At 35.6% G+C, this 271,282-nt stretch overlaps 9 protein-coding genes and 1 non-coding gene across 13 annotated transcripts; 4 read left to right on the plus strand and 6 right to left on the minus strand.

Annotated features, from left to right (window-relative positions):
* Nucleotides 1-1,132: 1,132 nt before the first annotated feature.
* On the plus strand, nt 1,133-15,076 carry LOC144344667 (uncharacterized). Its single transcript, XM_085497185.1, has 5 exons — nt 1,133-1,244; nt 3,677-3,728; nt 6,348-6,492; nt 13,435-13,725; nt 14,571-15,076. Exons 2-5 carry the CDS (start codon nt 3,686-3,688, stop codon nt 14,854-14,856), a joined length of 765 nt encoding a protein of 254 aa, XP_085353311.1. The 5' UTR covers nt 1,133-1,244; nt 3,677-3,685; the 3' UTR covers nt 14,857-15,076.
* Nucleotides 15,077-36,359: 21,283 nt separating this feature from the next.
* On the minus strand, nt 36,360-53,551 carry LOC100378569 (uncharacterized). 2 transcript variants are annotated; one of them, XM_006816586.3, is made up of 5 exons: nt 53,418-53,551; nt 39,668-39,726; nt 37,958-38,102; nt 37,414-37,701; nt 36,360-36,752 (listed from the first exon to the last, which is right to left on the minus strand). In XM_006816586.3, exons 2-5 carry the CDS (start codon nt 39,702-39,704, stop codon nt 36,455-36,457), a joined length of 768 nt encoding a protein of 255 aa, XP_006816649.1. In that variant the 5' UTR covers nt 39,705-39,726; nt 53,418-53,551; the 3' UTR covers nt 36,360-36,454. The 2 variants fall into 2 exon arrangements, with proteins under 2 accessions (XP_006816649.1, XP_085352723.1); XM_085496597.1 differs by lacking the exon at nt 53,418-53,551 and adding an exon at nt 41,686-41,909.
* Nucleotides 45,674-46,887, plus strand: LOC146747970 (uncharacterized). The gene is made up of 3 exons (XM_085497493.1): nt 45,674-45,810; nt 46,247-46,480; nt 46,672-46,887. The coding sequence occupies exons 1-3, from the start codon at nt 45,674-45,676 to the stop codon at nt 46,856-46,858; spliced, it is 558 nt and encodes a 185-aa protein (XP_085353619.1). The 3' UTR covers nt 46,859-46,887.
* A 10,245-nt stretch (nt 53,552-63,796) lies between the features above and the next one.
* On the minus strand, nt 63,797-70,025 carry LOC102803393 (uncharacterized). Its single transcript, XM_006822853.3, has 8 exons — nt 69,794-70,025; nt 68,723-68,852; nt 68,117-68,401; nt 67,555-67,821; nt 67,107-67,391; nt 66,422-66,721; nt 65,604-65,882; nt 63,797-64,842 (listed from the first exon to the last, which is right to left on the minus strand). Exons 1-8 carry the CDS (start codon nt 69,831-69,833, stop codon nt 64,617-64,619), a joined length of 1,812 nt encoding a protein of 603 aa, XP_006822916.3. The 5' UTR covers nt 69,834-70,025; the 3' UTR covers nt 63,797-64,616.
* Nucleotides 70,026-78,515: 8,490 nt separating this feature from the next.
* On the minus strand, nt 78,516-106,322 carry LOC146747971 (uncharacterized). Its single transcript, XM_085496598.1, has 4 exons — nt 106,238-106,322; nt 106,000-106,144; nt 79,417-79,686; nt 78,516-79,255 (listed from the first exon to the last, which is right to left on the minus strand). Exons 1-4 carry the CDS (start codon nt 106,272-106,274, stop codon nt 78,865-78,867), a joined length of 843 nt encoding a protein of 280 aa, XP_085352724.1. The 5' UTR covers nt 106,275-106,322; the 3' UTR covers nt 78,516-78,864.
* A 5,219-nt stretch (nt 106,323-111,541) lies between these two features.
* LOC102807221 (solute carrier family 35 member G2-like) lies at nt 111,542-112,618 on the plus strand. The gene has a single exon (XM_006815923.2). The coding sequence runs from the start codon at nt 111,542-111,544 to the stop codon at nt 112,616-112,618; it is 1,077 nt and encodes a 358-aa protein (XP_006815986.2).
* A 3,417-nt stretch (nt 112,619-116,035) lies between these two features.
* Nucleotides 116,036-126,557, minus strand: LOC144350791 (uncharacterized). The gene is made up of 6 exons (XM_078008864.2): nt 126,510-126,557; nt 124,163-124,304; nt 119,550-119,607; nt 118,617-118,761; nt 118,156-118,455; nt 116,036-116,739 (listed from the first exon to the last, which is right to left on the minus strand). The coding sequence occupies exons 2-6, from the start codon at nt 124,301-124,303 to the stop codon at nt 116,499-116,501; spliced, it is 885 nt and encodes a 294-aa protein (XP_077864990.2). The 5' UTR covers nt 124,304; nt 126,510-126,557; the 3' UTR covers nt 116,036-116,498.
* A 534-nt stretch (nt 126,558-127,091) lies between these two features.
* On the minus strand, nt 127,092-133,018 carry LOC102807354 (uncharacterized). 2 transcript variants are annotated; one of them, XM_085496599.1, is made up of 5 exons: nt 132,765-133,018; nt 131,119-131,176; nt 130,645-130,780; nt 129,851-130,144; nt 127,092-128,792 (listed from the first exon to the last, which is right to left on the minus strand). In XM_085496599.1, the coding sequence occupies exons 2-5, from the start codon at nt 131,156-131,158 to the stop codon at nt 128,513-128,515; spliced, it is 750 nt and encodes a 249-aa protein (XP_085352725.1). In that variant the 5' UTR covers nt 131,159-131,176; nt 132,765-133,018; the 3' UTR covers nt 127,092-128,512. The 2 variants fall into 2 exon arrangements, with proteins under 2 accessions (XP_085352725.1, XP_006815987.2); XM_006815924.3 differs by having other exon boundaries at nt 131,119-131,237.
* Nucleotides 129,324-129,407, plus strand: TRNAR-UCU (transfer RNA arginine (anticodon UCU)). The gene is given in 2 exon segments: nt 129,324-129,360; nt 129,372-129,407. It is a non-coding gene; the product is annotated as a tRNA-Arg (tRNA).
* A 4,479-nt stretch (nt 133,019-137,497) lies between the features above and the next one.
* On the minus strand, nt 137,498-220,875 carry LOC102807480 (IQ motif and SEC7 domain-containing protein 1-like). 2 transcript variants are annotated; one of them, XM_085497186.1, is made up of 13 exons: nt 220,709-220,875; nt 220,286-220,473; nt 170,946-172,664; nt 168,243-168,404; nt 167,576-167,690; nt 166,847-167,021; nt 163,812-163,951; nt 160,812-160,931; nt 157,367-157,466; nt 153,393-153,539; nt 145,139-145,336; nt 143,448-143,494; nt 137,498-142,140 (listed from the first exon to the last, which is right to left on the minus strand). In XM_085497186.1, exons 1-13 carry the CDS (start codon nt 220,784-220,786, stop codon nt 142,027-142,029), a joined length of 3,303 nt encoding a protein of 1,100 aa, XP_085353312.1. In that variant the 5' UTR covers nt 220,787-220,875; the 3' UTR covers nt 137,498-142,026. The 2 variants fall into 2 exon arrangements, with proteins under 2 accessions (XP_085353312.1, XP_085353313.1); XM_085497187.1 differs by lacking the exon at nt 143,448-143,494.
* Nucleotides 220,876-271,282: the final 50,407 nt, after the last annotated feature.

The following is a 271,282-nucleotide window of genomic DNA, read 5'->3' on the forward strand; positions in this document are numbered from 1 at the left end:
GCCCCATTTCTATATGTGTGCCTGCGTGTTCATCGACTCAGTGTCAGGTTTCTCGACGGTATTTCCATGCCAGACTTGACACATAACTATTCTCGACAGAATGGAAAGCCTATTTTAAATACGGTGGAGACCTTGGTTTAATAGTGAGTCTGTGGTTCCAATATAGCTGGACACCCCAGGGCAGCGGGATGCTGTCAACAATTAAGATGATTCACATTATTTACAATACTTACATACGAGTTTCTTCACTTGAGTTGGGGATTGCCCCTTAAAAAATCCGAGGGTTTGAGGAATTTGGTTTTCTGTAAACATTTTATTCCTGATGTCCTCACATTTTCCCAGTTATTTTACACCTTTCAGCCAACGTGCATTTTTTTTCTTTTTTTTTCAATGTCCTTCACACCGTCCCTCTCAGTTTTCAGATAGGGAGAATAGTTGCCACGCCTTTTTCTCCTTGTAGTTTGTAATTGGAATCGGCAGTTACCAGACAATATCCACAGTGTTTTGTAAACAGATGGAAATGTGATGAAGAAACGTCCCTATCCGTTAGTATCTTCCATGTATCATGTGAGTCAGTGTAAAAGAATACAATATCCGTGCCTATGACCTCGTCACATATTGACGGTTATTACAAGAATCTACTAGGCCTTCCATATAACTTATAACCTTGGTGATAATAACAAGAAGAACATATATAGAACGGCGAAAACAGATGTCATTGACAAGTACCAGCGTACGTATGTGTTCGCCTACATTCCAAATAGCCAGCACGGTTAAACAGCATTACATTAAAAGAGGTATGGATTATGGTAGAAGCTTCCTAATTTCACAAAAAAATCTAGGTCAATATATGCTTGTCGACTTTAAAAAGGTTAGGGGTCACCGGCCTATTGATGGAGAAAATGGCAAAAAGTTTTACTAGTATATTCTCAGGGAGTTGGAATAAATAATATTAAAATACATATTAGTATATATGGTTGTGGGGAGAGTTGTACAAACAAGACAAATTTATATACTAGTATATATATATTCAATTTTGTATTAAAAATTAGCACAAGTTATCCAACTCTATGTGGTCCAAGCCTCGAGATCAGAGACGCCTGATAGAACTCATCTACGCATGCGCTCAGTCACACCTCTTTTTCTCATAACATTTTTTCTTCAGTTGATAGACGAACTTGTCCGAGCACCGTAAGAGTCGTGGAAGGATTCGTGTTAATCAAAATCATTAATTTGTTCGAAAGGTAAGGGTAATTTGCGCTGTTTATTTATTCACATGGATCCAATTGTCTCTTCTATTTTTATGCATTAATTGCCATGGTTATTTCACAGCCAAGTGAAAAGTTCATTTCCATCATATACATCGTCACATTCTGAAACGCGATTCCTGATTCTCACGAGTAATGTCATATTTGTACTATACTGTCTGACAGAAGAAATAAGTAGTTACCTTGTTTCAAGATACGAGCGGAATGTAGAGTTACATGGAAAGGCATAACTTGACCTACATGAATAAAACATTGTAATGTTAATACAATATTAATATCAAAATACATGGATAGATTTGACACTGTATTATGTATGTAATATCACAGTCCCTTCACAATAGTGGAGGGACTGTGGTAATATGCATTATCTGTGGCCTTCTTGTTGATTCAGCCTGAGTAAACTACGTAGCGGTCAGTGAATCAAAGTTGCACTATGATATATCTATACTGTTTATTCATGAGTGGGTGTGTGAAAGTAAACGTGACGTTTTAAAGATTGATTCGATTCGATCGCAGAGATGGATACTTTTTTTAAGCGCAACGGCGACATTTTCATCAATGTTTACTGAAAAAACATGTCGATTTAAATGTTCGATGTATATAAGTAGTCTTTCAAAATCGCCAGGTCATCAGAAGTGAAAGGTCACGTACATTAACATACTACATAAGTCATTACGAACACAGCTGCTCTCTGATTCGTTGTCAGTGCTAGCCAACATCTTTTAATTAGCATAATCACTGGAGTGATTCCGCTCCGGTTTTCACTCCAATGCAGGGGGTCGCCTGCAGATGCATCCAGATGGGATTTCTTTCGCGGTCATACTAGTTTTCGCGATCACTCTTTAAAAGGGCTAAATTGACAATTATATTTTTTATGTAAAACAAAAAAGAAGTCCCGATTTTGCCAGTCTAGGGTTCGTGGGTCGGTTATGAATGGCCGGCATTAGCGAAACCGTGCGATTCCGGACGATGGATAACTTACAACTGCCGTCTTTCCTGGGGGGGGGGGGGCTGTATTACAACGTAATAGTCGCTTTGCTTATAAAGGTTTTAATAAAAATCATCGAAATTTATGCTCGTTGGATCCCGTCGAAGGCTAAATAATGTTGGTGAAGAATTTCTAGTTAACTTCAATGGTGAAATAATTAAAACAGTCAGTTTCAAAAAGTCGCTCAGGGTGGTATTAGACAAAACTCTATCATGGGATCATCATGATGATATGCTTTGTAAAAAGCTTAGCCAAGGAATTGCAACCAACAAGTATAGTACACGTTCCTCTCTAAAAAATAATTTATGCATTACTAAATGGAAAACATCTATGGGCCAGAGGACGTTTCAGTATAGAGGGGTAACCCTATGGAATAACTTACCATCCGTCTCATTAGCCATTTTAAAGAAAACTGACAGAATATATCTTAGTGAAAAAATTGTTGTATATATGGCTCAAGCCTATAAGTGTATATATTGTGTTTTTTGTCCATACAGAGAGGGCCCAATGAAAATTACTTTATTGTATATTGGCCTACCCTCTTTAAATAAATTGTTGAAGAATAAAAATAAATGTAATCAAAAGTTTCGGGTACAAATATACGTATAAAGATTCCCCTCGATTTCAAGCGGTAAACCCTTAATCTGTTTCCAGGGTGAAGTTTGCTTAGCCTTTTTCCAACCTCGGTCAATTCTATTTATAACATCCATTTTTATTTATAAAGAATTGTATTAAAAAACATTTATAACCACCACTCATTTCTGTCCTTTCACTGTATGTGAATATAAACACCCCCATTCATGATTTAAAATTAAAGTAGTTTATAGGTCTTCGATAATCTATCGATAATCTAACATACATTTGTATTTGACCTATTGCCACACAAATACACTGAGATATTCACAGCAGTAGTACAGTCGATATCCAGGATGCACACTATCATATCTTTAGGCGGATGTGTGCAAAGGGGCGTTTCGGCTAAAGTATTTTTCCATGTTGATGTTATTATATAAACATTTCTTGTTTTATTTCTGATTATTTTACCCCATAACCGTTATAATTAATTAATAATGAATAATAAATAAATAAATAAATAAATAAATAAATAAATAAATAAATAAATAAATAAATAAATATATAATAAATAATCGTAAGAATCGCTAATATATTGCCGACCAATGAAAAAATCGCTAATATATTGCCGACCAATGAAAGAATCGCTATTATATTGCCGATCAATGAAAGAATCGCTAATATATTGCCGACCATATTGCCGACTAATGAAAGAATTGCTATTATATTGCCGACCAATGAAAGAATCGCTAATGTATTGCCGACCAATATATTAATCTTTATTTTCAATTAATTAATCTTTATTTTTGCTCGTCCAATTACGTTCGTTTTGAATGTTTTTTCACAGGTGATAATCATGATTATGCAGAAAATATTGTTGACCACAGCTGTTTTTACAGGTGCGTGTACTATTACTACATCATCAATATAATCATGGAATGCAGACATGTATCTTAAAAATGCAAACAAGTATGGAGTAACCCGAGGAGGGGAGGGGCGTACAGGGATTCGTGTTTTGAAGACCAACCGGCAACTCTTCCCATCATTAGTATTTATAGTGTGGTTACCATGGCGACGCGTTCTGTTCTTTGTCGGTCCATGCAACGTATACAACACTAGGGATTCAGAGCCAGTAATTACAACCAATGCATCTATCATATTCACGCGAGACTCTAATACTAATATGAGCAATATTTTGATAAAGAATAGAATGGTCCACAGTCTCTCTAGAGCGACCGCGAATGGCTTATAACTATCTGTATTTATGTTTTACAATTTTTTGTTTTCTCTTCTATTATTACACTTACTTTCCAAAAGTGAGGAATGTGATTTTTTTAAACATTACGAGCTGCAATGTTTACTGTTTAAATGTTATAGTTGACTAGACCATGGTTTTTGCATGTCGATATATCACCGTATATAGGATAATAATCCTGAAATGCAACTAAATAATCTGTATTATAATCTGTGAAAATCACAATGATGACTATCCAGCCCAAGGAACATTTGATACATGTTTTGGAGTAATGACACGCAAAGCCACACGTTTCCATCGTAACAATCACCGACTATTATTGGACTTTTGGGCGGATTTGCCACGCCTGTTCTCAGGTCACCTCGTTGTTATTTGTCCGTTTTTTTGGGAATATACTTCCTCCACTGACGTCACTCTATTCATTGCCAGTAATAATAAATTATTCAAACTGATATAACGTCGACGTATCAGCCGTCAATCTAAGATTAACTTACTAAGCATCATTGGCCATCAGGTACAAATTTTATTTATTTATTAATTGCACGCGTTAGAATGGGACCACCTTACACGCGGCCCCGTGTGACATGGATGCATACTTTGGTCATGTAAAACAATATCACTTTACACGTATATAAATGAGATATATACTTCCAAATACTAGCCCCATGGCCTCTTGATCTCCATATATTAGTATTACTTCAACATCACTAGTATTACGTAACAGAGTTGAGGAACAGCGTTAGCCAATAATCAAAGATCAACAAACACATACCATCGTTTATTTTTAGTGATTATAAACAATCGCGCAAGAAAAACAAAAATATTAACGATGATTCTGTGCTCTAGAATTTGAATCATCCAGAGTTCAGAACACATTTGCACCCACTGTTTAGTTCCACTAAATCTTCTGAGCTTTCAAATGATGCATTGCTGTTACACTATTTGAGCTAACTTTGATTTATGGACTGATAAACTTTTTTCACCCATATTCACATGGAACATGTATGGATAACAAACTGTTACGTGATTGGTAGTGGCTGTCCGTCGTGGTCACCTTCACATTTTGCCATTTGTTGTACATTTAAGACGATATCTTCATTTCTCAAATTTCGATAAAAAATACTTTCGTCATTTCTAGTAAAAGTTATATTTCGAGTTCTTTTCGAAAATGGCAAGTCCGGTTGCTTAGATATTTAGTATATATAGTCCAGTCAATTTAGCGACAAATCTAGGTTGGGGAAAGTCATTTTATTAGTATTTCCTCCAAAGACAATGTACTCCGACTCGGTAATTATGTAATTGCCATTTATCTTGTGATTGAAAGTACAGGTGCCAGTCCATGCTAATAATATCTGACCAATTATTTGTGAGAAAATCTATCTGTTTGACGCCTAAAATATATCACCATAATAACTATGCAAAAAAAAGTGTGTCAGCTTCCTTGGTTTCTCAAGTCATGTTCGTGTACATGTTTGTAACCTGTGACCATGAAAACATATTGCATATTGACCGAACTAATAGGTACCTCAGGTGGGCCTCATTCAGATTCGTTGATTTCAGGACAATAATTTAATTCTCGAATTTTAATGAATATTTTGTCATTTACCATAAAAAGTGATATTTTCTCGGCTACTTATGTAAAAAAACGCATATGCGACTGCCTAGTATATTGAGTACTAGTATATAGGTCCCCCTCAGATGGACCTCAGATTTAATTATGAATACATGTTGAATGGCTTTCACACACTATTCCTAGTTATGTTAATATAAACATCTTCGACATCAAATTCATGTTCTCAGTTTACTCCGCACATTCTTATACTGTGGTACAAAACCACAAGGCTCTCCGGAGAATGTATTATATTAACGTATGAGTATGAGAAGGATTAGCAGAAATGCTCTTCATATCGGCTAGTTATTTTTTTTTCGGTAATAATAGACTATCTGCTCTTGTAACAATTTTGACACCCGAGGAATTTGCAGAGTATTTGGCAGACGGAAAATGTTTTGTTTTAATGAAACGCGGCGTGTGGAATCCACTGCATACCGTTACGGTCACTGAACGTGATCCCATGGACACCGAGTTTGCGAATGCCTCTCACACCGGGCTGTCATATCTGTTGACAGTCCCAAAATATTTTATTTTAAATATGTTAAATGGCTTCGTTGTTTGTATAGATCACATGCGACGCATACATTAACGTGTGACGACCAGTGCCATTCACTAACCTTGATATTAATTGTTAATTATTTTCATTATTAGCGTTGATTGGTATCTGTTATGGACGCACAGATATCGCCAGTTGTCCGACTTCTATGGTAGAATTTGCAGTATGGTTGTCGTCGGCAAACTCAAATTGCAATGAAGGACTCATCCTGGCACTGCGTGAAAGTAAAGACGACTGCCAGTAAGTATTTGTATATACTACATGCGATACAAATATGGGGATAAATCTGAAAAGATAAATATAATGAGGTGGAAATACCCAGAGTTTATTCATTTTACAATATTGTGTACTCCAGGGCAAAACAATATTATTGACTTAAAAAAGTTGGGAAGAAAATGATGGTTGCAATTTTGTGGATAGTTTCTATTTTCGCAGTATTATAGGGTACTTTTTGTTATCCTGAATTATTTCAAAAATCTAGGTTTCAAATAGTGTCGAAAAAATTGTCTTTAAATTGTATTCTATGGAATTGTTCTAAAAATAACAATTTAGGACAAATATTAGGACAAGTGTCTCAAAAAAACGTCATTAAGAATTAGACAGTCGTCGTTCCGCGTCCTGTTCGATATGGGACTCATGAAATTCGAAGACGCGCTGCGCGACGACCACCGCGCTTTAAGTAATTTTTATTCAAATAATGTCAAACTTGGTTATTTTATTAATGGGTATAACATCTTGCCTAAGTTCAATTGTCTTGTTTCTCATGCGAAAATAACTGTATATGTTTGGCCTGTGTTCAAAATTATGGATGCAATCTTGTAAGCAAGATTAATGACAAACAATCTTCTAATTCGCCTTGCAATAACAGCCACTGGTGGCGCTGTTTACAATCAAACCTTAGGCTTGCCAACAGAAAACGTGTACAGTTTTCAAATAACCACAATAGACAGAGTGGCGGTCAAGACCAAACATATGAGATTCCGGATATGTGATAAATGCTTTCTATCAATAATTACACTTTTAAATAATATTCATGAGATATGTCTACGTCATAATTCGATAAAGTTATTAGCATATTGTGTGTGTAATGCGCATGTTTCGGGCTCTTTTCCGTATTTCAAAAACGCATGCATCATCACATTGAAGTCAATTGCAGTTTGTTTTATGCAAGGCAATGTTCAGCACCACACCAAATAATAGTGTTGAACGCTGTGTTCGTATACATAAGCGATGCAACCAGATATATAAACAAGCTAACAAGCCACACCAACCCAGCGACTGCTAAGATTACAATGGATTTGTACACACTCTCACCATGTCATACGATGTAGTACTCAGTTACAATTCTGGTCCCGCTATAATGCTGGGTTTCAATGTCAACGCACTCTCACCATGTCATACGATGTAGTACTCAGTTACAATTCTGCCCCCTATAATGCTGGGTTTCAATGTCAACTCACTCTCACCATGTCATACGATGTAGTACGCAGTTACAATTCTGTCCCCTATAATGCTGGGTTTGAATGTCAACACACTCTCACCATGTCATACGACGTATTACTCAGTTACAATTCTGCCCCCTATAATGCTGGGTTTCAATGTCAACACACTCTCACCATGTCATACGATGTATTACTCAGTTACATTTCTGCCCCCTATAATGCTGGGTTTCAATGTCAACACAATCTCACCATGTCGTACGATGTAGTACTCAGTTACAATTCTGTCCCCTATAATGCTGGGTTTCAATGTCAACACAATCTCACCATGTCGTACGATGTAGTACTCAGTTACAATTCTGTCCCCTATAATGCTGGGTTTCAATGTCAACTCACTCTCACCATGTCGTACGATGTAGTACTCAGTTACAATTCTGTCCCCTATAATGCTGGGTTTCAATGTCAACACACTCTCACCATGTCGTACGATGTAGTACTCAGTTACAATTCTGCCCCCTATAATGCTGGGTTTCAATGTCAACACACTCTCACCATGTCATACGATGTAGTACTCAGTTACAATTCTGCCCCCTATAATGCTGGGTTTCAATGTCAACACACTCTCACCATGTCATACGATGTAGTACTCAGTTACAATTCTGTCCCCTATAATGCTGGGTTTCAATGTCAACACACTCTCACCATGTCATACGATGTAGTACTCAGTTACAATTCTGTCCCCTATAATGCTGGGTTTGAATGTCAACACACTCTCACCATGTCGTACGATGTAGTATGCAGTTACAATTCTGTCCCCTATAATGCTGGGTTTCAATGTCAACGCACTCTCACCATGTCGTACGATGTATTACTCAGTTACAATTCTGTCCCCTATAATGCTGGGTTTCAATGTCAACACACTCTCACCATGTCGTACGATGTAGTACTCAGTTACAATTCTGTCCCCTATAATGCTGGGTTTGAATGTCAACACACTCTCACCATGTCGTACGATGTAGTATGCAGTTACAATTCTGTCCCCTATAATGCTGGGTTTCAATGTCAACACAATCTCACCATGTCGTACGATGTAGTACTCAGTTACAATTCTGTCCCCTATAATGCTGGGTTTTAATGTCAACACACTCTCACCATGTCGTACGATGTAGTATGCAGTTACAATTCTGTCCCCTATAATGCTGGGTTTCAATGTCAACTCACTCTCACCATGTCGTACGATGTATTACTCAGTTACAATTCTGTCCCCTATAATGCTGGGTTTCAATGTCAACACACTCTCACCATGTCGTACGATGTAGTACTCAGTTACAATTCTGTCCCCTATAATGCTGGGTTTGAATGTCAACACACTCTCACCATGTCGTACGATGTAGTATGCAGTTACAATTCTGTCCCCTATAATGCTGGGTTTCAATGTCAACACAATCTCACCATGTCGTACGATGTAGTACTCAGTTACAATTCTGCCCCCTATAATGCTGGGTTTGAATGTCAACACACTCTCACCATGTCGTACGATGTAGTATGCAGTTACAATTCTGTCCCCTATAATGCTGGGTTTCAATGTCAACACAATCTCACCATGTCGTACGATGTAGTACTCAGTTACAATTCTGTCCCCTATAATGCTGGGTTTCAATGTCAACTCACTCTCACCATGTCGTACGATGTAGTACTCAGTTACAATTCTGTCCCCTATAATGCTGGGTTTGAATGTCAACACACTCTCACCATGTCGTACGATGTAGTATGCAGTTACAATTCTGTCCCCTATAATGCTGGGTTTCAATGTCAACACAATCTCACCATGTCGTACGATGTAGTACTCAGTTACAATTCTGTCCCCTATAATGCTGGGTTTCAATGTCAACTCACTCTCACCATGTCGTACGATGTAGTACTCAGTTACAATTCTGTCCCCTATAATGCTGGGTTTTAATGTCAACACACTCTCACCATGTCATACGATGTAGTACTCAGTTACAATTCTGGTCCCCCTATAATGCTGGGTTTCAATGTCAACTCACTCTCACCATGTCGTACGATGTAGTATGAAGTTACAATTCTGCCCCCTATAATGCTGGGTTTTAATGTCAACACACTCTCACCATGGCATACTATGTAGTAATAATAATAATAATAACTTTATTGCATCCTTAGAAATACAATGTTTCTATCAGTTAATAGCAATAAAGATTAGTTGTGATAGTTGTTAAAAAAAAGATAAAGCAAGTGTTACATATCAAATGGCATTTTTATTTCTTGATTGAAATGCATTATGAATATAGTTGCCAATCTTTTTTATTATTACATCATCTTTTGAAGTCATCACGAAATTAAATTTCTGGAGATCATCCTGGGTTTCTTGTGGAAATATAATGTCTTGTATGATTTGTTGGCGTATTACTTTATATTGTGGACATTTCATAACAAAGTGCAGTTCATCTTCTATTTCATTCTGTAAACATTGTTTGCAAATTCTATTTTCAGTAGGTATTTTTGGTTGCATATGTCTTCCGTTTTCTATTGCTAAATTGTGATTACTAGTTCGAAATTTTGTCATTGAAATTCTTTGTTTCAAATTTAGCACATCTAAGTACTTTTCAAAATTATAAGAGTCTTTGAATTTTTCATAAGTTCTCAGCTTTGTTTTTTCAGTTATATTTTTTCTCCAGAAATTTATGTATTTTTGTTTGACAACTTTGCCAATTTGCTGTATATGTTTTGTTAACCAATCATTCTGTTGTTCTCGTGAAAAGTTCATGTTGTTCATCATTTTTTGTATTGAAGAGTACCATTGTAAATTGGATTTCTTTTGTTCAAGGTATGCTTGTTTTGTGATATTATTGTTTGGTAATTTACTGATACGAGTCCAGTATTTTAATAAATTGATCTGAATATCTACTAAGAGTGGGAATTCTCCTACTTCGGCTCTGCATGCAATGTTTGCCACAAATTTGTTCAGTCCTAGTAGTTGTTTGTAAAAATTCAATTGTGTTTTTTCTGTTATTGTTTTGTCCCATTTGTTGTAATCTTGAATTTCATGGCCCCCAGATTTCAGACCCGTACAATAATATTGGTTGAATACACCTTTTAAAAAGATGGATGAAAGTTCTACAATTTGTTTCTGGTGGTAGGAACTGTTTCAATGCATACATTGCTTTGGCTGCTATATCTGCTAAATTTTGTTTGGCTTCAGTGTAGCAGCCATTTGACTTTAAATTTATACCCAGGTAGTTGTACATATCTATACAGGTAATATTTTGTTCATTATAATAGAATTTTTCTGTCTTTTTCAGTTTTCCTCGTCTGAAAATAACAACTTTTGTTTTTGTCAGATTTACCTGAAGTTTCCATTTATGACAATAAACTTCTAAACTATTTAGTGCATTTTGTAGACCGTTTTTTGTTTCAGATATTAACACTAGATCATCTGCATAGAGTAGGGAACTAATTTTACAGTTATTCAATGTAACCGGATCTAATGATTCATCTTCTAGTGATTTATTTAAGTCATTAATAAACAAATTAAAAAGCATTGGGCTAATGACACAACCCTGCCTAACACTATGTAGTATGCAGTTACAATTCTGGTCAACAGAAGGAGAGCACTGGAAATAATACAATACGTTATAAAAGAGTAATTTCTATTTGATACACATTTTTATTTTCTACTTCAACACTTGATGAAAACGAGCGTGTTTGGCCGGCGGTACACAGCATAGATAAAACATTTCATTAATTATGAGACTGTAATATGAGCTGGTACAACCTCAGACAACTACTTTTCAGTGGTCTGAGGTATAACTACCCCAGACCATTCGTCCCGGTGTTATCGCTATCGCCACACGAGACTCCAGCTTGTCTCCTATACAATTTGACTGCGCACATCCAGAAAGTAGATGTAGCTGTGATTGGTGGAATACTAATGAGTTGAGTGTCAATCAAACGCCCACGCTATCTTTAGTAAACAAAGTCACGTGACACGCGCCATTTTAGTTTTGATTAGTACATCCATGGTTCATCGGATCGGAGTGTCGGTGCTCGCCATCCATAAATCAAATCAAAATGATTTCTAAGGAAATTGTCGCTAAGTACATTTGAACTGCGGTCATCATTGCAAATTGAATGTGAGAAAGTTATGGAACGTCGTTTTGAACTTGAACGTGGTCGGGCAGGCGATTTCAAGGCAGCACGCTTAACCCTTTCGTTCACAGGTTGGGAGATATTAGAATGACTGACAATTTCACGCCACTGTTTTACATTATTGGCGGATTTTTCTGCGCTATCAATCTTTCTCTTACAAACTAGACATAGATGAGACGACAGAGTCGCTCCTTTCACAACGTCGCACTGGATCAAATTGGAAAGACGATTTCCATAAGTTATCCCTCCTGCTTTTCCTGGCTTGAATAAATTCACACACGACTTTAACTGTCCACAAACTCGAAGACTACACGAACACAGTCTACAATAGTCGTCCGCAACAATATGTATGTATTTCTTCGGTGTACTGATGCACGAATGCACCGTGACACGGTGTTTCTCGGGTGTCGCCATCGCTGAGAATGCCGCCGGCGCAATTTTTCACCCAACTCGCGATTCTGTTTTGCAACATTTTATCAATATTCCCTTTGACAAAATCGCCGACAAAAGCACCGCTTTGCTGATCTTTTGTTCTATAATTCTTAATGCAAACACCGTCCCTAGTAGTAATTAGTAACGTCGCCTAGTACATATGAACGGTCGTCATTGCAAATCGAACATCCTTTTGAAATTTGGACGTCGGGCAGGCGATTTCAAGGCACCGCACTTAAATATTAGCAACATATTTTTCTGAGCGGTTGTTTATTCTCTTTCAAACGAGACATAAATGTGACGACATAGTCGATCCCTTATCCACCGCTAAGAATGCCGCAATGTTTCGTTCGTTTTGCAACATGCCACAAATCGTCGAAAAAAACACCACTTCGACGGAAGCTTGCGTAATAAGGGGGTTAAAACAAGAAAACAAATGCCATGTTTAATACATATCGACCTGTTTTACTTGCGAAAGATAACGGAACATGAACTCGTTTCGTGCGACTTCGGAACCCGAAGGAACACACCAACAACGTTGAATTTACCCGCTATCTTCCAAATATGGTATATTAATTTATTCAGTTGTTTATTTAGAGTGACGTCCGCGGTCGAATGCGATTGGCTATCGATGTCAGTGCAAAGGTCATATGAATATTAAAATTAAGTGGGCGGAAGGAAAATTGTATAGGAGACAAGCTGGAGTCTCGTGTGGCGATAGCCATAACACCGGGACGAATGGTCTGGGGTAAGGTATAACTTACCGCTGCCAAACAGAAACAACAACTATATACGCAAGGAACGCAGACTGAAAATCTAGGCCAAGAAATTCAGAACAAAGGCAAATCCTGGGAAGCCGAAAAGGTCTAGTCAAACATTAGGGCGCGATAGAAAATAAACTCGCATTCTTCATCAAACATGTCACATAATAATTAGGAGGTTATATGAATACTCCCACGGTGCAAATTGAAAGGACAAAGTGTGAAACCGTGTAAAATTAAATTCATTCATAAAATTGTTCAATAATGTTCCCCCTGTAATGAATGACTCTTCATCTCACAATACGCTTTGGGATTTTCTGAATTTTGTTCTCACTGTAGTACCTCATTTTGCATAAATGTTATCATCTCTTGTCTTCCCACAGAGATAAGGTAACAGATCTTGGAACGTGTTTGTCTACCGCGCGCGACAAATGTCTCGCTGGTTTAGATGACGGCGATATGATTGGAACCATGATTACGCAGTCCCTGGACCCGGTCATCGAAGCAACAGCATTCTACTCAATTATATTCTGTTCGAGTGGTGTAACCACTGACTGGACTCCTACAACCACTGTTTCAAGCTGTGACGATAGAATGGACGCTGCCAGTCAAGAGTGCCACGCTCCGTTTATGGCTATATTTAACGAGGACAGGGTTGACGACAGACTTTGCGAGTAAGTAACTATGATATCACTTGCCCGTGGCTCTAGAATCTAGCTTGATAGTGTTGTTCTGTGCAGGTATACATTTGCAGTTGTACGCAAATTTCATGAATTAAAAGACAAACTAGTATGTAACGGACAATATAGAAACGGTCATACCCAACAAAAACAAAACAAAGGAAAACAATAACACAACTTAAAATCTGATGTAATGCACGGCGTGAATTTCGTTTTATAGCTTTTATTATATTTATATTATTATTTAGTACAACTTATATGTTGTATTACTTTGAAGCGAAGGGTTCTTCACCTGCGCATGCGCGGGAATTGAGTCCCAAGCGACGATAACAACACACGCTAAAAACGCAAGGCACATAGGTAGACGCTTATTTGACACGCTATGGCCATGACGCATACGCAGATGACGAATACCCCGATTTAACTATCGCCACATATGGTCACAGCTTTGTAGAGAAAAATTAAATAATTTTGATCAGATTCTTGGAATTACCACACTATGAAACATTTGTTTCTTATGAATACTTTAACCGATCAACTTGATATTTTGCATGGAGCATGTATGGCTAAAGTTTTTTTATCAGAAAAAAATACCAGTCACATTTGCGGCAAAAATAGCCACAATTTCGGGCATTTGTTTCTCAGGAATGCTTTAACCAATCAACTTGATATTTTTTATGTATGACATGGGCATTATACGAGAAATAAAATATCTATCAGTAGGTATATATTAAAGCATATTTATCTTCTAAACTTGGATCCGACTAAGATGCGCTGCAGCTTCAGTCTACATTGCTACCGTCATGTACTATATCATATAACTTTTGGGTTATTTACAGTGCCTATAAAACCATGGTGTCGTGCGAGACTGGTAAAGTGAGAGAGTTATGTCCAGACGCATCTGACATGGAAGTGGGATTGGACGAGCAAAGTAGAGCTATGGCCAACTATTTTTGCGTGGAGGATGACAGCGTGAAAAGTACTGTCAAATCCATTACAACGACAGTCACCTCAGAGGTAATCGCCACTACCAGTGATGACGGGGTAGGAGCAGCCAGTGTTGCTAAGCTTTCTTCCATAACATGTGGCTTGCTTTTTCTCATGGCTTTTTACTTTTTACTGTAAAAAGCCCATAACCACTTGGAGAGTATAAAACAGCTTGCATATAAACACGGTTTAATAGCCGTTATAAAAAGCGATAATTAATTTTTGCTGCATTTGTAATAAGTTTGACAATTATTTCACCCTGTCTGATATCACGTGACTACCGGCCTGAATATAATCAGTTTCGTTGGAAATAAAGATTGTAAAGAAAAAAACAAAAATAAATGTCACATTGTAACTACCTCGTGTTCTATGCAACTTTTAATAACGTAAACATTCACAATTTATGTGTAGGCAAAAAATCCTCCCTGACTACAAGTGAGGATGCCACCTGTTTCATAATGATTACATGTGTTCTTGTGAATGTAAGGTTCAGAAGATCAGAAGTTGTCATGCACAATATAGTTTATGTTATGAAAGCTGTGCGGAGGCATAATTAAAGAAATCCGAAGGTTGAACATGTGTGCGTCATTTAAAAGATTAAGTGAGATGAAAGCGATATTTCGATGAAAATAAAAAAAGACACGTTAGGTTTTAGTAAATACATGACAAAATGGCGAAAACTATCTATATTATTGAAATTGTTTAGCTATCCTGAGGACAGATGAGATACGAAGCGAGAGAACATAAAACTTCGTGACCAGACAACTAGAAAACAATTTGAAAAATATTACATGCATTTTTTATCAGTCGTGTTGGTCAATCTCAAGTAATAATTAACAGCCTCAAAGGGAAATTAAATTGACTACACCGGTAAAACTGTTACAGATAAGCGGCTTGAATTTTTAATAATTGTTTTAAATTATATTCACTGATACTGTATTTGGATGAATATATTTGTGGAATTTAAACAATGTTCTTGTATTACACAACTGAGTATTCGTTCGATGAAACAATAAAATTCTCTAATACACTTGAGTTGTGTTGTGTTGATGGGTTGTTACTATGACTGATGTCGCGGGTATTACAGTTTCTTTAGTCTGTGGGGGTACTGTGGTACAGTCTTCAGCATTGAGTCGTCAGCGAGGGCGTTGTAACTATTGTCGACCATGTCGATTTTCTGGCAAATCATATTTTGTTTTACCATGCAAGAATCATCGTCTGCTCGCACGATTTTGTGTCCGTTCATCCCTTCGATATTTACTGTGTGGGGTAGCCATCTTAAACCTTACTCTGACCCCCCCCCCCACAAATAAGGATTGTGAAACGCAAAATTCCAAATCTCATCAAACAATCAGCGTGAATAACTTTCGACATCCCTTCAGCCTCAATTTGTTTATTCTTCCACGAGAATAGAAATGAAACTGAAAAAGTGTTTTCTCTGCACATTTTGCAAATTTTGTTAGCGGAAAGCTGAATTTATCTTAAACGATCGTTTATATTTTTACCAACCAACTGCGCAAGAAATATTCACGACTTGATGAACGACTAACTAAGTTAGATAAATCGCTCTGTGAACTGAAAAATGAAGTTGGTGAAATCAGCGAAAATGGAAATATATGCGGGATCGATGTAGCTGAAATTGATAACAAGCTAGACCAAATTATTTCTCGACTTGATATCTTGGATCAAGATGCAGATAAACAGGAAGCGATTAGTAGACGGGACAATGTCAGATTTTACGGAATTGCTGAGGAAACTGGTGAAACGTTTGCTAAATGTAAAGATAAGGTAATCAATATTTTAAATGCAAATGTGAAAGATAAAGTATGGGTACCACGTGACATTGTAAGGGCTCACCGAGTACCAAGCTCACAAATACAAGGTCGTGTACGACCAATAATAGCTAAATTTCACCATTCAGATGACAAGATAATTGCACTCTCCGGTCGGCCTTCTTTAAAAAAGGCTGAGATAGGTATTGGAAATGACCTCAGCGCAGCGCGAATCCCTGGACAAGCTGAAATTCCAGGGTTGTAAAGGTACTTCAAGAGAGGAAAGCTGGTTATTGTCCCGGAAGGAGAAATTGAATGACAAAAAGAACGACAAAGATCGGGAAGAGAAGGACGAGCTTCACCGAAACGAGTTAAAAATCCACGAACACGACTACAGCATAGACAGCTGTCAAGCGATAGAGGTGCAATGGTTGATGCTACACTATAGGGACATGGCCATGGTCCATTTTTAAACTTTTTGTCTTGGAATGTTAGAGGTTTTAAACACAAACTTATTTCACTTGATTTCGTTCATTTCCTCAAATCATTTGATGTTATTTCATTATCCGAAACATGGGCTGAACACGAACACCAATTTTCAAATGATTTTCCTGGTTTTATGGTTTGATAAAACACGCTTTCAAGTTGCTGGAGGTGTTATGACGCTTATCAGAAATGAGATTGTTAATTATACTGAAAGTATTCAATCAAGTTTACATGATTGCTTGTTTTTCTTATTTAGAAAAGAATTCATTCGTTCAGATATGGACATTCTCTATTGCAACGTCCATATCCCTCCACAAAACTCTACTGTTTAAAATATACTTGAATCACAAAATGGTATTGAGTTGTTGGAAAGTGAATTGGTGACTATTTTGTCTAAATTAGGTGAAGTTGATGTAATAATTGTTGGCGATTTTAATACCAGGTCTGGAAGCCAGCCAGATTTTATTGTCAACAACGACGTAACAATTGTTTTTAACGATTTCCCAATATATAATGCTGATAGTTTCAACATTCCACGTGCCTCAAAAGACACTGTTTTAAATCCTTTTGGGCAGTCACTTGTTTCGTTATGTTGTACATTCAATCTTCATATGTTGAATGGCGGGTCTGGTGACGACACTGGCATTGGTGACTTCACATGCTTTTCTAGTAATGGTGCTAGTCTTGTCGACTATGTACTAGTTTCGTCACCCTTGTTTTCTAAAATAACAAATTTTTGTATTGGATTGCGTACTGAATCCGGCCACATGCCACTCTCATTTAAAATGCCAATTCAACATAGATTACCATCAACGGTTGCTGATGACAACACAGAACATACTAGTAGGTTTACACAATATGTATGGAAGCCAGACAATTCCAATTCTTTTGTTCAAAATCTAGAAAATGACTCTTATGGTAAATATCCAAATAGTTTTATAGAAACCCCGGGTTTTAATATTGATGTCTTTGTTGATGTATTTATAAATTTAATACGTTCTGCTGCTGATAAAAGCGGCATGTTACGTAAGGTATACAGTCAGTCTAGAAAACAACCGCCATGGTTTGATTTGGAGTGTAAACAACTTAAAGCAGAAAAATACAGGTTGTTACGTTTGTTTCGCAACTCATCTAATATGCAAGATTTACATAACTACCATACAATCCGTATTAGGTTTAAAAATATGTGCCGTGATAAATTACTCCATTACAAAACACAATTAAGTTTACGTCTAACTCGTACCCATTTTGGTCAACGTTTAGGCAGATAAATTACACTAAAAGTCATGTTACTGGGTCACCAGGGTCATCTATAAATCCTCAAAAATGGTTTGAATATTCCAGTACCCTTTTTTCACAAAATAAATCCAATAATGATTTTGCTTTGGCAAACGAGCTGGAAAATTTAATTAGTAAAGTAGACTATTTTCTTCCAGGTGGTATGTAAATCGATTGGGACATTTTGAATGGTCCTAACTCAGATGACGAGATACATGAAAGTCTGAAACATATCAAAAACGGTAAATCAGCACGTCCAGACGGTCTGATTGACGAATTTTTCAAAAATGCAGAACCATTTGTGATTCCCTATCTAAATATTCTTTTTAATTTCCCAGGTATCTGGTCAAAAGAGATTATTGTCCCAGTTTAGAAAAAAGGCCCGATTGATGACCCAGGGAATTATAGGGCAATTTCTTTACTCAGTATTTTTGGTAAAATTTTCACCTCTATTTTGAACCGTCGACTCTACTACTGGTCGGGGGCTCTTGGCAAAATAAATGAAGCACAGGCAGAATTTAGGCACGGGTACTCAACTTAATAATAATAATATCTTTATTCTACAATCTTTAGTACAAAAATACATCACACGTAAAAGAGGGAAATTCTATTGTGTTTTTGTAGATTTTTCCAAGGCCTTTGACATGGTAGAGAGACAGCGACTATGGTATATTTTGATAAAGGGTGGGGTATGATGAAATTGTTTTCGCGTATCTGTTTATCGACTTAATTAGTTGATTACGAGTGAATGGCTGTGTTATGTCTGGCATCGTTTAGGCCATTTGAGGTTCTGGACGGAACTCGACTCAGTGATTTGGAACTAATTACGAGATAACCGTCGCTATTCGGACTACTATTTCTGACAGTTAGTATTCGCAATTATTAATGTAGTGAACGATTAATCAAAAGATATGACGTTTCCAGTACTTAATGTGATTGGCTGAATGTGTGAAGGCCACGCCTTAGAGTCTTTTACTGCATTGTAATTGGTTAAGGTTTTGAAAGTGAATAAAGAGTTGTTTGAGTTGGTCTTGGCGGGTACTCCACGACAGAGGCAGTCCAGTCCTGGAAAGTCTTGGGGCGAATCTTGACGAAGTCTTGGGCTAGTCTATGGTCAGCCTTGCGATAGTCTTGGGGACTTTTCCCCAGGGCGCTGTGTCTTAAAGAGTACTCGACTGACCGACTAAGACGAGAGTTGAACCGTATTTTGTTGTATGCGTCTATTCAACTGTAAAGTTTAAGTGACTTTCCCGATCCCGTACCTCCAGGGGACGCAATATAGAGACGAGACGAGATTCCCCCCCCCCCTGGCACGTGTGGAGACCCCCAGAGGAGAGAATTTCCCCCTGATACGTGGTGACAGGAAAAATGTTCCGTATACTTGCTAGTATTTACTCCAATGTTAGATCGTGTATTAGAACATCAAATCAGTATACGGAATATTTTGACGGTCCAGTTGGTGTCCGCCAAGGTTGTATGTTGAGTCCCTTCCTATTGTCCTTCTGCATTAATGAACTAGCTATTGAACTACAACAGTCCCCTCACCATGGTACCGTATTCAACTTTCACCTGACCTCATTGAACTCTTTTGTTTATTATTTGCTGACGACATTGCGGTGTTTTCGGACACTGTCATTGGCCTACAAAGATTAATTCGTAAGCTTGAGGGGTATTGTGATAAATGGAAAATGACAGTGAACTTGGACAAAACAAAAGTAATCGTTTTCAAAGCGGGGGGTCGCCTAGCCAAATCTGAAAATGGTATTTAAAAACACACAGCTGGGGGTAGTCTCACATTACTAATATTTGGGAATTTTGTTATCATGTCGGTTACAGTGGACACCTGAAGCGAAGTCTTTAGCACAACAAGCTAAAAAAAGCATTTATGAAAAATACTAGAAAAATCGGTCCTTTAAATTATGATTCATTCTTTAAAATTTTTGATTCCACGATTTTACCTATTTTAACATATGGTTCGGAGGTCTGGGAGTTTAAAAAATATGAGTGTCTAGAGCGTATTCAATACCTTGCTTGCAGATATTTCCTTCGTGTTTCCACACGATCACCTAACAATTGTGCACTGGGCGAGTGTGGAAGATACCCTATTTTCTTTTATACCGCAAAACGATGCATCAAATATTGGGCTAAAATCATCAATATGCCAAGTAACAGATACCAGCGTAAATGCTACAACATGTTATATAACATAGACAAATCGGGGGTGAGGGCGAAGCCTACCTGGGTGGCAGACATAAGGAAACTATTGTTTTTGTGTAAATTAGAACATGTTTGGTATTCGCAGAAAGTTGGCAACATTCAGGAATTTGTAAGTGTATTTTCATTTCGTTTTAAAAAATGCCTACATTTTGAGTGGCTTACTGATATTTGTTCCTTAGACAAACTGGTTACATATCGGGAATTTAAGGTTACATTGCAGCCGGAAAAATACTTAAAGTCTGTTGGAATTTATTCCCATAGAGTAGCTCTTGCACGGTTTTGATGCTCTTCTCACTGCCTTCGCATTGAAAGAGATCGAGGTGTAATTGAGAGAGACGAACGTATTTGTCCTCTTTGTGACATAGATGAAATTGAAAATGAGTTTCACTTTCTTCTTGTTTGCCCATATTACCATGAATTTTGCGAACCTCGTACTTACCCAATACATTATATAATACCTCATCTTTTGATAAATGTATAGATCTTCTTAGTTCTCAAAATTCTGACATTTTACAACCACTGGCTACATACATCTTTCATGCATTGAAACCTAGGAACGAGATATGTGATTTTATTTAAATATTCTGTAAAGTATTTTTATTTTTCGAATATTCTTCTTGTACGTGTAAATACTTTTATGGGCCGATTGGCCTTGAATTTGTAAATAAATACCATATATATATATATATTTACTATTTTATTCCCAGCCATTTTGAGTACATCCAAAAATGACATGTGAATCGTTATGTAACGACGTAGTCGGTACATAATTCTGTGTCATTGGCGGCTGTCTCAATGACTTCACTCATTACCATGGAACTGAAATTACTCGATTTTGAGGGTATCATAATAAGTGAGGGTGAAGACCGTATTTATACTATGAAAAAGTGAAGACCTTGAACGTACTTTAGCTCAAAGTATTTTTTTTGTTTGATTGTCTAACGCGTATATATATTATAAGTCTAACCGGTCCGGAAGTGAGAAGTGAGAATGATAATCAAATTTACCCAAATTTTCTTCTTTCAAAATCTATCCTTTGCTTATAGACATGATAAATTGTTTGCTGGTTCAATGGACAATGCACTTTTTAACGTTATCAGATACTGTATTATCGTCTAAAATATCTAAGTTAGACACGTCTGTCTGGGCAATTATTGGGACAGTTCCTTATAACGTCTAAAATGTCTAAAATATTAAACATCTCGTCCAACATTTCATTAGATTTTATTAGACGATAATTATCTGATAATGTTGGATAAAAACTATTTCCCCCAATAGTGGGTGTCTAACTTAGACTTTATTAGACGATAATATCGGCGAAAAAAAACGTAACACGAGTATATCTAGAAATAATTTTGGCTCATTTAATTTAAAACGCAATGATGGTATCACTATCCAACTGTCGAACTGCATTGATTTTCACGACAGTTTACCGTTTCTGTTCGTTATACGGTATTTATCATTGAAAAGGTAAGTCGTTTTGACTAGACTGTGTAAGAGTGACTAACTTGTTCCAGTTTAAAGTAAGCAGTTTTGTTTATCTGAATAGTTAACATCGGCGGAAATGACATTAAGCAAGGTCTCCCAAGCCAAGTCATCATACACAAGTTTGAAGAAGAAAACTACTGGAGCCAGCCAAGGAGAAACCCCCAAATACCAGAATTATCGTCTGTGGTGTATTTGCGAGAAAGCACTGGGGTCCGAACAAGATGTCTGTAATGCGATAAATCAACATCTATCTTAAGACATGTTAACAAAAACACAGCTCAGTGTATATAGAAATGGATAACATCCAGGGGCATATGCTGAAGTACAATGGAATTTATCTTGTAAAATCTAGTAAAACTGAGAGGGCACAACTCCATCATTCAGTAGTACTAACAACAATCATGTGACATTGAAAATAAAATTACTCAACTGCCAATTTTAACATATACTGGAGAAATATGCACAAACTGGAGTAGATGTGATAAAACTAGCACAGCAAAATGTCGCCTACAATTTTGTAGAAATATAGAAAATATAAATAACACTACCATAGTATCATAGCTGTAAAGAATGAATACAAGGCGACTATCACTGTTATGTAGCACTCAATAAAAAGCTCTCAGGTACTGTAAACACATAAAATTCATTGATGAAAGCAACATATCGCAAGGAGATGGAGAATACAGTGTTGATTATCAAAACTACATGATCTGAAAAAAACACAAACATCAAACTGGTTAAAGTGCCTGTGAAATGCCCACCATAACATTTCCCATTTTGGATTTGTGTTCCAATGAAATATACAGTTCTCGATTTTTGTGGTTGAAATGATTACTCGTATCAGAGTAAATTAGTAACGCCCACCTATTCTGAAACAGTCGACTGTTTCCGGCTTGTCACCGAACATGAGAGGAAACCATACACATGCGCTATATAATAATATTAACGATATATATATATTATGGCTATTATTACACTCTAAACGCAACAGTCAAATCCTGTTTAGATGGATTCCGAGGGATGACGAACTATGAAGAAATCCATCTTCGCTAGCCAAGGTCTAAGTTTATTCGGCCAAGCCTCTAAACAGACATTAGCAGAACGACTATAAAATGTGCGTATTCTAACAGCGTCTCGAGTAGTCAGTTGCGGCTAATCATTGTCCAATAAGTTTGCGTGTTAATCCCTCTATGGCGTTTCATTTTAAACAAAATGGCGGCGCGCAAGAATCGTGATATTTGTGATGATGAAATTGCAAAAGTTGTTGGTGTTGGTGCCCTCAAGCCTCATCAGGTACAGGGAATCGACGCAGTTTTGTGTGAGAAGGATGTCTCCATAGCGACAAAGACAGGAAGTGGAATTTGGTACGTCCAAGCTGATTGGGCGCCTTGTTTCGAGGCGCGCCCAATCAGATCTCACTGCTTAAGATACGCAATTAGCCTATGCGATCCCGCACGGTATGGTGTAGAGGCATATAGGTCGAAGACATGGGACCGTGCGATTCGGACGATGGAAGAAATTATACAAATAGTAGTTGTAGCGTAGCGAAAAAAAAGTCGTATAGTGCCAGACTAGAAACTAAAGGTATACCCAATTCTTAGATTTCTCCAAAGGCTCTTTACCCAAAAAACAATCGCCCACAGAAACCCTAACTTTGGTTGAGTGTTTTGCAGTTTGTGCACAAATGATTCTATGTTTTATTCCATATTTGGTTATTTTCTCTATTCTACGATTGAGGGCGTGATTTCGGCCCGCTCCGTCGTTTGGCCCCGATGTGTTTACACTTGCTGCGTTTACACGACAACAGTTTATCGGAGCCCTACGGCCGTGTAAACGCGTTCGGCTCCAATAAACCCTCTGGGTTGAACTCTTATAGGGTTGAGCCCTGGCATAGATCCGACCGTGTATACACATCGGGCCAAACTATCGGGCCGAAATCACAATCTTCTTCTTGAGGTAACCTCTACAACGTCGTTTGTAATTTCGCATACTTTCTAGCTTGACGAAGAGGTACGCGCTCAGATATCCATTTGGCAGAGTAAAGAAATACTGCGATAGATTGATAGCTCAACGGGAAACAGAAAAATGGCATACGAAATTATGCGACAAAAACTTGAAAGAAAAACTTAACAGATCCAATGGAAATTGAAAGATGTAGTAGACTTATCGGGGATGTTATAATTAGGCTTGATATAAGAATTGTCCTGAACTATAGTAAACTATATATTTTATTAAAGATCTTATTTCACACTTCCTAAAATTCTGTGTCATTGCAGATAAAATTCAATGGTAGTCATGTGACTGCTAAATAGCGGATTCACGTCCTCGCACGTATTATGTGTGGACGTGAATCAGGTGACATGAGGATAATTTATTTTCTTTCTAATTTATTTTCTTCGCGTTCTCGTTGCAGTCTGACTTTCGCTGGATTCATACCACGATCGGTGTTTTTTTTCTTTTTTTTTTGAGAAGAACTTTTGCCTCTTCGGTCATTGGTATCAATCTCTTCCTTTTCGGTCCCTTCCTTTTCTTCATTTTAATAATAATAATTCTGAAGTAGCGCCAATTTTTGAATGCGTCACAAACAAATTAGGTCAATACTAGTATTTATTGTTTGAGCACAGAGACGATTATCCAGAAATCAAAGTGAGCGGTCAGCTGTTATAAACATACATGTATATCCTAACTTTTTTACTAACTTAAAGCCCTTTTTGAGCGGGGAACACATCCAGTGGGTAGATAAATGCCACCAACATTATTAAAAAAAAAAAAAAAAATAGTGACTTTCAGGTCTACATCCTTAAGAAACTTTTTAAGATGAAAAATCGTAGAAGCGGTCATGGTACTGCGACATGTTCCTCTGAGGTTAGGAAACTATTGTTAGATATGTTAATTACCATTAACTTCATTTCTATGCGTGTCCAACCACTATGACGTCATTTTCTGTATTGCTATCTTCGTTCGCTTTCTATGTGTGTCCACTAAATTCTCACGAAATCCGATAGACGTTCCCAAAGTACCCGGATAACAGCCCGCCCAGCGTTCGTGGTGGCGTCTGCTGTAAGCAATAGAGTTACTGTTCTTGCCGAAGTCTTCTTTTTTTTTTACAATCGTTTTGCATGAATTGGATGTCAAAATGGTTAACTCGTATTGTAATGCCCCAGGCTGTTCCTCGAGTGCGATTAAAAAGAAACAAGCAAGACGAATATCCCGAGGTGAAAGACATCGAATGCTTCGTCGGGAACCTGAAAACTGAGGATTCGGGTCCAAAGTGTGGTTATAACACGAGTTTTGGTTCGCAATTTTGTAATAGCTTTTATCAGTTGCCTATTATCTTCGTTTTTGTACCAGGACTGTAGGACAATAACGTTGGCTCAGCAGTGTCTGACTGTGATTCACTTCGCCAGATGTTAATGTCGCTGAATTCCATCGAACCCTACGACTTCAGTTGCCCGATCTAAATATGACGAGAATCGAATTCTTGCAAACTGAATAATAACGCCGTGCAGTGCTTGCATGTTTCCTAAAAATTAAAACTATAATGACATGGTATGAAACAAAAGAAGAAAAGGAGTTATTTTCAATAGTTTCAATAGCGACAATAATGCAACTGTTAATCATTATACTTTAAAATACTCGTCTGTTTATTTGGCCAATTAAAAAATAATAATGAAACGTTGACACTTTATTATTCAACATAGAACTGACTGACCAATTGCTAACAAGTTATCTAACTACAGAAAGGGAAACGTGTCCTTTTATACAACTGCGTCTGCTGATCGCCTGGTGAATAAAATAGAAAATGAAATCAAACTTACACTACACATTTACAAGCACCAGAAACTATTTCAGAGTTTGAATTAATAATAAACCATGGTTGTAAGGCTTTTCCTTCGTGGATGTTTGCCGAATACACTCTGCCATAAGGAAAATAAATTCTGTATTCTGCACACGACGAAGCTTTACGGAAATGATGTGTCCATCTTTCAATGGAGTAAATAACCATTGTCAAGTCGATAGTCTTTCAGTCTGGCTGTTGTCAAGTCACTTCTATGCAACAAATATGCGAATATATCAGCAAACGAAGGCAAAGTATGAAGGTTTTCTTGCCAAGTTTTCAGGTTATACGGATCTACCACATTTATCGGCGTTTTACAGTACGATGACGTTTGTTCGACTTTTCGCGTTCGTCGGGATCCAAAGTGTGAACATTTAACTTGTTTGCAAACTTAATAAATTTAGCTTTTCGAACATTGCTGCAAGTTATACCAAGATCTAAAGAAATTTGCGGAGTTCATCCTATTCCATTGCCTTATATACGCATGTAAGAATATAGAACGTCAATAAAAACAACCCCACTCAGACTAGTCATCCGGGTATTTTGGATGCGCCCTCTAGTGAACTCCGAGGAAAGCTAACAATTCGAAAATTAGGAATTGAACTTGAAGAAACAAAGCTCATTAAGCCAAAGGATCGACGTAAAAACATCACCGACTTCTGTGCGAATGTTGCGATATTCAAAGGTCAATTTCACCAATGTTATTCTGTGAAACTACTACTAGTTCCATGGTTATTACAACACTCTGGTTATCTTCATACAGCTTCGAGAGTTGTCGCGGTGAAACAGCCGCCATGGAATCTATGAAGCCTTGAAGTTCAACTACCATTCCTTACCTTGAAATAAAAAAAATAAAAATTCGAAGAGCATCGGGGGATATATCAATAACCATTCTTACCAATAGAGTTTTTCGACATTTGTTGGCAACTTCGGCGCTAAAAATGGTTGAAATGTGGGTGTGGTTCTCTCACAAAGTCCAGTTGATAATACGGACAAATATGGTTCCGTGGCCCAGATCGTGCTCCGATCAGGTGACTTTCAGCCAATCAACAAATCATATTTGACGCAAATTGAAGAGTCGTCGTACCATCCAATCTCCGGCGTCGATTCACAGTTTAAAAAAATTTCACTGAAAAACATCGGTATATTTTGACAAAAGGGATGGGATTTGACCTCAGTTCAAAGAGAATCAAAGAAAGCTTAGAAAGAACTCCCATGTGCTGAGAGTATTGGAGACACATTAAATATAATTCGAAATTACTTAGCTGAAAACTAATTATGCAAATCAGAAAATTAATATGACCAGATTTGAGTGTAAAACTAATGAGGTCTGCGCAATGTAACAGAAAATCTATGTCTCCAAGTTTAATTGAAGTGTGATTAGAACCAAAAAATTATGAATTATTATGCTTAATAGGGAATTAATATGAACAGATTTTTACCCCAAACTAATTAGGTTTGTACATTGTCCTAGAGCATCTTTGTACTAAGTTTCATTGAAATGGAATAATTAGTACCGTGAAAACTCCAAAATTTCGACCCCTTTAAAAATTCGGTCGCCTATTTATTTGTCGGGTTTCGGTGTTTTATTTACCTCCAAATTTTCGACTCCACTAAAAATTGCCGACTCATTCTTATTCGAAAATTGCGACCAGTTTTAGTTTTCCCCCAAACGAAAAAAAACCCGATGTGAGCGTTCAAACGGGACCTTCCTCAAAGGCATGAATCCGGGTTTCTGATTGACTGAGAGATTTTTATTTTATTGGTAACGAAAATATATTCTAAATAAACGAAGTTTCAAATAAAAACGAACACAAAAATCTCGGCATGCTGCGTTTCTGAATTGTTGATTATTACTGTACTCAGTAGTGATTATAATAATGTACACAAAATAAATTTGTTGAATGGTTATGAAATACAAATAAAAGTCAACTTAGTTTCATCGTAAGCGAATGATTCCGGTCTCGCATAAACGTTTGATGCTGTAGGATATCCGCCATGTTCTCTTAGGTCAAATAGGTCAAATCGCTAATTAACCAATCAAAAAGCTGGATGATGCCAACGTGTTCAAATTACCATAGCTTATTTAAATATGTTAATGTTATTGAACGCAATGCGGAAGAGATTGATGTTGTAGTACGATATTTTGGCTTGGATTTTGATGCGAAAACGGCATGATTTTTTTTAAATAAAAAAATTAGTTGTTTTTAAAAAATAAACTGGTCATCTGAAGAATAATTTAACATTGTTCACAGTGATAACAGCTCATTCTCGAAAGGAAGCTTACCCGCTCACGCTAGTCACGATAAAAATCATACACGTGTACTCTTGAATAGACAGACGTCAATGACTACGGTAAAACTTAGACTCTATTTTAGCCGGCAGGATTGATTGAAATGTCCGAAAAATGACGCCAAAATACACCTTAAAAGTCCCATTTTATTTTCTTAAATCCCATTTTATTTTTTAATCCAAGGGCGAATTTACGGCAGAATTTGGTCCCTCAAATAAGGGACACGTGAGCTTTGATTCTAACCGGATACATTGCACTGGGTCGGGGAGATCGTTTGCTAAACTTCCATGTATCTTTTGTCCAATGGGTACCTGTACTTCGAACATTCGCAAGTTTTCCTAGGTGGTGCGAGACAGCTTTGTCTTTTGACCTACTAGTTTTGTGCTGACCTCTTCTCCGCGGCTTGATGTTATATTTTGCTTGTCATAATAGTCACTGATTGATGACTTTGTTTAGATTTTGAGTTACAACTCGGCCACGACCTTTGCTTTTACCGTGAAACATGAGGAAGTTTACGTCAATTGACGGACATTGCATTTTTTAAAAACTAATGAAGCACACTGTCTATCATCCCCATTTTTTTTTGCTGATTTCTATTCTGAAAAATTCGACCGTCCGAAAATGCACCTTAATTTTGACTCTAAAAACACGTCACATTTCTAACACCAATTATTTAAAACCGGTCGAAATTTTGGAGTTTTTACGGTACTTTAGATATCAGTGTGAAAGCTTAAAATTGGTTAATTATGCAAATTAGGTAATTAATATGTACAGATTTTAACCCACAATTATTCAGGTCTGTCTATTGTCCTACAGCATCCATGTACATTCATTGATATGTGATGTATAGTACCTGAGATATCAGTGTGAAAGTTGGTTAATTATGCAAATTAGGTGATTAATATGCACAAATATTTGCCGGAAACTAATTGGGTCTGCATAATTCTAGATTCATTGAAATGTGATGATTAGTACTTTAGATATCAGTAGAAAAGCTGAAAATTAATTATGCAAATTAGGTAATTAATATGCACAATTATTTACCCTAAAACTAATCAGGTCTCTGCATAGTCCTAAAGGATCTATGTACCAAGTTTCATTGAAATGCGATGATTAGTACTTGAGATACCCGTGGAAAAGCTGAAAATTAACTAATTATGCAAATTAGGTGATTAATATGCACAAATATTTATCGAAAACAATCAATCTCTGCATAGTCCTTGAGTATGTAAGTACCAAGTTTCATTGAAATGTAATGCTAACTACTTATATCAAATGCTGAAAATTAATTAATTATGCAAATTAGGTAATTAATATGTACTGATATTACCATAAAAACTATCAGGTCTGTGCAGTGTCGTATGACATCTATGTACCAAGTTTCATTGAAATGTGATGATTAGTACTTGAGATATCAGTGGAAAAACCGAAAATTGACTAATCATTATGCAAATTAGGTAATTAGTATCCACGGATTATTACCAAAAACTATTCAAAACCTAGCATTAGTTCAGAGCATCTATGTACCAAGTTTCATCAAAATCCAATGAGTGGTTCCTTAGATATCAGTGGAACAGTCATGGAACCACTAAAAAATAGCTAATTATCATGCAAATTAGGTAATTAATATGCACGGATTTTTACCAAAAATTAATCAAATCTGCGCATATGTTCAGAGCATCTATGTACCAAGTTTCATCAAAATCCAATGAGTGGTTCTTTAGATATCAGTGGAACAGTCATAGAACAGCTAAAAATTAGCTAATTATCATGCAAATTAGGTAATTAACGAGCATGGATTTTTACCAAAACCTAATCAAATCTGCGCATTGGCCCAGAGCATCTATGCAACAAGTTTCATCAAAAACCGATGTATGGTTCTTGAGATAGCAGTGGAACAGTCGGACACACATACACACATACACACACACACATACAGACACACTAACTGCAAAGACTCCCATTTTGTGCTTCGCACATGGGAGTCAAAAACCAGGCCGAATTACATTAGTGCCAACGGCGATTCAGTTTTGCAAGTTGGGAAATAAAGGTAAACCAGACTAGGGTCGATGATCTTCAGTATCGAAGGACTTCCTGTGTGAATCATGATTTTCAAATTGTTCATCGACTGGCCACCAAATATTTACGGCTACAACTAAATTGGACATTCTGAAGCCCAATAAATTATTAATACATGTCAAGCTCCATTCGATTTTGTCAGGGCATGTGGCTCATTTTTATTCGAAAATATTTGCTGACCGACGCTACCACAACCACCCCGTTAGTTGGAAACGTGAGCACTTGTTTTGGAACTTTGTATCTAGATGACGGGCGAGAATTTCGACGCACCTGGCGGCGTACGTGTGTTTTGCATGTATTAGTAGTGCGGGCATAGGATCGAACTCTGCTAAAACCACATTGGCTCGCCGACTGACCGCGAAAGTTCTCGACTTAGGGCTTTCGCGGTCAGTCGACGAGTCCCTGTGGCTAAAACTGCGAACTAAACACAGAAAAATACCACCAAAATGACGAATCTGAATCTGTTCTCTTGCCCGCAAATAAAATGAAGTCAACGAAAACAAGGTAAGAACAGTTTCATTTCGCATATAGTAAGTTTTGTATCCGAACGGCTATTGCACGTGTCATTTCAAAATACAACACTAAAATAATTAAACCAGATATATTTTAAACTGTCATTTTACTCTTGGCCATATTATTTTATTCCTCTTACCGCCTTGAATTTCAAATCAATTACATATCGAATTTCTGTACACGTGTTTTTCTCTACTGCCTTTCCGTGTGAAAATAATGAGGTCATAATCATGCAAAAATACTTTGAAGCTGATACCATGTTGATGCCAGCTGAGGCCACGATGACACAAAATAAGCGAGGCGAACACAGCTTAAATTTTCAATGATGACGCGAAGCTGATGACACAATGATGCGATGCTGAGGCAAAAATGAAGCCATGCGTAGACGACAACGATGCCAGAAAAGCCATTGCTTTCCCGATAACTGTACTGTATGTGCAACATGTACATCATATTATGAAACGCGAAAACGTAGTTTCCAGACTAAACTTTTCACGGTAAATGCGATACGTTGCATCTACTCCTTAACCATCATGTTGTTACGGTGGCCCATATATACAATTGGTCCGCTACATGAAAGTCAGTCGGCTATTTGAAAATTGCTCCGCTACATGAAAATCGGTCGGCTACTTGAAAACTGATCCGCTACATGAAAATCGCTCCGCTACTTGAAAAAATCGGTCGGCTACTTGAAAATTGCGCCGCTATATGAAAATTGCTCCTCTATCTAGAAAATCGCGTGTATGTTGCGAGATAACCTTCGACCTGCAGATATGACCCGGAAGTACAACATGCAATGTATACCATTGCTTGTGTATGCTTAGGAAGTCGGGTAAACAACGTATTCATCTGTTTGTTAAATAAAATGAAGTCAACCAACCTGTATACTTGAAACATCATATTTGCATGTGTTGATTGTATTGGCATGCTGACTCTAGGCTTTGAATGTAAACAGGTTACAAGTCAGTGCGCCATTCTAACCCTATACAACCACAAATTGTTCCGACTCGTTACCAAAATCTACTGTACCGTGTATCACGTTTACATCACTACAAATCAGTTTCATGGCTTTACTACTACTAAGTTTAGCTTTTATTCACCTATAAAACGAGCGTCTTCATGCTGTCAACATATATCAGAGGGTGGGCGAGGGGGATACCTGATACATGTTACAGAAAATTAAAAAGAAATAAAATGAAAATTGCATGTATAGTGAAAATGGGTTTTTACACTTTACGAAGATAAAACAAATTCATAATTACATTTTACAGTTATTTTCATAAATTTGATTTAAGAGCCAAAGAATATCACACATAGAATAACCTCCGGTGAACGCGTTCTGCTGTGACAAATCTCATGGGTTTGTGTGACGCATATGCGCGAATCAGGCCAGGAATTAATGTCGAACGTTAACGTGCGATATTAGTTCCGGTTTGATATATTTTCCGGTGTTCTACTAAGAACAGTGCTTGACGAGGACACTTGCACACCGCATTAAATAAAGTGTAGATAACATTGCGTACATGTCATTGTAAAAGTCAGAATATTTAGAACATCGTGTTAACTTCGAACGTCACGCTAAATCGCTCATTGTTTTAGCAAATGAGCATACAAATTAAATATGCATATAATAATAATAATTATAATAATTCACTCAACAAACTACAGTGAGTATAAAATATATAATCATGATATAATCTGTTCAGATATAGAGGTAAGAAATGGATCTTTTGACAAGTTATTAAAATAATATTATAGTGACAAATAAAAATCTGATGCCAGACAAAACATCAGAAATACAATATACGAGGCGAAACAATGATCATCATTGTCTGTTGTAAGGATTAGCTCTTAAACTTAACAATTGTTTAATTTCATTATGTTATTGACGAAATAACTATAAATTATAACAAGTTTTGTATTTGCGACTTGAATACTAATAATTTTACTGAATACTAATAATAATATACTACTACCTTGAATGGGTCTCTCTCAGATTTTGTGTCAATATGGTATTTTTTTTAAATATTTTGGATCATTTATGTCAAAACTGCTATTTCCGACGACTTCTTGAAAACTACCAGCTCAATTCATTTGATACATGTTATGTAGGTATCTTGTGTTAATCTCTATTAGATATGTTCTTTTTGTGACGATATCAACTATTCTCAATTCTTAGCAATTATTTTTCCATGTTTGGAAAAATAAAATTATACATGAGCATGCTTGACATGTATGTGGAATCCTCGATAAAAGGAAACTAGAAGAGAAAACTTTTTCACATTTTATTTTAGTAAAACAATAGAATAGTTGAATTACAAAAACAATGCGACACGTATTATGTACAACGCCAGGCAAAATAATATTAATCATTTATAATCCTTAAGTAAATAACACATCTGGTGTTTACACAAGCAGAGGTGCTCGCTAGGTTGTTGTATTTTGTTTATAAATGTACTATTTGTATTTACTGATAGTTTTACGGAAATAGTTTCAAACACAGTCTTTGCTGTTATATACATTTATTTAGATTTTGGATTACTTAATATATAGAACTGCATAGATTCAATCAACAAGATATAAAACATGTGTGTGGTCGAAACTTCCTACATTCGAGATATACGTAACAACTTAGCCATCTGCCGTCGATGCATCAACAGCAGAACGTTTATTTTCATTGAACAATGCACATTATTTACGAGAATCCACTACACCGCGAAGAAAATTCAAGAACTGCATTGCGCTTGTGCGACGACCTCACCCGGAAGTTTTAGCGCACGGAAAATTCTTCGCATGATACCGGGCTTCAAATGAGGAATTACAAGTTTGTAATTTCGTACGAATTACAACATTTAATGTGGAAAATGGTTTATACACTTACAAAAAATAAGATTTGTGTACGAATTACGGAAGAATAGGATAGCTGATTACGTTTTACACCTTGCTCATGTCTACGAAATTACGTTTTTTTATTTTTTAAATTACATTATTACGAAAAATAAAAACAATTGATTACAGCTTACGAAAATACCCCTTGCCGACCGTCATATCACATGATTCGCAACTAGGGGTTGTAAATCGGGCACACTAATGTTTATGACTTATTTAAAAAGTCGGTGTGATTGTCAAAGCTGGGGTGATAGAACGGTCAACTAAACTAATTGCACAAACAAACAATATGTTATCTGTAATAATTGAAATGTGTGCAATTTTGGCGCGACACACAAAGCTTACCTACATGCTATGAGGATATTTTCAACAATTTGGTCTACCATCATGTTGTGAATATATCGTGCACACATGATCTCTAAAATTTAAAAGAAAGCGAAAAACGACAAGAAAAAATCTCGCTCATAAAGCCCATGCACACATCATGGCTGATGTTTGGTCTATAATGAGGTATACTCAACCATAATTTGATCACCTTCAAATGATCTATGACGAGGTATAGATTTGTTTAAAACAGCCTTATCAATGGAGCTATAAAAATATGTCCTATAACGTCAGTAACTCGGTGCTCCGGTACAACATGCCCAATTGAGACGAGTCGTAGTTACATGACGCAATATTTTCCAATAAACACTGTGTATAAACAAAATATTTCTATATGAACTATAATAATGATTTGTAATACTCAAGAATGGACGAAAACTAATCATGTACTTTGGATATTAAACACGATGACAGAATCTCAATTGCCAAAACGGATATATGCGTAGATCAAATTGGTATTTGAGTACTAGATAGATGAAGTTGTACGACGTAGTATTATAATAGTAGAAACAAACCAGGTGACGATTCAAAACCACGTGAACACGTGTATCCCTCCTCCGGTGGTGATAATAATACATAAATAGATTTCTATACCATTTTAACTCCTAAACAACAATAATGTTAATTACAATAACAGCGAAAAAAATATACTAGTATGCAAGTTATTGCAAAACATGCGTAAATTATCACGCGTAGTATTTCTTCTCAAAGTTCGATTAAAGAGCTACGCGTTTATGTCAATTCATTGTTTTCGATTTAAATTTAAACTCTTCATTGTACGTCACGTGTAGCAAGCTTTTAGTAAATATACATACGAGTTTTACACTATGCCGTTATATAGATTTAAAAATAATTAAACAATACGAGACACAAATGCATCATCTTCAGCTCATTGGGGTGCATATAGTTTCCCGCTTGTTTTCTTTAAAAAATTAATAATTTGTGTTACCGTGATTTTCAAGTAACCGTCCGATTTTCATGTAGCTGACCGATTTTCATGTAGTCGACCGATTTCTATGTAGCCGACCGATTTTCATGTAGCCGACCGATTTTCATGTAGCCGACCGATTTTCATATAGCCGACCGATTTTCATATAGCCGACCGATTTTCATATAGCCGACCGATTTTCACGTAACCGACCGATTTTCATATAGCCGGCCGATTTTCATGTAGCCGACCGATTTTCATATAGTCGGCCGATTTTCATGTAGCCGACCGATTTTCATGTAGCCGACCGACTTTTTTTCAAGTAGCAGAACGATTTTCAAATAGCCGACGGATTTTCATGTAGCGGACTAATTGTATATATAGGCCACCGTATGTTGTTGCTACAAGCAGACATAGGCGAGTTCGCACATAAACCTATATGGCCTATAGTTTTGATGATTTTATATCAGGGATTCTGGCAGAATCATCATAAAGGAAACGCTTTAATAAGAATGTTCATTAGATCTAATAGAAACATTGTCATCTAGATTCATCATCGCCTTATGGAAGTTTTTCTCTGATAGTATCTAATACAAATCGGCAATAAGTCTAATGATTTCTAATAGACAATGTCCACTTGGAAGAAGCCTCTATTAACATTTTCTATCTGATCGAATAGAAACCATTAGATTTACTGTCAATTTTTTTTTTCGATAGTATCAGCGAATAACTACCATAGGAGAGGTGGGAGATAGCTCTAATAATATGCTTTATTATATCTAATAGAATCATTAGTTATATTATCAGTGACGTTGTCACCCAATCAAAAACTATAATACGTTAGATCTATTGGCAATAGTTCGATCGATCTATCAATGAACGTCCCATACCCATATTTTAGATTTGACGTGCTCATTCCATTATTGATATAATATGAGGTTATTACGAGGATACCTCAAAGTATGCACAGTGACAGCACCAGAAAGAGCATAGACTGATGCGCAGCGGAGGTCGATGCGACGGCGTACTGTCCGAGTGCATACTTTAAAGTATCCTCGTAACAACCTTATTATTATACATCTTTTCCTTCCAAGGATGCATCATGGAATGCCGAAATCTAAAAAGTTTAGAACAGAATCAGCGAACTTCTTTGTACTGAGTCCGGTCAAACCCTAGTGGTAGCCATGTTTGTGTTTTTATTATTAGAGGACGCTTACATGATTAATCATTCCATTTTTGGAATTCGCATTTCCTTATATGGTAGGATGAAAATACCCTGTAAATACCGCAAAATTACAGCACGCTGTAACTTATGGCATTACGGTGACAGATGTATAATAATAGACAATACCCGGGTAATATTATTCGATAACGGTACAAGGTACAATGTCGCACTTTCCTCAACGGAATGTATCCACTGTAACAATGTGTTGCTAAAGTTGAATGGGATTTGAATCAGTAATATAAAATGGAAAATTGTCAAGAGATTTAAATTTTAATATCTTGGTTCGTAAAAGAGTGACAGCCTAATCACCTTACAAGGTCGAAGTTCAAGAGAATGGGTGAGGTTGTTACAGTGCTGTAAATATAGACAAATAAGTAGTTGATACAATGGTAACAATTGAAACTACGACTGATTTTCCTGAATCTACGTCATCGTCCACGTTATCAGCAGCAGCAGCTGTTGTGGCTGGTTTCGACATTTGTTTAGTTGTAGCAGGTGCGGGTGGGGCAGGCGTGGCGGTTTCCACGCAATAGAAATTATACATTGCCCTGGTTTGTTCGTCTATTGTTATCTCCATGCTATCTGCATTGGGACACAGCTCCTTGACTTTGTCTGTTTCACATGCCGCCATCGTTTTATAAGCCCTGAAAAAAAACAGCCATTGGTGTGAAAAAAACATGCAGAAATCATTTATTGTAAACAATGTAGTTGTGACAGAATAATGGAAAAAATATGAATATGAGATAGCTCCACGCTTCACAATGCACATTTCAATTAAAGAATTGAAGATATCATTAGAAAATGAACAAATCTGTACCAAGTATCAAAGCAATCAGGCTTGTAGTTTTCAAGAAAGTTGACGTGGACAACGAGGACGGACACTCACTCACATGATAAGCTGCGCTCGACAGCGGAGATAAAAAAAATTACTAAAAATTTAAAAAATAGGGAATTAATAATTGTCGTAAAATGAAGATTGTAAGACACAAAAGAACCACCCAACAACAATGGGGCTTTTGATTGATAATTTTGGACAAGATGTAATAAATCATTTTTGTCAGTCATACTAAAATAATTGTTTGGAGAACAACTTTGTCAATATCTCATGGTAAGTTTTCATACTGGACACAGAAATAATCAAACTTAAGCAAAATGTTATACCCATAAACAATATCACCATGTTTGAAATGGTTTGGATAAAAATTACTAAAATTAAACAATAAAATCATTAACGACCACGACAACGACGGATATTATTTCACCCTTCATATTGCTATTATGGGCAAGGTAAAAAGAGATACTCACTCGCACAGTCTCAAATCTACTCTATCTTCGTTAAATATTTCCATGAAGGGAGCATGGCATGCCTGACTGGCGGCTGTCATTCCATCTTCACATCCTCCGACGGAGGTAGTGGGGTTTAAATCTACTGTGACTCCAGAGCAAAACACTTGTTGGTAACCTGGGGCAGCTATAATAAGAGCACCTAATGAGGCTTCAATGGTGGTTTTCACCATATCTCCGTCATCTAAACCAGCAATGCATTTATCCTTTTCTGTCATTAGGCAAGGTCCCAGTGTACCTACTTTTTCCCTGTGGAAACATATGACATATTCTTAAACATCATCAATTGTCGTGATATAATCATTACTTTACTAACCACTGTTCATCAAAATGAAACAAATGGTCAGAATAGTAATGATGGTGAATATACTTCCAGCAAAGGTTTGAAAGTACTATTTGTACTATAGGTAAAATTTTTTTGTTTTTTGGATGGATGGTATCATTTCATTGTTGTACTAGTATCTTAAATTCATCGTAGTAAATACCGCCTTCTGTTGAGACTTACTCGCAATTTTCTTTGCTTTCCCGCAATGCGATGAGATATTCTCCGTTACAGTACTGGATAACCGAACCCATCCACGTCATAAAATCCATCATCGAAGTCGGGCAACTTGCTACTTCTGTTTGTCCATGAGAGAAACCAATTAATGCTACAATAAATAACAAAACTTATGAATATACATAAGAATGAGTGACCTGTTACAAAGAATACCATAAAAAAACGTACATGTAATAAACCTGTATTATACAATGTAAGCTGAAGCATATGCGATAACTCTGAATAATTTAAAACAAGAAGTTCTGATAAATTGTCAAAACAGGTAGACGGGTGATGATTAGTCTCCTGGAATTCAGAGTGTTCCATGACAACTTTTAAATGAATAAATTAAATAAAACAATGCCATTATTGTTGATTTACAGAATACAATTAACGAGCTATAAGGCAATAACTGAGCTGGTCGTTTTCATAACTAACTCTATAATATAATGTTTTATCAAAAAGGACCTAAATATTTAGAAACAAGTAATCCAACGATAAAGAGCTCCAATAAGAACATTGTGGTGATCAAGTCAAATGTACAAAAGAACAACGCTCACCTAACTTCATCACCAACATTGTTAATGTTTAGCCATGTGAGCAAATATTGCATTTGCTTTCATCCCCAAACAAAAAATATGTGTAACCTCCACCAAAAACTAAACAGGCGACTGAAATATCATTTTTCTATCAAAAATGACAAACATGTTTGCTAAAAATAGGGAATTATGTTTTCGTCTTGGAGTGAACAAATGTGACATATGACCATCCAAGCTACCAAGCGTCCTAAAAAAGCAGAGACTGAAAATAAGCCTATTAACTTTAATTGTTTATTGCTATTAAGTTAAGTTAAGCTCCTAATCCCTTTGTACTCCTGGTGTTAGGTAATAGTTGATGTTTGTTTAAGCAAGTGAAGTGACAATAATATTCAGATCACAGAAACAATTTTCCGATGAAATATGAAATAATTGCGCTGATCATAAGGTAGTAACTCATGCACAATGAATGACCTTTGTTGAAAACGAGAAGTCCCCATTCACACTACACATTGGAAAATAGACAGCTTATTGTTTCTTCGCCACCAAATAGACAAACGAAGTGCTGAAAAATTGCTAGTTCATTTTTTCAACTAATAAAGTCTGCCCATTCTTCCGCAGAAAAATCTTCAACTATATCATAAATTTCTAAATGAACTTGTGTCACACTCAACGCCATGTTTGTTCTGCACATGCGCACTTCATTCGGATAATTAACAGACAACAGGAAAACAGATAACACATTGTTTGCTCGACAAAAAATCGCCAACTATCATAGTACACGAAGGAAACAATAGGCGTCACTGCTTCATTTTATAGCTCCATGGTGAAAGGGAACCAAATTTTAATCTTGTTTATATCTGGTGGTGATGTGCGTGTGTGTGTGTAGGGGGGGGGGTGCACTTATCATAGACAGTGGGAACAATATATAATTAAATGTAGTTTTCAATTTACCCCCTCCTGTTGCTCATGCATTACATTTTGATTTTATTATGACAGCCTGACATTGTCCGCGATAGTTGTTGCACCTTCGCCGACTGATTTGCTCGGACATCAGTGGGAATCTCCAGGAGCTACATGAATTGATAAGGCACCTATGGATGAAAAAAGTGCACGAGTGAATTCCCAAGTCATCACTCACCTGTCAAAACAGCAGCGACCAGTAATAATGACTGCATAATTCACTCGAAAGGAAAAAACCTGGGAAAAGACGATAACACTTGATTAGTCATTGCTGGGTTCCTGACACTTACTAGGAACGCAGGATACTGCACGTTTTTTTTTATCGGACTATTGGATAATTATTGAACTTATTATTGCAGACAGTCATTGTTAATGAACATAGTCCAGTTGGAATTAGGAGAACGTTATTCATGCCAAAAATAAAGTAATATGGACCAAAAGCATAGTTAAAGGAGACATTAAACCAAACAACATAATGACCCCTCAAGAAAAAGCTCCACAAATGTAGGAGAATGCAATTTACAGTTTTTTTATATCACTTTTCATTCTCCAGATATTCAACTTTTCATTAGTATTATGTAGTCAGCCATCTTGATTATCAAGCAAAGGATTATGGGTAAAGTATGACATAGAATCAGTTGTGAAATATCTATAACTTCAAAAGTTGAGCTTCAAATTGGTTGAAAGTTTAGAACATGGTAGCACACATGCACTGGTGTCAAACATGCGTATTTAAATAGTTGTCATGGAAAACAGAAACATGAAAATATTTATTTTTATGTTTTTCTACCAAATGCTCTAATTTCCTTATATTGTATAGAATTTACCGATGCGAGAAAAGGAAAGCTGGTTTCAACCAAAGATGGAAAGAAGCCAATTCCTGGTTAAAGGTCACTTCAGATGGGAAAAGTGAGTTTATTTTTTAAATATACTTTCTGTCGTTTTCGAGTTGCTACGCCATTACTTTAGGGGTCAGATTTGCCGAAGGCTTCCCCAGCACATGCTTTTGTTTGAACTCTATCTAGTTGTTACATAATTTTTATACAAACTTTACTTCACGTTTTGTTTGACTTGCTTGCATATCTGTTTTAATCGCTGTAAAAATACTAGTACGTTATTTGTTGTTGTTGCCTGTTTGTAATAAAGACGAATTGTCATGTGCTTATTTGGGGTTATAAGGTCAATGAGTCATCCGCCATTGTTTCATGTTGCCATCGGAATGGCCGAGGTTTTCAATAATAGTTTTGTTCTCTGGCGGGCAAATTGAACACCAGGAATAATTATTTTGCCTATGAAATGTCAGTTTTGTCATAGTTTCTTATTTGATAGGTAAAATTTGAAGACCGATAAAGGTTCGAAGATATGGAGTTCAGTGCCGTGCAGTAATATAACAAATCAAAGCGTTAAAGTGCCTGTGAAATGCCTACTATTTTATGGCTTATATTACACTTGAAATATATACTAGTATGAATCTTAGTAGTTGTATGATCACAGAAAATAAATTTAACGCCCAAAAGTGCTTTTTAGTTACCCCTTGCCACACAGCCTATTGCACGGTCGCTGAGCTAATTAAATATTCATTACATTTGCTTAACGAAAATACCATGGTGACGTCACCATGTGCTAACGTACTGGCAACACGCAATGGAAGTCGTTCGTCCAAGCAGTGTTTCATCGTCGATTTCGTCCTTGTCTGATGACACAGACACTTCAAATTTCTTAGATTATGAGAATGATCAATGGTCTACGGGAATGATGGGGGCACAGATCTAGAAGCAGTACCTACACACGAATTGGTGACGTCATAAAATACATGACCTTCAATCGGGGTCGTTTCCTCGGTATATACGAATTGGTATATACAAATTACAATAAAGATACTTAAGACATTACACATAAGGTAAAACAAATCACGTGACAATATAATGATAATAACGGTAATAAATCCTAGCTTAACAGATGAACAGAACGCTCATATAGTCAGTCGGGTGACGCCGAGGGTCACGAACTGTGTTGCAAAATGGCCGTGTGGTTGAAACTGGGTCATGGCGTGACGGGTGAGGAAGACATCATTAAACACTCAAAATCACAATAAAACGGGGAAGTGGTTGCATATTACGGCGTAGCTAACATGGAAAATAAAAAAACGCCCAATACAAACGACATGGGTTCGAATCACACTAGATACACACTCACCAGAACCGAAGCAATCAGAAACCAGCAATCGTTTTGGCTTTTCCGTTCAACTCATCGGAACACTGGAGTAGTTAGAAAAATGAACACCACTTAACGACCAACGTCGTGGCGTGGTACACAAGCGTGCCATCAAAATAAAACAAAATCAGCTTGAAAAGACAGTGGGTTCGAGTCCCGCTCAGAGCTACCGTAAAAACGTAAATCAAATAAACTGAAATCTTTCAAACCGTAAACAAGTAAACAAAGAACGTCGCAAAAAAATAAGAAACCTCACAAAACTCCACCATACAAAACTGAATGAATAAATAATAAAATAACTAACGTCTTAAACTGGACAACGAGCAATTTGTTCAACAGTTTCCAGTCACAAGAGATAAACAAGACCCAAGTCAAGGTAAGTTTTGTTAAAGTGTCGATGGCGTTCCCTATATTACGAAAACATTTCAGGCAACAGACGAATATCTTCTGTGGTGTTGTGGAATTTATACCGTGTCTGCGGAATTGTTGATTGAGGGTTCGAAGCCAGCAGTTAACATTGTGGAAAACCTGCTATGTAGTGCTGCTAATTTAAGTGGCTATTTTAGTAACACTGATGACCTGGGGTCACGTTCACCAGGAGCCGAGAACAAACTTCTTATTTATCGATTTTTATGTTGACATTTGTTCCAAAAGTCTAGTTATTATATTAGAGTCTCAATTATTGTTATGAACATTAGCGAAGTTCAAATATGAGAAATAATTCTTAGTTAGAACTTTCGGGTTTTCAGAGCGCATTATGAGAGTTGTTATGAACATCGTGACTGAATTATTATTATCGAACAACAAACATTCAGGATATATCATTATACAAGATTCGTGATTTATTTGTGTATACACTCTGATATCGGGAAATCGTTTATTACAAAATTTATGCACTAGCTATTCTACAGTTATTGTCATTCGCGATGATTTCACTCTGATTTGTAAGATAAATTCTCCATACTCTTCCATTACCCATGATACTGTTCGAGCCTCGTTGGTAGGTTTTTCTAGAATGTTCAAGATGTCGCTGATGTAACAAGTGTTTGTAAACCGTTCTGTTGAAATAAAACGGAGTTTGTGTTCATCGAGAACCGTGAGTTTCTTCAGTGTCACTGGGAATGGGCGAAAACCTGTATCAGAACATTAAACGTTCCCCACAACATTTTGTTAGAAAGTTTCACAATTAAATCAAATATCCAATGATACCAGTATATTTATTTCATTATTTTAACAACTTGCAATGGTGGAAGTTGGTCAAACACGAGTTCTTACACCTAAATAAGTATCAAATATTTGTCGACACATTTATTCTCTCAACCTTGTAGAGGTGGAAATTAATTAAACAACAGGTATTTACTCACAAATATAATGGTCAATATTTGTCCATACATTCATTCTGTCAATTTAAGAACTTGTAATTGTTGGAATTAATCAAATGAGAGTTGTCTACACCAAAATAAGTTTCAAATACTTGTCCATACATTTATTCTCTCAATTTAACAACTTGTAATGGTGTAAAATAATTAAACGAGAGTTGTCTACACCAAAATAAGTCTAAAATATTTGTCCGCACATTTATTCTCTCAATTTAACAACTTGTAATGGTGTAAAATAATTAAACGAGAGCTGTCTACACCAAAATAAGTCTAAAATATTTGTCCGCACATTTATTCTCTTAATTTAACAACTTGTAATGGTGTAAAATAATTAAACGAGAGCTGTCTACACCAAAATAAGTCTAAAATATTTGTCCATACATTTATTCTCTCACGTTAACAACTTGTAATGGTGTAAAATAATTAAACGAGAGTTGTCTACACCAAAATAAGTCTAAAATATTTGTCCGCACATTTATTCTCTCAATTTAACAACTTGTAATGGTGTAAAATAATTAAACGAGAGTTGTCTACACCAAAATAAGTCTAAAATATTTGTCCGCACATTTATTCTCTCAATTTAACAACTTGTAATGGTGTAAAATAATTAAACGAGAGCTGTCTACACCAAAATAAGTCTAAAATATTTGTCCGCACATTTATTCTCTTAATTTAACAACTTGTAATGGTGTAAAATAATTAAACGAGAGCTGTCTACACCAAAATAAGTCTAAAATATTTGTCCATACATTTATTCTCTCACGTTAACAACTTGTAATGGTGTAAAAGAATTAAACGAGAGTTGTCTACACCAAAATAAGTCTAAAATATTTGTCCGCACATTTATTCTCTCAATTTAACAACTTGTAATGGTGTAAAATAATTAAACGATAGCTGTCTACACCAAAATAAGTCTAAAATATTTGTCCGTACAATTATTCTCTCAATTTAACAACTTGTAATTGTGGGAATTAATCAAATGAGAGCTGTCTACACCAAAATAAGTCTAAAATATTTGTCCGCACACTTATTCTCTCAATTTAACAACTTGTAATGGTGTAAAATAATTAAACGAGAGCTGTCTACACCAAAATAAGTCTAAAATATTTGTCCATACATTTATTCTCTCAATTTAACAACTTGGAATTGTGTAAAATAATTAAACGAGAGCTGTCTACACCAAAATAAGTCTAAAATATTTGTCCGCACATTTATTCTTTCAATTTAACAACCTGTAATTGTGGGAATTAATCAAACGTGAGTTGTTTACATCAAACTAAGTATTTAATATTTGTTGAGACATTTATTCTCTCAATTTAACAACTTGTAATGGTGTAAAATAATTAAACGAGAGTTGTCTACACCAAAATTAATCTCAACTTTTTGTCCACACATTTATTGTCACAATTTAACCACTTGTTAATAGTGGAAATTACTTAAACGCGACTTGTTTAATCAGTTGACATCAATGCAACTTACCCGCAGACAGTGCACAACAGAGTATCATTATTGAGCAATTATAAACAGGAAGTGTCTTGGCATTAGGGTTAGGGTTGGGTCAGGTATGGGCAACGGAATTATTAACAGGAACGTGTCTTGACATTAGGGTTAGGGTCGGGTCAGGTATGGGCAACGCAAATGGCAAACACCCAATTGGCAAGATGTACACTAACGGGTTATGGCATGCATGTAGTTTACACAAGTAAAAACACAAAATTGGCAATTTTTTGGACAATTGTAACTCAATAATAGAAATATGTTGTATTTCTATATATATACACACTATATAGTCTTATCAAATGCAAACACATCCAGTTAATCCATTGTGGTCTTGTGGGTCAGTTCTCTACATAGTGATCAGGAGGACCTGGGTTCAATTCCCTTGCCTGCCCATCTTTTTCTCGCAAACACCATTTGGCAATAAAGCTAAATATGACAACAAATTATTTAATTTGCATGACCATCCACATAGCTCAGTTGATTTGTACTATGACAGCAATGTGAGCGATCGCTGGTTCGAATCCAGTATGTTTAGTTAGATTTTTGAATGCTAGTGAAGACAGTGCTCCTATGAATAGGACTTAAATCCTAACTCCTGTGTGAAGACACTCGTGGTACAGTGGACAAGACAGTGTGCTGGGAACTAAAAGATCGCAAGTTCGAATCACGGATTGGACACTCCTACAAAAGACATGAAAGACGTTAAAAACATAAACAGCGGATTCAAAAACTCAAGTCAGGAAAACAGAACACAAGAATACTACCCCACGTGGAAGCCAGCCGAAGTCGTCGAAGAACAAACACAGTCGAAGAACGAACACAGTTGACAGCTGTAGGTCACGTGCAACAACAGACACGAGGAGCATGGCTGCTCTCCAAATGGGTCCCTTCTTTTGTATTAACCCCCTAAGGATTGCTAATCCCCCTTTCTAACTCTTCCCCCAAAAATAATATATCGCCCCTTTTAAAATGTATTGAGCCACAAATTAATGAATATTCATGAGCACAGAAACTGCTACGTCATGAATAAATTAGCATAATTTTAAAAAATTTGCATAAAGTGTAGGTACTCCTTCTGGAGCTCTGCCATGATGGGTGAAGTTGGGCCATATAGGTTTGAACCTTACGCAAAAGGCGGAAATTCTGACGACGGCTCTACTGCCAGCGAGGCTGGCTCCAGCGACAATGAAAGCGATGACGTTCAGCACAGAATAGAAAATACGCATTGGTAAGCACCATTTTCCGGTTTCATGGGTCAGTAATAGAATTTCATTCGTTTTTGGGAAGGAATGATTGTCCCGAACGTGGTTATTCCGCATGCTAATGTCCGGGGTTAATGTGAGCGTTGTCTGGAAAGCGTGGCCTGTACCGACAGCAGCCATTTTGTTTACATAATAGTTTATGTACTTGTTGTAATAACGGGAGACACTTGAGTTGATAATCAAACATGTAAATAAAGGCCACAATACGTAGTTCTAGTGCGATTGGAGAGGAGTCCACATAGCTGTCGACTGTTTTTGCATGTTTGGCATATATATACTTATATTTATTTTTACATACAAAATTTTATGTTCAAAATTTTGTTTCCCGAAATCATCCTCCAAAAAGAACGAACGTCTGGCGGTTGTAATAGTACAGTCAATTTATTTGTTTTATCCAAATAGGTGCACTTGTAGTAACTGTGTTGTTATGCCTACTGCAATAGAGTGCGTTTGTTGCCGTGGCTTATCACAGGTTACGCTCAAGATGGAGGAGTGTCAGCATGAAGTCAGTTGTATTGTAGAGCATCCGGGGTTTGTATCTGTGTGTCTTGATGTGTGGGTGTTACAAACTGCATATTATCAGTATATGCAACAATATGGTGGGACACAAACTGAAGACGAAAATAGGATTCATGAGTAAGTAAAAACTTTTGACTTGACAAAAGTATATATATTTATTTATTGACACACAATGTGACCCAGTGGCCTGCCAATATTAGTAGCTGATAATAGCAAAAATGTTGTTCTATTTTCCTTTCCTTGACCATGAAACACAAATTTCCTGTCATTAAATTTATCTCACTATAAATATGTTTTCTTTATTACAGAAAATACAGATATATTGCATATCGACAACTAGTGAGATGGTGTTGGGGTTACTTAGGAAAAGATGTAAGAGTGACATTACCAACCTGTGCAGTTCAAAAAATAAGACAGACTTTTCAATCTGAAATTTACAGAGGGTTTAAGTTGCCACAACTCGGAAGGTCTGAAATACAGAATTTAAAAAAGTAAAAAGTTGACACAGACGACGATGGACGCAGATGGACAATCACACATATGATAAGCTCCGCTTGACAAAGTCTACAGCGGAACTGAAAATGAACTAAAAATATACATTGCGCATATTGTGCCATGAAAATGTCAACATTCATGCCAAATTTCAAAGCAAGCTGACAAGTGGTTGCGGAAAATATAATTTTTAACCATAAATTACAAAAAATATTTCATGCGCTCGATCATCTTTAATGACAGCGGGCTGTTTATTCTGTGTGTATTTGGATGTTTTATTAATCTTGGTGTTTTTCTACTGATTTCTCTAGGTGCAATCCAAATACAGTAGGCATGTCTTGTTTACCTGAGATTTGCAAGAGTTTGAGATGGCAACATTTTAGTTATTTCATGTGGTTAATTAATTACTGGCATGTTGATTTCCCATTTTTGAGCCATGTTTTCAACTTTGTTTATCATTTTCATATAGCAATCTCTTTATATGTTAACATTGTCGTCTATAGAGTTTCAATTAGTGGTATGAAGGGAAAGTTTGCCTAGAACCACATGAGGTTGTTACTTTAACCATAATTATAGCTGTAATTCACTGGAATTTAGTCATTTTTGGCAGATCTCATCTTACATAACCAAAGTTTACTTTGACATAATTATTAGAAGTTTTGACCTATGTTGACTATGCATAGATCTGATAATTATGAGGTAGTGTGTTCAAGCACACATTTCATAAGATCAGCTCCATTTATATGGCAGGTGAAGTGCAAAGTACCGGTAACTGGGAATCTTTTTTTAGTCCCCTTATGGATGTTTTGCCCTGTGTGCATCCGTGTGTGCGTCCGTGATCACCTGTATTTCGAACATGCATGGACCGATTAAGATCAAACTTCACTCATACATCACACATTATATGGGACATATGCACATGCATTTTTTTCATGATCCGATTAATGATAGCCGAATAGCGGCCATTTTAAGGCCGAAAATGCATCAAAATCACACATTTTCACCATTCTGGACACGGATCTCAGTTATGCATGGACGGATTTTGTTCAAATTTGGTACATACATTAAACATAATAAGACCTTGATGCACGTCATTTTTTTTGGGATGGGGTTTGAAATGGCCGACTGGCGGCCATTTTGTTTTAAAGAATTCAGTTCTGGATCTGTATCTGAGACATGCCTGGATTGATTGAGTTCAAACTTCACACAAACAAGGTACATCATGTCACAAATATGTATGTGCATTTGTTTCAAGATCTCATTAACGATAGCCAAATGGCGGCCGCTTTAATGCCGAAAATGCATTGAAATCGCACATTTTCACCATTCCGGACCCGGATCGCAGTTATGCATGGACGGATTTTTTCCAAACTTGGTACATACATTAAACATAATAGGACCTTGATGCACGTCATTTTTTTTCCGGATCAAGTTCGAAATGGCCAACTGGCGGCCACCATTTTGTTTCAAAGAATTCAGTTCTGGATAATAATATAATAATAATAATAACTTTATTTAATTAAGCGCAACAATTCCAACATATGAAGATCAAAGGCGCTGATACAATAAACAATCAGTCAAATATTAAAAGCACATTTAAATAAGTGCGTTTTCAGTCTGGATTTAAAAATGTCTACTGAAGGACTAGAACGAACAGACAGAGGTAATTCATTAAAAAGTTTAGGACCTAAATTTTCAAAAGCACGGTCTTTGTATAACACCTTGGACTTTTTACTACACACCTGACGAGTTTTAATAAGAAACTTTGATTCAGATCTTAAACTACGACTAGGTACATAAAATTCGATTAATTCACATAGATAATTTGGGGCAAAACCATACAAAGATTTATACACTAGTGAAAGTAATTTGAAATTGATTCTTTGTACAACTGGTAACCAATGAAGTTTAATAAAAATGTCTGTAATGTGGTCATATTTTCGAGCACGAGTGACAAGGCGGGCTGCTGCATTTTGTACACGAATAAGAGGTTTTATCTTAGTTACAGGGAGACCAGACAATAATGAATTACAGCTGTCTAAGCGAGAAGATATGAATGCATGTACCAACTTTTCAGTATCAGATTGGGATAATGATTTACGAATACGATTAATATTTCTTAGATGGGAATATCCAGATCTACAAATAGTAGAAATGTGTGTTTCCATAGATAGCTGCGAATCAAACAAGACACCTAAGTTTCTAGCACTTGACGAAGCACTAACCAATTCTTCACCAATTGCGATACTAGACAAAGGACACGAGTCTTGTGAGAATCTCCGAGACGACATGCACACAAATTCAGTTTTCGACACATTCAAAAGTAGGAAATTACAAGACATCCAATCGCTAACGTCTTGAATACATGTCTGAAGTATCACCCGGGCGCGAATTTGATCATCTTCAGAAACCGATAAATAAATCTGTGTGTCATCGGCGTAAAAATGATATTTTACGCCGTGACGTCGCAATAACTCGCCCAATGGACGCATGTACATTGAGAACAATAATGGCCCTAAGACGGAGCCCTGTGGAACACCGGTTTCTAATATAGACGTCATATCAGAATATACATTTCCAATTTTCACTTTTTGAATGCGGTTACTCAAATACGACTCAAACCATTTGATGATGAGACCATTTAAACCAAAATTTGATCTCAACCTATCGATGAGAATCCTGTGATTCACAGTATCAAAAGCGGCTGAAAGATCCAAAAGTACGAGAGCAACTGAATTCTTAGAATTATCAATACTGCATAGTACATCGTTAGCGACCCGCAAAAGAGCCGTTTCAGTGCTATGTGCGGTCCGATACGCTGATTGAAACTCTTCATACAACGAATAATTCTCTAAATGTTGTTTCACTCTGGATGCAACGACACGTTCAAGGACTTTAGATATAAAAGACAAATTAGAAATCGGTCGATAATTTTTCAGCATGTTTGAATCCAACGATGCTTTCTTGAGCAGAGGTTTAATCAGCGCACATTTCATTTTCTCAGGAACACTTCCAGTGCGAAGTGATTCATTTATGATATCTGTTATAGGTGAAAGCAGGATAGAAAGGATCTTTTCATCTTTTAATATATTAGTGGGTAAACAGTCCAAATCGCACGAAACCGACGACGATTTTTTTATAATTTTAATTATTTCATCCTCCGTGGCTGGTTCAAAACATTTCAATTCATCACCAGAGAACTTGTGCAGTTCGTTAAAACGGTTTCCATTCAATAAATTTAGATTTAGTCCTTGATTGATTTTCTTAATCTTATCCACGAAAAACATGCTAAAACGATTCGCTAAATTTATTTTGTTATCGTGAATCGGCAACGTATCTGAGACATGCCTGGATTGATCGAGTTCAAACTTCACACACACACAAGGTACATCAAGTCACAAATATGTGTGCATTTGTTTCATGATCCGCTTAACAATAGCTGAATGATGGCCATTTTAAGGCCGAAAATGCATCAAAATCACGTATTTTCACAATTCTGGATCCGGATCTCAGTCATGCATGGATGGATTTTGTTCAGATTTAGTACAATGTGTTGTACATATGCAGGTGCATTTCGGATCAGACCAAAGTGGTCTGAGATTTCGGTCCTGATCAGCTTTGAATGTACAAAATGTACGTGCCACTCAAATATGAACAGAACAGGGACGAGTCATTGACAATGACTTGTTTATTTTTATTTTGCCACTTTTCTTGCGTTGTATTCAACTATTTAGATATACATATGGGAGTAATTTTTTATCCAGAAATGTCATATGCTATGCTTTTCACCCATTGCTGTCAATCTCTTATATTTTGGTTGAAGAATTTGAAAAATTTGTAATTCGGCGTATGTTTTGACCTAATCTTATTAATTTGATTTAGGTTGGGATGTAGTCTTTAAATATAACTGTTTTTATAAAACTGGTCCAAAAATGTTATTCATTCATCAATGATTATTCATGTCACCACTAATTTCAATGGCTCTAGGAATTCTGAGAAAAATGCTTAACCTCATTTTATGGGATTTTTGTCTTATTTTGTCAATTTTTACTAATTTGCCCTATTCAAAGTTTAATGAGGTTAAACTTCCAAATATTCAAATACATTCCCAAAATTGTGTTGTTTATCTTGTCACTGACAAGAGATTTGTATACTGTCAGTATATTGGCCAAGTAATACAACTCTTTCAATTTCACAATTATTGCTCTTTTCTCTGACTTTTTGTGATTAGTTTGATAATTAGTCTCATCTTGAGTTTATTATTGAACAGTGCTTGATACCCCCCACCCCCCCAAATGATGAATCGGAAATGCTGTTGATTTGAATTTAACTTGATCGATCAGGGATGTGTAATATAAGTATTTCATATCTAGACCCTTTTCTGGTTGGTATATGTTTATTTTATTTTTAAATCCTAAAATTGTTTCTTTGAACTACTTTTTTTCACATAAGATTTGATTAAGCTCTTTATGTAGAGCAATTCCATGCATGGCCATGGTAAGTCAAATCACTATTGTGTTTTGGTATATCCAAGGTTGCCCATCACAGGTCTCTGGCCTAAATGCAGACACCATGGAATTTTTTTTTTTATTAATTGGAGAAATAATGAACCGACGAATTGAGACTTGATTCAATAGAATTTTTTTTTCATAATTATAGTGATAAACTACCTTTAATAGTTATAATTTTATGTATTATTTTTAGAAATTAATTAAAATTACTAATCGTGCCAAATGTTGGTCTGTACTTGTATGTAGTGAATGAGGACATTATACTTGACAGTACTGTATCTAAGAATCAGGCTTATATTAGTTGTATGAGCCCACTATCCATGATTCCCTATAAAAACACGCTGAATGATTTTCAGAACACAAAACGCACAATATGCGAATAGATGAAGGGGAAAATTAAACAGAAATAAAATTGAAATAACAAGCAACGACAGTGGGGTCCAAGCTAACAGAATTCTGTTTCATAATTAATGAGGTCACATGATGGACAATCTGGTAGTTTGAATGATCTGTACCATGAGGTCGGAATGCAGTTGGTTCCATGTATTTACCTGGTTTGGTTAATGAGATATGGTTTTCAGAATATATAATGAGCAACGTGCTTATGCATATTAATGAGGTTATATGTATATGGTAATATCTTATGTTAGTTGCATCTTTTGTTTGACGTCTTCATGTCACTGGTTGCATGTCCTATTTCAGATATGACAGTTATGCATATTATTGAGCTCACATGACCATATATGATCATCTGTTATTTTAGTCAATTCTCTTGTTTAACATAATCGTAATAAGGCAGGTTTCATCCTCCAAACTGCAACAGTGCTTGAGATATAACAGTTATGCACACATGACTGAGGCATATGCCATTCAGATGAAAGAATACGTCTCAATAGTAGAATGCACATACAAAATTTAATCCCAATCAGACCAATACATCTCAAGTAATTCACAATTTTCAGTTTTCACAAAATCCAAGATGGCAGCCAAACCACATAATGATCAAAATTATATTATTTTTCTCATATGAAACTATGGCCAGACATCGGTTGAAGCACCTTTGAGAAACAAAAACATTTTGTACTTAAACATTTGGTAAATTTTACATAAAATCCAAGATGGCGGCCAAACCATGCGACTTATCTGAATTTATTTTTGACTTTCTGAAAGAGTTAAATTTAAAGATGCAATGTAGTAAATTAGAAGATAACATCTTAATGGTGGCATAAGTAAATATTTTTCAAACTCAAATGTGCATCATATATAGATGCTATAGATGCTAAATACCATATTTTAGAGCTTTTCACCTAGTGGTTCTGATGAAGATTTTTAAGCGTTTTTTGCCAAAAAGTCCTGTGACCGCTAAAGTTGTTATTGCTGATATATATTACACACGAGTTGTACCATATGCCATAAAAAAATCTCATCACTTAGACCCTCAGAAAATGGTCAAATAGCCACGCCCGGTTTATTTTCAATCCAATATGGCAGCCGAATCAATTGACCAATCAAAATTCTTGAAGTCTTGTGCACCAGTTCACAGTAGGAACTACAAGTATGGAGAATTTCAGACCATTTCGTTCAGCAGTTTTCTCAAACGACTTGACGAAAAAAGTTACGGAAGAAAGAAGATGAAGAAAGAAAAACCCGGACGATAATAATAGTGGCCTAGCCTTTGAGCTGGGGCCCTGAATAAAAAATGATAAAAAATGCTGTTTTACTGTTTCCCCCCGAAAGAATTTGGATGCCGCAAATTATAGACATCGTACATATGACATCTGATATCTGTGAACGAACTTGATTCCATACACCCCAAAACACAGTACAGTACATCTCAAATAAATAGAAAAGGGTTTCCTACATATTTTCTTAATTTGCATCTACTCTGGCATAACATCTTACCTTCTATTCTATAACAACGAAACTACAAACTACGATCAGTACACGTTGAAACCACAGACTAAATGAAAAGTCGGCGTTTCAGCCCATTAAACAACTAAAGTTATTCTGAACCTGCAGGCTTACTAGACGGTTAGAAAACAATTACTTACGTTTAAATGTGACACAAAACGAGTAGTTATGGTGAACGCTCTCTGTATGGTTCCCAAGTTTTCAGAAAGCCAAGTTTATAAACTAGTCTTGGTTATTAGAAGGTGGTCTTGGTTATCATTAGAAATGATCAGGCGTGGGCAGTTTTGCACATGCGCGTAAGATGTATGAATACTTAATTTGAAGAGACCCAAGGCATGATTCGATTGTAGCCTAAATAAACACTATTGATAAAAATCATTGTTTAACAATGTGATTTGAAGCTTGGTGGCAGGCAAAGCACTTACTTTTGTTCAGCCACTTCAGGCTTATAACGGCTAATCTAGGAGATATATTCATGGGTATTTACAGGTGAAAATGGAGGAAAATTTGATTATCTGCCATGAAATACAAGACAATAACTACTAGTAACATTTCGCAAAGTTTATTTGATAAAATCCAGGCAAGCCTAAGCCCTGGGTTGTCCACAAGCAAACTCAAGGTAATCCAAAATAGATTTCTGTATCTCTATATTGTTGCATAATATAATAATGCCACCCTAAAGTGTGGTGACTGAGTGGAAGCATGGAACTATATAGTTCCATGGTGGAAGAAACCGCCCAGCTGATAGACAAAGGGCAAAACTTTAGAGACAAAACGAAAAAAGGAAGTATTGTACTTCATAAATATTCATTTTGCTGTGTTTATTTGTCACAATAATTGTATAATACAATTTTCTGGGATACGACTATTATACACAATAAATACACCCCTTTCAACCGTTGACTACATGATGAACCAGACGTTGACAAGCAACAATAATTAGGGTTTGTTATAAAATTTACTGCACCTGTTTCAAAAATTACTTACACCCGGTAACACCTGAGCGGAGCGAGGCGACTACTCGACGTAGTCACCATTGATGGTTACAGGGAGTGTGAAGTACATTGTTGTCCTGATAAGCACTGCGTGATGTTTTTATTTTAGAACAGTCTCCATGCACGGTGTCGGGTATGTTTGGTCTGAGGTTCGGTATATACTTACAGCTTTGGCTTCGAGTTAAAAAAAACAGTATGTGCCCTTCTCTTCCCGCCATAGTCACCTAGTATATTTTTCACAGCAAACGAGATCCAGATGTCGCGGACGAGTTCATGTTCATGAGGTTTGTGTTTTTTTAGTCTCCCTGTTTTACGTATTACTGCTTCACATCACAGTTCCTCTGTGTTTAAATCTACTATATATTATTTACTAAATTCGTTAATGCTGTACCTAGAATATTTGTCGACGGTGCGCTGCACAATCCCTCCATGAGTAAACCACTTTTCACCTCCGTTTTCGCGGAATTTGCTATAGTAGAAACTTACCAACGGATGTGCGAGGTACCCATGGGGTCTCTGTACAACGCGAAAATTTAAACGTCATTGTTCTGAGTTGCAGGAATACGCATTAGGTTTTTAAATTAGCCATAATTAGTATTAAACATGTCTCAGCTTATAGTGAAATATCAAAAAGAAAGATACGCGGCGTTTTAAGTCCGGATAGAACTTCGTCTGTCAGCACACTACAAAATTGGATTGGGTGTTCCTGTTTACTGAAATAAAAACAAGACGATACACATTCCCTGAAACTAAGTTATAACATGCATTATAAATCTAGGATGCTGCTGAGTGACTCACCGAATGTGGCACAACTGTCAAACCATCAGTGGCGGATCCAGCAAAATGTATTGGGGGGGGATCTTTATACTTGCCCCCCCCCCAGGATCCGCCACTGCAAATCATTAGACTGTCGACAGTCGGTCGTACCTAATATTCATCTGTTATTATTAGTAAATATTGTGTATAAACGTAATACATGTATGCGTGAATAAATGTGAACGCCGGTACAGGAAGTATGGAAAGTTTCTCGCGTGAAATGCTTCGATTCGCATTTCACCGAGCCGGCTTTTGAATATCAACAGTCTATCTACTAGTAACCATCAACTAATAGCTTCGCGGTGAGTGGCTTTCGCGGGAAGTAGGGTTTTGTCGCAGTAACTGGTCCTTTCATCGTTATTGAGAATTAAAATGTGTATGTGTCTTTAACAACTGATGCTACGGTATTCTGGGAATACCATCCTTGGGAGCTGTTCCTATGAATAAGACCCATGCTTTGATAATGCCCCTAGTTTCTTCGACCAAGGAAGTAGAAAAGACCAAGAAACATTTAACCATTTATAGAATGGGTTTTGCATCATGCATTATTGTTATACTGCTTAGTGGCATACCAAGTAATGATCGTATTGGTGTTACAGAAGAATAGTTGAATATTGTTTCTAGAAAATTGTAATCCCCAGAACAATTTTTCAATATTGATAAGAAATTATAGTACGAAACTCATTCTCAGCAATGAAATAAAAATTTATATATTTTTATTATTATTATTATTACTAATGAATTACAATGCAACTAATTACAATTGAAAGGAATTACAATATAAAATATTTCATCAGTGACACGCGGTCAGATTGTTTTACGAAAATTCTTTCATTTTACATAGTTTTTCTAACATGGCATAGTTTATCGATGTTTATTTTTAATCCTTACAGCCTGCAACACACTAATCCGACACAGCTGGCCACTCACTAATTTATATTTATCTTGTACTTCTTCGTTGCGTAACTTGTACCTATATACGTTATATAAACACGATGGTTACTAGTAACCGTGATATAAACGAGTTCTTAGTTGTCATGTTATTATTCAAATACTATATTCTCTAAGACAAGCCTACGTCACAAATTGGTCAAAATCCCCAAACATTGCCAGCAACCAATCACAGACTAGCTTAAACAATAGCTTTCCCTGACGATAATACTTAGCAACGTTATTTCCCCCACGCTAACTTGAAAACTCTGTTGTTTTTGTCTCGTTTCCGTTTCCGGTCTGTCTTAGAGAATATGAGCTATTACGTGCCAGTAACATTATCTTGTGATCGAGGCTATCGTTACACAATATTTGTGATGTTGTCATCGTTACACAAAATTGTACATGCAGTCTAGGTAAAATGGAATCTGAAATAGCTTAAAAGCTAGTCCAGTCAGATCCCTGACATGACATTAATTTAATGACTTAAGTTAAGACTGGCAGTGGGTAGTTACACATTAAAATATTTCAAATACACAAATATGATAATAGAATAAGAATATATATACACATACATTTACAGCTGTATTTGACCACGGTTACTAAAAAAGATTTTTTTTTTAGTAACCGTGATTTGACAGTCAACATTTTAATCAGATTGGGTGCAACCTTTTTCGCAAAACCGTAAAAGTGATGAGAATGTATATTTCTGCAGGTCGGCTCATGAAACTGGCCGGAAAACAAAATTTAGGCGACTATTACATGCTATTGGACTTGTGTTATGTCTTCGTTTTTAATATATAATTGAACCATTTTTGATAAAAAAAAATATTACATTACACTGTCTCTTGTTTTCAGGGACTGATTTGTTCACAGCTAGAAGTCTAGAAGTCTTTATCCCAATCCGCCTTGTGATTGCGGACTTGTTTCATTTTCACAGACAGTACACAAGTTTATGAAACTCGTGATTTGTAATTTTACACAACTTGGCATATACTGACTCTTACCGGCGATAAACCGGTTGTTAACAACCAACTCCCCGAGTAACTCTGATTTTAAACAATATTTCTTTCCCGATGTCAGCGTGTGATAACATGAAGAATAGGCTCAAATTTCAGTATGTACATGGACAATTTTTCAAAATCAGCACATAAAAATTACGTACTATTTTACATTAAAATAATGAGGATTTGGTTATTTGGCACTTGACCGTCAGCTACGAATACCATGTTCGCAAACGAGAAGTCTGGTACGCGGTGCGTCCGAAAATGGAATGCGCTGTGTCATACCCAGTCTATTTTATTAGCGGAATTTCTCGTAGACTTGCGGAACACAGACGCACACGCAATCGTGAAGTGGAAGCGAGCGAATTCGTCGGTGACGGCGCTGTTAAATAACTCTATATAAATATATTTATTTCGTTGACTTTTACATCGACTTCAAATGAATTAAATTTCCCAAGATGATCGGTTCAGAAATGTTTATTCTTACTCTCTTGTATTTCGACAACTATGCACCTTTCCTGGACTAGTTTCATTTACCCCCTGTATATGATAATGATATTGTACTTGTATTTTTAAAATAAATATTGTTAAAAGCTTAGATAGACAGATGCATAAGATTTATTTGCTAAATTAGCCAGTTTATATTTCTATTGGTTATGTATATCCGAATACATAGTACCAATTGTGGTATGCATTCATTAAAATTTGCCTGTAATTACCGATTGTGTAAAATTTTAGAGATAAAAAATCTGAAAAAGTCGTTTAGCGGGTCGTGGTCACATATTATATTAACGGATACTCGTGTCGCGATAAGTTTAAAATAATCCAGGAATAACGTATGGTGCAATTTTAATATTGATGGTTTGTTGGATTTACACTAACGGTTCGACGTTCGTGTCGGCTGAATATCCATGAGTGTTTAATGGATATGGAATGCATCGCATAAACATCAATCAGCCCTAAAAAATCGAATACTTCAGATGTGTTGATGTATTTGGTTTCATTTTCTTGCCGCAATGCTGAGACTCAGCTCCCAGCAGTATAATAAGACATGCCGTTGAGGACAGCATAATAATTTTAATTACGTAAACGGCGACTATGGAAGCACTCACAAGGAGGGAACTGATAATTGACCCTTCCCGAGTTCCCTCAAACGTTCTAATTAGCCCAATATTTTTTCGATACGTTTAGTTTTCAAAAAATGTGTTAGTGAAAAAAAGTTTTGAATAAAATATTCTTTTATGCTTTGGTAAAAAGCCATTACGCGGAACGTCTAGCTATTTTAAATCGATACTTAGAACAACGATTATCAAATATTCTACGCCGAGAAAGTTCGCGTACAATGGGGTCAATCAACATTGATGTGTGTGAAATAACTGAATTGCGACGTTGTCGTTTAATCTCATTCATTTGACGGATTTTGCACAAAACTGTTTAAAATAATGTGTACAATGCCGGATCTTACTATCACATTTTGTGAAAAACTAAACATATTGTCTTGTCTTGATTTCTCATCTACAGAAGCAGTGTAGTGTTAATGATCAATAATATATTGTGAGAGATAAAATTACACATTCTGTCACTCTTAAATATTATATTTTATGAGGTTGACAGAGTCACCGTGTTTTATTTTTTGATACTTAGAAATGTAGCAAAGTAACAGTCTGGTTTTGGTGGGAGTTTAATAAACATATTATTGATTGGCGTTAGCGTCGATGGTGTGATGCGAGAAAATATACTGTTTTCGTCGACTTTTCGTTGCGACGCACGTCTGTGTTATGCAAGTCTATGGGAGGAACCATAGCTCTTCTGTGTCAATAAAAATCCTAATATCCGAAAATAACAAATTTATTGACACTAAATGTATCAGAAATGAATAAAATACGATCACAAAGACCGACGCAAGAAAAGCTAGTATTTTCTTTATTTATCGTCTGCAAGCTAATCGGAACATTTCAACATATGTAATTTCCATGTTTTATCGTGTTCAAGCTAACCAGAATATGTAATTTTCATGGCTATTTTCTATAAAAAACAATGAACGCATGAAATATGAAGTCACGACACTAACTGTCAAATAATCTATTTTGTAGTAATGGTGTATTTTCTTTGCATGGTTATAACTGATACGCAGCGTGTGTTATTCCTCAGCTCCTGAGAGCGAGGTTATTTGTAGATATGCTGGCGATCGCCTCTGTGTTTCCGGAAGTACTATGGGGGATTGCATGATGGGAGTGAAAAGTCTTTTGATCAGTAAAATAATTTTAGAAAAGTGAAAACTAAAGCGACTGTGAAATAAAGGTTGGTTATCAATATTAAATATCATGACATTTGGATGTAATAGTGAAAGGAAATTGAACTTGTTTGAAAGGGCAGTACATGTAGCCGGAACGCAAGGTCAGAATCCGGGGTCAAAATACGTCAAAATATTATCATTGTACAATGATAGAGTATTCCAAAAGTTGCTACGTGCCTTCATCCAGTTTGCAGTCAAAAAGAGCATGCATTTCATCACCAACATACTGATCAGAACACAGTGTGCAAAATCTTTGCTCTGAGGGTATTTTTTGGTATCTTAATTTTTCAATTGGTAATATATATATTTAGTTTATATACTGATCGCGTCAATCATAAATTGTCTTATGTTGTTTACGTCATTTGTTATTGTTCTGAGTAAACAGATGAGTAATGTCAGATGGGAGCGTGTAAAGAGAGCGTGTACATTTCTGAAATGAACATATAACCGATAATAAAAAAACAAGCGCTACTTGGCGCGTGACTCTGATTTCTCAGCTCCTGAGAGCGAGGTTATTTTTAGATATGTTGGGAGATTGCATGATGGGAGTGAAAAGTCTTTTGATCTGTAAAATAATTTTAGAAAAGTGAAAACTAAAGTGACTGTGAAATAAAGGTTGGTTATAAATATTAAATATCATGACATTTGGATGTAATAGTGAAAGGAAATTGAACTGGTATGAAAGGGCAGTACATGTAGCCGGAACGCAAGGTCAGAATCCGGGGTCAAAATACGTCACAATACATTCATCAAGGCGGTTGCAAAGTGTTAACAACTATGGATGAGGTAAAAGACTTGGAAATACATTAACCATGGTAAATAATCATACACAAAAAATACAATAACACGAAATACAGATATAAGAAAAAAAACAAACAGATAACACTAACAACTATAAGGTAAAATTATGTTGATAAACTTACCTAGACTGTTGGCAATGAATCTTTTATTCCCATAATATGCTCAAACATATCTTCTTTTGGTAATTTTAAAATATTATCATTGTACAATGATAGAGTATTCCAAAAGTTGCTACGTGCCTTTACAATTTCATCCAGTTTGCAGTCAAAAAGAGCATGCATTTCATCACCAACAGACTGATCAGAACACAGTGTGCAAAATCTTTGCTCTGAGGGTATTTTTTGGTATCTTAATTTTTCAATTGGTAATATATATATTTAGTTTATATACTGATCGCGTCAATCATAAATTGTCTTATGTTGTTTACGTCATTTGTTATTGTTCTGAGTATTCAGATGAGTAATATAAGATGGGAGCGTGTAAAGAGAGCGTGTACATTTCTGAAATGAACATATAGCCCATAATAAAAAACAAGCGCTACTTGGCGCGTGACTCTGATTTCTCAGCTCCTGAGAGCGAGGTTATTTGTAGATACAATACATCCATCAATGCGGTTGCAAAGTGTCAGTGTCAACAACTGTCATGAATTTGTTTTCGCGTATCTGTTAACCGACTTAATTAGCTGATTATTAGCGAATTGCTGTGTTATGTCTGTCAACTTGGCTCAGTGATTTGGAACTAATTACCAGATAATCGTCGCCATTCTGACAAGTTATATCCATAGTTATTAATGTAGTGAACGATTAATGAAAAGATATGACGTATTCAGTACTTAGTGTGATTGGCTTTATGATTGAAGGTTACGCCCTAGAGTCTTTTACTGTTTTGTAATTGGTTAGAGTTTTGAAAATGAATAAAGAGAGTTTGAGTTGGTCTTGGCGAATACTCCACGACAGACGCAGCCTTGGGCAGTCGAGTCCAGTCTGAGAGAGAGTCCAGTCCAGGGGCGAGCCTTGAGAGAGTCCAGTCTTGGGCGAGTCTTGGTTCAGCCTTGTGAGAGTCTTGGGGACTTTTCCCCAGGGCGCTGTGTCTTATAGAGTGCTCCAAAAGATCGACTAAGACGAGAGCTGAAACGTATTTCGTTGTGTGTGTCTTATTTGACTGTAAAGTTAAAGTGACTTTCCCGACCCCGTACCTCAAGGGGACGAGATAGAGAGACGAGACGAGTTTCCCCCCTGACACGTGTGGAGAACCCGAGAGAAAGAAGATTTTACCCCTGATACAACTATGGCTGAGGTAAAAGACTTCGTTTGCAGTTTGCGTGAATGGCCGGGGAGAAAAATTCATGCAAATTCTGTGCTTCAGTAACAGTATTTGCTTCTTCTTTTTTTTGTGCAATAGAAATTAATACAAGAAATGCTGCCAATAAACATGTCCTTCTAGTACACAAAACAACCCTGGGACGTTTATCTTGAGAAATTGGGAAGACAACAATCCCCTGGAACAGTTGTTGTGAAACAATAGACATGCTTCGCCAGGGTATCAAGTTTATTTTGATTATTTGAAGATGGAAACTGTTGATTTATGGAAGAGCAAAGTTCAATGTCATTGGCACAGTAATGACGTTTTAGAGGGGTGACTCGCTAGAGAGTACTAGTATTCGCCGTGACTCCAGACTTCTCATTTGGGTTCTGTCACCAAACTGTACGTTTTGACGACTCGTATGCACTTCTGGGACTTGTAATAATTTTCTGGAAACTGCATAGCAAATCACACATTTTCCCAATTAATTGTTCATAGTTGTATTGTTCATAATTATTTACAGTAATAACACATTTTTCCGATTGTGTGCATGACAGCTTTGCCCACACACAATAAGACAGGATGATATGTACGGATATGTGTGAGTATGTTTCATGGATTAATAGGTCACTCCTTTGCTTCAATTCCAACTATATCTCTGGAAATATCACTTGCTGTTTATCATCCATATTTTGATATCTCACAATGTGTCGATTGCCTATCTGGAAATTCTGACTACTATTTCGCAGAATTTGACCAGCCTTGCTTTTACCAGTCATTTAAGTCAACTCCCATATTTTCCTTCACAGTGAAGGTTAATGCAGATATATTGTAAATTACACAGAGGTAACATTACAATACATTTCCCTTCACATTCCCCTGTATTACATAACAATATTTGAGCTGAGGCAGTTATGGTTCTACAACCATCACCAGTTCTCTTGTTTATCTTTGCACTTACACAGACTGACATATTGGTGTCAATGAGCAAAGTCAATGAGCTGTGTCCAAATGAGATAGCATGGAGAAAACAATAGACGCACAAACCAGGGCAATGTATAATTTCCCGTGCCTGCCCGACCCGCACATAATACTAGTGAACTAACCGCAGCAGCTGATACTGACGTGAACGATGACGTAAATTCAACAAAATCCGTCGTAGTTTCATTTATTAACATTATATCAGCTACTTATTTGTCTTTACTACTTTAACTGCTCCATCCCCACACTAGAAACGACATTCCCAAGTAAGTGATTTGACTCATTCTCCCATTTGCTCTTTCCCCTGTTCAGCATACTAGTATACTTGGTAGAACATGATCTAATGCATATAATAGACTATTTTCCGTTCACTGCGAGATCCCGCGTTATGCGTGAAATCGAACGTAAAAACAGGACAAACAAAAGTCATAACGTCGTAGTGGCGTCAAACATCGCGTGGATATTTCCATGCTTAATGATGTGAAGTAAGGGTATCTAAACGCAATATTCCCCTGGCAGAGATCGGCCTTTCGACTTTGAGCTATGAAAAAAGAAATTCGATATCAAAATCAATCGTTCGATATTTGCGGCAGGTTCGGTCCGCGGCGTCTTTCACCTAATACGCGAGATCTCGCAGCAATTGAACGGAACATCGTCTATTGTAAACCCATTTCTAGGTTAAATGTCATAAATACTGGACAATTTAGCAACACATTGTTGCATGTATAAAAACCACCAAATCGTCTTAACCAAGCCCAACCCGTGACCTCTTGTAGCAACAATGTTATTGTTATACAGTTTGCGCTCGTTGTTCTCATCTCAGATCAGGTTGGATGTATGAGTTCTTATGTGCACTGTGAAATGTTCAGTCTCAGCTGGAAACCACGTTTTAATGTTTCGTAACATATACTACATACTAGTATGTTACAGGTGCGTCGGGGGTGATACTGCGAAAGTGTAGAATGGTTTGCCAATATGAGCACACCTAAATAAGTCGCGTATGACATTTTTTATACTGAAATAGAAAATACAAATGTGTAAGCATTTTCACTGATGCGTCCACTGTGAGTATAACAGTGCGGTAGACGTGTTTCTTTTCCACGGGTTATTTGCGTAACGATAACTCCCCTCCCGTAGGGTCCCCGTGGGCGGGTCCTGGGACAAGGAACGAGTTTACGAATTAAGTAGGTTTCATATCCGAGCCTGGTACTATAAGATGTTTTTGGTCCATTCTAGAACACATAATATGCACATGTACTGTTCGTGGAACAGAATAAATATATGGAAGTACAATAAACTTCAGTCTTCTATTTCCTACGATTTGAGATGTATTTTGCAAGATAACCGTAGTGTACAGTGAGATGATATTGTTCAAATGAATGCAAACACCGGCGTAGAGCGGTTACTGCAGACGATTTATTAAAATTATCTAGTTGCATTTATCACACAACAAAAACAAATCATAAAATCAAATTGAATCACGTAGTGTATCTTGTTAACACTGGGGATGCCTTTTTAACACTCTTCCTGAAATCAGCGCACTCTGATGTTAAACTGTTAGTTACAAGAAATATGCCAGAGACAGAAACCTATTAGTGAGTCAGGTTCGGCCAATGGCAATAGTGTTTTCTTCACAGTCCCTCAACACCGGACTGTGGATTCTGGAGTAAAACAAATAGGGGCGGTCGGTCTCAAATAGTATATGACATGTTGCTATACTAATCTTGCAATTGTCGTCTTGATGTGTATCCGTACGTTCTCATCATTCTCACAAAAGCATATTTTCAAATAAAATGATCACGATACATGAACAATGGCACAGTGTAAGCGCGCCATAGATTGTCGACAGTCCCTCTGGCCTAGTGTTTGTTTTTCAACTAAAATGATTTTAATTAATCAAATACCGCAATGCATTCGAGAAATGCCGGCCCTCGCTTGAATTGCCCTCGGCATTTGATTAAACCATAGTAGTTGAAAAAAAAACATTAGGTCAGAGGGGCTGTCGACAAATAACGTCACTGCGTCAATTTACTGTCAGAGACAAGTACAACGTATTATTTGTGACATATGCTATTAAATATACGGGTAAATATCCAATGTTATAATGGCACTATAGGCTTACATGCGGCGAAAAACGCTCCGATATTATTCCGAACATTCCGAATATTTTTAAGCAAACGAAAGCGAATTGAAAACAAACACAAGACAATCAAGTTAGCCAAACGTGAAAACTGCTAATACGGCACACATGGGAAGCCCTAGGCTGACTTTGCTGCCCCCAGAGTCAGGTGAGTCATTAAGACGTACACCGACGTCACCGGGGCAAAACATATTGACTCGCTGGAGGAAATCAGAATGTGACGTTATTATATTCGCCGGTATAACTTCACAAGTATTACGAACAATGTCAGCAAAACAGTTTACCATGTCATTGTATTCACTGAAAAAAAAGAATAAAACGCATTAAAAATAAAAGAAACACAAGTTGTTATCTTAGCGAAGGTACCTTTCATATGATAAAGCGCTCTTTGACAATCAATATCGATCATTTCTACTGCTGTAACACTGGTTTAAATGAAGGCATGAATGATTTTTATATAAAATATTTATCATTGTTTTATGAATTTTAAAATGACGGTATCGCGATAACGGATGTATGGCAGTAACCGGCCAATGATTGAAGGAAACCCGCAAAGATTCATGGGTAAATGGACGTTATCAGAATTTGAACACGGTTGCTTTGCCTTTTAAACTTTGTTAGATATAATTACACTGTGAGTGATAATGGTGACATTAAATTCTTTTACCACAAGTTACTATCCTCTCAAAACTCCATTACCATGCATCGTTTGGCAACTCAACCATGTGTACAATATATACTTAGTATATGTTTGTAAAAAAACAAAACAATAAAAACACCTATCGCGGCTAACAAAAACGATTCGCTGTTCAGTAAAGGAAAACGAAGTGCATATTATTCAAATAAAAAACTATCCGCACTCATTTTGGATTGTTTAGTAAAGCTCCACAGTAGATTGTATAGATTTCTAGTTTTATATGAACAACCAAGGTATTGTATACGCGTTGTATACGTCGAATTGGGTTCACATCAGCCGTGATGATTCAATTGACAGAACTCGCAAAGTATGTAAATGAGGTCATCAAATCTAGGACCTTTTAATTTTCAATAACGTAACTTACCCGCAAAGTTTTTCATCCAAGCGGTCGTTTCTGAACATATCCTGAAACTTTTGACGACACATTTGGGTGTTCTGCCCACTCATGTCACAACCATCGATCTCAAATAAAGGAGAGTCCATGTATGCAGTACTGTTGCCGTCTGAACAAAACATTGCCGATGTTTTCTCTACGCGATGGGTTAATATCTCTTGTAAAAACGTCTCCATTAATTCCTGAAGTCCACTACGACACTTTTCAGTCTTTTCTTCGATGCACGCTCTCAAATCTCTCACTTTCTCGCTGAAATATTTTGTATTAGAAATAAGTAATTCACATGTTTTCAAAAATACATTTCACGTGGGTTTGAGTGTCACGTGGTATTTTGTCAGAGTACGTCCTACGATCTGTTTTGTCGTTCGTAACCAGTCAATAGTCACCATCGCGCAAACCACGCCCTCTTTCGGCAACTGATGGTTGACTCGAAGAAGAATATTTTTTTGAATGGGCGGAAAAAATACTCTGGCGGGCGTGAATGATAGTCACTAAAGCCGTCCCTAAATCGTAGCCCCCCCCCCGTGTGGAGGGACTGCGCCCGAATATATATCTATCACTGTGATCCACTGCATGGCCGCGAAATGTTTGATTTGAAACACCGCTAAACATTTCTTGACTTAAGCACGAGACAGTAACCGCGGATATCGTGACGTAGTCAGACATAATATCACGTGGCCTCGAAATGCGTTAATGGTATTTTCTCATGCAGACTGTCTTACCAAACTCTTGAAAACGAAAATACGTACAACACAACCTCTTCAAATAATACATAATAATAAACTTACTGGCAGTGATCAACACCCTGGTCGCCACGCAATTGTTCAATGAATTCTCTAAGACATGGATGTATCTTCCACATAATCCATTGTGGTATCCGTATTAGCGAAGACGGGCATGTCTCCACATCGTCCATCCACGTCGATTCTGCACTGTGATCGCCTCTATTACCACCTGTTTCATCACCACCACAGTATATATTGACATGTTGGCGAAGTGTGGCACGGTATATTATGTCAGACTCTTCGATATCAACGCAAACACGTTTAGTAGTTTCAGCAATGCACATGATGCGGTCATTGTATATGCTGAAAGTAACACCACAACATAACATGATGTATGCAGATATTAATTTCTATGTATATAGTCTATGAATGCCACATACATGTAGTAAATACAGAACTGTAATCTCAATAAATCAAAGTTTGTCATAGTCTCCACATATATCCGCTACTGAATGTTGTCGTTCATCTACAGAACTACAATGTTCAATCCCTCGTTTGGATGTGAAACAAATGTAAACATGGTTCTTCGGCAATGAACCATTTCGTTATACGTAAACCCCGGCTTATCGTACACATATTCAGATACCAACAATCGTAATAATGACTGACATAACATTCAACAGTTTGGAAATTTTCATGATGATTAGTAAAACAAAATAAATAAATCGAATTGTAATAATACGCTTACTTGCATAGTTGCATATCAACAGGATTTTCCCCAGAGACACTGATGTATTCATCACAACACCCTTGGACTTCGTTGCCTAGGTCACAGAATCCCAAAGATGGTGGGTCCACTTGCTCCATCAATGGCTCGCCCACAGAGCAAAACATTGCCAAGTAATGGTCAACTTGTACATTAAACAGCTCTCGTACCATCACTCGTATCTCATCAGACATTTCGTTATTGTAACACGGACAGTCTGTCAGAGTCTGATCCACACAGGCTTGGAGATTGTCTGAAACCAATACTCTGCAATGAAGTAAAATGTGTATCTTATTACCTGACTTGTTAACACTAAAGTTTGAAAGCGTTCAATAAAAGCAAATAACATTGTTTTAGAAGATGTAATGTACAATAATTATAGTACATGTATTTATATAGTAATTTATTTTGTCGTGAAACAGTAACTTACTGACAATTGTCATCATTTTCTCTCAGGTCTGCTATCACCTCCATGAGACACATTTTACTCTTCCATCTTGCCCACATCGGTACGTCCGTCATCGACATAGGGCATGACGGGGGCCAGCTGGCAGAGGAAACACCACCAGGCTCCATGGGGCAATATATATTCATGTGTTGACAAAATTGAACTTGGTTTGCTATCGTATCCTCATCAATATCAGGACAACTTCTTCTAGCAACATCCGCAACACATACTATCATAACATTATAAGCTCTGAAATATATAAGAACCGGTAACTCTTTGTACAATGGCTTGTGTCGATGTTGGAGTCAACTTTTGCATCTAATAAGTGTATGATGCTTTATGAGACAGAACTTCTATAATGATAACCTAATTTATGGGAACTCGCTAAATTATATATGATTTTAAAATTTGTAATAGGAGGTTTCATATTCATTACAATATGAAATCTCGCATCTGGATATAGCCATAGTAATGTACACAGAGAAAATATTCAAACAATATGGCGACAATTTCTGAAAACAATATTCAACAGTGTTAAACTTACTGGCACAGTCTGCTATCAACGCTGTTTTCTCGGAATATCGCTAAAAATTCTTCCGAGCACACCTCAATCGACCGCGCTAGCTCACAATTCACAAGCTCCAAAATTGGCTGGTCCATCAGATTCATCAATGTATCCACTTCGGGGCAGAAAATTGTGGCGCGTCTGATTTGTTGATCAAACAACTCTTGTAATAGAACACGAATTTCCGAACTCATCTCACCGTTTAAACAGGGACATTCTGCAAGGGTTTCCTCGATGCACTCGCCTAATGTGGTAAGTTTGTCCCTGTAATTAATATATCGGTAATTGCATTATACTACCCAGCACAAGCAACTACAAGTAACAACCGTTAAATACTGAATACCATCTGATTTAATTTTATATTTGTTGTATATTTATTAAATTCATTGAATGTACTGATGACATTGCATTCACCTTTATCGACTTTGTTTGTGTATGGTCAGTCTTTGAAACAAGTTATACCAACGCATCTATAGCTCACTGATTTTTCTCTATTTTCTTCTATCATCTACTGGCATTGTATTTATATTCGATATCACATTTATTTGTACACGATCTTTGTACATGAAAGTGTTGAGTACTTACGTGCAATCATCCATACTGATTCTTAGCTGTTCAATCAATGTTCTATGACACATATTAGTCTTCCACGTGGCCCACATGTGTGCTGCAACCTCTGTAGTTGGGCATTCCATCTCACCACCACTGACCAGGACTGAAAGTACAATTTATACAATATGATCTGAAGCAATCAGCAGGAACTAATACTGTACATTGGTAATACTGACCGACCGGACAGAACAGAGATAATGCCAAGTAAGACGTTTATAAGGAATGAATGACCCCCCCCACCCCAAAATTGCTTCTCTTTTCCCCTTCTCTCTTCTTTTATTACTCCATTACAGTGCTGTTAATTTTCTTTTGTTATATATTTTTTACATGTAAGATTATTTTGGAGTAACGTAATTTTTATTAAATATTATTTAAATAAAAAAAATACGTTTTGACTATGTTCCACTAGTGATAAGGCAAATAATTAAAAACATTTTAAAAAGGGGATTCTTGCGTCAGTTTTTTGTGTTTTGAAATGCAATATGCAAATATGTAATCTTTAGTATTGTTGTTTGATACTGTATGCTTATGAATACATTAGATTTGTCATAAAAACACTGTTTTTGTAGCAAACTTCTGAGTTTTCTAATACGCATGCGCACTGGTTGTTTCGGCACGTGAAATACAAAATCATTACACACAAGTATTATTTATTGACACATGTCTTTTTTCACCTAATGAATACTGCTATTGTATTTCGCAAATGCATAATTTTTAGTTTATGATCAATCAGAATCCTAGGTCGTCTACAACAAAAAGCCATATGTTTTCCTCCATATTGCATCTTTAAATTGCTTTTTAAGTATATTTCACTTGTGGTAGGGCTGTCTTACTTCCAGACTGAAACATTATAAACAAGCAGACACAAGTGCCCACGAACCACGAACCTGATAGCTTAAATAAAGATCACTGTATTATGTTACAGGAATAATGTATTACTTATTTATTACCACACGGTACGTTAACATTATGATTGTTCCAATATATTAACTTGGTTATGGATGTTGTCACGAATATTGAGTTGAATATGTCATGATTACTCACCAGCCAGAGTAGCTGCAATCAAGATTTCCTTGAGTAACATGTTTATGGTAAGTTTGCTGGCTGCAACGAACAGGCATGAGGGTGACACGGCAATCCAAGTGAAGTATGCTGTTAGTATGACAAGCGTTTTCACACAAAGACAGTTACTTCAGAATGTTAAACAGAACAGAAAGAAAGGTATTCATAAAGTGGTGGGAAATTTTAGTTTGTTTATGCCTTAGTGCACGTGTTTTTTACTTTTAAGATCACTTAAGCAGAGCTATATTTGGCATGTATGTTGCTAATCACTTTTATAATAGATCTCATCTTTGGGCAAATAAAACAACTTGGACAATTTGTTGTATTGTATCATGCATTAAAATAACTGGAAAGAAACGTTACTAATAGAAGGCCAATTTGGAATTCCACCAGCTAAGCCCTATATTGCCCACGGTATCAATTAGGTAGCAATTACATACCAGTTCACACAGACGGCCTTGATGAAATTGACACCATTCAGTAGGGATGAGTATCACAATTTCACCGAAGGGTGTAATAAAATAATAAATACTAGAACAAGAAAAACAGTAACTCGAGCCCTGCTTTTGTTAAAGACGATCGAATTTTCCCACACAGTTGTAATTTTACAATTTGTATAAATATTTACCTAGCGATTTTGATGAGGAGTAAACATTGTTCCACTCAACAATAATGACTGCAGAAATGGTCTCTATATAGACTCATGTCAGATTGCACCCCAATTACACCCCTATTGTCGCTATTTTGACAAACGGGTGCAGAGTATATAGTTGCTGCTTCCTCCGCGTTTATAATATAAGCACATTTGTATAGAAGGGCGGTATTAGATGGCATTCATTAGATGGTTCTGCAATCGAATAATATCCATGGAGAAAATGAAGGTTTTAGTTAGGTCACGATAAATTAACGCCTATCTATCACTGTGCCATCCAGTTTACTAACTCGATTATTGATAACAACACTGTGCATGTTCATCTGTTGCTGAACTTCTGGCATGTAAATGGTTTACACACGCGCGATATACAGGATTATATAAAGCTTTTTATTTTTAAATTTTATAAAATCGATAAATTTACCGTTACGAGTACATGCACAGTATGTCTACAATAGTGACATGTGTGGGCAATTTTTATTTTTATTTTTCTAATACATTTGCTGTACGAAGTCTATAATAAGCATTATTGTTATTGTGGATGCGTGCATGTAGACTACAGCAAAAGTGTTCTGTACATAAATACTTGTATAACCGTGTGCTTTTGGCGGAACCATCGCATGTGTTTTTGTTTTCTGAAGTTTAGTTACTACCACGAACTTGTGTACATGTCGTGTACACGAGCAGTTTGTGAACCATTTATAGTCTGATGTTTTGGGTTGAAACATAGTAAATGCTTTCTGAAATGTTTCAAATCGTACAGATTTTCGAGAAAACTATTTAAATCACGTGTTCTTATATGATTTGAACCGACACCATTATCCTCCATGATTGTGGATCATCAAACTTCATTCTGCTACGAGATACCTCGCTACGTGCCTCTTCCTATTGTACTTGTAATGTTGGTAGCCATATAGGAGTACATACAATTACTAGTAATTAGTTTACAACCTGGTGCTTCGAAAGGTACTGATAAGTTGCTCAATAAAATATGCTACTCATCATAAATACTCTCCAAATAAGGTGATGTCATCACCATCCCATTACACATTAAGTTACGTTACCTTCGGTGATCGTCTAGTTAGGTCATTTTCATATACCACAATGTAGACTTCAATTCGAGCAACAGATGCAGTTTGATTGGAATTATAACTGTTCTATGATATTTTTCGTCAATATCTAAGCTTTCAGGTAATGTTTAGGTTGTTATTAGTGACTTTTAAGGGATGTGTTAATCACAGATCAATTTAGGCCATTTCCGACTATGACAAGTATTTGTATACACACACATATAATGAAGACGTTTAAAATTCCATACCAGCTAGAGATATTTCACACTGAACGTTACAACTGTGGATGATACGCACCTTATGTGATATGCTGTATGTCAGCTACTGAAATTTAAATAAATCTGATATTGTAAGGGTTCTTGTACACGAACACGGAAACACATTAAATATAGTCCAGACACAGTCAGCTGGCGCACACGTGATAATAAAATAAATACGATATTTACTATATGGGGCCGCCATCTTGAATGACGCATAAAACTAAATAAGTCTCTTATTTACTAGTAGTTTTATGCGTCATTCAAGATGGCGCCCCCCCCCATTTAGTAAATATCGTATTTATTTTATTATCACGTGTGCGCCAGCTGACTGTGAGTCCAGAAATGACATGGTCTAATTTTGAATTCGCTTTGCTATTTCGTATATTCTGTAGAAAAACTTTCACTGAACCATGAAGGCTCTGTGGTTTGTACAGTTAGTGAGTAATCTTATTATCCAACAGAATCCTGTATTCGAATTCAGAACCACTAAAATAAAGTAAAGTAGATTAGAGTGAGTACAACAGTGACAATCGTGTTTGATTTGGTTATTGGACACGCGGCTGTCAGTACATGTTGGATTCAGTGCATCAATATTGCAGGATTTCTTGCCAAATAAACTGTTCACATTGTTTATTGTAATCGGTTGAACGTGTTCTGCACATAATACAAAACGAAATAACTAGCGAATAGAGGGATCTTGGAGTTTGAATAACGAACGCAAAATCCACGAACAGCTTGCGGTTTACAACTGCATTGTATTTCCTTTTGTAGGATTACATGATGTAAGGAGTTAGATAGACCTGTCAAATGGACACCTAAACAAGAACTTATTTAATACAGCATATGTTCCTATCTGTTATACGATTTATTTGAAATAAAGATTTCTGACTTCGACGGGACCGAATGTTTACGTAACAATAATATGTCGCACATATGTTTGCCTGTCTCTGATTTCTCTTTAATATAATATAATACAATCGGGTGAACGCGGTGCTTTTCAGCGCTCCCCGATTTTCTGCCTGTTTGCGTTCGTTGTGCGCCCGTGTTTCTACACAGTTGTATATATAGTGTGTCTACCTTTTACGTGAGTAATTTATAGTTGTTGTTTTTGTTATTATTGTGGTTTTTGGAGTGTTTTTGCCATTGCCTTGGCAAGGTGGTCGGCAACCAAGATGGCTGCCACTCACACAAGGCCACCGTCAACACCAACAGAACACCTCACTAGAAATTATGCGGTACGGTGTGAAAACATTGATGGCATTCCTGTTGAAACTTATGTGGAGTCGGTTGCAGATTTAGTCGGGGCCAGTAATATTGTGGCTGCATCCCGTATGAACCGATCGGTTATTGTCTTTCTAAATAAGGTTACAGGGGTCGACATGGTTTCTGCCGCTGGCCTTGACATTGGAGACCTCCATGTTTCTGTTGAACCTCTTGTCCGCCCCTCTACAAAAATTGTGCTATCAAATGTTCCCCCTTTTTTACCTGACAATTTTATTGCAAAAGACCAGCACTGAAACATGTAAAGTCTTTTCGCCGCCAAGTTTATGTATATTTAAAAGATCTCAATGTCAACGGTTTATTACCTATTACTTTTCAAGGTCAGACATACAATATTTACGTTTCGTCTGACGAATTGACTTGCTTTTCATGTAACATGAAGGGACATACTCGTAAAACTTGCCCAAACTCTCAAACAACGAATATGCAAATGATGAATGATGAAAACAATAGTGCTCAAAATAGCACTCAAACAGACTCTCAACAGGTGAATGTAGTAACTAATTTAAATTCTCCTGACACATTGCACGACAAAGACGATGACATAACTGATATAATTAACACTCAAGCACCAGATACTGAGATAAACAATCATGAGACCGATGGTACAACAGATAACATTGAAATTGAAACTGAAATGGACACAGATTCATCCAAAAATATGAGCAAAAAGCGCACGCACTCTAGATCACCAGTTAATAGAGAAGAACAAAACAATGACCAGTTGAATGACAAAACTAAATGTGAACAAAGTTCTAAAAAGCGTAATGATGAAAATGTAATCGAAATTGTTGAACAAAATTGTCCGATAGATGAAGAGAGGGTACGAACCCCTCCTTCCCCTTCCATTGCATCACCATCGCCTCCCCCTTCACCTCACAAACCCCTCCCCCACGTCTATGCCAATGTAACAGTGTGTAATCCAAAACCACAGCCCGAGCTTACAGAGTCAACCCCATTTCCATCATCTTCCTCACTTGAGTTCACAGTTGAATCCCTGCGCTACTCGCCACTATCCGAAATCCCCATTGGTTTAACTGATCAATCACAAGACCTTTCCAGCACACCTATGTCACAAAATAAAATCGCTGATGACATGGAGGAAACTGCAAGTGAATGTAGTGAGAATGAGGGGACTATCATTTCAATCTTAAAATATTGGTCCGACATCTGATAAACTACCGCAATACCACGCAGTTGAACACATCTGATAAAGTCGCATGCACAGACTTATCAAACAAATTAAACAGCAAATCAAAACGGGTAACTTTATCGCTGATTTTTAATTCCCACTTTTATGATGGCAAACACAATGACATGCGCAACATACAACGTCAATGGTTGCCGGGACGCCCTCAAACAGTACAGTGTGTTCAATTATCTTAAGCGTGATCATCCCTGTAATTTTTATATGTTACAAGAAACACACTCTCTTGTCTCCGATGAAAATATTTGGAAACCTGTGCGGCGTGGCCTTGGTATTTTTTCTCATGGCACTGTTAATCGTGCGGGTGTGGCGATTTTGTTTTCGCCAGGAGCAACTGTGAATATTTTATCACAATCTGAGATCATGCCTGGATACGTGTTGCACGCTCATGTTCAAATTAATGAAAATCTTCTTCACATTATTAATGTCCATGCACCTATTAATGGCGCTGAGCGTGTGGAATGCTTCACTAAAATTGAACAATTCATCAGTTCTCTAAATAATGATCCAGTAATCATGGGAGGCGATTTTAATTGTACTACTGAACCCGACATTGACCGTAATAGAGGGACTGAACCGGACATGCGCACTGCAAAGCTCCTCAAATCTGTCCTGAATCATCACAAACTGTTTGATGCATAGCGCCAATGCCACGGGAACACATTAAACTTTACTTGGGGGCGGGGTGGTACGCTTGTGCGCCTTGATGCGTGGGAAAATTGAGAATATTGACATAAGCAATGGCGCATTAGCCTATTCTGACCATTCCCTTGTCCACATCAACATCGCTATTGGCGACAGTAAAAACAAAAGTCCAGTGTGGTGTATGAATACATAAATTCTGCGCGATGAAGTGTATGTGGCAATCTTAACTGATTTTTGGGCGAAGTGACAAACACTTCGAAATAATTATGTAAATATACAGACATGGTTGGATATTGGCAAAAATAAAATAAAGTTACTCATACAACAGTATTGCACTCTCAAACAAAATAAATACAAAACCGAAAAACAAGCATTAGAAATGGAAATTAAAACCATCGAACGTTGTACTGCACACGATGCACCGCTCTTAAACAGTTACACCACAGGGAGCCCAGGAACTATAATCAACTGTAATACACAGTCTCTATGAGCGGGGGGGGGGGGGGTATCGGCTGGTATCTAGTGTAAGAAATTTCTTACACTAGATACCAGCCGATACCCCCCCCCCCCCAACCCCGTTCATAGAGACTATGTATTACAGATGATTATAGTTCCTGGGCTCCCTGTGGTTACACTGAAAAGAAAAAACTTCTCACACGCCTTGTTCAACGTGAACACAAAGGCAGTGCTACGCGTGCGCGACATCAGTTTTTAAATGAAAGTGATGTTTGCAATTGCTTCTTCTTCCAGTTAGAGAAAAAGAAGAGGACCAAAAAAGGCGATCTTTCAGTTGAGGCACCAGGATAACACTCTTACTGAAAATCAAACTGAAATACGGAAAATCATACACACCTTTTACAATAACCTGTATACACCTGATAACATTGACATTGAAGCTCAAAATAGCCTCCTTGAAGGGCTGCCAAAACTAAATGAAACAGATCGTGATGACCTTGACAAACCAATCACGTTTGACGAACTGAGTGCCACGGTCAAACTACTTCCCCATGGGCGTACTCCCGGTATCGGCGGAATTCCAAACGAACCAAACGTTTTGGCATATCATTGGAAGTGATCTGTGCGATGTATTTACTGCTGCCCCCTATCCCATACAAGGGCCGTGGTCACTCTTCTCCCTAAAAAAGGTGACGTTACCAACGTAAAACACTGGCGACCTGTGAGTCTGTTATGTAGCGATTACAAAATGTTCACTAAATCGCTTGCATTGCGTTTGCGCGGTGTTTTAGGCAGCATTATTCATCCAGACCAAACTTGCAGCATACCAAACAGGCATATTCACGACAATATAAATCTACTTCGTGACAGTATTGACTATGCCAACTTAACTAACTTACGCTTACGCTGACGACGTGGAATTTTTTATAACTCGCAAGCAGGATTTCAACTTACTAAGTCGCTGGTTACATGTCTACGAGCTTGCGTCAAACTCTAAAATCAATCTCCAAAAATCAGAAGGGTTATGGGTAGGTAGCTGGCGCAACATCACCTACTCCCCTCTCAATATAAAATGGAACAGCGAGGGGTTGAAACTGTTGGGTGTTTATCTTGGGAATAATCTAACTTATACGAATCAGAACTGGGCTGAACTTGTTGCAAAAGTAAATAATAAGATCAACTTCTGGAATCATTTTGTTTACAGCATGTCTTACAGAACGCGCGCTCTTATCATTAATAATCTGATTTCATCGCAGTTAATGTATCGCTTTAATAGCCTTGTACCGCCATCGGACGTAGTTCTGAAGGTACAGAAAATGCTGCTCGATTTCTTTTGGCAAGGGCGACATTGGGTATCTGCCGCAACACTGTACCTCCCCTTGGAAAGAGGTGGACAAAATGTTACACATCTTCCAACACGCATAAGTACTATGCGACTTTCCTATATTCAAATATATCTATATAATAATCATGACCACCCCTGTTTTAAGTTCACAGACTACTTTTTTATGCAAGCGAGCAATATGTCATATGCAAGTAAACTTCTATGCACCACTATCAAAGCGCCTTTACAAAGATTGCCATTATTTTATTGTGAGCTCCTCCAGTGTTGGAAATCTGTAGAGAAAGTGCGTAAGTTCAATGATAATAACGTAACTGATATTCTTAATGAGCCACTGTTTAACAACCCACTCATCATACATCCCATACGAAATGAGCCTTTTGCGCTCAGACATTTTGTTGACGCGGGAATAACCAAAGTATGTGATTTGGTATCAGAAACTAATAAAACTTGGTTGGAGGCCGCTGATATGTCGGATAAAATTAAAATCCATTCGGAGCGTATTCTCCATCTCAGTATCATGGTCATTCACGATTCTATTCCTATCAAATGGAAAGATACTATCAACATCTACTTCAAAGGGAACGGGAAGTATAATCAACCTCTTTCACATCATAGCTTTGAACTGCACTTTTCTGATGAACTAAATTTGCCACTATATAAGTTTGAAAAGGGCGCAATCTATAAATATCTGATACGTGTCCAGTCAATAACACAACACCCACAAAAACTTGACACTGTTTGGCGGGACATCCTTAGTCTGCCCGAAAGTGCTAAACCCAACTTCAAGGATTGCTATGAAACACCAGTCATTAACAAATATGGGGATCTGCAGTGGCGTATTGTCCATGGTGCCTTTCCAACGGGGAGATTTCTGTTCAAAGCTCGTTTGAACAATTCTGATAAATGTCCTTTTTGTAATGAAGTTGACACACTTCAACACATTTTTTATGATTGTCCATCAAATAGCGCCTTACTCCATTATTTTAATAACATCACGTCGCAACTGCTTCAACCAGACTTTCGCATGCCTATTTGGTGGTTCACCATTTTACCACCCCATCGCTCAAAGCGCTTTATGTCTCGCAAAGCACAAGGTATATTTTGTTTCTTAGCGTGCATGGCTAAGGTTGCAATTCATGTCAGCCGTCGTAATAAAAGGCAAAACAAAGGCTCGAGTGAGCCTCTGGAAATTTTTATTCAAAACATTAAGTCGAGGCTTGAAACAGAATATGAATGTTCCCGGATCACGAACCAACTGCCTGAATTTGAGATTATGTGGACGGTAGAGGATGCACTATGTAAAATCGAGGATAACACACTTCGCATTCTACTGTAATTGTGGCAGGTATGATCTATTTAAAACAGGAAGTTGCCTTGTCTTGTTGTTAAACATCGATACAAACGAACATCATTGTATTAGCAAACTTAGCACACGCACAGGAGCCAAGAGTTTTGTCCTCTTGGTGGGCTATCATTGCACACACTTGCAGCAGCGCATATATATTTTATGTTACTTGTTCTGTGTTTTAAATGTTCTGATTTTCCCTTGGAATTTGGCAGGGGGGTTGGTACCCCCTTAAGTGCGAACCGGTGTCACCGGCCTGCCTACGGGGTTCCAAGGTGTTTTTGTACTGTTACGTGATCGTCTTTTATTTTATTTTACCCGTGAACCAAAAAGCATAATATAATATAATATAATATAATATAATATGTCTTTACTTAATAACGCCCGGCTTTATAGAATAATTATGTGTGATTCTGTAATTCACAAAACTATAAGACGAATAGTAGTTTATATATAATACCTTTTATTTCAAGTTTACAGTAAAAAGTGCCTTTGGACAAATACACAAAAACATGTGAATATGACTGTTATGATGATATCTTATTATTTATCATTTATAGGTAGCATAATGATATTTCAATTAGAAAATTAAATTCATTCATCAATCTATATTATACTAAAGTTCAGAACACATTATGGAAATTTAAAATGTCCTTAGTAATTTAAATACAAATTGTATTAAGTGTTGTAACAACAGTTTATGGGGGCTCAGAGATGGAAGACGAAATAAGAAATACCGAAGTCACGTGGATAGTAATAGATCGATAGCCGAATTTTAGCTTCACTCATGATCTATTGAAACACACTGTAAAACAATATAGAAACATGCATATATATGAAATAAACTGAATAATGTGATTTAGTCGATCCACTATTGCCTTCAGACTCAGCATCGGTGCCATAGTCACCATCTCCGCCCTCAGCAAGAGTTTCAGCTTCTCCACTTTCGCCAGTTCCACCAACCCCAGTACCAGTGTCATCACTATTACCAATAATAGTCCCACCTTCTCCATCACCACCATCAACAGTCTCATCACCGAGTTCCCTGCCAGGACTAACACCGCTAGTACAAAATATATTCATTTCCTGCAGCATGTCTGCAGCCTGCATCATTTGTGAACCCACCAATGGACATGACTGTTGTACAATATTCATTTGGCACATGATCCAGTTATTGAACTCCCTGAATATAAACATAAAATGATGCATCGAAAGACTTTTGGTCAGATATACTGTTTATAAATATTTCAAACAAATACACTCTTAACATTACAATGCACACTCATTATCCTGTGAGGATATTGATGAGACATTGTTGCTAGAATTAGAATTGAATGAACTCACTCGCACAGTCTTTCATCAACAGGATTTTCCATGAAGATAGCATGGACAGATTCAGCACATGCCAGACCCTCATCTCCTAGGTTACACACATCATTTGGTACCATGAAATCATCAAATGGAGACACAATCCCTTCACAAAACATGTCTACAAAATGCTGACGATGCTCATTTCTAAATTGATCCATCATGCCAGTCATAACAATGTCAATTGAAGAGGCACATGTTTCTATACGAGACTCCAAACACACTTCGACATCTTCAACCTTCTGGCTGGATAAAGAAGGGTTCAAACATAATGATTATTTGAATTGATACTTGATGAAGTACATATTTATTTATGCACTTTGCAAAATGATATATATCATTAATTTATTATCATCATTGTTTGACATTGTGTCGGTAGTTAAGTCTCATTCATAAAAGTTATTATCATTATATTTGTTTGTCAAAATGTTGCAATGTTAATTCTAATTAAGATCACGACCAGGATTGTGCTATCAAAATTTCATATGGTGAAAAGTAAGCAATCAATCGTATAAACTATACATACTCACACCCATCAAAATGAGGGAAAATTAGATTGAATTAGACCATAATCACTTATGACACCCAATATCTATATAGTATTTAGGGTAGGTGAATTAGACCATACTTACTTACAGTTGCCTTGAATGACACCCAATATCTATATAGTATTTAGGGTAGGTGAATTAGACCATACTTACTTACAGTTGTCTTGAATGACACTCAATATCTATTTAGTATTAAGGGTAGGTGATTTAGACCATGCTTACGAATGACACCAATATGTATCTAGTATTTAGGGTAGGTGAATTAGACCATACTTACATACAGTTGTCTTGAATGACACCCAATACCTATCTAGTATTTAGGGTAGGTGAATTAGACCATACGTACGAATGACACCTAATATCTATCTAGTATTTAGGGTAGCTGAATTAGACCATACTTACGACTGACACCAATTATCTATCTAGTATTTAGGGTAGGTGAATTAGACCATACATAAGAATGACACCCAATATCTATCTAGTATTTAGGGTAGGTGAATTAGACCATACTTACGAATGACACCCAATATCTATCTAGTATTTAGGGTAGGTGAATTAGACCATACTTACAAATGACACTCAATATCTATCTAATATTTAGGGTAGGTGAATTAGACCATACATGCGAATGACACCAATATGTATCTAGTATTTAGGGTAGGTGAATTAGACCATACTTACAAATGACACCAATATGTATCTAGTATTTAGGGTAGGTGAATTAGACCATACTTACGAATGACACTCAATATCTATCTAGTATTTAGGGTATTTAGGGTATTTAGGCGATTAGGTGCCGTACGCGAGCGCCGGTTCGAGTCACGCACGCAGTACGTATTTACTATAATTAGACATAGTCTTTACCTTGCCGTTTATTCGGTGTTATTTGCTTACTTTACTTCCTATGTCGACAGCAACTATGAGTTTAAAAATTATTTCTCAGTATTTATTCACTGTTAAAATGCTGTACCATTACTTTCACCATCCTACTACAGCCAGATCTGAAGGCCTTTGCCGCATTCTGGCCATGCTGTGTGGCGCGTATCGCGTGGACGGGTTTCACGTTCTCTGCACGTAATAAGCTCGGTTATTAAGCATCCTTTTTTTGGGGATGCCCGGTGGCCGAGGGGAAGACGTGTAGTGGCGTGAAGCTAGGCGATTAGGTGCCGTACGCGAGCGCCGGTTCGAGTCACGCACGCAGTACGTATTTACTATAATTAGACATAGTCTTTACCTTGCCGTTTATTCGGTGTTATTTGCTTACTAGTATTTAGGGTAGGTGAATTAGACCATACATACGAATGACACCCAATATCTATATAGTATTTAGGGTAGGTGAATTAGACCATACTTATTTAAGTTGTCTTGACTGACACCCAATATGTATCTAGTATTTACTTACAGTTGTCTTGACTGACACCCAATATTTTATCTAGTATTTAGGGTAGGTGAATTACACCATACTTACTTACAGTTGTCTTGACTGACATCCAATATGTATCTAGTATTTAGGGTAGGTGAATTAGACCATACTTACTTACAGTTGTCTTGACTGACATCCAGTTTTTTATATAGTATTTAGGGTAGGTGAATTAGACCATACTTACTTACAGTTGTCTTGAATGACACCCAATATGTATCTAGTATTTAGGGTAGGTGAATTAGACCATACTTACTTACAGTTGTCTTGACTGACACCCAATATGTATCTAGTATTTAGGGTAGGTGAATTAGACCATACTTACTTACAGTTGTCTTGACTGACACCCAATATGTATCTAGTATTTAGGGTAGGTGAATTAGACCATACTTACTTACAGTTGTCTTGACTGACATCCAGTTTTTTATATAGTATTTAGGGTAGGTGAATTAGACCATACTTTCTTAAAGTTGTCTTGAATGACACCCAATATGTATCTAGTATTTAGGGTAGGTGAATTAGACCATACTTACTTACAGTTGTCTTGACTGACATCCAATATTTTATCTAATATTTAGGGTAGGTGAATTACACCATACTTACTTACAGTTGTCTTGAATGATACCCAATATTTTATCTAGTATTTAGTGTAGGTGAATTAGACCATACTTACTTAGAGTTGTCTTGAATGACACCCAATATTTTATCTAGTGTTTAGGGTAGGTGAATTAGACCATACTTACTTACAGTTGTCTTGAATGACACCCAATATTTTATCTAGTGTTTAGGGTAGGTGAATTAGACCATACTTACTTACAGTTGTGTTGAATGATACCCAATATTTTATCTAGTGTTTAGGGTAGGTGAATTAGACCATACTTACTTACAGTTGTCTTGAATGACACCCAATATATGTATTTAGTATTTAGGGTAGGTGAATTAGACCATACTTACTTACAGTTGTCTTGAATGACACCCAATATTTTATCTAGTGTTTAGGGTAGGTGAATTAGACCATACTTACTTACAGTTGTCTTGAATGACACCCAATATTTTATCTAGTATTTAGGGTAGGTGAATTAGACCATACTTACTTACAGTTGTCTTGAATGACACCCAATATTTTATCTAGTATTTAGGGTAGGTGAATTAGACCATACTTACTTACAGTTGTCTTGAATGACACCCAATATTTTATCTAGTGTTTAGGGTAGGTGAATTAGACCATACTTACTTACAGTTGTCTTGAATGATACCCAATATTTTATCTAGTGTTTAGGGTAGGTGAATTAGAACATACTTACTTACAGTTGTCTTGGATGACACCCAATATATGTATTTAGTATTTAGGATAGGTGAATTAGACCATACTTACTTACAGTTGTCTTGAATGACACCCAATATTTTATCTAGTATTTAGGGTAGGTGAATTAGACCATACTTACTTACAGTTGTCTTGAATGATACCCAATATTTTATCTAGTGTTTAGGGTAGGTGAATTAGAACATACTTACTTACAGTTGTCTTGGATGACACCCAATATATGTATTTAGTATTTAGGATAGGTGAATTAGACCATACTTACTTACAGTTGTCTTGAATGACACCCAATATTTTATCTAGTATTTAGGGTAGGTGAATTAGACCATACTTACTTACAGTTGTCTTGAATGACACCCAATATTTTATCTAGTGTTTAGGGTAGGTGAATTAGACCATACTTAATTACAGTTGTCTTGAATGATACCCAATATTTATCTAGTATTTAGGGTAGGTGAATTAGACCATACTTACTTAGAGTTGTCTTGAATAACACCCAATATTTTATCTAGTGTTTAGGGTAGGTGGATTAGACCATACTTACTTACAGTTGTCTTGAATGATACCCAATATTTTATCTAGTGTTTAGGGTAGGTGAATTAGACCATACTTACTTACAGTTGTCTTCAATGATACCCAATATTTATCTAGTATTTAGGGTAGGTGAATTAGACCATACTTACTTACAGTTGTCTTGACTGACACCCAATATGTATCTGGTATTTAGGGTAGGTGAATTAGACCATACTTAATTACAGTTGTCTTGACTGACATCCAGTTTTTTATATAGTATTTAGGGTAGGTGAATTAGACCATACTTTCTTAAAGTTGTCTTGAATGACACCCAATATTTTATCTAGTATTTAGGGTAGGTGAATTTGACCATACTTACTTACAGTTGTCTTGACTGACATCCAATATTTTATCTAGTATTTAGGGTAGGTGAATTACACCATACTTACTTACAGTTGTCTTGAATGATACCCAATATTTTATCTAGTATTTAGTGTAGGTGAATTAGACCATACTTACTTACAGTTGTCTTGACTGACACCCAATATTTTATCTAGTGTTTAGGGTAGGTGAATTAGACCATACTTACTTACAGTTGTCTTGAATGACACCCAATATTTTATCTAGTGTTTAGGGTAGGTGAATTAGACCATACTTACTTACAGTTGTCTTGACTGACACCCAATATTTTATCTAGTATTTAGGGTAGGTGAATTAGACCATACTTACTTACAGTTGTCTTGAATGACACCCAATATTTTATCTAGTGTTTAGGGTAGGTGAATTAGACCATACTTACTTACAGTTGTCTTGACTGACACCCAATATTTTATCTAGTGTTTAGGGTAGGTGAATTAGACCATACTTACTTACAGTTGTCTTGAATGACACCCAATATTTTATCTAGTGTTTAGGGTAGGTGAATTAGACCATACTTACTTACAGTTGTCTTGACTGACACCCAATATTTTATCTAGTATTTAGGGTAGGTGAATTAGACCATACTTACTTACAGTTGTCTTGAATGACACCCAATATTTTATCTAGTGTTTAGGGTAGGTGAATTAGACCATACTTACTTACAGTTGTCTTGAATGACACCCAATATTTTATCTAGTGTTTAGGGTAGGTGAATTAGACCATACTTACTTACAGTTGTCTTGAATGACACCCAATATATGTATTTAGTATTTAGGATAGGTGAATTAGACCATACTTACTTACAGTTGTCTTGAATGACACCCAATATTTTATCTAGTGTTTAGGGTAGGTGAATTAGACCATACTTACTTACAGTTGTCTTGAATGACACCCAATATTTTATCTAGTATTTAGGGTAGGTGAATTAGACCATACTTACTTACAGTTGTCTTGAATGACACCCAATATTTTATCTAGTGTTTAGGGTAGGTGAATTAGACCATACTTAATTACAGTTGTCTTGAATGATACCCAATATTTATCTAGTATTTAGGGTAGGTGAATTAGACCATACTTACTTAGAGTTGTCTTGAATAACACCCAATATTTTATCTAGTGTTTAGGGTAGGTGGATTAGACCATACTTACTTACAGTTGTCTTGAATGACACCCAATATTTTATCTAGTATTTAGGGTAGGTGAATTAGACCATACTTACTTACAGTTGTCTTGACTGACATCCAGTTTTTTATATAGTATTTAGGGTAGGTGAATTAGACCATACTTACTTACAGTTGTCTTGAATGATACCCAATATTTTATCTAGTGTTTAGGGTAGGTGAATTAGACCATACTTACTTACAGTTGTCTTGAATGACACCCAATATTTTATCTAGTGTTTAGGGTAGGTGAATTAGACCATACTTACTTACAGTTGTCTTGAATGACACCCAATATATGTATTTAGTATTTAGGATAGGTGAATTAGACCATACTTACTTACAGTTGTCTTGAATGACACCCAATATTTTATCTAGTGTTTAGGGTAGGTGAATTAGACCATACTTACTTACAGTTGTCTTGAATGACACCCAATATTTTATCTAGTATTTAGGGTAGGTGAATTAGACCATACTTACTTACAGTTGTCTTGAATGACACCCAATATTTTATCTAGTGTTTAGGGTAGGTGAATTAGACCATACTTAATTACAGTTGTCTTGAATGATACCCAATATTTATCTAGTATTTAGGGTAGGTGAATTAGACCATACTTACTTAGAGTTGTCTTGAATAACACCCAATATTTTATCTAGTGTTTAGGGTAGGTGGATTAGACCATACTTACTTACAGTTGTCTTGAATGACACCCAATATTTTATCTAGTATTTAGGGTAGGTGAATTAGACCATACTTACTTACAGTTGTCTTGACTGACATCCAGTTTTTTATATAGTATTTAGGGTAGGTGAATTAGACCATACTTACTTACAGTTGTCTTGAATGATACCCAATATTTTATCTAGTGTTTAGGGTAGGTGAATTAGACCATACTTACTTACAGTTGTCTTCAATGATACCCAATATTTATCTAGTATTTAGGGTAGGTGAATTAGACCATACTTACTTACAGTTGTCTTGACTGACACCCAATATTTTATCTAGTGTTTAGGGTAGGTGAATTAGACCATACTTACTTACAGTTGTCTTGAATGATACCCAATATTTTATCTAGTGTTTAGGGTAGGTGAATTAGACCATACTTACTTACAGTTGTCTTGAATGACACCCAATATTTTATCTAGTATTTAGGGTAGGTGAATTAGACCATACTTACTTACAGTTGTCTTGAATGACACCCAATATTTTATCTAGTATTTAGGGTAGGTGGATTAGACCATACTTACTTACAGTTGTCTTGAATGATACCCAATATTTTATCTAGTGTTTAGGGTAGGTGAATTAGACCATACTTACTTACAGTTGTCTTCAATGATACCCAATATTTATCTAGTATTTAGGGTAGGTGAATTAGACCATACTTACTTACAGTTGTCTTGAATGACACCCAATATTTTATCTAGTGTTTAGGGTAGGTGAATTAGACCATACTTACTTACAGTTGTCTTGAATGACACCCAATATTTTATCTAGTCTTTAGGGTAGGTGAATTAGACCATACTTACTTACAGTTGTCTTGAATGACACCCAATATTTTATCTAGTGTTTAGGGTAGGTGAATTAGACCATACTTACTTACAGTTGTCTTGAATGGCACCCAATATTTTATCTAGTGTTTAGGGTAGGTGAATTAGACCATACTTACTTACAGTTGTCTTGAATGACACCCAATATTTTATCTAGTGTTTAGGGTAGGTGAATTAGACCATACTTACTTACAGTTGTGTTGAATGATACCCAATGTTTTATCTAGTATTTAGGGTAGGTGAATTAGACCATACTTACTTACAGTTGTCTTGAATGACACCCAATATTTTATCTAGTATTTAGGGTAGGTGAATTAGACCATACTTACTTACAGTTGTCTTGAATGACACCCAATATTTTACCTAGTGTTTCGGGTAGGTGAATTAGACCATACTTACTTACACCCAATATATGCATTTAGTATTTAGGATAGGTGGATTAGACCATACTTACTTACAGTTGTCTTGAATGACACCCAATATTTTATCTAGTGTTTAGGGTAGGTGAATTAGACCATACTTACTTACAGTTGTCTTGAATGACACCCAATATTTTATCTAGTCTTTAGGGTAGGTGAATTAGACCATACTTACTTACAGTTGTCTTGAATGACACCCAATATTTTATCTAGTGTTTAGGGTAGGTGAATTAGACCATACTTACTTACAGTTGTCTTGAATGGCACCCAATATTTTATCTAGTGTTTAGGGTAGGTGAATTAGACCATACTTACTTACAGTTGTCTTGAATGACACCCATATTTTATCTAGTGTTTAGGGTAGGTGAATTAGACCATACTTACTTACAGTTGTGTTGAATGATACCCAATATTTTATCTAGTGTTTAGGGTAGGTGAATTAGACCATACTTACTTACAGTTGTCTTGAATGACACCCAATATATGTATTTAGTATTTAGGATAGGTGAATTAGACCATACTTACTTACAGTTGTCTTGAATGACACCCAATATTTTATCTAGTATTTAGGGTAGGTGAATTAGACCATACTTACTTACAGTTGTCTTGAATGACACCCAATATTTTATCTAGTGTTTAGGGTAGGTGAATTAGACCATACTTACTTACAGTTGTCTTGAATGACACCCAATATTTTATCTAGTGTTTAGGGTAGGTGAATTAGACCATACTTACTTACAGTTGTCTTGAATGACACCCAATATATGTATTTAGTATTTAGGATAGGTGAATTAGACCATACTTACTTACAGTTGTCTTGAATGACACCCAATATTTTATCTAGTATTTAGGGTAGGTGAATTAGACCATACTTACTTACAGTTGTCTTGAATGACACCCAATATATGTATTTAGTATTTAGGATAGGTGAATTAGACCATACTTACTTACAGTTGTCTTGAATGACACCCAATATTTTATCTAGTATTTAGAGTAGGTGAATTAGACCATACTTACTCACAATTGTCTTGAATGATACCAAATATTTTATCTAGTGTTTAGGGTAGGCGAATTAGACCATACTTACTTACAGTTGTCTTGAATGATACCCAATATTTATCTAGTATTTATGGTAGGTGAATTAGACCATACTTACTTAGAGTTGTCTTGAATAACACCCAATATTTTATCTAGTGTTTAGGGTAGGTGAATTAGACCATACTTACTTACAGTTGTCTTGAATGACACCCAATATTTTATCTAGTGTTTAGGGTAGGTGAATTAGACCATACTTACTTACAGTTGTCTTGAATGACGCCCAATATTTTATCTAGTGTTTCGGCTAGGTGAATTAGACCATACTTACTTACAGTTGTCTTGAATGACACCCAATATTTTATCTAGTATTTAGGGTAGGTGAATTAGACCATACTTACTTACAGTTGTCTTGAATGACACCCAATATATGTATTTAGTATTTAGGATAGGTGAATTAGACCATACTTACTTACAGTTGTCTTGAATGACACCCAATATTTTATCTAGTATTTAGGGTAGGTGAATTAGACCATACTTACTCACAATTGTCTTGAATGATACCCAATATTTTATCTAGTGTTTAGGGTAGGCGAATTAGACCATACTTACTTACAGTTGTCTTGAATGATACCCAATATTTATCTAGTATTTATGGTAGGTGAATTAGACCATACATACTTAGAGTTGTCTTGAATAACACCCAATATTTTATCTAGTGTTTAGGGTAGGTGAATTAGACCATACTTACTTACAGTTGTCTTGAATGACACCCAATATTTTATCTAGTGTTTCGGCTAGGTGAATTAGACCATACTTACTTACAGTTGTCTTGACTGGCATCCAGTTTTTTATATAGTATTTAGGGTAGGTGAATTAGACCATACTTACTTACAGTTGTTTTGAATGACACCCAATATTTTATCTAGTATTTAGGGTAGGTGAATTGCACCATACTTACTTACAGTTGTCTTCAATGATACCCAATATTTATCTAGTATTTAGGATAGGTGAATTACACCATACTTACTTACAGTTGTCTTGAATGATACCCAATATTTATCTAGTATTTAGGGTTGGCGAATTAGACCATACTTACTTACAGTTGTCTTGAATGATACCCAATATTTTATATAGAATTTAGGGTAGGTGAATTACACCATATTTACTTACAGTTGTCTTGAATAATACCCAATATTTTATCTAGTATTTAGGGTAGGTGAATTACACCATACTTACTTACAGTTGTCTTGAATGATACCCAATATTTTATCTAGTATTTAGGGTAGGTGAATTAGACCATACTTACTTACAGTTGTCTTGAATGACACCCAATATTTCACCTAGTATTTAGGGTAGGTGAATTAGACCATACTTACTTACAGTTGTCTTGTATGACACCCATATTTTATCTAGTGTTTAGGGTAGGTGAATTAGACCATACTTACTTACAGTTGTCTTGACTGACACCCAATATGTATCTAGTATTTAGGGTAGGTGAATTAGACCATACTTACTTACAGTTGTCTTGACTGACATCCAGTTTTTTATATAGTATTTAGGGTAGGTGAATTAGACCATACTTACTTACAGTTGTCTTGAATGACACCCAATATTTTATCTAGTATTTAGGGTAGGTGAATTAGACCATACTTACTTACAGTTGTCTTGAATGACACCCAATATTTTATCTAGTGTTTAGGGTAGGTGAATTAGACCATACTTACTTACAGTTGTCTTGAATGACACCCAATATTTTATCTAGTGTTTAGGGTAGGTGAATTAGACCATACTTAATTACAGTTGTCTTGAATGATACCCAATATTTTATCTAGTGTTTCGGGTAGGTGAATTAGACCATACTTACTTACAGTTGTCTTGAATAATACCCAATATTTTATCTAGTGTTTAGGGTAGGTGAATTAGACCATACTTACTTACAGTTGTCTTCAATGACACCCAATATTTTATCTAGTATTTAGGGTAGGTGAATTAGACCATACTTACTTACAGTTGTCTTCAATGACACCCAATATTTTATCTCGTGTTTAGGGTAGGTGAATTAGACCATACTTAATTACAGTTGTCTTGAATGATACCCAATATTTATCTAGTATTTAGGGTAGGTGAATTAGACCATACTTACTTAGAGTTGTCTTGAATAACACCCAATATTTTATCTAGTGTTTAGGGTAGGTGAATTAGACCATACTTACTTACAGTTGTCTTGAATGATACCCAATATTTTATCTAGTGTTTAGGGTAGGTGAATTAGACCATACTTACTTACAGTTGTCTTCAATGATACCCAATATTTATCTAGTATTTAGGGTAGGTGAATTATACCATACTTACTTACAGTTGTCTTGACTGAAACCCAATATGTATCTAGTATTTAGGGTAGGTGAATTAGACCATACTTACTTACAGTTGTCTTGACTGACATCCAGTTTTTTATATAGTATTTAGGGTAGGTGAATTAGACCATACTTTCTTAAAGTTGTCTTGAATGACACCCAATATGTATCTAGTATTTAGGGTAGGTGAATTAGACCATACTTACTTACAGTTGTCTTGACTGACATCCAATATTTTATCTCGTGTTTAGGGTAGGTGAATTAGACCATACTTACTTACAGTTGTCTTGAATGACACCCAATATTTTATCTAGTATTTAGGGTAGGTGAATTAGACCATACTTACTTACAGTTGTCTTGAATGACACCCAATATTTTATCTAGTGTTTAGGGTAGGTGAATTAGACCATACTTACTTACAGTTGTCTTGAATGACACCCAATATTTTATCTAGTATTTAGGGTAGGTGAATTAGACCATACTTACTTACAGTTGTCTTGAATGACACCCAATATTTTATCTAGTATTTAGGGTAGGTGAATTAGACCATACTTACTTACAGTTGTCTTGAATGACACCCAATATTTTATCTAGTGTTTACGGTAGGTGAATTAGACCATACTTACTTACAGTTGTCTTGAAAGATACCCAATATTTTATCTAGTGTTTAGGGTAGGTGAATTAGACCATACTTACTTACAGTTGTCTTGAATGACACCCAATATATGTATTTAGTATTTAGGATAGGTGAATTAGACCATACTTACTTACAGTTGTCTTGAATGACACCTAATATTTTATCTAGTGTTTAGGGTAGGTGAATTAGACCATACTTACTTACAGTTGTCTTGAATGACACCCAATATATGTATTTAGTATTTAGGATAGGTGAATTAGACCATACTTACTTACAGTTGTCTTGAATGACACCCAATATTTTATCTAGTATTTAGGGTAGGTGAATTAGACCATACTTACTCACAGTTGTCTTGAATGATACCCAATATTTTATCTAGTGTTTAGGGTAGGCGAATTAGACCATACTTACTTACAGTTGTCTTGAATGATACCCAATATTTATCTAGTATTTATGGTAGGTGAATTAGACCATACTTACTTAGAGTTGTCTTGAATGACACCCAATATTTTATCTAGTTTTTAGGGTAGGTGAATTAGACCATACTTACTTACAGTTGTCTTGAATGACACCCAATATTTTACCTAGTGTTTAGGGTAGGTGAATTAGACCATACTTACTTACAGTTGTCTTGAATGACACCCAATATTTTATCTAGTGTTTAGGGTAGGTGAATTAGACCATACTTACTTACAGTTGTCTTGAAAGATACCCAATATTTTATCTAGTGTTTAGGGTAGGTGAATTAGACCATACTTACTTACAGTTGTCTTGAATGACACCCAATATATGTATTTAGTATTTAGGATAGGTGAATTAGACCATACTTACTTACAGTTGTCTTGAATGACACCCAATATTTTATCTAGTATTTAGGGTAGGTGAATTAGACCATACTTACTTACACCCAATATATGCATTTAGTATTTAGGATAGGTGAATTAGACCATACTTACTTACAGTTGTCTTGAATGATACCCAATATTTTATCTAGTATTTAGGGTAGGTGAATTAGACCATACTTACTCACAGTTGTCTTGAATGATACCCAATATTTTATCTAGTATTTAGGGTAGGTGAATTAGACCATACTTACTTACAGTTGTCTTGAATGACACCCAATATTTTATCTAGTGTTTAGGGTAGGTGAATTAGACCATACTTACTTACAGTTGTCTTGAATGACACCCAATATTTTATCTAGTGTTTAGGGTAGGTGAATTAGACCATACTTAATTACAGTTGTCTTGAATGATACCCAATATTTTATCTAGTGTTTCGGGTAGGTGAATTAGACCATACTTACTTACAGTTGTCTTGAATGACATCCAATATTTTATCTAGTGTTTAGGGTAGGTGAATTAGACCATACTTACTTACAGTTGTCTTGAATGATACCCAATATTTTATCTAGTGTTTAGGGTAGGTGAATTAGAACATACTTACTTACAGTTGTCTTGGATGACACCCAATATATGTATTTAGTATTTAGGATAGGTGAATTAGACCATACTTACTTACAGTTGTCTTGAATGACACCCAATATTTTATCTAGTATTTAGGGTAGGTGAATTAGACCATACTTACTTACAGTTGTCTTGAATGACACCCAATATTTTATCTAGTGTTTAGGGTAGGTGAATTAGACCATACTTAATTACAGTTGTCTTGAATGATACCCAATATTTATCTAGTATTTAGGGTAGGTGAATTAGACCATACTTACTTAGAGTTGTCTTGAATGACACCCAATATTTTATCTAGTGTTTAGGGTAGGTGAATTACACCATACTTACTTACAGTTGTCTTGAATGACACCCAATATTTTATCTAGTGTTTAGGGTAGGTGAATTAGACCATACTTACTTACAGTTGTCTTGAATGACACCCAATATTTTATCTAGTGTTTAGGGTAGGTGAATTAGACCATACTTAATTACATTTGTCTTGAATGATACCCAATATTTTATCTAGTGTTTAGGGTAGGTGAATTAGACCATACTTACTTACAGTTGTCTTGAATGACACCCAATATTTTATCTAGTGTTTAGGGTAGGTGAATTAGACCATACTTAATTACAGTTGTCTTGAATGATACCCAATATTTATCTAGTATTTAGGGTAGGTGAATTAGACCATACTTACTTAGAGTTGTCTTGAATGACACCCAATATTTTATCTAGTGTTTAGGGTAGGTGAATTACACCATACTTACTTACAGTTGTCTTGAATGACACCCAATATTTTATCTAGTGTTTAGGGTAGGTGAATTAGACCATACTTACTTACAGTTGTCTTGAATGACACCCAATATTTTATCTAGTATTTAGGGTAGGTGAATTAGACCATACTTACTTACAGTTGTCTTGAATGACACCCAATATTTTATCTAGTGTTTAGGGTAGGTGAATTAGACCATACTTACTTAGAGTTGTCTTGAATGACACCCAATATTTTATCTAGTATTTAGGGTAGGTGAATTACACCATACTTACTTACAGTTGTCTTGAATGACACCCAATATTTTATCTAGTGTTTAGGGTAGGCGAATTAGACCATACTTACTTACAGTTGTCTTGAATGATACCCAATATTTATCTAGTATTTAGGGTAGGTGAATTAGACCATACTTACTTAGAGTTGTCTTGAATGACACCCAATATTTTATCTAGTATTTAGGGTAGGTGAATTACACCATACTTACTTACAGTTGTCTTGAATGATACCCAATATTTTATCTAGTGTTTAGGGTAGGTGAATTACACCATACTTACTTAGAGTTGTCTTGAATGACACCCAATATTTTATCTAGTTTTTAGGGTAGGTGAATTAGACCATACTTACTTACAGTTGTCTTGAATGACACCCAATATTTTATCTAGTGTTTAGGGTAGGCGAATTAGACCATACTTACTTACAGTTGTCTTGAATGATACCCAATATTTATCTAGTATTTATGGTAGGTGAATTAGACCATACTTACTTACAGTTGTCTTGAATGACACCCAATATTTTATCTAGTGTTTAGGGTAGGTGAATTAGACCATACTTACTTACAGTTGTCTTGAATGACACCCAATATTTTATCTAGTATTTAGGGTAGGTGAATTAGACCATACTTACTTACAGTTGTCTTGAATGACACCCAATATTTTATCTAGTGTTTAGGGTAGGTGAATTAGACCATACTTACTTACAGTTGTCTTGAATGACACCCAATATTTTATCTAGTGTTTAGGGTAGGTGAATTAGACCATACTTAATTACAGTTGTCTTGAATGATACCCAATATTTTATCTAGTGTTTCGGGTAGGTGAATTAGACCATACTTACTTACAGTTGTCTTGAATAATACCCAATATTTTATCTAGTGTTTAGGGTAGGTGAATTAGACCATACTTACTTACAGTTGTCTTGAATGACATCCAATATTTTATCTAGTGTTTAGGGTAGGCGAATTAGACCATACTTACTTACAGTTGTCTTGAATGATACCCAATATTTATCTAGTATTTATGGTAGGTGAATTAGACCATACTTACTTAGAGTTGTCTTGAATGACACCCAATATTTTATCTAGTTTTTAGGGTAGGTGAATTAGACCATACTTACTTACAGTTGTCTTGAATGACACCCAATATTTTACCTAGTGTTTAGGGTAGGTGAATTAGACCATACTTACTTACAGTTGTCTTGAATGACACCCAATATTTTATCTAGTATTTAGGGTAGGTGAATTACACCATATTTACTTACAGTTGTCTTGACTGACATCCAGTTTTTTATATAGTATTTAGGGTAGGTGAATTAGGCCATACTTACTTACAGTTGTGTTGAATGATACCCAATATTTTATCTAATATTTAGGGTAGGTGAATTAGACCATACTTACTTACAGTTGTCTTGACTGACATCCAGTTTTTTATATAGTATTAGGGTAGGTGAATTACACCATACTTACAGTTGTCTTGAATGACACCCAATATTTTATCTAGTATTTAGGGTAGGTGAATTGCACCATACTTACTTACAGTTGTCTTGAATGACACCCAATATTTTATCTAGTGTTTAGGGTAGGTGAATTAGACCATACTTACTTACAGTTGTCTTGAATGACACCCAATATTTTATTTAGTATTTAGGGTAGGTGAATTAGACCATACTTACTTACAGTTGTCTTGAATGACATCCAATATTTTATCTAGTATTTAGGGTAGGTGAATTAGACCATACTTTCTTAAAGTTGTCTTGAATGACACCCAATATGTATCTAGTATTTAGGGTAGGTGAATTAGACCATACTTACTTACAGTTGTCTTGACTGACATCCAATATTTTATCTAGTATTTAGGGTAGGTGAATTAGACCATACTTACTTACAGTTGTCTTGAATGACACCCAATATTTTACCTAGTATTTAGGGTAGGTGAATTAGACCATACTTACTTACAGTTGTCTTGTATGACACCCATATTTTATCTAGTGTTTAGGGTAGGTGAATTAGACCATACTTACTTACAGTTGTCTTGACTGACACCCAATATTTTATCTAGTGTTTAGGGTAGGTGAATTAGACCATACTTACTTACAGTTGTCTTCAATGATACCCAATATTTTATCTAGTATTTAGGGTAGGTGAATTAGACCATACTTACTTACAGTTGTCTTGACTGACATCCAGTTTTTTATATAGTATTTAGGGTAGGTGAATTAGACCATACTTACTTACAGTTGTCTTGAATGACACCCAATATTTTATCTAGTATTTAGGATAGGTGAATTAGACCATACTTACTTACAGTTGTCTTGACTGACACCCAATATTTTATCTAGTGTTTAGGGTAGGTGAATTAGACCATACTTACTTACAGTTGTCTTGAATGACACCCAATATTTTATCTAGTGTTTAGGGTAGGTGAATTAGACCATACTTACTTACAGTTGTCTTGACTGGTATCCAGTTTTTTATATAGTATTTAGGGTAGGTGAATTAGACCATACTTACTTACAGTTGTTTTGAATGACACCCAATATTTTATCTAGTATTTAGGGTAGGTGAATTGCACCATACTTACTTACAGTTGTCTTGAATGACACCCAATATTTTATCTAGTGTTTAGGGTAGGTGAATTAGAACATACTTACTTACAGTTGTCTTGAATGACACCCAATATTTTATCTAGTGTTTAGGGTAGGTGAATTAGACCATACTTACTTACAGTTGTCTTGAATGACACCCAATATTTTATCTAGTGTTTAGGGTAGGTGAATTAGACCATACTTACTTACAGTTGTCTTGAATGACACCCAATATTTTATCTAGTGTTTAGGATAGGTGAATTAGACCATACTTACTTACAGTTGTCTTGAATGACACCCAATATTTTATCTAGTGTTTCGGGTAGGTGAATTAGACCATACTTACTTACAGTTGTCTTGACTGGCATCCAGTTTTTTATATAGTATTAGGGTAGGTGAATTACACCATACTTACAGTTGTCTTGAATGACACCCAATATTTTATCTAGTATTTAGGGTAGGTGAATTGCACCATACTTACTTACAGTTGTCTTGAATGACACCCAATATTTTATCTAGTGTTTAGGGTAGGTGAATTAGACCATACTTACTTACAGTTGTCTTGAATGACACCCAATATTTTATTTAGTATTTAGGGTAGGTGAATTACACCATACTTACTTACAGTTGTGTTGAATGATACCCAATATTTTATATAGTATTTAGGGTAGGTGAATTAGACCATACTTTCTTAAAGTTGTCTTGAATGACACCCAATATGTATCTAGTATTTAGGGTAGGTGAATTAGACCATACTTACTTACAGTTGTCTTGACTGACATCCAATATTTTATCTAGTATTTAGGGTAGGTGAATTAGACCATACTTACTTACAGTTGTCTTGACTGACACCCAATATTTTATCTAGTGTTTAGGGTAGGTGAATTAGACCATACTTACTTACAGTTGTCTTGTATGACACCCATATTTTATCTAGTGTTTAGGGTAGGTGAATTAGACCATACTTACTTACAGTTGTCTTGACTGACACCCAATATTGTATCTAGTGTTTAGGGTAGGTGAATTAGACCATACTTACTTACAGTTGTCTTCAATGATACCCAATATTTTATCTAGTATTTAGGGTAGGTGAATTAGACCATACTTACTTACAGTTGTCTTGACTGACATCCAGTTTTTTATATAGTATTTAGGGTAGGTGAATTAGACCATACTTACTTACAGTTGTCTTGAATGACACCCAATATTTTATCTAGTATTTAGGATAGGTGAATTAGACCATACTTACTTACAGTTGTCTTGACTGACACCCAATATTTTATCTAGTGTTTAGGGTAGGTGAATTAGACCATACTTACTTACAGTTGTCTTGAATGACACCCAATATTTTATCTAGTGTTTAGGGTAGGTGAATTAGACCATACTTACTTACAGTTGTCTTGACTGGCATCCAGTTTTTTATATAGTATTTAGGGTAGGTGAATTAGACCATACTTACTTACAGTTGTTTTGAATGACACCCAATATTTTATCTAGTATTTAGGGTAGGTGAATGGCACCATACTTACTTACAGTTGTCTTGAATGACACCCAATATTTTATCTAGTGTTTAGGGTAGGTGAATTAGAACATACTTACTTACAGTTGTCTTGAATGACACCCAATATTTTATCTAGTGTTTAGGGTAGGTGAATTAGACCATACTTACTTACAGTTGTCTTGAATGACACCCAATATTTTATCTAGTGTTTCGGGTAGGTGAATTAGACCATACTTACTTACAGTTGTCTTGACTGGCATCCAGTTTTTTAAATAGTATTTAGGGTAGGTGAATTAGACCATACTTACTTACAGTTGTTTTGAATGACACCCAATATTTTATCTAGTATTTAGGGTAGGTGAATTGCACCATACTTACTTACAGTTGTCTTGAATGACACCCAATATTTTATCTAGTATTTAGGGTAGGTGAATTACACCATACTTACTTACAGTTGTCTTGAATGATACCCAATATTTTATCTCGTATTTAGGGTAGGTGAATTAGACCATACTTACTTACAGTTGTCTTGAATGATACCCAATATTTTATATAGAATTTAGGGTAGGTGAATTACACCATATTTACTTACAGTTGTCTTGAATAATACCCAATATTTTATCTAGTATTTAGGGTAGGTGAATTACACCATACTTACTTACAGTTGTCTTGAATGATACCCAATATTTTATCTAGTATTTAGGGTAGGTGTATTAGACCATACTTACTTACAGTTGTCTTGAATGACACCCAATATTTCACCTAGTATTTAGGGTAGGTGAATTAGACCATACTTACTTACAGTTGTCTTGTATGACACCCATATTTTATCTAGTGTTTAGGGTAGGTGAATTAGACCATACTTACTTACAGTTGTCTTGACTGACACCCAATATGTATCTAGTATTTAGGGTAGGTGAATTAGACCATACTTACTTACAGTTGTCTTGACTGACATCCAGTTTTTTATATAGTATTTAGGGTAGGTGAATTAGACAATACTTACTTACAGTTGTCTTGAATGACACCCAATATTTTATCTAGTGTTTAGGGTAGGTGAATTAGACCATACTTACTTACAGTTGTCTTGAATGACACCCAATATTTTATCTAGTATTTAGTGTAGGTGAATTAGACCATACTTACTTACAGTTGTCTTGAATGACACCCAATATTTTATCTAGTGTTTAGGGTAGGTGAATTAGACCATACTTACTTACAGTTGTCTTGAATGACACCCAATATTTTATCTAGTGTTTAGGGTAGGTGAATTAGACCATACTTAATTACAGTTGTCTTGAATGATACCCAATATTTTATCTAGTGTTTAGGGTAGGTAAATTAGACCATACTTACTTACAGTTGTCTTGAATGACACCCAATATATGTATTTAGTATTTAGGATAGGTGAATTAGACCATACTTACTTACAGTTGTCTTGAATGACACCCAATATTTTATCTAGTATTTAGGGTAGGTGAATTAGACCATACTTACTTACAGTTGTCTTCAATGACACCCAATATTTTATCTCGTGTTTAGGGTAGGTGAATTAGACCATACTTAATTACAGTTGTCTTGAATGATACCCAATATTTATCTAGTATTTAGGGTAGGTGAATTAGACCATACTTACTTAGAGTTGTCTTGAATAACACCCAATATTTTATCTAGTGTTTAGGGTAGGTGAATTAGACCATACTTACTTACAGTTGTCTTGAATGATACCCAATATTTTATCTAGTGTTTAGGGTAGGTGAATTAGACCATACTTACTTACAGTTGTCTTCAATGATACCCAATATTTATCTAGTATTTAGGGTAGGTGAATTATACCATACTTACTTACAGTTGTCTTGACTGAAACCCAATATGTATCTAGTATTTAGGGTAGGTGAATTAGACCATACTTACTTACAGTTGTCTTGACTGACATCCAGTTTTTTATATAGTATTTAGGGTAGGTGAATTAGACCATACTTTCTTAAAGTTGTCTTGAATGACACCCAATATGTATCTAGTATTTAGGGTAGGTGAATTAGACCATACTTACTTACAGCTGTCTTGACTGACATCCAATATTTTATCTAGTATTTAGGGTAGGTGAATTACACCATACTTACTTACAGTTGTCTTGAATGATACCCAATATTTTATCTAGTATTTAGTGTAGGTGAATTAGACCATACTTACTTACAGTTGTCTTGACTGACACCCAATATTTTATCTAGTGTTTAGGGTAGGTGAATTAGACCATACTTACTTACTTACAGTTGTCTTGAATGACACCCAATATTTTATCTAGTATTTAGGGTAGGTGAATTAGACCATACTTACTTACAGTTGTCTTGAATGACACCCAATATTTTATCTAGTTTTTAGGGTAGGTGAATTAGACCATACTTACTTACAGTTGTCTTGAATGACACCCAATATTTTATCTAGTGTTTAGGGTAGGTGAATTAGACCATACTTACTTACAGTTGTCTTGAATGACACCCAATATTTTATCTAGTGTTTACGGTAGGTGAATTAGACCATACTTACTTACAGTTGTCTTGAAAGATACCCAATATTTTATCTAGTGTTTAGGGTAGGTGAATTAGACCATACTTACTTACAGTTGTCTTGAATGACACCCAATATATGTATTTAGTATTTAGGATAGGTGAATTAGACCATACTTACTTACAGTTGTCTTGAATGACACCCAATATTTTATCTAGTATTTAGGGTAGGTGAATTAGACCATACTTACTTACAGTTGTCTTGAATGACACCCAATATATGTATTTAGTATTTAGGATAGGTGAATTAGACCATACTTACTTACAGTTGTCTTGAATGACACCCAATATTTTATCTAGTATTTAGGGTAGGTGAATTAGACCATACTTACTCACAGTTGTCTTGAATGATACCCAATATTTTATCTAGTGTTTAGGGTAGGTGAATTAGACCATACTTACTTACAGTTGTCTTGACTTACATCCAATATTTTATCTAGTGTTTAGGGTAGGTGAATTACACCATATTTACTTACAGTTGTCTTGAATGACACCCAATATTTTATCTAGTGTTTAGGGTAGGTGAATTAGACCATACTTACTTACAGTTGTCTTGAATGACATCCAATATTTTATCTAGTATTTATGGTAGGTGAATTAGACCATACTTACTTAGAGTTGTCTTGAATGACACCCAATATTTTATCTAGTTTTTAGGGTAGGTGAATTAGACCATACTTACTTACAGTTGTCTTGAATGACATCCAATATTTTATCTAGTATTTATGGTAGGTGAATTAGACCATACTTACTTAGAGTTGTCTTGAATGACACCCAATATTTTATCTAGTTTTTAGGGTAGGTGAATTAGACCATACTTACTTACAGTTGTCTTGAATGACACCCAATATTTTACCTAGTGTTTAGGGTAGGTGAATTAGACCATACTTACTTACAGTTGTCTTGAATGACACCCAATATTTTACCTAGTGTTTAGGGTAGGTGAATTGCACCATACTTACTTACAGTTGTCTTGAATGACACCCAATATTTTATCTAGTGTTTAGGGTAGGTGAATTAGACCATACTTACTTACAGTTGTCTTGACTGGCACCCAATATTTTATCTAGTGTTTACGGTAGGTGAATTAGACCATACTTACTTACAGTTGTCTTGAATGACACCCAATATTTTATCTAGTGTTTACGGTAGGTGAATTAGACCATACTTACTTACAGTTGTCTTGAATGACACCCAATATTTTATCTAGTGTTTAGGGTAGGTGAATTAGACCATACTTACTTACAGTTGTCTTGAAAGATACCCAATATTTTATCTAGTGTTTAGGGTAGGTGAATTAGACCATACTTACTTACAGTTGTCTTGAATGACACCCAATATTTTATCTAGTGTTTACGGTAGGTGAATTAGACCATACTTACTTACAGTTGTCTTGAATGACACCCAATATTTTATCTAGTGTTTAGGGTAGGTGAATTAGACCATACTTACTTACAGTTGTCTTGAATGACACCCAATATTTTATCTAGTGTTTACGGTAGGTGAATTAGACCATACTTACTTACAGTTGTCTTGAATGACACCCAATATTTTATCTAGTGTTTAGGGTAGGTGAATTAGACCATACTTACTTACAGTTGTCTTGAAAGATACCCAATATTTTATCTAGTGTTTAGGGTAGGTGAATTAGACCATACTTACTTACAGTTGTCTTGAATGACACCCAATATATGTATTTAGTGTTTAGGGTAGGTGAATTAGACCATACTTACTTACAGTTGTCTTGAAAGATACCCAATATTTTATCTAGTTTTTAGGGTAGGTGAATTAGACCATACTTACTTACAGTTGTCTTGAATGACACCCAATATTTTATCTAGTGTTTACGGTAGGTGAATTAGACCATACTTACTTACAGTTGTCTTGAATGACACCCAATATTTTATCTAGTGTTTAGGGTAGGTGAATTAGACCATACTTACTTACAGTTGTCTTGAAAGATACCCAATATTTTATCTAGTGTTTAGGGTAGGTGAATTAGACCATACTTACTTACAGTTGTCTTGAATGACACCCAATATATGTATTTAGTATTTAGGATAGGTGAATTAGACCATACTTACTTACAGTTGTCTTGAATGACACCCAATATTTTATCTAGTATTTAGGGTAGGTGAATTAGACCATACTTACTTACACCCAATATATGCATTTAGTATTTAGGATAGGTGAATTAGACCATACTTACTTACAGTTGTCTTGAATGACACCCAATATTTTATCTAGTATTTAGGGTAGGTGAATTAGACCATACTTACTTACACCCAATATATGCATTTAGTATTTAGGATAGGTGAATTAGACCATACTTACTTACAGTTGTCTTGAATGATACCCAATATTTTATCTAGTATTTAGGGTAGGTGAATTAGACCATACTTACTCACAGTTGTCTTGAATGATACCCATATTTTATCTAGTATTTAGGGTAGGTGAATTAGACCATACTTACTCACAGTTGTCTTGTATGACACCCAATATTTTATCTAGTATTTAGGGTAGGTGAATTAGACCATACTTACTTACAGTTGTCTTGAATGATACCCAATATTTTATCTAGTATTTAGGGTAGGTGAATTAGACCATACTTACTTACAGTTGTCTTGAATGACACCCAATATTTTATCTAGTGTTTAGGGTAGGTGAATTAGACCATACTTACTTAGAGTTGTCTTGAATGACACCCAATATTTTATCTAGTGTTTAGGGTAGGTGAATTAGACCATACTTACTTACAGTTGTCTTGAATGATACCCAATATTTTATCTAGTATTTAGGGTAGGTGAATTAGACCATACTTACTTACAGTTGTCTTGAATGACACCCAATATTTTATCTAGTGTTTAGGGTAGGTGAATTAGACCATACTTACTTACAGTTGTCTTGAATGACACCCAATATTTTATCTAGTGTTTAGGGTAGGTGAATTAGACCATACTTACTTAGAGTTGTCTTGAATGACACCCAATATTTTATCTAGTGTTTAGGGTAGGTGAATTAGACCATACTTACTTACAGTTGTCTTGAATGACACCCAATATTTTATATAGTATTTAGGGTAGGTGAATTAGACCATACTTTCTTAAAGTTGTCTTGAATGACACCCAATATGTATCTAGTATTTAGGGTAGGTGAATTAGACCATACTTACTTACAGTTGTCTTGACTGACATCCAGTTTTTTATATAGTATTTAGGGTAGGTGAATTAGACCATACTTACTTACAGTTGTCTTGAATGACACCCAATATTTTATCTAGTGTTTAGGGTAGGTGAATTAGACCATACTTACTTACAGTTGTCTTGAATGACACCCAATATTTTACCTAGTGTTTAGGGTAGGTGAATTAGACCATACTTACTTACAGTTGTCTTGACTGACATCCAGTTTTTTATATAGTATTTAGGGTAGGTGAATTAGACCATACTTACTTACAGTTGTCTTGAATGACACCCAATATTTTACCTAGTGTTTAGGGTAGGTGAATTAGACCATACTTACTTACAGTTGTCTTGACTGACATCCAGTTTTTTATATAGTATTTAGGGTAGATGAATTGCACCATACTTACTTACAGTTGTCTTGAATGACACCCAATATTTTATCTAGTGTTTAGGGTAGGTGAATTAGACCATACTTACTTACAGTTGTCTTGACTGACATCCAGTTTTTTATCTAGTGTTTAGGGTAGGTGAATTAGACCATACTTACTTACAGTTGTCTTGACTGACATCCAGTTTTTTATATAATATTTAGGGTAGGTGAATTAGACCATACTTACTTACAGTTGTCTTGAATGACACCCAATATTTTATCTAGTGTTTAGGGTAGGTGAATTAGACCATACTTACTTAGAGTTGTCTTGAATGACACCCAATATTTTATCTAGTGTTTAGGGTAGGTGAATTAGACCATACTTACTTACAGTTGTCTTGAATGATACCCAATATTTTATCTAGTATTTAGGGTAGGTGAATTAGACCATACTTACTTACAGTTGTCTTGAATGACACCCAATATTTTATCTAGTGTTTAGGGTAGGTGAATTAGACCATACTTACTTACAGTTGTCTTGAATGACACCCAATATTTTATCTAGTGTTTAGGGTAGGTGAATTAGACCATACTTACTTAGAGTTGTCTTGAATGACACCCAATATTTTATCTAGTGTTTAGGGTAGGTGAATTAGACCATACTTACTTAGAGTTGTCTTGACTGACACCCAATATTTTATCTAGTGTTTAGGGTAGGTGAATTAGACCATACTTACTTACAGTTGTCTTGAATGACACCCAATATTTTATCTAGTTTTTAGGGTAGGTGAATTAGACCATACTTACTTACAGTTGTCTTGAATGACACCCAATATTTTACCTAGTGTTTAGGGTAGGTGAATTAGACCATACTTACTTACAGTTGTCTTGACTGACATCCAGTTTTTTATATAGTATTAGGGTAGGTGAATTACACCATACTTACAGTTGTCTTGAATGACACCCAATATTTTATCTAGTATTTAGGGTAGGTGAATTGCACCATACTTACTTACAGTTGTCTTGAATGACACCCAATATTTTATCTAGTGTTTAGGGTAGGTGAATTAGACCATACTTACTTACAGTTGTCTTGAATGACACCCAATATTTTATCTAGTATTTAGGGTAGGTGAATTAGACCATACTTACTTACAGTTGTCTTGAATGACACCCAATATTTTATTTAGTATTTAGGGTAGGTGAATTACACCATACTTACTTACAGTTGTGTTGAATGATACCCAATATTTTATATAGTATTTAGGGTAGGTGAATTAGACCATACTTTCTTAAAGTTGTCTTGAATGACACCCAATATGTATCTAGTATTTAGGGTAGGTGAATTAGACCATACTTACTTACAGTTGTCTTGACTGACATCCAGTTTTTTATATAGTATTTAGGGTAGGTGAATTAGACCATACTTACTTACAGTTGTCTTGAATGACACCCAATATTTTATCTAGTGTTTAGGGTAGGTGAATTAGACCATACTTACTTACAGTTGTCTTGAATGACACCCAATATTTTACCTAGTGTTTAGGGTAGGTGAATTAGACCATACTTACTTACAGTTGTCTTGACTGACATCCAGTTTTTTATATAGTATTTAGGGTAGGTGAATTAGACCATACTTACTTACAGTTGTCTTGAATGACACCCAATATTTTACCTAGTGTTTAGGGTAGGTGAATTAGACCATACTTACTTACAGTTGTCTTGACTGACATCCAGTTTTTTATATAGTATTTAGGGTAGATGAATTGCACCATACTTACTTACAGTTGTCTTGAATGACACCCAATATTTTATCTAGTGTTTAGGGTAGGTGAATTAGACCATACTTACTTACAGTTGTCTTGACTGACATCCAGTTTTTTATCTAGTGTTTAGGGTAGGTGAATTAGACCATACTTACTTACAGTTGTCTTGACTGACATCCAGTTTTTTATATAATATTTAGGGTAGGTGAATTAGACCATACTTACTTACAGTTGTCTTGAATGACACCCAATATTTTACCTAGTGTTTAGGGTGGGTGAATTAGACCATACTTACTTACAGTTGTCTTGACTGACATCCAGTTTTTTATATAGTATTTAGGGTAGGTGAATTAGAACATACTTACTTACAGTTGTCTTGAATGACACCCAATATTTTATCTAGTATTTAGGGTAGGTGAATTAGACCATACTTACTTACAGTTGTCTTGAATGATACCCAATATTTTATCTAGTATTTAGGGTAGGTGAATTAGACCATACTTACTTACAGTTGTCTTGAATGACACCAATATTTTATCTAGTGTTTAGGGTAGGTGAATTAGACCATACTTACTTACAGTTGTCTTGAATGACACCCAATATTTTATCTAGTATTTAGGGTAGGTGAATTAGACCATACTTACTTACAGTTGTCTTGAATGACACCCAATATTTATATAATATTTAGGGTAGGTGAATTAGACCATACTTACACGCAATCTTCCTGGCTGATTCTTAACTGGGTGATTAATTCTCTGTCACATATTAATTGAGCGCCGCTTAACCACATCGGCAAATCCACCATCGATGTCGGGCAGGGTGGGTGGTAAATCTGACTGTCAGAGATTCCTATCATGACTAGAGAATTTAAAACAAAAATAATTTCAGCAATGCTATATATGCAGCATGTTGGTGTATTTCATACATGTCGTATAGCCAAACTTTACTTACCTGAAAATACAGCAATGTGAAGTATTCTCAAGTCCATAATTATTGGGCACGATCTGATAAATCACGTGGAATTGTTTGAATTGGGGGAAATGGAAGAGTGATTTTTGTGTAGCTACGTACTCACAGTACGACAGATAATAACTACACACACCAAGATACATGCTAAAATAAAGGCTTGAAGGCTGTAAAAATATACCTTAGGAAATATGATACGAAAAAAGTACGTATTGAATAACATTAACATTTTGTAATTGCCCCGAAGTATCGTTAAAGACGGTCTTTCTTTTGATATTCAGTATAAGATAATCTCCATTCTGTGTATATTGTAAACAGTTTACGGTCGCCATAAGTGCGAACATTAACAAAAAGTGGTTCCCTGAAGGTATATGTAAAGTTCCAAAGGCTTTTGGTGATATGACAATAGTAACTAACAACACTTTGTTAACAACATCGACGTTGTATTATTCAATGATTATTGTGTGAATGTTTTTATAATTCGACCTGTTCAAATACAGATAGTAATGCGTTCACATCCCACAATAGGACACGCAGGCTGTGCAGACGTGCAATTATTGTTGATAGGAAATTAGTCTCGAAGTGCTGAATATGTGAATAAACGTTATTTCAGAATCTAATTATGAATTAAATATGTATTACTAAATAATGGTTTGCTAATCAGAATACTGATGTAAATTATTAAAACGTCATTTCATATGTGAAAATCTGCCTCAGGTCGTACTCTCAAAGGTGAAACCAGTCAAACATTAATGAATATAAATTAAATGGTTTACACATCTGTACAGCAACTTTGGTTGTGACACTGTGAATAGTTATTTAAAATTTAATTAATGGCACATTATCGGTACCACTGGCTCTGAACATATTTTGTATGTTTTCTTCCAAACAGTTTCAATGTAGTTACATTGTCATGGTTACATGTTCTTAAACAAGACTATATATATTCACCTTACTCTAGGCCGTAAGAGTTGGGCAAATCATGGAAGTAAATATGCGACCCTCACCAGATGACAGAACATTTTAATTGATATCCTAAATATTAATTACAAACGGCAGGAGGGGAAGTCGCATGGCAGCTTGCATTGCCGATACGTGTAAATAAGGCAAATTTCTTCTGCAGTTTTCTCGTCTTTGACTAAATTTTCACTTATGTACTTGTTCGTCGAGGAGGAATGGACCATACTGAACACATAGTATCAATTTTTGTTGCATGGGGTTGAGTTAGATGCGAAATATGTTCGTTCTGGTGTAGCTGGTCACCGTGATCGTCAGCGGCGCACGTTTGTACACTGTCGCTGGACAAAATAGAATTTGACGTCGGAATTATCTCGTTATTTAGCAGGTTACTAGGCACGTCACTACACTGTTTTATTTCATCGATCGTCTGAGTAAAACTTTCAAAATTAAAATAAAAGAGAACATATTTTGACATTCTAAACATTAGACTATAGTGATCACTATAAAATAATTTAAAAAAACGACAAATCACAGTTACTAAATAAATGACAGCCGCGTGGAAGTAAATTGAAATTTTGTTGAAATAGGTGAACGCGTCGGGTCACGACGAGGGTAAGTGCGTTAAAAGCGGCGTTTAATTGGATAACAAAAATAACCGAGATCGACACACATACAGATAAATTCAGAGTGGATTCGAGTAAGCGTATTTCATGGCGTGATTGTCATAATTATAACATCATATTAAAACTTTATTTGGTGGAAACACATTGACCAAAGCCGGATTCTTATTTCAGAAATTATTACGCAGATCAAGCTGCAAGCATGGAGGTAAAAAAGAATTTGAGGCTAAGTGGCTTTCGTCCACTGATGTCGCACCTTCGGATCGATTAGAAACGTGTGAATACTTACACTATAACTATACGTTTCACTGCAACTGCCCACAACACAACATCTAAAAACTCTCTCTCTCAAAAAAAAAATAGACAAAAAAAAAACGAAAAAAAAAAAAAAACGCCGACTGAAAAATGTATATCGTTTACAAGTATACTGAATGACCAGTGTTATTACGGCTCAGGGGTATGACTTCCTCTCACATTTTGGCATTTTGTGGCGCACTTTCGGCGAGAGTCGGAAATCCGGAAACAGTCGACCGTTTCAGAATAGGTGGGCGTGGCTACAACACGAGAAATATCCCAAATTTACTTGGATACGAGTAATCATTTTCAGCAAAAAAATCAATAACTGCCCATTTCAGTGGGATACAGATCTAAAATGGGAAACGTGAGGGTGGGCACTGCACAGGCACTTTAACTATGTGTCACAGTCAACTGTATTTACATATTTCGCCATACCCACTTTATCCTATCCTGGTCTCTCGAAAAGTATAGTGTAACTAATTGTGATAGTAATTTCCGATATGATACAGATTGTATTGGTCCGGGAATTCAGTAGTGTGGTCGAGGTTTTTACCAAGTTTGGGTACATACGGGGATCATTGCCAGGCGGTTAAAGCATATACATTGAAGAGATACGAATACTTCAGTATGCAGGGCTTAGTAGATTTATTCTTAATGTGCAGTAGGTCCGATCCACGACATAATACTGTTTGTTAGTTCACACGGTGATGAGAGTGCAAGTAATAGTGTGAATCCAGGGGCGGCGGCAGCTTTTTTTTGACTGTCGGAGCGAAGATTTTATATGTGAATGTCAACTAATCGAGCGTCGGAGGCGCGACCTTTCTCGGGGGGTCCGAGGGTATGGTCCCCCATGAAAAACTGAATGTTGAAATCTAAACCCTCTGAAACGCTGTTTCCTGCATTTTGGGGAGCAAATTTTGATGGTACACTCAGGTATATTTCTCTTACGTTTTCTGGAGATGGGTGTATATATAGATGAGATAGAGACAGAGTTTCATTTTATCGTGGGGGCGGCCGCCCCCAATGCCCCCACGGTGCCGCCGCGGCTGGAACCAGTGGTGAATGAGAATTGTCCGAACTCTTCGTCCGTATCACTATATCCGAGTTGTGGATCTCTCCACTCAGTATACAAGTTTTGTTCTGAAGTCTCATCCCTCGTAAACATAAGGTTTTTTTTCGTTCAAACTCATTGTTAGCTCAGTAGCTATTTCGATTGAACAGTCACAACAATGGTCCCTACTTATAAGGTAGCAGAATTCAATAAGCAATGGGGAAAGACAATCATATTGCTGTCAATGGGGAAGGTACGCACGTGACGTAGACGTTAAGTTCTAAATATAAAAACAAGTAATTTTTCAGGTTTACAGTTGCACACACATTAATTAATTTGTAGCCACTGAAACACTCGAACAATGGAAATGAAATTGTGTACAACCACTCGAATTATTGCTTTATATTGATATTCAAATATCATATAAGATTTCTGCACAAAGGAATGCTATATTGACGTCATTTAGGTTTTTGTTCTGTCGATATTTGTAATTCATGATTCACTGGAATAACCTCGGTAGTTTATGACTGCGAGAGGGAGTGTGTGATTTTAAATATATAAGCAATTTGGTTAACAATGCTCGGATATTGTAGTATCAATTACATCTGATATGATTAGCTAAATAAAAATACACTAAAAGCAATGCCAAACTTGTGATCACGTTTCAACTACCATTTCCACTAATCAGATCGCCAAAATAAAGACTGGAATGCGAAGGTCGTCGATTTCGTCGTTTTGTACGAAAGAAGTTGTGTTGATTGCATGCAAATTTCACATTGATACTGAAAATAAAAATATTAGTGGCAAGGGAGATAGATAAATAACCATTTTATGGTAACTGTATTGGTTGGTTCGAATTCGAAACAAACGCGAAAAACTATCGTCAAAGTATGTTTTTTAGTTCTTGAAAATGTAGTTCCCAACGTTAAAACGGCGTTTTATTACGTACAATTTCTAAAATGAAATATAGAACGAGTCATGTGTAACTTTTCTCAACGGAAGTCTCTATAACCAAAACATTGATTATTGTATACAGTATACAGTAATATGAGGTTATTACGAGGATACCTCAAGGTATGCACCTAGTATCTACCGACGCGCAGCTGAAGTCGATGCGACCGCGTACTGTCTGAGTGCATGCTTTGAGGTATCCTCGTAATAACCTTATTAATATACATCTTTTCTTTCCAATGATACATCGTGGGAATGCCGAAATCCAAAAAGTGTAGAACATAATCAGCGAACTTCTTTGTGTGGATTCCGGTAAAACCCTGGTGGCAGCCGCGTTTGTTTTTATTATTAGAGGACGCTTGCGATCGTAATCATTCCATATTTGGAATTCGCATTCTTAATATGGTAAGATGAAAATACCCCGTAAAATACCGCAAAATTACGGCACGCTGTAACTTATGGCGTTACGGTGACAGATGTATAATAATATCATGTATTTGTTCAAATATGACCTGTCATAGCAACAAGTAATATGTTCACAAAGTAATTCCCAAAAACACTGGTCATTTCATATGCATGGTCCCAGTAGATAATTTGTACGTAACAAAGTTGTACACGTTTAACTAGAGTATTTCAGTTATTGGCCGTCCTGGTCACAGACCCAGGGTGTTGACGGAATGTGATCAAGCATATGTTTCACCATAGTTTTATCAGGTTAAAGTTTACCCTGAGTATTGAGTTTTGACACACGAGATTGGATTATTTCCTAAAAACAAAAGTTACGTTTAAAAACAATTACGTAATATTTAGTTTATAAATAAAATGATTTGTAAATAAAATGAACGTCGGCGTTTATATTATCAGTACTGTTTATATTGTAATGCATAGGAACTAAGCGATAAGAGAAAATTCCTACATTGGGCGTCTTATCGTCTTGTTACAATGATGCGTATTCAAAAATGTATGAACCATGATATACCTATAACACTTCCCGCTTTGGGGACCATCTAACGTATGTACTACAACAACGCCGGGATACGTGATTGTGAGCTGAATTGGAGAAGTAATGAATGTAGTATCACGCTTATCGCGGTTTGTTTGTGATAATCGAAGGCACTTCTGCTTCGCTGCCAATTACATTCACGGGGGCTTCGTTCTCAGTTCAGATCTTAAGATTGTTCTCATTGTGCTGCTCGTGAATTGATATAATTGAAACAATGTGTTGATATTGTTAAAGTTGACAGTTGATCTACCCACGCAAATGACAGGAACTAATGATCTACGTATATATTAAAGATAATTTCATATATAACCTGATTGTACAAATCACCGTCTACTGTATTACACATACATCCAGTTGTGTCAATTCCACAATTTCGTTAAAGCACCTAAGAATATACAGAAAATAAGATGGGAAAATACCAAGAAAAGACAAGATTACTGTCTGATGAAGTGTCCCAACAACTGCGACCCGGTCTCGCTACTGTATTGAAGTCAGCTACATGGGTTTTCCTAGCTCTGCTGTCCGGTGTCCTAGATGCGTTCAACGGAATATTTTATACTTTGATTGCATCGGGAGGTATTCCTCCCATACAAGTGGCCTTTCTCTACAGTATTTCAGTGCTTGTCTTATCCACAATACCGGCACTTCTTTACCTTCAAGATACAGTTCTTTTCAAGTCTGTCAAGATCAATACACTCCTTGTCGGGATCGGAGCCGCCACTGCCGTCGGTAGTTCTACGGAAGTTTACGCTGTATACCATTTACCCCTTGGGAACGAGTACGCCGTGTACGCAGGAATTACACCCATATTTTGTGCCGTGGGATCTATTATATTTAACGGAGAACGTCTAAAAATTTCACACGTACTAGGTTTCCTTATCATTACAGCTGGAACCGTTTTAATAATGCGGCCAACTTTTATATTCGGTGATATAGATACACCAATGAACGAAACCATTGTCATGGACAGCCGCATTGATACCACTGGATTTGCTTACACCATGACTATCTGCTCGTCTTTCTTCCACTCACTCTCTTGCATTATGTGGGATGCAATTTCAGACGATGTCACGACTTTTGTTAAGATATTTTATATGAACTGTATATCAGGTCTTATCTGCTTGACTCTATCACTGGTTATGGAAACGCAACTATGGACTTGGAGTTTGAAGGAAATATCTTATGTATCTGCCTTGGCATTATGCTCTGCTAGCTTTGTTTGTGCGTTTCACAGTAGCCTGCAAATGGAAGGGGCGGTGACCGTCAACTTGTTAACAAATGTTCAAGTTGTCGTGGCATTTATTTTACAGGTGTGTATAACTAATATACAACCAGGAAAGCTGGATATAGCTGGAACTGTTCTAGTCATATTGGGGTCGGCGATTATCTCCGTGTGTACGTGGTGGGATCATGTAAAGAATCAAAGAATGAACACGCAATCATCGAAGGCCATTGACTACAATAACGAGATGGCCACCCCGTAAATAATCAATATTTTGGTTGTATATAAAGTAGACCTGTTAATATTTTAAGTTGAGTAATAGATGCAATATTATTGAGAGCAATACAAGACGAATTTGAGATATTTATTTGTCATTAGCTCAAATAATGTTATCATACAATGTTTTAGCGATCGCACAACATTATAAGCGACGGCATTTTGTCAAATCAAGGGTGTTCGTCGAATTGATTTTTTTCGCGGACTTGTTGAGACATTTCATCGGTGAGTGTTTTACTATTACCATCTCTTCGGGTACGTTACCACATTTTTGAATTTGGACAGTTTTACATTTATTTGGGGAAAAAGAAATCAAACTGCATATCATGAACGTTGTATTTTATAGAAATGTAATCGTTTCATCGTATACTAATAGAGTGATCTGATACACCACATGCCATACGATATACAAAAACACCCGGTATACGTATTAAGAATAGCGGATTTCCCGTTAGATAAGTATCTCTCAGAACACCCATAAATGTTTGAACACTCAACATTGTAACTACGATAAGATGCGAAGGTAGAACTATTCCCCAAGCTGTCTTATCGCTGCGGTTTTACGCTTTATAAAGATAAACAATATCGACAATGTAGTCGCTGACGGATATATGAATATAATTTCGAATATAAATCCTAGACATTGTCAAATTAATTTACAATTTGAGTAATTCGATCCCAAACATCAGACATAATTGTTATCATTCATAGAGTACTAAATACCACTCTATACGTGTACACATAGCATAGGGAATTATTATTTTTGGGGAAATTAATATCGGATGCCATGTAATTAGCGGAACACTATTTAATCACTGCTATATATGTGAATGATGTACACAAAGCTATACGTGGTATCATCGTAATAAAGTCGGTAATTAATATTTTAGGGGGAAATTAACTTGCGTGTAATGGGCAGAGCACTATTTTATTACGTTTATTCATTGGAATTGTCATACGTGGTATGAATTAGGGTCGAGATTGATAAACTCAAAACAATATCCAATATTATATTTGTCATTTTCGTAATGAGTGAAACCAAGTCAAATATCTTTGATAAAACTGACGCAGCATATCTCATTAACGTGATCGGATAAACTTCAAATATGTTTGGAGACAATAGTTGTGAATGAAACGTCACACTGATGAGATTCAGATCGGCAACTCATAGTGTGTATTTGATGAGATTCTCACAATGCCATATATATTGGAATGAAACGAATTGAAATCATTTGGCAATTATCGCAATGAGCGTAAAAGGTCCAATAATGATTTTTGATGAAATATGCCTCTGAAATTGTTTGTCATTTTGCCAGACACCAGGGAACACTGAATGTTCGACTACTTACGTCTTTTCATTGTCCCGAATCATTGTGTTTTCAAAGATATTAATTGTATCTTGGCAGAATCATTATTGCTTAGTACACTCCAACGATTTAATATTGATGAAAGTGTCAAGCTGTAATATATTTCTTGTGTGCAGGGTGATTAAACCGTTATATTAAATATCAAATTATTTAAATTAATAGGTTATGGAATAAGCATCACATCACCTTCACACCGATTTCACGGTCTTCGTGCTCTCATTCGACACAATGTTTATTTCATGAAGTAAAGAATTTTGTAGCTATGAATCTTTCCACTCTATTCGTAACAGTTGAAATCTTATTATTTTAAAAAGTCCCAGCAAAGTTCAATTTTTCAATACAATCTGCTTAATACCCAACCCATAGCAATCATTACACCATTTATTATTACATATTGTAACGCGAACCCTGCCTTTATACCCAGGTATACGGTCAAACCAGCATATCAGATAACATTACCCAAACTTTTTGCTACAAGAACCAAATATTGCATTTGCTGTGACCCAAATCTTTGCAATCAGCTCTAAACCGAGTCCAACAATCTGAAATAAATTCAAACCTCAGCTACGTCGTTCGGTCGCCATAACCCCGGCCGGTACCCGCTATTAAATCCGTCCCATGTAATTTCTTTAAGACCATATTTGTGTTGTATTCTCAACTATCGTATTAATGTTAGATATGGTGTGTGTTCACAGTTCAGTGCAATCATAATCCATTAAATTTGTTTCTCACATATTATGTCATATTTATTGTGTTTGATAATAATTATTAGTTATGTACACCACTTATAATTATAATGTAACTACACATACAATTTATACATAATAATGTGTTTCTACTTGGAATGGAAGTTTGAATAAATTATCTTTATTACAAATACAAATACATATAATGTTCTTGCATAATAAGCAGAATATGATTATATATCTGATATGTACTAAAACTGTATACAGATACTGTGTAACAATACATATACATTGCAATTATACAAATAATCTTGTTAATGAATGTTCAATTGTTGGGAATAAATCTGACGACAACCGCAAACAATGTCATGCTACAATTTGTAATTCATCAAACAGCACTACAAAGTACCCAGAATTCTCTATGATTTGTACCATAGGACATTTATCTAAAACTTTTTCACTGACTTACCATTTCAGACCTTTTCGAATTCTTAAAGAGTCTGTTGTATTTTATGTTATGGAGAGTACTTTTTGTAATATGTGGCGAAAGACAATTTAAAGAGGGAATAAAATGCTAGTACTCGCCCTCATCAAGTCGTAACAAAAAGTATGTGTGTGCATGGGTAAAGTTTACTGCGGTGATATATACTAGTTACAATCAGCTAAAGTTATTACTTCACATCCAAGTACGCAAATTACAGCGTATATTAGACAAAATTGCTGAAAAGCACCCGAAGAACCGCGTACAACCTTATTTATGAGCCCTATCACCACCACACGACCATGTAATGTGAATAAAGACCAACAAAGGAACACAAGCACACTATGAGAAAAGTAATGTGTGCGTGGTGACATTTATCCTTACAGCGATTTCTCAACATTATATACCCTAAATAAACAGATGGATATAGTTCGTGAGCAACATCGTTTACAAAACAGTCATCTGAAAATTTAAACATAAGTGACAAGACTCTAACCCGAGAAAAACGGCACAATAAATCGCGCCCCCGCGTGACGAAGTTCGTGACGTACAAACTGGGAAGATTGTGAGAGTAACTTCGTTCACACTTACAAATGGCTGCGTAGATGTGCATCGTAGAACATAATGCATATCCCTTAAAACATTATCTGTCGATGACAATTGTGAGGCTGTGAAGCTGTCTTTCAGTAACATTGTACGTCAAAAAGCGCTTCATCTCTAGTAGAGGAATTATAATTCTATCATCACCTTGCAAAGATGCAGCGTACGTCAGTTACTTTGTGTGGGGATTCTTAGAGCAGTATTTGCATCTCAATATGTGATATTCTATGTTTTTCGAATACTGGACGATAAATAAAGTAATATCAATAGTAGTAAAATTGGTTTATAATTCCAAATCAAACATCTAAAATTGTGATATACATGGCGAATTTACAGATAAAACATGAAGTAACGCTTCCAGGAATCAAGTATTTTTGAGCTTAAATCAATTTGTTTGATATTATATCTACATGCGCAGTAACATGTTACGTATTACATCGAATGAATATCAAACAAATAACACTATCCTAAAACCAATTCACTCGGATCTATGAGTGTGTCTATGTCTTTAAAAAAACTCCAAACATAACTCTAAAACTGCGTCGCCCAACCCCAACTAGTTCAACTCTCGCATATTTCAATAATTAAGACATAACTCCTAAGTCTCATCCGAAGATCAGACCTGAAATGATCAATTTTCCATCTGAGACTCAGCAAAAAATTATCAAAAAATGAAGATACGGACGTTTTTTTAAAATAATTCTTGTTACACAAAACAGACATTCAAGTATTTCAAAAAATGCAATAAATGGCCATAAAATATGACCAAATAACCTTGAACAAAGATATCCTAAATAACGGTGCGGCTGTATCAGACACATACGCATTTTTGGATTCATCGCTATCTTCATCAGCACAGAAGATATTCCTCCTCTTTCTCAACGAATCGTCGTTAAACCGTTCTTCTTCTGACATATCCGGGCAGTATTGATCGAGCAAATCCGTCTGACAGATGACCATTTCCTCATAAGCACTGGCAAGAAAAACAAGATTTTAATTTACCTTTATTGGACAACATACAATACATAAATATCAATCAATACTCAACAATTTAGATTGAGACATATATCGTATTATAGACAGGTATTACTATAATTTCAATCAATAATTCAAGAAATAAATTTGGAATGTTGCCATTCCTGGTAAAACCACTACACTATGGGAAAAACTCGTCGACATGCGTTTCCCAAAAGTTACCCATTATATCACGTTGTCTCATTAATTACTCGATAAAGGTCGACATTCTCGTCGTGAAAAGTACTTTAGTGCCCAAACCAAGGCGACTGTATGAAAGTGGAAATACGTGACTGAATATCCCACTCAAACATATGAGCTGCAACATTAAACTTGAAATGAATATGGTCAACTAATTAATTCAGTATGTTAGACGCATGCCCGTTGGCTGGCTGGAGATTGGCTGCTATTCGCGATACAAGGGTCATGGAAATTAAATGAATCTATATAATTGCGGGGGGCAATAAAATATAAAATAATCCGGGGTAAGTGTAAGAGTAGTAGCCACACGAAACGAAAGTTTAGGGGTAAGTTATCACGTGATTGGATTGGATGGGATCCAAGTATCTCGAATACAAAAGCGCGCGTATTAAGTTAACAGATTGAAAATGAAGATAAAAATAAATGGGCATGATCTGAACTTGGTCCCATATCTCAATTGACACGTTATAAAGCAGGATGATGAATAAAAACACATTTTCCTGGAAAAATATGTTTATATGCGGAATATATCAGTCGAATGATGGCAGTAAGAATTGTATTCCTAACATTAATGGTTTGTTTAAAGCGGGAGGGTCGTCACCTGCGCACGCGCGGGAATTGAGTCCCAAGCGATGATAACAACACACGCAAAACACGCAAAGGCTCATGGGTAGACGCTTGTTTATAAACAATGACACGCTATGGCCATCTGACGCATACGCAGGTGACGACTCCCCCGCTTTAATATATTGGTTAAACAATTCCATACATTTTGACGAGTTATTGTTGCTCCGGTGACGTGTAAAGATAGATACTAGTAACATAAGTTGGAATAGAGATGACAAATTTAACATCAATTTAACATTTTTATAATTTTATTTAGTGAAAAACACTGACTGGCAGACATGACTCTGCTTCTATGATGGCTAAACTGACGGCTCATTGTGTTATCTTTTGCCATTCTGTGCAATATATCGTGAACTATGTGTGTCTTGTACTGTAGAACATAAAACGTGTCTACCCCGGAAGTTCGAAAGTCACGTGGTTACTGCCGCATCGAATAGAAGCGCTGTATGCCAGGTACTAGGAATAGGAACTACTATTTTGATAATTTGTGGACTGAATTCGACGTTTTGTTTATCAGTATTTGTTTTGATTTGCGTTTTATACCTACCTGCACAAAGTTTCATTTAAAGGATTATTCTTGAACATTTCCATGAAATCGTCGCCACATGCCATGCTCGGTTGTTGGATCCCATAATCACATTTAATGTTTCCAATAATAGGTATAATGTTAGGAATGTCCGCACCGCCCTCCGTACAGTATATTGTATTGTACCGATCAACGGCTGATAATAGATATGGATTAACGGATGCCTCTAAATGCTGTCTCATTTGATTGTTATTTCCCATATCCGTCGTACAGTTCTGTAGAATCTGGTTCATGCACACTTCGACATTTTGTACTTTTGCGCTGCAAAAAAAAAATATATTACAAGAATAAACTAAATGATGTCACCGTGAGCAAATGTGTGTGTGTTCGTGGTTAAATAAAAAAAATAACTCTTGATAGTTTTATAATTTTTAATAGTTTGTTGTTTCTATTATTTGTGGTATCAGTATTAGATTCATTACCTGCAATTGTCGGTGTTCTGTCTCAGTTCATCTATTAGCTGCTTCGAACAATTCGTATATACATCAATACTCCAAGTTTGTAAGTAGAACGTGTCATCAAGATTGGTTGGACAGCCTTCTTGACAGCAGCCACCTCCCAGCGTTACTAAATAAATCATTACACGTATTATACTATCTACAACATTTAACGATTGCATGAGTCGACAATTCCATGTGTGCCAACCCTACAATATGGACGTGGCCGTGATAACACTTCCGGCCTCCTTTGTATGGCAAAATATTAAAACTGAAAGAAAAATTATTTTTTCGACACATTATTCCTTTACGGACGATTCAAAATTGTCCTCTTTTCACTTTTTTTATTAGTCTCCAATCAACGTTTCGCCATGGTGCAAATTATTGCCTTCTCCTGCGATAAATAAATAATTACCTCAACGTTTTGTTTCTAATGCCAATTGTTACCCACCAAAATTGAATATAACCCAATGTAAATATAATATATTATGCAGACTCAAAATTTACTGTTTGTCATTTTACATTCATGCAATGACATATACTGTATACTGATTTAAAATGCCACTCGCGAGTGTTTTTTTACATGTGCGCATATTTCAGCGCACATGGCAGTTAAATATTTTGTGTCAAAACCCGCCTACAATTATTCGTTTTAGTATTAGTCATTTCTGTTCATTGTAATTTTTTGAGAAAAACAGTACAATAATATGCATAAAATGTCATTGTAGCAGCAGTTTCCTCGATAAAACCCTTACTTGTGTTCTTATGAGAATGAACAAAATAAGAAGTAAAAGTTTGCGATAAATAATTACTTTAGCGTCATCAAAGATAAAACATTATGGAAACTGAATGCCATTACATAAATCATCACATGACCACATATGATACATTGATATATCCACATAGTCCTCAACTTACCTGCTATACATACTGCGATTATTAGTGTTCGTGACATATCGTTCTGATAGAAGAATTCCTACAAGAAATACAAAAAAGTTGTATTCATTATTAAATTTGCATTTCTACTTTGTATGATCTGCAGACAAAGTCACTGACCTCTGTAAGCATCACAGGGACTTTGAATTTTGAACGAAAATAAATAAAGTTGATATGACTGACTACAGTGATGAACATTATGTTTGATTCTTTGATTAAAGGATTTCAGTGCCTCCTAGCTTCAACGTGTTCATATATTTCTGGATTTGTTGCCAAGGCAACTGATATTTATCATTTTTCCTGGTAATCACAACAATCAATGGGATGTATTCTGGAAATAATACAAAGTGGGAATGCGACTTTTAACAAACAGTATTTATTGCAATCTATTTTACAATATTCCTACTATTATGATGGTCGTCTTTTCTGAGTTGATAAATTGGCAATAGACCATGGAGGCTAATGGCCACCGAGATCGCGTTGCGAGTGAGAAGTCTATGAGACTTTCCTTTTTTGTCTCTCAATTAGCGTACCATTTTCTTCCCCTGACGTCATCGCGTCCACTGTTCCCCTGACGTCATCGCGTCCATCGTTTCCTTGACGTCATCGTGTTCACTGTTTCCCTGACGTCATTGCGTTCACTGTGTCCCTAACGTCATCGCGTTCACTGTTCGCTGGCGTCATTGGGTTTACTGTTTCCTAGCGGAAACATAGACTCGACTTGGCTAATAGGGATAGTATCGGTCTTATTTCTGGTCTTATTTCTATAAATATCGGTAATAAATATGCTCTTATGGAACTGACAGAGGTGTTTCTATGGTCAAAATACATATTTTAATAAATCAATATATAATGCAACTGTTGGCTTACATGTGCTTCTATTGGAGATGCTAATAGAGCAAATACGGTAACTGTTTTATTTGGAGAAACAGTGATGACAGAAATGGTACTTTGGTATAAATATGGGTATAGATTTTACCACTATCCAGGTATAAAAATGGTCACACTTTGGAGCACTTCCCTACCCAGCTATGTATCAACTGCCCCCCTATATATGCTTACACATATATACACATTAATAATGTGTATCTAGAATTCTATCGAATTCAGACTTTGATGTTACAACAAACAGACAAAGAAAGAGTGTCATCGCCAGTTTGTTATGATTAAGGTAGTTATCATAACTATTCAGGAACGGTGAGATGGCTGTGAATTGAAGTCATTTGGGGAAAATGTTCAACCCATTGTGATTGTGTGTTTTTTCGTTTTCCACTGATGAATACCCCGGATATAGACCTAAACAAGGCTTTGTACATTTCGGCTGAACATGTCAATCATATTGCAGTTATCTGTTGTAACACGTAAATGTCATAAACAATTAATCTATGGCGTGTCTAATTAAATCATATCAACAAACTTCCTAAGATGAAATCATTCATGATCGCCACTTAATGAGTCACTCTATAGGGACTGTGACAACTTGTTAGATTGTTACAAGGTCGCGTCACTCTAGTATGTCTAGTCTACGTGTGTCATAACACATCTGTACCAATACCCGGTAATATAAGCATATACTGTGGATTATACATAGGTAACTCAGAATTGTTGTTGTAATCGACAATTCAATGAATAGAGCCGTAGCAGCATCTAATGCCCTTCTTTCTCTATGAATCAATGTCTGACGAAATAAAACACTTGTATATATTCAATGTGCTCCAAATAGAAGATGACTTCAATAAAGTTTCATTTTTTGATTGAAAAATTGTTGTTCAATGTACACCGGCCAAAAACGCCCTCATTTATATTTATGTAATCTTTTGAAAGCCTGGTTTACACCTGTTCTGATATTAAAATAAATGGACAACTTTGGTTACCGTGCCAGTGAAGCTTCTAATCAATTGAGTATACCACAAATTCTGTTAAAATTATTTCAGGCAAATTACATGCGTTTCAATTGGATGGCATGGGAGAGTAATATGTATATGCTAGAAATGTCGGTGACTGTTGAAAAAACACAAATATCGCTGCAAATATCTAGGCAATGGTATACCGACCGTGGACCTTATCAGTAATATGACAAAATCTAATCTTCCCGACTACAGATCAAAACGATCATGACTCTGTGAAGAACTTTCGTGTCCCCATTCCTATTCACGTCACTGAAGTGCTTTGTCGCCAGTGGGCGCGATTTATTGAAAAGATGTATTTATCTTACCCATACGATTACATCGAACGTGCACAGTGCGACGACTACCTACTAGTATTTTATTCAGCCAAAGTCAGTAGCGTATTTGGTGTAGACACAAAGCCCCTTTACGCACCACCAATTTTTAGTTGTCTAATGCTTAATTAAATTTTATATTGAACAAAATTGCGGCCTTTAAACTCATCAAATTTTATCATATATGCGTTAAATTTAACTAACAGGTTTAATTAACACCACGTGACTGAATGTAGTAATTAATACATCAAATATTGAATGTTTGAAGTATTCTTGGCATATCATCATATCGTCTTTACGTAAGACTTTAGATGACTTTAAAAGTTTTTCAATGATTTACGAAAAAATATAGTCAGAATATCTGATAGCGATCAATTGTAATTGGGTACTAATATTTTTTATTTCACCAGAATATATTTCAATTATATAACTGTTACCAATAACTGTCACACATTCTTCTCCATATAATGTTAAATTTTATTCAGTTGCCATGGCATGTCTTCTTGATTGACATTGTTTCAGACGGGCCAAGAGAGCGATTAATATTTCGGTTCAAGAATGTTTACATCAGCAAACATCTCTGAGTAATATAATTGGCCAGAGACAATGTACACATTTTAACTGAAGTACTTTCAACATCGAATGTCCTTGTTTTAACATATTTTGCTTGGATGGCGCTACAATCTCACGTTTGCGCGTGTTATATAAACTCGGTTCAAGAACCTCTCCAGCTTAACAGATGTCATTTTTATAAAAAAAAATAAAAAATGATATATATATTTTTTGTGTTATATAACTAGACTTTATTGGCATATTCTTACTAGCAAAATAGACTTTCTTATTCGTCACATAGGTCCTTTCTTATTAGTCACATAGGTCCTTTCTTATTTGTCACAGAGGTTCTTTCTTATTAGTCATAGAGGTCCTTCACGATGTTTAATCAAGGATACAATTTGCATCATAAAGTCGAAAGTAGTAAACCAATTTGATATGTTACAAATAAACTATGATGAAAATGACTGATACTCGTCAAGTAACATAACAGACAAATATTAATTTTATTTTTTAAATTCTTTATTAAAAATTCAAATACGTTACTCAAACTTTCGGTTACACAACCATGAATGAGGTAACCATATCGTTGAGGGCGGCACCTTGAATACAGCGACAGCCACGCAGACTGGGAATATAAGTGTAGTTATTTTATGGTTCAGTTAATAATTCGGTACAATGTGACGGTTGATCCAGAATAAAATGCAATGTTTGGTGCATCAAATATTCATATGACGTCACATCCTCAATATGCTATCCTTGAAAATGCACTAGCTACACTAACGCAATATGCGTTATTTTGGATAATTTCCATGGTAACATACTAGAACGTTTTTATCATGTATGTTCGTGACCTTAATTAAATTTTGATATGATAGCTACTGGTTATACACATGTCAAAAGATATAATGTTTTAGAGAGAAATTAATTATCGCTGAAATAATATTTCAACTACTTTTATACATTATATATTGTGAAATATTTTCATTTCTTTATCTAGAATACAAATAATTCATTACTGTAACAAATGTTGCTATTATGCATTAGTGAAACTAACATTGTTTATGACATTACCAACACTATACTTTCTTTTATAGTACGATCATAGACGAGAAAATGAGTTCTTATATTTAGGTGTGTTATACGTTGTCTAAGTTAATAACACCGAATAAACAATAGAGTAAATACTACTGTAAAATACATTCATTTTCGCTTGGAATTAAATTTCGGCATTTACGCTGAAGGAATGATACAGTAAATTAAAATCCAGTGAATATACATTTTTCCTATATTTTACATTCAGTTGAATGACGAGTTCGTCAAAAATATTTATAAAAAAATTCCATACAAAACACCCAAAAAAGTCTTTTCAGTAAAAATGTATTCCAGCTAAAATAAAGTATTTTACAGTCTGTAAAATAGAAGTGAACATGTACTGGGTGCATGACACGAACTCGAACTGAGTACAAGCATAGAAGGTACTAATGTTAGTCTTAGGTTTAAATATGATGTTATGTAATGTATGTTGTGTTTACCGCCATGACATATAACTCACCCATAATACATGTACATGTAATCTATTCGCCTAACCATTCTGTATGTATCACACAACAGTGGTCAGTATAATGTATTGCTATTTAGCTAAACAGTCACTACTTATCCATATATATATTATTGGGGAAGCATATTTATTCTAGGGTTGCGCTGGAAGTATTAACCTGGAATTTGTATGCGAGGGTTAGAAACACCGTGCCATACATGAATGACTATATACAACCATTTACGATGAGTACTCACTCTTTAACATCCACATGACACTTACCGAAGAAATGCTTTTATATGCCAAACTAAGCAATATTGGGTCGATTGTGGCATGTACTGTATTACTTCTTTCAATAGTAATGGTAGTGTGCAAAGTGCAGGTCATCCAGTCATTCGAATGCGGACGTGATGTGGGATGCATGCTTTAGTATATAAGCAAAGTAACAACTGTATCAAACGCCGTTCTAAAGCAAGCTGTCGCATCGATGGAATGTAATAATTCACACATATAAATGCATTAACCCCTGTGTATTGCTCAACTGAATACAGATAATTTGAATTTTAGTTTGTCTGAACACATCTCACCAAAGAAGAGAATTGTTTCCTTTGAAACAAAATCGATACAAACAGAAACGGACCAAATGATCGACTTTTTGTCCACGATTCACCAGTACATTACCGTCAAGGCGTGTAATTTATGCGCCTATTGGGTATGTATGTATGTTGCAGGTGCCGCCAACCAAAAATGTGTGTAACAATAACATGATTTGCTAATTTAATACTAGATCAATTCAACTGATATTAAGTGGCCCGGATAAATTATACTATGGTCATATGTTATCTCTAAATGAACACTACACTCTCCCCAATGAGCACATATAAATCTCCAATGCGCCATCTGTCCATGGGCCATTCAATTCTCTGATGACCCCTTCTCCTAATACGTCCCCTACCATGGATATCTTGTAGATATTTCCCATTAGTTTTGTTTCCTCGTTAACAACCTCCCGATATATAATATCATTTACCGGAAAATGTCATCCTTCCTTAACACACACACACAATTTTGTGAATTCTAAACCCTTGCAGTTATTAATGTACCATGCCTTCAAGAAAACGCCAGGAATTTGTTTTCGATAACCAGTTCTGTTGTTAGCACACATCGTGTTGCACGAGTGTTATCGGTGCATGCTGGTTGACACGCTTGTCGGATTCCCTGTCACGTGGACCATTAATTAATAATAAGATATGTACAATAGTATATTTATATCCCACACTATTATCTGCATTAGTTTCTACGGTCGGTTTCACCAGTTTTGGGGGAATTTTCTACAAACCCAACTGCGGTTGCTGTGTGCGCATGTCGTGTAATTTCTTTTGTGGAACAATGATCGATCAGAAAAAAACCGACTCGGATGTACACGACACACCTGATACAGTGCATTTGTACTCCCGAGCCACTCGTTGCATTCCTCCATCCAACACTTACTTAGCTGATTAGGGTTAAGCTCTTGCCTTTAGGTAAAAAATTGTCTCTGCCTGATTCCAGAAAAAAAAACCTCGCTTACCGGATAAAGAAGGCATGGTCAGAACAAAAGATCGAGCCAAAGTATGATATAACAGGAATAATTATCAATAATTTATTGACACCGTACAAGGATTTAATACATTACGGCAGTATTACCAACCACTTTTAAAATTTGGTATGCAAATGAGTAGGAGTATCCAAATATATGTATATGAATTGACACACTTGATTCAGTTTTTCAAGAAAGCGAATTTTATGGAACAAATTGTTTTCTATTCAACAGTAGCGCATTACATAGTGTTTTTCATTACCCATCTTTAAAGTTTAATGCGTCATACATTCTGCCCATTTGTTGTTTTTATTAAGTTGTTATATCGCGCTCTCTTTAGTGGCAAATTGTGGCTTCAAATTTAAATTTGTAGTTTCTTTTTAAACTGCGAGGATGACCTTGGTTTCATTCACGTTTTGAAATATGTAAAGTCCCCTTTCCCTTGCCGTGTGCCGTGTGGCTAACCTGCTTTTAAAATAATTAGTGTACCCTCTTACTATTTAACACGTGACCATTAATTCCTCACACATATTGTTGATTACTATAATAAATCTGCTGCTCATCACGTTTTTGTAAATTTTGTAAAAAAAACAAAACATTCTTTCAAATAATGTCAAAAGCTTTCATAAAGCTATAAAATTAATATAAAGGGACTGTGATTGTTTACTATTCTAATACATATGTAAAAATAGCACATCCCACAAGGCCCCTCATATCACCGCATTGGTAGATCGGGAATGCTGGCAAAGCTGGCCGAGGTCAATGTTGTCAATCCATTAAAGGGCACTACGTTGAGGTCATTCACGTTAACAAATTTAATTATCACGTAATTTCCGTTAACGACTCACAATAGACAGAAATGGGTCTAATAGAGTACGGGTAATTTAGGGAACGCGCACAATTAGTGAAAGAAAGGTCTGAACTCGTCGTGAACTGTGAATGTCAATTTCGAAATACATGACATAAACAAGGTAGTCTGTATTAATATCAAAACCGCGATCAATGACAAACGGATGACACTAAAGAAATAATTCAATAAATATCACTCACCAAATAATGTTGCTATCTTTGAAATTCGTTTTGAGGTTGCCTGGGTAATGCTTTCACTCAGTGTATCAACAAAAATACAATTTGCATGTCATTAAATAAATTATGTGATATGTGGACACGATATCGCTGACACAGACCCTACAGCGCATGCGCATTGTAAAACAATTTATACACTCATTCATTGAACGGAAATGTGGCATCCTTATCTTATGATTTGAGGTCAACAGTCAGTATATATACAATAATAGTACCTAATGCGTTGCCATGGTTACATTTCAGTTGATTTCGTACGATAGCATACACCATAGAAAAGCATGGTGTATTATTAAAACTAGAAACAGTTCAATTGATATTGAAGGGCGATAATCGTCGCGCAGCGTTCTGCTTGACAGGGGCTTCATGGCGACATATGCAACGCGTGTGAAATACTTTGTTTGTTTACGTTAAATTCGGACACGCGCTGCGTGAAGACCACCGCACTTTAATGGAATATACAGCATCTTCCGCGATTGTGATATACTCTGGTTTTTCTAGTGTGTGAGATTCACTACACACACATGGACGCGATCACATCTTGCTAAATTGTGTTGTTAATACAGTCAAACGACATTATTTTTATTGAAACACTTAAAATTCCCGTTACGGAATTAAAATTAAAATTGGACATGAAGACTAAATACAAAACGAAACCAGGCACAGAATTGGGAAAAAGTACAGTGACAATACAGATCGGTAAAAGAAGGGAGAAAAGTTATTATGATATTTCTATCTAACCTTTAAAACTAAGACTTTTGAAATAATGCAATAATAACAAGCATGTCATGACAATCTACTAGAATATGCTAGTACCGTTATCAGGACAACAAAAATACCTTATAAGTCACGATACGTAATTAGTTCTCTCTAAATCATCGTGATCACTGAACCTAATATGGAACCAATAATGAAAGCATTCTAATTCTGATTCATTTATAGGCTGGTGATCCCAAACTAAGTTAAAATCCTTAGTGTAGAGCAATGACGTCACTTAATGTCCAATTTTGAACGTTGGTATATTAAGCAGTTGACAGTGTAGACCAATGACGTCACTTAATGTCCAGTTTTGAACAATGGTATATTGAACAGTCTGATAGTGTACAGCAATGACGTAACTCAATGTCCAATTGTGAACAATTGTATATTAAACAATCTGATAGTGTACAGCAATGACGTCACTTAATGTCCAAATATGAACAATGGTATATTAAACAGTCTGATAGTGTACAGCAATGACGTAACTCAATGTCCAATTGTGAACAATGGTATATTAAACAATCTGATAGTGTACAGCAATGACGTCACTTAATGTCCAAATATGAACAATGGTATATTAAACAGTCTGATAGTGTACAGCAATGACGTAACTCAATTTCCAATTGTGAACAATGGTATATTAAATAATCTGATAGTGTACAGCAATGACGTCACTTAATGTCCAAATATGAACAATGGTATATTAAACAGTCTGATAGTGTACAGCAATGACGTCACGTAATGTCCACATATGAACAATGGTATATTAAACAGTCTGATAGTGTACAGCAATGACGTAACTCAATGTCCAATTGTGAACAATGGTATATTAAACAGTCTGATAGTGTACGGCAATGACGTCACTTAATGTCCAAATATGAACAATGGTATATTAAACAGTCTGATAGTGTACAGCTATGACGTCACTTAATGTCCAAATGTGAACAATGGTATATTAAACAGTCTGATAGTGTACAGCAATGACGTCACTTAATGTCCAAATATGAACAATGGTATATTAAACAATCTGACAGTGTACAGCAATGACGTCACCTAATGTCCAAATATGGAGAATGATAATAATGGTCTGATATCGCAATCATCGGACTATGGTGATAATGAATATTCAATATGATGTTACAAGCCCTGGCGTCAAATATACATGTACACAAGCACAGAGAACCGAACAGATGTGACCAGTTGTGATTCCGTCATACCAAACATAGGCACAGTATGTAATCGATATACAATACAATGACGGAAATTCCTAAAACAGAAGATGTTGCTGTTCCGTTCCCATCGACACTGGCACCGAGAAAATCATCATCGTCCTCTGAAGCATCATCCAAGTTCGTCTGTTTATTGTGTTCAGTGCAAAAGAAGTTCATATCAGATCTCTGTGCTACGTATATGTTCAGTTGTGTCTCATTCATATCAGGGCAATAGTCTCTTATTATCGTTGCCTGACATTCGTTCATTTCATCGAAAGCCCTGGAGAAGACAAAGCGAAATATTAATGACGTGTTCTACGCATGAGCAAAGTAAACCGCAGTGTACAACCGCAGTCCTTCAACAAGGCGCTACTCTGAGTAACAAGACTTAAAAATACCCATTATATTATATTTGAAAACCATGATATTTTGCTATAATATGTAATACGGCGATAATTCACAAACCACCTCATCGCCCCCTCCCCCCATCCGCCCATGACCACCACAGTTTCTTTACCATCTGTATCTATGACAGAGGAAATGTGAGTAAACTAAAACCGGCGTGGCGATTGTTCTTATTCATTTTTAACCGAACGATAAGTTTCAACGCAGCTGAACGTACTGACCGATCTTTGGAGATCATTTTTGTGTCTTAAATACAATAATTGGAAACATTTCACAATTTGATTGTATTAGAAAATCACATAGACCAGATAAAAAGATCAGGTTGTGATTTATTTTATTGTATTGTCCCAACATTTTTAATCTAATCACCAATGGCACGTGAAAATTTGGAGTCCTAAGCCAGATCGTCTCTGTGGCGCAACGGATAGCGCGTCGGACTTCTAGCGGTGTAGCAATTCGGAGGCTGTGGGTTCGAATCCCACCGGAGATGCATTTTGCTTTAGCAACCATTGTCTTTTTATTGTTTTATATATGTACAAGTATAGTCACGAATAAACATGTAGTAATGTTCGTTTGATGGGATATACAAGAATATTTGTGTTACCAATAAATCGAAATATCAAGGAACGTTAACGATAAATATACAAATATAATTTTCATTTACATTTTTTGAACATGACACAATGAATGATTGATTGTGAAAAATACCAGTGCTCTTCGAAATACTGCCCCGCTATGATGAGTACATGTATAAAATTTATATTCGATAATGTAAACAAATCAGGTACTAGTAGTTTGAATGTCCACCAGCGAAATAGCATACATGTACATAGAGATAATGCACAACCCCTGTACATGGATAATTGGCGGTACGCGTGGTTATTTGGTGCTTACAATAACAATCATTACTGGTTTGATTTTACACATACGTACTTGCATAACCTTAGATCAACGCGGTTTTCTTTGAAAATCGCAGCAAATTCTGTTCCACAATTGGAACTCTCCCGGGTTAACCCATCGTTACATCCGGGTAGCTTAATCGAAGGAGTCAGGTGACCTGTTGATATGTCCTTTTCAGTGCAGAATATCGATATGTAGGCATCTGCCACGGCAACAAATGACAAAGCCTGATGATGCATAGCCGTTGTTAGACTGTTGTCCTCTGTTACATTAATGCATTTCACTACACCAGCGTCTACACACTCTCCAACCCCGTACGCCTTTTCTCTGAAATGAAAGATTGGTAAAGGGGCGAAGGCATTATTAGGTCGACCTTCTACGGCAGATTGTGCACTGGGTAATGCTTCCGACTATTCGCCTCTCCTTTTCAATATAGCAGTGCGCTGTTCATCATTTCGGATGTTGGTAATACTGACAAAGGATTTAAAGGGCGGTGATCGTCGCGCCGCGGCCTATCCGATATGGGACTCATAGCGACGTACACAACTTGAACGCTTGAAAAATACATTGTTTATTTACATGAAATCCGAACACGCGCTGCGCGACGACCACCGCCCTTTAATATAAACAAAACTATGTTGTCATATTCCACCGAAGCTGGACGATAATACAATGAATCTTACAATATCATAGTCGTCACAACACTCCCTGTTGGAGGGTTCCATGCGACGTGTACAACGCGTGTAGAATAAATGCATTGTCTGTGTGAATACTATCGAGCACACCTAGTGCATTTATAGTTACATATACGCTCGATGCAAACTTACTCGCAATTTTCTTTATTTGAACGGAGTGCAGCGACCATTTTAGTGCAGCAGTCAGTATTTAATTTTGTCAGCCATATTGGTAGTTCCCCTAAGTTTAAAGGACAGTCATCGCCGTTACTACCAGTGATTAACATAGCTAAAAAAGACGTAGCAGAAGCAAGTAAGTGTAACTATTGTAATCGTTTATAATTTGGGATATCATGGAACAATACAAAAAAATGGCGACAGTAAATGATATCGACATTTATATATACTTACATAGTTTCTACTTTTCAAGTTTTCATTATGTTCAACGATAACGTTTGACAACAATTATTCTCTTGCTACTATAATGCCGGACTTATTATCAAACGCACTTTAACATCATGAAAATCGTATATCAATCGTACAATACCATGCATCAATTAATTCAAAGACAAACAGGTGAACGTGATGTAACAATTGGACAATTGTCAACTGTGGTGGCGTACTTACTCGTAATACACGTGAAGACCACTAATGATTTTAACGTCATATTCGGACATCGACACTGCTAAAAAAAGAAATCAAATCTGTTGAATACGATAACAGAATTGATCAGTATCATCCGTTCTCTATCGGAAAATAAAGCAAAAAGTTAGATACTAGTAGTTTCTCATCTTTTGATTTAAAGATGCATGAACACCATGTATATTTATTTAATATTGTTGTTTGATACTCTAGAGAGAAATCGAATTATGATTTATCATGAAATAAAAACGTTTGCACGACATGTTAGACGCAAAATCAAAACTAGTAATAGGCATAGGCAGGGATTGTTATTGTAAGCACCAAATAACCATGCGTACCGCCAATTATCCATGTACAGAGGTTGTGCATTTATCTCTATGTACATGTATGCTATTTCAAACTACCTGATTTGGTTACATTATCGAACAGTGCATCCATGATACATCATGCAATATCAAATGACAGTATTAAAAATTATGTTCTCGTCCATATTGCATTTCCAAGTGAATAATTCAGTGTGGTGTACATTACTCAAAAACATAGTGCGCTTCGAAGTACCTGTACGTTTCTCTACGTAGTGGAGTAAAGTACACCCATGACATCTAACGACAATTTTTTATGGCGTTCGTTTTTATCGTAGAATAAATCACATTTACTGTTTTTATAAAATGATTTATACATTGAAACATGCGAATCATTGAATAAGTCGACCAACAGACACGCGTAAACAAATTCATGACATATCTATGAATGAATGCGCTAATGAGATAACGATGTTATACGTATCTGTTTTGTAATACATTCAAACATGCATGTCGCCATGATCTGAGAGGTCAGCTAATGACTTGAAGGTCATAACTTTTATTTATATCGGCAATATTTTCAAACGTATGCCAAGATTAGGGTCACACGTCACATCAAAAGAGTACTACAACGTCTAGAAACAATTCTAAAATTAGAAAAAAATTCCCAAATAAAACTATAATCTACTCCGCGTATGACATCTATGTGATTACCATGGAGACTCTTTCAGATTATATTCATATTAGAAAACAAATCCACTTGTTTACATACTAAAACTGTTATGCTTCATAACACATATTTGGGCGATAATCACAATACGTGCCATGTTCCATCGCCTAACCGATCTAAAAATCCCTGATATTGCCACTCATGCAGTGACGTCAAACTCGAAGTCAATTAGCCAAATTGTGATATTACTTAGGTGCGTGTCCATCATCTATATACCGTATAAATGACACAGTATATCAGTGGGACTACGAACACACCTACAACTCACATGTTATGTCAGGCTACTAATAAACCGTCGCACACACGTAATCTAAATCACTATTATTTCATGGACGTACTAGTTAGTTAGTTAGTTAGTTATGGAAGGCTACCTTCCATGGTTATATTAGTACGTCTATCGGTATGTGGACATGGCGGTACGTTGGGGACAAGGCGAAACATTCGTTTCTCTGGATTCTAGAAATAATGTACTGTTTTTGTTCGTTGACAGCTAACCGATTACAACCGCATTTCAGGCCCGGAGTCGTCCCAGGGTAGACATAAATACATAAATTCAAAACTACACACTGTAATTAAATAAAATTAATAAAACATCCTACCCGTTGATTCAGTTGGAGCGAGTCAAATTATCGTGCTGTGTTTCGTGTAATGTTGTTCGGATGACACCAAGAAGCAACAGAGTAAGAGTTGTCTTAGCTGAAACCCAACACCTACAAGGCCGTCTAACCACAGATCTGACCACGGGATGTACACGTCACGGCCGAGCACAGTAGCAAATATATATTGTCTTTGAACTGCTCTACAGAATGTTAAGCAAAAACCCAAAGAACATTCTTTCTAAAAGGTCATGGTACCCATTAACTTGTATCTAACAATATAATATAAACGATGACGTTTAGGTATGTATAAAACGTATCATCATTGCACGTCAGATATACTATTACATAGTTTATACTACTCTTGGCCACGTGACTCATTTTCTTGCAGCATGCTTATTCCCGTATTACGTAGTTTATACCACTCTTGGCCACGTGACTCATTTTCTTGCAGCATGCTTATTCCCGTATTACGTAGTTTATACCACTCTTGGCCACGTGACTCATTTTCTTGCAGCATGCTTATTCCCGTATTACGTAGTTTATACTACTCTTGGCCACGTGACTCATTTTCTTGCAGCATGCGTATTCCCGTATTACATAGTTTATACCACTCTTGGCCACGTGACTCATTTTCTTGCAGCATGCGTATTCCCGTATTACATAGTTTATACCACTCTTGGCCACGTGACTTATTTTCTTGCAGCATGCGTATTCCCGTATTACGTAGTTTATACCATTCTTGGCCACGTGTCTTATTTTTCTGGCAGCACGCTTATTCCCATATTGTCTGTCGATTGTCTGTATGCAGATTGTAAACAGTTGCGGATGTATTTTGTACATCACGATAGTAAATCTCCCATAGTTTGTAAACCTACACTGTTGTGTGTATAGTCCAGACATTGCATGCGTTGTGACTACACTGTTGTGTGTATAGTCCAGACATTGCATGCGTTGTGACTACACTGTTGTGTGTATAGTCCAGACATTGCATGCGTTGTGACTACACTGTTGTGTGTATAGTCCAGACATTGCATGCGTTGTGACTACACTGTTGTGTGTATAGTCCAGACATTGCATGCGTTGTGACTACACTGTTGTGTGTATAGTCCAGACATTGCATGCGTTGTGACTACACTGTTGTGTGTATAGTCCAGACATTGCATGCGTTGTGACTACACTGTTGTGTGTATAGTCCAGACATTGCATGCGTTGTGACTACACTGTTGTGTGTATAGTCCAGACATTGCATGCGTTGTGACTACACTGTTGTGTGTATAGTCCAGACATTGCATGCGTTGTGACTACACTGTTGTGTGTATAGTCCAGACATTGCATGCGTTGTGACTACACTGTTGTGTGTATAGTCCAGACATTGCATGCGTTGTGACTACACTGTTGTGTGTATAGTCCAGACATTGCATGCGTTGTGACTACACTGTTGTGTGTATAGTCCAGACATTGCATGCGTTGTGACTACACTGTTGTGTGTATAGTCCAGACATTGCATGCGTTGTGACTACACTGTTGTGTGTATAGTCCAGACATTGCATGCGTTGTGACTACACTGTTGTGTGTATAGTCCAGACATTGCATGCGTTGTGACTACACTGTTGTGTGTATAGTCCAGATATTGCATGCGTTGTGAAGTCTTTCCAAATGTTTTTGTTAAGCTAAGGCGTGATATAAGACAACAATATCCACTGATTGAAATTTTAATTTGATGCGAGTTGTTACAGGAATGTTAATTGATGGCTCGAATACAACTTTTTCTAACACGATCGACCACGCACGGGTTCGTAGGGACGGTCCCAAGCGGCCATGAACGGTCGGCTTCAGCGAAACCATGCGAATCGGTCGATGGAACCCTTGGTTAAGAGGATATAGCTATTTCTGAACCATTTAAACAGTTGGCCATGAGTGGATTCGAATCCACAATATGTATTCTAACAAAATTATTTCTACAATTGTAATGAATACACCTTTCCTATTAAGTTGCGCCCCTAATGACGAAGCGTTCCTAAGTCGTAACTAGGCAACAAGGCGGTCGTTCAAAACGATATCGTTAATCTGTAGTCCTTCAGTGAGAGGAGTATGGCGTTCAATGGTGTATTATCCACGAGCAAATGGCAAAGCGTCCAACAGACCTTTCGTATTTTTTTTTTATCAGCCTCAGTTCACTGTGCAGAGCAACTGATTGCCGAATCCTTCAATTTAACGTTTTCGTCGTGGCAGTAATACGATTTTATTAACTCATAACTCACAATATCTTTCAGAGACGATAAAATGATCTGGTATTTAGTAATCCTAATGAATCGGTATAATTAAACAAGTGTAACTCGTTATCCCGTTTAAGATTGTAAACGCCACAGCTGTGGTCAACATCCCATGAAGCCGATTTTCAATTGCCGACAGTTCAGAATATACATGACTAACATTTTAGAGTTTTATCAAGGTCTTATAACATGTATGTATTGGGGTCTAAAAACTAACTCTGCGACGCGATTGAGCGACTCTCCGAATGTCGATTATTGCACTCTGCGACAGGATCGCAGTGTCACTCTGCGAAGAGCACGATTTCTATTGGTTGGTGGGTCGAACAGCGCGAATCCCAATGGTCGATGTTCACTGCATGACTTACAAATGGTACGGTAAAAAAATAGTGTAAACACAATGTACCGGCGACATGCCGCACTGTTCGGTGATCGGCAAGCACATGGAAGACAAATTGTGGGACCAAACAAATGACACATGGTTTGCGGTGATTAGACACATCACACCGCTGGCTAGAAAAATTAAATAGTGTAACGTGCACGTTGGTTTTGACTGCCTATTTACGGTGTAACGTTATCGCCATCTTGGAGTTGTAATGCTTCGTCCTGACGACTATGCTCATTAGCATAGGCGGCAGCTTCAAAGCGAGTGGAACGCGAAGTACTTTTCACGCGTTCTGCAACATGTTGTACGTCAACTTTGACTTTGTTGAGTCACCGTCCCTTGAGGGACGGTGGTTGAGTGCATCAGGGGAAATAATTTGCATGCAGTGAAAAAAAAAAATCATTCACGATGCGCAACGTTTTGCCATGACAGCAGTTGTTTGCAATTGTCTGCCTTCGTTTAGATCATAAACGGACTCCAAACTTGTGGTCTACGATCGATTAGCTGGTATTTTAACCAGAAGTGAAATACTTTGTAACACTAACAGTTGTGAAAAGTAAACAAAAACGGCGTTGGTTTGTGGTATGAATGGAATTATTTTTGTATCATAATTTTCGAAGTCAGTATTACTGAAAATTTATAAGGAACAAGGTCAAGACCACTTCAAAACATTTAAGAATTCCGACGGAACCCAGTATAATAAGTAGGACCCTCAGCGATTGAACAATCAGTAATCAGCCCAATTATGTGGCGTTTTTCTTGACAATCATAATAATTGATATAGCATATACAATGTAATTAGACAAACGAGGGTATTGATTTCTACATGGGATGAATAGCATGTGAAACTGCTCAACTTGATAGCCCACCACATTTATGTCACTATAGCTCAACATTTCGTCAGCTTGCAAATATTGAAAAGTCATATGGGTGTCAAGGATTTTGCAAAAATGTCATATTTTTTCAGTTTCCAAGGGGATAGTAGTAACTCTTGAATATTCATCATAGGGTCTCATAACCCCAGTAAATGACATCATGTGACTCATTGATAAGTTGAAATATCTTTGGGTGGGGTGGCTTTTTATCACATACACCCTCCAATGATCTGAGAGAGCTCAAACAAGCTTGGGATGATCCCTGGGGGAGGGTGGTTTTTGTGTCTCTTCACAAGATTCATGGGTGGCAAAGCCAGAGAATATGTTAAAATTAATTAATTGATAGTTGTCTCCAGCAGTTATTAACAAGCAGCCTATCGGCTGAGATAGCTCCGCTGTTAGCAATGCACATTTCAATTAAAGAACTGAAGACATCATTAGAAAATGAACAATATGCATAGTATCAAAGCAATCAGACTTACAGTTTTTAACAAGAAGTCGAAAATATCACTTCCTACCAAAAATGACAAAAATATTCACCAAAATTAGAGAATTGAAGATATCATTACAAAATGAACAAATCTGAGAAAGGTCTACATGTAGTATCTATATATGTAATATCAAAGCAATTGAACTTTTGGTTTTTAATAACAAGTCGAAAATATCACCTTTTACCAAAAATTACAAAAATATTCACCAAAATTAGAGAATTGAAGATATCACCACAAAATGAACAAATCTGAGGTCCACATGTAGTACCTATATTTGTAATATCAAAGCAATCGGACTTAGTTTTTAACAAGAAGTCGAAAATATCACTTTTTACCAAAATTGACAAAAATATTCACCAAAATTAGAGAATTGAAGATATCACGAAATGAACAAATCTGAGAAAGGTCTACATGTAGTATCTATATATGTAATATCAAAGCAATTGAACTGTTGGTTTTTAACAAGAAGTCAAAATTCACCAAAATTAGAGAATTAAAGATATCATTATGAAATGAACAAACCTAAGAGAGGTCCACCCAAGGTACATATACACAAAGTATCAAAGCATTCAGGCATGTAGTTTTCAAGAAGAAGTCGAAAAAGTAAAACATTGATGGACGACGGACGCCGAAGGACAATCACTCATATGATAAGCTCCGCTCGACAAAGTCTACAGCGGAGCTAATAAAAGAGAAGCAAAACTAATATATATCATTTTCTTCCATTCACAAGTTTTATTATCTGGTTTACAGGAGCAACACAAAATAACAGAATTGAAAACTTGTCATTTACGAAGGATCATCACATAAAACTGGTGTACACCATGAATGGCATCAAAAACTGTACAGAAATCAAAGACAATACAACCCCATCACAACAAGATATTTCATATTTACAATTATTATTACATACCCCTTTCTATATAAAGAAATGTCATAATTCAATCACCAAGAAAACTATTTTTTACTGCTACCGAGTCTCAAACATGCACCTGATTCAGAATTATACCCATATTTACAAAAAAACGCACATTTTGCATCACTGATTCCTCAAAAAAAAATTATTTTCTTTTTATTGGTTTATTTCATTATCTAGAGCACCATTTCAAATCTAGATTCACAAAATGAAAATATTCAGGAGAGGCACATCAAGTTACAACCACAGAAATACTTGCCGACTTCGCTCGCTCTCTTTGTTCTGGCCAATCATTGCTCAGAGAACTTGTCACATGACTGTAAATATTCATAATATTAGTATATCAAGTTTCCATATTTGGAAGTCTAGTTTGCAATATAATCACAGAGACTCGTAGAATGGCTTCTAGCTGGCAAGATGCATTTTTTTTATCTCGAAAAGTAAAAACAATTAAAATACTAACGCATCATTAATTTATGAACAGTCAACTGGAATAGATAAGTTACAGGTTACTTGGTTACTAACAACTATGTGCGTGAAGGGAATCAATATTAATTAGCTTCTAGTCAGCAGCAATGAGCAGTTTTAAGGCTGATGTTATACCAGCATCAGTTTTGTACCAAATGTGTTGATTCTGTATTTTAAATATTCATATTAACTGTGAAAGTTTATGCAACGTTTATAAAATAAAGAAAACCTGTTTCCCTTTCTGTTGTGAGTGCCATCAACATAACATAACGGTCAATAACATACATGTAGCAACCATGGAACATGAAACTTGTCTGTGGAGAGGGTAGAAAGACAGAGTACAGGGTCAATAGTACAATGTATCATCAAATTTAGAGTGACTTTTTTTCTAAATACCAGAAACTAATCACAATGTATATTTTGATCCCAGTTTGTTGTATTGCGATTCCTCAAAAAGATTATGACAAAAAAAATTACATGAATAAAAACGCAGTATATCACAAATGTAAAAACAATCATACACAACTCAAAATACCTTAACTCAAAGGGGGTGGGGGGTTTCATAGTATCATCGTCTTTCTTTTTCAAGTTAGTATATCCCTCACAAAGTTCAGACAGAAGTTATTGCATGTGAAATAACTGATAATTACTCAAAATAAAATTTGTTGATGATGCATTGCTACAGAAATAATTAGTTATGTGATACATATACATGTAGTGTATGGCTGATTGATTTATAACACAACTAATACAATGTGGTTATTGGTGTACCTTAACCTGTATATTACACTTCTAATATAATAACAAAATATGTATTTATCAATGAAATAGAATTACATTTGAAGGACGCCATTGAAAACAACTGCATATGCAAGTACAGCATCATATAGCACAACCCATGATCTCATCGCAAGCATGGGTAAGCATGCATATTTTCATAACAAAAGAATCAAATGGAAGCAATGAAAAAAAAAAACAATCTGATGGCAAATGTTGTGAATTAGTCCTTGTTTTTGAATTACAGCCACTAACAATAATTAAAATCGTAATAAAAGTGTTTCACATATGCTCGTGTTGCCTACACACATATCTGTTCTATGTCTACTGCCCTCTAGTGGTCAGTAGTAAAACCATGTGAGGAAGCCAGAGAATTCAAAGTTGTGTTGATATTTTACCAGTCAATACATGCACATAAGAATGAACCTCACAGCGGTGCCACAGATCTCATTTCTTACTCTGTGTATAATTTCAACAGTAATGTGCAATTTTTAAAAATCAACATAATTAGAAATTATGCAGAATCAAAAATAGTTAAATCTGATCCATTTTCCAGGAAGCAAGACTGTACCCAAATTAATGTTCCAATTTGGGCTTTTGTGCTATTAGTATCAATCCTAACATAGGATTCTGGTATAGTGTGTAGACGGTAAAACTAACGATGCTACATAGAATTGAAAACATTATTCTTTGCACAGAAAATGAAAATATAAACAAATATAAACAGAAGATAAAATCAACTCCCAAGAAATTACAAAATAAAACCCTGGTTTAAAAAACAAAACAAAAAATAACTGTCATCTTTTTGAAAACTATAAATTGTAAATTTGGAACAGAAATGAAAAATTTATGTAAACATGAAATCAGATTTAAATTCGTACAATTGAGATCCCAATTTATTTTTTACTAACATAAAATGTAAATCTATATGGCAGTTTGTATATTGGGGTTTGGGATCATTTCAGCTAAGAATATCTATCTTCTGCGCATGCTGAAATATGCTCAAACCCATCAAATATTAAGCTTCTAACAAAATTTAATCTCATGCACCTTGCTGATAGAGTACGTCAGAGTGATTGAGTGATGTAAACCCCAGGAAACTATCCACTATGGTATGCAGGCATAACAGACAGGACAAAATGTGACAATTTCATGATGGAAATCTGATGATGACCACAACATGTCAAAACAAAAAAATAGATGTAATTATTTCAATTCTGACACACAGCCCATTACAGGCAAATAGTATTGCTTATTGCAGTGGTACATGCTTAAGTTGTGTCGTCCTATATCCAGTGCGCAAAAGACGCGAGTAAGTCAAATCTGCGCATTTGGTATTATGGAAATCCAGGAATTCTTCTATTTTGATGTGCTGGAAACAGACCCCAAGAGAAAAGAATCCCATAATACATTGTATCCTGAGGTAGAATTATAGATGCCTAGCACCTGTGTAAAGTAGTAGCATGTACTATTTAATACATCCATATAGATGTGCATTGCTGAGAAATACAAATAACAGTTTAAAATATAAAACAATTTAGCAGTTAAAAACAATGTGTTAAAATCGGTCACAAACCACAGTGAATTTAATAAAAATGTTCTGTATATACGCCACCTTGTGTGGAATATTATCTAAATATATACAATTCAGTAACAATATGATTTTACATAATTAAAATATAATAACAAATTATGAGCAACTGGGACTAACGACTGGCTATTATATTCTGTATTTAATGCTAGCTGAGATACTTATAAAACTAAGATTGTTTATAAGTTTCTCATTCCTAGTGCAAATTTAACTATATTAATATACTAATATTACAAAACAATTGTTTGCAGCCTTCAGTGTGATTGATAAATTCTGTTCATACTGACTTCACCTAAAATATCAGAGATGAACACGAGATTGCTTATTTTATCATATGCCTGCATTATGTGATTTGTCATGTGATATTTATTTTTTAATAAGATCTGACTACATGTTTGTGGTGATATGTGCATACTACATGTAATCTGGGTATGTTTATCATGTGATATTTGCATGCTACATGTAATCTGGGTATGTTTATCATGTGATATGTGCATGCTACAAGTAATCTGGGTATGTTTATCATGTGATATTTGCATGCTACATGTAATCTGGGTATGTTTATCATGTGATATTTGCGTGCTACATGTAATCTGGGTATGTTTATCATGTGATGTGCATGCTACATGTAATCTGGGTATGTTTATCATGTGATATTTGCATGCTACATGTAATCTGGGTATGTTTATCATGTGATATTTGCATGCTACAAGTAATCTGGGTATGTTTATGATGTGATATTTGCGTGCTACATGTAATCTGGGTATGTTCATGATGTGATATTTGCATGCTACATGTAATCTGGGTATGTTTATGATGTGATATTTGCATGCTACATGTAATCTGGGTATGTTTATCATGTGATATGTGCATGCTACATGTAATCTGGGTATGTTTATCATGTGATATGTGCATGCTACAAGTAATCTGGGCATGTTTATCATGTGATATGTGCATGCTACATGTAATCTGGGTATGTTTATCATGTGATATGTGCATGCTACAAGTAATCTGGGTATGTTTATCATGTGATATGTGCATGCTACAAGTAATCTGGGTATGTTTATCATGTGATATGTGCATGCTATATGTAATCTAGGTATGTTTATCATGTGATATGTGCATGCTACGTGTAATCTGGGTATGTTTATCATGTGATATGTGCGTGCTATATGTAATCTGGGTATGTTTATCATGTGATATTTGCATGCTATGTGTAATCTGGGTACACTTATCATGTGATATTCTCAAGCATGAGTAACGTTAATGCACATTATGTCAAGTTTCTTGACATACATCAACATCATACATTCACAAGTTTTCATCACTGTTTACACCTTAATAACACTATCAGATAAACAGCTCTCTCTAGTGGTATCCAGACAGTTGACCTGCTACCCATCCTCCACAATATATAGTCTATATGTTAAAATAATAAAAAAACTGCATCATATCAGTACTGGACCCATGTGTTATCAGATGACAACAATTAGTTGATATAGAATGATGACAGACTACTCTTGGATGTTTTCCTGTTTGGTTTCAGAAACGCCTTGAATGGTGATCTTCTCCTACCAGGGATGGAATCATGGATACTCGCTGGCTGTGAAAATAAATCAAAAAATTGTTATTAATTTTTTTTTAATTTTTAGTTTTCATATTTAAAAGAAATGTTTTTGTTGTATTGAAAATTTGTCATTTTAATAAGATAAGCAAGTCAATATCAGATAAAAAGCATGGATACAATTGCAACTGGTTCATGATATATATGTCTCGCGTGTATATCTAATCCCAAACAAAAAACAAAGTTGCATTAATGTATACAAATTCAATTTTGAACTAACATTACATTAGGGTCAGATGCAACACTGCATTTTAAGTGTATCGTGTATCGTTGTATAAGTCCAGCTAATTCACATGACTGATCACACCACTTGCCCTGACTGCAAGTAACACAATGTTGGGGTGATATATTTGGTATTAATGCAGAGTTGGAACTTCACAGAGGTATTAAAGGTGATGTACATTGAGTTTGTCTTGGTGTCCACTGAGAGATTATTCCACTAATGCTACAGAAATATATCTTGAAAATAGATATCCTCTCATTTTGAAGTTCAAACCAAGCTGTTGTTAGGAGGGACACATAAATACAACCACTAAACAACTCACAATTAATGACCTGTATCAGGGAATGTCATCTTGTGATGAAGATAAGAGTGTGAAAGACAGAAGGGAATACAGAAGATGGTGCAAAGAGAATTACTTATGAAGATTCTAGGCGAGATTATTTACTTTTTTTTATTTAGCAATAAAACTAATAATAATAATAATAATAACTTTATTGCATCCTTAGAATTACAAATGTTCTATTGGTTTACAGCAATAAATATAAAAGTGATTAAAAAAAAATCAAAGTACGATAACGTAAAAAATAGAAACAAAAGAGTCAAGGTATTATATCCAAAAAAAGCTCATTTCTTAAAATAAATGATTTATGTAAAAATTCCCCTAAAAGTTTTATTATATTTCTGTCATTACTTTTCATTAAATATGTGAATTTTTGCAGGTTGGTAATGATTTCTTTGGGGAATAAAATATTGGAAATAAAATCATTTCTATCTGTTTGATATCGTGGGCAAACTAAAAGAAAGTGTAATTCGTCTTCGATCTCCTGTAATGGGCATTGTTTACAAATTCTATTTTCTAATGGGGCTTTTGGATTGGTATGTCTGCCTTTTTCATGAACTATGAAATATTTGCACAAAATTCTAAACACTTATTCTGCCACAATTGTGTGTATAATGAATGGACTGTAGACTAGTTATTAAATGGTCGCATAATAAGTCAGGAAGAGAGGTGCCACAATCTTGATAAAAATGTTCCTATCAAGAACTATAGGTCACTACTAACCATTCCACTGTCAAGAGATCCGGCACTGTCTCGGCGACCTTTCTTGCCTAAAACAACAGACAAGCAATGCAAGAGAAGTCAAAGATGAGCACAAAGCAGTGGCAAGGGAAGAAGGTTATTGATATTAGTATAATAACTTTGCACTAAATAACAAACACACACACATCAAATCTTGGGGGAGATTGAGGAAATAAATATGCTGAGAATTATGAATAATTAACACAATCAAGGTCACACAAACAATCTGCAGCATACGATGTGGGTGTCAATGTGTTATCTTTACCATTTCTATCATTCAATATTAGATGTTACGCATAATTTCAAATACTTCCTATCTTTAATATCACAACTATTATTCAGAATTAAATAATTATTAATTTGTAACAAACTGTAGTATTACTATATTATTTATTTCTACTTTAATCTCCAAACAAGCACCCTATGATAAGCAGATGATTATTACAGGATTGTGCATGGTAAGGTCAGCAAAGAGTGAAACAAGTAAAGACAAGGAAGCAACCATAGAGGGCATGCTGTTTACCAGAATGAGATAGAGGGCACAGTTCAGAGAGACTCACCGTGCCCCTTTAAACGCTTATAAATAGATAATTGGCGTGAAAGTGGAACAGCATGTGCTGATGATGAGGGTGTTGATAAGAATGATGGTGATGAATCCCTGTGTGGTAGTGTACTGGTTTTCACAGCATCCACTGGACAACACACATTAACAAACATTTATAAACAAAAACAAAAAATTGTTTAACATGTACATAATTAACAAAGATAGGGACATTGGAAAACAGACTTATTTGAAAAATATTCAAATAAATATTGTGTGCAAGTGTGATTTATGTAAACAGGCATGAAACATGTGTTCTGCAAGAAACGATATCATCATGCTACAAGTACACAACACTGATGGAACTATAACAGTAAGTGTATAATAAACATATAATAACATGGAAATAGATACAATGTTGCTGCTTATTCATGAAATTATAGTAAAATAACTGTTTAAAATATGGTTCTAAATAACATTGAAAGTACGCAGTGCAATGAATGTGTAATGCACACAAATACAATGCTGAATGTAATTCAAAAATTTTCTCAGAAGGAATACAACCATTCTTGTCAAAAAAACAAACATCACATGAGCTAATCCTATATGTGAACAAGCGATTTGTACACTGTTGATTACTTGAACACCTTAAGCATAATTTACAGATATAAATGCAGTGTATATAATGTATGGATGAATTTTAGATAAAACTAAATTATATATGGTACCGGGGTATATAGTCCATAATCTACAGTAATCAGTGTAATTTTTGTGATGTAATTTACAAAACTAGTGGGGATGATACTTTTCAGTGTCTTGCAGATTCCAATAACATGTGCTGAGACATGTTGCTGTTTTCTCATACTTGCGAAATTAAAAAAAAATAAAATAAAGTAATCTACAATGTGTTCAGGTACTTACTGTATTTGCCCTATTAATAGCATACGAAAGTGACAGATCCGGCATACAATAAATGCAAATGTTTTGTTTATGTGCGCTTCTATTAGAGCAAACACGATACATATTTGTGATCATCCATAGTCACTTTCCACTCACCATGTTCCATTACATCACACTCGACGACTAGTATAGTAGTACAAATATTAACTAGAAATATAGTTTACAATCTTACCTGATGTATCTTTGAGATCCATTAAAGAATTAGAGAGTGCTGAGCGTTTCAGAGAATTACTGCGATCAGTAACTGTCAATGAATCCATGCTGTCTCTGAGATCACCATTTGCTATGCTATCAGTGTCAAGTCCAACTCCTGAATCACTACCACTACCAAGTGACCTCTTCAGTGTTAATGTCTGTTTTTGAAGTTCAGCTGCAAAGAAAATACATGTAATAGACAGTTGGTCAATATATCTATTGAGATGACTTTATAACAAGAAATTGGAGTTTGAAAGTGATATGATTAAAAGAACACAACACACACGTTATATCACACATTATAGTATTGTATGCCCCCCCCCCCCCACCTCACAACTTGAAATATGACTCGGACATGTTGGGTATATTCTCAGGATGTAAGTGTGTAACTTTTTTTCTCATCTCCCAGAGTAAGGATAGACGCTTTCTATAGTTCACAAGTAACACAGACAGTTCAATCTTATATGGTATTCTGCATTATCATGTACAGTCCTATGCACTGGTAGTATGGTATAATATGATCCTCAGAAATTTCTTAATAATTGTGTTACTTAGATTACATTTCATTAGTAACCCTATACTATAATACCCCAATAATATTAATGCACCTAATGGCAGCCATTTTGAATCAAAATTGGTGAAGTCTGTCGAGTTTTGATTCAAATATTCACAACCCAATTTTTTTTTAATATTTCAAACTAAATTGATGTGAAGTATAAAACAAATATAATAATGTATGAAATGGAGAGTCATGAATTTCACAATAATTGACTGTTTAGTTGTCTAGTTGTGTATAATTGTGTAATAAAGTTGTTGAATGGAATTAGTGTGCACATTGCCTTTACATGGCTGCCAGATTACATACAAAAAGGTTTACATTTATGATGAACAAAGCAAACAAAACAAAACAAAACAAAATTCTCCAGGCATGCAATCAGCGAATTCCAGTGAGCAATTTTAGATATAAATTTGATATATCCAAAACAAACGGTGCAAGTCTTATGACTACGAGTCATGTATTTCCAATGTGATGTCTGTTCCAGCATTATACAAACTATGTAATACTGTAAAATCTGTATTAGAAGCTGCAGCTTAATGGGTGTAACTTATATTAGGGATGCAGCTTCTAATACACATTTGATGCAAATACACAGCAGAACACACATGAGGTGAAATATTAGGATATTCATATGCAAACAGCATTAAGACAGAAAATTATTTTTGTTTCATTTGCATGCTGTTATCATAGATATACATCATGTCACACGACAAACATGTGATGTATCAACTATGGTATAAATATAATAGTAATTTGGGCTGAATGCCTGACCACTGCATGTTCAGTCTTTATGAGTATGGTAAATGAATGCAATAAACAGAAGTGATATGACATGTAATTGTCTTAATTTAACTAACACATGATATCACGAACAATAACACTAAAACGAATCACAACACCATGATATGAAGTTTCCCAGGTGAGAGATTAGATGTGCAGAATAAAAAGCTGAGATAGGAAAAGAAGAAGTGTTATTAGTTATAACTGGGAAAACTTTTATAAGGATCTAATACTTGTATATGTAAATACAGTAAAATGCAAATTCTATGTAACATAAAACTGGTCTAAACCATGCATCTACATAACACAGCAGTAGAATGAAACGTAATTTTATTCTTTTTAGTCCCCGTTCGGACGCAGTCCGAAAACGGGGACTTATGTTTTGCCCTGTGTGCGTCCGTCCGTCCGTCCGTCCGTGCGTACCTGTATCTCGAACATGCATGGACCGATTAAGTTCATTAAGTCATTTTTTTTTTGGATCGGGTTCGAAATGGCCGACTGGCGGCCATTTTGTTTTAAAGAATTCAGTTCTGGATCCGTATCTGAGACATGCTTGGATTGATCGAGTTCAAACTTCACACACACAAGGTACATCATGTCACAAATATGTATGTGCATTTGTTTCATGATCTCATTAACGATAGCCAAATGGCGGCCGCTTTAAGGCCGAAAATGCATTGAAATCGCACATTTTCACTATTCCGGACCCGGATCTCAGTTATGCATGGACGGATTTCATTCAAATTTGGTACATACATTAAACATAATAGGACCTTGATGCACGTCATTTTTTTTTTCGGATCAAGTTCGAAATAGCCGACTGGCAGCCATTTTGTTTTAAAGAATTCAGTTCTGGATCCGTATCAGAGACATGTCTGGATTGATCAAGTTCAAACTTCACACACACAAGGTACATCATGTCACAAATATGTATGTGCATTTGTTTCATGATCTCATTAACGATAGCCAAATGGGGGCCGCTTTAAGGCCGAAAATGCATTGAAATCGCACATTTTCACCATTCCGGACCCATATCTCAGTTATGCATGGATGGATTTTGTTCAAATTTGGTACATACATTAAACATAATAGGACCTTGATGCACGTCTTTTTTTTTTTTCGGATCAAGTTCGAAATGGCCGACTGGCGGCCATTTTGTTAAAGAATTCAGTTCTGGATCCGTATCCAAGACATGTCTGGATTGATCAAGTTCAAACTTCACACACACATGGTACATCATGTCAAAAATAGATATGTGCATTTGTTTCATGATCTGCTTAACAATAGCGGAATGATGGCCATTTTAAGGCCGAAAATGCATCAAAATCACGTATTTTCACAATTCCAGAACCGGATCTCAGTCATGCATGGATGGATTTTGTTCAGATTTAGCACAATGTGTTGTACATATGCAGGTGCATTTCGGTCATGATCTGCTTTGAATGTATATGTCACTCAAATATGAACGGAACGGGGACGTGTCATTGACAATGACTTGTTGTAATTGTTTAAGATGTTGCCTTTCTCCAATCCATTTTGTACTGGAGTAAAATTCACACACATGTGTATCAGTTCAGGCCATGTAATCACAAGTCAGTGTCATTAGTGAGGTTATCTTTTAAAATGGCAGAATAGTGTGACACCAAGACACAAATAGGTAGATAGGTGAGATTGCATGAGGTCGACACAAAATTTGAATTGAATCAGCCAAGGCATACCTCAGAAACTGTTTAAATGTTTTTCAAAAATTGCCAGTCATTAAAGAGTCACCAAACAATCAAAGAAAGCTTAGAAAGAACTCCCATGTGCTGAGAGTATTGGAGACACATTAAATATAATTCGAAATTACTTAGCTGAAAACTAATTATGCAAATCAGAAAATTAATATGACCAGATTTGAGTGTAAAACTAATGAGGTCTGCGCAATGTAACAGAAAATCTATGTCTCCAAGTTTAATTGAAATGTGATTAGAACCAAAAAATTATGAATTATTATGCTTATTAGGGAATTAATATGAACAGATTTTTACCCCAAACTAATTAGGTTTGTACATTGTCCTAGAGCATCTTTATACTAAGTTTCATTGAAATGAAATAATTAGTACCGTGAAAACTCCAAAATTTCGACCCCTCTAAAAATTCGAACGCCTATTTATTTGCCGGGTTTCGGTGTTTTATTTACCTCCAAATTTTCGATTCCACTAAAAATTGCCGACTCATTCTTATTCGAAAATTGCGACCAGTTTTAGTTTTCCCACAAACGAAAAAAAACACGATGTGAGCGTTCAAACGGGACCTTCCTCGAAGGCATGAATCCGGGTTTCTGATTGACTGAGAGATTTTTATTTTATTGGTAACGAAAATATATTCTAAATAAACGAAGTTTGAAATAAAAACGAACACAAAAATCTCGGCATGCTGCGTTTCTGAATTGTTGATTATTACTGTACTCAGTAGTGATTATAATAATGTACACAAAATAAATTTGTTGAATGGTTATGAAATACAAATAAAAGTCAACTTAGTTTCATCGTAAGCGAATGATTCCGGTCTCGTATAAACGTTTGATGCTGTAGGATATCCGCCATGTTCTCTTAGGTCAAATAGGTCAAATCGCTAATTAACCAATCAAAAAGCTGGATGATGCCAACGTGTTCAAATTACCATAGCTTATTTAAATATGTTAATGTTATTGAACGCAATGCGGAAGAGATTGGTGTTGTAGTACGATGTTTTGGCTTGGATTTTGATGCGAAAACGGCATGATTTTTTTTAAATAAAAAAATTAGTTGTTTTTAAAAAATAAACTGGTCATCTGAAGAATAATTTAACATTGTTCACAGTGATAACAGCTCATTCTCGAAAGGAAGCTTACCCGCTCACGCTAGTCACGATAAAAATCATACACGTGTACTCTTGAATAGATAAACGTCAATGACTACGGTAAAACTTAGACTCTATTTTAGCCGGCAGGATTGATTGAAATGTCCGAAAAATGACGCCAAAATACACCTTAAAAGTCCCATTTTATTTTCTTAAATCCCATTTTATTTTTTAATCCAAGGGCGAATTTACGGCAGAATTTGGTCCCTCAAATAAGGGACACGTGAGCTTTGATTCTAACCGGATACATTGCACTGGGTCGGGGAGATCGTTTGCTAAACTTCCATGTATCTTTTGTCCAATGGGTACCTGTACTTCGAACATTCGCAAGTTTTTCTAGGTAGTGCGAGACAGCTTTGTCTTTTGACCTATTAGTTTTGTGCTGACCTCTTCTCCGCGTCTTGATGTTTTGTTTTGCTTGTCATAATACTCACTGATTGATGACTTTGTTTAGATTTTGAGTTACAACTCGGCCACGACCTTTGCTTTTACCGTGAAACATGAGGAAGTTTACGTCAATTGACGGACATTGCATTTTTTAAAAACTAATGAAGCACACTGTCTATCATCCCCATTTTTTCATTTGCTGATTTCTATTCTGAAAAATTCGACCGTCCGAAAATGCACCTTAATTTTGACTCTAAAAACACGTCACATATCTAACACCAATTATTTAAAACCGGTCGAAATTTTGGAGTTTTTACGGTACTTTAGATATCAGTGTGAAAGCTTAAAATTGGTTAATTATGCAAATTAGGTAATTAATATGTACAGATTTTAACCCGCAATTATTCAGGTCTGTCTATTGTCCTACAGCATCCATGTACATTCATTGATATGTGATGTATAGTACCTGAGATATCAGTGTGAAAGTTGGTTAATTATGCAAATTAGGTGATTAATATGCACAAATATTTACCGGAAACTAATTGGGTCTGCATAATTCTAGATTCATTGAAATGTGATGATTAGTACTTTAGATATCAGTAGAAAAGCTGAAAATTAATTATGCAAATTAGGTAATTAATATGCACAATTATTTACCCTAAAACTAATCAGGTCTCTGCATAGTCCTAAAGGATCTATGTACCAAGTTTCATTGAAATGCGATGATTAGTACTTGAGATACCCGTGGAAAAGCTGAAAATTAACTAATTATGCAAATTAGGTGATTAATATGCACAAATATTTATCGAAAACAATCAATCTCTGCATAGTCCTTGAGTATGGAAGTACCAAGTTTCATTGAAATGTAATGCTAACTACTTATATCAAATGCTGAAAATTAATTAATTATGCAAATTAGGTAATTAATATGTACTGATATTACCATAAAAACTATCAGGTCTGTGCAGTGTCGTATGACATCTATGTACCAAGTTTCATTGAAATGTGATGATTAGTACTTGAGATATCAGTGGAAAAACCGAAAATTGACTAATCATTATGCAAATTAGGTAATTAGTGTCCACGGATTATTACCAAAAACTAATCAAAACCTAGCATTAGTTCAGAGCATCTATGTACCAAGTTTCATCAAAATCCAATGAGTGGTTGTTTAGATATCAGTGGAACAGTCATGGAACCACTAAAAAATAGCTAATTATCATGCAAATTAGGTAATCAATATGCACGGATTTTTACCAAAAATTAATCAAATCTGCGCATATGTTCAGAGCATCTATGTACCAAGTTTCATCAAAATCCAATGAGTGGTTCTTTAGATATCAGTGGAACAGTCATAGAACAGCTAAAAATTAGCTAATTATCATGCAAATTAGGTAATTAACGAGCATGGATTTTTACCAAAACCTAATCAAATCTGCGCATTGGCCCAGAGCATCTATGCACCAAGTTTCATCAAAAACCGATGTATGGTTCTTGAGATAGCAGTGGAACAGTCGGACACACATACACACACACACACATACACACATACACACATACACACATACCCACATACACACATACACACATACACACACACATACAGACATACAGACACACTAACTGCAAAGACTCCCATTTTGTGCTTCGCACATGGGAGTCAAAAACAAGTTAACCTGCATATGTATGTTTTGTTTCTTTGGACTGATTTAAAAAAAAAGAAATAGATGATTGCAAAAGCAAGACAATCTATGTTTAAACAGAGACTAATAATTAAATGCTGAAATATAGTAATTTATAATATGATGTGAAATAATGAAGTTTCTAATGTCAAAGCTGATGATGTTTGAGAGTTAAAAACTACATTAAAATGGAAGACTAGAGGAAGACTGAACACCAATATGCATGATCATACTAATTAATAAGTTGACACACACACTACATTGTAAGATGACCTATATTTTTGGAAGAAAAAGACCCCCCCTCCTTATGAAATGATTAACTAAAAACATTGTTCAGTCTTAACGTAAACATACACAAAGCAGATGATATTTAATCCTATACCATATTTACCATTTCCAGGAACAAAATATTAATTACGTATAATATACTATATTTACTCTATTAGTAGTGCATGTTCTTATGCATGATCAAAACAAGTAATATTTTTATAATTGGTATATACCAAATGTGATGACTGGCTCATATGCATTTCTAACAGAGCAAATATGGTATTTAAAAAGAAATGAAAAACTGACTGATTAAAAGAAAATAACATTGCCAATTGTCAATTAACAAAAAAAAGTGTAATTGCTCTAGGTATGAGCAATACAGAGTTTTGATATACATGTACGTTATCGTTAAAACTGATAAAGGAGTAATAAAATCAACATTTCAATTTGTTGTTAATTATTACTTTTTCAATTTTGGTTTAAAAGTGGCATGTGTTTTTCTTCATCAGTCTTCTTGTCATATGTGATGCCTACCTGCATTCACCACGACATCGTCAAAGACTGCAATTCAATAAATTGGTGTATAAGAAAGATGACAGAAGAGCAACAGACCACCACTAAATACATACTTAGGCAAGCCGAAATATACTTAAAACTACTCAGTCAGTGTGTAGTCAGAATGGCACAAATATATTACTAGTGTAATTTATCTGTGATATGTGCGAATGCAAAAACAAAACAAAATAACAAACTGATAATGGCGAGGTTACTTTTCAGATATACCAGTATTTGGATATAAAGATTAGAGTTGCAAACCAGTGAATATATGTAAGTGATTATTGCACCATGTATTGTGTAAAACATAAGATATAATGCAGTGATAGTTTAATTAAGAGAGAGTTGAGGTGTATGTGACGCTATGACGCATGGTATGGTTGCCTTGGAACAGACCTGCCAAATGACCAAATTAAAAGGAATCATTAGCATACAGGTATGATACATGAAGTGAATACAGACATAACAGGACAAATGAAAACACTAAGTATGATGTAATGTTCTAGTAATACATGTATATGACATTCTGGCATGGTCTCCCTACCAATGTGTGGTTGAACCCCAGTAACATATGTCATTCTGGCATGATCTACCTATAGTATGTCTGCATGAACTCCAGCATTATACGACTTCCAGGTATTTTATTTACAGATGGACATCACTTTCCCACAAAATTGTTTAAAAAGTATTTAAAAAAAAAAAATATAGTATGTTTATTTTATGATCAAAAGTTGACATAGGCATTTAAATTGTACTGTAATTAATATGATCCATATTGAAGATGAATTCAGACTGTATTTTTCCAGCAAGCTAGTGAAGCCTCAACCTAATAGTAAATTTTACCTCAACATGTACAATTGATAGATTATTGATATGCTATTAACATCTTTGTTTCATGTACCTTTACTGTATCTCTATTTACTTTACAAGTAGAGTACACAAATATATAAGTAAGATATAGATTATTAAATCTTGGTGCAGAATTTAAAATAAGATAGACACACAGTTTTCTTTTATCATAAATAATACACACATATTTACAAATACATACACACAACTAACTAACATAATGCAATTGACAAATTACAAAATGCCATAAATGGTGTTTTTCTTACCTCCTATTCTTAAATCTTCCATTTCATGCATCTCTAAAACAGCTTCTTTTAAATCAGACACAAATCTTGCTCTATCTTCTTCACTCTGCGCTGAGAAATTGATGAGGATTTTCTCGGATTTTGCCAGTCTAACACCATATTGATAGTCTAGAAGAGCAAAACATCAATAAGATAAAACATACAACAACAACAACAACAACAACGACAGACATTGTCTCCTCTCTCTTCATCCATAAAACAAACAAGTTAAAAAAAACGTTGGTTATAATGTAGCTCATAAAATCCAAGGTAATTAGACGTTTTTAGCATGCTTGTATATGAAGTGGTTTTGCTGGTTTAAAGACATATGGATTGTATTCTGATGGTTTAGTGACATATGGATTGTATTCTGATGGTTTAGTGACATATGGATTGTATTCTTATGGTTTAGTGACATATGAATTGTTTTCTAATGGTTTAGTGACATATGGATTGTATTCTGATGGTTTAGTGACATATGGATTGTATTCTGATGGTTTAGTGACATATGGATTATATTCTGATGTTTTAGTGACATATGGATTGTGTTCTGATGGTTTAGTGACATATGGATTGTATTCAGTTCAGATAGTTTAGTGGCATATGGATTGTATTCTGATGGTTTAGTGACATATGGATTGTATTCTGATGGTTTAGTGACATATGGATTGTATTCAGATAGTTTAGTGACATATGGATTGTATTCAGATAGTTTAGTGACATATGGATTGTATTCAGATAGTTTAGTGGCATATGGATTGTATTCAGATAGTTTAGTGACATATGGATTGTATTCAGATGGTTTAGTGACATATGGATTGTATTCTGATGGTTTTGTTACATATGGATTGTATTCGGATGGTTTAGTGACATATGGATTGTTTTCAGATAGTTTAGTGGCATATGGATTGTATTCAGATAGTTTAGTGGCATATGGATTGTATTCAGATGGTTTAGTTACATATGGATTGTATTCAGATGGTTTAGTTACATATGGATTGTATTCTGATGGTTTAATGACATATGGATTGTATTCAGTTCAGATAGTTTAGTGGCATATGGATTGTATTCTGATGGTTTAGAGACATATGGATTGTATTCTGATGGTTTAGTGACATATGGATTGTATTCAGAGTTTAGTGGCATATGGATTGTATTCAGATAGTTTAGTGACATATGGATTGTATTCAGATAGTTTAGTGACATATGGATTATATTCAGATAGTTTAGTGACATATGGATTGTATTCAAATAGTTTAGTGACATATGGATTGTATTCAGATAGTTTAGTGACATATGGATTGTATTCAGATAGTTTAGTGACATATAGATTGTATTCAAATAGTTTAGTGACATATGGATTATATTCAGATAGTTTAGTGGCATATGGATTGTATTCAGATAGTTTAGTGACATATGGATTGTATTCAGATAGTTTAGTGACATATGGATTATATTCAGATAGTTTAGTGACATATAGATTGTATTCAGATAGTTTAGTGACATATGGATTGTATTCTGATGGTTTAGTGACATATGGATTGTATTCTGATGGTTTAGTGACATATGGATTGTATTCAGATAGTTTAGTGGCATATGGATTGTATTCAGATAGTTTAGTGACATATGGATTGTATTCAGATAGTTTAGTGACATATGGATTATATTCAGATAGTTTAGTGACATATGGATTGTATTCAAATAGTTTAGTGACATATGGATTGTATTCAGATAGTTTAGTGACATATGGATTGTATTCAGATAGTTTAGTGACATATAGATTGTATTCAAATAGTTTAGTGACATATGGATTATATTCAGATAGTTTAGTGGCATATGGATTGTATTCAGATAGTTTAGTGACATATGGATTGTATTCAGATAGTTTAGTGACATATGGATTATATTCAGATAGTTTAGTGACATATAGATTGTATTCAGATAGTTTAGTGACATATGGATTGTATTCTGATGGTTTAGTGACATATGGATTGTATTCAGATAGTTTAGTGGCATATGGATTGTATTCAGATAGTTTAGTGGCATATGGATTGTATTCAGATAGTTTAGTGACATATGGATTGTATTCAGATAGTTTAGTGACATATGGATTATATTCAGATAGTTTAGTGACATATGGATTGTATTCAAATAGTTTAGTGACATGGATTGTATTCAGATAGTTTAGTGACATGGATTTGTATTCAGATAGTTTAGTGACATATGGATTGTATTCAAATAGTTTAGTGACATATGAATTATATTCAGATAGTTTAGTGGCATATGGATTGTATTCAGATAGTTTAGTGACATATGGATTTTATTCAGATAGTTTAGTGACATATGGATTATATTCAGATAGTTTAGTGACATATAGATTGTATTCAGATAGTTTAGTGACATATGGATTGTATTCAGATAGTTTAATGACATATGGATTGTATTCAGATAGTTTAGTGACATATGGATTGTATTCAGATAGTTTAGTGACATATGGATTGTATTCAAATAGTTTAGTGATATATGGATTATATTCAGATAGTTTAGTGACATATAGATTGTATTCAGATAGTTTAGTGACATATGGATTGTATTCAGATAGTTTAATGACATATGGATTGTATTCAGATAGTTTAGTGACATATGGATTGTATTCAGATAGTTTAGTGACATATGGATTGTATTCAGATAGTTTAGTGACATATGGATTGTATTCAGATAGTTTAGTGACATATGGATTATATTCAGATAGTTTAGTGACATATGGATTGTATTCAAATAGTTTAGTGACATGGATTGTATTCAGATAGTTTAGTGACATGGATTTGTATTCAGATAGTTTAGTGACATATGGATTGTATTCAAATAGTTTAGTGACATATGAATTATATTCAGATAGTTTAGTGGCATATGGATTGTATTCAGATAGTTTAGTGACATATGGATTGTATTCAGATAGTTTAGTGACATATGGATTATATTCAGATAGTTTAGTGACATATAGATTGTATTCAGATAGTTTAGTGACATATGGATTGTATTCAGATAGTTTAATGACATATGGATTGTATTCAGATAGTTTAGTGACATATGGATTGTATTCAGATAGTTTAGTGACATATGGATTGTATTCAAATAGTTTAGTGACATATGGATTATATTCAGATAGTTTAGTGACATATAGATTGTATTCAGATAGTTTAGTGACATATGGATTGTATTCAGATAGTTTAATGACATATGGATTGTATTCAGATAGTTTAGTGACATATGGATTGTATTCAGATAGTTTAGTGACATATGGATTGTATTCAGATAGTTTAGTGACATATGGATTGTATTCAGATAGTTTAGTGGCATATGGATTGTATTCAGATAGTTTAGTGGCATATGGATTGTATTCAGATAGTTTAGTGACATATGGATTGTATTCAGATAGTTTAATGACATATGGATTGTATTCAGATAGTTTAGTGACATATGGATTGTATTCAGATAGTTTAGTGACATATGGATTGTATTCAGATAGTTTAGTGACATATGGATTGTATTCAGATAGTTTAGTGACATAATTTGTTATTTTTTGTTCATATGCTTGTACTGTAAGATACTTAACTGGAATTAATTTTCACAGGAAAGACATTTGGCTGTTTTGTATGACATTAACTTTCACTGATTGTTGATGAGTTCATTGCAAAACATTGGAAAACAAGTATTTTCACTGATTCATTTATCCAGCAAAAACAAATTCCATGTGAAAATAAAGTATTTTACAGTACATGGGAAACAAGAGTACTTCTATTTTCTGTGTTCACCATAGAGGGCATACTTTCTTTTCAAAAGATAGGATAAGGATGTTTCACTGAATTCAGTGCAAACATGTTAACAGCATATTTGATCAGAAATGCAGTATCCAGCATACACAACAATTTTAGTGACAACAGAGCTATACTTACACTGTGATTCAAACAATAAAACTGTTATTCCATGAAGAGGAAAAGACTTCTTATAATTGTATGTAATGGCTGTTTTTCTTTTGCTTAAGATTTTAGTGATCTGAAATGAAGTTACAGCATAAATAATGATTCACTGCAAAACTATATATAAGCAGTTCCTCAGGGCAGCGCATTTAGAATTTCTATAAATATAAATTGTAAGAAAGCACTTTGCATTTTATGTGGTTCAAGCCACTCACATACAAAGGTAATATGATGGCACTATTCACACTTATGTGGCTTGATTATAATTGTCTGGACAACACAATCACAATAGAATGTGACCTGGTGCTAATCCAACAATATATTTTTGAAATATTAAGTACCAGGTGGCAATCCTGACATTGAATGTCACACCAACTGTTGTGTCTTTAGATATTTTTAGGTGCAAATATGTTGATGGTACATATACAGTAATAGCAATATGGCATGTTAATGTCCAACACAACCTCAAGCACCTGCAGACCTTAGTGCCACCAAGACCACCGAAACATTTTATTTATTAGTGTCAGGCATGTGCATGTTGGTTGGCCAAAATGTGAATAAATGACATCAAATAGCAACTACTTAGACTCATTGTTTATGCGAATGTATAGGTGATTTGTAGCACAAACAAATAAATGACATCAAATAGCAACTACTTAGACTCATTGTTTATGCGAATGTATAGGTGATTTGTGGCACAAACAAATAAATGACATCAAATAGCAACTACTTAGACTCATTGTTTATGCGAATGTATAGGTGATTTGTGGCACAAACAAATAAATGACATCAAATAGCAACTACTTAGACTCATTGTTTATGCGAATGTATAGGTGATTTGTGGCACAAACAAATAAATGACATCAAATAGCAACTACTTAGGCTCATTGTTTATGCGAATGTATAGGTGATTTGTGGCACAAACAAATAAATGACATCAAATAGCAACTAATTAGGCTCATTGTTTATGCAAATGTATAGGTGATTTGTGGCACAAACAAATAAATGACATCAAATAGCAACTACTTAGACTCATTGTTTATGCGAATGTATAGGTGATTTGTGGCACAAACAAATAAATGACATCAAATAGCAACTACTTAGACTCATTGTTTATGCGAATGTATAGGTGATTTGTGGCACAAACAAATAAATGACATCAAATAGCAACTACTTAGACTCATTGTTTATGCGAATGTATAGGTGATTTGTGGCACAAACAAATAAATGACATCAAATAGCAACTACTTAGACTCATTGTTTATGCGAATGTATAGGTGATTTGTGGCACAAACAAATAAATGACATCAAATAGCAACTACTTAGACTCATTGTTTATGCGAATGTATAGGTGATTTGTGGCACAAACAAATAAATGACATCAAATAGCAACTACTTAGACTCATTGTTTATGCGAATGTATAGGTGATTTGTGGCACAAACAAATAAATGACATCAAATAGCAACTACTTAGACTCATTGTTTATGCGAATGTATAGGTGATTTGTGGCACAAACAAATAAATGACATCAAATAGCAACTACTTAGACTCATTGTTTATGCGAATGTATAGGTGATTTGTGGCACAAACAAATAAATGACATCAAATAGCAACTACTTAGGCTCATTGTTTATGCGAATGTATAGGTGATTTGTGGCACAAACAAATAAATGACATCAAATAGCAACTACTTAGGCTCATTGTTTATGCGAATGTATAGGTGATTTGTGGCACAAACAAATAAATGACATCAAATAGCAACTACTTAGGCTCATTGTTTATGCGAATGTATAGGTGATTTGTGGCACAAACAAATAAATGACATCAAATAGCAACTACTTAGACTCATTGTTTATGCGAATGTATAGGTGATTTGTGGCACAAACAAATAAATGACATCAAATAGCAACTACTTAGACTCATTGTTTATGCGAATGTATAGGTGATTTGTGGCACAAACAAATAAATGACATCAAATAGCAACTACTTAGGCTCATTGTTTATGCGAATGTATAGGTAATTTGTGGCACAAACAAATAAATGACATCAAATAGCAACTACTTAGGCTCATTGTTTATGCGAATGTATAGGTGATTTGTGGCACAAACAAATAAATGACATCAAATAGCAACTACTTAGGCTCATTGTTTATGCGAATGTATAGGTGATTTGTGGCACAAACAAATAAATGACATCAAATAGCAACTACTTAGACTCATTGTTTATGTGAATGTATAGGTGATTTGTGGCACAAACAAATAAATGACATCAAATAGCAACTACTTAGACTCATTGTTTATGCGAATGTATAGGTGATTTGTGGCACAAACAAATAAATGACATCAAATAGCAACTACTTAGACTCATTGTTTATGCGAATGTATAGGTGATTTGTGGCACAAACAAATAAATGACATCAAATAGCAACTACTTAGACTCATTGTTTATGCGAATGTATAGGTGATTTGTGGCACAAACAAATAAATGACATCAAATAGCAACTACTTAGACTCATTGTTTATGCGAATGTATAGGTGATTTGTGGCACAAACAAATAAATGACATCAAATAGCAACTATTTAGACTCATTGTTTATGCGAATGTATAGGTGATTTGTGGCACAAACAAATAAATGACATCAAATAGCAACTACTTAGGCTCATTGTTTATGCGAATGTATAGGTGATTTGTGGCACAAACAAATAAATGACATCAAATAGCAACTACTTAGACTCATTGTTTATGCGAATGTATAGGTGATTTGTGGCACAAACAAATAAATGACATCAAATAGCAACTACTTAGACTCATTGTTTATGCGAATGTATAGGTGATTTGTGGCACAAACAAATAAATGACATCAAATAGCAACTACTTAGACTCATTGTTTATGCGAATGTATAGGTGATTTGTGGCACAAACAAATAAATGACATCAAATAGCAACTACTTAGGCTCATTGTTTATGCGAATGTATAGGTGATTTGTGGCACAAACAAATAAATGACATCAAATAGCAACTACTTAGACTCATTGTTTATGCGAATGTATAGGTGATTTGTGGCACAAACAAATAAATGACATCAAATAGCAACTACTTAGACTCATTGTTTATGCGAATGTATAGGTGATTTGTGGCACAAACAAAAATCTTGTGGCCCCTTCACTTTAATATTTTGTTTATAAAATGTGAATTTCATTTTACAAAATTAAATTGCCATAACTGACATAAGTTGTTTTTTCCCGCAAAATAGTTATATTTTTATAAAATTTTTCAATGCATTAATGATGTGCTACTAAATTAGCACAACTAGTGGTGTCACAGCAAATCTTTGTGTGTCAGGGGCATGGTGTATCGGCTTAGAGGGCACACTCCTTATGATTGAAAACTGTGCATGTTGCCACATGAAATACTACTCACCACAATCATGTCATTAAAAAGGAAGATTTCTCTTTGGTGTAGTTTGTCTTTCTTTGTGGGATCATAAACTTCAAATAATCTAACATAACATACCAATCTTCTATTTGGTTCTGCTAATATCTATAGAACAGAAAAAGTCTGTCATAAAACAATGCATTTACATGCAGATAAAACAGAATACAGGTTCAGAGCGAAATAAATCTGGCTAACTTGGTCATAATAAAGTAACAAGACATACTTCATGGTTAGATAGGTTTGTTCAGTTCGTAGTTTGTTTTTATTATTTCAGATATTACGAATAGAATAATGGGAACATGTATAAAATGTGGAGAATCAGCAGTCTTTTTATTAAGAACAAGTCATTGAAAATGACACAGTCAAAGTTAAATTTGTGAAAGTTCTCTTTGTGCTCGTCATATTAAAGCGGAGGGGTTGTCGTGAGCATATACAACAGATTGTTTATTTACATCAAAACACGTATTCCGTGTAGTAGTAATATGGCCAAAAATAAAAACAGCCGTTATGCGGCCATCTTTGATCTGATTATGAAACACACTGATATGTATGATGTATGTGCCAAATATGAATGAAAATGGTACATAAATTGTGGAAATATAGTAGTAAGGCCAAAAAGTCAGATGGCTGGCAATCTGCCATCCTTGACCAGATTTTGAATAAAATTGTCATGTACATGCATCCTAACATGTATGAAGTACATGTATGTGCCAAATTTGAATGAAAACTAACAGAGCACGTCCAAGATACCGCATAAAAAAAACAAAAACAAGATGCCTGCCAGTCAACCATCTTTGATCCAATTGCGAAATAAATCGTCATGGACATGTATCCTAACATGTATAATCCATGTACCAAGTTTGAATGACAACTGACAAAGCATGTCCAAAATACAACATTTTCAAAAAACTAGATGGCTGCCAGTCGACCATTTTGAATCGAATCGCTAAACCACTGCATGTGCATATGTCCCACACAAGGTACTAGACACATGCAAAGAATGAACAGAATCGGTCCACAGGATTCTGAAATACGACTCTGGACAGACTGACGCATGGACGGACACACTGACAGACGGACGGAAAGACTCAGGAACTCACAGATGATCGGGGACATGTATCCTAACATGTATGATCTATGTACTAAATTTGAATGAAAACTGACAAAGCATGTCCAAAATACGACATTTTCAAAAAACAAGATGGCTGCCAGTCGGCCATCTTTGATCCAATTGTGAAATAAATCGTCATGGACATGTATCCTAACATGTCTAATCTATGTACGAAGTTTGAATGAAAACTGACAAAGCATGTCCAAAATACAACATTTTCAAAAAACAAGATGGCTGCCAGTCGGCCATTTTGAATCGAATCGCTAAACCACTGCATGTGCATATGTCCCATATAAAGTACTAGGCACATGCAAAGAATGAATGGAATCGGTCCAAGAGATTCTGAGATATGACTCTGGACGGACGCACGGACGCACAGACAGAGACCGAATTATAAGTCCCCGTTTTCGAACTTTGTCCGAACGGGGACTAACAAGCCATGCATGACACAGTCCCCGTTAGTTATTAAATTGAAGATATATAGTTTTGTTCATAGTAATATAGCTGGAATATAACCATGTCAGGAATATGAATTTTTAGCATAAAAATGATTGACATTTGTATATGATCGTCAAACAAGTACTTGTCCATATTGATAGATATTGCTCTGGAACAGCATTCAAAATCAGCCATTTTGAATACATGTATATATATAACATGATGTATAGCGAATATATAAAATTTTAATATAATCAGTCAAAGCATTTAAGAGATATGGCTCTAGAAGCCCAATCATTAAAACAAAATGGCCGCCAGTCAGCCATTTTGAATCCAATCGAAAAAACAATGCTGTGCATCAGGAACCCGTAATGTCTAATGTATGTACCAAGTTTGAACGAAATCCATCCATAAATGCCAGAAATGCTTAATATTTGATGATTTTTTAGCACAAAAATGAACACCATTTGGCCATTTTGAATAGGATTGTCAAACCAATATATCTGTTTATCTATGACATGATGTATAATGAATATTTGAAATTTGAACATAATCAGTGAAAGCAAGTCAGAGATATGGCACGAGAACCACATTCATTGAAACAAAATGGCCGCCAGTCGGCCATTTTGAAACTTATCTGAAAACCAAAATTATTTGCATCAAGGTCCCATAATGTCTAATGTATATACTAAGTTTGAACAAAACCCATCTGTAAACAGCCGAGAAATGGTTGATTTTTTGGATTTTTTAGCACAAAAATGGCCGCCATCCAGCCATCTTGAATCAGATCCTGAAACAAATTGACGTGCATATGTATAGTATCACATATGATGTGTGTGTGAAGTTTGATTGTGATTGGTCCAGGCATTTCTAAGATACAGGTCCGGACGCACACACAGATGCATGCACACATACACGCACAAACACACAGAGATCAAAACATAAATATACTCACTGGTGTGTTGCCTACTATACTATGAATGTATACTCACTGGTTTGTTGCCTACTATACTATGAATGTATACTCACTGGTTTGTTGCCTACTATACTATCAATGTATACTCACTGGTTTGTTGCCTACTATACTATGAATGTATACTCACTGGTTTGTTGCCTACTATACTATGAATGTATACTCACTGGTTTGTTGCCTACTATACTATGAATGTATACTCACTGGTTTGTTGCCTACTATACTATCAATGTATACTCACTGGTTTGTTGCCTACTATACTATCAATGTATACTCACTGGTTTGTTGCCTACTATACTATGAATGTATACTCACTGGTTTGTTGCCTACTATACTATAAATGTATACTCACTGGTTAGTTGCCTACTATACTATAATTGTATACTCACTGGTTTGTTGCCTACTATACTATAAATGTATACTCACTGGTTAGTTGCCTACTATACTATAATTGTATACTCACTGGTTTGTTGCCTACTATACTTTCTTCCAGTTTCCGAACCTGGGTAACATGATCCACACCAGGCTGAAATTCACTTCTTCGAATGCGCTCATAGATCCCAACTAATAGTTCTCTGTCCACATCATCACCATTGTCTATATCTAAGACAGATGTTTAAAAAAAAAAAAGAGAGTAAATAATCATGTGTAGAAAATATGGATGAAGCTGTTATGCACAATAAATCAATTTTGGGTGAATTCAACAGAAAAACACTGACTAGGACATGTGTTTTGATATTTCCATAATTTCTAGATTCCCAATCAAAATTTTGAAGCAATTTTTTGCGCATGAACTTTTCTATATTTCATAAACAGATGATAAAACATGATTTGGTGTTTAAAAAAATAATGATGGAATCACTAATCACCATATCATACAGACTTAAAATCCCATCCCTGATCACCATATCATAAAGATTTAAAATCTTATCAGCATATCACACAGATTTAATATTCCATCAGTGATCGATCAAAATCCCATCACCGATCACCATATCATACAGATTTAAAATCCCATCCCTGATCACCATATCACACAGACTTAAAATCCCATCACTGATCACCATATCCCACAGACTTAAAATCCCATCACTGATCACCATATCATAGACTTAAAATCCCATCCCTGATCACCATATCATACAGACTTAAAATCCCATCCCTGATCACCATATCATATAGACTTAAAATCCCATCACTGATCACCATATCATACAGACTTAAAATCCCATCCCTGATCACCATATCATACAGACTTAAAATCCCATCACTGATTGCCATATCATACAGACTTAAAATCCCATCACAGATCACCATATCATACAGACTTAAAATCCCATCACTGATTGCCATATCATACAGTCCTAAAATCCCATCCCTGATCACCATATCATAGAGACTTAAAATCCCATCCCTGATCACCATATCATACAGATTTAAAATCCCATCACTGATCACCATATCATACAGACTTAAAATCCCATCACTGATCACCATATCATACAGACTTAAAATCCCATCCCTGATCACCATATCATACAGACTTAAAATCCCATCCCTGATCACCATATCATACAGACTTAAAATCCCATCACTGATCACCATATCATACAGACTTAAAATCCCATCCCTAATCACCATATCATACAGACTTAAAATCCCATCACTGATCACCATATCATAGAGACTTAAAATCCCATCACTGGTCACCATATCATACAGACTTAAAATCCCATCACTGATCACCATATCATACAGACTTAAAATCCCATCCCTGATCACCATATCATACAGACTTAAAATCCCATCACTGATCACCATATCATACAGACTTAAAATCCCATCACTGATCACCATATCATACAGACTTAAAATCCCATCCCTGATCACCATATCATACAGACTTAAAATCCCATCACTGATTGCCATATCATACAGTCCTAAAATCCCATCCCTGATCACCATATCATACAGACTTAAAATCCCATCACTGATTGCCATATCATACAGTCCTAAAATCCAATCACTGATCACCATATCATACAGACTTAAAATCCCATCACTGATCACCATATCATACAGACTTAAAATCCCATCCCTGATCACCATATCATACAGACTTAAAATCCCATCCCTGATCACCATATCATACAGACTTAAAATCCCATCACTGATCACCATATCATACAGACTTAAAATCCCATCACTGATCACCATATCATACAGACTTAAAATCCCATCACTGATCACCATATCATACAGACTTAAAATCCCATCCCTGATCACCATATCATACAGACTTAAAATCCCATCCCTGATCACCATATCATACAGACTTAAAATCCCATCACTGATTGCCATATCATACAGACTTAAAATCCCATCCCTGATCACCATATCATACAGACTTAAAATCCCATCACTGATTGCCATATCATACAGACTTAAAATCCCATCACTGATCACCATATCATACAGACTTAAAATCCCATCCCTGATCACCATATCATACAGACTTAAAATCCCATCACTGATCACCATATCATACAGACTTAAAATCCCATCACTGATCACCATATCATACAGATTTACAATCCCATCACTGATCACCATATCATACAGATTTAAAATCCCATCCCTGATCACCATATCATACAGACTTAAAATCCCATCCCTGATCACCATATCATACAGACTTAAAATCCAATCACTGATCCCAAAATCATCAAAATTTAAAATCTGATCACCATATCACACAGATTTAATATCCCATCAGTGATCGATCAAAATCCCATCACTGATCACCATATCATACAGACTTAAAATCCCATCCCTGATCACCATATCATACAGATTTAAAACCCATCACTGATCACCATATCATAAAGATTTAAAATCCCATCACTGATCACCATATCATACAGACTTAAAATCCCATCCCTGATCACCATATCATACAGACTTAAAATCCCATCACTGATCACCATATCATACAGACTTAAAATCCCATCACTGATCACCATATCATACAGATTTAAAATCCCATCACTGATCACCATATCATACAGACTTAAAATCCCATCACTGATCACCATATCATACAGACTTAAAATCCCATCACTGATCACCATATCATACAGATTTAAAATCCCATCACTGATCATCATATCATACAGATTTAAAATCCCATCACTGATCACCATATCATACAGATTTAAAATCCCATCACTGATCACCATATCATACAGATTTAAAATCCCATCACTGATCACCATATCATAAAGATTTAAAATCCAATCACTGATCACCATATCATACAGATTTAAAATCCCATCACTGATCACCAAATCACACAGATTTAAAATCCCAACACTGATCGCCATATCATAAAGATTTAAAATCCCATCACTGATCACCAAATCACACAGATTTAAAATCCCAACACTGATCGCCATATCATACATATACATATATGACCAAGAGAACACTATTTCATACCTCTAAGATTTTTGACAAAGTCCTCTAATTTCATTTTCCTTTCTGGTTTGACATTAGGATTGTGTTGGTCTGTATTTAGCATAATAATGGCAAAGGCTAAGATGAATACAGTATCAGGATTATTAAACCGTGACACGAACTGTGGATTGCACATACAGTACCGCTGACCAAAAGCCTAAGTAAAAAAAAAAAAACACAAAGAAAGCTTAGAACGTATTCTCATGTGCTGAGGGTATGGAATGTATATGAATGAGAAATAAGAAATACTTAAAATTAATTAGAAATATAACTGCAGTAACTGAAATCTCTAAAGAGAATGTACTTCTAATAAAGCAGATATAATACAACATAGGATGCATGGCTTATATCAAACCCAATGCGACTACCGTAAAGATAGGAAAATGTCTGCATTACATATAAATACACTAAATATTCAGCATTAGTTGTTTGACAATAATTGCAATCATGCAAGCACAAAGGTTTTCAGTGTGATTACATAAGATGAAAGGAGGTCCCATATGCAAGTCACCATGTAGATGAAAACATTAATTTACTTTATACTAAGTATTGATCGAATTTGTAGATCATTTACTTTTAGATTTAGGCTTTCACTGTTTTTTTTTTTTCAACATTTGTAATTTGAGGCCTTGGACCAGACTACAGTGTACATTGCATATATGTCACTTCACTGCTAATTATTATTATAAAAAAAAACGTAATCTGACTCACCTCCATCAGTCTTTCTATTTTCTGTGCTTCTCCGGGCATTCTATAATAGGTTTGGAATTTCCTGAGTGCTTCATCAATTGGCATACCAATCAAATCTATATCATCTACATAGCAACTATAGAAACACAAACACTAAATTAAAAACACAAAATTTCTGTTCACTTTTATTCTGTCATCAATATCTTCATTTACGTAATACACAGGTGATAATATGCCCAAGAATAAGATGGAAGTTTTAAGGAATTTGGCATCACTGTTTTTAAATCAATTTTTTTCATCATCTGACTAATTCCCAAGAAATAAACATAATAGGAGAAACACAATCTAAAGAGTCATATATATAACTATCAAAATGTAAAACTTTTTCATCCTCTCATAGAGCAATATTTCTAGATATGAAGAAATATATTCATCAGAAAGAAATAATAAATGTTTTTGTCTACATCAACGGCATAGATTCACTTAAAGTACAAAAAAAAAATTGTATTTTCAATTCCATGCAAAGTATGTTAAAGCTGGTTCAAAATAATACATACATTTAACATTTACATGTTACATGCAAGAAGCGCCCTCTATTGTTCAAAAGAAACAGGCATCTAGAATACAGTATTTCGTATTAGCATAACGGTTACAAAATATTTATATTTGATGTAATCATTATACTTACTCAAGTACTTCCATGTTAAATTGTTTTTGTAAATTGCCAAGGTATTCTCCTATCATTTGTTTGCTAACTCCTTTTGCTGTCAGAAGAAATTTGGCAACAGCCGGTGGTGAATTCTCCAAAAACTTGTTATCAATTAGAAATTTCATACCCTTTTCTGGTTTTCTGAAACAAAACAGACATTTCTAATTAGTTTAAATGGTACATTTATTTGAAATAATAAGTTGTAAAAATAGGCAAACTGGGAAAACAATATTATCTGGTGTCCAGCTAGGCATATCTCAGGAGTTTTTTATGGTCTATGATCAAAGTGAAACTGGAGAGGCATTGTGCAATACTCATGCTACTACCGGGGTAATGTACAAATTAAACTTCAAGACATCAAACAAAACCCAAATGATAAATCTTGATATGAAGGTCTTGACTAGAGTTTAAATCATGCAAATGTATATTAAATCATATTTAACTTTTTTTAATTCATTTAAATTGTATCTGGAATTGCAGTGTTTTTGTGTAGTGAATCACAATGGGAAATTAAAGAAGAATTGACAATGTATTGAATACTGAGAGTACAGGATGCAAACTATGATGTAATCCAAGCTGTATACTGAATGCAAAATTCTTATCTATCAGAAGCAGATGTTTTTTTGATTTATTATTCTGTAATTTTTAATTTATTATTCTGTATTTTTTTTCTAATAGTGTTATGTTTGATGCCAGAGGAAAACAATACTAAGTTTTCATGAAACTAAACAAGAAAGCCATCAGAGATGGATGATCTGGTTGAATGTCTATATTTGCAACAGTGTTCCAAATATGATAAAACTGGTAATGTCTATATGCAATAGTGCTCCATGCGGTCAAATGCTGGTCACCACACTAACCCCCTGTCAGCAACATGCTAGGAGATAATAATCCTTATGGACTAGATACGGCTTTTACATACTGATGTGGGCGTGTAAGCTATATGGCCGAGGCAGTAAAAGCCGTATCCAGACCAGAAACATTTACCTTTACAGATGTAATTACATTTTATCACAACCTCAAACACACAACTTGATTTAGAATGACTTGTTTCGTTATGATTGATGGAAACTGGGCACGCTGGGCAGAAGGTGATATGGGAAATTATTGCCCTGATGTGAGGGTGCACTTCCCAAAGAAAGAGAAGTGTTACCGATACTTTAGCGAAGCCGGAGTGCATTGCTTCTGGTTATATAACAATTATTTACGTTCCCACAAACCAACTACTTCTATTAAACAACCATCTCGGCCAACTAACTATCAGCGATTCCATTCTAACCTAAGAGAGTTCCATGGTTTGATGATGATGACGATACAATTCACTTGGAATATACTAGAATGCATTGTAACCATATTCCATATGTTCAGATTATGGTGTCATGCCTGTAATTGAAGTTTTATGTGGAAAAGCTTGGAACGAAATGCAGCACTATATTTTAATTAATGGGCTGGCAATAACTTGTACTTTTCAATGTGTGTCCCAAAAAAGTGATAACTAAAGTTGAAATTTTTTGAGAAACCATGGGTACAATACATATTAATTTTATAGCCCAGTAAAGGTCTAATGTAGTGCGAGAGCAATGCTTTCTAATTCTATTTGGGTTGACTGAGGAGATGTTACAATCTACTGCATTTTGTTTGCACCCTGTTTTTCTAAAAAAAAAACACACTAATATATAATAATGATTATGATTATTTGTGCTATGTTTTACATAAAGTTAATCTCTTTGTTAACAATAAAAATTAATAGGATAAATTTAATAATTAGTTTTTCAAAATAAACAGAGCAGCCCGCACAAATAGAGGCTACAAATGAATAGATTTTACAGTTCATGGCTATCTTTTCTGCATTTTACATGGGGAGCTCCATTACCCTTGTGAAACCATGTATGGTGACAGGGTTGAGTGACCATCTCCTACTATATAGTGGCATTATAGCAATCACTATCCTGGTGTTACATGAAAAGGCCCAGTCAAGCACAGGCACCTGTGGACAAGATTCCCTTTAGTAAAGATCGTGGGCCAGTGGTTTTGGTCTTCCCATCGAGTCAGTGGCACACTCACACAAAGTTAGAGGTGATCCATTTCTTGGGTATTCAACTCCAGGAAGAATTTGAACTCAGCCATCATTATATAATCATTATTATACTATTTGAAATGTTTGCATTTTTATAAGAATTCAGACTTGTTGATCAGAAACTGGTTTGGGGAACATTTCTATACATATTATTACTTATTTTTCATAAAAGTGTTTGCAACTTTCATTTGATTCTAACCATCTTAATAAAATAAAGAAAATAAAGATGAAGAAATGCATTGATCAGTAAAACTAAATTAATAGTATGTGTACCACAAACAAGACAAGTGAGAAAAAAACAATTATCAGCTCAAGGCACACAGTGGAAATTTTCTCAAAGCTCCCCAGGGAAAATTAGTAAATTATACACAGCTTTACGACTGCCTGCCCATTTTAAACAACCTTTATCACAATAGTTGTATATCCAACAGAAAGATGGAATTCTATACAATTTAGAAATCGGAATCCATAGGTTTGAACCTTGATCTGATGTCTGATTCCTGACCTGACTTTAAAGATCTTTACTGGCATAATTGAAATGTTTTTCTTTTTCACTCTGCCAGAAAGGTATGTAAACATTGAATGGGAGAACGAAACATACTTACTTGTTGAACAGATTAAGTCCCACTCGGTATCTTCGTTTTCTTTCCTCTGTCAGTGGCATCAAAGTGACATTAGTATGCGAGATTGATGGAGCTGGTGATAATTTCCTACCATGTACTGCTTCAACTTCACTCACACTAATACTCTCCGACATCAGACTGATACTGTCACTACTTCCTTGAAAACTCTCATTGCAGATAGACTGGCAACTACCGTCAGTACTTAAACTTTCAAAACTTTCACATTTGTCCATGGGTTTAGCTACTCCATTACTAATCTTAGCTGGTTTATCACTGTTACTACTGCTTGTACTTATATCACTTTTGACACTTGCTATGGTTGAAGTACTACTTATACTACATATACTACTCCTATTGCTACCTGACCCACTGCTCATCCCAGTACTAACACCGGAGATAGCACCTGAACTAACAGAGGATGTACTGTCAAGCATTTTCCGCCTCCATACAGGAGATCCAACCTGTTCTTGAGACCCTATAACTCTAACAACTGCTTTTTGAGGTTTCATAAAATCCTCCTCCTCCCTAGTACGCCTCTTTTTCTTACTAGATGTTTTGGCAGGAGGCACAGAAGTCCTTTCTGGTGTTGCCTTTTTATTATCTACCCCTTCAATAACAGTCTTTTTACCCTCTGGGGTAGCTACAACCACAGACGGCACTTCACAAGATACGTTTTGCACTTGCTTTGTTTCTGGAGAACTTTCCACTGACAGATCATGGTGCTTGGTGGCCTCACTCGGTATATCCTCCGTTATACTTTCCATGTCCGTGGACACACTTTGTGGGTCTATGGGTACACTTTGCACACTTTTGTGTGTAGTTTTTACATCTTCAGGTTCCCTTTCTATCGTCTGTTCCTCACTGGATTCATCGTGTAAGTGGATCGTATACACAAGAGTAGATCCTCTTTTTGAGTCCAAATTATCCTCAATATTTGGTTTTTGAGATTCAGCGTTTTGTTTCTCCTGTCCAGAGCTGAGATGCGATTTGTCTAAATCCTGTTTGGTCTCAGTAATAACATCATGATCAGTCACTCTAATTTCAGGTTTATGTTCCGGAGAACATGGTAAAGACATTGGTTTATGTTCTGGTGACAGCTCATTACTCTCATTTAGTGATGGAATGGAAGTTTTAGCACTGTCCTCGACAATATCATGCTTCACAGATTCAGTAAGTTCAGCAAGACACTTATTAACTAGAGCAACCTCTCCAATGTCAACAGACTTATTGAAGCGTTCATCAGTTGATTCTCCAGGCTCAAAATCTAGAGACACAACGCATTTACTGAACATTTTATTCCATTCTGGCGAGTCTTTAAATTTAGTAAACCGTCTACTCATACGATTTTCAGACTTTGCACTTCGTATTTTCTCAAAATTTTTTGTCATAGAATATTGCCGAAATGCTTCCTGTATTTTTGTTGCTGCACGTTTTGTTATAAGTCTTCCCCCGTATTTCTTCTGCAGCATTTCAACCTGCTTATTCTGAAGGTCAGACGATAGTTCATATGCATTGCTGTAAGCCCGTGATCGCTTGATTAGCACATCATCTTCACGTCTCTGACGAATAGATTTTTCCCGCTTCAAAGATCGTATTTTCTTAAGCTCAGACGACGTTGGCGAGTTGAATCTGCCGCTATCACTCCTAGTAAGCGAGGTTGATGGGCTGTTATCAAGCGGCACACTTTCTGACCTCTGCGCACTGCAAGCGAAACAAAAGAAATATATTTAATAATTGCTTGACAAAATATTCACAATCCAACTTTCAATAAAACAGTACACTTTACCTGTCATGCCAGCTGGCAACATCGTAGGAAGCTCTGGTACATAAATGAAGAATATTTTTCAATTGTTGAAACATACTTTAACACATTGAATACCACTTAAATTTTACTCCATACGTTATGGACAGCATATGGCACACAGTTGATCAAAAATGTCAGCTAGACAAAACTAAAAACATGACCTGTACAGAAATTGTCACAAGGCTTCCCGATACTGATGTTCACGAACTATAAACAATACTAACGAAAGCCAACTTTTGGTGAACATCAATGTGATTGGAAATATAATGTAGAAACAATAGTTATCAGGTTTGATGTCATCCAAAGTCTAAAGTTCAGTCTGTTAGTGTGAGAATGTGACACACCTCCTATTTTTATTGACTGACTTCTACTAATAGTTAACTGCAATACAGTGAATACCATTTGGTAATATTAGTTGCCAGCCAGTCTTAACAACATAAACATGTGATTTATATGCAGTTGCCATTTTAATTTTTTTTTATAATAATAAGATTTTATAATTTCACAAGATTAAAAAAAAATATGTACCCTCTGCCATATTTATCTCTATGTCTCAATATGAGATACGACGGCTAATAATATTGAAACATAAATATAGAATGCTGCTTATACAATTTAGTCCCTAGATTTTTTGAATATTCAGGTTTTTTATTCGGGACTAGAATTATTCAGCAAATTCAGCCTTTTCTGCATGTACTTTTATGATATGTTTTTCCCTTCTATGTTATATAATATACTGATCAAAAAAACACATTTATAAGTGCAATGGATGAAATTTTCACCAGCGACACCATCAATAGTAAGATTATGACTCATCCAGGATTTTATTTCAGAATTTTATGAAAATAAACATATCTCTGCAATTCTCACTAACTGTGAGGGGGATCACCCTCCATGATTTTTGGGGTATTTCAACCTAAACTCAAGACACATACTATATTTGCTCTATTAGTACCACATGCACAAATATAAATGATTTTTTGGTTTATGGGTGAACTCTATTGAAGACATGCTTATAATATATATAATTATAATATATTATCAAATATAATAATTAACTCATGTTTAATATTACTTTGGCAGCATGTTTAGTGTTGTGTAAATGTGTTCAGCAAACAAAGATACAATAATGTTCTACAATATGCCATGGACTATTACAATATTATCAGTCGCTATCAGTTGCATGAGTTCTTATTTTATTTCCTTTGACAGGTGTTATTGTCTGGATGATATCATTAAAATCTTGCCCACTGACCTACCAGTCAACTGCATAATGCATAGAATATGCACGACTAAATTATGACAAATATGAAATATAATATTCATAGAAAAATTTGAGTACCAGTAATAATTTACTGCTAAAATTTAGATTAGTAATTACAACATATAATAACACGACCCCCCCCCCTCCTGTCTGCTTTAGTTACACATCAAGAAATGCCTTCGATGGACAACTATACCATACTGTTCACAAGATTTACCGTATACAAACTTGCACTTCAACAGAAAATACAAAGACATTACGATATTCTTAGGATATGGATTTCATTGCACATGTGCGTAGCATTGTCACCCCCATGGATCGAATGGTATTGTCCTATTGTTAAACGACAACCAATATTATTAACAACATGGCAGACTTGACTGCCGGAATGCCTGGGCGTCGATCATAATAAGTGTGGATAGCTGCTCGAATTCGCCACTCTGTTTCAAATTTTGAACATAAACAAATATTATACAGTACGAGGATTTCTGTTGCTGCCCTGCGCGTTAGGTATTTCCCCCTGTTCGCCCCGTGCGTGCCCGGACAGCCCCACACGTCAAGTAGCAGGGCCGCCTAAAATATCATTTTTTTATCAGTCGTTTTTTGTTTTTTTTTAAGATAAATGCAATTGAGCACACAAATTGTCCTTATAAAATGATGGCTTTCAAACAGGGGGAATAAATATATATAGGTCATATGATAAATTTGAAGTGTCATTGTTGCTGCACTGCAACATAGTGTTTGATGTGGGTCCCATGCAACATAAACAGTGTGTGTAAAATACAGTTTATTTACACAAAATTGAACATATAAGATGACACTTTAATTTCATCAATGTCAATGCAAAATACTACAAAAATAAATTTAATTATTATTCTCATGAATTTAAACAATAGATAAATAGTGTATTTGCTGTCATGTAGTAAATTAAATACATGGGAAGCTTTTTTGTTACCACAGAAAATATTGGAGATGCACTTCTAATATCTGAAAATATGGTATTTCTATTCCTAGGCAACACAAAGACTGATTTCTAATTATAGAATTTAGTTTTTCCATATCGCAATACATGTATACAGAGTCATCTTATGAATAGACGCATACATGATCAACCATATGAACCTCACTGAGTAAGACTACTGTCAATAATATTATAACAGTCCTGCTTGACAAATGAATTCTACATCACATTAATATGTTAATGAACACTGTTGTACAACTGTTCAGTCAAAACATGAATGCATCAACCATTTACAAATCATATTAACATGTGCTAGAGAGAGAGACAGCATCAAAATAATTTTATAATCCAATAGGAGAATGAACACTGCTGTATAACTGTTCTTCCAAAATGTATAAAATCAAATTATTATATGTACCTCACTGAAGTCCATATAATAGTCATGCTCGAGAAACAGCTTCAACAGAATTTTATAATCCAATATGAGAATGCACACTGTAATATATCTGTTCCTCCGAAATGAATATCATCAAATATTATATGTACTGTATCTCACTGAGTAAGACCACAGTTTATATAATAGAGAAACAGCGGCAACATAACGTTATTATCCAATATGAGAATACACACTGTAATATATCTGTTCCTCAGAAATGAATATCATCAAATTATTATATGTAAAGTACCTCAGAGTAAGACCACAGTCCATATAATATTCATGTTCGAGAAACAGCCGCAATATAACGTTATAATCCAATATGAGAACGAACACTGTAATACAACTGTTCCTCCAAAATGTTGAATGCTTCAAGCATTTACATATTACATTCAGACCTAATTGACGTCAGTAGTCATTGTTCACTATTTGAATACTATGATGATGTAAGCACAATTTGCATGTCAAATGCATAGTATTTTTTAACTAAATGTATGCTAATTCAATTAATTATTTACTTGTACTTTTATAAATGAGTTTGTCAAGATAAATGTTGTTAGAAAAGCTGTCTTTATAATGATTTGATATTACAGCTGTATGTAATTATAGAACAGAATATATTGCATTATAATATAGATATTATCAGAATAACATAATAACATGGAAGCTATATTCCATAATTATATTTATCAAGAGTTATTGTTACGAATAAATAATTTTGAAATCAGATGAGAATCAATGCTCATCTTAACTGATAATTTCTTCAGCTTGCTGTACGCAATATTACATTACGTGTGACACATTGTTAAGCTATTAAAAAAATTGTTTTAATTTTGACAGTATTTTAGCAGAAACCAAAAACAAAAAGTCATGAGCAGCCTTTTTGCACTGACACGAACACTGATTTGGAAGAAATAATTTTTACATTAGAAACATCAGTTTGAGTGATGCTGGCATTGACCACTGCTACAGACGGTTGCTAAGCAACAATCAGCTGACAAGATGGCAGCCATCACCAAAATTCAAGCTGAATTTTGTTAAACCATTAATGTCTGATTTTAAAGATAAATAATCTGCATGCTGAGGTGCTAATGTCCATATTTGGTCAGTAATATACACCTACACCACTTGTATTTATAGCTAACATATGATGCACTAAACATGGTGAAAGGCAGATGCCAAAATTGTGTCTGTATTATGACTATGCATGTACACCAAGGACTAATAGTCATTCATCGCTGTAATTTCTCGGTATCCACTGATCATCAACTTAATTTGATTTACAGTAGATTTCATAACAGTATAACAGTGTCATGATTGCTTCCTGAGGACATGAAGGATTGATTTGATTCACAATATTTTATATAGTGGATTTCATGCTTTTTTTTGAAATATAAAAAAAAAATGAATAAAATACAAAATAGGGTAGTTATCATGAAATATTGCTAAGTGGACTTAAAAAACAAAAAAAAACCTTTTTTTCATGATAATTCCAGTTAGGAGATCGATACAACAAAGCGCATGTTATTATCATTCCAAATCAACCCACACTTCGTGTCTGTGTATAAACTGCAGTATTCTTGCAATAACCTTATGACAATTTATACCACAACAAAACTTCAAAAAAAACACACAAAATACAGAGTTGAGTGTGGAATATATCAGGAAATGTCACTTTAAAAAGTTTTCAACAGCTTTGATCTCATTCCATTCCAAGCATTCATTTAAAAGCAAGTTTAAGTATTTAGTCCTGTTATGGTATTCAAGACAGACCACACAGAAACAATATTTATAACTGAATTTACAGACTTGTGAAGACAAAACCAGATGAACCTCTAATTATGATCCATTTAAAGGGAAAATAGTGGGTTTTAACATGATGTTTTGAGCTGTGTGAGAGCACCTGTATTAACATATTAATTAGCAGCAAACCAAGGGACAGCCATTCTGGTGATGTAGTACATGTTACATTGTATAATGTAAATTTTGACCCCTTTACATTGTCAATATGTGTGACTCAATGTTTAACTAATATGATAACTCAACCAATCAATTTATACACAATGTGTTAGTAGACCAGTCAGCACATATTCAATATTAAAATAATGTTTCTCATGGTGTGTAGATGTTCAGAATTTTTTTTTTCCTTTCTTATTTTTTGAAAATCTAATTGTTCAATCTGTCATTTTAACATTATTTTTGCATATATTTTATTCAAGAGTCGTAAGGAATAAGGAAGTATCTTTAGTTGGTCAATAATTAACAAAGTAGACAGAATGTACAAAATGGTGCACCACTATTTTTGCCTGAAAAATATGGCTTTGAATGGTATGAGCTCAAACAGATGCATCTTTCTCAAAATTCTATATACAGGACTTGAAATATAATGTTATCATACAGTGTCTTTCTTTTCATGGTGTCTTTATAAACTAGAATTGAAAGTTCATCTTAATCATTTTACACAGGGAAATGATGAAACAATTTTTTAGTGGAAAATGACATTAGTCTCGCATGAATTCTGTTGTGTGACCACAGAGATAATTTTCACAAGCAGGCATCCACAGCTCTGTGTCCCCAAGGCACCATTAATACAATATCATCCTATTAAACATTCATAATCACCAAATTATTAATAAATGGGACAATAATAATAAACTGCTGGTGACTAACAACCAATTTTTCCTGATCATTATTTAAAAAAAAAAATATTAAAATTTGCATGCTAGGTAAAATGGTAATATTTTGCAACATTGAAATTTCAGTGGAATATAGACAAGCAGGAAGTTATAACGTTTTTTGTGAATGGCCTGTAATGATCAAATAGCGAACATTTTGTTCAGGTAAAATTATGTGATTTAAAGTATACTCCATTATTGCCACTATTGTAGCAGTATTTAAGCAGATTTAGCTTCTACTAATGAGTGTACAACCAACTCCATAGATACCCTCAGGGTTACCAGGCCTGACGTAAACAAATGGTAGGAAAGTGACATATGTTGTCTGGGATAATAAGAGAAAAGAGGCTTCTTAGGGTAGTTTGACCTATCTCTTTTGTCATACAAACATCAGTAAGGAATGCTTTTAAATTCATCATCTCAGGAGAGCAAGATAAAACATCATTTACCAGTCTGTGGATATAATGAAAGATTAAGGGACTTCAATAATATGCAGTATTTTATATTGCTGCCATACATACCTTGAAAATATACAACCTGTATTAACCAGCCAAAAATATCCAGGGATAATTTGCTTAAATATTAAGTATCGTTTTAATTTATTTGGACAAGATAATAAAATACCTAGAATATGTGTGGTTTCTTCTGAAACAGGAAGTGGTCACATTAAATATGGTGGCTCTATAAATGTCCTGTAAGTCAATGACACCAATCTGAGCAGAACATTTCAATGATAATTATGATGTGGTAGTTTCAAAAATTCTGAAATACATGTACATCATCTTCACGTCATAATGCGAACCACATTATGTTTCCTTTTTTTTATACACAATTTTAAAAGTAGACAATTAACTTAGTACAATATGGAACAGGAATTTATAATACAAACAGGACTTTGATTTATCGGTAATTAAAATTAAGCTGAATTTTAGTATACAGTATTGAATACATGTCAACTACATGTATATAGCACTAACATTTCAAGAAATGTAAATTATACAGCCTACCTTAATGGGGCACAATCTGACTAGAAGTCTAAAAAACGCTAGCAGCACAAACTACAATTCAACAAAAGATTGGGATGTTGACCAAACTCAACCAGGCAGTAACATTTGCCTTTAGAGATTCTCATTTTTGAATTTGAATTCTAACGTTGAACAATTAGAGCATTATGCTGTCATCACATCTGCAGTTAGAAGAATGCCGACAACCTCTGAGGTTCATACAGTGAAATGTTAGCCAACAACCTGAATACCGCAGTTGTTGTGTCACTACTCCACATACCTTTGAATACAAGTACAGCTACCATGGATAGCTAGGTTGCAAAGTTAAAGAACCAATAGAAAATCAAAGTATAGAGCAAATGTCACAAAGTCAATACCTCAGCATATACAGCACAGAACTGTAGATGTACAACTAACATGCACAGCCATGGTATGTTGTTCAACTTCATTCAACTAGATTGGATTCCATTCCTTGCACGGAATGTTCCCTGTGCAAATACGTGTCACCACTCTTAAGTTTTGTTTTAACTTTTTGCCTGGGCTGGTTCATCAAAATAAACAGCTTAACAGAAGAATGGTTAGAAAATTCAAAACACTTCCTGAGAAGAGTATTTATATATCAAAAACTAGTTTATTACCTACATGGAGGAAATGGAGACATTTTCATATTAATCAAAATTTGATTTGGGGGGGGGGGGGCTTGGTTACAAAACGCAATAAAAAAAAAGATGAATATTATGTTATTTCCCTATATCATCAAGGTTCTTTTTCATAGCTATTTTCCCCTCACAAATTCTAATAATCTGGAGAGATATGCCATTTGTTGTTCCAAATATATACACTTTTCAATTTTTCCAGAAATGTTCATTATTGTTACTTTGCCTCTTGTAAGTTTTTCGTAGAATGCCTTCGGGGTAACATTATACCACTTTAGAGCATTTTTCAATAACATCATTGGCTATTTGGCACAACAAATGTCCTCATTCACAAATGTGAACCAAAATTTGTGATATTAAAAAAAAAATTTAAAAAAAGGTTCAAATTGCAAAAAGGTTTGGTGATTCAGGGACCTACCTTCCTTTGCCTTCATAAAATCTCAACAATATCAGACAGATATGAAAATACGTGTATGGCCGGTAATATTTCTATCCAGACAGTGGAATGATACTAATCCAAGGAAATTCCCAGCATAGAATAACATCTTGGTCACATCTGCCTCAAACAATATTGATGTTGCATTAAACACAACTTTACACAAACACAAAATACTCAACTCACGAGTTGTGCAAAATAACCTCAAGTCTGCTGGGGGCCATTTCCTCCCAAGACTCAGGGAGGTCATCGTAGGTCAAGGCAGTGATTAGATTTATAGAAGCAGCCTGGTAGCACCATTCTTGATTTTTGCTGCAAGTCTGGTTATAATGATACAGCGAGTGATTAAATATCAGATAGGGGCATATTTCTAGTATCTAGATGTCAAATTCCTCGTTGGCTTCAATCTTCTTGGCAAACATATTGATGTGATCACGGATACTGACCAACTGGATGAAGGAATTCACTAAACTATTATGATATAAACACAGCTACAGATTAAATCTAAAAGGTCCCTGATGGAAATAAAAATGGACCTACAGAATCAGTACTTGGGAGAAAAAATATATCCAAAGATGCACAGCAGCAGTGTAATATCACATTGAGGTCATTCACATCTCACGAATTTAACATTTCAGCACTGTACAAAAACTAACTTTTTTTTTTTACATTCTCTTCCCCTCCACATAATGTCAACCTATAATATTCAACATTAAAAAGCGTACATCCTGAAAATAACTGAAGAATATTGAATTTCTATATGTAATACATGTAAGTAACATAATGCTACTGTTTACTGCAAAAAAAAAGATATGCCCGGTGTAACAACTTACTATTGAGTATATTTTAATGACACTATATAGTACAAGTTACAAAGACTTAGAAGGATATCACAATTAACTGGAAACACTTCTGATATAGCTGAGCAGACTGGGGTTATATGATGAAAGATGTGTCAAGTGACTGATGGCAGACATGTGTCTTGCATAGACCATATCACAATTTCAAATTATAGTGAATTATGGGATAGTTTTAACAGATTGCACAAGCAAACCTGCTTTGTGATTCGCTGAGTTAATGGTTGATTCAGTTAAAACTATCCCACAATTCACTATGATTTAGATTTGCGATATGATCTGTACTTGGTTTACAACAAGTTACTGACACGCGTGGCCTTTAACTTTAAGTTTTGATGAATGTTTCCCAGAACACATGACAAACACTGTCAATTTTATTGGGCTGGAATTGATCATTTCGATTTGAAATCCTACAGAAGGGAATTGAGATATAAACACTATAAAATTGTCCTCTGGTCAACGACCTTCCCTGTAACTACATCATGTACAGTAGTTGAATCATAAACTGTGTCACGTATCTATTGTGCCGTCCATACCAAATTTCAAACAATATTTCATCAGTTTTTCATTTTTTTAACTAATTTTACAATATAGCAGAAAACTAGGGGTTAACTATTTAAAATTTGAGTTGAGGAAATTGTTTTTGTTTTTTTGCAAATATTTCATTCACATATGGCAAATTTTATATTATGCAGCTATTATGGAAATTTTATTTTTTGTTGTCATTCTACCAGTATTTCACAAAATTGTTATAATTCTCACCAAGATCAACTACATGCATTTTCACCTGGAAACTCATGGAGGCAATGAACACTGCATTTACAAACACCAATGCCCTGATATTATAACATTTTAATCACACAACAATTAAATTTTATTGGGTACTCTCAGTTGAACCACAGTGAGGCAGGTGCCCCACTGATCATAGATATCCTGCATTTGCTGTTGTTTCAGCTGCCAAATGTAGAAAGACGGAAGAAATATTCATTTAAATATAAAATACAACCACCTCACACATACACACACTTGTACACACATACATACAAATTAATACACAGGCAACAAAAATGATTCATATCGGTAATTGCATATTGTCAACATGCATGGCAATCCATCACCTTGCAGTACTTCTCACCCTCAAAGTACAATGAAACAGTTGATAATGAGAAAAACTTTCAGAATTTAAGCAGCCAATGTAAATAACACAATTACAATTCTAGAGCCATTACAGTAATTATAGAACACCGAACAAAAAAAACTATTTTACTCCAATGATGCACGTGTAATTGATGATGTAATGTAATTGTAATGAATTATAAAGAAAGGGTATTTGTTCTCATCAGTCTGGGTGGTATGTGAGACATCAATTATTATGTCTACAACTGTATCAACATCTAATTACTCAGAAATCCATCAAACAATGCCTTCTATGGCCATGAAAAACATATTCATGCTGGTCCTAGCAATGACTGTTGTCAAGAATAGAAAAAGCATATTCATTGTGTGATGAAAACTATGGTTTTAATAAATAACAAATGACAATTTTTTGGCAGAATGTCTAAGTAGAGTTGTTTTGATATTGTGCCACCACCTGCTGAGTTAGCACACCCGCAAAGGTTATATGCAGGGTACTAGTATATATATTAAGGTAGTACAATAATAATAACATATATGTATGTATTCAAGGCTTCGACAACAAATAAATTTTAAAATACTCTATAGGAATCATAGATGCATAAGTAGTGGTGATTTAGGTTTTACTCTTTATACATGGTGCTGATATTAACATTGGAAACTTCACAAATTTCACTAGAGCAATACAAGTCAACCATATACATTATCTACTGAAGTAGTCAGAAGAAATGTACAGTATACATCATGAGATAATATAAATGTCAAGTGTACATTCAAAAGAATGCAGTTTAATTTGCAAATATTTATGCATTTTTCTATAATTTGATTGTTAATTTTGGACCAGACAAACATTAAAGTTGCATTGCCTTCAGGTCTTGATCAGCAGGTTTGTGAAAAGGTGACAGAGTTGACTTTGACTTTCAGAGCCTTACTATGTATGAGAGGCAAGTCAAGAAATCAATATAAAATAATACAAAAATAAGAAAGGCAAGAACATCAGGCAGTATGACAGAAATAATATTATACCTTCTCATTTTAATAATTTTACAATTGAATCTAAATGTTTTCTGCAAGGAGAATACATTGTAAACATATTCTGTTACTGATATACTGCACAAACAAATGCCATTGTGGAATACTCACCCACTGGTAAACACTACACACAATGGCCCTCCATACATGTATATAAAATACTACAATACCTGTATGACTCTACCCAAGATGAGAAGACTTCAAAATGAGTCTACCCAGGCTAAGAAGATTTTCCTGTATTCCAACCATCAAGATGATTCATTGTTATCCAAGGATAAAGGAAGCAGCAGTTATGTGCGCATACTGACCAGCAACACATGTAAACAAAATGAACACCCACTATCAATTACTTCTAGAAATACCATGCCAAGGATAAATGAATATTATAATTAGATGCTGATCCCTAACAAGTGTTTACATAATAATCAATCTTATTAAACTCATCTTAGGTCATAGGGTCACGATGCAGGGTCAGCATCAATTTCATCACAATTTTTCTTGGTACATGTTAAAGTACCATTAGGTGGGGGTGGGGGTGTTCCGGCATAGAGAATATTAAGTATCCCTGTCACCACATTTTCCTAAAATGTTATCATGTACCTGCGTTTCGACTGTGAAATTTTTTTGAAAGCAAATTTTTGATTGCAAATTTATATAGTTTGTGTTTTTAATTTTACTCTATTATAAGTGCATATTCATGAGATGTGTTTTAATTGTAACATAATTAAGTGCTGAATTAAAGAACAATTCCTAGCCGTTGTTGAAATTCAATTTTCCCATTCAACATACATGTATAAACCCATTAATTTTTTTAATTTTTAACATACATATATGTAGGATTTTGTAAAAAAAAATTAATTTGATATTTTTTCTTACTGTAAAATACTTCATTCTCGGCTGGAATTTACATTGCAATGAAAATAAAATCCAGGAAATATACTTTTTTTCCTATATTTTACATTCAACTCATCAAAAACCAGTGAAAATAAATTTCATACAAAACACCCAAAAAAGTCCTTTCAATGAAAATAAATTCCAGCTAAAACAAAGTATTTTACAGTATTCATTTACAAGTACATTTCTGAATATGGTCCCTGGTGTTCAAACAGAAACCAAGAACACAAAATAACATACTTGCTTTAAATTTGATATGTCAGCTGTCACATATACATTGTATAATCTAATTTTTAGTTATTAAATTCTCTGGTGCCAATAGTCTAAAAAGACTGCAAGCAGTGTAAGGAGTTCAAGTGGGGTATAAAGTAGGCAGGAAATCTAAAAAATCTTATTTTGAACAAATTCAAATGAAACTAATTGCATTTTAGTATTCAATACGACTAACTGCATACATCATTACTGCTAATGAGGTAATGCTGTGACCTTTATATTCAATCAATTACCAGTAAGAATTCAAGAAAAAAGGTTTGCTGTGACTTGTCAGAAACAGAATAAACTTCAATAAGTGGTTTAACGCGATAACGCCATAAAAATAATGAATGATAAGGAGTTAACCATCTATCATGGAAAACTTATTTGCTCTTTCATTTGGAAAACTGAGTTCCATGCTATATGTCAATTAATATCACTGTTTATGGAATACCTTGATAACCATTTAAGATTAAAGAAAGCATTGGATGTTGATGGGTTTGATAATTCTTATCATAGGAAGCAATAATTTTAATAGCAATACAATACAAGCTTGCTGGTGGTGTCACAATGTCTAGTTTTAGACTGAGAGTTTAAACAACAATAATAATACAAATGCACTCATATTGAATCAAATATGAAGACAATACTTGGTCTATCACAAAATTCTACTTCCCCCTCATTGAAACTGAATCCATCAAACTGAAGATAGTAATGAGACAACAGGAATATCAAAAGTTGGTTACATTAGGGGAGGAGGTCTCATTATTAAAATGAAATTCATGTCTATTATTTTAATTACTACTCAACAGTGAAATTAAAATAAATTGAACACTTTTCCTGGCAACTTTCCAAAATTATATAAAATTGTATCTTTGAATGATCTCTAGATAACACAATATTCTCAGTTCCATTGATTTCACAGTTGAAATAGGTTTCACTAGATAAACATCATAGTATGAATAATTTTATTATAATCCTGGGATAGTCTGGGCCAAATGCTTGTTTTTCTAATTATGAATTAGTCCTTCAAACAAAAACATTGTTATCTTATAATAAATTTCTTATATTATATTAGTTATATTATTTTCTGCTATTATTTATTTTATTTTATCTTATTTTATTAAATTTATAAAATACACATTATTATATTATTTCATCTAAAACATTCCATTAAGGGATACCTTCAGCTCCATCATTGATTCCCTGGACAGTGATTGATATACCATAATAAAAAAATTGCAGCATTAATTACGAGTTCACAACTGAATTATGATTAGAATACACAAATTGAAAAACATATCACTCATTTGGGTGGTATTTCTGTTTTGGGGAGATGAAATATATGCAACACAGACAAACTCTTTCTCAGTATCATATCGACGTGAATGCTCTATGCCTCATCACGTTCTACAAGTCACTACCGGAACTATATCCAACCGTTAGTTGACCTGAACTCAACATGCCATGAATTTTAATTTAATTACTAGTATTAGAAACGAATCATTACCAATCAATTCTTTCCCAGATCATCCCTCCCACCATGTACACAAAATGGACAGTAGAGGGCGCTAGCATTGAAAAAGAAAAGACAAAAGAGCTAAAGTTCATAGGTTTTCCTATCAAGGGTTCCAAGCTGCGATGAACATTTTAAAACACCATCACTCAATTTGGTAAATTTGCATATCAAACCACCAGTCAAATTTTGCCACCTGTGAAATGGGTGTGGGAACAGTACCACTCGCCCACCAACTAAACACTTTCCATTAACATATTAAATAAGAAGCACGTACTACAATATGGCAGTGTTCACAGGTACAATCAAGCTACTATTTGGATCTGGCAGTTTCCCTGAATACATGTCTACCCAAGCAGTGGAGAGCACTACAAACAAAAACATCATTAACAACTAGCTAGGTACACAATCAAACTGGTCACATGTGTGTCAGCATGCTTTATATAAATATAAGCCACATACGACTGTCTGCATAAAGTATCAATATCACATATTATTAATAATGGAAATATTAAAAATATATCATATTACAAACCTGTTGTTACAAAGTAGTGAGAGAATGAGTCATCAGAGTAATAACAGTGATGTATCAAGCTGAGGCTGTTGGCAATAACTTAATATCAAAAAACAGAACAGTTACATTTGAAATAAGATCCTGTTGTAACTTGCATGATTTTAAAAGAGACACAATGACTAATTCAGACATGCTTGAAGGAATATACAATTGTAACACTTTTCAACATAATAAAAAATGGCAAACTTTGGATTCAACTGTACAGTGTATATACACACATAACTAAGACTTGTAACCAACGAGAATTACCGGTATGTTCATTTGGTCAAAAATTAACAAAAAAAAAATATTAAAATACATAAAACAAGATGTTAGCAGGCAAAAAGATGAGCACTATTATAAGAACATTAGAAGGGGAAACCATTTTGTTTTAGTTATTATATAAGTATTTGCACATATCATTCCTAACAATGAAGTTTTTCTAGATCTTGGATACATAACATATCATGCAGAATTCTGACAGTTTACTCCTCAGTTTAAACCTACCAGCTATTTTCCTTTCAGCGCAGTGCTCCATGTCACTAATTCATATAGCCGTGTAACAATGTAAAATTAATGACACATGACGCCAGGTAAATGGATGTGAAAAAATGACATCGCAAATTGCACTGAATTTACATTACTAGTAAAAGCTAAAAATATTCATACCTTATTTCAAAGAAGCACTATTGTCTTGAAAAATAGACGCAAATGAGAAGGCTTTTGTCACCTTCTTATTACTACACGGAAATAGAGTGACCTGTTACTGCGGCATGAATACCCACGAAGTTAATAACAAATATGGTGAATATGAAAATTAATGAGATAAATACAATTAACTCCTACCTCAAGTAATAATGATGATTAAACACACTCCACTGAGCAACATTGACATTTCACTACACAGCCGCTTCAAGAAATAATCTAACGAACTTCTGCGTGTTAAAACGTTTCAGTTCACATGATGCAAGGATGTACCAGGAAAAGATATCTTGTTCCAAATTTAGCAGCCAATGGCGAGAACAATTGGCGAGTTATTTTAGCAGAAGTAGTGTATATGTGTGCAACATACAGAGGAATAAATCAACCAACTGCCAGACTGCCAGGAGAACAATATGCACATTTAGACATTACCACAGAGACACAAGATTATTAAATTATGCATGAGAATTGAGACGTGGTATTGTTGCACGATGCAAGTAATTGTAAAAATACTGTCGCCAATCAACCGTGATACACAAAGGAAATGTAGTTAATGTAATGACTTAATAAACTACAGTTAAATACAATTGGATGATGTCAACACTGCACACCATCAGTAACTGCCAAACAATAAATTGCAAATCAACTAACAACAATAGCTACAGAATGACACAATTGTTTCAAATACTGAATAATATAATAGTATAATCAATTGACTATGCCATAAGGGATGTAGTAGAAGGGGTGATAGCGCAAATACTCATAGAGCATGAGTAAAAGCTACCAGGTAAACAAATATTGTTTCATCCAATTTTGAGCAAGAAACAAGCAGCCTGTCGGCTGAGATAGCTCCGCTGTTAGTAATGCACATTGTAATTAAAGAACAGAAGATATCATTAGAAAATGAACAATATGTATAGTATCAAAGCAATGGGACTTGCCGTTTTCAACAAGAATTCAAAAATATCACTTTTCACCAAAAATGACAAAAATAATCATCAAAATTAGATAATTGAAGATATCACCACGAAATGAACAAATCTGAGAGAGGTCCACATGTAGTACCAATATATGTAATATCAAAGCAATTGGACTTGCGGTTTTCTACAAGAAGTCGAAAATATCACTTTTTACCAAAAATATTCACCAAAATTAGAGAATAAAAGATATCATTACAAAATAAACAAATCTGAGAGAGGTCCACATGTAGTACCTATATATGTAATATCAAAGCAATTGGACTTGCGGTTTTTAACAAGAAGTCAAAAATATCACTTTTTTACCAAAAATGACAAAAATATTCACCAAAATTAGAGAATTGAAGATATCATCATGAAATGAACAAATCTGAGAGAGGTCTACCCAAGGTACATATACACCAAGTATCAAAGCATCAGGCTTGTAGTTTACAAGAAGAAGTCGAAAAAGTAAAACATTTGACACGAACGATAAGCTCCGCTCGACAAAGTCGACAGCAGAGCTAAAAAATATTCAGTAATTTTTGTCAATCATAACAATTACCGTAGTACACACAAAAAAATACCAGTACAATCAACTCAATACATAGGCAGAAAATCTATAACTTTTACCGTAAATACAGACAACAATTAATTGGACATTAACATACTGCAATGAGATATTACCAAAAAAAATATTTTAATTGAGTCACCTTGGCAGAAGAAATATTAATAATTAGTGTTTTATAGAAAATACACTGATCACATAATGTAAGCTTATTTTTCCAAATTGAACTTTGTGGGAGTGACATCACATTCATATAAATGTAATTAAATGAAGGTCACATAAATCTTACTCCATGCATTATAGACATGTACAACTATAATAAAGTGTTTTAAGAAGAACAAGGATTTCCTGGCGACTATCAGGGATAAAGTGATGCTGACATTTGAGTTGGTAAATTAGACAGCTAGGGAATTATTTCTAGTTTCAAGCTCATTTACTGAGCAAGGAGTGTGAGAATTTGTGTTGATTACATTGTGACAGCTTCAGATGGTGAAAACAGTGCCCACAGGTAATGAATGTTAAAAATAAATAGTATGTAGATGAAAATAGAACAGAAAAGCACTTACATGTAGTAAAAATGAACAGACAACAAAGGTGATAAAGTAAATATAATAAATTTGTATTTAATAACATGCACACAAACAGACCACGTGGCAGAATACTGTAATTATGTAGAGATTCAAATATTTTATATGAACATAAAAACATGTTAAGAATATGTATATGAAACTAATATAAAACAATTAATATTATTATTATAACATAGTTGAACTCTGGTGACCTTGCCCTTTGTTATATAATGTAATTCCCTTTATCATAGTTTGTTTCAATATAAATATGCATTGTCATAATTAATTTTGAATACAAACAAGTTTTGGAGTTGAACCAACAGTGGGGAATCAGTCTACTGAATGTCCTTTAAAGATGTAAATATCTTACAAAAACATTGGTGCCTTATTTGTTTAATTATTTTAAGGGACATAATTTCCAGCTTTATTCAAAGTAATTCAGATATTTTAGTATAAAAACAAATGTCTCATCGCAAAAAAAAAGTGCTGCATTTAGACGTGAATAGATTCATAAAACATGCAAGATACATATAAATCTTAGCTGGCTTTTGTCCAAGTATTTTGTACAGGTGTCTGTCAAAAATTAATGATTCACTGAGACAAATATGAACTGCCTCATTGTGTGACTACTGTATTATATGAAAAGTAAAAAAACACCCTTTATGAATAGCTATCATGTTGCAAGCTCTGCTTTGAATGCAAATCAACTTAAATAGTTAGTTGGTGTCCAGTGAAGGGAGAAGTCAACAGTACTGTTGCCTCCTGAGAATCTACATCTTCAAACACTGCAATCTTTGAAGTGTGTTTTTAAACCAGTATTATACAAGTCATTGTCAATGACACGTCCCCGTTCCGTTCATATTTGAGTGACATATACATTCAAAGCAGATCATGACCGAAATGCACCTGCATATGTACAACACATTGTTCTAAATCTGAACAAAATCCATCCATGCATGACTGAGATCAGGTTCCGGAATTGAGAAAATACGTGATTTTGATGCATTTTCGGCCTTAAAATGGCCATCATTCAGCTATTGTTAAGCGGATCATAAAACAAATGCACATATCTATTTGTGACATGATGTACCATGTGTGTGTGAAGTTTGAACTTGATCAATCCAGACATGTCTTGGATACGGATCCAGAACTGAATTTATTAAAACAAAATGGCCGCCAGTCGGCCATTTCGAACTTGATCCAAAAAAAAAATGACGTGCATCAAGGTCCTATTTTGTTTAATGTATGTACCAAATTTGAACAAAATCCGTCCATGCATAACTGAGATCCGGGTTCGGAATGGTGAAAATGTGTGATTTCAATGCATTTTCGACCTTAAAGAGGCCGCCATTTAGCTATCGTTAATGAAATCATGAAACAAATGCACATACATATTTGTGACATGATGTACCTTGTGTGTGTGAAGTTTGAACTTGATCAATCCAGACATGTCTCGGATACGGATCCAGAACTGAATTCTTTAAAACAAAATGGCCGCCAGTCGGCCATTTTGAACTTGATCCGAAAAAAAAAATAACGTGCATCAAGGTCCTATTATGTTTAATGTATGTACCAAATTTGACTGAAATCCGTCCATGCATAACTGAGATCCGGGTCCGGAATGGTGAAAATGTGTGATTTTGATGCATTTTCGGCCTTAAAATGGCCGCTATTCGGCTATCGTTAATCGGATCATGAAAAAAATGCATGTGCATATGTCCCATATAATGTGTGATGTATGAGTGAAGTTTGAACTTAATCGGTCCATGCATGTTCGAGATACAGGTGATCACGGACGCACACAGGGCAAAACATAAGTCCCCGTTTTCGAACTACATCCAAACAGGGACTAAAAAACTCTATCATTCTGTTCTAATAGCTGAAACATATTCCTGTGAGTTTCCATTTGTCGAATGAACTGTTTTTCAAATACAGAACACATATATTTTAGAACAATTTTCTTTTTAAAATGTGGATGAAATGTTTTGCTTTTTATGTATTGTTTTTGATTTGGTAACTTTGAACTAAACAGATTTTCTATTAGCTTCAGATCTTGATCAAAGTTTGGCACCCAGTTCATAGGAGTGCTTATATTGATTTTCTGACATCTTGTTTTCTGTAAAGATTTTATTGGTAGGTTTGCAAATGTGTATCAGACTGTGCATTCTCTTCATGAGTTGGTTTTGAAACCCAGTATGGGATTCTGAGATACATTACCAAGGATATTATTACAAGATAAATCATTTGCTTTATTGAACACATACAACAATGCATATTTCCACTGAGATCAGTGATCTTTGATGTGTATCACCGGTGATCAGTCAAGTAGAAACAGTCAAAATATTTTATCAGATTTTCTCAATTTATGCATGATATTTTTATACAGGACATCTGTTGTTCAAACTCAGGGAAGACTTTATACTGATGAATAAGGTGACCAAGTTTGGTGAAGTTTGGAATAGAATTAGTAAAGTTATTATGCACACAATAACAATTATTAACGACGACGACAACGCTGGACAAAATTTTCCCTTTAATATACCTTTCCCTTCCATCTTTGATGGTACGGGCAAGGTAAAAATGATTACACAGTGTATTAAAAAAGAACACAGGAATGACAGCTTGTACATGCAGTAAGGTTATTTACTTGCATCGCTTTATAGCGAAACCTTTTAGCTATGTGCACTTACTTATATGAATTGATATATTTGTCGACATCTACTATCTAGGGTTTCTAAGCAGAAGAGTATCAATAAATAAATGTTGACAAGCTGAATATTAACAGAAACTGTGTAATAGTTTCACTATGTTAACAGCATTTCTGTGTAAATGTAATGAAAATTGCAGTTTCACTGGGTTTTATCTTTGCTTATTTTTCCTTGGGGTGATATAAATTGCAAGAGAAGTCAACTACAATATACCGATGGTTGTTTACTCAGTTGGTGTCTTATTATAAAAATCCCAAGCACAGCTTCTACTTCATGAGTGGTTTTTTCCACAAAGTGCTAATCCCCACAGTAATTTCCCTATTGTAGAATTGTACTCAAAAGATAATTATCGTGTGCAATAGAAACCTGCCTTCAAATCGGCAGTGTGAATATAGTAGGGTAATGGACCAAATTAAATGTACTTACTGATGACATGCATGTAATTATCAATTATGAATGGACACAGAATTTCTCTGAAATATCGCACGACTGACCTTTTGAAAATTTTGAAAATAATGAGCATGTATATTCTGGAGGTTAATCATTTTCTATTTCAAAATGAACACTAGAGTCGTATATAACAGTATGGTGAAGGAACCTCACTCTTTTAGCTTAAAAATTTGTAATGACACTTAATTTTCATGTTTTACTGTTAGTAATTAAATTGCTAACTATTAACATTTTCCTGTCAGCTTAAAATACATGGCCATTTTTTAAATAGATTTTTTAAGGTGGTTCATGCAGATTTCAATTTTTAACTACTAAACATGTAATTACTGCATATATATGCAACGCATTATGGAAGAGAACTTCACATTGTATATACGGGTAATATAAAACAAGTATCAGTGGAAAGACTTGAAAATTAAATGTTAAATTGTTTAGTGCAATCTGTTTTAGGGAAGAGTAGGAAATCAAACGGGCGGTTCACCGCGGTAATCACCGCGCTCTCCGCGGTACACCGGGGAGAGCCGCGGACTGCTTATAATTAGGGGTCTCTACCGCGGTGGCCACAGATACCGGTTGCAACCGCGGTCGTAGGAAAGGTGTGAAATACGTACTTAACAATTTCCTTTGTGATTCCAGGAGTCTTTGTTTCAAATAGCTGTTTTTAAATCGAGCAGGTTACGAGCATCGCTGGCATGGAAATACTAAGCATATAGTAATATTATCGGCCCACGTATTTTATTAATATAAAAATCCATAAGTCCAATGCTGTATACGAATTGTTGTTGCGTGAAACAATGTTGTATTTTATGCATGTATTTATCACCAATTCCAAGAGTAAAAGTCGTAACTTTCGAAGGTACGAGTATTATGACTCGTCCATACATTTCATTTACGTTTGTTACACTTGAATAAAGTCTACCACATGAAAAGAATGTTATTTACGAAGTTATAAATAGCCGAGCCTTCCTGATTCGAGCCTCTTGTTGATTTGACAACGGTGGGTATCATTAATGTTTATTCTTTGCCTGTATCGCATTCCAGACAAAAAGTTCAAGATCGGTAAACAAGAAATGGACGAACTAAAATGTCTCCTGTGTTTCACGTGCGACATGATTATTAAAAAAAAAAACAGAGTTAAGCGGTCATGTACGTTCTATAAATCTAACCTTGCACACATAATCTTGTCTTGACGTGTTTTTTGTTTTTTTTTTGGTCAAAAACGACGTTGCCTTTGAGGCTTTTAGTTAACTCTTCGCGAGAGTTTACCGATTTTTCCAACAAATGTTAAGTAACTATATCCTTTTGGGTCAAACTGGGTACATGGTGGCCCGAATTTAAATGTCAGTGCGTGAACTCATTGAGGTCATTGCCCATTGCCGCACGTAATTCAAACACGTGGTTATTAGAGTTCAGTCGAAATGTACGAGAATAATGTGATCGAAGTGCACTGCGAGTTTATTATAGAAAAAATTAACATTACGCATGATATTGTATGTTATTGTATGGTTAATATTACATATTCACTTTATTTCGAATAAAATAATTCACCGATGAGTCGCAAGTATTTAAAATATTTTCTCGACTTTCGTTAGACACCTGACTCCGGGACCTGACTATCTTTTTCAATGATTTACTAGTAAATGCGCCCATGTTTATATTTGCGTAATAATTACGAATGCAACGCATTATCAAGTCGGTAATATTGAAATATTCACAGACCCAATAGCCCGGGTTAGTGTCCCAACAATAATAAAAATAACTTAGTTTGCGTAATTATTATAAAAGTAATACATTGCAAAATTGAAATATTTAGAGCCCGTCCAATACTGTAAACATATTTGCGTTATTAGAAAAGCAGCACACTAAGTAAACGATGTTGAAATATTCAAAGCCAATACAGAGTTGGATACAAGTTGTGTTATTACAGTACCGCCGGATATGATAACAAATTTACGAGATCGAAGCGCGGACCAAGAAAGAAAAGGGTTGCTAAGGTTACGCGCCAGTTCAGCGCGTGACTTGGGGGTCAAACTTCGGTCAACACACACTTGATGTCAGCATCGCCGCGTAGCAAGTTTCGCAACGTACTTGAAGTTCAATTGTGCCCCAAAATGATATCGACGATCACTCAATTGTCGCAACGCATGTTGTACCAAGTCCATGATACACCCCGTTTCGCCTTTGGCTTGCTTTTTCTTCTTAGTGCATGTTCTTGTTCACGTAAATGCGACCTCTCACCAATGTATTAAAACACTTTGAATTTATACTTATGCGTGATTATATTTGGTCTACGCGAAACATTAATCTTTCTAAACATTTTCTGAGACCATGCATGATATATATTCACAAAATAATGCGATCTTATTTTATATTATGTTGATCTCTACGTCTTTCTGGATCGTTTTGTGATTTTATTCCAAAGCTCAGGCAAATATAAAAATAATGTGAACTATTATAGACTAGTTTCCTAGCTTTTGGCTCAGCCAAATTGGTTTAATTTTTCATTAGAACTTTGTGATCCTTTTAATTTCCCAGTTCTTTGTGTTCATTAATGGTCTTGACAATAAGTGTGAATTGCTGTGCGAGCCCACCGCGGTCAGCCGGCGACATGGAATCTACGCATAAATTTGCATAAAATGCGGTCGACCGGCGAGCACCCACCACCACCGTGGTAATGACCGCGGTGCACCGCCCGTTTGATTTCCTACTCTTCCCTTAACAATATTAGGATTCACATCAATACATTATATTATATGACGATTAATTAATTAAACTATAGAACCAGTGCAAAAATGTGAAGTGTTGTATACAGTACACAGGTATTACACATACAAAATTGCATCTAACAAGACACAAACTGAGTGGTCCACAATAATGAATGGACTTGTGTTGAAATATATAATTAAATTTATATAAATAAAATTAGTTTACCTATGTACTATTATTTTCATGTTATGATGCAGATAAATGTAGATGCAATTCTTTGGCTTGTTTGGAGAGTATCATGCATGTATATGTATGTACAATCTAATAACTTTCCTCATCAAATATTCAAACAGAGCCAAGCCCAAAAATTTCAATATCCTACAGTAAATATGCCTATCAAACTTAAAACGTGTTAACCAAACATTGTGCGAAATGTCTTATCTATCATAATCACTGACACCGGTAGTAATATAGTTTTTATTGACAGGTTCCATATCTTCCACATTTCTTTCAGACCAATTCAATCAATTTCACATTGGGCTGAGTATAGTATGGACACAGCCCTAGGCTGAAGAGATTAAATTCTTTTCCATGTCCAAAGCCATGATACAAGTATAAAGAACATAGAATAGAAGGCTGTAGAATAACCACTATCTTAAAGGGTTTCACTGAGAGCGCCCTCAATAGTCTCCCACAAGGAGTTAACTATAAACATTTTTTGATGTGCAGAAGATTTCACTGACTCAAACACCTCCAATTATAATTTAGTAGAAATCTCTATAAATCACACAACCCCTGTCTAAATACTTAAATATGGAAATATTAATAATACATGCAAGTAATGTTGTGTTATTAGTTCAAAATCACTAAAAAATTCAGTTGACGAGATGAATCAAATTCCCTCAGTACAACGCAGGTTTATGCACCAGCTACAGTGTTATGCCATTACATGCGCACATGTGTAAATATATGCATGAACAAATGCTTAAAAAACTAAAATTACACAAAGCAAGACAAGTTCATCATACTGACACAGAGAAAAAAAAAATGCTCAAAGTGGTTCAACGACATGCAACAAAATAACGCTGAAATGAAAGTAACAATGGCAGCGATAAGCATTCCCCTAAGACGAGATGACTCAAATTCCCTCAGAATGTTACAGGTATACATACTTGTGAATTGTATCAGCTCGACACAGTCTATGCCATTAAATCCTGAAACGTGTGTGTGCATGTGTGGGCTTTCAAACACCAAATGAATCATTCATAAGACACCATTGTAGATAGATAATAGACAGTGAGCATTACAACATGTTTTGAATCTATAGTATACCATTTAAAACATTCTCACCTCGTACATCAAAATCTAGCAACAGATATACATGTACAGCTATAGGATATGTCTCAATATGAAAAATGGACTGATTTATATGTATGCAATTTGACATTTTGCCAACTTGAGTTGATTATTACTGAAACATATATTTCTGGTCATAATAATACAGTTTCACACTCAAAAGCATTTATTGATTACCCTAGTTAAATTTAAGTCAAAGACGCTGATGACAATGTTGAGACATTTCTAATACTGCTATACTTATTTATTGCATCCCTGGACTGTTCCTCCCACCTCTCCTGTTGACCAGGCACCTAAAAACCCATAATCTTCTCAAATGTTATATTTTTAGATAAATCTACGTAGAAGCGAACAAAAGACGTCATCGTAAAATTATATTAATCAATTCCCACAAGGTAAACAAAATACTGTATTTTCAATGCTACTGTATACTCACTGTGGGATAAATCAGAGAAATAAAATTCCAGTCCAGTGAATATACATTTGTTCAATAGTTTGTACATAGGAATCAGTGATAAAGAAAGAACATGTTACATACCAAACTAATGTTCTCCACTGTATGAACAGAAATATCAGTAAGTAATACACAGTGACTCCAAGACAAATAAATTAAATAAAAACCAAGAAACTTATAGACTGCCATATACATGTACATGCTGTCATCCCATCCTCTGGTGGGACATGCAATACCTTTCAGTAATTGACAGCCCCTGCTGGCCAGCACCTCAATGTTCCCTTCTAACTTGTAACACAACCTGCTTATAAAAAAGCCACCACCATGCTAGGAGTGACATATACCCATGCAGACAAAATAAAAACAATCCATAGGCCATATTAACCAGAATGCACAAGCGAACATAGGGAGTCGCTGCAAATGTGATATGATGTTCTGAGACTAATTATGAAAATATGTCCATTAAATCAGGTATATCTGGTTTATCAAGATATTTTGTTGATATAAATACAATTTAATGATGTCCCCAATGCAAAACACTTTTTAAAAAAATACACATACTGCATAAAAAAATTCAAGTACCCTGAATATTCATGAAAAAATTGTCAACCAATTAAGATCAGATCTACAAACTACTTACTGACTCTAGACAATGACTTTGGCTATTAAATTGGAATACATGACAGTCTGTCAACATAATTTATGTACATGCAGACACTCGCCATTAATCCAACTTTTAGCTATTAGTCTCATTTGAATTAATCATGAATGAGTTCAGTACGCAACCTCCCGCAACTCACCACATACATGTTAAGTGTTTGACACAATATGTTATTAGTACATATGAATATACTCTATTTTTGTTTCTGACACGGCACAGCAATTAAAGATACCAATAAAATCAAACTGCCTAGATTATACAATGTATTATATATTTTAAAGGTAACACATGTTTAGATTTTAAACGGCAACAACATACACTGACCTCAACATCACAGAGTAAAACATGTTCACAGCACAGACTGGATGCAAAAAACAATAAAATTCAGATTATTTTATCCACCCACCTCTGATGTACATGTATACCATTGCATTCTGATTTCCTCATATTTGCAGTTGGTGTTAAAGCACCTAAATATCACCTGTTGCAACTCTTTCCTATGATAACACCGACTAACGGAAGAGAGTCCTGATTTTCACCCAACAAACAAACGCTATATCACAACATTCTGAGAGCAATGACGACAATTGCCGCATAAAGGAACACTGATCAATTTACAGCTGATGATAATGTCAAAGTTGACCATATCTGTGCGTGCATTATTAATTTTAGCAATTTGCATATCAATTGCGAATACACGCAACCAGTAGAAATCTGTTTAAAATCCTTAACATGTGGTATAAATAGAATCTGGTTAGTACACAAAAAATTGATTATCTAGAGGACACAGTAAAAAACACCACACACATTGTATTGGCTAGATTTATATGACACATATGCATGCTACTTTTAATATTGCATGAATATCAAGAGTACCTCCAGAGCAATGACAAACAAATTAGAGATATAATAATATTTCACATGATAGCAAGGTGCAATTGTACGTCAATTTGGTGGTCTTAGCAGCTGAATTATTAAAATCGTTGCTATATCTAAACTATGACCCATTGTTTGACAACAAAACAATAATGCATATTCATTTAATAACAAATACAAAAGGCTTTCCAATAACTAATGTATAATGGTCAGACAAGAAAATTGACATGACCTCTAGTGTCCATAGAAACCAAAGACAGCTTTTGATCATCCTGATATTTTAGAATTTGTAGTGATAGTATATTTGTCACATGTTAAGCACATCATCAACAGAAGCGGCAACATACTATGTTTAAAAACAGCGTATCAGCCAACTGCCTGTCAACTTGAGAGGAAACATTTTTTGACAGACAACATTTTATAATTTGTTTCTGTTTTTTCCTTTGTTCTTTGACTAGTTTGACGAATATACATGTAGTTCCCCAAATCATTTTTTTTTGCATACCGTATTTTGACAGGCACTTAAAAATTCTTGATTAATACCTTGTGTATAAAAAGGCTTTTTTAACTGATTCAGAAACAGTCAGCTGTAAACTATGTGACAGAATATCAAAAATTGGTCAATTCTGCACGAGAAACATTGGTACGAAAGAACCTTAATAAGCATATTAATGTTTAGACTTGAGTCACTTCAGATCAAAATAATGCACTGTCTAAACAGTGTTTTGACAAAATAAGTAGATACAACACCTAGCATTGCTAAGTCAGTTTTTAAATGTACATGTAGTCTGGATTAGTTGTAACAGTATACATGTAGCTGGTCCTTTTGAAATGGATGAAACTGTCGGTCAGAGCATTCACTTCACCAAGTCATAAAAGTCCAAAAGAAAACCTAAACTGGAGACGGTCGAATTCACAGATGTAACAGTTATTTTGATTTAATGTACTCTCTGATAATACAAATATTATTAATCACACTCAGGGTAAGGCATTTAATGCGTTGGTTTCCCATCTCACGCAGACACGTTTGAATTGTTATACTTATTATCACACAGTGTCACAGGATGATGCTCTTTAACTCAACCCATTAAATTCAGAATCAAATCTGAATAAAGAGGAAGGAAGAGCTAGCGGGTATAACATGTTATTACCCTGATGAAAGAGAATTTGTCTATTTTTCTATTACCCAAACATACCGGCCTACATATAAGTCATCTGCTAATGCTAGACTGCATACCATTTCTCATTCAAAGACATTTTGACATGCATCATGCACGACACAGTACCTTTACAACCGACAAATAAAATAAGTGAATAAATTACTTACAATGCAGCGGCTTTATGTATTAAGAATTCATCAGTTTTCAAAATACAATCGTTAATAGAATTCTAAACATAGTTTGAATGTTGTGTAACTTGTTATGTATTCTATAGCGATGAGGGCGTGATAAATGTAGTAAAGTAACATGTAATCCATTGACCTTTGCTAGAGAATTGTACCAGGGTAATAGAAAAGAACATCTAAATACCAGATACATATGTATGCTATGTAATAATTTTTTCCCTACAAGCATAAAAATATCACTTGGACATAATAATACGCTAAGCTATATTCTTCACATGTTGGGGTAATTCCACAAAGTATGATAACTAACCTCTCTGACTTCGGAATACACATAATGCTATAAAAAAGATAGTGAAATTAGTAAAGCAGTACAAATTGTATATTCAATTATATTTAACATAATACTACAAGCAAAGCTATTGTAAAGAAGGACGATTGTTTCAGCTGCCAGTGATTGAAAATACACTGTAAAACCATTAATTACTCATGGATTTTTCATTTCGGTATTTTCGCTGATAAGTAAAATTTCATGTTAAGTGAATTCATAATGTACTATTTTATGATTATCACTTCATCATTAATGCAGCAAAAGGGAAAAAAAAAAAAAATTGTTTTGAAATTTCTGAATATGTACCATTATTTTGCATTTTTGATTCTATCATTGGTCAAAATTATTTACAGTTGGTAAGAAATATCAGTTTATTTTCCGAAACCCAATTGTGGGTAAACATTTCATTCTTACATGTACACAAGTCAGGGGCCAAGTGACAAACTAAAGATTTGATTTGATTATTGATTGAAGCTAAGACGTTGAATACTGTAAAACATGTTGATATAGCTACATGAAATTTTAGTAAATAGGACTCAGTGCATGAACTAACAGTCTTAATTTAGTTGTAAACAAGTCAGAAAATATTTTATTTTAAAATAGCAATATCTTAAATTAGCGAAATAATGGATTAGCTAAGGAATATTTCCTATTAAAAAGTGATCTATCTGGTTTGTCAGTATAATGTGTGAACAAGCTAGTAAGACTCAAGTACCAAAGTGACAGAACTGTACGACTTGGGTTTGAAATATGCTCCAGTTTGTTTGACTTTCAGTGTCCCAGCAATCAGATTTGACATTTCTATGCAATCATGTCAAGTGATATAATGAGGCTAATTCTTTTAAGGTTATGAAACTCTTAACATTTCAGCTTGATCTCACACAATACAAACAAGGCATCAAATTGATAAACAATTTAACAATTTCAGTAAAATTGAGAATTTTCTTCATTAGAAATACAGAACTGGACACAATGTTATTTATAAAAATATTACACCATCAGTAATAACCCCTCCCCCATTTATAGTGTTTTATCAAAGCCCCACTGCACGAGTTAGCAAATATCACCAAGTAAACATGATCGGCTCAGGGTTGAGCTCAGATAGGACTGGCCCAACAACATGGCCCTAAACTTGTAAACGCATCAAGCAGAAATCACACCTGCTATTGCCTTCTTCAAATGTTGTTTTATTTCAATCATAGAGTCTTTGGTGTAAACTTTATTTATAATTTCGCGAAAAGTCCAACAAGAATTTGACTGAACAGTAAAACAACATATATTGATTGAGGGAGTAATCTACTACGAGAGGATAAACTTTTTTATTTCATTACACTGCTGCATGAAGCAACTGACAACAAATAATCATCACAAAAAATATAATACACACAGAATTCCATGGACCCACACATCGTTACTATGGTAAGTCATGAGAGGCTGTGACAGTGATTGACTAAAAACACAATGAGGCAGAATTAAGACATTGCATTGATATTCACCGTCCCAGTATTCCTACTGCAATGTGACAAGAACAAATGAGGTTGAGCAATGTATGATTTATTATCATATAGAATCTATGGTATCAATTAATAGATGACAAACTATTGTACATCATCTTGAATGTGTTACCTTTAAATGACTTTTAGGAGAAATTATTAAAGTATACTTTAACATCTTAATGTACCTGACACCACAGCTACTGGTAATGCATTAATTATTCACCGGGTTCTAATTTCAATATTTTTGCTGAAAAGTAAAATCCACTCAAAATTAAATCTTTGTGAACATGTAAAATAACAAGCAGCCTCTCGGCTGAGATAGCTCCGCTGTTAGCAATGCACATTTCAATTAAAGAACAGAAGATATCATTAGAAAATAAACAATATGTATAGTATCAAAACAATCAGACTTGCGGTTTTCAACAAGAAGTGGAAAATATCACTTTTTACCAAAAATTACAAAAATATTCATCAAAATTAGAGAATTCAAGATATCATCATTAAATGAACAAATCTGAGTTAGAACCACACGTAGTACCTATATATGTAATATCAAAGCAATTGGACTTGCGGTTTTCAACAAGAAGTCGAAAATATCACTTTTTACCAAAATGACAAAAATATTCACCAAAATTAGAGAATTAGAGATATCATTACAAAATGAACAAATCTGAGAGAGGTCCACATGTAGTACCAATATATGTAATATCAAAGCAATTGGACTTGCGGTTTTTAACAAGAAGTTGAAAATATCACTTTTTACCAAAAATGACAAAAATATTCACCAAAACTAGAGAATTAAAGATATTATTACAGAATGAACAAATCTGAGAGGTCCACATGTAGTACCTATATATGTAATATCAAAGCAATTGGACTTGCAGTTTTCAACAAGAAGTCGTAAATATCACTTTTTACCAAAATGACAAAAATATTCACCAAAATTAGAGAATTAGAGATATTCATTACAAAATGAACAAATCTGAGAGAGGTCCACATGTAGTACCTATATATGTAATATCAAAGCAATTGGATTTGAGGTTTTTAACAAGAAGTCAAAAATATCACTTTTTACCAAAAATGCCAAAAATATTCACCAAAGTTAGAGAATTAGAGATATCATTACAAAATGAACAAATCTGAAAGAGATCCACATGTAGTACCTATATATGTAATATCAAAGCAAGTGGACTTGCGGTTTTTAACAAGAAGTTGAAAATATCACTTTTTACCAAAAATGACAAAAATATTCACCAAAATTAGAGAATTGAAGATATCATCATGAAATGAACAAATCTAAAAGAGGTCTATCCAAGGTACATATACACCAAGTATCAACGCATTCAGGCTTGTAGTTTTCAAGAAGAAGTCGAAAAAGTAAAACATTGACACTGACGACGACGGACGCCAGACAATCACTCATATGATAAGCTCCGCTCGACAAAGTCAACAGCGGAGCTAACAACAAAACTCAATGTTTCCTTAACAAAATCATAAAATTAAAACACAGTGAACATACTCAAAACATAAAAATAGTGAAATTAAATGTCAGTGAAATTAAATGGCTTTACAGTATGCACAAATGTATGCAGTATAATAAATTACTTAATAGATTAAAAATATTATTGAAAATCAAATGGCCGTATACACAGCTGCTTTAGTGCCTTGGCACGAGTTTTGAAGCTTTGTTGAGAAAGTTTAGTTACCTCAAAAGTAAGTTGTACAATCGGCAGATACAGGTATACGCCCATTTATGTTTGTGTAGTAGTCAGGTTCACCAGAATTTTCTAGAATTTGAATAGCATGACAATTAATTGAAAAAAACATGGAGTATGATCATCAACCCGACTTGAATGAAACTGAAACTATGAAAATGTCAACAATTAAAAATGAACTGAATACCCAGTAATGACTGAACATCAGGAAATGACCTGGTTTCTCAGTAAGTAGATTATTTTAGCAATTAGGCTCATTTGGAGACTAGCAGACACTATATCATACAGAACATTTCCCATAAATTTATACTAAGTTAATGTATAACCATCATTTTCTGAATTATTATATAATGCCCAAGGGCAAATTTATGTTTTCACTGCTGTAATAAATTTATCCTTGGTCCATCATAATATATTGTTTATTGCATTCAATTGAAAATAAATTGCTTCAGTATGAATTTGATTTCAGTTTTTATTCCTTATCAGTAGAGGAACAAATAATTGAATGTTTAGCTGACATTTATTAATAATATTGTAGAAATAGTTAATTTTAATATTACCTAGGTTTTCAATTCACACAATTATATGTAATATATCATCAAAAGACATCAGCTGTTATTTTATCTACCATGTATTCTGTGTGCATTATAAAATCTTTGGTGTCTGCAATCCTGAAATAGACAGCAGCAGCTGTCAAAGGCTGCAATGTATCAACACTGTGTCCAATACACATACTAGTTTTCTCCAATGCGAAGCCACTTAAAGGATTGTGCTTGATTGGCTACTCAACCAACACTAACAGTCAGACCAATCAGAGACCAGCTTATTGTAAAATATGTTGAAAAAGCGGCATGCAATTTTAGCAAATTGTGGTAAAATGACATGGTAGCGAAATGTTGATTTAGCGACACTCTCTTGTCATTGTTGATTTCTTTGTTTGGTGGCCATTTTGAATTGACAATAAAGTCATTAGCAACATCCTGAATTTGCGAATCAGTTCTCTCGCTGAATTCGCGAAAAAGACATGTTTTACAGTATTTGTTGACAAGTTCTGTCTTGTATATATGATTTCACTCAACTGCAGAAATAAAAGTAAAACATTTCTCAGTGACAAATTTGGTTAGAGGGAACACTACACATGTCAGTACCTTGAATTTAACGTTTAGAGTGCCATATTGTTTGAACTTTCCAAACAAAATGTCGATGAATCACATGTATGTGATTTTCTACAATTTTGTCATAATGACGTAGAAGGCACACAATGACTTAATTGCTGTAATACCGATATATTTGGTTCACATACGCCTCCTATCAGAGCTACACTAATATCAGGTAATATAGCAAATATAATATTTATGAATAAACTCTGAGACAGGGAATCAAAACAGCACCAACCAGACGTTACATATTAGAAGTCGCCACAAATATATGATAGCTCTACCAATGCTTTATTATTTTAATTATTTAATTAGCTGGAATTAATTTTAGCTGAAAGAAATGTTTTGGTGTATATTTTCATTGAATCATCCCCCAATTTACAGTAAATTGACAAATAGAAAAGTTGTAAAAATACCCATACTGTCAACATTTGTTGTACAAGTGACGAAGATTAATTTAGAGCTGAACCAACTTGTGGAGATGTATGCCCAAAGGCAATAACAGTGGATTTACACAAGACCAATGATCCTCTACTCCTGAATACTTAGTGAAAGTGGCCTTTATATTGGCGAATTAGGAATATACACAATGTACACGAAATCCATCAGCACTACTGGCAACAATATGTCCAATCAATTTATGACACTGGAGCTAAAAAAAGAGAAAGATTTGCACCTGAAACCCGATATAATGTATAATCACCATACATTGTACCAACTTTGGTCCAAATCATCCTAGTCTTCTCTGAGAAACAGATTCAAACACATTTGAGTATCAGAAGTAGTAATTTAATGTCCCAAAAAGCCACCAATTGGCCATTTTTGTTAAGATCATAAAGTAACTTGATGTGCATACACAAGACATGGTATTGTCTGTGTAAAGTTTGAATAAGATCAGTCAATGAGTGTCTGAGATATGACTCGAGATGGACAGACAGACATACAGACAGACACAATTAATATAGTTGTAATTTTTGGTTGATGTCTTACAGGGCCTAAAAAATACATATGCAGATCAGTGCTATACACCTGATTATGTTTTGAGAATCGCCAAAACTTGCGTCTCCACAAGTGAGCCATATTTAATTATAATTGCATAATATTTTATTGCGTTCACTTTTTACCTGAGATACTGTTGAATTTGTTACCTGTTGTAATACCTTGCATGATCATTTTAATTCACCCCCCCCCAAGGAAATTTTGTGTTACAATAAAGTAAAGGCTCGTTCACAACCCCCCGAACTTTGTTGGAGCATTCTTGGAGGGGTGAAAAAATGTCATCCCCGTTCGTTACCGTTCACCACCGTTTAACAGAAGTTGGCCCTCGTTAAGGCAACGCCGTATACGCTCAGGGACTGCTGATGGTCCCTCCTACTGCTCCAAAAGTTTTGAGCTGCACAAAATATTGCGAGAGGTGAGGAACGGGCAATGTTCCGCTCCGGCAAAGTTCACCATCGCTCTAACAACGCCCAGTTAAGTTTGGCACCACTAGAAACAAGTTCGTGGACGTTTGGGTTCGCTAGGCCATTGCAGAAATCTTGAACGCTGGACCACCACTGCTTCGCCAGCTTTGCCCAGGCAGTATGCCAATAAACCAACTTGAAAACCCTGCCAAGCCAATGCACGCATGTGGGGAACGCCGCTCTATCAACGCTTGTGTCACCGCTAAACCAATGCCTGCCTCAGCGATGGACCTCTAAGGCAACGCCCGTGTTTTCAATTTTTTTCCCATTTTGTGCACGGTGACGAGCGTTGTCTAAAGTCCGTCACCTCTCCCTATCATTGAAGGAATGCTCCAACAAAGTTCAGGCTGTGTGACCGGGCCTTTAGACACAACAAAGGGGAATAAATGATGTCACAGGAAAGACTAATAGTGTTTTTATTAAATAGAAAGTACAACATGGCAGTCCAGTGTTTAGCAATCTGTGCTTTTCAATGGTGTACTTTGATGTGTCCTGAATGTGTATTCATATAATAATTATTATGAAAATTAAATCAACAATATACTGTAACTCATTAGGTCTTATGCACATCGTGGTACTTATACATGACCTCAAAAAGGTCACACATCCTGGTTCTTATGCATGACCTCAAAAAGGTCACACATTCTGGTACTTATGCGTGACCTCAAAAAGGTCCCACATCCTGGTACTTATGCATGACCTCAAAAAGGTCACACATCCTGGTTCTTATGCATGACCTCAAAAAGGTCACACATTCTGGTACTTATGCATGACCTCAAAAAGATCACACATCCTGCTACTTTCTGTGGGTGAAAATTTCTAGATTATTTTCCTTCAAAAAGGCAGATAAGTATGACAAATTTTGTAATACTGTAATATTGCAACTTCTGGTGTTAATAAGAAAATACTAACAGAATGTACCAGGATATGGCCTATAGGGGTCATGCAGACAAGTAATGCCTATTTGCTGCGTTCAGCAAGAATAAATTCTGGCAATTAAAAATGAAATAATTCACAATAGATTTTAAAAACAGAACTCATATTTACATGTATTTTCAGCTTGCTATTAGAAAACCGTAGTAGACATATGTATGGTCTATGGCAAAACAGATCTAATCTGTGAGGTGCATTTTAATTAGTTGCAGAATATTTTTCTGAAAGGATTTGAAAGTAATACTGAAACCTGATGATACAACAGTCAACTGAAATGACCACTCGACATCTGGGCCTGAAACCACTACGACCCAGAAAGAAATATTCATACTTATGGTCATCACACTACACATTTCATCAAAAGGTTCTTTGAATTTTACCATATTGCTGTATGTTATGCTCTTGCTTACAAAATCCAGATAAAAAAGAATGGTAACTGAACTGAAAAAAAAAATGTTTTGTTGTTTCATAAATAAAGGTTGAAAAAAAAATAAGGTTACACAAAAGAACATTGATAATTTTTTTACTTTTATTTAATGGTTGAATGCCCATGAATGAGCTTAAATGACCATTTTTTAAAATTAAAATGAAAACAACTGTAGGCATCAATATTGGCCCTAGGAGTTAAGATTCATGGAACAAAATTAAATTCATCAAAATGAAAGTAAGTATACATTGAGAATAAAATTTAAGGCCAGTACATAAAGCAGATACATGAAGCATGGGAACACACATAAAGTATTGGTGGTACTAAAACGATGAATTAGACTAGCCAGTAGAGCAATCGTAAAAACGGAAATTCCATTCCACTTGCAGGGAGATGTTGCCATGGTTTCTATAATATTGTTGGCAGTGCTAATGATCTACCCTCAGATATGATTTCTATCTTGTACAAAACAGGCAATAGAGCAAATCTAATAAATTACACTGCTTTGATCAAGGCAGTCAAATCTCTGTGCTGGAAGCAGTTTCAAAAAATAAATATTTTGTGAAGTACTTGAACATCTAAAAGGGTTTTTAGCTAAAAAACAGAAAGTATAACCTTTCTTCTACTCCAACTATCGCTTTAAAATCATAAATATAACTTGGAAAGTAACGTTCTCTTCATTGACATTTAAGAGCTGGATTTAAAAGCAAATAAGACAAGAGTAGTCACGGTTTCATGACATCAGAACTAAATGTAAATACTGCATGGAATACCTTTAGAAATCCACATGCAGTACATGCTCTATTAGCAGCCATGTGCTTTATACGTAAATTACAAAGGTGTTTCTATGGTCAAATTCGGTAATATTTTAAAGTGCCTATGAAATGGCTGCTATTTTCACGCCTAAAATTATCATTTGATACATAAATATTATTAATTTTTATGTTTCTAAGCATGAATTATCTTTTTTAAGTGAAAAAATGTGTTTTAAACTCAGTCTACGGCAACTTTATTTTTGTGTATTTTAAAACGAAGCTCCTCATTAGCTTCTCATTTGTATACAGAAATTCCCCTTGTGACGTCAGAAGGGGAAGTCGCATGGCAGCTTGCATTGCCGATACGTGTAAATAAGGTAAATTTTTTGTGCAGTTTTCTCGTCTTTGACTAAATTGTCACTTATGTACTTGTTCGTCGAGGAAGAATGGACCATAATGAACACATAGTATCAATTTTTGTTGCATGGGGTTGAGTTAGATGCGAAATATGTCCGTTCTGGTGTAGCTGGTCACCGTGATCGTCACCGACACCGACGCACGTTTGTACACTATCGCTGGACAAAATAGAATTTGACGTCGGAATTATCTCGTTATTTAGCAGGTTACTAGGCACGTCACTACACTGTTTTATTTCATCGATCGAATTAAAATAAAAATAAAAGAGAACATATTTGACATTCTAAACATTAGACTATAGTGATCACTATAAAATAATTAAAAAAACGACAAATCACAGTTACTAAATAAATGACAGCCGCGTGGAAATAAATTGAGTTTTTGTTGAAATAGGTGAACGCGTCGGGTCACGACGAGGGCAAGTGCGTTAAAAGCGACGTTTAATTGGATAACAAAAATAATCGAGATCATCACACATACAGATAAATTCAGAGTGGATTCGAGTTAGCGTGATCCATGGCGTGATTGTCATAATTATTTCATAAATTATTATGCAGATCAAGATGCAAGCATGGAGGTAAAAAAGGAACAGAGGTGTGAATTTGACATTCAACACCAATCACCAAACAATTCAGAAACGTTTAGCCTTCGAAAATGAAAACAATTAGAAGTGTGTAAGGGCTGTGTAATTTCCTGTTTGTCCGACGCTTCGTTTTCGTGTCATTGTCAAAATTATTGCTACCTTTTACTTAACAGGGACTAAATGGTCTCTATAAAACGATAATCACGATCGCAAAAAAAGTCAACTCATTTGAAACACTTGCCGGACGTCTCTCTCTCTCTTCTAAAATCCGCCTCGGTGATCATGGGCTGGTCCGGAATCTATTTCTTTCAAAAGTGTTGCGCCAGGTTTACGTTAAGTGGCTTTCGTCCACTGATGCCCCACCTTCGGATCAATTAGAAACGTGTGAATACATACACTATGACTATACGTTTCACTGCAACTGCCCACAACACAACTAAAAACTCTCTCTCAAAAAAATAAAATAGAAAAAAAAAAAAAAAAAAAACGCCGACCGTAAAATGTATATCGTTTAAAACTATAATGAATGACCAGTGTTATTACGGCTAGGAGGTATGACTTCCTCTCACATTTTTGTCATTTGGTGGCGCACTTTCGGCGAGAGTCGGAAATCCGGAAACAGTCGACCGTTTCAGGATAGGTGGGCGTGGCTACAACACGAGAAATATCCCAAATTTACTTGAATACGAGTAATCATTTTCAGAAAAAAAAATCAATAACTGCCCATTTCAGTGGAACACAGATCTAAAATGGGAAACGTGAGGGTGGGCATTGCACAGGCACTTTAATGATTCATTATACAACAAATATCATTTTTGGTGTATATGAACATCTACTGAGATGTATCTAATAGGGCAAAAACAGTAATATATGCTTATTCCCACTGATCTGTAAACAACTTCTTACTGACCCTATAAAGATCGCTAGGGCTTTGGGTTTTTCACAGTTCATGTAAAATCCTTAATAACAGAAATCTAAAATTAAATTAAGAAGTAATTCCCAAAATAAAGTAAAGTGTTCTTGAGTGATTAGAACAATTAAATGTATGATTGGTTTTGGTGATTAGACACCACTACCTTGATCTTGACAGACCTTGATGACATATAGAAAAAATATGGAAAAGGTAAAAACAGGTTTGTAAATTGTGAATGAGGACTAAAGCTGACTTTGACATTCAAATGTTGAATGGTCAACTGGTTTGAAAATCATTCACAAATTTAAATATATTATTTGACATAAAGTGATTAACATTTGATGAATAGTAATTGTGACTGCATTTATAGAATGACTTATATTTACACTATAATAATGATATTCAAATTAGGCACTAGGTGATTAATGTTTTCAATTGGCAATATGTACTATAACATATGAATGCAAATATTGATGTACAAACAGAGGTTCGGTCAGGGTTGTATTTCAAAGTGCTACAGCAATCGCACCAAGCCATGTTCGATAATGGTCCAATTTAACATATACATGTACAACGTGTAAAATAATTTGAGCGCATGCTTACAATTTAATTGTATGAAACATCACAATTATGAAATTATTTTTCATAATATTCTGACTGACCTGACCATTTAATTATATATGAATTTAAGATAATCCTAATAATAGTGTATCCTAAATATAGCCATTCGATTGTAATATATGAAGCCTGAGATAAGGACAGCTGACTCATGTCTTGACCTTAGATAATGCACTGTGCATTTATAAGTGAGGCACATGGTATGAATGTCAACTCTGCTATTATCACAAATTCCTATCAGGCAATATGATAAGTAAATTTGATCTATGAACATTCCATATAACACACACATACACTCCTCAAGAAATCCCCAAAGACAGTGTATTTAAAATATAGACCAACTATTATTGACAGTAGAGTGTTGGTGACATTCAAATATACAACTAAATAAATACTGAGTATGTTTTCACCCAGGGGCTGTGCTTGTCCAGATTTGTCATTTATTTCCCATTAAAATGTATATCCTAAAACAGTATTTACTCTATATTTAATCTGGGAAATTACATGAATCAACACGAACAAGCTTTCAATTTAAGCTCATTTGCAATAATACACACACACAGTTATTAAAATCTGAACTTGACTCACTGGAAATAAAATGTCCAGACACTTGAAAGATTCAAACACTGACAATACAATCAAACTCCTTTCACCCATACATAAAGTGAGATGAGGCCGACATAGACTATTGATTACTAGTCAACTATTATAAACTGCACCCCTTCTTTACAATTACATTGATGTGAAAATACAATTATGCAGCCAATTTACAAGTCACATACTCACTGCGTATGATAATTTACAAGAATATGAGAGGATAACATTTTGACAAAGACACTGATTCACAGTCATAAGGATCCCACTGAAATTAAACTTGGCAAAATTCACAGAAATTTGGCTCTTGCGAAATAAAATCAGTATACAGGTAGTGGTATCTGTTGTTATTAGAAGGCTGAATAGTGCTACACCAATTTGTATCACCCAATATTTATGAAGGTTATTTTTTATAGATTTTTGAAGCCAGATTTATTAAAATTATACTGTACATAATATACAAAGTGTCAATTTGGTGGATATACACATGAAAGTACTTTCAAAGTCAAATCGTTACTATCAAGTTTTGAAGCAAATATATTCAATGATAAACATTAGCATTAAAGCAGTATTTTAGCTGGACATCCGCTGCACATGCAAATGTACATGAAAAGGTAACATCATTATAGATGCTTAGAGAGACAAAGTCAAGGATGAAGGCCAATTCCCAAGCACTATCAAGACAATATGAACAGACTGAGCCCACCATGCTGAGGCAGTTTTTCACTAGGGTACGATGTATTGTGTGCGAATAAAAACCTAGTTAGATGCCCGAGTGAGTTTTTGTTGAGGCACAATAATCTAGGGTCAAAGAAGTGCACTATCTATTCATACATTCAGGACAAGGTCCCAATATAAAAAGAGTACAACCAAAGGGGGCAGATGTTTATCCAATACCAGGTGACATACAAGTGTAATTAAAACACCAAAATAATACAATGAACATTTCTATATCAGAAATACAATGAAAATTTGCATATCATAAAACTTCTTTCCCTCCATGCTTGATCCTACTAGTTAATTATTATAACAATGACAAACTCAGTGTTGGGTAAATTAGCTAGCAGAATACACAAGTTGTGTTCACGTTACACGAAGTACGGGCTAAGATTTAAGCTGATTTAGGCTTATCTAGCATACTTGCATTTCGGCTAGACCCAATTGCGTCCACGCACAGGGAGGGCCAGTCGTTAGCACGGGCTACCATTAGTTGGTAACCTTTGGTAAGCCGCTATTTACAAACGAAAAATGGATGACACGCGCGAGGTTCTATTTCTGCTGCTGGCATGTTTCGTTCTAATTTTGAAGCGACGTGCACATGAACGCGAGAGAAGACGGACCACTTATTTGGATGCACATCAACAGTATACAACCTGCGTAACAGAATACAGCGTTTTATTAATGCATGTCGTAGACAGCGAACCAAATTTATTTTGTCTACAATTGGAGCTGCTGTACGCTCTACTACAGTGACCCGATTAGTGTGGAAGTGAGCGCGGAGTAATGACTGGTGGAATAGTGTCGTTATACGAACATGGGACAATTTTCACACTCAAAGGTCGCCACAGAGGGCGCTTAGCCCTGGGCTAAGCGTTCGCGCATACTTCGTTAGCCCGTGCTAAGGTCTAGACCGCGTCTTAAATTCGGATCAGATTTAACCCGTACTTAGCATTCCTTAGCCCGTGCTAAGCGTTCACGCACGTTTTCTTAGCACAGGCTAAGGAATTTGACCTCTTAGCCCGTGCTAAAGAGCTGTGCGTGAACGCAACTATACATGTACAACTTAGCAGGGATGAAGTTAACCCAACATAATATATACAAACAAACTGACATATGGACTATCTCCCCCTCCAGTAATAAAAACTATCAAGTTAGATCCAGAGTGGATATAATGGATACTACCATTAAATTTAAATAGTAACTTACACTGGAGGACAAATACACTGTACTATTTATAGATACACGATATATAGTAAATATAAGTCAGATTTTTTAGAGTTTTATGCATGCATGAGATGCAAACTCATTTTGACCAAAAGCAACTTCCGATTTTTTGTACATTTGGCATTAGGCACAGCAAGACAAAAGGCATCAAAAAACACTACACAGAATATTAATTTGAAAAAGAGAAAACAAATATGCAAACTAGCGAATACATGTATGCTTGAACTACAACCAGAGCTAAGTGAGAAAACGTTCAACTGTGGAAACAGGAATATTTAATATGGAGTTCCTTGTATAATACATCCGTGTTTGGAGGCTATAAGATACAAGTATTTATAGGAAGGAAACCAAGAAACACAGGGTGTATTTCCAGGTTATATCAAGTGTAGACGAAACAAAATTGTGAAAATAACATATCATCAAATGGGCAGGGCAATTTAGATGATAAAAATCATAATTTGCTATGTGGATGCATTACTCATGCTGATGACATTGAATAAACTCAGTCAAGATTCACTTATTCCTCAGCCATTGAAGATCAATTTAGCTTGCCTAACTAAGGCCAGCCCAAATTTGTTTGTTTGTTTGTTGAATATACAAGGTTAAAATTCGGTTTGCTTTCATACAGTCAAAACATCATTATTTAGTGTCCTCTTTTTCTTTAGAATATAGGTTTGTTATGTCAGAGGTGTCCAAAACAGCGGAGATCAACATGTTTTTTCTTCTCAACGTTTTCCTGGATTTATGTAACAAATCTCGACAAAGACATACTTTGCATCATTGTCTTGGAGTTTTTCCAAAAAGTGAGCACAAACAAAGTGTTCAATTTGATTTGGAATAATGTTTAGTTTGAACTGTTTAACGGAAACTCAGTGACAGTGGCAAGACTTCACACTACAATATAAAGACCATCAGTGTACACACACATAGTTTTGCAGATATGGAAAAAAACACAAGACTTTGTTATTTGGCCATTATATTTGTTGTTTTTATTTGTTGTTTTCAACCATCACTATCACAATCTGCCCACATCAGTCTCACTTTCTTTTCACTTGTGTTGTCGTTCTCTGTATTTCACTATCTGCTAACCAGACAGCGATTTGTTTCGTGTCTTTCATGTTAAATTTGGTATTCTTTCCATATCTAAGATTTTATTTTTTCTTTCCATATCTATGATTTTATTTTTTGGCAGACAAATTGACTTCTCTCTAAACTCGCACCCATCGTTGTTGAGATTGCCAACAGGTTTTGAGACTGCACAACAAAGCTCACAAACCTGATTTGCTTATTTAGTAAACAATAGTGACATTTACGTAATCTCCCAGGCGTGACTTATTTAGACCTACCCAAATATTTAGGTTTGCATGAATTCACAAACAAATTTAGGCATGCCTAAAATTATTTTCTGATGTGAAACCACCTATTATAGAATTTACGATGATCTTAGTTTCATTTTATAAGGGCATATGCTGCAAAGATGTTGTAAATTGTTCATTAGTATTTACTGTATAAACCAATAAATTTCAGTCACCAGAAATGTTGCCAATTGAGGACAGGCATATGAGGTCTAAATTTTGAAAAGGCTAGGAGCTTTTAGCCTAAACACACCACCCAAATTTTAACTGACACCAATATTTAGAAATTTTCCCTATCAGTTAAAGTGTAACAGTCATAGTGCAACAGGCAAATAACTTATTCCACAACTCACATTGGGGTGAGCAATCACCTTATCAAATACGCTGAAAATATACATTTTATAGAAATTCAGAGAATATGAAATCATAACAACAAATTCAACTGGCTAGAGCTATAGGGATATGTTATCTCTTCTTGGCATCTCTTACAAGTACATGTAAATCAACTAGGCCACACATACTTGCATAATTTTATGGCGATCCAGTCATAGACACCTTGTACATGAAGGCAGTACCTACTATAATTGTAACATAAAAGTCTTGTACTGTTATAACATGATGACTAATGTACATTCATATCCTGGCATGACAACAAGCTCATCAAAAACAAACTTGAGAACATTTAGTAACACTGACTAAACACTGATAGTACTGAAGTGAAATACAAACATTTCAAATGTCTATAAATAACAAACCAGCTATAAATCACAAATACTTCAACTAAATAAAAATAATTATTCAATTTAAATAGTAGTGATTTGTGAAAACAAATACTGAATATAGCAAATACACTAAGACCCAAGAAAATGACAAAAAAATCATTGGTCAATTTGTTAGCTAATACTTTTTTTATTTAAAAAAATTATTTCTCTCTCAAAAACCTGAACAAATATTTCCACAAAAGAAATAATTTTTTAAGTTAATTGATGCGTGCAATAACCAGCAAAAGGAATATTGTTTTGAGGGCCCGATCGGTAATATCTGCAATTGTGCTTTTTTCAACAGCAAATTCTACATGTGTACAGGGTATGGATGATAAATATGGTAGAGGGTAAAGAGTAAAGTGTAAATAGATATATCTGGTATATCAGACATACCAACCTACAATTGAGATTACAAGGTCATGGGTGATTCCCAATCACTACTGTGTAAAAATCATGATTGCCCTCATTAAAATAGTTCCACTAGACAACCCATTAGAGAAGTACATTACAATGGTCCATATTATAATGTTATAGCTAAGCTCAGCACCAATGGTAATACATTCTCAGCTGAACACTGCAAGTCTTTGTATGAGATGAGCAAACATGAACACTGAGACTCGACTTTTAAGCGAGTTTTTTTTTAAGGTTTAGTTTTTCTTTTTCTTTTCTCCTTCATACATTCATCATAGTTTTAGACATGATTAATAGCATCAGTTTTTTTGTAAATGTTTTGTACATTTTTACCATGTTCAGTCCAATTTTAATTCTTTCTTGAGGATTTTAAATAAAGTACACATATAGAGAGAAGACACTGAAATGCATAAAACATGAATAATACTGTTTAACCTAGAAGAGTTATTCATCCAAATACATGTCAAGAATAACAGCCTAGCAACATAGTCATTTCCTGAAATTGCCTTCTGATACAAAGCAACATGCCGGAAGACTGCACCAAATCAATTCATACTACACAATACAATAGTAAAAAGACCAGTACTTAAATTCCCTTCTCAATTGGATGAGAAATGGAGCACAGCAAAAAAGGCCATGAATCTAAGAACTGCTAGTGGTTAGTGTATTGCTTTCAGGGACACAATGCCCCTCTCTCAGACAGCAATATTTACCGATTGACTCTCACCTTTGTAAAGTGGATTTACACTCGCAAAAATACAAGATTCATAAGAGTAAATTACCTCAATACATAAAAGGGGCCCATCTGGTCATTTCATTTTCATCTGATTCGCACAAACAAGAACAGTGTTTAATTATTTAAAACTTAAATAAATACTGGTAAAATAATTAAAACCATAAAATTCACATTTCAATTCCAAACTTACAGTCAAAGGACAAGAAGCATGGATTTAATCAATGTTCATATTAATTCCATATAATTTGAGTGATGGAATGGTAGGAAACATAATAATCGTTTTATACTTTGATAAATATCAATCAAAACCTTCGTAACACCATCAGGGTCTGATTGTTTGTGGCTTGTGCTTGAACATGATAAGCTCATGAAATAAATATGGTGTTGATATAAATAAATTTCCACAGACAAGTCTAAAAATATCCTAACATGGTCCTCACAACATGATCAGAACAAGTATTAGTCTAAGTCTGTATCAAATCGCACTGGCTGCTACATCTGTATATTACAATTTACCTTAATGGTAAATCTGCCACCAAACCATGTTTATAAGAATTACAGTGTGACAGCGGCGCTGACATTCCAAAGCTATCAGTTATATAGTTCTTGATAAACGGTTTAAGATGTGGGTGTAACATTTGCATATTTTGATGAGCAGGAAAATCAATCCAGACTAATTAATTTCTGTCAAGAAAGTCAAGATGATGAGGCTCACAAGGGCTTTATAACCCGATGACAGTTTTTAGTATATGGATAGGGACAGTTATGTGACATCCAACCATGAAGCTATGTAGAACCACGCTTAAGCATGAATGAATTACCTACCGTATAACTGACATGGTTAGATCATTCTAGCAAACTCAGAATCTTGAAAACTGAGTATCACACAGCTTGACTGATTAGTAAAATGCTGGAATGCCGACACGTACAGGATTCCCAGCTATAATTGCACCGTAATTATAAGCATTACATCACAAGCAATAGACCCAGAACATCAATTCTTATGACATCTTCAGTTGAGCAGTATCATTTTATCTGTCATATCTGTGAAATCCAGTTGCTTTGTCTTGTCTCCACTCACACAGGCCACATCTCAAATCTGGCCTCTTTACATTTCTAACATGTTACTGCCATCAACGTGTACAAGTAAAAGCTATTCCACATCAACTCAAACAATTTAACGATAACCCATGTACTGGACTAGAAGACATACAGGCTAAGCTCCCCTAAGCTTGACGAAAAAAGCTACTATAATCTATTTAAAATGGGAAACATTTCTGAATACAGTTTTCTACTTGCATTAAAAGCTACCAATACAGCATATTGACAATTACAAATTTGGATAAGGCTGAAATAAGCTTATTAACTTAAATAAATGTAATTGATTGAATTCAAGTGAACACAATCAATATATCTCAGTATGCTGTGATTTTCTAGCCAGTCATTGACATGGCTGTGTAAAAATATGCTCTAATGACATATTGGACAAGGTTTCTCCAGTGTGTGTATGATATTACACATAGAGAAAGCGGTTTATTGTCTTTTGAAAGATATCTATTACCTGAACTAGCCATAGTGCACATGGTTCCCACACACAGGCAGGGTACAACAAATCTAATTTATTCTGTAGTTTTCACTACATATTTAGTTTGTCCACTTTTATAATTTCTTAAATTTATTTTCATTTATTTTATTCCAGAAGAAATAAATCAGCAGAAATAAAACCCAGCAGAAAGTATTACATTTCACACATAGACAATGTAGAAAACAGTGACAATAAATACAACATATACTAAATTTAATGAAAATATAGTATTCTACACAACACATAATGACAAGGTCAGTAAGCACAGGAGGCCATAGCAAATATAGATTGAAAAATACAATATACTGTATTTGCTCTATTTGAAGTGCATTTCTATTAGAAGCAAATATAAACAGTTAAATTAAATAGTATACTGGATTATTCAAATTTATTTTGACCATATTAACATAAGGTCATGTGCTACTAATAGATGAAATATGGTATATGTGCATGTGGAAATTAAACAATATGCATTTCATTATTAAGGCATGTGTATTTTATAACTAATTTAGACCTGATACTGACTCCTATGTTGGCATATTTATATGATCTTAATGTTCTATGCAAATATTGGCATTTACTGTGCTGTAAAATGGCCATCATCATAATATGAATCCTTTGATTATTTAGCAATTATTGACCCCTGCAGAGATGACACTGAACAAAACAGGTAATAAATATCATGGAGTTATCACTTAGATTAAAAATAGATCAAGAATGAGGAAAACATAGTAAAAATACATTATTGCTGTGGCTACTTCCTTTTTGTAACTGAAAGTGTTCACTGAAAGCCATAATAAAAAACTCAAAAATGCAATCTATATATATATATATAATGATATTAGAAATGAAAACAGTTTAAATTTTGCTGCTTCGATTATACGGGGAATCAGTGATTTGAGGTGTGAGAGCACAAATTAGTATTAAAATCTACTTCCTGTAACTGCAGCCAAATGTTCACTGATTATTCCCAACATATGAAATTCATTAATCTCTTGTGAAATTAAAGTAATTGTTGTAATATACTAATACTAAATATTTTTTTATTTATTTATTTATTTAATCCATTTACTTATTTGACAGAGATATCTGAGTATTAAAAACAGAGAAGTTGTTTTATCCATTATCAACTCAAGGCCATGAACATTCATACAATTTATTAGTAATAACATTTTCTGAAGTTCGTAAATTCTCTTAATTTAGTTGATAAACATAAATGCACAGATGATCTTCTTATATACTAGTGTTAACAGTGTTAATCTATTTGCCCAATCTAATCTGCGAGTTCAATGCAATAAATATTTCCTGCTTATCATAGGTCATAGTTCACTATAATTAAACAACACACATCAACAAATACCACACACAATTTTATCTACTGCACTTGCACCCATAGTATTTGTCAGTTTTTTTAACAATACTTTAAGTTCTTATTTTATCAATATGTCACGCTAGCGGAATTAGTTTATTATATTTTTATATTTACATTTACAACCTTCTAATGCACTCAGCAGAAGGAGTTAAATATAGGCCAAATTGGATATACCAGTCATTATCATGTTAAATTCATTCTAACAATGTGTGTTTGGCATGACATATAACAGTAACAAAGAATGTTACTCAACTCTTGAATATTTTATCATGCAGCAACAATAGAAACAGAATTTTCAATTTCAAGGACACATTTAAATACTGTTATTATTATTATAGAGGACTTTATAATTGCTGCACAGACTGCAGCAGATGGTGATTTGATATTATACACTAAAGAGTATGGAATAGTTTGTTATCACTCAAAACAGACCAAGAAAAATAAATATAATGCCCAAATAGACAATCAAATATCTCAATTCAAAATTAGTCACATAAGCTATAAATAAAAAAAAGATCATCTAAACAGTTCCATGATTTTATGAAGTGAAGACAAAATTATAGTAATTTCATTATAAAGTTGAGTAACTGATGCACTATCAATGACTTTTAAATAGTTTGAAGGAAAACCACAACATACCAGCATGTTTTTGAATCTAGTCTGATAATGATATTGCTGTCAATTTAATCTGATTTTTGTTTATTTACTCTTACTTCGAGGAGATACAAGGCGAACCACTTTCTAATACGACCACCATAATAGACGATGGTTTATGTGCCATTCTCACTGCGGTAATCATTACAGTAATACATGGCTAATCCGACTATCATCTGGGATAATATTTTCATTTTGACACGTGATTTCCCTGGTAGCGATCTGCGTCACCGCCATTTTGCGGTGAAGGGTGTACACGGAAATAAAACAAACCCACCTGTTTTCAAACGTACTGTCCGTTGAATCGTGTGAATCTTGTGACGTGTACGGAAAATCTTCTACTTTTAAAAAATGTTTAGTAAGTTCGTCTAATTGCTCTCGTAAATCGTCGCGTTCTTTACGATATTTTTCAACTTGCAACTCCAGCAGCTCGATTTGAAATGTCTGTGATTTTATTGTCTTCGCCTGCATGTAAAAAAACAAAACAAAAAAACAATGCGATCAGAAAGTTGGTAGTGGTGTATTGACTTTAAAAATTAAGAGCGAGTGATCTGCGATTAAGAAACGCCCCCTCTTTTATCGCAACATGGTCCACTGGGATATACAGAGCAGCTGCACGAAAGGAACCAGTTTCGATAAATAAAGTTTGAAAACATCGCGCCAGTGTAAGCACAGTTTATGTGAAGTTGCAGAAACTTACCTGATCCTTTATAATGTCTCTCATATCACACAGCAGTGTGAAACTTTTCGTCGAGTTGTCAATAGGGACTTCTGCCATTTTATCGGGATAATGAACAAGTTCTGCCCGGATCCAGTAATTACGAGCACTACTACCAAACCGCCATTTTGCACCTCTTATCAATACGACCCCCTAGGGGTCAACGGTCACGCAGCAAGTATAGTTAATCGTTTTATATTTTCCCTCCTCATCGACAACTAAAAAATAACTAAAATCTTTTCCAGGCATTTTAATTTTAATGGGTAAGTATCTGTATATATCGTTCTGAAATTAGATGTTCATTACAATATCTACCAGTTCCCCTTCCTACCATTTTGATCAAAACGCTTAAGTTAAGGAACCCGTTTTTTTATTGTAGAGTATTACGCCCTCTGTTTACTATGTAGTAAAACAAAACAGAAACCGACGAAGTACAGTACAAACAGATTAGCCAATACAGCGTACATCGTTGACAAAAATTAAAATACTGATAGTGTACACTCTAAATTATTGTAATGCGTAAAAAATGTCGGCGGAGATATAAACTTTAAGTGTCAGTTCATGGAATTGTTGTATTGTTTACAATATCTCCTACACGTTCTTCACAGTAGTATAAAAGAACATTGTTATGTATATTCTTATTGGAAATATTTTTTTCAGAATAGAGTAGCTAGTTGATTTTGAAACAAGCATTTGAAGCGCTGTTTTTCAGATCTTGAGGTGCGACGTCAAATTTGACAAACGAAATATGTGGTGTGCAGTCATCGGTAGAGGGCGCAACGCAAGCCAAGGTGCTCATGGTACATGAACACCTGACATACATGGGGCGAAATGGACCATGTTAATTTCATGACAGTATAAAGAGTTCGCAACATTTTATGGAAATTGTGATTCTAGTTTTAAAAATGTTTGAAAACAAACCAGTAGCTCTATCAAATGTATTCAAATATTTTGTCAAAAGCTGGTCAGAGGTTGGGAGAAATCATCAAACTACAACTGAACCAATGAAGAAATTACAGTTAAATTATTTTATTTGATTCCACGTGTTTTCTTATAATATAAGGTCATCAAATATTAGCATAATACAAATTGAAACGTGTCACTACACGAAATTCGACGTCTGAATACCAGTAAGCTATGTAAAATCTAAAATTCCCCTTACCAGAATGTGGTCATAAAAACATGTCCCGGATTAGTCAGAAACATGTCTCGTTTATGTTTCTGCGAGAAGAGATGTTTTAGACATGTCCAAAACATGTCTGAGACAGTGTGCACTCATACTAAGATATGTTTGTAACATGACTGAAAAATTTCCTAAATATCATATTTTTAAAACTAGTTCAAGACTGAGGGCAGGCATGTTTTAGACAAGTCTTTAAAATGTCCCAGATTTTCTCAGTAAATTTCCAAACCTTGCTGTTCATGAAGTTGTAATCAAAATACAAAATTGGATATGAACAATTCTCAGACTAGTCTCAAACATTTCTCAAATAGACTTATAATATTTTCGCACCCTGACGCACACATACGCAAATTCCTCCATAATGTATTCATAACAGGGCCTCTCCATATGGTCCACAGTACTGATGATCAGTACCGGGCCATAATGGAGAGTCTTCTGTACTGGACCAGAATGATTGTTCTTCAGTACTGATCCATAAGCTCTTTCTCCAGTACTGGTTCATTATGGAGGGCTGTCATTATGGTCCATTACTGAAGATCGGTACTGGTCCATTAATGGAGAGCTATCATTATATGGACCAGTGCTTGACCATGTCATGTCTGACTGTTATTATTCAAATACTATATACGAGCTATTACGTGCCATTAACATTACATTGCGATCGAGGCTATCGTTACGCAATAACTGTGATGTCATCATAACACGTGTATTATTAATAAACGGGTTGTTCACCATCTTGTAAGATTCGACTGATGTTTACTTTGTGACAGACCAGTGCTGGACCATTTATGTAGGGTTATCCTTCTAGAAAAAACAGCGCCCTCACACCAAGTGCATAGGCTCTGTTTACACCAATTCGCCATTTTGAGGTGGCACAATTCCGTCTGAGCAACAATCGCTCTGTGAGATAGAGGGACTGCGTTTCAGCCAACCATTCATTCATTTACCGTTGTTTGATTTAATGGAAACACATATATTATTGGTCTACTGCACTTTCGAGCTATAAATGGCTTCGTTTTACATCACAATAGAGGAAACCAAACCACCAACAATGGAGGATAATACAATACAATACAATACAATACAATACAATACAATACAATACAATACAATACAATAATACTTTATTATCACCGTAAAGAAATTACAATCCTTTTTGGGCTCTGAGTAATAAAGTTAAATTAATAAATATGAACACAAATTAATTATAGTATCAAAGAAACAAAGAAAGTTACTAAAGATAAGATAAGATAAGATAAGATAAGATAAGATAAGATAAGATAACAGCTTTATTACAACCGTGTAGAAAATTTTACATTTCTAATTTGGTGTTTAAAATGTAATAAAGTTAATAATGAATGACTAAAAAAGTAAGTAGGCGAAAGTTGAGTAAATAAAAAGTTAAATAAGTGTGACTGAGTGTATTCTTTTGTTTGTTCATTTACTGTTACTCAAGTACACATAGAGGGCTATAATAGTAACTTTAAATCTACGTGCCATTAACATTACATTGCGATCGAGGCTATCGTTAATCTTTATCTTTAACTAAATGTTTCTTTTCAAGTTTGCATTATCAATGTATTGGATTAGTGTTTTCAGTAAATGTTTATCTGATGCGTTGATGATTGTCTTGAATTTTTCTGTTTTGTCCATCTCATGTAAATTAGTAAATATTTTGTTAAATTCATCGTAAAGAGTCTTTCTTTCAGAAGAGTAAGCTTTACAAAATGTAATGAAGTAGATTGCATCCTCTAATACATTGCATGTTTTGCATAGTCTCTTGCTGAGTGGTGTTTTTGGACGAGTATGTCTTCCTACTTCAATCTGTAATTTGTGGCAAGTAAGCCGTAATCTTGCTAGTGTTTCAACATCATGGAGTTTATTTAATTTAGTTAAATATGGTGCTTGTTTAATTTCATTGTTTATTTGCCTGTATGTCCGTAGTTTTGAGTTCTCTCTGTTATTGTCTTGATTCCATAGTTTATTGTAGTAGTCTTTAGATATCTGATATAAATAGTCATTATTAATGTTATCGATGTCAATGTTGTATGTTGTTTTGATGTTGTTGAGTTTTTGCAGCCAAGAGTTAGAATAACACTGTTGTTTCAGCTCCATTAAAGCGTCATATGCAAATGTTATTGATCCACTCTTGGTGATGTGCTGATAATATTTTATGGCTCTTTGTTGTACTATGGATAAGAGTGGCAGTCTTCCTAATTCCATTCGACATCCGATGTGCTGCTTTTGTTGTTTAGGGATAATATCTGACGACAGAGTCTTACGTGACATTTTTCAGTGTCTGTGTGGTCCCATTGTTGTATGTTTATATGTATTCCCCATATTTCTGAGCCATATAATAGTATAGGTTGTTGTATAGTATCAAATAGTTTGGTCTTCAATCTGATGTTCTTCTTGTTTTTTGGGTAGATCGTTGATAGATTACGTTCTGCTTTTTTTGCTTTATCTGCCAGTATTTGTGTTGTTTTTGTCAGGGTGCCATTGGAGTTGATGTTGATGCCCAGATATGTGAACTGATTTGTCTTTTGTAGTGTTGTTTTGTTGTATGGGAAAAAAGTATTCTCTGATTTATGTCCGTTTTTTGTGAACGTCATTGTTTTTGTCTTTTCCGTGTTAACTGTCAAGCCCCATTTCTCTGTGTATTGTTGTAGTGAGTTGATGTTTGCTTGGAGTCCAGACTTTGACTTCAGGGCTATATCATCAGCATACATCAGATTTGATATAGCTTTATTGTTGAGTTTTGGCATATGGTCTGTGTTGAGGTTGAGGTCTTCTGATAGGTCATTTATCAATACATTGAAAAGTGTTGGGCTCAGGGGGCAGCCTTGTTTCACTCCATTTTCTAATTGGAATAGTGGCGAGATTTTTCCATCCAGTTTGATTTGGAATTGCATGCTGCTGTACATGTCATTAATGATGTTGTACATTGGGCCACTTATGTTGTGCTTTTGTAGTTTGTACAGGAGTCCATCTTGCCATACTGTATCAAAACATTTCTTGAGATCTATGAAACACGCATACAGATTTTTGTTCCTTGATTGATACATTTTAATCAGTGTGTGTATTGTTAATATGTTGTCTATAGTTCTGTGTCCTTTCCTGAATCCTGCTTGGTTTTTGTGTATGATGTTCTGTTTCTCTAGAAAGTTGATAAGTCTTGTATTTAGGATAATTGCGAATATTTTGCCTATATTGCTGCTAGTTGAAATGCCACGGTAATTTGATGGATCCAATGCATTGCCTTTCTTATGGATAGGTGTTATTTTATTGATGTTCCAAAGCTGTGGGTAATGTTCAGTAGTAAGTACATGGTTGTATAATAATTGTAGAGCTTGACTCAGAAGTGGGCTACCATATTTCAACATCTCTGGTGGTATTCCATCTATGCCAGATGATTTTCTATTTTTTAGTTTTCTTAATACGGTAGTGATTTCATGTAATGTTGTTTTCTTGTTAGGTATTCGTTTGTTTTCTTCATGTTTTCAATGTTTCTTAGTGCTGTGTTTATCTCTTCTTGTCTATAAATATATATATATAGAATATATTTTGTCGTTCACTCTGCCAGACAAATCCGCCTTCAACATGTACAAGAAACCGCTGTTCATGCACGTCTGCCAATTGCATTTAAAGTTCTTGAGCTTCTATGTTCACTGTTTTGTGTAGGTGTATTTGCCCACACATTGACCTCCAGCTGGAGATGGTATTTCTGATGGCATTCTTTGGTTAGTCTCTGTGGCATCGAATTTACGCCACTGCCCTGAGCGTTTCCACCCTTCCCGTTGTCCGTACATTTAAGCTATTGTTATAAATTTGCATAATTAAACTGACAACCAGAGTTGTTCATCAGATATATAAACATTGACAAAGCAAAAAATCTAATGCATGTACAGAGATATAATGCCTGTTGTTCCCTGTGACACAACGTGTGTAAAATACATTGTTTACATGAAATTCGAAAACGCGCTGCGTGACGTCTACCGCCCTCTATAATGTAATAAGTTGTCATGATTGTCAAACTTTATAACTCAGAAATGAAGCAGCAATATTTTTATTCGCTCGGAATTGGAAATGAATTTGCCAGCATTTCTAACCAAATTCAAATTGTACGGGTTAATTTTATTGTTTCACATCCAACAAGTTTACATTCAATGTAAGCACACTTTGACGTCATCTTGAAACACTCGCTCAACTTTTTACATCATGGGTGCGACCATGTTGCTAACCAATTTTAGCATAAATGAAATGATTGATTTCCTAATTAAGGGAGGTGATCACAATCAAACAAACGGTTTTCGGCCCGGAGATGTCCGGGGAGTGACCATGTCCTGATTTCACTAATTAGCTATCAATGAGGTCACCTGGAAACGGCCATTTTTCTGTCCGAATACGAACAGGTTCAACTCATGTAGAAAAGGGAATTTTTAATAGGAATTGGTTCAAATTGGAAAATGATATTTTTTATTCAAATCAGACCAAGATATTATAACGCAAGTAATTCGATGTTTTTTTTACGTCAACAATGCAATGTGACACAGAAAATATTTACGGCCGTAATTTTGTGAAATTTCCGTGTGGACTTGCTGACACATATTTGAACTTCAGACCCAGAATTTGCAGGGGCGCATAGTTCCCTTTTGTCGGCAAAGCACGAGTTTTTATTTCAGTGCCGGGAAGATCCGGGGTGCTCCCCGGATGACGAAGTAGCTCCCGGAGCTCCGCGGATACATGGCCAAAAACCTGGTTTGATTTTGATCACCTCCCTAAGTCCCCCTTAAGTCGGGACACAATTCCTTGATTCTGCATTCACAACATCTTGCCAACACATTCTGTTACAAACAACTTAACTTTGAATAACATCTCACACAAACTAAACTGAATTTATTGTTAACAAGTTCAAGCCACATTCACAATAAGACAATGTAATGATTTGCAACTATTACTATTTTCCAGGGCTTGAACTTGTTTGGCAAGCTCAATTCTAGGTGCTATTGCCCTTTGTAAATTATAAATAATTGTATCATGTATATCCAATGCAAAACTATAGATAATGAAGTGTTTACACATAAAATATATTGCCAATTATTTTCAATCCATGAATATGACATTTACAACATTATGATTCACTTCTTTGTTTTGTTTTTGAATGAATGAAAGTAATTAAATCTTGTATATGTTGTTTGTCTCTCAGTATTAATTCAGAACTATTCACTGCCTCCATTTCTTCGCCTTGAATAATGGTTTCATCCTGGAAAACTGCATCCATTGTTGATGGAACTAACAGAAATGCTCCAAACATACACTGTCAACATAAACAATATTTACTAGTTCTTAAACATCATACAATTATTTGAATGTGGGGTCAGAATACAGTGTCTCCGAAACACAGTATAAATATATATATATTCCATGAGAGAATGACATATTGCTTGTGTGGGTAAATTATATTCGAGTTTCTTTGTGCCTGTTCTTTTTAACTATTTTTCATCGAAAAATTCAGCTTTATACGAACAAATTAGCCAACAAGGAGGACAATTTGTTTCAATTATAATGCGGATACTTGTTGACAAATATATTGGCTGTCATAATATATTGATATTCTGTTAATACACTTATAAAATGTTCAATGGCATTAGTATATACAAATAGCACAAACGTATATACAAACACGTTTCATAGCTTAAACAAACATGTTACTAAAGTGCCGTACTATCATAAATTAATGAAAAGAGACACAAATAACTCATTGTGGCGGTGATTAACAAGAATAAAACAATGACAGTGAAAACAGCACTTACAGTGTAATGTTCATCAATGCAAACAGTGGCGCCAGTGATATTGCCATGGCACAGATTATCTTTATGTAATATACTGGCTGCTATATTCATATTATTAACCATGTTCTCAATGTCTCTGTTGTCCATGTCTCTCCAGTGTTTATAGTTCTCCATCTTGAATTTTGTTACAATGTTATTCTTCTGAAAATATTCTTCCCAGCAGATCCGTGTATTAGATATTATATTTATAATATCGCCTTTAAACAATTCTCCTGTAAATACGATAAAAAACCCATGTGAAACAAGATGCCAAATCAAAGGGTTGGAGATGCGATCAGCTATTTTTTTTTTAATTTATCACTATGCGACTGCCAAAAATCAATGACGTATTGCATGTCATTTAATGTACATACCAACTCTGTATTTTTTCTTTTTTTCATCTAGGGTTTTTTTTATCTCATCAATGATACTAATGCGGTACTTGTGTGGCGAAATAGTATACACTATTGGGTTCATTATAGCAGAGAGCGGTATCACAGTAACAGCAATCCACGGTGATATAATACCTGATATTTCGATCCCATATATTGCCATAAAACTAACAATATTAATAAGAAACCATGGCAATAAAGCAGATAATATAATAAGCACAATAATTGTGTTTGCTTTAATGTTTCCACCTGATTTGCGGCTGTGTTGGACTTTCCTACCAACTCGGTTTTTCTTAAGAACTATGATTATATAAGAAATAAGTACCGTAAGGGCACATCCAAGGTTTAGCACTACAAAAAATGCGACAGAATATTCCCAACCAGGTGGTCGATCATGTCGTAGATGAGTTGGCAAACATACGCGGTTCCGGCCATAGAAACCCTCCCCAAAATATGATAGACCACACACAGGTAGTATTGCAAAAAATAATATAGCTGATACGCCAATAGCCATAAAAAGAATGGCCAGCCTTCTTCCCATTCGGACACGTCCAAATGAAATTGCGATGACAAGGCATCGATCAATACTCATTAGTGCAACTATATATAACGAAGATTGACTTGTAACTATTGCAGTGATCCCTGCAAAAATACACAATTTACTGTTATTCCAGTTTATGCTGTTTGCAATATATTGTTCCCCATAAAATGCGTCTATAGAAGCAATTAGTAAAATATATGATCCTAGGAAAAAGTCCGAAATTGGTAGAGCTAACAAGAAAAAACTTTCTGCTGACTGACGTTTGGTGTTAAATCTTAATATTAATGAACATATATTTGCTATTATGACAGACAAGCCAATGGTCCAGGCAATGAATCTGATTCCTGTATGATGTAGCAATCCGTCACAAGATGAAAACACATCTGCTTTGGGTAAACACTTCTTGATTTTGCCTTTTTCGTAACCCACCATGCAACAAAAAACATACTGGTCACCAAACCTATTAAGAAAAAAATTACAATAACTTATTGCTTACTAAGTAAAAGTCTTAATTAAACTGTACATACATTATTGTATCTGTTCATCAACATCGTCAACAATATCCATTGCTATATTTTCTCACTATGGTCAGCGTTTCAAATATAGTATTCATAACTTACAGGATGTGCAGTTCATTTAGTTGTCGAAATGGATCACCATTGACTTGTTGTATATGGTTGTTCTGTATATTCCTATAATATATATTACAATGAGTTATTGAATATTAATTACTAACATTTACCGAATACATTATGTTAATTCAGATATTCTGGCCAGTTTGCTACTCACAAATTCCTTAGTCTGTTAAGACCTTCAAATGCTCCATGCTCAATGTACTCAATGCGACAGTTACTTAGGTATCTGAAACATAAGTGAGTTATATTCATTATATATTTTAAATTCAATATCGATAAGAGGCATGTTGTTGTTCGTCCGTCGATGTGACAAGAACCAGTCATCATGGGGTTGGAGAAGTCATGCTCTGTGGGTCTGCAGATGACTGGTGAGTCCAATCTGTGCCCAGAAGAGTCTCCGGCAGTATGGACAGGGAATGGTGGCAGCTGTTGCAGGGTTGATGGCTCTGCTCTTCCTGGCTTGCCTGCGGTCTTCAGCAACAGTGATCCTGTTGGCTTTGTATGCTTTGGCACTCTTGAGTACAGCTGATCGCAATGTTTCTCTGTCTTGGGCTGCATGCTGCCACGTGCCCTGGCCGATGTTGAAAGCCTTCAGTGAGGTTTTCAGCGTGTCTTTAAAACGCTTCTTTTGGCTGCCTTGGGGGTGTTTACCTTGATGTAGCTGGCCGAACAGTAGTTTCTTTGGGAGACGCTCGTATGACATGCGAGCTGCGTGACCTGCCAAGCAAAGCTGAGATCAGGATGGCATGGCTGCTAGGCAGGTCAACACGTGTTAGGACCTCAGTGTCTGAGATTCTATCTTGCCACTTCATGCCGAGAAGTTTTCTGAGGCAGGTAGTGTGGAAGTGGTTGAGCTTCCTGGCATGAGGCTGATAGACTGTCCATGTTTCACAGCTTTAGAGCAATGCAGTGAGAACAACAGCCCAGTACACTTTGATCTTTGTCTCTGTGGTGATCCTTTCCTGTTCCAGACATTCTTGTGTAATCTGCCAAAGGCACATCTTGCTTTGGCGAGTCTGGCATTGACTTTGTTGTCAATGACTACATTCCTGGAGAGTGTGGTGCCAAGGTAGGTTAGCTTGTCCACCAAGTTCAGTCACAGCAAACACCATGTCGATAGTCCCACGTTCTTTCCGGAAACCACACTGGCCTGAATTAGGAGGCTTTGCTCCAGGATCTTGCTAGTGATCGACAGCAGTGATATTCTGGGATGATTGTCGCAGACTTGGTGGTTTCTTTTGCGCTTGTAGAGATGGGTGATAGAGACGTCCTGTGGCACTGTCTTGTGCTGCCAGATGAGCTGAAACAGCTGTTGAAGTTTCTCAACCAGGGCCGCACCACCCTCCTTGTAGATTTCAGCTGGAATGGAATCCGAAGTAGGTGCTTTGCTACTGGAAAGTTGTCAGACTGCTTTCTGAATCTCATCGAAGGTGGGTAGGGAGTCGATGGTCTCTTCAACAGGGTAGCCTGTTGATGGCATCATCATTGATGGTGGAAGGCCTATTCAGAACGCTGTAGAAGTGTTCCGCCCATCTCTTCGAAACCTTCTCCTTGTTAATGATAAGGGTTGACCCGTCAGCACTGAGGAGGGGAGACAGTGATCCTGAGGGGGTAGGGCCGTAGACTTATTTCAAGCTGTCATAGATGCACTTCATGTCATTCCTGTCTGCAAAGCCCTGGATCTCATCCCCTTTGCTGCTCAACCAGAAATCCGGCACCTGGCGCAACTTCACTTGAATGTTGCTCCGTACATTGCTCAGCATGTCTTTCTTCAATACTGATTTTGGTTCGTCGAGATGAGCTTTGTAGGCATGATTCCTCTAGCAGCTACTGGATCTCTGTGCAGTTCTCATAAAACCAGTCCTTGTGTTTCTTTGTAGCTGGCCCGAGGCACTCCATGGCTTTGTTGTATACTGTCCCAACATCCTTCCAGCACAGTGGAGTCTAAGCGTTGCTCCATGGTGTCGGCAAAAGTCTGCTTGATATTGCTGACCTGCAGCTTGTTGATGTTCTGGCGTTCTTGCGCTTTCACTGCATGCAGCCGTCTCTTGGGCTGGATGCGAAGGTTGAGCTTGGAGACAACAAGACGGTGGTCTGTCACCACTCTGCACCACACATTGTCTTTGTGACTCATACATCTTGTTGCCGGCTCTATGCTTCCCGATCATCCAGAAAGATGAGTTTGTCTGGCTGGGAACAGCAGTAATGACAGTGTACAGGTATTCATAAAACCTATCCTTGGTCTGGATTGGTCATGGTGGGGGCATAGGAGCTGACAATGGTGATGTACTTCTGTCAACTAGAAGGAGGGAGTCTCATAGTCATAAGGCGATCATTCGCACCCTTTGGAGGACATGTCAACCAACGTCGTCTTGACTGCAAAGCCAACTCCCACCTCTCTTCTCCCTTCAGGTCCACGTTCACTCCAAAATAGGGTATATCCTGCACCTCTTTCACAAAGTAGCGATGTAGATGTTGTACCTGGCGAGTTACTTGCCATGAGCGCTGTGCGTCTTTGGGGTCTCTCTGTCTCGTCTCTGTCAAGTAGTGTGTGCATGTTCCAAGCTACAAGATTCAGTGGTGTAATTCTTGTTTTACTTTTTCAAGTTTTTCTTTCTTTGTTTTGACGACATATGTAGGGCTTCCTCTAGTCATGGTAAACTAGCTAGGGTGGGTAGAGCATTGACACCAAACTCATGCCATTTAGGTGAGCAGTGTGTTCCTGAAGATGGCTGCTTAGTCGCTCAGATGGCTGCCAAAATCCACTGCTGCTCCGGTTTAGTGAACAGCGACCCTTTGGTCTGAGCCACCTGTGTGCAAGTTTGTGTGACACCTGTCGCTTCGTTGCTCGTCTGTCGCCAGAGGACTTGGGGATGAAGGAATGGGATGAAGGATGATGATAATATGACTTGTGCGATGACTTGGATTAAAGTTTCTCGCCCAAAAAAACATATATTTTAAATTCAATTTCGATAAGAGGCATACAGTTGTGCCGTCCGTCAAACTACTGTGACCGCAACTTTTAACAACCCTGTATCAAACATCAGTTTGTCGATGCACACAGGCAATTGCAAATCATTGATTTCAATTTAAATTAATTGTCAAAATTACGTACATATGTAACTAAGTGTTTGATGCTACTTTTCTGACAAAATTGGGTACCCTTATAATATAACAAATTTGCATCTGAAAACAGTATAACAATATTATATCACGTTTGACAGGGAATCACAAAATCTTCTGAAATATGATTGACCAGTTGCAATGTCTGTTGCATTGTATGTTCACAAACAGTCTGAACACAAGGCATGGCCGAAACAGTGAGAGAACGTATAAATATACGCTAAGGTCACGTATGTCAGATATAAAAGTAAATAGCACAATAGCGTGTCAATACGTTTGCACTGTCAAAGTTATTTGAAAGAAATCTTAAAATCACATTACACTAGGTTGACAATAAAATTTGAAACTCACAGTAACAATAGGTTGATTTGATGTTTGAACATTCCAGTCCGTAAAATTGTTATGCCATTCCATGACAGGTCTCTAAATGAAACCAAAAATACAACAAATTGAGCTCACATGGTTTTCACATTAAAACCACAATTACATTTATTGACAAAGTCATTGAATCCCTTAAACTAAATGAAGGGCCGACTTTCTGTAGACACTGGTTGTTTTACATTACATCACATTACATTACACAATGATATTTATACTTACAGTGATCCAATCCAGTACAAATATTTAAGATTAATAAGATAATCTATTGTTGAGTGCTTATCGGGTGTAACATTCGATATTAATTTGGTGGCATTCCTGTAGGATAAACAATGAATATGCTAGATAGAGTTCGCAATAATAAATTGAGTCTGCATTCAAATGGTTCTTAGAAAGTATGTTGTTTAGATACTAAATTTTGAATGTGCGAAGCTCACCCAGGAAGTAAATACTGGGATACGATATATATTCCATTGCAATTTTATGGCATTAATTCATATAAATGTACTTAAATTGTTACAAAAAGTTGGTGCTTACAAACTTCTGGTTGGCAATGGTATTGATGAGAATAGGCTCACATCAGCTCCAGTACACTGTAGAACATAAACTGTGCAACTGCAGTTGCTTGGACATCCAGTATCTGAGAGGCATGATATAAACATTTAATGTTAATGACTCAGCCCTCGTTGCAATTAGTGGAAATGTTATCCATACCTAAGATAAAATAACATGACCAAAAATCCAGATGGCTACAAGTTTGTCATTTTTATCTAATCACAAAAAGAATTGTTATGGACAAGTATGGCTTCATGTTTCGATGCTCTTATAAAACATGTTTTTTTTTTACTCTACTTACTAAAAGTGACATAGGATCGTTGTAGTGTTTTTCATCATTTGACACGCATTTGTGTTACAAAAAGTTGTTTGTAAATATAAGATGTATGTTTTGCTCTTAATATCGTGCAACGATTCACAATAATAATAAACAGTCTTGGAGATATAGTAGTATGGTCAAGAAACAAGATTGCCCCAGTCGTTCGAACGGGGAATTAAACAGTGTATTTAAAAAAGTTGAAAAACGCAAAAAGACAAAGCTGTTTTTGTTTAAACTTCGTAGCTCACTTCATGTGTGACATAGAGTTTGGTCAATTGATGCCGGTCATCTGCTTTGTTCTTTTTTTGAACTTGTAAATTTTTCCTATATGACTTTTGTTGAAAAGCCTACGATTGATATTTTATTTCCATATTTTGTAGTGGAGACTGACTTCACTCCTTCACTCCTTCTCCTCCAACAACCAAATAACTAATGTACGCATATTACTGAAACATGACTCGACGTACTAAACAATATATGATATGGGCATAATGTTACATTAGATTAATGATTATGGCATAGAATAAGATATTTTAAGAATATATGACTTCTTACCACAATATAATTCGTCATCCCCATTGTCACAATGAGATATGCCATCGCATACATACTGAGGAGCTATGCACACTGTATTCCCAAAGCAGTGAAAAGACCCAGGTGGGCATGTATATCTTTCTACAGGTTAAAATGATAATATGTGTAAATAAATAAGTGATAGCAATTACAAAAATATATTTTCTAGACGGGATTCTTTGTCGTGACAACAACATACATCTTGTGGTCTGTTTCACAATACCACATAGTCCAAATATCAGAAACATTTTCATAAAAAAGTGTTTGCGGTTAAAATACCTGGTGGATACAGACAAAGCAATACGTAAAAACAGGGATCAAAGTGTCTCAAACGGAGATATGCTGTACTTTGTGCAATATTAATCTTTAAAGTTATTTAATCGTGAGAGTTTAAGATAAAGGAATTCTACTCATTAATTTAGTAAACAGTTACGAAACTGATTGCTAATTGAACTGCACATCCCTATAATCTACCTGGAGGGTCTATATTTGGAGTCAAGTGACCCATCCAGTAACTGTGTGTTTTTGCCTGCGATGCACATGAAGATTGGGGAAACATATATCAAAACACATCTGGTTTAGTGACTAGACAAATTATTTGTGTGTTAATTGTTTTAAATAACACGCGTTCTTGTTTTAAAGCACGGGATTCCTTCTCCACACAAACGCCTTTATTCATGCCGATTCGCTGTTAACATGCCTCACTAAGCGGAAAAGTACCATAGTATTGAATATACGTGAAGCTGAAGAAAAATCAAGAACGTTATTGTAGGGTAATCTGCATGTACTTACCACAACCCACCTCATCCAAACCATCTTTACAGTCTTTCACACCATTACATATTCTATGCAATGGAACACAATAACTATTACTGCATTTCATCATCATTGACGGACACGTGAAGTTGTCTGTAATGATAACAATTAGCGTCAAACAATAGTTTTGGTGTCACGAGCCAAAACATATAATTAAATACAATGCAGATTACTCACTTATTTGTCGTGGAACAACATTGTATAGTATTACAAATACACTTTGCTAAAGTTGAGTTTTCTTGGCATTTGTTATAGCACCTGAATTGCCAGGGCACTGAATTGGAACCGTACATACAACTCTGAATAAAAACAATATCAACGCCAACACATGAGTGTTGTACCTCTGCTATAATTGCTGTTTGACTTTTTTCGGCAGAAATTAAATCACAATGGATTTTCAATATGAATTTTAAAAACTTGTCTATTTAATCTATTTATTGATGTCACTGTTAAAATACATATAAGAAGTCTATACAGTTGTCACATGACATTTGAGCTACTGATCAAACAATGTATGAACAATGTAATCAAGTAAAACACAACATTAAATCATCGTTGATTGTATACTAATGACGTTATTGAAGATGTAGTAGACTTTCCCTGGGATAAACAAAAAACACAAAATATACACATTCTATCCATAAAAAGTGATTCTATTGATGCCAACGTGAGTTACGTCACGTGATTGCTAAATAATCATCCGTTGTGTTGCTACATTGTAGCTCTATTTGAAAAGACACATGGAAAAGAGTCTGCAATAAATGTTTAGTTCCTTCACGAAGTGCTGTAGAATAATTTTATAACAATTTAGGGTACTCCGTTTCTACAGAAGTCCAGAAATACCAATAATATTCAACATAATTACGTTTTGTTTCCAATTCATTATAAGTATAATCTCTGAAAAAGACAAAAATGGGACAAACAAAGTTCACGTAGTGGTCATCTATTTGTAATGGTACGTTATTATTCAAATGACTCGACAGTCACAGAAATCGAAAGTAGCACATCAAGATAGTTTCAGTTTATAACACCGTATTCAGTTTTTGTTTTGTTTTAAAAAACTATTACGTCAGATTTATCCAATCAAAAGTATATATGGATTCGCCCGGCTCTGATACACCAGTATTTAAAATTACGTATCCTACGTACTCAGGAACGTGAAGGGTAATACACTTGAACACAATTATAAATACTTTATGGATGAAAGGCAAATTAAATTAGTTGACAATTATTTAGTATTCAGAATAATTTAGAAATGGGAAATTATTGCTGCTTTTGCTTCATTTAATCTATACACAGTCATTTGGTACTCACAATCACATGACTCCAGTGATAAGTCAGTTGCTCTTTTTGGTGCTGACGAATGGATTAGTTTCATTTCAAATTAGAAGAGGGGAAAAAAGAATCCATGACAAAGTCAATAATTATTTATTCTCTGGTAAAAAAAAAACTTCATAATAAATTTTGTAAAAGAACAAATGTCCACAGAAAAGCTAAATTTATTTAGATTACCGGAAACGGGGAATAAATGAACAGCAACAAATTAATGACATCTTGATGATATTCAAAACAAGATATTGAAAATAATATTCGGGAAAAATTACAGAAACACATATGAAAAAAGCACCTCATAATTAAACGACAACATGATAGATTTGAACATTTCCATTTCAAGATTTGACCTATTGTAATTGATGGTTCCCTTGTTTTATTATCGACTCTACAAAAAACAATTGCCCTACAAAATCTATTAGTTGTTCAATCACAAGTTATTCCCGCACTTTTACAACGCGTGGTGCAGTCTGTTTGAAACTTTTTTCTTCTACATTTTGACGCAAGAGCAAATTGCAGATACATGTTCGAAAATGGCACACACAGCCCCATGTACAGAACATTTGCTACTAATAAACTAAATTTAACGATATAAAATATTTAATGAAATAAGGACCATATATGAAGACTTAAATATTTTTGGTCGTATATTAAAATTATATCACTTAGAACAGAACAGAACAGAACAGAACAGAACAGAACAGAACAGAACAGAACAATTATTCCTATTAGGTAACTAACAGGTAATTAATATGCATGGATTTCAACCCTGAAAGCATCCAGGTACGTATTTTAATTAAAGTGGATATTTGTGGGGCACCTATAAATTGGTTAATTTATGAAATTTAGGTAATTGGTAAGCACAAATTGTTAACCCTAAACTGAGCATGTGTATGGCTTATCCCTAAGCCATGGTATGTACCAAGTTTCATTAAATCTGATGAGTCGTTGAGATATTGGTGGAGAAATTAAATATTGGCTAATTATTATGCAAATTTGGTCATTAATACATGGATTTCAAGCAAAAACTAATCAGATCATTATATCTTTAGCATCTATGTATCAAGTTTTATTGAAATATATTTAATAGTTCCTGAGAAAAAGTAAAAAAGTTTGGCTAGTCAATGTTCAGATGTAGTAATTAATTTATGCACGATTTTCAACCAAAACATAATCAGTACTGCGCATTATCTCAGAACATATATGTACCAAACCTGTTTAATAGAACATGAAAAGTAAGTGAAAATGCTTAAATTTGGCTAATTAATAAACAAATTTGGTAAGTAATATGCACATGATTAGAACTAAAACTAATCAGTACTACCCAATATTTCAAAACATCTATGTATCAAGTTGCATTGAAATCTGTTTAATAGTACACAAGAAGTGAAAATACGCAAATTAGGTAATTAATATGTATGGATTTCAACCAAAAACTATGCCAGGTCTGGGCATTAGCTCAGAGCATCTATTTACCAAGTTATATTAAAATCTGATAATTGGATATTGAGATATCAGTGTAACAGACACACACATATACACACACAGACGCACTAATCGCAAAGTTCTCATTGTGTACTTCGCCTACGGGAGTCAAAATGAAATGCCTGAATAACAAATTAATCGACGGACACTCATAACAAAATGGTCCATAAATATAACTTGGCTTTCTGTAAAGTTAAAATAGGAAGTATGAATTTTGTACTTGCCACATTCCATTAGGTGTGACATGTCCCTGCAACCGACTGGAAATCCCACATCATCTAAGTCATGTATACATCTCACGCTGGCATCTACACAAATTCCGTTGTTACATAGTAGTTGTATGTCAGTCATGCAATTAGTTTCTGTGTAAGACAACCGTATTTTTATTATATTGAAATCTACAACTAACATGTGTATACAACATGCAAAGCCATTCGTATGCAAAGAAAGAATATTGCTAACAATTGTAGTTTGAGTCCGTTTTCAATACATTATAGAAGAATATTTACGTGTAGTGTCTTTGTTTAATGTATGTTTGTTTGTTGGTTGGTTGGATGGTTTCTTTCTATAAATATAACATCAGCAACTTCCATAATAACATAATATGGAAACAGTCCTAAAAAAAAGTTTTTCACAATGCTCACCACATCTGCCTATTTCATCCGGAGAAACTCCATCACAACTAACACAGTCTATTATACCATCACATTGTACATTTCTAGGAAGACAAGAATCATCTAAACACTTTATCCCATTACATACACCTATATAGACATAACGTAATTGTTATTATAATACACCAACAACCATTTGATGAAGAAACATGACATTATCAGACCAAGTGGCTTGATGGTCGCAATCCCAGCAGATTTTTTCAACACTATAGTAAGTTTACACTGAATAATGGGGGGTGGCTTATTATGTGTAAGTTATGTTCACTCAGATCAAGTACTGCTTATTAAAAGCTCCATTAAACCATAAATTATTTAAACAAATTTAGGTAAGTGTATGATTATGCTACTATGTATGGTGAACTAGAATAATCAGCCAAATTGGAATACCATGTCCCGACCTACCCATGGGTACCCGGCCTTTAGAATAATCTGAGTATTATAGTAGTGCTATAATTTATATTTAACAATGATGACATTCTTGCTAATCACAAGACATTCTGTGAATCTTCTTATATTACAATATTCTACCTATATATGTTTGTATTACATACAACAATTCTCATCTCACAAAACTAAAATAGTTTATATTTATCGACTTTATTAAAGGCTCGACTGAATGTTTGCACTTCTAGTTGTACTTGTGTTGTTTTTGCTGCTTGATCATTTTACTTCTATAACACGAGATCACCTCAGCGTTACATTTAGCGGCCATTGACACATTAGTATTGCACATTCGCTCACAAAACTGCTTAACTATTACTATATTCGCTTTTCGACAAGATCATTCACAATTCTCAAAAGGTGTGTACCAACCAAACTCGCTTATGAACTACTCTGCATTATTAAAATTATCTTTAGTTTAGTTCATGTTATATTAAATAATAATACAAACACAAATTCAAAATCGTCACGGTCGTCGACTGTCCAGCACCAACCAAAATAATCACCATTGCCCAGTAGGTCAAATCACCACCAGTTTATTTCCAACTCATTTTAGTTTGTAACTTTTAGTTTCAAATCATCATCTTGAAGATTTATCAAGCAATCGTTCAAAATCCTTGAAAACGGGTCACGATTTGTTGAAAATGTAAGATCTAGATTCTCTCGGACGATAAAGACATGAAAACACGTCCAGTGAGTAATATGCGCTCAGTATGTCCATATTTATTGTGATTATATTATACATTGACAGTTGTTCACTTAATGTCTGTCTGCTTCATCTAATAAAACGAATTGTTTCAGCAATGAATTGTATACTATAAAATGTATACTTTTGTATAATTACATTGCCAATTCTAGCCAGTCATTCTTGGTTCCGTCAATTTAAATCAATAAACGTATTCAACAACTGTGGGTATTCAAGCAGACTAGGTTTTGTCGTTTTACACGACAATGCCGCGTGACGGTATTAAACATGCTATACTAGCGTTATGCACAACATGTCAGAAATTCACTGTACTAATCCGGTAGTTACACTAGCTGCGAAGAAAATAACTTATTGCTGGCGAAATGAACAGAGCAAGATTCAACATTTGTGGGCAATGCGTTTCAATAGAAAGCTTATTTTAAAAAAAAAATACAAAACAAAATTTGTGACCGGATTACGAACCTAATTTGATGTGTTTATGTATAGCGCTGATGCTGAGACCACATTGCACCAAAGTGTGGTTTCCATATGCAACGTGTGTTTGCCAAATTAAGTATAAATATGTAATTACATTACTGGTGTAATAATGACATCTATCTTTGTAGGTCCTTTTTCAATCAGGTAATCTTAATAACAAACGTATATCTAGCTCGATAACATTACTTCTATTTTGAAAAGCTTCAAAAAAATGCCGAAAGTATACAACGAATAAAAGTCTCATCGTTCATTTTTTTAGCTGGTTTTGTGTCTCATATATCTGTTCATGTTGAACAGTGTATTCACAGTTCGGTAATTTACTTTCACCACACCTACCTTGGCATTGTTCTTCATCACTGTTATCAAAACAATCTTGCTTCATATCACATTTTTTTGTACTGTCAATACATTGACCATTTTGACACTTAAACCTGTCGTTGATACCGTCACAAGTGGGATGAGCTTGGGAAAAAATAAAGTAATTTTCATGAACAATTGTGTAAATCGAACATGTGACATTTATTTCTTAAAGTAAATGCAACATGTCGAAATGTTTAGAATGTTAATAGCCGTATTAACGGCTAGTGTAGGTTTAAAACTCATCGTCCAAACTATCTTTTTATGGTCATATTTTGAAAGCAGTGCACAGAAGCGTTAAGATTGACAGAATTAACAGTAATTTTTCTCATAATACGCTTGATAAAGTTTCCGGCCACAAAGCCAATAAATAACAATACAATGATGGGGAATTGTTTGTAGCATACATACCACAGTGTATTTCGTCAGATTTATCATAACAGTCTGCTTTAAAATCACAATACAGTGAATATGATATACTTGTTACATTGTCGCATATTAATTGTTGATAGCTAACATCATTCTCTACAAGTATATAGAAAAAAGTGATTACATTATGATTCATTACACTTTCATGGGACTGCGTATCTTTTATCATTGTTTTATCATTGTTTGACATTTAAATATACTAATATAAATACCACATTTCTTCTATATACTAATGCCCTCCCCGCTGTTAATGACGATCATATGATTATCGATAAGTAAGAATATAATTGCGTACAGGAAAAACACTACTCACCACAAGATGCCTCATCACTACCATCATTGCAATGAGATATCCGATCACACAGATGGACATTATGTATACACTCCCCACTTTTGCATTTGAATAAATGCATTGGACAGGGCTCATCTATTATGGATATTAAATATTTATTTATTATATATGACACATTTGCAAAATGTATAAACACAAAATGTTTGGCGTGCATAAGATAAATAAATGTACAAATAAGATATAGATTGTATAATGATTGACTTCATGGCTAGACATGGATTCTGTGTCTACATTATCTACAAATTATAATAATGTAATATTTACGATCATGTTATATGTAACAGATAAAATATTATCTCTTTAAAGTTATATTTAATTTAACTATTTCATTACAATCTAATTGGTTCCTGGATAGTGTTTCACGATTTTCTATTTATTGTCTACGTGTAAAAGAATTCAAAGTCCTTAACAAACATAGGAGAAAGTGTGTGAATATTTTAGGATTTAAGAGAGTTCTTTTAGACCATGCACAGTACAAGTAAAAATAGTGTTGTCTATTGATGAAAGCGTGTGGTTGAGTATGACTCCCTTTAAATCACAATGTATCGTTCTGAAAAAATCTCCAAACCACGGATCCACGGGAATCAATATGATAAATATAAAACGTTAAATTATGTTTATAAATATTGGATTAATATAGACGCATTTTAATTTTCAGTTAATTGCTTAATCATATAGTTTACTATACTAGGATACATGAACCAAAATAGGTGAGAACTCGATATTAAAAATGTAGTGTCTTAGAAATGGTTATAATTTTGTTTAAAGCTTTCTTAATAAAATGTCACATTTGTAAATATAAAAATATTTGGGGTAGCATATCTTCCTATATCTCAGCATTATTGTATGTTATATGTAATGAAACACTTGGTCATTGTGTGTCATAGTACCACAAGTTATATAAATCGAACTACTATCAATGTTATTGACTTATCATTTATCCAAAACCGAAATAATGAAAAATGAAAAATATTTTATGTCAACACAATTGTTTATTTTGGAGTACATTGCTGCTTGTAACTCTATTCACAATACATATTTTCGTAGTTTTTCTTGGACAGCAATAGCATGATATTATACAGCTCTTAAAAATAGTTTTGGCTATACGGTGGAGTAATAGGGAAGGGAGATGAAATATTTATGGTAACATTAAATACAATTTTAAAAAATAGTTCACGTGGTGATACGATCTAAACCATTCTCTGATTTGACAGTATGGTAAAAGTTAAACACTGTACTCATCTGACTCTGATTAATAATCTAATAATAATCTAAGATTTATTTGATATTGATCAGGTTTACCTTTGCGATGGATTTCAAAAATTCTATTCACAATTGGCGCTGTGGAAAAAAGGTAAGAGGAGATTGAAATATGTATATGAAAGCAGGAATTTGATATATGTTATATATTTTACGAAAAACAATCATCCACAAGTCAAACAATTTCGTGTAAGATCATGTTCGATATGGGACTCATAGTGACATATACAACGCGCGTAAAATACATAACGACAAAACCCGGGAAATAAACTCAAATTGCCACGATAGACGAATTCAAGCTATCTGTGCTTTAACTTTAATACAAATTGAATAAATGTTCGCCAGTATTATTGTTTTACCCGCATAGGTATTGCCAAAAACAACAATACTGATCAGTATATGCATTATCGATAGCTGTGTATGAATATTAACTTCGATTTTGTTAATTATACTTTACAAAATACACTTCTTTTATAGCGATTACCAGTTAACCTGTACTTTTTTAAATTGTAAACAATAACCTAAGCACGAACATATCAATATTCAAAGCACACAAAGCATGAATACATACCTGTTGTATCTATAGAAGTCCGTGCTGGATGTGAACAAACATATTTGTTTGTTTTATTTTCTGAACAGATAACATCATGCCAGGACTGTGTTGAGTATAGACGTCTTAAGAATAAAGCGACACAATTTGCCCATTGTCCACCATTAGGTTTGAAACTTGATTTGGAGAAAAATTATTGGATTTGTAATAAATCGGAATGTTGTGTATCGTGTATGTAGCAAAGGTCATATTGTGGGTATACTAAGTACCCAAAATAATACACATTAAAATCAATAACCTGAAAATTCTGGATGAACTCTTTTTTCGTGTTTTTAAACGTGAATAACTATAAATTTGAGGATGTTAGTAGGTAAAATGTAAAATTAATTGAAGAAGTTATAATACAACATTTACACACCTTTCGGTATCCCAGTCACTGTAAATGAAAGGAGAGCCATCAGTCCATCTGTACACGCCTTCCGATATACCGTCCGTTAAACCTTATAATACCAGCATGAATCACAGTTTAACACATTGATATTTCAATGCGAAAGGCTAAATGAGTTCAATACACGTCCCAGCATCCGATGCAAATATATGTTGCATTTACAATTTAAATTATTATATGATCCACTGATATGGTGGTATTAATTTAATGAAATTTGAAAAAAATGTGTTGTCATTACCTATATATGTGTATGACAATGGGTACTTCGATACCATCCACATAATCATATGTGCGGTGTCTTCATCTAATATACTGGCTAGATTAGAATTGATACGTCGACATGCAGTATCAGCTTGGTGCCACGATATGGCATAGTCAGCTTCAAACAATTTGTAGCAATTTGTATTCATTATTATCCAATCTGATTCACATTCCATGCCTGTAGTCGCAATAATACAAATTAAAAGCAATAAGGCAATGTATTTCTTTTAAATTACTGTAACATCAAGGTTATCACCATTATTAAAAACTGATTATAATTTAAAGTCGTTGAGTGAACCATCTGTGCCGCAAGCCATTAATGTGATTCATGAATTAAAGAACTGGCCTATCAGAGTGTGCGAAGAACATACCATTATATATATTTTCTTCAGCTGGTACTTGTACTTTATGAAATACATACTCTGCTAAGAATCCTTTACTTCCATCGCTATTGTCATCCGATAAGAAATGTACAAACATCTTATTAAAATTGGAAAAAATAGATTCACTTGGAGGTCGTGAAGTACAAAAACGTTTACGATAATTGTGAACACCTTGTCCATCTGTGTAAACATCTAAAAAATCTGTGTTACAGACAGTTTGTTGCTTGTCTCCAACATCAAACTCCAGAAAGCTGAGAGATATATACGAGTCGTTAGATGCATCAAGTGACCAATAACAACGGTTATTCCATGGGTAAGGCATCGGATAATCCAAACTCGATAAAAGGCCTCTCGATTGTGTGCACGTTATCATATTTATACAGATTCTTGTTGTATCAGTGCAACTAAGTGTTTCTGTTAAATTAAATGACAAACATGTATATTTTATCCATGATTTCTTATTTGAAAAGCTTCCAATGATTATTGTAGTGCCGTGATCTGCTAGGCTTAACATCCTAATTTATGTGTAGCTGTATATACATCATGAATAAATCAGCTATATGTAAACAGGTAGCACTCAGCTACATCGATGAACTCAAATGTAATCTCACACTCCGTGAATTGGTTCTTGTTATGCCATACAAGACCACAATCTAGAAATACATATGTTGACATGGTTACATAACATAATCATAATAATTCACAATGTGTCACACAAAATACAGCTCGTCGTGACAAAACCAGGTGTTTCACAAAACGTCCTTGTCGAACGCAAGTTGGGACATGGGTAATGAATTAAACATAACTTATACATGAATAAATTGCGAGTGTATATCGCGTCTAATATCCATCCCCAGTATGCTGTATGCTGCAAGTTGATTTCTTAATGATGGAGCACCATGTGCTAATGTCGTCATATGACTTGGGCCTGGTTTTGGAGAGTGTAAGTGTAGATTTATTACGATTGATGGAGCTGAATCAATATGTAAGTTGACGATAACCCATGAAGTGTTATTCATGTGAGTAGTAGGTTCTTCAGTGGACTTTTTGGTTTAGCTGACTTTGAATGAACTTAAGAAGTTAAGAGGAATTTAGCATAAATTACAGACAAAGCTGGGTTATTAGTATCCTTTTGTTCAGTTTAGTTATTGTATTTGGTAGTGCGCCCATTGGAGGCTGGAAATAACACACATTTTTCGTCTTTTTTAACTATTCAAGGGAAATTCTGGTATAGTGACAGAAGCTAACTTTGTGAAAGTGTTTAATATTTAAGTATGCCAAAGGGAGCTAAGAAGAAATATGCTAGAGCGAGTTAGTGGTGTTTAAATGTATTATAACTGTTATAGTGACAAAAGACTAACTTTGTGAAAGTGTTTAATATTTAAGTATGCCAAAGGAAGTTAAGAAGAAATATGCCAGAGCGAGTTAGTGGTGTTTAAACGTGTTATAACTGTGAGGTCTGCACGCTGAGAAAAAATGCACTGTTTTAATCCTGATTATCTATGTGTGAAGGTCGACAGGGATGAGAAGAATAGTGGCAGTGCGACAGAACCGCCACCATCTCAGCTAGCAAGATTCTACTCCAGTTCACCAATGATGGCTGAGCCAGACACGGCCACTGGATCCTCAGTAGGAAACAATTTGCCTCAATTCGGATAAGTATTGTCTAGGTACATTGACCATATAATATATCCAAAGTGAATGTGTGTGTTACTGCAAATCCTGATAAATTCAGTGAAATGACCTCTACAGATATATGTTGCCAAGTTTGGGAATGATACAAACATCAGTATGCAACACAATTATGCTGTTTATTTGGCATGACCCAGTCTGTTGATTCCTGGATTCAAATCTGAAAGTTTTGAGGCAACAATATGTTAATTAACATATTTGTTCACATATACACTATGTAAACACAATCCTCAGTGATTTTAAGTCTACAACAGACAAACTAGGTATAATTAACCTTAGCAATAAATGCCTTCTGATATAGTTTGATATGATTTAATAGTAGTTCATATGTCATTGTCATTTTATTCATTATTTTTTGAACATATTAAATCTGAATTTACATGTATTATCATTATTCTGCACAACAATGATATTTCAATTGATAAAGAGAACGCTAAAATAGATGGCGAGGCATGCATAGTCGTATCAATGAACATATGGGCAATTAAAGTATGTTGAAATTGTTTTGCAAAACGTGTTCTGTTAGGAGAAATTGCCAGAATCTGCTGTAGACAATATTGACCACCAGCATTGACATGTTAATCAATGATATAATACCTACCTTCTGTAATACGTATGTGATAATCTGATTCTTGAACTGATAGCAACGGTAAAGGTTCGTCATACATCCAATGCGTTTTCGCACCATATTCACAATCTGCGTCAACTGTGATATAGACAAAGTACTTGCAGACAAATAGTGGCTCAGTCATACATAGCTGCTTACACTCGTCTCGTGTAACTCCGTCAATTACACGTATATCCTTATAGGATGGTAACATCGTCCATTTAGGTTTCAAGCCGTTTCGTACGTAGAATGAATCATTTGTAACTGAAAAATAAACATGTTTCATAATTTGCAATCGATTAAAGATACATATTTTTAGTTGTAAACTTGCTATCAATTCTCACATGCAATGCGTTGTTATTTTAATCTACTTTATAACAATGACAAGAGTTGTCAGGACAACAATGTTTTCATAAAATAAGTCGATTGTTATATTTATGTTACATTTAATTAGTTAATTGTTTCGACACGCCTTATATGCATGACATATATCCGATCATTATCGCAATGGGGTATAATATAGCGAAACTGTCTACAAATAATTTAGTATAAAAACAACATAATTATTTGTTGCACAATAATTTACCATTTCGCAGTGGGCATCCATATACCTCAAACATTCCTCCAGTGAAAGTTAGTTCTTCTCCATACAACCGTATACGTATAAATATTGTCTCTATTGGTGGACATATGGTATTCAATTTATATCCATATCCAGATTTAAATTCCTATTAAAACAGAATAATAGTAATATTCCCCACACATTCAATATACAGAATAAATATAATTACATGAAATAAAATATTGATATTAAACTTGATTTACCTTGATTTCATCATATTCTTTGTAGTTTATCCAATCGAATCCATCATCTCCGTAATCCAATAAATATGATATAGTTTGGACAGTAGAATATACACCATCGATCGCATCTTTGAATTGTACAGGAAGCATAGAAGTGCCGCTAACTGTAATTGTCTCAAAGAATTGAACAACATAGAATATTGGATCATTGTCACGTATTTGTGTTATCCAGACATATCGAAGAAGCTCTTCATAGTTTTCGGAGTTGAAGAACGTTTCACCCACAGCAATATTTTTGTTATACATCATATGCATATGTAATGGAAACCGATGTAAAGGTTGATTCAAGAATATTTCCGTGAAATGGATTTGATTCGCATGTCCATGATTATATGTTATCGCCTGCATTGGTACGCGTCCACTCTGAATTCCAACGACTGTGTAGCACAACGAGCACTTCCCTGGTATATCTTTTAGGAGAAAATATGTGTCAGTGTGTCTTAGGATTGTACAGTTGTTGTAAACTATCTTTTTTCATCAGTTTACATATTCCACGTAGTTTTAGAAATATGTCTCTTTTTATTGTACCATTTGGACGCATTGAAGTCAATAAGAATGGGTTTTTAAGTCGTTTGCCTAGGTTTTTTAATAACAACATAAACTGCGAAATCTAAGATTGTCTACTTTAAAACAGAAGCTTAAGTCTATTATCTTCTAATTGTAATGTTGTTTACTGTTGTATTGTATTTAACAAATGTGTCTACTAACACACAACTGTTATTGGCCTTATTTGGCTGCTGTGGTTAAATTAAATGAATAAAATAAATAAATAAATAAAATAAAAACTTTTATAAATTTTTATTTCATGTATGCTTTTCGTCAATTAACAATATTCATAATTGTGTGAACTATTTACGAATATAATTTACTGAGAACGCACTGTCACACTTATTTTACTAACCTTCCACAACTAACGGTGTGCATAATGCGTTTGCTCGTTGATTCATATCTCCAACTTGTGCATCAATTATGCCAGATATTTCAAATGACAACCACACTCTAATGGCATTCTTGGCCCAGGCGTACGTACCAGTTTCCAGACCAAACAGAATTGCGTTTTTATATTCTTCAATGGAACTCAGAGTTGCATTGTGATTATTGCATTTCTCCTCCACCTCATAATAATAAAATGGGCCAACAATCAAGAATGATATAACTGTGACAGACAAAAAAAGAAATGATTGGTAAGAACACTTTTCTTGTGTATATGATACTGTATTTAAAATGAATGTTTGACATGACATTAAATTCCAATATTACATTGCGTTATGTAATCATTTATAACTGAGATGTCAGATACCACAGTTGAGTTTAGATGGTGAAATAGGAGTACGCATTCTGTATGTTTGTAATTTCGAACAATTCCGTTAGTTAATTGTATAAATATTCAATATGTTAGAAAAATAGATAAATTTGCTTAATTTGCAATATGTCATGACAAATATTGATTGTTTAAACTAAATACAAACTGTGGTCATTGAAAAATAGAAACACACATCTAAAATGGTACAGTTCACTCTATCACTGTTGCTACATTCATATATCCGATATTTGTGTGTATATTATTATTTTTCATATTATCATGTAGTATAATTGTTTGTATTGCGTTTTCCAATCGGAAACTCGGAATATACACTGCCATGTATGGTGATATAGCCTTCTTCACAGATTTTTATATCCTTAAATATAACAAACATGTTCAGAAATGAATGACAATTTACCTGTCTCACATTTAGACCCACTGAAACCTAATGCACATATACACGACCGCCTCCTGAACTGTGAAGTGCACGTACCACCATTATAACACACAACACCTTCACAAATCTTTGATGTATCCAGATGACCTTCGAAATTATTACAATATAAAGTGTAAATGTGTATATCCAGCCCATACATAATTAATTTGTTGTAACATAGTTTCATATATTGAGTAAGAGTTGTCTGGAATATAGACACTGCATTGTGTAGCTTTGAAAACCTTGATCGAAAATAATAAAAGTCATGAATGTTTTTGAAAGGCACATTTATAGAAGTTCTTTGTCAATGAAATTACTTTAAACTTGGAAATGGAAAGTTAAAGGTCTAGTTAAATCCCAGTCACTAGTCCCAGGATATACATATTGTAGTAGACATTGACATTATGTGGAGTTGAAGGTAGATCTTCATTTTTCTTAACAAGAATAAATGCAGAAATCATTGAAGATTACTACAGGGACCCCATCCAACCAGCACGGACCATTAGTGAAAGTCACAAAAAACAAACTGCCATCATGAATGTTATTCCTGTTTCTGCGTAGCTCCACTTTACATGTTAAAGACACCTTGTTGGTTGCAGTAAGATTTGGGGATAAACAGAACACATCTCATCATTTGGGAAAACAGTGGTAGCTTTCAGTGTTTAGGAACATGGTCTATAGACAACCTCACACCAAGGAATGTTTGTGACAGTTAATCGACAGACCCAAGAGGAAGGTGCATGGTTGGAAGAAAACAGCAAAATCAATAAGAACCATTAAAGATATTGAAAGGATTGGGATGAATACCGACCACAAGGTAAAAAGAGAAAGCAGAAACCTTATTCAGTATGCAAGTGTATTGGCAACCAGTATAAATAAGAAAAGTGGCAATACAATCAAGGAAATAGTAGCCATAGAGAACAGCTTGAATACAGGAGGTTGCTGGGACATTCAATCAATGTATGGAACCGTAGCCTTGCACAACTTTTTTTTTTTAGTTATTTGTTTAAATTATTATTAAATAGGCCATGAAAAATATTTGAAACTAAGTAGTAAACTAGGTAACTGATTTGCAACAAGCTTGGCACATACGCCTGGAACCAATTTATGAACAAATTATTTGAGACGGAGTGAGAAGTACACAATCAACGTAGTTAGTCACATATTAACCTATTATTATTACTATTAAAATGAGTCTTACAACCCAGAAAACAAGAAACAAGTAAGATTATGTCTTCTAGATGATGGAATACGCAACGAGGACGCACTACCGTCTCGGAGGAGCATACATGGCCCAACAAGGTTTGAGCTTTACGAACGAAAATACAAAACGAGCGATTTTCTGAACAAAGTCTTGCTTTTATTATATGGGCAAAATTTCTGTCTTATATCCCATAACTGTAAATTTTGTTGACGAAGCAGTAATAACGTGTTTTCTGTCGAGTTTACTGAATTACCGATTATAGATGCAATGATAGATGGTACAATGTGTACGTGCATTGTGGGTATGTCATTTAGATCTAGTGAGTGACACACTACACACCGGTTGTGTGCCTCATAATATTTGTAATATGACACTAATAACTGTACTGTTATACTATACTGTCAAAACATAATACCTGCAATGTTTTATCCTTCATTTATGCAAGCCACCAGCTTTTCATTTTATTCAGATGGTCAGCATTTGAAATATATATATATTTTCTTAAATGTGGTAAATGTTTTTACTTGCAACACCCTGCATGCATCTGTTTTTCCTTTCTCGATGTCTAGCTTGTAAATTTGTTGAACAAATCTTCACCCCATAATTTTAAATGATCATAATATAGCATTATCTTTTGCTGTGACAATGGGGAAAGAGTCACTTAGAATTACTAAATTAAAATATCGTGAATTTTTTTTATTATTTTCAAATACCAAAGACTTTGCGCAGATTGGATAATACACGACAATATACTTGCACAAGCTAGCACAGATGTCATCGTTTCTTCCAAACGTAGCACGTCTCTCTTTATGGCATTTAACTATAAACTAAATCATGGCTAATATATTCGTGGTGAACACTGAAACCAAACGCGTGTTTCTGTAACTTGTCTGAGAAGTAAAACATAATTTGCGTATTAGTAACACGTTGGTCCGGACAGACACAAGGACCCCCGAACTGATAAGACTTACAATCTAGCTTTAAAAAATGGGTAAATTATTAGATTGTTATGAATCTCAAGAATATATTGGGTTACAGGTGCATGTCAATTTGTTTTTGAGATCGAACAAAAATTGTTGACTGGCTACCATTTTGTTTTTATTCATGTCTTCGCTGATTCCTGACCAATACACCGCCTTCGTCTGATTCAGATTCAAGTTTGCACACAAGTCACTATCCTTACAGATAACACTGTAAGTTTGGTTATTTGACAGGAGTGTTGCATACGTCGGGAGCTTGGCGTGCCGGGGTGTGGCAAACTGGTCTATCATTAGACCTTCCCACAGCCAAAACAGCCTGGAGGCTACCCACTGGGGTATCAGCCAGTTGATATGTCGGTCGCGAAACTAATGCGGGCATATATTGGTCTTGTTCGTCCAATAGATGTGCTCCCTAACCTTGGAGGAAGGCATCTGTTACCAGAGTAATAGCTGCGGCAAGTGGGTCCAAGGGGACCCCCTGTCCGAGGTTGGCCAGTGACGACCACCTGGGCAGGGCTTCCTTCACTTTGTCCATAGCCTTCACTTGGCTGCCTCGAAAGGGCATCTGCCAGACTGTTCCTCACCCCTGGAAGGTGGTGTGCAGTTAGCTCCACATTGTATTCCAGGCACCTAAGGAGAATTTGCTCTACTAGGACTGACAATGATGGGGAACGCCCCCCCCCTAGTTGTTGAGGGAGACCACTGCTGTGTGGAGACGGACTCTGTGGTATCAAACTACGGGTAAAAAGTGTGGTGGTGCTAAGTGCACTGCTTTCATTTCGAGCTGGTTGATATGGCAGTCTCGAAACTAATGCGAGGGCCATATACCTTGAGCTTGTTTGTCCAATAGATGTGCTCCCTAACCTTGGAGGAAGGCATCTGTTACCAGAGTAATAGCTGCGGCAAGTGGGTCCAAGGGGACCCCCTGTCCGAGGTTGGCCAGTGACGACCACCTGGGCAGGGCTTCCTTCACTTTGTCCACGGCCTTCACTTGGCCGCCTCGAAAGGGCATCTGCCAGACTGTTCCTCACCCTTGGAAGGTGGTGTGCAGTTAGCTCCACATTGTATTCCAGGCACCTAAGGAGAATTTTCTCTGCTAGGACTGACAATGATGGGGAACACGTCCCCCCTAATTGTTGAGGGAGACCACCGCTGTGTTGTCTGTGCGGAGCAGGACTCTGTGGTATTGAACTATGGGTAAAAAGTGTGGTGGTGCTAAGTGCACTGCTTTCATTTCGAGCTGGTTGATATGGCAGTCTCGAAACTAATGCGAGGGCCATATACCTTGAGCTTGTTCGTCCAATAGATGTGCTCCCTAACCTTGGAGGGAGGCATCTGTTACCAGAGTATTAGCTGCGGCAAATGGGTCCAAGGGGACCCCCTGTCCGAGTTTGGCCAATGATGACCACCTGGGCAGGGCTTCCTTCACTTGGTCCAAGCTCAATACCCGCCTGTCTAGTTCCCATAGAAGAGCTCTGTGTTTTATTAACAAGTGTTGTATCGAGTGGCTGTGTAATGCGGCCTGGGGAACTACCCTTCGAACTAAGGTCATCACTCCGCATTAGTTGTCAGAGGGACACTGAGGGAATGCTAACTAGGCTGTACCGACATTTGGCGAAGCAGCAGCACTACCTGTACCATTCATTCCGTGGGGAACACCCGAGATTTGAATATTTGTTCCAGCTGGGCGACTCAGAGAAGATGGCAACTCCCTGGGTGCATTAGTATGTGCAGATAGACCCTGCTTAAGGATGCGTTATTTTCGTGAATTTTGCTTTTTTTGTTAATGAAGAGTTATTACTTTTGTAAAGTTATTGGGCTCATAATTTTATTAAAATTAAAACTGAAACACATCTAGAATACCCTTTTTTTTAAATAAGAAAAAACTACTTGCATAACGGGATAATGTACACTTTGTTTTTGAGATAAAAGTCTGCATGCAAACAATAACATTGACTTATTGCATAATTTGCATAATCCCTTCACGACGGAAACAGTGCACACTGAAGACGCCGCGGTCATATCAACTCCGGCTTCTAGCCCTGAGTACAGTCCTATAGTTTGGCCTTCTTCTGCTGATCCTTCGGCCCCCACTGTCCTGAAAAGTCACATAGACCGAGGATTTGACACCCGCCTACAAATTTATGGCGGAGAACCGTTCTGCAGTTTTCATAATTGTAACCAGCTAAAACATCTATCGACCAATCTAGCGACCCACAAATACTTTTTTGTGGCCGAAAAATAAACCTACATTACTGGAATGTTGGCGAAAGCTAGTTTTACGCAACGAAACAACGTTTTGTTTAATAAATACGTCAAAAACAAGATGGCGGCGTATATTTTCGGTTGATGTTGGAAAATGTTGATTTGATCGACCCTAGTGGGAACTTTTATGTAATTTCGCTTCCAGTTAGGGTATTTAGAATAGTTGGACGTATCGACCTGCTTAATTTTTAACTGCAAAGCTGAATGCCTCTTCAATCGCCCGATGCATTCCTTCACAGTAGTGTCGAATCCTCGGTCTATGCGACTTCTTAGGACTGTGGGGCCGAATTATCAGCGGAAGGAGGCCAACCTACAGGACTGTACACAGGGCTACTCCAGCTCCTGATCAATCACTGCGAACAAACAGAAACGAAATATCTAGTTCTACTACGACTGCTGCATCTTTTCGTTGTTTCGAAGATTTATCATGACACAAAAAGAAGAACCCAAGGAAAAATTCAAAATGCAGTTCCGAGGAAGCGAAACTTTACCTATAACAGAAACGCATTGCCGACAGTACAATGGGGTTCACACTTCAAGTTTGAGTATTCAAACCAAGAGGGTAAAATTTCGTCAGCAAAGCATGATCAATTTCCATCTTCCAAAAAGTCGGGCAGACAATTTAATATCAACCGAAAATCTGTATTGGTCGGACGAGCAGTTGGGAGAGGTCGGCGAGGTTTGAAAAAACTAGTGTCTTATGTGGGATTGCCGCCGGGCTACCCATCGACAAAGGTCCGTACAAGAACGCCGTTTCCGAAGTTGTGGTGGAAGTCGAGTGTCAGCTAGAACAAGACATAACGTCGGATTGTGTTGAGTTAATTAGCACTAGGAGTTGGCGTTTAGGCATTTCGACCTCTTTCTCCGGTTACTAGGCAAGCGTTTGTTTTACAGACCACGCTTCACATGTAAACATGATTTGAATATATAATGAGATGACGTCATTTATCTCTCTAACTGTTCAACGTTATGCGGGGCCGCTGTGTACTGAAACAATTTTGCTTCTTTTTTGGAGGACGAATACGGGCCCAAAACATTATAGTTTTGGATTTTAATACTGCAAGGCTACTAAGTGACTCCATGTTATGTGTTTTGTTGTAAAAATCAGTCAATCTGATGCTTCAAATGTTCAAAATTAGCGCAACGTGACAAATGTTTTGTTTTTTGGCGTTTTCAGGCAGAAGAAATCTGACGTCATAGAGGTCATTCAAGTGAGTTGTGTGTCGTCAGAAATTAACCTACTTTCATGAAATTCACACACATTGATAACGTATTGGCACAGAATAAAACCCTTGAAGCATTTTTTGATAACTCCTCGCAATGAAAAATAAAAGGTCTTTAAATTCCTTGTCTATGAGTGAAATAACAAAAAAATGTAACACTCTCGAGGCATTGACGGTGCTGATGCTGCCTTAATTTCTCAGCTTACTTTTTTTTACAAAACCCCTACGGTTTTTATCTAAAACTCATTTTTATTCAAAATAACACCTCTATGTTAACTTAATAATCACGTGACTAATTCGTGGTACATGTCGCAGATAATTCTTTTCAAAAAGCCAGGAACAAGGGCTTCAAGAAAATATATAAGTTGCTATGCTTCAAATTACTTTTCCTCATGAAAACAGTTTTTACTTTTTAGAGCATGATAACTCTACCGCATTCTTAAGTCTAGTGAGGCCAGCCAGTCGTAACGGTTAAATCGTAGTCTGTAAACATGTCTGGAACTGTTCAGAGATGGACAGGTTGATTTCATTTGAACTTTGTGTAATGACCACACATATTGTGTTACAGGTGCATATCAATTTGTTTTTGAGATTCAAACTAAAATGGCCATTTTGTTTTTTAATCATGTTTGCGCTGATTCCTGACTAATGTGAGTTTCTAAAAACTGCATTCACCTGTTCACCTGTCTTGTCGTGTGCATACAACTTTGATTTGACAATCCCCAATAATTCACACGGTACTGGAGAGGGTACTGACAACACTGAATGTCATAATGACTGGGTTTTTTTTGAATGGCCAACAAACCACGGTTTCCAATACTCGTGTATCGGTTATTACCAATGCAGTATGCTGGCTGGATGACCATCACTTCTGGTAATAGGGTACAACCCATGAATCTGGTGCTTTTCAAATTACACATCTGGACTGAAATATCTGGAGTGTCTGACAACATCACCAGACCCAAATCCGAGACCATCATCTGATTTTATGAGTATGGATGGAGATATAGAATCTCATGCTCACCACGATCAAAGGATATAGGGCTAGCCTATGACCAGTAGTCTGTGCTTACACTGGCAATCCACAGATAATGTCATTGTTTCATTTTTATTGAAACAAAACCAAGCGCCGTCAAAAAGTACCACTAGATTCAGTCTTATTTAGACTCTTCATGTAAGAGTTCATATGAGCCACTAATATCAGTAACAATGATGAATTGGTTCAAAACGATACTCCTGCTCATTTTAGCTTTCATTGGATGCAAAGCAGCTCTCTCTGATTGTGTTTCATCTATATACGTTTCGATGCCACTGCATCTAATACACGGATTTTGGAGAGACTACCATTCCAGTTCAAGCAAGCAAATGTATGTACTGCCATGTCTGCTTGGTCTGCTAGTTGGTCTGCTTGAAGTAATAAGGCACATTTGCCGAATAGAACGTCCCAATCTTGTTTTTTCATGTTTATATGTTCATGTATGTGCTAGATTGGCAAAGTCGGAACTTCTCTTTTGCTTTCCAAAAAAATATAATCAATTGTCAATTTAGCCTTTTTAACGTGGTCGCGAAAACTAAGGTGACTGTGACAGAATTCCGACTGGACGCATCTGCTGGCGACCCCCTGCGTTAGAGTGAAAACCGGTGATTATGCTTATTAAAAGTTGACGTCATACGTCTTATCTATGTTAATGTACGTGACCTTTCACTTCTGAGGTCCCGGCGATTTTGAAAGACTACTTATATATATTGGACATTTAATCGACTTGTTTTCAGTAAACATGGATGAAATTATCGCCTTTGCACTTAGAAAGTTAAGATATCCATCTTTGCGATCGACTCGATTCAACTTTTAAAAGGTCACTTTCACACACCCACTCATGAATAATCAATGACATTATGAATAATTAATAGCAGTCAAAGGTGCGTCTAGTCGGGATTTCTTTAGCAGTCAGGTTGGTTTTCGCAAGCACGCTAAAAGGACGAAAAAAACAATTAATTATTTCTTTTTGTAAAACCAAAAAAAGTCCCGACTTTGCCAGTCTATCTATGTGCCTGTACTTTTGAATAGTTAATTCTTTAGCAGTGCCCTATTCCCTACTTTGTGATTTTTTGGGACGGTCACTAATAGGCTTGTACTTCTGCAGGTAACTCACTACCTTGGTATGCTTTGTTCTCCATGTAGAATATATCCAATGTTTTACAGAGACTTTAGCAAGGTAAGTATGGCTTTACTATGCAAATCTTAAATTATTCCCAGTGAATATGCTAATGCAATGGGCAATACATTAGTTACTACTATTTTAGTACCAATCATATATAAAATATTAACAGTTCCCAACAACTAAATTATATGTGCTACTGTTTAGGTACCATTACTATTGCGAAGTATAACAGCTGCAACCTAGAGGCAATAATTTGTGTACAATTTTACTGTAAAAGATTTGTTGTCATCAAATAAAATCCCCATTACAAGAACATTTAATTTTTAACAAACGTTCAATTAATTTTTACCTCCATGCAAATACAAAAATAGTGGATTAACACATTGTTACTAGTAACCTAGTATAGCTCATCCATGCTGAAAAGAATCAAGCTTGACAAGACCACGCTACACCATGATACTTTGGGGGATTAGTTTTATCAGTTTGAAATAAACTACAAGGGGGTATGTTAACATACGCTACGCAAGTGGTTAACAACACTCATTAGCATTGCCAATCCTCCAATAAACAATCGCCCAGAGCGACTAAGTTAGGCATTTAATGTGTCTATACAAATCATGTTGAGTAGTTGTCAAACCATTCCAATGTATCACAATACTACTTATAGTATGATGTTACTGTTGAAAGTGACACGTGGAAAAGGATTTATTTGTAGTATGTATGATCAATAATATACTAACCACATCCCTGGTGAGGTGGAACAACATTACAATGCTCTACAATAGATTGACCCACAAAACATATTGGTCCGCCATAACCCTGAATGGCGTTACGGCAAGATGCGCCTTGTAGTACTCCCAGAGAACTGTACAATGCATACTCATTGATGGGCATTTGTGTTCTCTGTGCATCAGTGAACCATGGTAGACAATGCTTTCCAGTGACTGTAACCGATACTTCACCACGATAACCATGGCCAATATCGTCTCGATAACATTCTTCGACCCCACCTAGGTACAGATAGATTTGTGCTTTAACATTTGACGGTCACATATTATTCGAATTCATATGATGTAAAAGATATATTTCACTTACTATAGTCGGTGTAAACTTCAATCTCAATTATTGGAACACCCATCAAATGTCCTGTTGCCTGTGTAAAGCAAAGGTATTGAGTCCAATACGGACTTTCGATGTAGACCCATGTAAACCATTCATTAGATTTATCGAGCCACACATGATCATTGTACCCATGCTGCAACACATTGTCGTCAAATATTACGCCACGTCCGTATTGATCAAATTTCTCACCAAGCGGGATCAATACAATAGACGTGAGATGGGTAAATCGAGGTACTGTCAAAGAAAACAACAATTATGTGTTGACCAATTTGACAAATGTAAACCTTCCAAATCTTTCCAAGCATCAAAACGTTCTCAGTCAAATATTTGTGGTAACTAAGACTATTCTTTAAAACAATAATCATGATATGCACTATATTCTCTCTTGTAAGAACCTTGGTCAGACAAAAAGCACTGTAACTCATGAGGGGTAATAGTTTTTAAAATATCTCATACCAAAATATTGTTTCTCTATAAGCTCAAATAAATATAGTCTAACTTACACATGTCCGTGAATGTACATATGCGTATTAGTTTAATCATAGATTTATAGTCAAATTGGAAGACAAATAAATCAATGCTAAAAAGCATTACATCTCTTTTTAAACATATCTCTGAGTTCCAAGGCGAATATACATCTCGCGTTTTGAAACCATATTCCGACTCTTCATGTGCGTTTATGGTTCCTGTCCAACTAATGTCATATGAACTGTCCTTAGTTAGAGGGTAACGACCATCTATCGCCGCTGGTGTGACGATTACAAAAGCTGGCATTGCAATATTTCCTAAAGCAACATTGTATAGATCTGAAAACAATCATAATATATCCAATTCAATGCAAAATTCACATTCTATTGTGTAACATGATATCTTCTGACTATAATTGTTTTACAGAAAATATTCATTCAACAAAGAATGAAAGTTATAAATACAGTAGCTACGGTTTAGCACAATGGCATGCTGGCAATGATATTATTCATACTTCGGTGGGGTATGTAAATACAGAAATGTGTTTTGAATACCGACAAAGAAGGCATGAGGCATAAAAGATCGATCTTGGCTTGTTCAGTGCTGAATGTAAAACTAATAGAAAACACTTCACACAATTGTGTTTTCGGGGATTCACCGACGCATTGAAATCAAAACTTTCGCAACAATTGATATTGCTACCATATTTCACAATCATTAATGGTATACCAATTGAAATAGGCGTATGATTTTATTGGTTAAGCGATTAGCTAGTTCAGTTTTGAATTTCAATCCAACGATATATTCTTTGTTTATGCTTGATCAATATTTATTTATTTATATGTCACACATGTTTGCTTTTTAGTTTATATAACACTGGAGGCCAAGGTATATACTATCATTATTATTGTTATTTGTCAAATATGTTACGATGTTTAATCCTGGATTGTACAGATACAATTCATAATGGTACACTTATGCATATTGATTGGAAAATCCCAATTAATCTCATACAGACACTGATACTATTCTCAGTTTAGTTGATTGTTGTCAGTTGTTGGGCTTCAAAACATTCATGTAAAATAACCAATTGTTTTTCCATATTTCTTGTTTTCACGTTTCAGTTTGCCTACAAATCCATCATGGCATGAGCCCTAGCAAATAACACTGTATTTTATATGTGTACCATGGACTTTTCTGGGGCACCATAGTTCTATTAGTATAGTATAACAAAATATAACCCACCCATTTGCTGACTTTCAAAACACGAATTCATGTTAATATCCCAACAACATCCAGCACGGAGGCAATCATCTTTCTTTTCATGTCTACCTCCACATGCTGTTCTTGATGCTGGTGCAATCCAACAATCTGTGGGAAACAACAAGTGATAATATTAAAATTAGATGTTCAAAGTATCACAATTATCTTGCTAGCAAGTCCAAGAATACACATAACAAAACAATTCACAAGAACAAAACTGACAATTACAGTATACTATACTGGCGATGTCGCAACACGTACTTGCTTCGTGTCATTGAATTTTGCAAGTCATGGTTCTCTCTGTGCCGTCTCAGGATCTCGGCTTTCAAGCCAGGTGTTTGTAAATATTGTAAGTCTTCTCATACTTATTTGTGTTACTTTTACTGGTTATGTTGGCGTTTTGTGAGGCGTCTTGTTTTCTAGGCATGGCAAGATGAACGGCAACTAAGATGGCGGCGTTCGTGCTAACAAAGACCTTTACCACACCCAAGCCTAAGGTGACCAGAAATCGCTGTTTGCCGTGAGAACAAGAAAGGTGTTTCTGTGCAAGTGTACGTTGAGGCGTTCGTCGATTTAATCGACGGAAATTTAATTATTGCAGCTTTTCGCATGTTGTAATTTTTCTTGCTCATGCGTCATGGGTGGAATTTGTTTGTACTACTGCCATTCATTGCTAATAAACATGTTGTTGTAGAGCCGTTGGGGTTTAATTTAAGAAGACATACCTACACTTGATGCAGTTTTTCAAAAATTATGCTAATTTATTCATGGCGGTTTCTGTGCACATGAATATTCAATAATTTGTGGTCAATACATTCTAATAGGGGCAATATATTTGGGGGGCAAGAGTTATGAAGGGGAGTTAGCAATCTATGAGGGGGGTCAACGCAAAAGAAGGGACCCATTTACTTATTTTGGTGTAAACAAGTCTTCGCTGGATTTTAATTTCACTGAATAATTCTTTCAGCGAAAATAAAGTACTTTACAATAGAGCAGGCAACTATGATAAAAAATATACGTAATATGTAATCGATACAAATATTTAATTTGTTTTAGCCTATGAGAAATCGTCAAATGAATAATTTAACAGATGAAGAGAGGTTACAAACCACTCCTTCAAACCCCGACCTTCTTCTTCACCTCAACCCACCCAAAACATGTATATGCGGGGGTCTTACTTCGCAATCCGTGACCTTGAACATCTCCAGTCAATGAAAATTCAGCCATAGCGTCAGATTCGGCGCCACCTTTAGAATTTACTGCCAAGTCGCCTGGTTATTCAACTTTATCAAGAAGTGTATCTGTTTTGCTTTTAGGTTTGTTAGTTGAAAGTCCTAGTTGTTTTCAGTTTTCACAAGATCCCCTTTTGACACCAAATGACATAGACGAGAAAACTGAAAATCGTGACACGCATGATGAAGGGTCGATCGTTTCTGCCAAACTCAACTGTAAATATTATATCTGTCACTGGCACTATGCCTGGCCATTTGCTGCATGTACATAAATAAATAGTAACCTCTTTATTGTGTATGCTTCCATAGACGAACACGAGCGTGTGTTTTCAGAAGCTAAAGCGACATCTCAAAAATGTGAATGATGATCCTGTTATCACTGTAGAATCGATGTTTCTTCACTCAGTTTTCTTGAGTTGTATGTTTCTAACTACTACTACTACTATTATTTTGAACTTGCTCACTAATCTAGTAACAGAAGCTCCAACATTTGGACTGTGATTGGTGTAAATTAGACTACTTTTCACTTAGCCATCACTAGTGGGCGTATTGTCTTGTCTATTGATCAGTTATAGGAGCACCGCCTATATCCATGTTCCATAAGAAAAGTGGTGAATTCCAGTCTATTCATGTGTTTTGAAACATCTAATAACCTTTAGGCTTGTCAGAATGATTATGTGGAATAAAATCATTCCCATCTGCGCCATCTTTGATAATAAGTAGTGGGCAACAACTACAATAATTTTCAACATTCATGGAATGATCATCATGTGGAACATAAAATGCATATTTTTGACTATTTGTCAATGGAAAACAACTTGTATTTGATGTTACACCTTAATTTGTGAAGTTGAATCCACTTTTTCACACACATGTATAAAGTTTTTTTTACGGGTTATATATTCAAAGTGTGTATACACGACTTTGCTGAACATCCACAGTTTTTGACGTGTAGAAATTAATTCATGCATATCATTGTGAATACATAGGCAACTGCCACCCCGCCCTCCGGCGTTCATGGGACTCCGACGGGGCGAGGCAGATGATGAAACTTCCTTTCACCAATCTAAATAAACTCCGCAGGAAACCAATAGTCTTCTTCCTCCTCACGATCACAGGGGCTGCCTCACATACCAAAGACAGACAGACAGACAGGAGTTGGTATGCAGATACAGTCAGGGAATGAATCAGTCAACCCAAAAAAACAGCCAACACATATATTACGGTTACAAACAGAGACAGGTATACTGTCAATTTAATACAAGAACGTCAACACTAACCTCGCCACATAACACAATTAAGTAAAGCCTACTATCAAAAGGTATACAGTATTAATCTGACAGGACCTGGCAACTGAACCAAGTCAATAAACAGACTAAGTCAATCCAACAGGCTGATCAAATTAACCCAGTGGCGCCTTGTCACTGGAAAAATAAAACTATATAAAATTAACCTGCCAGGAACTTGCCTATAAATTAACTAAATTAACTTGGTAGTACCTAACACTCACGCCAAATACAATGAAACAACTAACTGCTGTGCAAATAAAATGCCTGAACAAAACAGTAAATGCCGCCCACACCAGCCCCACACCACGCAAGAAGCAGGGCGTGCGGATAAAAAAGGCCAACAACGTCCACACAGCAAACACTAGCTCCCAACTCAGTGCAAACGCACAGGCATGCACCCAACCACGTACACAAACAAAGCGTGATAAACACAATAATCAAAATGCACAACGTCACAATAAAACCAGTAAAATCGTCTCACTGTGCTGATCACAAAAATGCGACTAACTAAACAGCTTATACAATCTACCAAGAGAGTGCGTCGCTGCCCCAAACATGCCGCCAAACGAGAAAATTTGCTGTGGTTTCTCAAATGAGTGACCAAAACGAATCTCGCCAAAAATACAGCCGAAACAACACAGTGCAAAGGCCCAACACGAAATGCGCAAACAGAGGAAAGTTCCCAAGAAGATGACCACAAGCGGTGGTCTAATCAGCCCAGGCAATGCACGGGAAAAATTAGGAAAATTCATGAGGCGTGCAACGGGGGAATGACGCAATCTCGGCGGCCACGCACAAAAAACTAAACAAAACAGGAAAAAGTGCTCTCACTACCCACAAAAAGCTACAATGATGTAAATCACAACAGTTTTGACGCAATAAAAGTTCATGGGATAATTGTTCAACATTCGATTGCAATCAAAGACGTTTCGGGGTCCTTTTCCGAACAGTTACGGTTACAGTTCACGACAAACTTGACACGGGTTGAACTAGAAGTCCATCGGTGCACCATAACAACAGTGTTCTTCTAAGGCACCTCTTCTGTCCCGGAATCCCCGATCTGCTTCCGATCTTCACTCAGCGGCCACACAGTACTTCCTGACGACACAGTATGACGCTGCCAGCTTGAACCCCAAGAGAGAGAGAGATCTGTTCGTTGTTTCTCTCCTCCAGAGCAACGCTTTCAGAATGTTCCAGAATAACAATTTCAAAACTTGTCACATATAATACATACTATGCACAAAATTACAAAACTATTGAATTACAAAGTCAAAATGCATACAAATAAATAATAAATCACACAAAATACTAACTACCGAAAACCATGCTAGGTAGCACAAGTGTACCACAAGAGGGCGCTATATCACAAAACTGCATGGTGCATATTTAAGCGATTTAAGTCGAACAATAGACAACAATGCCATGTATTATGGGTCAAAAATGCCTAAAGTAAGCCCGGGTTACACCCTCCCCTTCAAACCTCAGGTCGTCCCTGACCTATCGGCCTCTTCGTCACTTCGGGTAACATCCTTTAGACTTCGGGTATCATCCTTCAGACTTTGGGTAACGTCCTTCACGGCCCAACCTCGAAAGTGGAACACACACATACACAGACACACACTATACCAACTGCATACACACCCAGAGGTATGCAAACAACTAAAAAAACAAGACCAACAAACCCTGAACAGTAACAACAACGCTAGTCTGTTCACCTTCAGAGGGCATACACAGGGTGCCTCCTCTAGTGCTCCAAAAACCCGTCTCGAAGAGACCCTGTCAAAAGCGGAGCTTTACCACTGGAACATGATGGCAGGGTCCTCTTCAGGTTCGCTATCTCCAGGATCTTTGTCTTTGTATCTCCTGTTCTCCGGATTGGCAGGTGTACCTGAAATACGAAAACCTGAATGGTGCGAACGAGAATTGTTCCACCAGGAAAACCAACAAAGACACATAAAGACCTCAAGAAACCACAAAGAAGAAACAGAAACAGAAAAACAATCGTCATACTTGAAGCCAGTCATCTTTACTATACTGTTTCCACTATATATCCGCAAATCATTTCCTTGACCAGCGACATCTCTTTCTCCATACACTGCTGCTGCAATGCCATATTCACATATTTATTGAGCAGGACTGTAGGATTAGTCTCATTACCATCTAGCAAAGCTCTCTGTGACTGATCAAAACCATACCGCAATAGTGGTCTGCATTCACGTGAAGATCTTCTGACATTCAGGGTCTCTGTCACATTACCAGATGCACAAGCTCCAACACCACTTGCTTCAGGTTCCTCTCGCTGTTTAGTGGGCACCTCAGGACTGTGCTGGGGCTCACTTCCAGGAACTGCAGGCTGCTCACCATGTCTGTCACCACCAACAACTTCAGATCCAACAGATTCCGCATCCTGGTGGACTGATTCAAGCGCCACAGGGCTGGCCATCACTGGCTCAGCAACCACAGGCTCAACACGGGATCTCTGTGGTACTGGATGTTCAATCCAATACACAAATCCCTCGTCAGAACTCTCCTTTTCAGACTCTGACTCAGATTCCGAACTGATCGGCATGCACCTAGCTCTAGTTCTCATCCCTGACCGTCGCCGAGTCTTCCTTGCCCTCTCCCTCATTGGTCTATCAGGGTAAGGCATAGGCAATGTGCTACAGGGCAATAATAGATTCCTCTGTAGCACTCTAGTAGCTCCATCTCCAGTCTCACGTCTCAATTCATAAACAGGCACATCAGGATTCATGCGATGAACCACAACATAAGGTTCCTTCTCCCACCTATCAGCGATCTTGTGCTTCCCTCATATATTAACGTTACGGACCAGCACTCTATCGCCTGGATGTAGGACCGCTTCCTTGGCCTTCAACCCATAACGCTTACAGTTGTAGTCCTCATGCTTGACTGCCTCCTTTGATGCTAAGTCATATGCAACCTTCAACCTCTCTCTCAGGCGCGACGCATACTCATCATGATCATTTCCCTCACAGCTGTCTGGTTGTAGACCAAGATAAATATCCACAGGTAAACGTGGTTGTCTTCCATACATCAAGTAGTACAGAGAATACCCAGTGGTCTCGCCTCTGGTACAGTTGTACGCGTGAACCATCGAGCTAACATACTTCTTCCAGTCAGCTTTCTGATCTTCTCTTAACGTCCCCAACATGTCAATGAGGTTCTTGTTGTATCTCTCACACTGCCCATTCCCCTGAGGGTGGTAAGGGGTGGTGCAAGACTTAGCCACACCTAACAGCTTACACAACTCTTGAATCACCTTGGACTCAAAGTTCCTGCCTTGGTCTGAATGGAGTCGGGCTGGAAAACCATAGTGAAGCAGAAAATGCTCCATTAACGCCGCTGCTGTAGTCTTCGCAGTCTGGTCCTTCGTGGGCACTGCTACTGCATACCGCGTAAAGTGATCTGTAATGACTAAAATGTCTTTACATCCTCCCTTTGATGGCTCAAGGTTGAGATAGTCCATGCACACAAGCTCAAGGGGTTGACTTGTCCTAATGCTCACCAGCGGGACATGAGTCCTTCCTTCGGGGGTCAACTTCCGTCTTGTGCACCTATGGCAGGTCTGCACTTTTTCATCTACATCACGTTCCATCCTGGGCCAATAAAACCTCAACCTCAATAAGTCAAGTGTTCTCTCCTTGCCAGGGTGCCCCATGTCATCGTGAAGCGCTTCCATGGCTGTACCACGGTATGCTTCAGGCAAAACCAGCTGACAGCACTCCTTTCCTTCCGCATCTGTTTGCACTCTATGCAAGACTCCATTTTTGAAGCGTGAGCGATTCCATTCTCTTAGCGCCAACTTAACCTCAGCCATACCACTGCTTCTCTCCTGTCGAGAGGGTCTGTGGGATCTTCCAACGTACCAACACAGTCTACCAATCACCGGATCCTTCTGCTGTAGTTCCCTCCATTCATCCATGGTGACAGTGGGAAGTGCCGCCGAGACTCCCAGTAGTTCCACCGCAGGCAAGACTGAGGTGTGTTGAGCACTGCTTATGGCCGCAACAGTCTCCTTCCACATAGTCTCATGCTCCCTTGCACCAGGCGGGATCCAATCAAGCCAGCCACCACGACCAGTGTCATCTGTAGTATACCCTTGTTGTGGCCTACGGGACAAGCCATCTGCATCACCATTCCATTTACCAGGTCTATACTGCAATTCAAAGTGGTATTCCGATAATGCAGCAAGCCATCGGTGTCCGGTCGCATTCAATTTCGCGCTCGTCATAACATACGTGAGCGGGTTGTTGTCTGTCACAACAACAAATTTGTTGCCGTACAGGTAGTCGCTAAACTTTTCTGTGACAGCCCACTTCAGCACCAAAAACTCAAGCTTGTGAGCTGAATAGTTGCACTCACTCGTGGCCAGTCTTCTGCTCGCGTATGCTACAACCCTCATCTGCTCTCCTTCATTCTGATACAAGGCCGCACCCAGACCCAACAAACTCGCATCTGTGTAAAGCTCAAAGGGCCTACTGTAGTCAGGGTATGCCAGGACTGGTGGGGTCGTCAGCTGCTCAACCAAAGTCTCAAACGCCAATTGGCATTCCGGAATCCATTCAAACCTTGGCCGCTGACTCTCTGGCACCAGTCTCATCTTACTCCCTCTACCTGTCCTCTCATACAACCCTGTGGTTTACTCATTGAGTGGCTTAGCGATTCTCCAAGAAACGTCTTCACCTCTTTGGCTTTGGTAGGCACTGGCCAGGCCCTCAAGGCTTCTGTCTTCCCTGGGTTCGTCTGTATGCCATCCTTCGACACCACATGGCCAAGCTATTTGATCTTCTCCTGAAAGAACTTGCATTTCTTAGCCTTAAGCTTTAAGCCTGCCTTTACCAGCTGCTGGAACACCTGTTGAAGTCTCTGCAAGTGTTCCTCGAAGGTATCCGAGTACACCACAATGTCATCTTGGTAGGCCAAACAGGTCTTGTAGTTTAGTCCTTCCAAGCACTTCTCCATGATCCGCTGAAACTCACTGGCGCTGGTTGCCAGTCCCATGGGGAGCCTGAGACACTCAAAGTGGCCAACTGGTGTGCTGAATGCCGTCTTCTCCACATCTCTGTCGTCCATGACCACCTGCCAGTACCCAGACTTCAAGTCTAACGTACTGAACAATGTCGCCCCCTTCAAAGCAACAAAACACTCTTCAATGCACGGTAGAGCATACGCATCTCTGATAGTGCGTGCATTCAACTTCCGATAGTCTATGCACAGCCGCGTGCTCCCATCTTACTTAGTCACCATCACAATCGGAGCCGCCCAGGGACTGTGCGACTCACGTATAACACCACTGTCAATCATTCCCTGCAACACCTGTCTTAGTTCTTCATAACGGGCAGGTGGTACATGCCTATGCCATTCCCTTATCGGCTCATCATTCGTCAGCCTTATACTATGCTTCTCCAGATCACAAGATCCTAAATCATTGTTGTGTTTGGAGAAGACATCTGCGTTGCATTCGAAACAGTCCTTCACCTCGGCCAATTGATGTCCATGGAGCTGGGCTTGGGACATGTCAAAGTTCACTCCGTCTACATCAAAGCTTCTACTCACATCATCAACTTCTCCCATGCCAGTGTCCTGGGAGGCTGCATCGCGTCCCAGATGCACTATCTGCACCACAGTGCTCACCTCGGCTATGATCGCACCAGGTTTAACTACCACAGGTCTGTCGGTAGTGTTACTGATCCTCACTGCCACATGCGAATTCCTCTTGTGGCAACTCAACGCGCACGCCGTTGGACTCGTCGCTATATCACATGTCATCTTGTCGCTGGGCTCCACCATGACCACGTACCTGTCACGCTGAGTCCCACCATGTACTTTGCCCCAAACAATGCGATCAGTGTCAGGTCGCATCGTAAGCAACGTCTTACACATAGCCTTAACCTCACCAATATGACCGTCACAACCAACAAACTTGTCTCTGGCTCTAAGTGCACGACAAGTTTCTCTGCCTAGTCATGACATACGCCTGGACATTATCTTATTGTACTGACCAGACAACCCATCTCTTCCTAAATACAAGTCAAGCAGGTTAGTACCAGCAGTAACCGACACTCTGCAGTTGTACTCATTATCGACCACCACCAATACCAATGTCTGATATTCCCGCTCGTTGTCAAACATAGAGCGAGGAAAAGACAGAGGGACCTCAATATACCCTATATACGGCAATCTCTCACCACCAGCTCCCGTGACAACAAAGGAATCGTCAAGGGGCTTCACCTTAATGTCTGCAAGGTGTTTACGGAAGAAAGCATTCCCTACAGACGTGACTTGCAAAAGCGGTATCCAGCAAACAAGCACACCTGATTCTTCTGATAAAAACGGTACCCTCACGGTTCGATCCAACCAATCGATCCCATACACTGTTCGCCATCAAGAGTGGTTTCTGGCCTTGACGCGAAGTATGTATACAACCTGGTTCTCCTTCTTTTCTACAAGATGGATCCCATCACCATAACAATGTTCAACACTCTTTCGTACATGCTTTGCAACAGGACGTCTACTGCGCTTGCGTTTCCAGGAGCAACGATTAACTCCGTGGTCTTTTCCAGCCCTGGTCAAACTCTCGCTACTATCGGGATTCCCAACAGCACGCATGGGACACCTAGATGAAATATGTCCTGACTTCCCACAAGCGTAACACATAACCACTCTCTCCGATCTGACTGGGCACTCCCTGGCTATGTGACCCAAATCATCACACACATAACACCGAACTTGCGGTTGCCACGCTGCAGTACCACCGTATGCAGAGCTAAGGGCAGAGGTTTTGTCAACAGAAGGCAGGGTTGCCACATCTTTGACCATCAACTCCCCCTTCATCATTTCTATGACATCTGCTTGTTGTTTTAGCAGTGTCATCATAGCAGTTCTCTCTGCACCATCACGCCTTCTTGCACTCTCTCGATTGTCTCCAACTAATGATACATGACCTGTAATGTTGGCGACCCTATTACTTCTCATCCTGCCTGACCATTCCAGTTCATCCTGTTCTGCCTTGCGCGTCTCGCACCACAATTGTTTGAACGTTGAGATGTTCTCAAACTTGTGTTGCACCGCATGCTTCACATCTCTGTTGCGCAAATTACGTCAGAAAACGTTCCTCAATGTCCGATCTACCTCAGTGGCTGCAATGCCTCCACGCTCTTTCACTGTATTGAGGGCGAGTTGCAATCGCATACCATAGTCCTTTATACCTTCAACTTCTCTTTGCCAACTGTCCTTGTAAAACCTCTCCAATAGCATCGAACCACTCTCTACTTCACCATAGGGGACTAATGTTGCGATGATGTCGTCAACATGCGTGTCCTCACCCATATTCATGACCAACTCTGCTGCATGACCACAGTGTTCAGAGTGCTCTGTAATAGGCTCTCATCTCTCCTTAGACAGCTAATAGCATACTTCCATTGTCCGAAGTTTGCATCACCCTTGTGTTGATCATTACCCAAAAACGTAGGCACATGGGGTCTCGCGTATGCCCCAGGGCCAAATACATACCGAATGCGTTCTCCCCCTTCAATGCTGTTCCCAGGTGTGGTGGTACCTTTCGGTGTCTCCACGTCAGGGCAGCCAACCACGCCTTCCCTCGCAGTGTCATGTGAACTATCCATCTCGTGATAGCGTCGTTCACGTTCCTTGTGCATTTCCTCCTCGAGAAACTCATCAGTTTGTTTATGTTTAAGCTCCTCATCTACCAATCTGCGGGCTCTCTCACGCAGTTCAGCGACCTCGCTCTCATCAAGCAATCACCTGTACATCTCAGTACGTTCTGCACTACCCGACACAGGTGATGGTATTGTTCCACCCCGCGCAGGTGTATCCAAAAAAGGATCAGTCAACCCAAAAAAACAGCCAACACATATATTACGGTTACAAATAGAGACAGGTATACTGTCAATTTAATACAAGGACGTCAACACTAACCTCGCCACATAACACAATTAAGTAAAGCCTACTATCAAAAGGTAAACAGTATTAATCTGACAGGACCTGGCAACTGAACCAAGTCAATAAACAGACTAAGTCAATCCAACAGGCTAATAAAATTAACCCAGTGGCGCCTTGTCACTGGAAAAATAAAACTATATAAAATTAACCTGCCAGGAACTTGCCTATAAATTAACTAAATTAACCTGGTAGTACCTAACACTCACGCCAAAAACAATGAAACAACTAACTGCTGTGCAAATAAAATGCCTGAACAAAACAGTAAATGCCGCCCACACCAGCCCCACACCACGCAAGAAGCAGGGCGTGCGGATAAAAAAGGCCAACAACGTCCACACAGCAAACACTAGCTCCCAACTCAGTGCAAACGCACAGGCATGCACCCAACCACGTACACAAACAAAGCGTGATAAACACAATAATCAAAATGCACAATGTCACAATAAAACCAGTAAAATCGTCTCACTGTGCTGATCACAAAAATGCGACTAACTAAACAGCTTATACAATCTACCAAGAGAGTGCGTCGCTGCCCCAAACATGCCGCCAAACGAGAAAATTTGCTGTGGTTTCTCAAATGAGTGACCAAAACGAATCTCGCCAAAAATACAGCCGAAACAACACAGTGCAAAGGCCCAACACGAAATGCGCAAACAGAGGAAAGTTCCCAAGAAGATGACCACAAGCGGTGGTCTAATCAGCCCAGGCAACGCACGGGAAAAATTAGGAAAATTCATGAGGCGTGCAACGGGGGAATGACGCAATCTCGGCGGCCACGCACAAAAAACTAAACAAAACAGGAAAAAGTGCTCTCACTACCCACAAAAAGCTACAATGATGTAAATCACAACAGTTTTGACGCAATAAAAGTTCACGGGATAATTGTTCAACATTCGATTGCAATCAAAGACGTTTCGGGGTCCTTTTCCGAACAGTTACGGTTACAGTTCACGACGAACTTG

The sequence above is a fragment of the Saccoglossus kowalevskii genome, chromosome 3 (assembly GCF_978046115.1).
Source record: "Saccoglossus kowalevskii chromosome 3, keSacKowa6.1, whole genome shotgun sequence".
Classification (NCBI taxonomy): Eukaryota; Metazoa; Hemichordata; class Enteropneusta; family Harrimaniidae; genus Saccoglossus; species Saccoglossus kowalevskii.

Excerpts from the sequence above, each read along its gene's own strand:
- LOC144344667 (XM_085497185.1), top strand. The coding sequence starts at position 3,686 with ATGATTATGCAGAAAATATTGTTGACCACAGCTGTTTTTACAG. Across the intron at positions 3,729-6,347 it reads GACCACAGCTGTTTTTACAG|CGTTGATTGGTATCTGTTAT; the intron begins GTGCGTGTACTA and ends TTTCATTATTAG. Across the intron at positions 13,726-14,570 it reads GTTGACGACAGACTTTGCGA|TGCCTATAAAACCATGGTGT; the intron begins GTAAGTAACTAT and ends GGTTATTTACAG.
- LOC100378569 (XM_006816586.3), bottom strand. The coding sequence starts at position 39,704 with ATGCAGTCATTATTACTGGTCGCTGCTGTTTTGACAG. Across the intron at positions 37,702-37,957 it reads GAAAGCAAAGAAAATTGCGA|GGAAAAAGTAGGTACACTGG; the intron begins GTAAGTCTCAAC and ends ATGTTTCCACAG. Across the intron at positions 36,753-37,413 it reads GTAGATTTGAGACTGTGCGA|GGCTTATAAAACGATGGCGG; the intron begins GTGAGTATCTCT and ends GTTTTTTTTCAG.
- LOC146747970 (XM_085497493.1), top strand. The coding sequence starts at position 45,674 with ATGGGTGAAGTTGGGCCATATAGGTTTGAACCTTACGCAAAAGGCGGA. Across the intron at positions 45,811-46,246 it reads AGAATAGAAAATACGCATTG|GTGCACTTGTAGTAACTGTG; the intron begins GTAAGCACCATT and ends TTATCCAAATAG. Across the intron at positions 46,481-46,671 it reads GACGAAAATAGGATTCATGA|AAAATACAGATATATTGCAT; the intron begins GTAAGTAAAAAC and ends TCTTTATTACAG.
- LOC102803393 (XM_006822853.3), bottom strand. The coding sequence starts at position 69,833 with ATGTTACTCAAGGAAATCTTGATTGCAGCTACTCTGGCTG. Across the intron at positions 68,853-69,793 it reads GATTGCAGCTACTCTGGCTG|TCCTGGTCAGTGGTGGTGAG; the intron begins GTGAGTAATCAT and ends TTGTACTTTCAG. Across the intron at positions 67,822-68,116 it reads GTTGATAGCAGACTGTGCCA|AGCTTATAATGTTATGATAG; the intron begins GTAAGTTTAACA and ends TATATATTTCAG.
- LOC146747971 (XM_085496598.1), bottom strand. The coding sequence starts at position 106,274 with ATGGACTTGAGAATACTTCACATTGCTGTATTTTCAG. Across the intron at positions 79,687-105,999 it reads ATCAGCCAGGAAGATTGCGT|CCAGAAGGTTGAAGATGTCG; the intron begins GTAAGTATGGTC and ends TTCTTTATCCAG. Across the intron at positions 79,256-79,416 it reads GTTGATGAAAGACTGTGCGA|GGAGTTCAATAACTGGATCA; the intron begins GTGAGTTCATTC and ends GTTTATATTCAG.
- LOC102807221 (XM_006815923.2), top strand. The coding sequence starts at position 111,542 with ATGGGAAAATACCAAGAAAAGACAAGATTACTGTCTGATGAAGTGTCC.
- LOC144350791 (XM_078008864.2), bottom strand. The coding sequence starts at position 124,303 with ATGCATCCCACATCACGTCCGCATTCGAATGACTGGATGACCTGCACT. Across the intron at positions 118,762-119,549 it reads AATCGCAGTATGTATAGCAG|TAACGCTGGGAGGTGGCTGC; the intron begins GTAAGTTGAGGA and ends TGATTTATTTAG. Across the intron at positions 116,740-118,155 it reads TTAAATGAAACTTTGTGCAG|TGCTTATGAGGAAATGGTCA; the intron begins GTAGGTATAAAA and ends TTTTCTTGCCAG.
- LOC102807354 (XM_085496599.1), bottom strand. The coding sequence starts at position 131,158 with ATGACGTTAAAATCATTAGTGGTCTTCACGTGTATTACGA. Across the intron at positions 130,781-131,118 it reads GGTCTTCACGTGTATTACGA|CTATGTTAATCACTGGTAGT; the intron begins GTAAGTACGCCA and ends CGTCTTTTTTAG. Across the intron at positions 130,145-130,644 it reads TCAAATAAAGAAAATTGCGA|AGAAAAGGCGTACGGGGTTG; the intron begins GTAAGTTTGCAT and ends CTTTCATTTCAG.
- LOC102807480 (XM_085497186.1), bottom strand. The coding sequence starts at position 220,786 with ATGGCAGAAGTCCCTATTGACAACTCGACGAAAAGTTTCACACTGCTG. Across the intron at positions 145,337-153,392 it reads GGAAGATTTAAGAATAGGAG|CTGAACTTCAAAAACAGACA; the intron begins GTAAGAAAAACA and ends TTTTCTTTGCAG. Across the intron at positions 142,141-143,447 it reads GATCTCTTGACAGTGGAATG|CCAGCGAGTATCCATGATTC; the intron begins GTTAGTAGTGAC and ends TTATTTTCACAG.